Source organism: Heptranchias perlo, chromosome 18, assembly GCF_035084215.1.
Source record: "Heptranchias perlo isolate sHepPer1 chromosome 18, sHepPer1.hap1, whole genome shotgun sequence".
Taxonomy (NCBI): domain Eukaryota; kingdom Metazoa; phylum Chordata; class Chondrichthyes; order Hexanchiformes; family Hexanchidae; genus Heptranchias; species Heptranchias perlo.
Genome location: NC_090342.1, coordinates 8,542,631 through 8,830,988, shown reverse-complemented (window position 1 = coordinate 8,830,988; position 288,358 = coordinate 8,542,631). Strand labels below are relative to the sequence as shown.

The 288,358-nt window shown below is 42.2% G+C and overlaps 3 protein-coding genes across 8 annotated transcripts; all 3 read right to left on the bottom strand.

Moving 5' to 3' along the window:
• Positions 1 to 25,257: 25,257 nt before the first annotated feature.
• Positions 25,258 to 30,441, bottom strand: LOC137334563 (dual specificity protein phosphatase 6-like). Its single transcript, XM_067999330.1, has 3 exons — positions 29,621 to 30,441; positions 28,372 to 28,812; positions 25,258 to 26,770 (listed from the first exon to the last, which is right to left on the bottom strand). Exons 1-3 carry the CDS (start codon positions 30,018 to 30,020, stop codon positions 26,463 to 26,465), a joined length of 1,149 nt encoding a protein of 382 aa, XP_067855431.1. The 5' UTR covers positions 30,021 to 30,441; the 3' UTR covers positions 25,258 to 26,462.
• A 27,757-nt stretch (positions 30,442 to 58,198) lies between these two features.
• Positions 58,199 to 140,210, bottom strand: LOC137334562 (POC1 centriolar protein homolog A-like). 2 transcript variants are annotated; one of them, XM_067999327.1, is made up of 12 exons: positions 139,966 to 140,210; positions 128,567 to 128,651; positions 119,704 to 119,875; positions 117,343 to 117,522; positions 115,973 to 116,080; positions 115,299 to 115,414; positions 111,871 to 112,004; positions 111,424 to 111,492; positions 100,308 to 100,460; positions 83,672 to 83,758; positions 70,410 to 70,619; positions 58,199 to 58,897 (listed from the first exon to the last, which is right to left on the bottom strand). In XM_067999327.1, exons 1-12 carry the CDS (start codon positions 139,978 to 139,980, stop codon positions 58,796 to 58,798), a joined length of 1,431 nt encoding a protein of 476 aa, XP_067855428.1. In that variant the 5' UTR covers positions 139,981 to 140,210; the 3' UTR covers positions 58,199 to 58,795. The 2 variants fall into 2 exon arrangements, with proteins under 2 accessions (XP_067855428.1, XP_067855430.1); XM_067999329.1 differs by having other exon boundaries at positions 58,200 to 58,897; positions 140,051 to 140,210.
• Positions 140,211 to 150,462: 10,252 nt separating this feature from the next.
• atp2b1a (ATPase plasma membrane Ca2+ transporting 1a) lies at positions 150,463 to 249,964 on the bottom strand. Of its 5 annotated transcripts, none has more exons than XM_067999326.1 (22): positions 249,728 to 249,960; positions 220,139 to 220,552; positions 208,751 to 208,948; positions 206,259 to 206,516; positions 201,127 to 201,252; positions 191,744 to 191,860; positions 190,359 to 190,397; positions 185,086 to 185,244; positions 183,686 to 183,900; positions 182,694 to 182,936; positions 181,974 to 182,215; positions 180,940 to 181,174; positions 165,759 to 165,938; positions 165,583 to 165,670; positions 163,912 to 164,018; positions 163,468 to 163,659; positions 157,170 to 157,383; positions 156,046 to 156,257; positions 155,838 to 155,945; positions 154,553 to 154,735; positions 154,209 to 154,322; positions 150,463 to 151,623 (listed from the first exon to the last, which is right to left on the bottom strand). In XM_067999326.1, exons 2-22 carry the CDS (start codon positions 220,335 to 220,337, stop codon positions 151,312 to 151,314), a joined length of 3,741 nt encoding a protein of 1,246 aa, XP_067855427.1. In that variant the 5' UTR covers positions 220,338 to 220,552; positions 249,728 to 249,960; the 3' UTR covers positions 150,463 to 151,311. The 5 variants fall into 5 exon arrangements, with proteins under 5 accessions (XP_067855427.1, XP_067855423.1, XP_067855424.1 ...); XM_067999325.1 differs by having other exon boundaries at positions 151,512 to 151,623; positions 154,166 to 154,322; positions 249,728 to 249,964; XM_067999322.1 differs by lacking the exon at positions 154,209 to 154,322 and having other exon boundaries at positions 249,728 to 249,958.
• Positions 249,965 to 288,358: the final 38,394 nt, after the last annotated feature.

Genomic DNA, 288,358 nt, shown 5'->3' with positions numbered 1-288,358 from the left:
AGGCCCAGGCACAGGTCTAGGCCCAGGCCCAAGGCACAGGCCCTTGGCCCAGGTCCAGGCCCAAGGCATAGGGACAGACTGAAGGCCCAGGTCCAGGCCCAAGGCCCGGGCCCAGGCTCAGGCATAGGCACAGGCCCTAGGCCCAGGTCCAGGCCCAAGGCATAGTGACAGGCTGAAGGCCCAGGTCCAGGCCCAAGGCCCGGGCCCAGGTACAGACTAAGGCCCAAACTCAAGGCCCAGGCCAATGTCCAAGGCCCAGGCCCAAACCCAAGATCCAGGCCCAGGCCCAGGCACAGACCCAAGGCCCAGGCCCATGTACAAAGTCCAAGCACAGGCCAAGCTATCGGTGACATCCCACAAAATGCAATGGAGACAGAGACACGGTGTAATGGATCTCCATCACTTTAGCTGTATCAACTTTTCCTCACACTTGTAAAGCTGAGTGAGGAATATTGATCAGGACAGCGGGGAGAGTTCCCTGCTCTTCTTCAAATAGTGCCCTGGGATCTTTGGCATCCATCTGAATGGGCAGATGGAGCGTCAGCTCAACGATGCACTATTCCCTCAGTACTGGTACTTGAAGTGAAAGTGGCTCACATCTATGACAGCATAATATTCTCACGATAAGTGGGTCCGATGAGTTTGTTAGTAAATACACAGATTTTCTTTTTTGGTTCGAAGTGTCACTGCTTTGTCTGACCTGAACTAATCTGGGCCAATTTGGTGAGCAAAAAATCCCCGACCTCTAAGGAATTATATCAGGTGATAAAATGTCGTATGTCGATGTTTGACCTACGTTGGCTCCTGGTCCAGCAATGACTCAAATTTAAAATTCTCATCCCTGAGTTCAAATCCCTACATGGCCTCTCGCCCCTCCCTATCTCTATAATCTCCTCCAGTCCATGACCCTCCGAGACCTCTGCGCTCCTCCAACTCTGGCCTCTTGTGCATCCCCGAATTCCTTCTCCCCTCCGTTGGCGACCGTGACTTCAGCTGTCTAAGCCCTAAGCTCTGGAATTCCTTCCCTAAACTTCTCAGCCTCTCCCCCTCTCTCCTCCTCCTCCTTTAAGACGTTCCTACCTCTTTGACCAAGCTTTTGGGAACCTGTCCTATTGTCTCCTTCTTTGGCTTGGTGTCAATTTTTTTTTTTGTCTGATTGCGCTCCTGCGAAGATCCTTGGGATGTTTTACTGCATTAAAGGCGCTGTAAAAATGCAAATTGTTGCTGTTGATAGAAACACACAATTTTGGTTGAAAGTCACACCAAAAAACTCAAACTGTACTCTTTAAGGAATGAAAAAACATCGATTTGTGAGCACAGCCCATCACTTGATAAAGTAACTTTTACATTTCAGAAGCACTTTGGTGCTTGGACAGCCCTTTCATCTGAAAACCCAAACAAATTCTTTGTGCAGCTGTTGTGACTTCCCCCGCCCCCTACTCCCCGTTTTCAGACCATATATTACAGAGTAAAATCCCTCACAGGCATGTTCAGTATTCCCAGGATCCAGCAGCTCAGGAAGTTATTTACACCCATTCAGCCAGGAATTAATTAGCTGCAGGGGACAACAGTCCTCCTCCTCTGCTTCAATGATCTGCCTTGTCCCTGAAGTATCGTAACTTATGCCTTTTACATAATGACAAACTGTGATGTGATTCCATCAGGGGCCTTTTGGAACGTAACAACATAAATTCATTCCTCTTTTCCCCCTGCCGCCCTTACATAACCAGATAGGCTTCCAGAAGTCCTTTGGTTAACAAAAGATCTGTGTGTAGGAACATAGGAACGTAGGAACATAGGAACAGGAGTAGGCCATTCAGCCCCTCGAGCCTGTTCCGCCATTCGATTAGATCACGGCTAATCTGTATCTTAACTCCATCCACTCGCCTTGGTTCCATATCCCTTAATGTCACACACTACAGCCGTTGAGCTCAACTTTCTAGCTCTCTCCCTCCATGATTCATCTCCCAACTCCACGAGACAATCCCGCCCTTTTTACACCTTTCTAAATATATTACTCTCTTGCACCCAGCTCGTACCTGTCTTTGCCTAGAGGTCCCAGCACCTAGCGAGAGCAACCGGTGTTTGATCAAGCAAAGCCTAGAATGCGACCTATTAGGACTATACTACAGATAAGTTGGTCTCTAAGCATGCGTGAAATGTGAGCAAGTTCGGAATTAAACGTAATCAATGTGTTGATTAACCTTGAAATCAGGCTGGCTGTGGCCTTTGTGGAGATTTCCACTGTCAGCAAAGTTCTGCAAGGGCTTTTATCCTTAGGGCTTAAGACAAAATGGATTCCTTGCTTAAAAAATGGAGTCCTCACTTGCTCTTGATCCCTTAACAGCCGATTATTGCTTGTTGCGCAGTAGCTGGTCATATGCAGGACATTAGCCTCCGAGGGGTTGGCGAGTGGTACTTCTTGCCTCAGACACAGTTTGGCCCCCTAAATTGGACCTTTTTACACCCGTTATTTGATACAAAGACAAAAGAAATTGTATATAGACAGCCAGTGTCCCACAATCCAAACAAAACGACCACCTGCATCACTTCTGGGCCATCAGAGAGCCTCTATTTGTGTACAGTTACAGCCAAAGTGTCTGACCAACCTCTGCCAAGAACACGTCACAAAGAAAGTACATTTTTCAGTAGCTCATTTCACTATTACCTGGCAGCTTAAAGACCGACTAGTCTGTATTTCTATATTTGCAGAGGAATAGAAAATTATTAAACGTGTTATTTTTCTGAAACAGTAAAACAAAAACAGTTAGAATGTTTGAAAATCTGACTCAATACGTACAAAGTTGCATTTATATAGCGCCTCCTTTGGATGTCCCAAAGTACTTTACAACATTTGAAAGTGCAGTCACTGTTATTATACAGCAAAAGAAGCAGCCAATCTGCGCACATCAAGACACCATAAACAGCAAATGGATGAATTCCCAGATAACCTGTGATTTTGGTGAAGTTGTGATGTGGAGATGCCGGTGATGGACTGGGGTGGACAAATGTAAAGAATCTTACAACACCAGGTTATAGTCCAACAATTTTATTTGAGAATCACAAGCTTTCGGAGGCTTTCTCCCTGCTCTTCTTTGAAATAGTGCCATGGGATCTTTTAAGTCCACCCGAGAGGGCTGACGGGGCCTCGGTTTAACATCTCGGTTGAAAGACGGCACCTCTGACAGTGCAGCACTCCACTGCAGTGGCAGTGCCTTATAGACAGCAGTGTCCTGCAATTCAAAGTGAACAAGCAACGGTGTAAAAACACCTTTACTGGGCCATTAGGGGAGTCTCTGTTTGTGTATAATTACTACATATCCTACATTACAACTGTAATGAAATACTTCATTGGCTGTAAAGCACTTTGGGACGTCCTGAGGTTGTGAAAGGCGCTATATAAATGCAAGTTATTTCCTACTTTACCAAAATGTCTGACTGTCCCCCCGCAGGAATGCGGCAAGAATGTTTTACCGAGATTGGCTCAATTTTTCAGTGTGAAGCACCATTGGTATCTAAATCGAATCGCTCGCAAGTTAAACTGAGGATGGAGCAAAACAAAACCAGAAACCTACATGGCAGATAACCTCGTGACCCCCAACGTGACACCACACATTTAGGTGAGGAGGTAAATGACTTAATTTACACCTCCCCTCGGAACTGCTGACCTTCCTTTACTTAATGGGCAGGTTAATCTCCTCCCTGCCCAGAAGAAAAGGTTGATTACACCATTGTTATTGCAATCCTTTCAGATTTGTACTTTGAAGAGAGTGGAACATATCCAGCTGATCCCTTTACAGATTCCTACACCAGGAATATGAAGTGTTAACATGCATATTTTTTTTTCCGATTGCTCGGGACCTTGCGTTCATATTCCAAATTGGTTTTAAAGCGTTATCCATTAAATGACCTGTCAGTGATCGTTAGTGCACTTCTGTTTATCATGACTGATGCCCTCATATAACCTCTATAGTCTTGGCAGCTCAGAGTGGAGACTGTTTGCATTCAACCGCCACTTAAAAAGTTATGGGTTAGATGGAGCCAGGATCTTGTAGACTGTTGACCCCAGGCCAAAGTGAGTCTGGCTACACCCTTGGTGTCTGGAGCCAGAACTCTTGAAACAACTGGACAACAAATGGCAATTAAGGATAGGGTTCACTAACCCTTTCCTTTGGGCTATGAAGTAATTAAACAGCTTGGAGCAATCGGGCATTGGGCTGTAATGCTTTCAAGGGCGATAACTAGAGAATTAGGGCAGATAGGGGTGGGGGTGAGGGCACCAGTGGGTCAAAGCAGATTGAATAGCAGAGGTTAAAGGCACTCCACGGCCAGTTAGTTCGAAGAGAAATTGTTCACAATAATCACTCAAGGTTGTCAGTTTGAAGTATTTGGTGTAATTTGTCACTTTACAATGATTAAAGTCTGCCTCCACCCCTAAAAGCCTGCTTTAAGTGAGCCTGCCCTCCACTTAGCACATGGAATAACCGTTGAATGGGAAAGAAATATGCTAAAGAACCTTCTGAAGTAAGTAAAAGCAAAACGAGTTATGAAATGTGGGGGTAGATTTTCGTCTTTCCTGCCTGGGCCATTAAGCATCGACTGGGCGGAGGCTGGGGTTGCTAACTCTCCAGGATTGCCCTAGAGTCTCCAGGGACTAAAGATTAATCAGGAGTAAAATCTGAGGGGCGTTAAAAAAAATTGTGTGACCTTTTTTTTTCATTTTCTTTGAAAGCTTTTGTTTATTAGTAATAAAAATATTGGAGATGGTGGGGGATGGGGAAATAAGGCTGTTCGACAAATGGGGATGGTTGGAGGCGGGAGATCATGTGATTGAACCTCCAGGAATCCGTCCAACCAGAGTTGGCGACCCTAGGCAGAGAGCGAAATGTCGGACAGTGGGCATCGCACGCCCCTCACAGAACCCGCCAGATTGTCCTTCCTTTCGTTCCCATGGGCGCAACATCTGGTGGGTCCCGTTGCCGAGCTGATTTTCCTTCCTACGCTCCACTCAGCCCTGGTGGCACCAATCTAGCCCGTGCATTGTTCAGCGTTATGTAGCCGCAGCCCTCTGTTGTTTGGCTTCTGTTTCACACGGTGGAGAAAAACAAATTGGACTGAGGCATTCTGTGTTATCTTCTACAATCATGCAACTTTCACAACTTTATCTCAACTCACTCTGCTCACGACGTCACTCCATCATAAGATCACACAGGATATTTACAGAACCTATCGCGCACCAAGTCCCGTTCACCCATCACCCACTGTGCTCGCTGACCTACATTGGCTCCCGGTCCGGCAACGCCTCGATTTTAAAATTCTCATCCTCGTGTTCTAATCCCTCCATGGCCTCGCCCCCTCCCTAACTCTGTAACCTCCTCCAGTCCTACAACCCTCCGAGATCTCTGCGTTCCTCCAACTCTGGCCTCTTGCGCATCCCCCACTTCCTTCGCCCCATCATTGGCGGCCGTGCCATCAGCCATCTAGGCCCTAAGCTCTGGACTTCCATCCCCAAACTTCTTTCTCTACCTCTCTCTCCTCCTTTGAGACGCTCTTTAAAATCTACCTTTATGACCAAGCTTTTGGTCACCTGTTCTAATATCTCAATCTTTGGCTTGGTGTCAATTTGTGTCTGATAACGCTCCTGTGAAGCGCCTTGGTGTTATGTTAAGAGTGCTATATAAACGCTCGTTGTTGTTGTTGTTGTTGTTGTTGTTGTTGTTGTTGTTGTTGTTGTTGTTGGCCATTTGGGACATTTTAGTCCATCCATCCAGAAAGACCCTACAGTCCCCTCATTGCAGCATGTAATTATTTCTTAAATGATTCCATGCTTTACGCCCCCACTACGCCAACTGGGTGTCCATTCCAAGTCTTGATCATTCTCTGCATGAAGAAGAAAACCTCCTTCCATCACTCCTAAAGTTACGTTTTACCAGTTTGAACCTATGTCCCCCATGTCATACTTTCACAATTTAATTTGAGAAAGGTTTCCGAATTTACCTTTTCCATTCCCTTGACTCTCTTCTACCGCTCTATAAGATCACCCCTCCTTTCCGGGATGAAGTATCTCCACTCTTTCTTCATAACTCAAGCCTTGACACCAGGTCCTTGATTTTAACTCCAACCGAATGGTGGAAACCAGGTGGGGAGAGGGGTGGGGAGGGTGCAGGAGAGCGGGGACACAGTTATAATGAAGCAGGAGACTTACCCACTCCTTTCCCGCCCAGATCTGGCCGACTGCAATTTTAAATTGCAGGCGGCAGGGACGCACGCCCCCCCCAAGCCAGCTTTAAATATACAGGTCGGGATCCATGACATAATTGGGCCCCAATCTGCTATTTTAACCCAAGGTCTGAGCGGGAGTTGTTGTGCTGGCTTCCCCAACAGACCGAATCTGGCCACAGCTGCACCGAGAGCCAGGAGAGGCCCGGCAAGGTAAAAGAATAATAATGTAAGTGTCCTTGTGGGCCAGGAGGAGCAGAAACAGGTCCAGGTCTCTCCTTAAGGTATACAGAGAATCAGCGTTCACTGCATGGACACCTCAAAGCATGACAGAAATTAGTGACAGCCAACTGTTGACATCTTAACATTGGAAAACTCCATGGGAAATAGTTACCTATCTCTAAAATGGATCACATGACCACATACCATTCTTAATATTAGATAGATAGATAGATAGATAGATAGAGTTACATCGAGTTACATCAAAACTACAGCACAGAAACAGGCCATTCGGCCCAACTCGTCTATGCTGGCATTTATGCTCCACACGAGCCTCCTCCCTCTCTACTTCATCTAACCCTATCAGCATATCCTTCTATTCCTTTCTCCCTCATCTGCTTATCTAGCTTCACCTTAAATGCTTCTATGCTATTTGACACAACCAGTCCTTGTGGTAGCAAGTTCCACATTGTAACCACTCTCTGGGTAAAGAAGTTTCTCCTGAATTCCCTATTGGATTTATTAGTGACTATTTTATAATTGTGACCTCTAGTTTTGGACTCCCCAAGAAGTAGAAACATTTTTTCTATGTCTACCCTATCAAACCCTTTCATTATCTTAAAGACCTCTATCAGGTCACCCCTCAGCCTTCTCTTTTCAAGAGAAAAGAGTCCCAGCCTGTTCAACCTTTCCTGATAAGTAAATCCTCTCAGTTCTGGTATCATCCTTGTGAATCTTTTTTGCACCTTCTCCAATGCCTCGATATCCTCTCTATAATATGGAGACCAGAACTGTGCACAATACTCCAAGTGTGGTCTAACCAGGGTTCTATACAAGTTTAACATAACTTCTTTGCTTTTCAATTCTATCCCTCTAGAAATGAACCCCAGTGCTTGGTTTGCCTTTTTTATGGCCTTATTAGATAGATAGATACATAGATAGATAGATACATACATAGATGGATAGATACATAGATAGATGGATAGACAGATACATACATAGATAGATATGTTTACAAATGCTCTTCATGGAGAGGGGCAGCATGTGCATTGGTAGGTTTGGGTTAGGTGGTCTCCGCTACTGACATGAGAGGAAAGCCAGTGAACTAACATCAGGTTTGCTTCAATATCAACTACATTATTTACAAGGCTAGGAGAGTTGCAGCCTTTTAAAACAATCCAAGGACCTCCTGCTGAGTGAAGCCTTGGGAAATCATTCAGCAGGAGGTCCTTGGATTGTTTATCGGGGGAGAGACGAGACCAATATTTGTGCCAGTTGACAAGTCTGTTTGGGATTTTTTTCCTGTTAATCCCTGTGGGGCAGGCTGCTTCCTATTTCCATTTGTGAAGCGCCTTGGGGACATTTCTCACTTTATAAATGCAGATTGTTGTCGCTGTTGAGTGATTTCTAACACCAGTCCATTTTCAGCAACACAGCAGCATCAAGGGATTCTCAATGTTGGTGGATAGACAGCTGCACAACAACAACAACAACAACAACAACAACAACACCTTGCATCTATATAGCGCCTTTAACATAGTAAAACATCCCAAGGTGCTTCACAGAGGCAATTAGCAGACAAAATTTGACACCAAAGCCACATAAGGAGATATTTGGACAGGTGACCAAAAGCTTGGTCAAAGTAGTAGGTTTTAAGCAGGGTCTTAAAGGAGGGGAGCGAGGTTTAAGGAGGGATTGCCAGAGTTTAGGACCTAGAGAGCTGAAAGCATGGCTGCCAATGATGGGGCGAAGGAAATCAGGGATGCACGAGAGGCCAGAATTGGAGGAGCGCAGAGACCTTGGAGGGTTGTAGGGTTGCAGGAGGTTACAGAGATAGGGAGGGGGCGAGGCCATGGAGGGATTTGCAAACAAGGATGCGAATTTTAAAATCAAGGCGTTTCCGGACCGGGAGCCAATGTAGGTCAGCGAGCACAGGGGTGATGGGTGAACGGGACATGGTGCGAGTTAGGATGCGGGCAGCAGAGCTTTGGATGAGCTCGAGTTTACGGAAGGTGGAAGATGGGAGGCCAGCCAGGAGAGCATTGGAATAGTCATGTCTGGAGGTAACAAAAACATGGATGAGGGTTTCTGCAACAGATGAGCTGAGGCAACGGTGGAGGCGGGCGATATTACGGAGGTGGAAGTAGGCGGTCTTGGTGATGGAGTGGATATGTGGTCGTAAGCTCAGGTCAGGGTCAAACATGACGCCAATGTTGCGAACAGTCTGGTTCAGCTTCAAACAGTGGCCAGGGAGAGGGATGGAATCGATGGCTAGGGAACAGAGTTTGTGGCGGGGGCCGAAGACAATGGCTTCGATTTTCCCAATATTTAATTGAAGGAAATTTCTGCTCATCTAATACTGGATGTCGGACAAGCAGCTTTAGAAATCAAAGGCAGTGGAGGGGTCGAGGGAGGTGGTGGTGAGGTAGAGCTGGGTGTGGTCAGCGTACATGTGGAATCTGACGTCGTGTTTATGGATGATGTCACCAAGGGGCAGCAATAGGAGGGGGCACAGGATAAATCCTTGGGGGATTCCAAAGGTAACGGTGCGGGGGCTGGAAGAGAAGCCATTGCAGAAGTGTGTTGGGTGGTCCCATTGCTGGTTACATTACCAATGCATGGCATGTACATACACAGTTCATTGTCCCTTCAAACATACTTGATGATTTTATTTGTATTGTATGAGCTCCAATGGCAACACCTAAAACATATTTACAACTAAGTATTTCCTACTGCACCACCTCCAAGCTCCCTTTCCTCTCCAAAATCCTTGAACGTGTTGTCACCTCCCAAATCCGTTCCCATCTTTCCCGCAACACCATGCTTGAATCCCTCTAATCAGGTTTCCGCCCCTTCCATAGTACTGAAACGGCCTTTATCAAAGTCACAAATGACATCTTATGTGACTGTGACCATGGTAAACTATCCCTCCTCATCCTTCTTGACCTGTCTGCAGCTTTTGACATGGTTGACCACGCCTTTCCTCCGATGTCCAGCTAGGTGGGACTGCCCTCGCCTGGTTCCATTCCCATCACTCCAGTCATAGCCAGAGAATTTCCTGCAAAGGCATCTCTTCCCACCTCGATTTTAAAATTCTCATTCTTGTTTTCAAATCCCTCCATGGCCTCGCCCCTCCCTATCTCTGTAACTTCCTCAAGTCCTAAAACCCTCAAGATCTCTGTGCTCCTCCAATTCTGGTCTCTTGCATATCCCCGATTTTAATCACTCCACCATTGGTGGCCGTGCCTTCAGCTGCCTAGGCCCTAAGGTCTGGAATTCCCTCCCTAAACCTCTCCGCCTCTCTACCTCTCTCTCCTCCTTTAAGACGCTCCTTAAAACCTACCTCTTTGACTAAGCTTTTGGTCACCTGTCCTAATATCTCCTTATGTGGCTCGGTGTCAAATTTTGTTTGAAAACACTCCTGTGAAGCGCCTTGGGATGTTTTACTATGATAAAGGCACGATATAAATGCAAGTGTTGTTGTTGGTAATGGGTGATTTCTGAATGGAAGTGTACAGAAAGGGCCACCTAATTGCTAACAGCAGGTTTCGTCCTGCAAAGATGGGCCCCTGTAGGTTTAGGTGGGCTCCGCATTCAGTGGCCAAGAGAACTAGGTATATATTAAGCAGCTTTCTCAATTAAAAAAAATAAGAAGAGGATAAAACATAGCTTTATTTATCTCAATTCCCAAAGCTGCCCTTTTTAAGTAACGATATAATGAGACTCAAGGGGATATTATTTGGAGATGGAAATGCAGGTTCTAGAGCAGAATAGGTGTTTGTGGATGAGTGGCAAGCTGTGATTATTAATTAATTATATTCAGAGGTTGTATGTGCTCATGCAGTAATTATTCACACACATACATGAGGCTGGGAACATCACCATATGAATCAAGAGCAAAAGCTAGGCAGGTAATGAGTGCTATGTGGAAATAGTGAAACGATTCAGGCTAGTTAAACTGATGATGTGTACAATTTGCATATCCTAGGCTCCCTCACAGTTTTGAATAATAACAGCTACATTTCAGGCACGTGCAAGTCAAAACCAGAGAACCTTCCAAGTCCTAGAATACCAGCGGCAACTGAAAATATCACCCTTAACTCAATCAATCAGAATTGAAGTGTCCTCACTAATAGAGAGTCATAGAGTCATAGAGTCATACAGCACGGATAGAGGCCCTTCGGCCCATCGTGTCCGCGCCGGCCATCAGCCCTGTCTACTCTAATCCCATATTCCAGCATTTGGTCCGTAGCCTTGTATGCTATGGCATTTCAAGTGCTCATCCAAATGCTTCTTGAATGTTGTGAGGGTTCCTGCCTCCACAACCCTTTCAGGCAGTGAGTTCCAGACTCCAACCACCCTCTGGGTGAAAAAGTTCTTTCTCAAATCCCCTCTAAACCTCCCGCCTTTTACCTTGAATCTATGTCCCCTTGTTATAGAACCCTCAACGAAGGGAAAAAGCTCCTTAGTATCCATCCTATCTGTGCCCCTCATAATTTTGTACACCTCAATCATGTCCCCCCTCAGCCTCCTCTGCTCCAAGAAAAACAAACCCAATCTTCCCAGTCTCTCTTCATAGCTGAAGCGCTCCAGCCCTGGTAACATCCTGGTGAATCTCCTCTGCACCCTCTCCAAAGCGATCACATCCTTCCTGTAGTGTGGCGACCAGAACTGCACACAGTACTCCAGCTGTGGCCTAACCAGTGTTTTATACAGCTCCATCATAACCTCCTTGCTCTTATATTCTATGCCTCGGCTAATAAAGGCAAGTATCCCATATGCCTTCTTTACCACCTTATCTACCTGTTCCGCCGCCTTCAGGGATCTGTGAACTTGCACACCAAGATCCCTCTGACCCTCTGTCTTGCCTAGGGTCCTCCCATTCATTGTGTATTCCCTTGCCTTGTTAGTCCCTCCAAAGTGCATCACCTCGCACTTTTCCGGGTTAAATTCCATTTGCCACTGTTCCGCCCATCTGACCAACCCATCTATATCGTCCTGCAGACTGAGGCTATCCTCCTCGCTATTTACCACCCTACCAATCTTTGTATCATCAGCGAACTTACTGATCATACCTTTTACATTCATATCCAAGTCATTAATGTAGACCACAAACAGCAAGGGACCCAGCACCGATCCCTGTGGTACCCCACTGGCCACAGGCTTCCAGTCACAAAAACAACCTTCGACCATCACCCTCTGCCTTCTGCCACTAAGCCAGTTTTGTATCCAAAGTGCCAAGGCACCCTGGATTCCATGGGCTCGTACCTTCTTGACCAGTCTCCTGTGGGGGACTTTATCGAAGGCCTTACTGAAATCCATGTATACCACATCCACTGCGTTACCCTCATCCACACGCCTAGTCACCCCCTCAAAAAATTCAATCAAATTAGTCAGACATGATCTTCCCTTGACAAAGCCATGTTGACTATCCCTGATTAATCCTTGCTTCTCCAAGTGGAGACTAATTTTGTCCTTCAGAATTTTTTCCAATAATTTTCCTACCACTGATGTTAGGCTCACTGGCCTGTAGTTCCCCGGTTTTTCCCTACTCCCCTTCTTGAATAATGGTATTACATTAGCGGTTCTCCAGTCCTCTGGCACATCCCCTGTGGCCAGAGAGGTTCTGAATATATGTGTCAGAGCCCCCGCAATCTCCTCCTTTGCCTCACACAGTAGCCTGGGATACATTTCATCCGGGCCTGGGGATTTATCCATTTTTAGGCCTGCTAAAACCGCCAATACCTCCTCCCGCTCGATGTTAATATGTTCGAGTATATCACAGTCCCCCTGCCGTATTTCTATGTCTACATCGTCCTTCTCCATAGTGAAAACAGATGCAAAAAATTCATTTAGAACCCCTCCTACATCTGCCGGCTCCACACACAGATTGCCATTTTTGTCCCTAATGGGCCCTATTTTTTCCCTAGTCATCCTCTTACCCTTAATATACTTATAAAACATCTTAGGATTTTCCTTTATTTTGCTCGCCAGTGTTATTTCATGGCCCCTCCTTGATCTCCTAATTTCTTTTTTAAGTATCCCCCTGCACTTTTTGTACTCCTCTAGGGCTTCCTCCGTCTTTAGCCTTTTGTATCTGCCAAAAGCCCTCCTTTTTTTCCTAATCCATTCTCGTATATCCCCTGACATCCAAGGTTCCCTGGAGTTCTTGGAACCACCCTTGACCTTTACGGGAACATGTTGCCATTGTATGGTCTCAATCTCCCTTCTGAAAGACTCCCATTGCTCCAATGCGGATTTTCCTACAAGCAGCTGATCCCAGTCCATTTTGGCCAGATCCTGCCTTATCCTATTAAAATCGGCCTTCCCCCAATTTAGAACCTTTATTTCCGGCCCCTCCCTGTCCTTTTCCATGACCACCTTAAATCTCACCGAATTATGGTCACTGTCACCAAAGTGCTCACCTATTAGCACTTCTTCCACTTGGCCGGCCACATTCCCTAGAATTAGGTCCAGTGCCGCCCCCTCTCTTGTAGGACTTTCTACATGCTGGCTCAAAAAGCTCTCCTGGATGCACGTTAAGAATTTTGTACCCTCTAAGCCTTTTACACTCTGAGTATCCCAGTTAATATTGGGGAAGTTGAAATCCCCCACGATTATTACCCTATTATTTGCACAATTTTCTGAGATTTGCCTACATATCTGTTCCTCGATCTCCCCCTGACTGTTTGGGGGCCTATAGTACACTCCCGTCAAAGTGCTTGCCCCCTTTTTGTTTTTAAGCTCCACCCATATGGCCTCATTAGAGGAACCTGCTAATATATCATCCCTCCTTATGGCAGTAATTGATTCTTTAATTAATATTGCGACCCCCCCTCCTCTTATACCTCCCCCTCTGTCTCGCCTGAAGATTCTGTACCCCGGAATATTGAGCTGCCAGTCTTGCCCCTCCCTCAACCATGTCTCTGTGACAGCAACAATATCATACTCCCATGTGTTTTATCAACACCTTCAGTTCATCCACCTTATTCGCAAGACTCCTTGCATTAAAATAGATGCCATCCAGCCTTGCCCTTACATATTTGCCCTGTCTTCCAAGCTGACTTGTTTTTTTTCTCTATATTTGGCTGCACATCACCCCCTATTGTAGCTCCACTCTGTATCCCATCCCCCTGCCAAGTTAGTTTAATGACTCCCATTTTTATTTTTCCTTCCTAGTTTCTCCTCCTCGCTTAAAGCTGGGGTTCTATCTCATTGGGCAGCAATGGTCTTGCTGTTTTTTTTTGCCAAATCACTATTGTTCATCTGTGAGTTCGGACCATGAGTACTGGTGAGCTATTCAACCATAGAGGTCATCACAGTTAAGCCCAGCATTTAAATAGTGATATCACCAGTCACTTCAAGTGCAATGGATTATTTTGCTGTGCAGTAATTATTATACAGGCAAACACAACATTCAATTTGCACACAGCCTGGTCCCAAAACAACATTGAATTGAATGACCAAATAAAATCCATTTTTGTTCCTGTTGGATGAAGGAGAAATGGTGGCCAGGGTATTGGAAGAACTCCCTGATCGTCTTTAAATCTTTCACATCCATCTGAACCACCGGAACAGGCAGACCAAGGCAGAATTTTAACATGTCATCTGAAGGCTGGCACCACCAACAATGCTGCACTCCCTCAGTACTGCACTGGTGTATAAGCCTGGATTAATTGCATGATTCCTGCGATGGGGCTTGACGACATTACCTTTCAACTCAGAGACGAGGGTGATACTAACTGAGCCAAACAGTACAACTGTTCCGTGCTGTGGAGCACCTTGGGACATCTTGCTCCGTTAAAGGCACTATATAAATGCAAGTTGTTGTTGTTGTACCTGGCTATAAAGGAACTGGGACACGGTGTGGTTTAGCGGGTTGGACAAGCCTGGTGAGGATTTGGAAACAGGATTTAACTGAGGGTAGGCCAGAAGGGGTGGAACCTTTGGCTCAGGGACACCACATTGAAGGTAGGCTTCAGATCAAAGCGAGGTGGGTCAGCGTGACATTTTCGAGTAAACCCATTCAAAGATAAAGTACTTCATAGTAGCAGTGGCCTAATTGACCAGAGACGTATAGTGTGAGAGGCACTTAAGGCTGTTAATGGGAACCCTATATAGCAGTGGTAGAATAGAAGTGTGGAAGGCAGACCTCAACCAGCACAAAGGGGCCTAGATTTCCCACACTGCTACCACCCATATTTAGGCAGTAGTGGAGGGGGATGCATTCCACAGACATTTTCCTCCCCCCCAAGTGGGCTCTCCCCCCCTGCAGCCAGGAATACAATGAGGAGCCCATTGCAACTATGCAAATGGCATAGTAGATCTCCCAGGGTCACACTCCAGGAGACAAATGTCACTCCACCACCCATCTAGTGGGATTCCCTCCAAGTTGGAAAATCTAGGCAGGGATTACAAACATACGAAATTGATGGGCAGGAAAAGGCCAGCTGGTCCATCAAGCCTGCCCCACACACCATGGTGGCTCCGGGGCATCCTGGCTAAACACTCCCCCTCCCCCACCCCCACAGCCGTGTCATCCCCTGGGAGAGGCAAAAAAACAGGGAAAAACCCAGGGTCAATAAGGGAAAATTTCCCTCCGACCCCTTCAGGCAATCGAAACCAATCCAGGAGATAACCCTGAATCTGCATAATAAGCAATTGTAACTTAAAGGAAGTGTTGGATTGGACTCCTATCCTTATGGGATAATTGTAAACAATTTTACAACACCAAGTTATAGTCCAACAAATTTATTTTAAATTCCACAAGCTTTCGGAGGCTTCCTCCTTCCTCAGGTGAACTCTTCCACACTTCTGGTCAATTAGGTCAGCATGTGGAATTTAAAATAAATTTGTTGGACTATAACTTGGTGTTGTAAAATTGTTTACAATTGTCAACCCCAGTCCATCACCGGCATCTCCACCTTATGGGATAACAAATAGGTATTAAACTCACTGTATTGCAGGTTTCCTGTAAACCCTCAACCTCTGTTTTTCTCTCCATAATGTTAAAGCAAGTGCTCCCAGCATAGATTTGAATTGGCAACAGGGTTTAAAGGGGGTCAACCCAGAGATGAATAAATATCCATGTATTGAAAAAGCAAGCCATAAAAGCCAGGGACATTGGCAGCTGCGAGAACCTTTTGCCAGAAAGATGGCACCAACAGTGCAGCACTCCCTCAGCACTGCAGTGTCAGCTCTACGTTTTATACTCAAGTTTCTGTAGTGGGACCCACGAACCCACAGCCTTCTGTCATCAGAGGCAAGAGCACTACCAAGGCTGACACAGAGAAGGACAAGGGCAGCAATATCATGGGAACCTCCATCACCGCCAAGTCACTCACCGTCCCGACTTGGACAGATATCGCCGTTCCTTCATGGTCACTGGGTCAATATCCTGCAATTCCCTACCTAACACCATTGGGGAATTGCAGCAGTTCAAGGAGAAGGTTCTCAAATCAACGCCTTCTCAGGCATAGAATGGGCAGTAAATCCAGCCTTGACCACGTCTTGAGAGTGAGACAAAAAAAATCAGTGCTAAAACTATAATTGTTAGATTCAATTAATCTGCAATTTTGATCAGTTACTTTGTGCCCTGTTGCTGTACTAATATTGCTGCAATTATTCTGTCTGAATAGCAATAAATCCCCAAAGAGATTTAATCCATGTGAAAAAAAATCATCTTAGCTGCCAAGTGGATGAAACTCTAGATAACATTGTAAGAAACAAATACTGAAAACAAGGAAGTACTGTTATATTTGTTATCCCATAAGGATAGGAGTCCAATACAACACTTCCTTTAAGAGACGTTAAACCCCGTCTGCCCTCTCAGGTGGATGTAAAAGATCCCACAGCCACTATTTTGAAGAAGAGCAGGGGAGTTCTTCCCGGTGTCCTGGCCAATATTTATCCCTCAACCAACATCACTAAAACAGGCTATCTGGCCATAATCACATTGCTGCTTGTGGATCTTGCTGTGCGCAAATTGGCTACCGAGTTTCCTACATTAAAAGAGTGACTACACTTCAAACGTACTTAATTGGCTGTAAAGCACTTCGGGACGTCCTGAGGTCGTGAAAGGCGCTATATAAATGCAAATTCTTTCTTTCTTTTCTTTCTTTAGAAGTCCCAGGGCTGGAGGTGCTGTGGTAGTAAGCTTGATTTCAGCATTCATCCCTGGAAGTGAAAAGCTCAAAAATCCAGTTAAGTCTTTTGTACATTTCATATCCAACTTTCATATTTGATACAACCTGTGTTTAGAATATTGATGCCCGTGAAACAAATATTTTCAGGAGAAATGATGAAAAATAGGTTGGGATATGAGCTGCCGGAAGCTTTAACAAAACAAGACATTCTAGAGAAAGGTGTCCCCAAAAACTATTTACCCGTGCATTACACACAAGTAGACTTCCTGAGACAGCTGTGTGCAAATTGGCTGCCGCGTTTCCTACCTTACAACGGTGACCATACTTCAAAAGTACTTCACTGGCTGTAAAGCGTTTTGGGACTTCCAGTGGTCGTGAAAGGTGCTATATAAATGCAAGTCAGCTATAAGCTAGATAACACATGAGGGAGAAAGGAATAGAAGGATATGCTGATGGGGTTAGATGAAGAGGCTCGTGTGAGCATAAACACCGAATGGCCTGTTTCTGTGTGGTACATTCTATGTAAATCTATGTAAATGTAAGTCTTTCTTCTACTGCTCACGGTAAGTCAGAAACATAGAAACATAGAAAATAGGAGCAAGAGTAGGCCGTTCGGCCCTTCGGGCCTGCTCCGCCATTCAAAATGATCATGGCTGATCGTCTAACTCAGTACCCTGTTCCCCCTTTTTCCCCCATATCCCTTGATCCCTTTAGCATTAAGAAATATATCTATCTCCTTCTTGAATACATCTAATGACTTGGCCTCCACTGCCTTCTGTGGTAGAGAATTCCACAGGTTCACCACCCTCTGAGTGAAGAAATTTCTCCTCATCTCAGTTCTAAATGGCATACCCCGTATCCAGAGACTGTGACCCCTGGTTCTGGACTCCCCGTCCATCGGGAACATCCTCCCTGCATCTAGTCTGTCTAGTCCTGTTAGAATTTTATATGTTTCGATGAGACAACCTCTCATTCTTCTAAACTCTAGTGAATATAGGCCTAGTCGACCCAATCTCTCCTCATAGGTCAGTCCTGCCATCCCAGGAATCAGTCTGGTAAACCTTCGTTGCACTCCCTCCATGGCAAGGACATCCTTTCTCAGATAAGGAGACCAAAACTGCACACAATACTCCAGATGTAGGTAGTCTCACCAAGGCCCTATATAACTGCAGTAAGACATCCCTGCTCCTGTACTCAAATCCTCTTGCAATGAAGGCCAACATACCATTCGCCTTCCTAACTGCTTGCTGCACCTGAATGCTCACTTTCAGCGACTGGTGTACAAGGACACCCAGGTCACGTTGCACCTCCCCTTTTCCCAATCTATCACCATTCAGATAATAATCTGCCTTTCTGTTTTTACAACCAAAGTGGATAACCTCACATTTATCCACGTTATACTGCATCTGCCGTGTTCTTGCCCACTCACTCAACTTGTCTAAATCACATTGGAGCCTCTTTGCATCCTACTCACAGCTCACATTCCACCCCAGCTTTGTGTCGTCTGCAAACTTGGAAATGTTACATTTAGTTCCCTCATCCAAATCATTGATATATATTGTGAATAGCTGGGGCCCAAGCACTGATCCCTGCAGTACCCCACTAGTCACTGCCTGCCACCCGTAAAAAGACCCCTTTATTCCTACTCTCTGTTTCCTGTCTGTCAACCAATTCTCAATCCATGCCAGTATACTCCCCCCAATCCCATATGCTTTAATTTTGCACACTAACCTCTTGTGTGGGACCTTATCAAAAGCCTTCTGAAAATCCACTGGTTCTCCCCTATCTATTCTACAAGTTACATCCTCAATAAACTCCAGTAGATTTGTTAAGCATGATTTCCCTTTCATAAACCCATGCTGACTTTGTCCAATCCTGTTAATGCCTTCCAAGTGTCCTGTTATCACATCTTTTATAATAGACTCTAGCATTTTCCCCACTACTGATGTTAGGCTAACTGGTCTGTAATTCTATGTTTCTTCTCTCCCTCCTTTTTTAAATAGTGGGGTTCCATTTGCCACCCTCCAATCTGTAGGAACTGTTCCAGAGTCTATAGAATTTGGGAAGATGATCACCAAAGCATCCATTATGTCCAGGGCCACTTCCTTTAGTACTCTGGGAAAAGATGCACTGTTTTTTTTTAAGGTCAGGAGTATGTAAAGCACAATGTATTATTCTGCTGTGAAAGGAGAGCTATGTATAATCTGGCCTTTCCTGTTAAGGCCACTGCACTAAACTGGTGAAGGCAGTTAGGTGACTGTTGCCATTTACAAACTGCTGAGGTCAATCAGAGGGAAGTTGTAACCGCTTGTAAATTTGAACCTTTGGATCAATGAGTGGTTTTGATTTACATCCGTAACTAAGTGTTACACATGGTGCGTGATGTCTGGAATGTGATGATCACAAGCTAGACACCGCACTATATAATACAGATAGATGTTTTAAAAAAGGCATTGTTGTACGTTCTTGTCCTTTTTTTGTGTGTGTGTGTTTGCTTGGGGGACATTTCTTGTGCACTTAATAGGCATCGACATTTATCACAGATGTAGCCACAAACTTTGATCAAACTGTGGCTCAGCTTGCCATCCGTCCCGTAGCGACGTGTTACTGATGGGGCTTCTGCTGTGTGGTAATGGGCTGTGGCTCTGAGCCAGAAATGTTAGTTAGTTCGATAATGTTCAGAAACTGGGAACAACAAACAGAAAAAGCTGTAGTGAGACGATGGGAAGGCCATCTGTCAATTTCATAGCAAACACAGCACTATGTGTCTGTGGACCCAGGGAGGAAAAGCAAGATTAATAATCTATAGAGAGACAGCTTTTTTTTTGCTAAAATTATCTGCAACCTTAATTTAAAAAGCACTTGATCTGCAGCTGGCCAGGAAATTACTAGTGCCTCCACAAAATCTCCACCAATTGGCCCAGTGTGGGAAGGAGGCCAGGAACGGAAGCTGTTGGGAGTAAGATTAGTACATGTCGTGTTTAGCAACAACCTGCTCCTACTTTTTACTTCTCACTGCCTCACAGAAGCAATTCCCACGGCAGGGCTTATTCAACCAAACTTTTGGAAGAAACTAATTGTACTTTAAACCCGTGCCCTGGGACTGTTAAGTTTTTACGGTAGCTGCGTTCGCATAGGTAAAAACACAAAAGCACAGCAGGCCCATCAGCACCTGAAACAGAAAAGATGGGTCAATTTTTCAGGGGCAGGGTGCAAGGTTTAAACCCCAAAATTGTTAACCCTTCTTTACTCTTTTCAGCTGTGGATGGACCTGTTCTGTATTTCCCGCACTTTCTAACTCCGAAATACCCGGGGCTGGAGAGGGTGGAAAACCATTATTGCATCTCATTTACATAGAATTACATAGAATGTAAAGCACAGAAACAGGCCATTCAGCCCAACAGGTTTATACTCCACTCGAGCCTCCTCCCTTCCCTCTTCATCCAACCCTATCAGCATATCCTTCTATTCCTTTCTCCCTGATGTGTTTATCTAGCTTCCCCTTAAATGCATCTATGCTATTTGCCTCAACTACTCCTTGTGGTAACGAGTTCCACATTTCAACCACTCTCTGGCAAAGTTTTTCCTGAATTCCCTATTGGATTTATTGGTGACTATCTTATATTTATGGTCCCTGGTTTTGGACACCCCCGCAAGTGAAAACATGATATGGCCCTTTAAATTTTGGTGGCATTGAGTCCAGAGGGGGAGTGGTGGTCCTGGGCTGATCTTCTACCTGTCCCAAGGGGGCATTCCCATACTTCCCTGGGAAATTCTACCTAATACACCTCCTGATAGGCCCAACAGAATGACGCCTGCTGCAACTTATATGGGCCTTTTGAAGGACCCAGCCGCTTACTCAAGCAAACCCAGAGTCTTGAGCACAAAATCCAGGCTGACGCTCCAGTGCAGTACTGAGCGAGTGCTGCACTGTCGGAGGTACCTTCTTTCAGATGGTATGTTAAACCAAGGCCCTGTCTGCCTTCTCGGGTGGACGTAAAAGATCCCACAGCAATATTCGAACAAGAGCAGGAGGATTCAAGCCAATATCTATCCCTTAACCAACATCATTAAAAAGGTGATCTGGTCATTATCGCATTGCTGTTTGTGGGACCTTGCTGTGTGCAGATTGGCTGCTGCGTTTCCTACATTACAACAGTGACTACACTTCAAAAAGTACTTAATTTGCTGTAAAGTTGCTTTGGGCCGTCCTGGGGTCATGAAAGACTCTATGTAGATGCCAGTCCTGCAGGGAATCAATTAGCTTACCCTGAAGGCACAATGGCTACAAGAGGAGTGAAAACTTTATCTTCGGCTGTGAGCCGCTCTGACTCCTGGCAGGCGTATCGGAGCGGCCACCACTAACTCCCCCCCACCCCCCCCCACCCCTTGCAGGTACGATGTGTTTGCTCCGGTTATTCATCCTTGGAAGTTGGGACCGGGTCTCCAGCTTCGGACTAGAGCAGACGGGAGATCTGCTCTGCTCTATTTGGATCAGCAGAGCGGGCCTCGTGGGATTTCTAGGTCTTGTTTATTTGTGATTTCTAGCATTTTCTCTCTTTTTAATCTCTACATTAATCATTTTGGGCTCTTACATCACCCATTGAAATCAAAATCTGGCCTTTAAACCATCTGATTTGATGTTGTGTTTGTTGAGCAGCTATGCCTTATTGTGATGCATGCGCAACCACCAATGCAGTCTTACTGCGGGTAATGTCACTTGGACACCATTTCTAGAGGGAACAACCTGGAATATTTGTTTACGGCATCATGTTCCTGCCTGAAAGCTTTTGGCTGTGGCTCAGTTGGTAGCACTCTTGCCTGAGTCAGAAGGCCATGGGTTCAAGTCCCACTCTAGAGACTTAAGCACATAATCCAGGCTGACACTCCCAGTGCAGAACTAAGGGAGTGCTGCACTGCCGGAGGTGTCGTCTTTTGGATGAGATGTTAAACTGAGGCTCCGTCTGCCCCCTCAGGTGGAAGTAAAAGATACCAAGGCACTATTTTGAAGAAGAGCTGGGGAGTTCTGGCAAATATTTACCCCTCAACCAACATCGCTAAAACAGATTATCTGGTCATCCGGGACTTTGCTGTGTGCAAATTGGCTGCCGCGTTTCCTACATTACAACAGTGACTGCACTTCAAAAGTACTTCATTGGTTGTAAAGTTGCTTTGGGACTTCCTGAGGTCATGAAAGGCGCTACTTAAATGCAAGTCTTTCTCTCTAAAATCTTTATTTCTTTCAAAAGAAGTATCAGAATGAAACTACAGAGTAGCAGCAGGTTTGGGATGGGTTACTAAACTGTACTGCAGTTGAGAGATTTAGAAAATGTCATAAACCACAATTGCAAAGTCAAGGGAAATGACCCCTAAAATTGTTGTAAAGTGGAGTCCAAAGACTGTTATTAATTATAATATACAATTTGTTTTCTATGCAAAAATGTAAATTTTAAATCATTTACTCTGAGCCCCTTATCTTAGTGATAGTTATTGTTAGCCCCTCGATACGATGTAAACATCTCTCCATCTGATATAAACATGCACATTCATGTGTTAAGGACTGAAGATATTATTGCTTCCCATCTAATAAAGAGTCAGTCTAGCTAATTCATTAACATGACGCCAAGGCAAAGATAGATTATGATATTTCATAAATCAATGAAAACTGGTGATGTCACTTACTCATAAGAAAAATATGCAAGTGTTCTATCGAAAATTAAAGAAGGAAGGAACTCACATTTATATAACGCCTTTCACATCCCCAGGACGTCCCAATGAATTACTTTTTTGCTGTGTAATCACTGTTATTTTGTAGGTAAACGCGATAGCCAATTTACGCACAGCTAGGCCCCACAAACAGCAAATGAAATGTGAGCCGTTAATCCATTTTGGTGGGGTTGCGTGAGGGATAAATATTGGCCAGGACACCGGGGAGAACTCCCTGTTCTTCTTTGAAAAAGTGCTGTGGGATCTTTTACAGCCACCTGGACAGGGAGACAGGGTCGCGGTTTAACGCGTCATCCAAAAGGCAATGTAGCACTCCCTCAGTGCTGCACTGCAAGGGTCAGCCTAGATTTCTACACAAGTATTGTGGAGGGTTTTTTTTTCTGGAATCGCTGCTGATTGTAATATACTTTTAAATTCCCACGATTCATTCTTGTTGTAAATCCATTGAAAAAAAATGTATTTGCAACAATTTCTAATTTATCACCATCTTCAGGTGCAATCAATTCTCCCTGTGACATGATCGTAACTTTCAAATACCACCATTTGATTAAAAAGAATAAAATGTATCTACTGGTTGCAGATCTGTAAGAGTTAAGTACAGCCTGTATTACACTCCTGGTATGTGATGGGGCAGAGTGGAGCACGGCTGCCTGTTGTACTTGCTGTTTGCACCTGTGGGATAGAACTTGCCCGCGTGTAGCTCTGAACACTTATGTGTGAAACAAAACCTAACTTTACAACGTTGAATTCTCAACCAAAGCAGAGATCGTAGGAGCTAAGTTGTCATTGAGGCTCCTTGCAAGTGAGAAAATGTTAAGAAATCGTGTGGATACGCTGGCCTGTAGTTACGTCTTTTGGATGAGACGGTAAATCGAGGCCCCATCTCCCCTCTCAGGTTGGATGTAAAAGATCCCATGGCATTATTTCGAAGAGCAGGAGAGTTCTCCCCAGTGTCCGGGCCAATATTTATCCCTCAACCAACATCTAAAAAACGATCATCTGGTCATTATCACATTGCTGTTTGTGGGATCTTGCTGTGCGCAAATTGGGTGCTGCGTTTCCTACATTACAACAGTGACTACTCTTTTAAAAGTACTTCATTGGCTGTAAAGCGCTTTGGTATGTCCTGAGGTCATGAAAGCGCTATATAAATGCAAGTCTTTCTTTCTTCTTTTACAGTGCCTGGCGAATCCACACTGTTATAAGATTGCCTTCTGCAAATGGTCCCTTTTGCGAGTGAGCTCAACTTAAATGTTAGGAGTGTGTTATAGCTTTGGAAGTTGCAACAGTCGCAGTGTGAAACTCTGCCCTGAATTGTATAAAGTACCCTTTCGTTGCAGAATAAGCCAGGGACAATGGCTTTTCTCATGTGCCTGCTACACTACATGAGGAATGAGACCCACACAAGGCCGTAATCTTATGGTAGGTTTGCACTATGTTGATTCCAGTGTGACACCCAGAGCCAGCACAATACTCCAGAATCTACTGCATGTCATAATACACATTAACGCTGCCATTTAAATTTACCCACTGGCACGTGTCCTCAGAATTAATGAACAACGTGCCAGTACATAGCCAGGTTCTAGTGGCCGCAGGCATTGGTGCTCAGGGAGTTTTGCCACACGTGCATACACACGTCACAAAGTACAGCCGAAGGAAGCCATTCAGCCCATCTAACTCATCCTTCCATAAAACCTATTTTCCCTCCTTCCCCATCACAGCACCTAACTGCCTCAGGAATGATTCCAGAGTTACAGCCTCTATTCCAGGTTTTGTGCGTCCCAAAGTCCTTCACAGGTGCGTTATCAAACAAAGCAAACACTGAGGAGCTATTAGGACAGGTGACCAAAAACTTGGTCAATGAAGTAGGTTTTAAGGACTTTTTAAGCACTTAAAATAGTGCTAAGGCTTAACCTTTTCTGTTCCACTTAACATCTCATACACCTTTAAGATCCTACTAATTCGCCAAGGCTTGAAGAGTCAGCATTTTTTCTAATCCCTCCTCATAAATCAGCTTACACCAGGGACCAGCCTAGTGCCCTTCTCTACATTGTGCCTCCGTGACCAGAACTGAATGCAGTGCTCAAGATGTATCATGATCAGCACACTATACAGCTTCAGCAAGATGGCGTCAAGTTATAACTATATTGATTTGGCAATAAAGCTCAGCGTTCCGCTTGCTTTGTTGATTGCTGCTCTGCATGACTAGACATGTTAAATATTTGCATCCATTATCACTGCCAGATATCCTGCAGCCTCCCCCCTCCTCTGACAACACTCGAGTAAAATATATTTCCTACTTTTTTTTCTTCCAACGTCTAACATCGTGAACTTATTTGTATTGAGCTTCTGCCCACTTTGTCTAAGTCCATCTGCTGTTCCTTGGTCACTTCAGATTTAACTGTGCCGGCCCCGCCTAGTTTCGTAACATCAGCAAATCTGACCAACTTGAGTTGTGTTTCTGAACTTAGGTCGTTTACATAGATTGAAAACAGTAGGGGCCCCAGCACAAAACCACTAGATGTGAATGCTACACTCTCTCATGTCTTCCCAGCTTGACATCACTCCCCTAACCAGTGCCCACCGGTTCCTCTTTCGTTTCAATTCCTTATTTAAAAATAGGACCCACTTCTTTAAACTTGCCTGCAGTGAGCTTTATGCAGCTTTCTTTCTTTCTGGAAGCCGCATTTTAAAGAGATTTCCAATATGCACTTTAGGTTGTCACTTCCTCAAACCAGTCAAGGCGGTTAGTCAGGCAGGATGTCCCTTTTGAAACAGTGTTAGTCACCACTTACTAGGTCACCACTTACTAGTTTATTTTCATTCAAGTAATTCTCAAGTTTATTCCTAATGTTTGATTCTATTATTTTGTAACCACGGAACCCCCTTTAAGAGTTGAACAATTACATTAACATTGGAACAAGGATAATCAAATAAGGCCCAAGGCTTGTGTAAGGTTCTATATAGTCAAAATAGTTATTTATTAATAACTTAGTATTATACAATCAATCATTCTTAGAATAAATTCCCCATCCAACATTAAGCTGTCAGCAACAATGAAATGGGGGCTGCCTTCTCACTGGCCACTGAGTTACAGTAAGTGCAGTGTATACATACAGTATTGGCTTCCAGTTTTAAATACAGACTTATAGAAAAAAAAACTATTGCATTCATGATTAACTTCCCTGAAGAGTCTGCACAGAGGTAATGCACTGTATGACATGCTCATTGTCCAAAAAAAAAAATTAAATGCAAAGAAATAAGCCAGGGCCCCAGTGTCCAAAGAAGTCTACTGATCCATTAGCAAGAAAACACAAGCACTGTACACATTACCAAGGCTTTCAGTTTAGAATACGAGAGAGAAAAAAAAAAGAGCATAAATCATAAGGCAGCTTCAAACTGCACTCATACATAGATAAAGCAACATATCAAAGCAGGCCAAACAAAACACTTGAAACTTTTACTTCTTTTTGGCATATACTGTCCAAATAATCAGTCAAAACATAGTAATATTGATTTACATACTAATCGTACATTTCCAGTCCTTTAAATCTGCGAGTAAGCAGATGCACTGGATTTAACACCAAGTACCTCACAGGAAGCCACTTCCCTTACAACGCTCTTCCCAGTAATACATAATCTCAGTTTACGTACAATTGTGATACTGGATCTGTACGTAGACAATATATACAGAAATCATGCTGTATGGTACTCCTCAAGATCTAGAGTACGAAAAAAAACAAACAGTGGCCAATTCCAGAACACTCAAAACCATTTTTTTTTCCTGACCAGCTTGAATAGCCAAAGTCTTCATTGAAGACAAAAATTTTGCTACCAATAGAACTCAAAAAGAGGGGATTAATGAAGAGAGTGCGAGTGCTTCACCCAGTTACTCTCTTTGTCCCTCTTTGGCCTGTAAAGCTTTCAGCCACCGCACTTTTTCCAGCTAACTTTGTGAACCATCAACGGTCTCAAAGTCAAAAGGTCAGGGTCCCCCTCCACAACAGCTGCTTGAACATAAAGTCAAGTCACCGTCAGTGTGATCAGCTGTTCCTTTCCCAGACCCATTCTGACCCGTTTTTGTGCGTGTCAGTGATCCGACTTTTAAAAATTCTTCCCAAGCCTCTTCGGCTGGCGCTGGGGTTTGAGAGGTCAGGTGGAGTGGAGCGGGTCGAGCTGGAACATGTTGTGGTTGGTGGGAGTGGTGAAGTACAGTTGCTGTGGGGGCAGCCGGTTGTCGCAGGGGCTGCTGAGGCCCAGGGTCCGCTCAAAGTCCAGCAGCTGTCCCATGAAGTTGAAGTTGGGGGAGATGTTGGACTTTTTCATTTTCACGATGTCGTAGGCGTCGTTCATGGAGAGGTTCAGCTTCTGCATCAGATAGGCCACGGTCACGGTGACCGATCGACTGATCCCTGCTAAGCAGTGCACCAGCACCCCACAGCTCTTATTACGGGCTTCGTCTGAAAAACAATAAAATAAATAAATAGTCAACAAGAGCTGCAGCAATTACTCCGGACAGTCTTAAGTAGGTCGAGAAATCGTAACATTCATTTAATTACAGAAACGTTGGCAAAATCTAAACTTGTCAGCACCACATTCTGAAGCACTTTTTAAAATCACTGTAATGTTCAGCCAGATCACAAAAAAAACTTCGACCTTCTTTATTCGTTCAGTCTCAGCTACATGGACAAGTCAAAATAATTATAATTTGTTTTCACAATTACACACCATGTATGTGAAAAAAAAACTGAATTGCAGAGTTCTGTGCAGGTTGGACTTTGAATGCAGAGAGGCCTGTAAAGGTTACACTTCTTTTAAGTGTAACTGAGAATGCTGGTGTGGTTGTATGTGGGTCAGTGCTGATAGAAAAGCGCATTCATCTCTGGCGTATTGATGTCCGCATATGAATGTTTCAATAGAAATGTTGCAAGATGGTAGTGAATGTCTTCTATGTAAGAGACTTTCAGGCTGTAAAGTCTATTAAATTATTCTCCCAACTGTTGTGCGCTTCCCTCCACAATAGAAGCATTCAAGCGTATCAAAAGAAAGAGGAAAGTCACAGGGGACGAGGCCCATTAAGAGGAACAGGATGTCAACATTGCCTGAAAATGGTTTCCTTTGTAGGAGGAAATGCATTACAATGCCTTTAGATTAGTTTCTCTGTGGCTCCCAGCCGAAATTCCTTCCGCCCCGGCTCAAATTAGCCCCAGGCTACAGAACGCGTCTCAGGGATTGTAATTACATTAGTTCTGGTTAAACCCCAAGTATGTCGTCTGCACATAAACTGTTGAGATTCTTTTAAAACTTGTTTAATACCTCAGATTGGAATCCTTTCGATTCTTGAAAAGCTCAAGACCTAAAAATTTTTTAGTTGTGCATCACTTTATTTTTTAAAAAAAATTCTGCCCATTGAAATTAAACACAAGCTCAGGGAATGCAAAGCAGTAAATGGGACGATTGGCGAAAAAAAAAACACCACAAAGAAGGGTTTTAATATTTTAAAGTCTCACTCCCAACTTTGGAACGGGTAATGATGCACCCTTCACAGAATCCGGTTCAAGGTTTTTCTGGTTTCTTTAGAAGTATGACACGGGGCCTCAAAATGTAACTTAACGGTTGTTTTTTTTAAAAAAAGAACAGTTTTACGAGAGCTGGACAAAAACTGTGAAACAAAGGGACGGTGTTCCTTTTAATGGGCCTTGATTATAAACCATGTTTAACTCGCAATGTTGTTCCTCGGGAATATCGGATTTCCACAACAAATCTATCCATAATTCACTTAATAAGATGGGTGCCCCTCTGGGCGGAGAAGGCTGGTTTCCAAATGGTATTTAGACCAGAAACTCTGGTTTTCAAGTTTCTTTTATCTTTTAGTTGTTATGTCTCCACCGGTTGTTTTTGATTTTATTCTTCCCCACAATGTCTAGCTTTTCATTTTCAGCACAGACTCGTTCACTTGGTTATAGTTACACGAGACGCTTGCACTTTGACTAACTTTAAACCTGTGCAAAAAACTCGTTTTGGTGGGGTTTTTTTTTTTAAAAAAGAAGAGATTGCTTACCTATGAATGCTATAGCTTCGGGAAAAAACTGGGAAAGGTTTTGGCTCCAGTGATCGGAGATGGGAATTTGCTTGTACTTGAATTCTCCGGCGTTCTCAAACAGGTTGGGCAGGTTGGGGGTAACGTTCAGTATGTACTTGATGCCGTGTTCCTCCAAAACGTCCAGGTTGGTGGAGTCCTTGGCACAGCCCAGGTAAAGATGGGGCAAAATCTCGACGGGGAAGGAAGGCTGGTGGTTGTTGGACAGCGGGCTGCCTTCGCATTCGGTCGCGCTGTTGGGGAGGTCTCTGTCCGCGTCCGACTCGATGTCCGAGGAGTCGGAGCTGATGCGGAGCCCCCCCAGCCCCAGGACCGGCACGGTGGGAGAGGAGCTGCAGCAGGGACTGTCCAGGTTGGTCTCGCAGTGGGTCGGATACTCCGCCTGAAACTTGCTGAAGCCGCCTGGAAAAAGACAAACAAAGAGTGCAGCAAACGCCACATTAAAACCACTTCAAAGTAAATATGAGTGCAAGTCTTTCTTTACAAGAATGGGGTGTACATCATTGTTGTTCCATTTAAATAAAACATTTACCCTCAATTTCGTAGAATGTTCCACACAGCCATTCGGCCCAACATGCCTATGCTGGCTCTTTGAAAGAGCTCTCCAAAAAATAAAGATTTGCATTTATATAGCGCCTTTCACTACCTCAGAACGTCCCAAAGCGCTTTACAGCCAATGGAGTAGTTTTTTTTTTGCAGTGTAGTCACTGTTGTAATGTAGGAATCCAATTTCAACCCCCCTGCTTTCCCACAAGAAAAATAGTATTTGAGTGGACTGGAATAGGATTTATATTTACCAGCACAGACCAGTTGGGCCGAATGGCCTATTCCTGTGCTGTAAATTCTATGTAATTTGCCAGGTATGGTATTTGAATCGCATCTTCACAAATCACTGATACAACACAAAAGGCGGCCGTTCGGCCCGTCCTGCCTGTGTCGGCTCTTTGAAAGCTATCCAATTATTCCCACTCTCTTCCCCCCCCCCCCCCCCCGCCGCCAACCCCCGTATTTCCCCATAAGCCATGCAAAATTTTCCCCTTCACGTATTTATCCACTCTGCAGCTTCTATTTTATTTAACTGTTATCCCTTATTTTGATGTCAACAATTATATCATTCTCATTTCTGGATTTTTTTAAAATACAAAAACAAAAAGTCAGATTTTTAGCACTTCAGGTTGAATTGTTCTGGCAGATTCAAAAGCGCCTTTACCTTCCAAGCAAAACACTTTGCATTCTTCATCCTTTAACTTTCTCAGCAGCAAGCCCAACACAGAAGTGCCGTTGAGGTTCTCGTTCCACTCCGCGGTGCTCTCGTCGTACAGCAGGATGATGCCCGTCTTGCAGCGTCGGACGAACCTCTCCTTGTCCTCGTTGTTGGAGATGAGCGACTTGACCGGGAAGTTGCCCTTCCTCAGCCGCCTCAACATCAGCCCGGGGATGGCGACGTTGATGGCCGCCTCGATGTGCGACGACTCGTACATCTCATGGGCTCGGCAGTCCATCAGCAGTAGGCTGTCGTTGCCCCGCTCCAGCTGGTCGTGCAGCCAGCCCGTCGCCTTGCAGATCGCCATTTCCAAGTCAAACGGGGCGCATGGAAATTTCTCTAACATGGGGGCAAACCTTACTGACCGCGCATTAGGTTAAAAACGGCCACAAACCTATAGAAATATCTCAATAGCAACCCCCCCCCCTCCAAAATTGCAACAAAAAAAAAGGTTTTCTTATTGCAAATTCGTCTTAATCGCTGTTTTTAAAAAATGTATTCCCCCCTCCCCAACTTGCAAAAATGGTTTTCTTTGCAAATTGGTCTTAATCGCTGTGCAAAAAAAATATATATATATTCCCCAAGAAAAGAGAGGGCTGGAATGCGTCTCTCGGCGATTGGCCTCGGATTGCTGAATGATACTGTACGGCTCTATTTTTTTTTCTCAATGACCCTGGATGGCGCCGCGCGGGTTGCACCACAGCCGCCTGCGAGCGCTCAGTTTTCTTCAATAGAAACACACAACAAACACTCCCCGCCCTCCCTCTCATAGATGGATACATTCAGCACCGCCCTCCAATCGCCGCCCGCCCCTGCTCCTCGACGTCAGCGCGTTGCCTTGGCGACGACCCGGGCTAGCAGCAGGGTTGGTGTGTGTGTGTGTGTGTGTGTATGCAAATGAGCTTTGGAAATGCCATTCACAAAGGGAAGAGAGAGAGGGAGTTGTGTGTGTGTGTGTTGCCTTTTTTTTTGGGCTAGGAATTTCCGCTCTCTCTCTCTCTCTCTCTGGTCTCGAAGCTCAGCTCTACACGAGGGGAGGGGATGGGAGGAGAAGAGGCTTCCTTTGGTCTGCCTCCCGCCAAAGAAATGGACACACACACACAAACATACACCAAAAAAAAAGAGTCAAAATAAATCAACCCAGGACTGTAACAAATAAAACATAGCTTTAAGGGGACGAGTCTACCCGGGCAAAATTCCCCGGTGTAAATTACATAATTGCATGCTCGTTTTGATGATCAGCTCAGATTAATTAAGCGCGGTTAAAAGCATTACCCCATAGGCATTGCTTTTTACCTCACTGTCACTGTAGTTGTTTTGGCAGGAAAGACCGGTGTGGTATTTCTGCGGAATAGATGTTCATTTGGCGTCCTTTTTTTTTGTTGAATGGGGATGTTTGAAAATCCATTGAAGGACCAGTCTGCACCAGTTTTATATTTTACAGCCTTCCCCTCCTCACAAATAATCACCATTTCCAGTCAAACCTAAATGCAAGATTTTTTTTTCATAAAGATGATATACATCTGGAGCAGAGACATGGACTGTATTTTACATCGCTCTAGTGATGATGTTTATAAGACCCCGGTTTCATTGTTAATACTTTTGATTAAATACCGGAGCTGGGAGATGAACACACCAGGAGCAAGAATCATTGCTTAATTTTATGAATGTATCATGTATCAATGGTGCGTTGCAACATTGTTTTCATGCAGTTAACACTAAGTGTAAAAATATATTTGAAATATTCAGCAATTGTCATACATGTACAGTATTTCTGATTTGCAAATCAGTTTATTGCGGGGGTGTATGGCGAGGGATGGAGACTGCAGGAAAAAGCAAGGATTTATCGGTAGGTCGTCGGCAATAACGAAGCTTTTTTAAGGCAATTTTAAAATACCTCTAATTTTTAATTATAGCACTGTACGAAATTAATAAAGAATGGGACGGAGAATATCAAATATTCTGATTCTTACAGTAAAATCCAAAAGCACGAATAATAATCTTCAATGAAATGGTGTTTTACCTGAATCGCGGCTTGGTTTATTAGTGTGTGTATAAGGAATAATGAATCCGGCACCCCAGGAATGTGTATCATTTACACGAGAGTGTTAATTGCACACAATTAATGATCCTTTACACGTTACAGGACACTTAATTGTGATTTGTAAATATAATCCCCACAGATATTGAAATCTCCCATTGACAATGGTTTGATGTATTTTGTTTAAATGCTATACATTTATAAAACTGGTTGCATGGATCTGTTGCACAATGTGGAGGATACACATATGTGGGATGTGTTGGTATTTAATGCAGGAAACAGCCCCAGGAATTATCCCAACAAACTCAGGGAACGACATCCTTTTTTTTTCAACACAACAAATATTTCTGCTGAAAACAGGAAGGTCTGCTGGTTTTTTTTAAAAAAAAAGAGGCGCCGATGAATCCCCTGAAGTATGTAGGAAACAAACAACACGGGGCGTCTGAGAGTCCTTTAAAATGCAGCAATAAAACTGGCATCTCAAGACAAACAGGAAGAGAACACTCAGCATTGTCAATGGACTGGGATAAGCAGGAGCTACACATAGCTCTTGATCTCAGCGTTCAGATACCAGACCGCCGGTAGGGCAGGGACTTCTCACAAGGATGGAGTTACACAGTGTGGAGACCAGGCTGGTTTATGTGCGGACCATAGGTTTTTATTTTATGCTGTTGGTCTGCGCTATATTTTAGTTCCCAGCAATCTTAACTTTTCCTTTGGATCTCCCGACGGTCGCATGTAATGACACTTGTTAACTCGCTGGATTAAAGAGTTTTCTATCCTGCGTGTTATTCCCGAAATAATCATTCCATGTTTAGATCTACAACGCTGCATTTATATTCGGGGATAAAAATGAAGTAAATGCTCATCCCTGCATTAAAATACCTCATCAGTTGAAACAGATCAAGTCTATAAGCAGCTCACATACCTAACACCCGCTGGAAACTGACTCTATATCCAATATATTCATACAAATAACAGCCGAAACATCTATAACCATTCAATTTTCTACAAATGAGACACTGTATCATTCTGTAATATCCAGTTCTATGAAACTCGTTTACAATATTAACTTTTGATATCCACCCGTTTATCCCTGTTTTATTTTGTTGTTGAGTTATCCAAATCATAACCATAGCTCCTGATAATAGTTAGTTTTATGAAGCGGCTGGATATTCTGTTAAAAGGGTCGCCATCACATTATGTTCTCACCAAAGTCCATTAAAGAACTGAATAAACACAGTATGTTTACAGAGGGAATACGTGACAGAAAGCTGAGATTTTGTTTTCAGGGCGGAGTGGGGTTTTTTTGGAGAGAGGGCGGGAACTTTAATAAACACACGAACTGAAGCAGTTTCTCCGGAGACAGGGTTCGATCCGAGCTGTTCAGTTACAGCCCAGGCAGCGCGGTGAAATGAGACAAGTTTTTGCACCTTAAAAGAATTAATCCTTTCGCCAGACACGTTTGTGTTAGAGTAGATGTGATCAGAGTTGTTCACAACAACCAAACGAAACTTTCCAGGAAACAATCTTTGTCGCGTGTTAAAATGCAGCAATTTAAATCTCTGGTCATGTTCCTGTTCGCCACGTTATTTACATTTAACAAAAACGGGGATTTCTCGTATTCAGTTTTTAAAAACCAATTTAGCCTAACATTACATAACTAACAAAACGGCAAGGGGTTGCAGATACCCGAACCGACTAACATGGCATGGCCCTGCTTATATAAATAACACAACCCAAAGAGGACAGTGATTCCCCCCAAAAAACCTGAAAGATAAAAATTGTAATTTTCCCATTAGATTCTTCTGATTTTCGTTGGGACCAGTTAGACCCGTATTCATAATGTTTTCTGCGTGTTTGCATCAGTAAAAAAATATATTTTAGGGCCTCTTTAAAAATTATTCTCTGCCAGTCTCCCTCTTTCCCTTTCATCCCTTTCCTTCCTTCTCTATCTCCTCTTCCCCCTCTCCTCCCTTCTCTTCTGCCTCCACAGACTTCTCTTCCTTCTACCTTCTCTTCCCTCTCTCCTCCCTTCTCTTCCCCTCCCCTACCTTCCCTTCACCCCCCTCCCTTCTCTTCCCCCTCCCCTACCTCCCTTCTCCTTCTCTCCCTTCCCCCTCCCCTCCCTTCTCTTCCCCCTCTCCTAACCCCCTTCTCCTTCTCTCCCTTCTCTTCCCCCTCCCCTACCTCCCTTCTCCTTCTCTCCCTTCCCTTCCCCCTCCCCTCCCTTCTCTTCCCCCTCTCCTAACCCCCTTCTCCTCCTCTCACTTCTCTTGCCCCTCCCCTACCTCCCTTCTCCTTCTCTCCCTTCCCCCTCCCCTCCCTTCTCTTCCCCCTCTCCTAACCCCCTTCTCCTTCTCTCCCTTCTCTTCCCCCTCCCCTACCTCCCTTCTCCTCCTCTCACTTCTCTTGCCCCTCCCCTACCTCCCTTCTCCTTCTCTCACTTCTCTTCCCCCTCCCCTCCCTTCTATTCCCCTCCCTTCCACGCCTCTGCTATCATTTTCCACCTCCCATCCCGTTTCCCTTCCCCTTTCCTCCATCCTTCCCCTCCTCTCTCACTTCCCACTCCTCCGCTTCCATGATCTTGCCTCCCCTTCCCTGCCACGATTTGGCAACAATTGCCCCCCCGCACCCCTGGGTTAGGGAGGGGAAAATCTGCCTGATCGCTGTCCAGTGACCCCCAGCTGGATTTATGACTAGGTGTAGATATAGGATAGGGGAAGCAGATCAGGCTTGGTTGTGATGCCTCCTCTGATTGAATAACCTACCAACACTCACTGTCGGGCCTCACACGTGAGTAATGTGGCCACTTGGATGACGTACCAGAGGGTGACTGGCTACTGAGGGGTCGTACCGTTAGGAAGGGTTAACACCCTTGGGGGAGAGTAGGGCGGGGAGACGAAAAATTGGTGAGAAAAGTGAAAAAGAGCAACTTAGATAAGGAATCAAAATGGAGCTAAACAGTGGACAAGGCTTCATTTAGGAAAATACCTGCTATCTTCTCAATGCTTCACAGGATTGCCCATGAGAATGAGCAGGCAAAGCTTTTGTTGGCGGCCGTGCCTTCAGCTGTCTAGGCCCTAAGCTCTGGAATTCCCTCCCTAAACCTCTCCCCCTCTCTACTTCTCTCTCCTCCTTTAAGACGCTCCTTAAAAACTACCTCTTTGACCAAGCTTTTGGTCACCTGTCCTAATATCTCCTTATGTGGCTCGGTGTCAAATTTTGTTCGATAATCGCTCCTGAGAAACTCCTTGGGATGTTTTACGACGTTGAAGCTGATATATAAATGCAAGTTGTTGTTGTTGTTGCAAAGTGCTCCAAACCAGTGGACACCTCGCTTCAGATAATTGCTCTCAACGTGCAGCTTTGTATGGTTATAGGCAGGATTCGGAGAGCAGTAGTAGACTAAGGCTGCAATTATATTGCCAGCTTTGATGCAAAGGGTTTTTGGGTGCACAGTAACCCAAAAGTGGTAGAATTATTCAGGAGGCTACCGAGGCTACTAAAGTCTTGGGGTTTAAGGCACACTTCAGAACGCCATCTCACACCTGTATGAGCTTCCAGAGCATGAGGTATAAATCTAGCCTAGGTTCTGAGATACACCAATGTCTTGCCGGCCTCTCAACAGATTGGTTTCCCAATCTAGAAGATGTGGGAGATAATTAGACATAACACCACAGTGTCTCACGTCGAACGACCAACGCCCAGCTGTTCATTTATTCAGTGGATGGTCTGTCTTTCACAGAGACGTGCTACCGACAACAACTTGCATTTATATAGCGCCTTTAATGTAGTAAAGCGTCCCAAGCCGCTTCACAGGAGCGTCATAAAACAAAATTTGACACCCAGCCACATAAGGAGATATTACGACAGGTGACCAAAAGCTTGGTCAAAGAGATAGGTTTTAAGGAGCCTCTTAAAGGAGGAGAGAAAGATAGAGAGGCGGAGAGGTTTAGGGAGGGAATTCCAGAGCTTAGGGTCTAGGCAACTGAAGATACGGCCGCCAATGGTGGAGTGATTAAAATTGGGGATGCGCAAGAGGCCAGAATTGGAGGAGTGCAGAGATCTCGGAGGGTTTTAGGGCTGGAGGAGGTTACAGAGATAGGGAGGGGCGAGGCCATGGAGGGATTTGAAAACAAGGATGAGGATTTTAAAATTGAGGCGTTGCTGGACCGGGAGCCAGTGTAGGTCAGCGAGCACAGGGGCCGCCTCACTGCCCTGACTGGGATGGACCTTTTATCACCTACCTGGACCACCACCAGCCGTTCCTACCCTGCCTGCTGCATGCAAATGGTGATGGGGAGGGGTGGGGGGTGGGACTTGGGTTTCTGATGGATTTTCCTACTGTCCTAATTGTTGCTGTTTAACAGGGGCTGCCATGGGGACAGTGGGGCAGTAGGCCCCGGGAAGTGGTGCTAGCAACCCTGAGGTTTCCCATGGAGGAAAAGCACCTTGTCGGGGCCTCCTCTCCCTCCAATCTTGCCCCCACTTACCTTCTTGTGTAGAAAGAAAGACTTGCACCTTTCACAAACTTAGGAAGTCCCAAAATGACTTTACAGCCAATGAAGTACTTTTGAAGTGTAGTCACTGTTGTAATGTAGGAAACGCGGCAGCCAACTTGTGCACAGTAAGCTCCCACAAACAGCAATGATATAAATGACCAGATAATCTGTTTTAGTGATGTTGGTTGGGGGATAAATATTGGCCAGGACACCAACTCTTCTTCAAATAGTGTCATGGGATATTTTACATCCACCTGAGAGGGCAGACGGGGTCTCAGTTTAACGTCTCATCCAAAAGACGGCACCTCTGACAGTGCAGCATTCCCCCAGTACTAATGTCAGCCTAGATTTTATGTAGAAGTCTCTGGAGTGGGACTTATGAACACACGACCATTCTAACTCAGAGGCGAGAATGCTACCCACTGAGCCACGGGTGTACCCTTGAGTTTTGGATCTTTGTGGATCTTGTACCCCTTTAACTTCCTGACTAATTCTTGCGGTGCAGCACTCCCACCGTAGCACCGTCGGGATTTAGCAGCCAGGCATTGGCGGGCTCCTTTTCCAGGAAACTGGTTCAGGCTTCATCCTGCTGGCTTCTGGCAGAATTCCCAGATCCGGTGGAACCCCCGCCGACCTGAACACCACCACCGGGAGGAAAATCCCGGTCAATGTGTCAAACTGAGGTACTCTGCCCACTCAAGTGTACATAAAAGATCTCATGGCGCTGTTTGAAGGTGAGCAGGGAGTTCCCCTGCTGTTTTGGCCAACCTTCCTCCCTCAACCATCGCACTGAAAACAGATTATCTGGTAATTCATTCGTTTACTTGTTTGTTGCTCGTGGGACCTTGCTGTTCACAAATCGGCTGCTGTGTTTGTGATTGCAGTTCATTAATATTCTATTGGCTGTAAAGAAAGGAAAACTTACATTTATATAGCGTCAATTAAGTACTTTTTGAAGCAAAGTCACTGTTGTAATGTAGGAAACGCAGCAGCCAATTTGCGCACAGCAAGATCCCACAAACAGCAATGTTTTAGCGTTGTTGGTTGAGGGATAACTATTTGCCAGGGCACCAGGGAGAACTCCCCTGCTCTTTTTTGGAATAGTGCCATGGGGTCTTTTACATTTGCCTGATGGGGCAGTCGGGGCCTTGGTTTAACATCCCATCTGAAAGACGGAACCTCATACAGTGCAGCACTCCCTAAGTACTGCACTGGGAGTGTCAGCCTGGATTTTGTGCTCAAGTTCTGGAGTAGGACTATGAACCCACAACCTTCAGAGGTGATAGTGCTATCACTGAGCCACGGCTGACACAGACTAAAGCACTTTGGGACGCCTTGATATGGCGCTATGTAAATACTAGTGGGAGTGAAATTGGTCCTGGATGGTAGTGCAAGACAGACGGCAGGGAATCGGCAGCCTGTTTTACACCCTGCCTCATTTTTGTTTCCCGTTGATTTCAGGCGGGGTGTGAATGGGATGCTAATTCGCTGTCGCCCGTTTTTGCTCAAGACCAATTTCACCCCCTAGTTCTTTCTTTCATTGCCTAGGCATGTGACAGGAGACCACCGACAATGCCAGCACAAGCATGATGGGCTGAATGGCCTCCTTCTGTGTGGTATCATTCTATGAATTATTTGGTGCAGAAGACTAAATACTGTAATGATTTTGGAAGAGGAATTCAAAATAAGTCCATTTTACCTTAAGGTCGAGTATCTAGAATTTAGTCAAACGGAGTAATGCCTGTGCTCGTTGTCATTCAGTGAATTATCTTTTTGGGATCTCACCCTTGCCATTGATTAGTTTATTTATTTTACCATAGATGTGTTTGTGTGTGCCGTCGACACACACTTCATTTTCTGAGAGAACTTGGTCAATCATTTCTGACCTTATTCTCACAATCTTTAATCCCATTCTTACTTTGATCCTTTTTAGAGAAGTTAATTAACATAGCATTAACAGATTTTGCAAAGTCTATTCTTTATTTTCAATACGCCACAGAGGCGGGTTGGTGGGGGGTGGAATCTAATTTCTGGTTTGACTTGAGGCTTGGTCATTTAGCAGTGTGTTCTCTAGTTCTATGCTCACTGCCTAAACTAACTACCTGCATAATCCACATTCTTCATGTCTTTCATTTGTCCTTTCGTTTTAATGAAGGTTGTACCTTTATGTGATTGTTCCCGATGAATCTACCCTGTTCCTGGATCACTCTATTGGTGTGTAGTGGGTGCAATCTGTAGAAAGATGTGAATTACCTCATTTTCTTTCCAACATTGTCCCCTTTTTTCTCTCTTGCTGTCTTGAAGTTGCGGTCTAAAATTAAGTCACTGTAAACCGGACCTCAACGGTATAGCTTTCTCTTGTTCAAGATGACCATTACTTGGCATGAATGTTACCGGCCACTGTCAGTCCACTCTGGATGTTATCCAAGTCCTGCTGCTTCATTACCGGAGGAGTTGTGAATGGAGATGAACACTGTGAAATCGTCAGTGAACAGCCTCACTCCTGACGTTTTGACAGAGGGAAAATTATTGATGAAGCAGCTGAAAATGGTTGGGTTGAGGAGTTTCCTTAAGGAACTCATGCAGCAATGTCCTGGGGCGAAGTTTGCTTTCCGATAACCCCAACTATCTTCCTTTGCATCGAGTAAGATTCCAGCCGCTGGAGGGTTTTCCCCTTGACTCCAATTGACCTCGGATTTGCTAGAGCTCCTTGGTGCCACACTCAGTATAATGCTGCCTCGATACTGAAGGCAGATGCTCTCACCTCTCCTCTGGTGCTCAGCTCGTTTCCTCTGTCGGGATCAAAGCTGTGATGAGGGTTGACAGAACCTGAACTGAGCATCGGGGAACTGATGTTGCTTGCTGGCACTGTTGATGACTCCTTCCATCATGTTGCTGATGATTGGGAAGAGTTTGACCGAGCAGTCATTGACTGGGTTAGATATATCCTGTTATTCGTTGATAGTACATAGCTTGGTAATCCTCCACATTATTGGGCAGGTGCCAGGGTCATAGCTGTACTGGATCAGTTTGGCTCAGCGAAAACAGCAGCCAGAGGCCCAAGGATGCTGTGTGCGGTACCTATAATGAAGAGGTACTTACCTTTTTTGACACTCCATCACCCTGTTGCCTGCCTCTCTCAGACCCCCTGACTGGGTAGAGGGCCTAATACTTCTGGACACCTCTTGAAATGGGTGTCCACTTGGGGTTTAGAGAGGAAAGTGAGGCAAGAGGGCCATTTTTGCCTCATCCAATCTCGTTAACATGGCAGTGACTTCTTGGACCATGACTGCTCTGTTTCCCCACCCCCGCCTTGGGGGATTCCCAGGAAATCCCAGGGCAATGTAATAGGGACATAGACCTGGCGTTATGGGTCGCCTGCCCTTTTCCTTCAGCTCTGTGCCTGGAAATGAAGCAGCCCCTGGACACGAAAGGGAGGAAAACTGGCCGTCCTGCTTTTTTTTTTGCTGGTGCCCTTCATGGCAAACTGAGCCCTCTATAGGCAGGATATTGCAAACCTCAGGTGGCAGGTCACAGTCTCCAGAAATTATGGGTTCTGGAAACATTATTGCACCATCCATTGATGAGAAAAACATATCATAGTAGGTACAGCATAGGAGGCGGCCATTCGGCCCATCGTGCCTGTGCCGGCTCTTTGAAAGAGCTATCCAATTAGTCCCATTCCCCTGCTCTTTCCCCATAACCCTACAAATTTTTTCCCTTCAAGTATTTATCCAATTCCCTTTTGAGAGTTACTATTGGATCAGCGAGTTGTTATGATCAGGCAGCGCATTCCAGATCATAACAACTCGCTGGGTAAAAAAATGTTTCCTCATGTCATCTCTGGTTCTTTTGCCAATCTGAATTTTCGCAGGGATCTCCTGCTGCAACTGTGGGAGTCCAAAACTAGGGGCTGTAAATATAAGATAGTCACTAATAAATCCAATAAGGAATTCAGGAGAAACTTCCTTACCCAGAGAGTGGTTAGAAAGTGGAACTCGCCACCACAAGGAGTAGTCAAGGCAAATAGCATAGATGCATTTAAGGGCAAGCTAGATAAACACATGAGGGAGAAAGGAATGGAAGGATATGCTGATCTGGCTAGATGAAGTAAGGTGGGAGGAGGCTCGTGTGGAGCATAAACCCCGGCGTAGACTTGTTGGGCTGAACGGCCTGTTTCTATGCTGTAAATTCTACGTAATTCTTTGTAACTCTCGCTAATACATATGTCCTTTATTTTTGACACTCACCAGTTATAATGTGAAATAATACCCACTTAGTTCATATAAGGAGAAACGGTGCTGGAGCTTTCATTAGATTCAAGTTTGTTTTAAAGGGACAAGCACCAATCACTCCCAGTTACTCTTCACCATTAAAAAAAATGCCAGCATGTTGCCCAGATTTTTTAAATTTCAAAATATACTTTATTTCATAGAATTTAAAGATACACACAATTCAATGTAAATGTCACAATTCCAAACCAGTACAATTCAAACCTATACATTACAGATCATACACAATGTGATCAAAATATTACAATTCAAACACAGTACATTTCTTATGATTCATGCTGTACAATACAAGGTGGGATGGCCTTACACGGTGGCCTTTCCCCATGCAGCCTTTGTGTAGGTCACACCTTGCTTCAGTGCGTCCCGCAGCACGTACTCCTGGACCTTGGAGTGTGCCAGTCGGCAACACTCGGTCGTGGACAGCTCCTTCAGCTGGAAGATCAACGGGTTTTGGGCGGACCAAAGGGCCTCCTTCACCGAGTTGATGGTCTTCCAGCCACAGGTGATATCTGTCTTGGTGTGCGTCCCGGGGAACAGCCTGTACAGCGCAGTGTCCTGTGTCACTGAACTGTTTGGGATGTACCGGGACAGATACCAACCCATCTCTCTCCACGTTGCCCTGTGAATAAACAGCATTGTGTGGTACAACAGTAAGTTACGGGAAGGTTCCAGGTTTAACTGCCTGTGCTGACATAGCCGACCTCAGTTGGGTCAACATTCAGCATCAAACTTGACCTCTTTGTCTCTTGGTTATGGAAGTAAATATTAACCATAGTTCCTAGTCTTGATTACCATTCCATGGCCCTCCCTGGAAATGTACGTGTTTGTACATTTCTCATCTTCATGCTGACCCTTGACGACATCAGACGAAAACACAGGTTCCATTCAGATTCCACATGTTCACTGACGACACCCAGCTCTACCTCACCACCAAATCCCTCGACCCCGCCACTGTCTCTGATTTGTCACACTGCTTGTCTGACGTCCAGTGCAAGATGAGCAAATATTTCCTCCAACTAAATATTGGAAAGATGGTAGCTGCCACAAACTCCGTTCCCTGGCCACCAATTCCATCCCTCTCCCTGGCCACTGTCTGAGGCTGAACCAGACTGTTTGCAACCTTGGCGTCCTATTTGACACTGAGATGAGCTTCCGACCACATATCTGCTCCATCATCAAGACCGCCTACTTCCACCTCCGTAACATCGCCTGTCTCCACCACTGCCTCAGCTCATCTGTTGCAGAAACCCTCATCCAAGCCTTTGTTACCTCTAGACTTGACTATTCCAATGCTCTCCTGGCTGGCCTCCCACCTTCCACCCTCCGTAAACTTGAGCTCATCCAAAACTCTGCTGCCTGTATCCTAACTCACACCAAGTCCCGTTCACCCATCACCCGTGCTCGCTGACCTACATTGGCTCCCGGTCCAGCAACGCCACAGTTTTAAAATTCTCATCCTTGTTTTCAAATCCGTCCGTGGCCTCGTCCCTCCCTATCTCTGTAACCTCCTCCAATCCATCAACCCAACAAGATTTCTGCGCTCCTCCAATTCTTGCCCCTTGCGCATCCCCGATTTTAATCACTCCACCATTGGCAGCCGTGCCTTCAGCTGCCTAGGCCTTAAGCTCTGGAATTCCCCCCTTAAACCTCTCTGCCTCTCTTTCCTCCTTTAAGACACTCCTTAAAACCTACCCCTTTGAGCAAGCTTTTGGTCACCTGTCCTAATATATCCTTTTGCGGCTTGGTGTCAAATTTTGTTTGATAATCACTTCTGTGAAACGCCTTGGGACGATTTACTACATTAAAGGCGCTATATAAAAGCAAGTAGTTGTTGTTGTTGAGGTTGTGTGAAGACGTAGTTATGTTTGGCTGTGAAGGCCTCATTGTTGAGTAGCCTAAGGAATATCACTCCAGCATGAGTTGGTACCTTCAGGAAAGGAAGTTCGCAGGTGATACAAAACTTGGCAACGTAGTAAATAATGAGCAGGAAAGTAGAAGACTTCAGGAGGACATAGACTGGTGAAATGGGCAGACACATGGCAGATGCAAGTTAATACGGATATGTGTGAAGTGAAGCACTTTGGGAGGAACAACATGGAGAGGCAGTATAATCTAAATGGTACTATTTTGAGGGGCGTGCAAGAGCAGGGGGTCCTGGGGGTGCATATTCACAAATGTTTGAAGGTGGCAGAGCAAGTTGATAAGGCGGTTAGGAAAGTGTATGGGATACTTGGCTTTGTAAATAGGGGTATTAAATACAAAACAAGGAAGTCATGCTAAACCTTTACAAATCACTGGTTAGGCCTGGAGTACTGTGTACAGTTCTGGGCACCACACTTTAGGAAGGATGTCAAAGCCTTGGAGAGAATACAGAGGAGGTTTACCAGGCTGATACCAGGGATAAGGGACTTCAGTTATGTGGAGAGATTGGAGAAGCTGGGATTGTTCTCCTTACAGCAGAGAAGGTTAAGGGGACAGCTAGAATCATGGAATCACAGAATCATAGAATGATACATCACTGAAGGAGACCATTCAGCCCATTGTACCTGTGTCCACTCTTTGAAAGAGCTATCCAATTAGTCCTACGCCCCTTCTCTTTCCCCATAGTACTGCAATTTCTTCCGCTTTAAGTATTTATCCAATTCCCTTTTGAAAATTACTATTGAATTTGCTTCTACCCTACTGCGTAAAAAAATGTTTCCTCATGTCATGACTGGTTCTTTTGCCAATTACCTTAAATCTGTGTGCTCCGGTTACCGACCCTTCTGCCACTGGAAACAGTTTCTCCTTATTTACTTTATCAAAACCCTTCATGATTTTAAACACCTCTATCAAATCTCCCCTTAACCTTCTCTGCTCTAAAGGAGAACAATCCCAGATTCTCTCCACGTAACTGAACTCTTTCATCTCTAGTATCATTCTAGTAAATCTCCTCTGCACCCTCTCTAAGGTCTTGACATCCTTCCTAATGTGTGGTGCCCAGAATTGGACACAATACTCCAGCTGGGGCCTAGCCAGTGTTTTATAAAGGTTTAGCATAACTTCCTTGCTTTTGTACTCTATGCCTCTATTTATAAAGCCAAGGGTCCCATATGCCTTTTTATAACAGTCTTCTCAACTTGTCCTGCCACCTTCAAAGATTTGTGTACATATATCCCCAGGTCTCTCTGTTCCTGCACCCCCTTTAAAATTGTACCATTTAGTTTATATTGCCTCTCCTCATTCTTCCTACCAAAACGAATCACTTCACACTTCTCTGCATTAAATTTCATCTGCCATGTGTCTGCCCACTTCACCAGTCTATGTCATCTTGAAGTGTGTTATTATCCTCCTCACTGTTCACCACATTTTTGAGTTTAGTGTCATCTACAAACTTTGAAATTATGCCCAAGTCCAGGTCATTAATATAAATCAAAAGGAGTGGTGGTCCCAACACCAACCCCTGGGGGACACCACTGCACACTTTCCTTCAGTCTGAAAAACAACTGTTCGCCATAACTCTCTACTTTCTGTCCCTTAACCAATTTTGTATCCATGCAGCAACTGCCCCTTTAATCAATTTTGCTAACAAGTCTAATAGAGGTATTGAAAATTATGAAGGTTTTTGATGGAGCAAGTGGGGAGAAACTGTTTCCTGTTTTGATTTAAAATAATTGGCAAAAGAACTAGAGGGGAAATGAGGAGAATTTTTTTTCACACAGAGGGATGTTACGATCTGGAATGCATTACCTGAAAAGGCAGCAGATTCAATAGGAACTTTCAAAAGGCAATTTAACATGTACTTGTGGAGGATTAATTTTCAGCGTTATGGGGAACAAGCTGGGGTGTGGGACTAAATTGGATAGCTCCTTCAAAGAGCCGGCACAGGCATGGTGGGCCGAATGGCCTCCTTCTGTGCTGTAAGATTCTATAATTCTAAGGTAAAGGGAGAAATTTAGAGTGAGGGGGTTGAGGGAGAAGGGCTCATTGTTGAAATAAGGTCTGTAAAATCTCTTAAGATGGAATTATCTAGTTGCTTAAAGAGGAGAACATTAAAGGGCATGAGGATCAAGCAGGAGAGTGGGTTTAGTTTAGGAGGCTTATGTGGAGAAGCACACCAGTACAGGCTCGATGGCCGAATGGCCTGTTTCTGTAATAGACTATAATTCTATGAAATGTCAAGGTGATTTTTAAGTATGAAAAACAAAATGGATTCATTGAGTGTATTGCAGACTACTGCTTCTAACTTGAATCATAATTCCTAACTACCTGTGTCTGTGTCCATCACCTCTTTGTCTTCATAAGATTTTGCTCATCCCAATTTACTTTCTGAAAGAGAGGACATCTCTTCTCGCCCTGTAGAAGTATATCACATTGATGCAGGCAGAGAGACACAGAGTTCTCAACAGTGACTCATTTTTAACAAGTGTTGCATTCATGTTGTACCTGTAGTTGTAAGTATGCTGTTAGAAAATGTCAGCACTTTATATTCATCAGCCATGAGTCATTTGGATTATTCAGACTTGCAGAGATTATGTAAGGTGAGCATATACATATATATCAACTCATCTGCTGCTGAAACCCTCATCCTTGCCTTTGTTACCTCTAGACTCGACTATTCCAATGCTCTCCTGGCTGGCTTCCCACCTTGCCCCTTCTGTAAACATGAGCTCATCCAAAACTCTGCTGCCCATATCCCACTTTGCACCAAGCCCTGTTCACCTGTCACCCCTGTGCTCGCTGACCTACATTGGCTCCCAGTCCAGCAACGCCTCGATTTTAAAGTTCTCATCCTTGTTTTCAAATCCCTTCATAGCCTTGCTCCTCCCTATCTCTGTAACCTGCTCCAGCCCTCTGAGATCTCTGCGCTCCTCCAATTCTGGCCTCTTTTGCATCCCCGATTTTAATTGCTCCACCATTGGCAGCCGTGCCTTCAGCTGCCTAGGCCTTAAATTGTGGAATACCCTCCCTAAACCTCTCCGCCTCTCTATCCTCCTGTAAGACACTCCTTAAAACCTACCTCTGTGACCAAGCTTTTGGTCATCTGTTCTAATATCTCCTTATGTGGCTTGGTGTCAAATTTCTGTCTGATTAGGCTCCTTGGGACGTTTTACTACATTAAATGTGCTATATAAATGCAAGTTGTTGTTGTTAAATGCCGTTTACCTCAGTAAATGGGGTTTCCACCAAAGTGATGCGGCAGAACAAGAGAAACCCTGAGGAAATTCACTCCCTAGTGTAGTCTTCAGGTGAAGTAGAATTAAAAGGCAGGGGATGAGGAAACTCAATCCCCATTTTAAAATCTGTTCTTATTTTTATATATTTCCATTGAAAGTTTTTATGTCCGCATCTATAATAGAAATTCGAATGAAAGCAAGACAAGTTTACAGAAGCAGTTTCCATTATGAATGTGGACATAGGAATTTATAATGGATAAGTTGAAAGTGTGCGCAGCCATTAAGATTTGTAATATATAAAAGGTTTGAATCCGTCACATTTTAAAGTGTTAAATGTATTTTTTTTAAAAAGCCAGTCATTTCATGCTGCATTCTTCTGACCTGGAGCTGGAAATTTAAATCACCCGCCAATCTGCAGAATTCACTGGCCAATGACAATTAATCTCTAATTGACCTCAAGATGTCCGATATAGACAACAGATAGACATGTTGCTTTAAAGGGACAAGCCACTTTAAACACAGCTCTAACTGAGCAACAGTTAATAAAATTCATAGAGGGCTTGACAGGGTCATGCTGAGAGGCTCTTTCCCCGGCTGGAGAGTCTAGAACCAGGGGACATAGTCTCAGGATGAGGGGTCGGACATTTAGGACTGAGAAGAGGAAAAGTTTCTTCACTCAGAGGGAGGTGAATCTTTGGAATTCTCTACCTCAGAAGGCCGTGGATGCTCAGTCATTGAATATATTCAACGCTGAGATTGATAGATTTTTGGATACTAAGGGAATCAAGGGATATGGAGATAGGGCAAGAAAGTGGAGTTGAGGTAGAAAATCAGCCATGATTTTATTGACTGGCGGAGCAGGCTCGAGGGGCCGTATGGCCTACTCCTGCTCCAATTTCTTATGTTCTTATGTAGAATAATACATTGTGCATTACACAGTGTAATGCTTCTGCCATTATAAAACTGTGCATCATTTGATTAACTTTGACATGTCATTAAACAATCCTGTAGACAGTTCACATCATAGACTGAGTGAAATTATTTAGAAAAATATACTGTTTCTTTTTGGGTTGGTTTATTACTTTTCCCAAAAACATAGTTCTTAGTTTTTGGATATCTAAATAAATGTCGTTTTTTACTTCTCTTGACATGACAGTCGATTCCCGGATAGTGGGGAAAAAGCAAAGAGGGTGCAGAAGAGATTTTACTAGAATGGTACCAGGGTTGAGGGACTTCAATTATGTGGCGAGACTGGAGAAGCTGGGGTTGTTCTCCTTAGAACAGAGAAGGTTAAGGGGACATTTGATAGATGTGTTCAAAATCATGAAGGATTTTGAGCAAGTAAATAAGGAGAAACCGTTTCCAGTGGCAGAAGGGTCGGTAACCAGAGGACACAGATTTAAGGTAATTGGCAAAAGAACCAGAAGCGACATGAGGAAATATTTTTTTGATGCAGCGCGTTGCTATGATCTGGAATGCACTGCCTGAAAGGGCGGTGGAAGCAGATTCAATAGTAACTTTCAAGTGGGAATTGGATATATACTTGAAGGGAAAACATTTACAGGGCTACGGGGAAAGAGCAGGGGAATGGGACTAATTTGATAGCTCTTTCAAAGAGCTGGTACTGGCATGATGGGCCGAATGGCCTACTTCTGTGCTCTACCATACTATGATACTATGATTGGCGTTGAATGACCTGCAGATCTTATGAGTTTTGGACAGGGTCATCTAATTTTCTTTGTGCACAGGGGAGCGCCCTGGCAGAGAACGAGGAGCGTAGCAGCTCTCAAAGGAGCTGTGCCAGATCTAGTCTGCAGGCAGGCTCCAGTAGATAGCGTAACATGGGTCATAGCTTCCCTCATGAAGCAGAGACGGACTCCTAAGGCATGGGCAAGTAGGTGCACCTGGCTCAGGAAACCTGGTTGCTGGGCACATTACGGGTGGGCACCAGACCCTCTTAGCTGCAAACGTACCTGCCTTTCTTCCATTCTCATGAACACTTCTTTCTCCTCCTAATAAGTGACGGCTATTTGAAGGCCCCAAATTGAATGCCTAGGCTAAGGTGTATTGCTGGAGACGAGGGGGCTAAATTTCCTCTTCAGTTACATTGGTAATCCCGCCTCCCGACATCACTTCCGAGATTTTCTGCCGCAAATGATGTTGGGCAAATTGTGTCTGGTCAAATATGGGAGGACGTATTATGTGTCTTGGTGTCAATTTTTGTCTGATAACGCTTGGGACGTTTTACTACGTTGTAGGCACTATATAAATGCAAGTTGCTGTTGTTAAAAACATGTAAATAATGGGATGACATTGGTGGATTTCCCTTCCTTTGCCAATGCTGGGCACAAGGAACTCTGGCATGGTCCTGGCATCTAACATTGTTATGGGCTGCAGGACAGGGTTTGAATTTTAAGGGGTGGGGGGGTTACATTTTACAAGGCTGCTTTGCCTAGTGCACTTGATCGCAGACAGATCAAATCCATTAATGAAAGAAACAAGTTCAAACTGCAACAGAAAAGAATAATTTTCAGATCTTTACAGCTACCAAACCACGCTGCAGGAAAGTCCTCCTCCCTCACACGGGTGAGCCGGCAATGGCATAAACAGCCTGCTGAAATCATGATAATGAACGTGACCTCTGGAAGTTGGCTGGGGTCAGGGCCCAGGCATAAGGTGGGTGGAAATCCCACCTCACCAAGCTTCTGCTACCATTGCGGCAAGGAGAAAAATCCACCCCCTAGTGTTGTCCCAGACTTCTCTTCTACAACAACTAAAAAAAGCACAGGACACTGAAAAAAAAGAAAACCCTGCATTTATATAGCACTTTTCACTACCTCAGGGATATCCCAAAGCGTTTTACAGCCAATGAAGTACTTTTGAAGTGTAGTCACTGTTGTAATGTAGGAAACATGGCAGCCAATTTGCGTACAGCAAGGTCCCACAAATAACCTGATAATCTGTTTTAGAGATGTTGGTTGAGGGATAAATATTGGGTCAAGAGGACAGGTAGAATGCCCCTGCTCTTCGAAATAGTGCCATGGGATTTTTTTTATGTCATCGTGAGGGGGCAGACGGGGCCTGGGATTAATGTCTCATTCTAAAGACACGAGTTCTCACCAGGGTCCTTTCCCCAACATAAACCGTTGTCCTGCCTGAAATAAAGGTTTTACAGACTGAGATTGCAAAGGTGCTGGAAACGACTTCAGTGAAGGCACATAAAAGTGAGAGAGAGGGTTGAATCAATGCGTTGGAGCTGCATTCAAGAGTCAGAGAACAGACTCTGTTGATCAAAGACCTGGATAACCATTGTTGGAGAAATAACCTTAGAATATTTGGAATGCCTGAAGAGATGGAGGAGATACAAAATGAATGTTCCTTTATTCACAACTAATGCTTCGCAGAACAGTTTTAGGTAAACTTTGATGGTGGGCGTCTTTTGTTTAAGCAAGTACAGAGATACACATTTCCTTTCTAAATGCAGGAGGGTGTTCACCAACTCCTTGCCCATTGTACTTGGGAATTTCTTGGTCACAGATGAGGTCCAAAAAGCAGAAAATCTGCTGGCACTCTGAACTCAATGATTTTATGGATACCTGCCAAGAAATTTTATGAGAATTTCTTGACCAGCAGGCATTTCCCAAAGGTTTATTCATTTGAATCCTCTCTTTCTTACATCATTTTGACATGAGATCTGTTTTGTGTAGTCTACAAGGCACGCACATGAATTTTAGCTGTACTTTGCTCTGCTACAGATGGAGTCTGGTTGAATCAAAGTGTACGTATCCTCCTCACACTCCGACTGACCCATCAACTGCCAGCTTGGCTCAAAGGTAGCATGCTTTCCTGTGAGGCAGAAGGTTGTGGGTCCAAGTCCTACTCCAGGACTTAAGCACGTAATTTGGGCTGATATTGAGGGAGTACTTTATTATTGGAGGTATTGTCTTTTGGATGAGGTGGTAAACCGAGACCCTGTCTGCCTACTCAGGTGGATATAAGAGATCCTGTGGCACTATTCAAAGAGTAGAAGAGTGCTCCTGGTTTCCTGGGCAACATTTATCCCTCAACTAACATCAGTGAAACAGGTTAGGTGGTCATTTATCTCAGTGCTGTTCATGAAACTCTGCTGTGTTTGTCTACGTCACAAACGTGACTATATTTCAAAAAGTAATTCATTGGCTACAAAGCACTTTGGGACGACCTAAGAATGTAAAAGGCGCTATATAAATGCAAGTTCTTTCTTTCGAACTACTGGTTTTACCTCAATGTCAAAATTGTCCTGGTGTCAATAAGTCCTTTAAAAATATTCGAGAAAATCCTTATTGGTAAATTCTTATTAGTAATGAGGTATCCGGCCTTGACCATTGTGTTAAGAGGATTTAATACAGAAATGTCTAATCCTGATGATGTCTAAAGTTGCCTGACATAATCTCTTCAGAAAGTTCCTGGAAGAACTTGGCCATGGTAACAATGAGTTGCCCCAGACCCCTAATACTTTTTAAAAAACTCATTCCCACAACAGAGACCAGAGGAAAATCCATTGATCTAGTTTTGTAGTAAACTTTTTGGTGTAAAGGACAGAAAATTATTTCATCAAAAATGGGAGAATGCTTATTTATCCCCAGAATTAATGTTCCACTAACAAAACTGTGGTAACATGTAGCTTTAAAACCTGCAATTTTGTTGGCATTAGAGAAATTCCCCTGTTTTTCATTTAAAAAAAAGGAATTCCAAAGCCCCTGGGCCTGTACAAAAAAAATCAATGGACCTCAATTTATTCTTTCAGAATACTCATATGATCAGGTTTTATTCTACCTTTAAGATCACAAACTTACAGCGAGCTAAGCTTTAGTGCTAATGAGGAACAATCAGTTTTATTCATGGCTCCCCAGCTAGTTTTGTGTCTGGTCTCTGGCTCAGATTGCCACATGATGTAATTGCTCTGGCAGACAGTACAGTTTAAGATGTAGTAGAAGTACATGTCTTAGCTGCAGACTTTGACCTGAAATAAATTTACCAAAAGTTCTATTAACATCAATGAAAATGTCAGAGGGGATCAAACTAGGGAGCCTTTGAAAGAAGCTGCTAATTCTGGGCGGAACACTAATTTTAATTTTATATATACATCAATGAAAAACACGGAGGTTAGTGTATATATTGTTGTGGGTGTTTCTGTATCCTTTGGTGATTTGCAATGCATTCTCCAGTTGATCTGATGACCTTTACTCTCTATATTGAAATTTCGTTGAGCTATGCATGTTACCATTTTGGTAAGCTACATCAGAAATGTAACAGGGCTAAAAGGGTTTAATTATGAGGACAGGGTGTACAGACTAGGCATGTATTCCCTTGAGTATAGAAAATTAAGGGATGATCTAATTGAGATGTTTAAAATGATTAAAAGATTTGATAGGGTAGATAGAGAGAAACTATTTCCTCTGGTAGGAGAGTCCAGAACCTTAAAATTAGAGCTAGGCCATTCAGGGGTGGTTGTCAGGAAGCTCTTCTTCACACAAAGGGTAGTGGAAATCTGGAACTTTTCCCCCCCAAAAGCTGTTGAGGCTGGAGGTCAATTGAAAATTTCAAAACGGAGATTGATAGATTTTTGTTTGGCAAGGGTATTAAGGGTTACAGAACCAAGGCGGGTAAATGGAGTTAAGATACAGATTAGCCATGATCTAATTGAATGGTGGAACAGGCTGTAGGGGCTGAATGGCCTATTCCTATATTCCTAAATAAAGCTTAAACCAGACGAACTGTTCTATTTTGATGCATTAAGCTGCATGACCTTATAATTAGTTACTTGGATATATAGTTCTGTCCAAGCTATGAATAACTTTGGAGAAGCTGTGAAGTTAGGGGCAGACTGCCAAAAAAAAGCTTTCCCCGATTGACAGTGCTAACTTTGGTGAATATCTGAAGTGTACGTGGAAAGAACAAAATAGAAAGGGACAACCCACCTGCTACCTGAGGTTTCAGAAGACCGGGATCACGGCTGGATTGTAGAAGGTGGTAAGCATAAAATAAAAAGCAGCGTTGTTCTGGCATAGGACTACTGAAGCACCAATACACTAAAAGTGCAGGTGGAATAAAGGCTTACTTCTAAATCCTTCAATCCTCACCGGCACAAGAAATCGTTATATCCCGACATGATTTATTTTGCACTTCTGTAATAGAGCACAAAAGGTAAACACTGGGGGGATGAAATTAGTCTTTGGCGATAGCGGAAAATGGGCAATGGCGAATCGGCAGCCCGATTTACAGCAGGATTTTCTTTTCTATTGGAATGTAAAACGGGATGCCGATTCGCTGTACCCGAAACCAATTTCACCGCCACTTTTTTAAACTATACTGCCAAATCGCAGCTCTCTTCCACAATTACCCTAATCTGATAGTTAAGTGTTAGACACTTAGGGGTTTACCTAATACCAAAAATCTGACAGAAGTGTGTGTTTTTCCATTATAGTTAGGTAGCAGGAAGATGTGTCCTGTACAAGGAGTCTGGAAGTTGCTGCTGACGTTCGCACAGATTTACATAGAAATGACACCTGCAGTCTGTGTTGATGTTTACGCTTCACACGAGCGGCAGCCCTTAATCCCATATGTCTGCCTTGTTCCAGTGTCCTATAATCTCCCTTTCTTTCAACCAGCTATCTAATCTAACACATGCATCGTCTTGTTTTGAGAATCCCATCTCACTGGTGGATTCCATGGTTGAGAGCTGTATCTCACTTTCTGGTAGAAATTTTTGACGTTTTTCTTGTTGAATATTATGGAGAGGTTTTTGTGATTTTCTGTAGATCTAATTGCTGGTCAGTAACATTTTTATTCTACAATGAATTAAAATAAGTCCTTGACTTCAAGATTGGCAAGTAAGAACACTGCATGTGCTACCTTCTGGTGTCAGCTTGGCTCAGTATGTAGCACTTATGCCTGAGTCAGAATGCTGTGGCTTCAAACCCCACTACAGACATAAACAGGTAATCTAGACTGATAGTGCAGTGCATTGTTTGAGGTGTTAGCTTTCAGATGAGATGTTAAACTGAAAGTTAAGGATTCAGTGGCAGTATTTGAAGATCAGGGAGGCCTGTCACCATTCACCCCTGAATTAAAAACAGATTAACTGGTCTTTTATCTAATGAAAGGTCTTCAACCTGAAACATTAACTCTGTTTCTTTCTCCACAGATGTTGCCTTACTTGCTGAGCTTTTCCAGCATTTTCTGTTTTTATTTCAGATTTCCAGCATCCGCACTATTTTGCTTTTGGTCTTTTATCTCATTTACTGTATGTGGGACCTTGCTGTGCGCACATTGACTGCTCCATTTGCCTACATAATAGTAATTACTTCAAAAGTAATTTGTTGGTTGTGAATCATAGAAAATTACGGCACAGAAGGAGGCCATTCGGCCCATCATATACACGCCGGCCGAAATCCCACTTTCCAGCACTTGGCCCGTAGCCCTGTTGGTTGCGGCAATTTTCAAATGAATTGAGGGTTTCTGCCTCTACCACCCTTTCAAGCAGTGAGTTCCAGACCCCCACCACCTCTGGGTGAAAAAAATTCTCCTCAGCTTTCCTCTAATTCATCTATCAATTACTTTAAATCTATGCCGCCTAGTCACTAACCCCTCTGCTAAGGGAAACAGAGCGGATTGGGAGGACCTATCTAGTCCAGCATTAATTTTATATACCTCAACTAAAACTCCCTTCAGCCTCCTTTGTTCCATAGAAAACAACCCCAGCCTATCCAATCTTTTCTCATAGCTAAAATTCTCCAGCCCTGGCAACATCCTTGTAAATCTGCTCTGTACCCTCTCTATCTTTCAATCACATCTTTCCTGTAAAGTGGTGACCAGAACTGTACGCAGTACTCAAGCTGTGGCCTAACCAATGTTTTATACAGTTCTAGCATAACCTCCCTGCTCTTATATTCTATGCCTTGGCTAATAAAGGAAAGCATCCCGTATGTCTTTTTAACCACCTTATCGACCTGTCCTGCTACCTTCAGGGATCTGTGGACATGCACTCCAAGGTCCCTTTGTTCCCAAAATGTTAACTCATCTGCTCTTTCCACAAATGTTGCTTGACCTGTTAATTGTTTTCAGCATTTTAGGAATTTTGTTTCAGATTTCCAGCATCTGCAATTTTTCTGCCTTTTGTTTATACCGTAACACATCATGTGTTAAGAATCGTTGCTTGTGTCAATTGGGGTAAAACGGATAGCTGTTCTTGCTAAAAATCTTACTCCTTAAATTAATTATGGCCTAAGTTCTGACATTCCAGGGTAAATATTAAGAGATTCATATTAAGAGGTCATTTTTAGATTTTAAGGGAATCAAGGGATTTGGGTGTCAGGTGGGGAAGTGGAGTTGAGGTCGAAGATCAGCCATGATCTTAGTGTATGGTGGAGTAGGCTCGAGGGGCTGTATAGCCGACTGCTGCTCCTATTTCTTATGTTCTTATTCAGGATTACTCCGAGGAGATAGATGTCCTCTGTGTGCTGATTGCACCAAAGCTGTAAATGTGATCATAAAGAACACACTTATGACTTCACTACAAATAGTGAACAAAGTAAACTTTCCTCAGAGGAGTGTCAGTTGTGGCTTAGTAGGTAGCACTCTCGCCTCTGAGTCAGAAGGTTGTGGGGTCAAGTCCCAACTCCAGCGACTTGAACACAAGATCTATGCTTCCACTGCAGTACTGAGGAAGGTGCCGTCTTTCAGATGAGATGTTAAACCGAGGCCCCGTCTGCCCTCTCAGGTAGACGTAAAAGATCCTATTTCGTTCCATGGCCCTATTTCGGAGAAGAGCAGGGGAGTTCACCCCAGTGTCCTGGACAATATTTATCCATCACAAAAAAAACGGCTGATGTGGTCATTTATTATCTTGATGTGCACAAATCACAGTGATTGCACCTCATTGGCTGTAAAGCATTTTGGATCATCGCAAGAGGTGCTGGATAAATGCAAGTCAGTCTTTTTTTTCTCCTTACAGTGATTCAGTCACAAGCATTAACATGAGCTGTATGTTGCGAACTCCACACCCTAGGCCAGAGCTGCCCGAGCTTTTTACCTTCATGGGCCTTATAGAGAAGGCTCGTCAGGTGAGGCACTGCTTCACCTAGAACATTTTGTGTGCACACGCATGGTGCATTAGGGCTCCGAGTGAATAATGTTGAGCGGGCTGGGGAGGCCGTGAGTTAAAGGCCGGCGCAGTGACGCTAGCTGTATGTTAAAATAGTAGCTGCTTCCTGTGCCGGCCAGCAGCTGCTGCAATGAAATCCCAAGCAATCAGAGGCAGAGCAGCGCATAGCTGGCTACTGACCACCTGCAACCAGAGATCCTGTCCCAACTATCAGCGGGCGGCTGCAGTAATCACAGAATCTGATGGCACAGAAGGAGGCCATTCGGTCCATCATGTCCATGCCGGTTCTTTGATAGAGCTATCCAATTAGTCCCACTCCCCTGCTCTTTCCCCATAGCCCTGCAAATGTTTCCTTTTCAAGTATTTATCCAATTCCCTTTTGCAAGTTACTACTGAATCTGCTTCCACCACCCTTTCAGGCGGTGCACTCCAGATCAACATAACTTGCTGAGTAAAAAAAAAATTCTTATCTCCCCCCTTGTTCTTTTGCCAATTATCTTAAATCTGTCCCCTCCAGTTACCGACCCTCCTGCCAGTGGAAACAGTTTATCCTTGTTTACTCTACCAAAACCCTTAATAATTTTCAATACCTCTATTAAATCTACCTATAGACTTCTCTGCTCCAAAGGAGAATAATCTCAGCGTCTCTAGACTCTCTGCATAACTGAAGTCCCTCATCCATAAATAAATTAGATCAGTCTGTCCACAGTCAAGGGTGTTAAGGAGTAAATCTGACTATTAAAAATCTGGGCAGCAGATTGATTTTACTTGGATATCCTGTGAATAATGAATGCAATCGTAATAATAATCACTTTCAGAAAAGTGCACGCACTCTACCATAATAATTTTTATATAGACACACACACACACACACACTTAAGGCCTTCCTGTTATGCGGCATTGGCACCTGTATAAATCACTGGTAAATCAGGAGACACAGCTTAAAAGGTTGGTGGTGGGAATCCACAGGAAGGGCCTGTTGCTATGCTAACACGCTAGCTTGGTTAGGCAGGTGTAGCTGTGCCTGGGTTGCCAACCCTCCAGGAGTGACCTGGAGCCTCCAGTAATTGAAGATTAATCTCCAGGACACAGTTGCAAGCAAACCCAGAGAGGAAAGTCATCGGGGCGTTAAAAAAGTGATTTTTTTTCATTTTCTTTGAACACTTTCACTTATTAGTTATAAAAATATTGGAGATGGGAAATAAAGGCTGTTTGACGGACAGTCAAGAATCATCCAATCCGATAACGAAGAGTCTATTTGTTTCCAAATTAGTGCACCATGAGAATGGATGTGTTGGACGACCGATGGCGGGGGCGGTTGGAGGCAGGTCATGTGATGAAACCTCCAGGAAAATGTCCAGAGTTGGCAACCCTAACTGACCTGTTAAAAAGGTCACTAGTTGACACTGGTCATATAGTTGCATACCATGGAGCCTCAGAAGCCACATAAATGGTTTAAATCATTAATTTGCACGTATCTGAAGTTGCTGATACTAATGAATTTTGGTGTTCTGATTTAGGGATTTATCCACTAATGAAGCAATAGAGCTTAAAAAAAAAGCAGCCCTTCCCAAACCTGCAGGTTGTGTAGGCAAAAACTCCCTGCTCTAGTTCAAATAGGGATATTTTATATCTACCTGATTAGAGGGGGCCTGGGTCATCCAGACGATGGCATTTTTGACAATACAACATTCCCTCCGTATTGCACTAAAGTGTCAACCTATGTGCTCAAGTCCAGAGTAGGGTTTAAAATCCATAACCTTCTGACTTAGAGGTCACCAACTGAGCAAAGCTGATTTACACTGAGATCTGGTTTTACAGTATCCTAGAACCAGACCTCACCTTTAGATATCACCTTCAAGAGAGCAAGGGGAATAAAAGGGTCAAAAATGAAAGGACAGGAAGAAAATATTCTAAATATTGCATCCTCTACACCATTAGGGTGATCCAGCAACAATACATTCAATGGGAACAATTACAATTTCCATTAAAACAAAAGAACAACCTGAGAGGCATAGAAAATGCAGATGTAGGCATTGATTCAGGCAGTGAGCACAGAACTAGAGGATACACATGCTCAATGACCAAGCCTCAAGTCAAACTAGAGATTACATTTTTTTCCCTGTGGAGTTGTGAATATAAAAAATAAACTCTCAGCAAAATTTGATACTGCTACGTTAATTAACTTCTCTCTTAAAAAAAATTGAGCTTGATAAGGATCATAGCAAGAATGGGATTAAAGATTGTAAGAATAAGGTTGGAAATATGTCAGCCTAGATTATGTGCTCAAATTAAGTGGGTTTGAACCTACAACCTTCCAATTTAGAGGTGGGAGTGCTACCAACTAAACCAAGATTAGCACCCTCACCAGAGTACCAGTTAAACCGTTGCAAGATGATTACACAGCTGCAAAATACATAGCAAGATACCGATAGTACAAATACTTTATTAGTATTATTTCAAGTTCTCTTTTGATTATTTTTAAAATGGTAAGATATTCAAAGTTTTTTTTAAACAAGTTCCTTTAAGTTCTTTAAACATTAAGTTCCTTTAAAATTGAAGTATTTGTAAACTGTACTTGTCGATTGCTCATGGCATTGTACATGGAGAGTGAAGGACAAAGCGTAGTCTTCAGATGAAGTGGGATTGGAGATCCGGTGATAATTGGACCAGGGAGTGCAAATATAATTCAGTCCCTATTTTAAATTCATATATTCAGCCCTTATTTTTAGATTTCCATTGTAAATTCCTCTGTCCACATTTATAATGGAAACTGCCTATGTAAACTTGTCACATTGTAATTACACCCTCTAAAGAAAGAACTTGCACTTTCACAACCTCAGGACATCCCAAAGCACTTTACAGCTAATGAAGTACTTTTGAAGTGTAGTTATTGTTGTAATATAGGAAACACAGCAGCCAATTTGCACACAGCAAGATTCCACAAACAGCAATGTGATAATGACCAGATAATATTTTTTAAGTCATGTTGGTAGATGGATAAATACTGGCCAGGCGACCTAGGAGAACTCCCCTGCTCTTCTTCGAATACCGCCACTTGAGAGGGCAGACAGGGCTTCAGTTTAAGTGTCTCATCCAAAATATGCTATCTCCGACAGTGCAGCACTCCCACAAGTACTGCAATGGAGCGTCAGCCTAGATTTTGTGCTCAAGTCTCTGGAGTGGGACTTGAATCTTCTGACTCAGAGGCGAGAGTGCTACCTCAGCTGACACAGGTGGTTAGCATGGACCAGTTAACAATATTAGAGACTCAGAATAATCCAAAGTAAAAAATGTTTTTCTTTAAAAATTCTGCTTCCACATTTTAGGCATAAATTTATTTCATGATAGAGAAAAATTTTATTATAAAAGTTGCATTAAAGTGTGGTGTTAAGGAAATACCACTACTTTATGGCAGTGAATACAAATCAATCAGAATTTTAAACTTTCGCATCAATACATACAATTTCAAAGTGACGGTTTTTCAAGTAGTTGTGTAGAATCACAAGAAAAATAATTTACATTCAGTCTTACTTTAGCTTTTACCTTGATTACATGCCTCAGAGTACACAGTCTTGTACACTGCATATGATGCAAAATAATCTTGTATGCTCCATATGAAGGAATTCATCTGCATTCTGGAAAAGAAAATGTCATGATGGAGAAGCAATCAGATGTTCAATTTAATCCACATATTCTGTGAAATAGCCAAATGTAAAGAAATATTATGTATAAAAGAAAATCCAATAGGATAGTCATATAGTAGACGAAGCTCTCAGGTGAGATTTGGTAGCAGCTGTTTAACAGTTTCAGAACCCAGTCACATCAGAGTGCAATCTGCATCCCACAAGACAGGAAAAGCTGACTGTTGGTCCTTTGCTTTTAACAGGATGCCATCTTTAGCATCCAATACTGTAGGACAACCATAGATTCAAAGTATAACTGAGGCGCATAATCCAAAAACCTCGGAATCTTTTCTTATTTACTTGGATGACGTTACTTGGACCACGGTGTTTTGATTATCTAGGCACTCCTGGAGTTTGTCTTCGGTCAGTGTTAAACGCTGTTCTAAGATTGACACTGTCTGGAAAAAAGAATGCAGTAATTAATTGCTTGCGCACACTACCGCAGATGAGGCAATACATTAGTACACATACAAGTAGTAATTTTACATATATATGTGGAGACAGGATAGAGCAGTGGTTAACAAAAGGACAATTTTCTAATGAGCGATCATTTGGTGTGGTTTTTAATCTTGTTAATAAATTCCTGCTAAGATTAGATGTTAAGAACCCCCTTGCACCAAGAGGGAAAACAAAATCACCCATTGGAATTTCCCCTACTGTATTTTCACCAGTGCCGATCAGAAGCCAGTGATGTCTGCAAATACCAGTCCCATTATTGGAGGACGCTGCCTGCAGGGACCAGAGTTTAAATCCAAACCAGATTGATGGAATGAAAGTTACTGGCTATAAGGAACTTACTAGATTATAGAAGCTTCTTGGAAGGAACAGAGGTACAAAAAAATATATTATGTTGAATGCTTTAATTAGGTTACAAACATTACAACTTGATGGCTAGGTTACAGGATAGCAGGACACTTCTAGGTTTCACTTTTACGATGTCCTCCTTGCTAGCTCCCATTCTATCTACCCCTTTAGAGACTCCAACTCAGCCTTGTCCTGCCCTAGCCACTTGTTTATCATCCTTGTTGATCTACACTGGTTTCCTGTATTAAGTTTAAAATCCTCATCATCATCTTCATAGCCTTACCCCACCCTACCTCTGCAACCTCCTCCACCATACAGCTCTTCTGCACTCTTCTGACTCTGGGCCTTTCTTGCATGCTCGTGCCCCCCAACTCTTCAACCCATCACTGGTGGCAGAGCCTTCAGTCCCCTTGGCCCTACTCTCTGGAAGTTCCTCCTTAAACCTGTCCACCTCTACTCCTCTCTTCACTTTTAATAGTCTTCTCAAAACCCATCTTTTCTACCAAAGTTTTGATCGCTATTTCTAATCTCACCACCACCCCCCACCCCATGGCTCAGTATCAGTTCCCTTTAGCTATTTTTTGTTTTCTCTTCCCCTGGGTAAAGTGCCTTGGAATATTTTCTATGTAAATACAAGTTGCTGTTATTGACATTCATTTTCTCCACAAAGGTTTCTCAATCACACCTATATGGTCTAATGAGGCATTTAATGAAAATCAGACATCTTATGAGGTAGGAAGGTAAAATTGGAGTCTGATAATCAACCCACACTGCTCATATCTCCTAACACATAGGTCGGCAGGGCTGTCAAATGCACGAGAAAATCTTGAGTTTGCTGAGGGAATGATGTACAATAAATTTGGACGTGGAGAAGGTAACGGTTTAAAAAGTGTTTTAAAAAATAACCTACATACAAATGGGGCCATGAGGAGAAAGAAAATACATTAACTGTATTATTGTAACATTATAAACTATACAAATTCCTCATCAAAAATAATGCCAAATTGTCCAATAATTTCACTGATATTATAAACAATCAATAAGTTCTCACCTGAGGTTTGGGTGCAGAGACGCAAATCATGGTTTTGCTGATTTCAGCAGACTATATGTGGATACAAGTACAAACCAGCATTTCCCTCAAGAAGCCATGTATACCATGCGATCCTTTCAGATACACAAGCAAATTGCGGCAAGTATTCCCGGGGAATATACTTAGGTGTGTTCTTAGGAAATGGTATTTCCCTCAGAAGATATTTATGCTTTGTTTATCCTTAAAGGATTATTGCTCAAAGGGTAAGCAAAGCTAACCAGCACTGGGATTGCTTCAGCAACATTTCCTGAGTGCACTGTGACCTCTGAGTTGAGGATTTCCTGCCTCAGAGGAGTTTCCTGTTACTAGACTGATAGTTATTTTCTTGGAGGAATCATGGGCAAATTTCCATTGATTTACATAGAATTCAGTGCCAGTGGTGCCTTGGTCTTAGTGAACTTTTGGTATTAAGAGATGTAAAAGGTTCTCTGTGCATCTGCCATCTCTGCATTGCTCAAAGTTGATAAGTTAACTGAAGTTGTGTCCAAGATACCATTCAGTGCTGAAATATGCAGCAATGCCTGACACTAGGCATGCTGAATTTCTTAGGCTCAATCTGATGGTTTATCTTGTACTGAATAATGTGGAAAACACAGTGCAGCTATTCCTTATGGGTGCGATTAATGAACTCAAAAGGAAAATTTGGCAAGCCACAGCATCGTGTTTGGATGACGAGCATTTTGAGCAGTGATTGTGAACATCAGCAATTGAGAATGGACCATTGCTTTGCACAGTATCTAAAATCTTTGACAGATGTTGGTGCAGACACGATGGTCCAACTACAGAGGCACTTAGTTTTCCTGTGAGGCAGGCAATGGCTTTAATGGGTCAGTGCCAAAGGATATTTCATATGATCACAGCTTAGCTGGGATAAAAATTCCGTAGCCCCTTGTATGCTAATGCTATTTTTTTTCCGCCTTGTTTTATTTGCACCCTATTTGATTGCTGTTGTTACCATATGACCTTTTATCTTTTTTGTATGCTCGACCAAGTGATATTTTTAGGAGGCTTGTCGCTCTGTGCCAACCAATGTCGACACCTTAGGCTCCTGAGAAACATGAGAGAAAGGAACACAAAAACACAGATTGGCATTTCAAAATATTTTGTATTCTAATACAACCAACTCTTGCAGAAAGGCTGAAGACTGTCCCATACTTTAGTGATGAGAAATCTAAAGGAAGGAGCAAAGAATCTCTCGTTGGAGAAAAAACAAACTAGCACAACAGTACAACACAAGAGTAGGAAACCACACGCTGCAACTTCATAATGACATTTTCAGATGTGTACGCTTAGTGGTTAGCTACACTCCCACAGTGGTTGGAGGTGTGTAATGAAGAATCTCTCTTCCAGCTGCAATCATTATTGTGTCATTATTGAACTTTAGACCTGTTGCCAATTTTCCACTGATCTTGAAACAGCCTCCAAGTCATCCAGACTGTCTTTCGTAATGAGTTTGAGTATATGTTGAAAAGATTACGTGACACAACTCATTGTTAGGCTTACTCTTCTTTTGCTCTTTGCCTATTTAATTAACTGAGTTAGCATTATAACTGAAGTAGCACTGTTGTAACTAATGCTTTGGTAATGGTCTTCTACATACAGTCAACAACAATCTATTTTAGTCCTGAAATTACTGCTTTTAACAACTCTCATTCTAGATCTAGACTAAGTGTTGCAATGCTGTTTTATAGATAGTTGCTGAACAAGAATTTCTTTTGGTAAACTATGAACATTTTGCAATTGAAAAATTAAGAATTGAGTTCAGGGTCCTTTATTGGCATCAGAAACTAAAGTACATCTGAAAATAATGTTTCTCTAGGTCAAAAAGTAGAGACGCTTTGAGGAAAAGCTGACTGTGATTATTTCTCATTCCTGGTCAGATCAATAAATTCATAGCCTGAGTTCATTTGTAAGAGTCAATTTGGTCATGGCGATATCTCAGCTTTTGGTTTAGGTCAGAAGTTAAACGGGACATGTGCCAGCTTTGGCTCAGTGATAGCACTCTTGCCTCTGAGTCAGAAGGCCATGGGTTCAAGCCCCACTCCAGCGACTTGAGCACATAATTTAAGCTGATGCTTCAACGCAGTACTGAGTGCATGCTGCACCGTCAGAGGAGATATTAAAATATAAGATCCCATGCCACTATTTGAAGAGGAGCAGGGGAGTTCACCCTGTGTCTTGACCAATATGTATCCCACAACCAACACCACCAAAACAGATTATTTGTTCAATTAGCTCATTGCTGTTTGTGGGGCCTTGATGTGCACAAATTGGCATGTTTCCCTATATTACAACACTTCAAAAGTACAAGAGAGAATCTGACCACCTCCCCATGACATTCAACGGCATTACCATCGCCAAATCCCCCACCATCAACATCTTGGGGGTTACCATTGAACAGAAACTTAACTGGACCAGCCACATAAATACTGTGGCTACAAGAGCAGGTCAGAGGCTGGATATTCTACGGCAAGTGACTCACCTCCTGACTCCCCAAAGCCTTTACACCATCTACAAGGCAAAAATCAGGGTTGTGATGGAATACTCTCCACTTGCCTGGTTTACTGCAGCTCCAACAACACTCAAGAAGCTTGACACCATCCAGGACAAAGCAGCCCGCTTGAATGGCACCAAATCCACCACCCTAAACATTCACTCCCTCCACCGCCGGCGCACAGTGGCTGCAGTGTGTACCATCCAAAGGATGCACTGCAGCAACTCGCCAAGGCTTCTTTGACAGCACCTCCCAAACCCACGACCTCTACTACCTAGGAGGACATGGGGACAACACCACCTGCATGTTCCCCTCCATGTCACACACCATATCGCTGTTCCTTCATCGTTGCTGGGTCAAAATCCTGGAACTCCCTACCTAACAGCACTGAGAGAGAATCTTCACCACACGGACTGCAGCGGTTCAAGAAGGCGGCTCACCACCACCTTCTCGAGGGCAATCAGGGATGGGCAATAAATGCTGGCCTTGTCAGCAACGCCCACATCCCATGAACGAATTTTTAAAAAATTGGATAGGAAGCGCTTTGGGAAGTTCTGAGGCTGTGAAAAGGTGCTATATAAATGCAAGTTCTTTTATGTTATTGCAGTCATAGAGTCATAGAGTTATACAGCACGGATAGAGGCCCTTCGGCCCATCGTGTCCGCGCCGGCCATCAAGCCCAGTCTAATCTAATCCCATATTCCAGCATTTGGTCCGTAGCCTTGTATGCTATGGCATTTCAAATGCTCATCCAAATGCTTCTTGAATGTTGTGAGAGTTCCTGCCTCCACAACCCTCTCAGGCAGTGAGTTCCAGACTCCAACCACCCTCTGGGTGAAAAAGTTATTTCTCAAATCCCCTCTAAACCTCCCGCCTTTTACCTTGAATCTATGCCCTCTTGTTATAGAACCCTCAACGAAGGGAAAAAGCTCCTTAGTATCCATCCTATCTGTGCCCCTCATAATTTTGTACACCTCAATCATGTCCCCCCTCAGCCTCCTCTGCTCCAAGGAAAACAAACCTAATCTTCCCAGTCTCTCTTCATAACTGAAGCGCTCCAGCCCTGGTAACATCCTGGTGAATCTCCTCTGCACCCTCTCCAAAGCGATCACATCCTTCCTGTAGTGTGGCGACCAGAACTGCACACAGTACTCCAGCTGTGGCCTAACCAGTGTTTTATACAGCTCCATCATAACCTCCTTGCTCTTATATTCTATGCCTCGGCTAATAAAGGCAAGTATCCCATATGCCTTCTTTACCACCTTATCTACCTGTTCCGCCGCCTTCAGGGATCTGTGAACTTGCACACCAAGATCCCTCTGACCCTCTGTCTTGCCTAGGGTCCTCCCATTCATTGTGTATTCCCTTGCCTTGTTAGTCCCTCCAAAGTGCATCACCTCGCACTTTTCCGGGTTAAATTCCATTTGCCACTGTTCCGCCCATCTGACCAACCCATCTATATCGTCCTGCAGACTGAGGCTATCCTCCTCGCTATTTACCACCCTACCAATCTTTGTATCATCAGCGAACTTACTGATCATACCTTTTACATTCATATCCAAGTCGTTAATGTAGACCACAAACAGCAAGGGCCCCAGCACCGATCCCTGTGGTACCCCACTGGCCACAGGCTTCCAGTCACAAAAACAACCTTCGACCATCACCCTCTGCCTTCTGCCACTAAGCCAGTTTTGTATCCAAAGTGCCAAGGCACCCTGGACTCCATGGGCTCGTACCTTCTTGACCAGTCTCCTGTGCGGGACTTTATCGAAGGCCTTACTGAAATCCATGTATACCACATCCACTGCGTTACCCTCATCCACACGCCTAGTCACCCCCTCAAAAAATTCAATCAAATTAGTCAGACATGATCTTCCCTTGACAAAGCCATGTTGACTATCCCTGATTAATCCTTGCTTCTCCAAGTGGAGACTAATTTTGTCCTTCAGAATTTTTTCCAATAATTTTCCTACCACTGATGTTAGGCTCACTGGCCTAACTTCTGAGGACTTAAGACAGAAATTCGTTCTTATTCATAACATGACAAAAGAAATCCAGATCAGCAATGGCATAGAGGGTTTACACAATGAATGGGAGGACCCTAGGCAAGACAGAGGGTCAGAGGGATCTTGGTGTGCAAGTTCACAGATCCCTGAAGGCGGCGGAACAGGTAGATAAGGTGGTAAAGAAGGCATATGGGATACTTGCCTTTATTAGCCGAGGCATAGAATATAAGAGCAAGGAGGTTATCATGGAGCTGTATAAAACACTGGTTAGGCCACAGCTGGAGTACTGTGTGCAGTTCTGGTCGCCACACTACAGGAAGGATGTGATCGCTTTGGAGAGGGTGCAGAGGAGATTCACCAGGATGTTACCAGGGCTGGAGCGCTTCAGCTATGAAGAGAGACTGGGAAGATTGGGTTTGTTTTCCTTGGAGCAGAGGAGGCTGAGGGGGGACATGATTGAGGTGTACAAAATTATGAGGGGCACAGATAGGATGGATACTAAGGAGCTTTTTCCCTTCGTTGAGGGTTCTATAACAAGGGGACATAGATTCAAGGTAAAAGGCGGGAGGTTTAGAGGGGATTTGAGAAAGAACTTTTTCACCCAGAGGGTGGTTGGCGTCTGGAACTCACTGCCTGAAAGGGTTGTGGAGGCAGGAACCCTCACAACATTCAAGAAGCATTTGGATGAGCACTTGAAATGCCATAGCATACAAGGCTACGGACCAAATGCTGGAATATGGGATTAGAGTAGACAGGGCTGATGGCCGGCGCGGACACGATGGGCCGAAGGGCCTCTATCCGTGCTGTATGACTCTATGACTCTAATGTGTCATGTGGGATGACTCACACAAGTCAATAATCACACGTTTGTGAAACAAATGGAAAACCCTAAACAATTGTTTTCATATGGTTTTAAAGTAAAGGGACACACTTGAGGTTTAAAGTGCAGTTTCTGCTTACTAGCCGACAGCCAGGAATATTTAAAAGAAATTTTTTTTTTTATTATTAGTTCATGGGACGTGGGCGTCGCTGGCGAGGTCAGCATTTATTGCCCATCCCTAATTGCCCTGGAGAAGGTGGTGGTGAGCTACCTTATCTTCAGTAAGCAGAGTATTTGCAGGTAAATAAATGGCTCCTCTACGTTTAGTTATAAAAGCATTTATTCAAAGCAAGTGGGAAGTATAATATCTTAGTATACACCCCATTTCATAAAAATCCTAACAAATATTTGAGTTTTATGATCTTTTTAACATTCACATTAAACTAAACTAAATGTTCCCTGTTTAGAATGTAAAAAAAATAAAATTACCGTGTAAGGTCAGCATAAAAGTATGCTATTTTTTGGTCTGTGAATAGTTGTCTGATTTATTTCCTTAACTGTCTTAAGTGGCTAGATTTCCTCCCGTTAGAAAATCTTGGGTGGATTCCAGTCTCATAAGAAAAGTCACAGATGAAAAAAGCATTTCGTCCATTAAAGCTCATCCCTCCAATGCCTAACTCTTCCATCACAACATTCAATGGTATAGTGAATATAATTTTACAGCACAAGTAGCCATTCAGCCCATCATGCCTGTGCTGGCTTTCAAAGAGCCACACATTTAATACAATTTCCATGCCCTTACCCCATATCCTTTTAAATTTCTCCTTTTCAAATTTTAAAACCAATTTGAATTCTGGTTCCACTGCTATTTCTGCTAGGGAATTCCTTCTCTCAATACCCTTTATATTAAAAAAAATTCTCCTAACCTCTCTCTATGTTCTTTTGGTGATATGCCTTCTAGTTACTAATTCACAATGTAATGAAAATAGTTTTTCCTATTTACCTCATTAAAACCTCTTATAATTTTGAATACAATGAGATTTTCTGCAGGATAAATATTGGCCAGGATGCCGGGGAGAACTCCCCTTCTTTTCTTCGAATAATGCCATGGGGATTTTTTACATCCACCTAAGAGGGCAGACAGGGTCTTGGTTTAACATCTCATCTGAAAGACGGTACCTCCAAAAGTGCAGCTCTCCCTCAGTACTGTACTAAAGTGTCAGCCTAGATTACGTGGTCAATTAAATTAAAAACTAAAACAGTGTACAAATTTCCTAGTCCTGTCTCTTTCCCCCCACTCTATAAAATAGAGGCAGCTGATGACTATATTACTACAAGATGGATAAGTTATGTACATTTATCCTTAATTCACTCTTCCAAAATAAATTCAATTAGCACTGGTAACATGCTAGACATTATTTTCCTGTACAGGATTGTAGCTACCATTGAAGTAGCAGCCTTATTAATTATCAGCTCTTTAGATGCAAAAAGAAATTCCCAGAGATAACTTCCTTACCAATTATCAACTCTTTAAAAGGGAATAGGAATCACCCAAATGTGTCTGCCTCATTCCCCAGCTAGTCCTCGGTGGTCCCTCTCCACTGTCAAGCTGTCACAAGTGCAGGATTCACTATAACACTCCTTTCTCTCTTGCATACTGGCAAAGTCATGAACAAATCTTGTGCATGCATACTTTCCCCAATTATTGATGAATCTGTTCTGTAGTATAAAGCTGCTTTTATTTTGAGCAGAGTAGACTGCTACTGCCCACCCTAACATGGGTCTTGCGGAACCAGTGACGAACTCAAAGTAAAGTTGGTGGATTCTCATTTTCTTCCCTCAAAGTCTTTCCAGTAGCTACCTTAACAAATCTGTCACGTTTACTCTGTGCACTGAAGGCTGTGCAAGACCTGTTGCCAGGACCCAGCAGCACTAATATTCCACCAAGTGCAATATAAAAGCAGCTAACATGGGGTAGATTTGGCAATAATGGAATTTGAACTTTCATTGGAAGTGGTTCATTAATAGAAAAGGGGCGGGGGGGGGGGGGGGGGGGGAGGAAAAGAGAAGATAGTTGAATTTAGCAGACTCAAGTGGTGGATGTAGAAAACTGACATTTAACTTAATTCGTCCAATATTGTAGCTTTCTGAGGTGTATGGCATACATCCTGCTGCACACAAATTGGCTGCCATACTTGCTACATAACGACAAATTGGTAGGGTAGCCTGGTGGTTATGGTACTGGACTAGCAACCTAGAGGTTGAGTTCAAATCCCACCATAGCAATTTGCAAAATTGAATTCAATAAATTCGTAAATTGTGGGCTGGCACCACATTGTTGTAAAAATCCATCTGGTTCATGTGACACTATTTGCTTGTCTCTTATTCTCTCAGGACAGGCATGATGACAGTGGTTTTGAAAGGGAGGGGAACCATTTACAATATCAGCTATCGTGGGGGCTAGCCTACTTCTTTTCCCCTGCTCCACCATTGAAGGATTAGCCTTCAACCACCTTGCCCACACCTTCTGAATTCCATTCCTCAGCATCTCCACTTTGCCACCTCCCTGCCAGTTAGCTTCAAAATCCTCCTTAAGATCCTATTCTTTAACTGTGCTTTTGCCCTTCATTTCTTCTTTCCTCTCCCACGACTCCATTTCCACTCAATATCCTCCGTACTGCAAAGTGCTTTGAGCTGTCTCTTTATATGTAGTAAATACAATAAAAATTTATGTTGTTGCTGCTTTGGGATGTCCGAGAGATGTGCTGAAGTGTTATATAAATGCAATTCAGTCAGTCTTCCTCTTCCGTCTCTGCCAAGCAACCTTCAAGTTTAATTTATTAACCTTTTGGGTTAGAAATCGCGCAGAGTGGCGTGGCAACGCTCACCACAGCTCCTGTGAATTAAATTAACGAAAATACTTACTGCGAGCTCTGTGGCATCGAAATGCTTGATTTTGAACTTTTAAAAAATTGTGCACAATCAACCCAGCCTCGGAGCAGCATGAGTTGACACGCATGGAACAGTCTGTGAGAATAGAAGACACGTCCACAAAATCTGTCAAATCTGTCATGTCCACAGATTCAGGCTGCATTGCTCAAACAGGCAAGCAGACTTCATTCATTTAAAATTAGTATTTTGGATGTCATTGTAAATAAAAATTTTACTTTTTAAAATAAAAAGCCAAAGAAATAATTGAATTAAATTGAAGAGACAGAAGGGAAAGATAAAAAAAAATTAATTACATTTTTTTTTAAATGGCCAAAAACTATTAAAATAAGGAGTAATGAGACTCCACATTTTTAAAATTTAATTTTTTAGTTGTTTGGCAGACATTAAGACTAAACGCGCTTTTAAAACTTAGTTTAGACCTGGTATTTTTAAGCGTACTTGTTTGGTGGCATAATTAGTTACTTTCCAGCTGGGCAGATGAGCAAGTTTGTGATTTTTCAATGATTCCTCTGATTGCAGCGTGCGATGGTCCTTTAATTCGAAGCTGTCAAATCGCCGGCAAACCAATAGGAGCAAGTTCACAATTTCCGTGTTTCACTGCGCATGTGCAAACGCGGAAACTTGCTCCTTTAATTTGCCATTAAAAACGGAGAGTGCTGTTGAGCTCCTCTGTTATTTCGGGAGCAATTTCTGGCCCTTTATATTTACCACTTTATATTGCACTAACTAGCTGTTTGGTAGTGGAGGCATTGGGTTAAAATGGATTGAATAGCATATATGGTATCATATGACCTGTCCGTATTGCAGAACTGCTTCAGGAAGCAACTCTGTAATATTGCCCAAGGCTCCCAGTACAATGGAAACCATCTTGCTTCTATTGTAGGCCAGATTCTAAAGCAACAGAACAGCAACTTCAAGTGTTTTAAAGCCATGATTTACAATACCATTTTGCATTGCCAAACCTTCCTCAATGAACAATGAGCAAAAAACTGGGGATGATCTAAGAAACCCACCACATTAGCTGATTTTCAAAGCCACAGGAGGTAGTACTTCTAAGGCCCAGCATGATCAAAGGCAGGTAGAGGGCGTTGACGTACAGATCAGCCATGACCTAATTGAATGGCAGGACAGGCTTGAGGGGCTGAATGGCCTACTCCTGTTCCTATGACTTGCGCATGTAACCTACCATCTGAAGCTGTGAAATAAGTGGGGCATTTGACCGATACCTTGGACTTTCACCATATTGCTGTAATAGGTCAAAGTGAAATTTCACTAAGCTTTATCTTGAAAAGTTTTCCTGCAGTTATTCATCTCTCTGAGGAGATTAAATCAGTTGACAGCACGTCGTGTGTGGAAGGAGCAGGCTCGATGAGCAAATAACCTTTTTCAGTTGTATTTTTTCTCATAATTTCATACATTTAGGTTGCATGGGGTTAACAGTGCAAGGGCAGGGTTTTCTGGGGTGTTGGACAAGTGGTCCAGAAATGGCCTTACTTCATTACAAGGTCATTTTTAACTGTTGTCTTGATTGGTTAAAGACTGCAAAGGTACAGAGTGGTGCAGCCAGTATGCAGTTCTTTTGAGTGTATCAAAATCAAATCATCATCTCCCCTGCCCCCCAAAAAAAATGAATCTCAAGAAAAAATGCTTTGAAAGGCTTCCAAAATAAAAACTGTATAAGGTAGACATTTCATAGAAAAATTAATAGTTGGAAGTTAGATCTTTCACCTGTACATACACTCACCTGGGTTAAAACATCCAGTTGCTCTACAATGTGCTCTAATGTGTTGGCAAGTTCTGGTGGGATACCTGTATGGTCCTCCAGAGGGCAAGTTACGGGTTCACCATTAGCTGGGTCCATTCCATGGGAGCTTACCGGGAATGAAGAAGGATCAAGGGAACTGCTCACCTGGTCTCTTAAAAGTGAGGCACAGTTTGATTCTGCTGCTCTTGACTGCAATCAATTGACAGAAGGGGGAAAAAAATACAAGAAAAATGTCATTCTTGCATTCCAATGTGATGTGCATAAAGACATTAGCTTCATTTGTCTTCCTGTATGATGTCCAACTTCAAACCACATCAAACAGTTCTCACTACTGAGTGAAGTCTGGCAAAGGAAGATTCTGAGCAACAAAGCTTACAGTGTACAGAGAATTTAGCAGCTCCTGACCAATTCCATTTACATCTGCAACACATCTGTTCCCGCGAACTGTATCACGTCCAGTGAACAGATTTAAAAACAGATCTGTTCATGATGTAAAAACTACCTGAAATATAATAAAAATATCACGTGCCAAGAATAGTCCTTATGCTATTCAGAAACAATTTTAATACTGATGCTCATAGTCAGCAAAATAAATCCTTTTACTCGTCCACCCTTTTTAAAGCATTGGATTAATACCAATTTCTTTCATACATTAATTCCTTATTTAAAAAGTGAAGACTTTATGCAGTGTATTGATCGTGACAGAAATAAGTACGCTGTTCAAATTTAGTTGAAGGAAGAACAGTCCCTGCAAGATTCTCCTGCATTATTCCCTCCTGTCCTTCGTAAAACAGTAAGGCATACGTGGGAAACTAGGCAGAGTAATGGATCAATCGACGTTCCACCAATCCCTGGTGCTGTGCACCGGGACACAAGCAGACCGGCCACAACTCGGGCCCCATATTGTTTTTTTTAGTTCAAAAAGCACAAGTGGAATAAATTCTATATTGCAGGGCATATGCAGTTTATTCCACATTCAAAACTGAAATTAGCAGAAATATTAATGTCAATCTTTAACCTCTAACATTAGGTATCAAAAAAATGCAAGATGTGAAGTAGTGTCTCACAGAAATGTCCTTGTAAGGGACGTTCCTAATCAGGTGAGGTTTAAAACGACCTTAAACAATAAGCATTAAATACCATCCCTGTGGTCTATAATTTCTATTATCCTATGCAGTCAATTAATACAATGCAGACATGTTCCTTCAACACTAAGAAAGCTAAGGCACATAAGCTAAGCTAAGCAGAGTCATAGCTGGTAGACTTTGTGGGATTACTTCGGAGTCAGATAAAAAAGAAAAACAAGACACAAAGCACGCTTGATGCATCAATGCAGGAAGCTATTACCACAGTATTACCAGCCGGATGTCATGCAGGAAATTAAACTGGTAGCTTCTGTAAATATGATATCACTGTGATCTGTCAGTAATTGATTAATTTTGTTTCCTGTCAGGCATAAATGATGATTCTCACTGTGTGGTAGTGACACAGTAGCTTGGGTTTCTGAAGCAATAATTAAGCACCATCCATTCTTCACAGTTCAGCACCCAGGCAATGAACTCAGATAGCACAGTGTCATGGACATTTTATTCAGGAAAATACTCTTGAGAGAGAAAAATTCACAATTTTCATATAAAAAAAACTTTCAGTTTTACTAGTTCTAAAGCAGCTGCATTTAAAAGTGATGCTAATTGATATATTGCCACTGCCAGACACTTGAAATCTTTAACATTTGAAGAAGGTACAAAATAACCAAATTAGGCCTGCAGGAAACTAAATGGCAGTTTCCAGGCTGAGAATATTGATTAAACTAAAACAAAGTGTCTCAGTTTTATATAATGTCACCAGATTCTTCATACCATTGGGTTTCCAATTCAGGGCAAAATTCCAAGAGGTCCCCCAGGGCATCAGATTTCTATATTCACTGACTTACCCGCGTGTTAATTCTGTTGCTGTATATCTTGCTCTTCTTCTCTTCCATGACATGAGGCAACCCATTTCTTCAACTTCTTTACATCCAGCAGGTCATGCTCTGCATCGTTTCTGTGACAAAGTCCCTTTTTATTTGGACAGGTTGTTAGCCTGACTCATAACTCCTTACCAGGAGAACTCATCAGATGCGATGGGTGGAGAGGGGAAGGTCTCCACTTCACTGCCATCAGACATGAGTATCCTGCTGGATGTCAACCCATTGTGCAGAGGCTGGAGCTCTGGTCTCCTGCTTGCCAGGGCTGCAAAGTTTGGACGCGGGGGGGGGGGGGGGGGGTGGGGGTGGCAGTCCAAGTGTTCAGAGACTGGGACACTCTTCTCTGCTTCCCAGGAGTGGGGGTCAACCCCATAAACGCCTGACTCAGAGGTGGGAATGCTACCATTGATATAGAATGCTGCATATACACATAGAACACATTTTGTGCAATAATAGCATTGTTTTTCTTTGGCTAGCTGGCAAGATCTTTGAGAGGTTTGGAGAAGGGTGCCTGGGGCGTATCAATAGTTAGAGGGTGTGGTGGGGAGAGAGGGTTCCTCTCACAAAAATAGAAAGGGTGGGGATGAAGAAATAGACAGAATCTTCCTCCCTCCACCTTGAAAGGAAATATAGAACTAAAATGTTAAAATCTTGCTTCATGATCATGTTTTAAAAGAACTATGCAAAAAATACAAAACATTGCCCCCAGAGAGGAGACACTGTTTGTAGTTTTTGTTTTAGTCTTTAAGTTCAATGTACTTATCCCCCTTAAAGAAAGCGACTAACTGAAAATATATGACAAAAAAGGCAAGATAAAGATACTGCTTTCAGTGAAAAATGAAGGACGTCAAAGGTGAGAAATACCCCAACAGGAAATACTCTTAACAGAAACTGGACACTAAAAATAACTGCAGAGGAAGGATAATGTGCTTGCATGTTCATAAATTGCAGAAATTCTTATCAAGCCAACAGGAGACAAAAATAACAAGGGGAAGTATACTTATGAGTGGAACATTTCAGAAATGCACGGAAATATTGCAACTGCCCCTAAAAACATTAGCAAGCAGCTTTTCTATAGTTAGCTGCATCAATGGATTATTTAATTTCTCTCAAAATAATGGGATTTTTAACATTTACTTTTCATTAGTTCATTATAATAATTCCTATATGGTTAGTAAATAGAGATTATGAATCCTCACTTTCTCCTTCTCTGAAAAAAAACACTAATTGATTTGATTTTCCTGTATACATATCACTAAATTTAATTAATTTGCTTCTGTGAAAAAAGACTAATACATACCTTTCACTGGACAAGCTATTACTGAAATTATATAGCTGCACTTCTATATATTATTAATAGTCTTCAAAGATGCTTTTGGATCCAACTGTCTGACTTTCATCAGTAAAGGATGGAAGTGGTAGCAACCTATAGTACATCTTAACCTTTTCTAAATAATATTTTTGGACTTAGTTTAACCTCTCCCTGCCCACTCTCAACCCAAATACAGTTAAATGTATTTCTGATAAACAAAAATCAACATTACCACAAGAATACAGAGTTCAATTTTTTAAACTATCACTGCCATAATGGATTTTTAAAGCTGGTATAAAACTATTCTCCTCTCAAAAAATAACTGTACTTAAAAGCAAGTGCTACTATACGTTGAGCTGTGACATTTTAGAAGTGGAGTAGCTGCACTTGAAAGATATTTTTCTAACTGTTGCAAAAGTGACCCAATTCTGATGCAGATCCAATGCTACATTAATAATTGCTTTTTGAAAACTGCACGTATTTTTACAGGAGTTTCATTATGCTATGTGCAGTCACTACTCCAAGCACTTCCAATAAAATGGTGGCTTCAACACCTGAGGAGAAGTTTAATTTAATTTACAGATTTATATTGGATTGTGAAATGTGACAAATTGTAACAGTAATTTTGTGTTGTAGTGCAGTGGTGAAATCATGAGCGGTTTTGTGTCAATGCATATATAACTTGAAAACTGAAAAAGCAACAACACACTAAATCCAGACTTTCTAACCAGGTATAATCTCACCCACTTGTTGGACAAATGCATCGGGACGCCCATTTTAAAATACATGCATATTGTCAACACAAGATACAAATAATTTTACCGTTCATACGACTGATAGTGTAGATGAGCTTCCGACCACATAACATCCACCTCTGTAGCGTTGCCCGTCTCCACCCTGCCTCAGCTCATCTGCTGCTGAAACCCTCATCCATGCCTTTGTTACCTCTAGACTTGACTATTCCAATGCTCTCCTTCTCATCCTTGCTTTCAGATCCCTCCATGGCTTCGCCCCCTCCCTATCTCTGTAACCTCCTCCAGCCCTACAACCTTGTGAGATCTTTGCGCTCCTCCAATTCTGGCCTATTGCGCATCCCCAATTTTAATCGCTTCACCAATGGCAGCCGTGTCTTCAGCTGACTAGGCCCCAAGCTCTGGAATTTCCTCCCTAAATCTCTCCGCCTCTCTCTCCTCCTCTCAGACGCTCCTTAATATCTACCTCTTTGACCAAGCTTTTGGTCACCTGTCCTAATATCTCCTTATGCGGCTCGGTGTCAAATTTTGTTTGATAACGCTCCTTGGGACTTTTAAAGACGCTATATAAATGCAAGTTGTTGTTGTTGTACACTGGACCTCAAACCTACAGTTCCAGGTCATGTAACACAGCAGCACAGTTTCGCTGAAAATAATACTGTTCACCAGGGTATTCATTATTCAGTGAATATTATATTTATTACCAGCAATATCAAGATTTGTCACACTAAGGAACACCCAGGAATATACCTTTATAAACCCAATGGCATTGAAAAAAATCTGTAGCAGGTTGTTAACTGATGTGCCGGACAACTGTTAGGTGCTAACTTTAGTAGCCTCTGCAAAACTCTTTAACACTTCTCTTCATGGAAATAGCATTTAGATTAGTAAATCATCTTTTATGTCAGCAGGAAGTTCATTACAGCCTGGCAGGCCAAGTGACAAAAACACTATTCTGTCAGCACCATACAGATATCATTTCCTGTGTGGAAATTCTGCAGCCACATATCTCGGGGTGCATTTCTCCCGAAAGGAAGTTACTTTTGAACAGGAAGAGAAGCAGGAACAGTTGCTACAGACTATGTAGCTGATGGCTTGTTAAGCATTCTTTGCATGCCTCCGTATCAACTACATGAAACAGCGACACTGACTGTGTATCTGTATATGGAACAAGTTGCTATTATAGAGACTAACTAGGGCTATTTGTGATTGCACAGAGGCGAGGTCAGGGGTGACCAGTAACACAGGAAGTGAAGGATCAGAAATAATTCCTGGAACTTGATCTGGTCTTTCCAACAGCAAAAAAACACCAAACTTCATAACTGGACCTATAGACATTTCAACTAGGTATTTTAAAAATGACTTACAGAGACCATTGCATAAAGATGCATAAAAAGCAAAAAAACTGCAAATGCTGGAAATCTGAAACAAAAACGGAAAATGCTAGAGACACTCAGCAGGTCAGTCAGCATCTGTTGAGAAAACAGGTACGTTAAGGTTTTAAGGTCTAGACCCTTTGTCAGAACCGGAAGAAATTATAGAGAAACGGTATTTAAAAAGGGACAAAACAAAGGGGAGAGAGAGGGAAAACACACACATACAAGAGGAAATGGAATGACTTGTAAAATGTTTAGAACAAGTGATGATTAAAAGGCTGAAGTAATATTAACATGATACAATAAGAGGCATAATGAGAAAAATTAAAGACATTTATGAGACAGAGAATATGTGAATAGCTGATGCGGTGTGGGGTCATGTAGTGAACATTCCCTTTGGGAAGCGGAAAGAGGGAGAAGATGAGTTTAGCGGTGAGATCATTTGGAGGTGGTGGAAATGGTGGAAGGTGATTTAATGATTGTGGAGGCATGTGCGTTGGAAGGTGAGGACCAGGGGAACCCTATCACTGTTTGGGGAGAGCACATGGGTGAGCGTAGAAGCACAGGAAATTAGGCATACCCGGCTGTGGATCCTGTCTATCATGATGGAGGGGAAACCTCAGCTGAGAAAAAAAGATGGATATTTTAAAAGCGTTGGTGCTGAAGATGGCATCATCAGAGTGATGCAATGGAGACAGAGAATCTGGAAGAAATGAAGTCTTTATAAGAAGCAGGGTAGGAGGAAGTATAATGCAGGAAATTGTAGTACTGTTGTTTTAAGAACAAAAGCTTATTATTAAATTAAACTAGAAGGTTGGCATAACTAGCAATCCTTCTCCAAGCAAACATTATTAATTGAGAATATACATATGGGCTAGAAGTTTGTAGAATCCAATATGGCTGCTCGCAGCATACTTAAGCACATTTTCTCATTTACACACAATGTCAAAAGAAGTTTCCGATGTTCCATATTTAAATGCACTAATCATTCCCCCTGTTGCAAATGTTAATTGTTCATCTGTCCCAGTAATATTAATATTGCAGCTAATGTTTTAAAAGAGTTTAAAATAATTTTATGAATATTAGAATTTTCTGAAATAAATTGCATTTTCTACTACAGTTTATGCATTGACTCTTATGAAGGAATACTCCAGGGAAGGGTCACAAAAGAAATTGGATTTGTGAGCAACTTAACTTGCAGTAAGATTTTATTTCAGCAATATGCTATGCTTCCATTGGGCTGTCCTTTTATATATTTCATTTCAAGATTCAACACCAGGCACTTCCATATTTTCATGCATCGTTTTGGGAGAGCATGATACCCAAGAAATGATTGGGGCCATCTGATATGTGGGGAAAATTGTTGGGGAATATTAAAATCTACAATAACAAACTGAAGGCACGTTACTATTGTACATCGTATAATCTATCATTTTGTAAGAGAAGGCTAACAAATCTAATTCCTGGATTATTCCTTAAGTGTTCACTCCTGATAAGTAAATTTAGTATGGTTAGAAAAGCGTACATTATTCACCCTCGGGGTACTAGTCATCATGGTGGATTGATGCCATGCAGTGGTCACCTAACCAAAGGTGGAGGGTTGGGGAAGGTAGGGAGATGAAAATCATAAGGATACTCAGGACGTTTTGGGCAGGGTAGTGATGTCTTTACTGAACTACATAAGGGCATCCATCTCACTATTAGGGCAACAGAACAAGGCTGGCAAGAGGAGAGAGGAAGGTTAAAACAGACATTTTTGGACTAAAGTTAAAATACAAAGAATTTTTTTGGTAATTACATTCATACTATAAATGAATACAAGTATATTTCTAAAACCAGTTAAAGCACATGGCTAAAATGAATACCATACCATTACCTCTTCTGGAATTTGGGGACACAGAAATACACCGGGAAATAATACAAATCACCACTTGAAAAGATGGTGGTAATCTATCCCTTTCCTTAATATGCTCCATGTAGCATGGTTAGTCAAGATGTTTTGAGAAGAGGCAGGCATGATTTGATATTAATGACTGAGGCAAGACTAGGTTTGCAGACAACCAGCTTTCTCCCCTTTGACTCCCAATTAATGTTCCTTTTCCTTGTCTCAACATTTGGTGGATTTCACCAAAGGAGGTAGAGTTTACCAATCTCCCTGGCTTAAATTAAACCATTCAAAGATTGTCACAGACGTTCTTCCGTCTTCCAAACCCAAGGTATATAAGACCACTGCCGACTCCACCACTGCGGATTTAAACTCTCAGTCACAAACTTGACGTCCACTTACAAGGCTGGACTAGGTTGCTGGTGAGCAGGTTCACCATTTAACTTTTCATTGAGGCCAGCTGCTGGACAGTCAGTGGGATTCTGCCTCTGTTGCAGGAATGCCATATTTATAGAACATTCTTTGACAGGGATCCAGACTGTACAGCTACTTTGTCAAGGTACCTGGCCACCACAGTATTTCATGTTTACTTTAAGAATGACAAATCTGAATATAGAAGAAATTTCAAAGGTAACCACGCTGTTCATTATTCCAACTTATTCATATGGCAGGCTGTCTTTTAATGTGGTCAAGTGGTTTGGGTTCACTTGCCACCCAATTGTGCAGCCCAATATAAAAGGAAGGCATCAGCCATGTGGGCCAGAAATAGGGCAGTTTATTGTAATAGCACACATACCATTATCGCTCCCTGGTGCTCTGCTATTGGACTACTCCTCATCAATTCTCCATCCTCTTTCCGCAGGGCAGCACGTTACAGAACTGGCATGTGAAAAGGTTCGCTGACAATGACAGAGATCCCCATGTCATGCTGATTCTATGCCGGGGGAGGATGGGGTGGGGGTTTGTTGCATTTATCTCAAATTACCTGGATCAATGCATCAAGCCCCTGAGCAAAGTTGGCTGGGACTGATAACTTTCAATGTTATCGATTTATGAGAATCAAGAAAGGAGCAGTTAAATAATGAACTTTTAGAATGGCAATTTTCAGACACACTGACGAGCAAAATGTTGGCAGGGTAAAAACATGATCAATATTAGAACTCTGCTAGTATAAACCCATTTTAAAAACTCTCAATTTCAATAGAGAACACCATAATCACACACAGAAAGTTCACTCCAAGATCTCTTGACTGAGTTGCAGCATCAGTGAGTAAAGGTCATTATGACCTGAAAAGCATTCTATGGTTTACAAGTGCAATATGTCATGCTGTATGCTGTGAAACTTACAATTTGAGACTTGGATGGCCCACATTTGAAAATCTGGTCACTTGAGTTTTAAGAGGATGAAAAGCCATTATTGCAGCTGCAAGGACTTCAAACTTATTTTTTGTGGGGGCCAGAAGAAGCAGGGATACTCCTCTGGCTCCACAAAAATACTGCGGCCCACTGCCGGCTCCTGCTCGCCCTTCTCCAGGATTGTCCTACCCACCCCCTCTCCCCTCTCCCTCTCCCCCTCCCCTCCCCTCTTCCTCCACCTCCCACCCGTTGGCCAACTCGGCATAAGAGCTTGCCAATTTCTCGCCCTCCCACAATCAATGAGCTGCAGTGGAGCGCCTGCTTCTCACCGGCTACATTCGAATGATGCCTGAACTTGAATATAGTTCGGGCCACCCGACACCGGATTTGGGCAGGGGGCACGGATGTCCCCTTCATGCCCAATTTGAGCAGAGGCTGGAGGCACCCCCCCCCCCCCACCATGTCACAATTGAGTGGGTCAAACACATATTCCGTAACAAGTGAAAAAATATTTTGTATTTGTAAGCAGCTGGGATGTTTTACTACGTTAAAGGCTCCCTGTAAATGCAAGTTGCTAATGTTGTAACAATGGGTACATAGTGGACAGTTTTCTAGAAATGAATATACCCACCACTCTTTCATCAAGAAAACAAAACACGATGCATCATTGCTCAAGAGCCAGACCATTGCATGGGCCTATTTCAGTACGGGGTAGAGAACCTGGCCATGGAACATGTCACAGTAGATGATATAGACCATCCTAGAGGAGGCTGGTTAGAAAAAGTAAACATAGGAACAAGAGTAGGCCATTCAGCCCCTCGTGCCTGCTCCGCCATTTGATAAGATCATGGCTGATCTGTGATCTAACTCCATATACCCGCCTTTGGCCCAAATCCCTTTATACCTTTGGTTGCCAAAAATCTATCTATCTCAGATTTAAATTTAGCAATTGAGCTAGTATCAATTGCCGTTTACGGAAGAGAGTTCCAAACTTCTACCACCCTTTGTGTGTAGAAATGTTTTCTAATCTCACTCCTGAAAGGTCTGGCTCTAATTTTTAGACTGTGCCCCATACTCCTAGAATCCCCAACCAGCGGAAATAGTTTCTCTCTATCCACCCTATCTGTTCCCCTTAATATCTCATAAACTTCAATCAGATCACCCCTTAACCTTCGAAACTCCAGAGAATACAACCCCAATTTGTGTAATCTCTCCTCGTAACTTAACCCTTGAAGTCTGGGTATCATTCTAGTAAACCTACGCTGCACTCCCTCCAAGGCCAATAAGTCCTGCCCAGAGCTGCCTGAAACGAGCCAGTACTAATGTTATCCTGTAATTGCACAGTTTTTGCATTGAAAAAGCATTCATGATTACTAACTGGTGTGCTCTCCTAGAACAGCATCGTTGAACATGAACTACTGGAAATAAAGCTTGCCGTAAACCACTGGTACTCTATATAGAACTCTTCACTTCCTTCCCCACCCCCCCCAACCACACTTCTGGGCTTTTGATACCCATTCTCTAACTTGCCTCCTCGTTAAATATTGATACATCTTGCTGTGTGCACTGTCCCAGCTAGTCAGAAATGCAGTTGAAGCTACCTAACGTCCTTGTGATAAAAGGCCAGTGTATTGGGAATTACCTGGTTTCATACTGCAAGTGAGGATATAGTAGCGTCTCTTGGAGGCAGAAGAGTATAGGAAGACGAGTGTCAAAAACATGTAATTGATAGGAAGGGATAGAACAATGAATTAATAGCACTATTTTTTTTTCAGTGAATGAAATTCCAGGGTTCAAACTATTTCTGGGTCATACATATCACCTACCCTGCAACGGAAGGCCATTTTTATACCATAAACTTTAATTTGAAAACAATGCTGATGCACATTACTGCTAAATCTCCCCCCATCTTGCTCATTAAAGTGAGGGATCTCCGTACTGAGAAATCGGACAGGTTTCTGCTTTTGAGAATCAGTTCCAGCAACAGGCACTCCCAAGGTCATGTATAACACATTCTAATTTCACAGCAAAGCTCCCTTTACTTTTCTCCAGCAATAAATCGTAAATAACTCGGGGAAAGCATTCCCAGCATTTTCTATTCCATGCACCAATAATCCTTATGCCACATTTGTGTAAGGTCACCAATTTTTTCGCACTTTTGCTGAATTACAGGCAGTTTTGTCCAAACAAATTTTTCCTGAGACTCACAGGCAAATATTTATTCCATCAGTTTGGATTAGAACTTAGTTCCCAGAAGTGAAACTACTAATGTGCCACAGTTCCTTTGTCCACTTTATTAAAGCTGTGAGTTAAGACAAATGTTTAGGTATTGCATAAATGCCAAAAAAATGTTGATTCATGATATATTAGAGATATTGATTGGGGGGTAGGTTCAACAGCACCTGTGATAGATGGTGCAGTGCATATTGGGAAAAGCCTACCTATTTATTTGCATTACTTTAAGAGCATTTTCCTTTGAATATACATTTTTTCTAATTTTCTCATTATGTACACAAAGTAAGGGCAGTAGCATTAAATATTTGATAGCAGAATATTTATGTTTTTTACTTTTCTAGCAATAAATGTCTTATCATATGCCTCAATTGTTTGGCTTTGCTTTTTCATTGCTCAATGGCATAAAGCTGTAAATAGGTTTGAAGAACATGTAGACAGGACATTAAGTTACAGCCCCTGCTGTTGTCGTTTATTGCAAACCTAATGAAACTGTATATTTGTGTAGCATTGTATGGAGCACAAAAAGGCAGCAGGGCATTAAGATATTACCAGAACTTTATAAAATTAAGTCAAGCAAGAAGCAACGGAAACTTCAAAAGTGTGACTGATGTAAGTTGTGTTAAGTGCTGTACTGGGAATGGTAACCCTGGTTACTTAATAGTTATGTTGAGTTTTTAGCCGACAGCACCGTCTACAGGATGAGAACAAAATTACAATATACACTCAGACGAACAGCAGTTTGGTGAGCCTTGTCCCATAGAAAGCATTAAATTTGCAATATCAAGACCCCACCTACCATTTAATTTATCAATTAAAGCCTGGAAAACATTTGATATGTGAAGACTATGATAATGATTGAGCATTCAATTTCTGAAGTAAAGTGTTTAATGCAAAAAAAATCCTCAAGTATAAAATAGTGCAACAAATGGAAAGAATTAGTTGGTGAGAAGACACTTTCTGCCTTCAAATAAAAGTCACCACTTTTGATCTTAAAATTGTGTTTGATACAGCTGCCAAAAAAGTTGTTAATTAGAAAATCTTGATCTTTGTGCCACAATCTTTCCTTGTGCCCAGTTTACGTCCTAAGCCCTGTATGACTGGATTCTGTTCAGGTCAAAACAACCCAATTGACTACAGTCCATCATGACTTATATAAAGAGCTGCTTCCAAGACAGATCTAGGGCCTGACATATCAATTTACCTCTCTGTTGCTTACACTGGCAATGGCCTTTGGTTAAATCAGGTTAAAGTTTTGCATTTGGCCATTTATGGAAGTTTTACTCAGATGTGCAGATAGCACCATTTATGTTTGTTGGTTTGGACGGCATTTGCTATAAATATACAAGTAGTCTGAATCTGCAGCTCTGTTATAAGCTGGCCAGTATGTTTCAATTATCTAGTGTTGCAAGTACTGTAAAAGCTAATGCATACATTGCCCCCTGTACACTTGGCAGTGTGAAACATGCAATGATGTGAGCAATCTTTTGACACTCAAGGCACAGTGTAAAAGATATAGATGTGACTTTCCCCCCCCCCCCCCGCTGGTACGATAAAAATATTTTAATGATAGTCATCAGATAAAGAAAGTAAGCCTCAATTTTAGTTACTTTCCAGACAAAGTTGAAATTTGTTTTTATGTAGCACAGCCACCTCAATAGCCTATTAAATGGGCAAATGCAATAACTATAATAATGGTTAAACTCAATTTTTTTCTGTTGTTTAAACCCTCATGTCATCACCTCTGCCCCACACTAATATTTGAAAGGAGTTCTGTTTTTTCTCAGTCGTGCTGTTGGAGTATAGTATTGAATAAGAATCACATGGATTCTCCAATGGCTTAAGTTTATCCACTGTGTAGCTGAGCACACAATGGGCACAATCACCTATCTGTGCCAAGTTAGCTGATCTCAGGTAAGGGTGCAGTAGGGTGTGCTATAATTGACCTCAGCAACCTTGGGCTAGAGGGACAAAAACAAGTCAGGGTTTTCTCTCTCCTGATCACTACCCAGTGATCCCTGCTAGAAATGCAACCGTGGACAGAATCTGGCTTGCTATGAGGTCCCCCACATGTTAATATCAGATTGACACCCAGGCTCACAAACAGTGCTGGAACTGGTACTGGGGGAAACCTTGTAACTGTGTTTCCATTCCAGAGGAAGGATTCAATGCTTTTAAAGGGAGAAGAGGGAGAAAACTGGCTGAAAAGAAAAAAAGGGAATCACATCATGGAATGTGTTTAGTAAAAATGTGAACATTTACCTGACAATGCCTAATTTTCACAGGAAGTAACAACAATTAAATCTGATTGTTTTTCAATATGATATTAAACCGTTGACACTCTGTGGAATCATAAGCTCACCTGGGGTTTAGAGAAAAGGGCTATTCCAATGTCCATCACTGGGGGATCGGTTGATTGCATGTTAGCTACATGTGTCCTGGGATTAATCTGTATAGTTAAAAGGGATAAAAATGTGCAAAATCAACCTAGTTATATAAGCTTCTCTATATACAATCAAAATCTTATGGGAACAGGTACAATGAATAAATAAAATTAGATTTGATAATATGCTTGCTTTTGAAGAGGTCAAAGAATTACGAAGAATGTACTGCATATAAACAGGCCATTCATAGAAACATAGAAAATAGGAGCAGTAGGAGGCCATTCGGCCCTTCGAGCCTGCGCTACCATTCATTATGATGTAAAGAATCTTACAACACCAGGTTACAGTCCAACAATTTTATTTGAAAATCACAAGCTTTCGGAGGCTTTCTCCTTCGTCAGGTGAATGACGAAGGAGAAAGCCTGTCAGGTTTCACCTGACGAAGGAGAAAGCCTCCGAAAGCTTGTGATTTTCAAATAAAATTGTTGGACTATAACCTGGTGTTGTAAGATTCTTTACATTTGTCAACCGCAGTCCATCACCGGCATCTCCACATCATTCATTATGATCATGGCTGATCCTCTATCTCAATACCATATGCCCGCTCTCTCCCCATACCCCTTAATGCCTTTTGTGTCTAGAAATCTATCTAGCTTCTTCTTAAATATATTCAGTGACTTGGCCTCCACAGCCTTCTGTGGTAGAGAACTCCATAGGTTCACCACCCTCCGAGTAAAGAAATTTCTCCTCATCTCAGTCCTAAATGTCCTACCCCGTATCCTGAGACTGCGACCCCTCGTTCTGGACCCCTCCTGCCAGGGGAAACATCCTCCCTGCATCCAGTCTGTCGAGCCCTGTCATAATTTTATGTTTCAATGAGATCCCCTCTCATTCTTCTAAACTCGAGTGAATACAGGCCGAGTCGACCCAATCTTTCCCCATTTTTAAAAAATTCGTTCATGGGATGAGAGCGTCACTGGCAAGGCCAGCATTTATTCCTCATCCCTAATTGCCCTCGAGAAGGTGGTGGTGAGCCGCTTCTTGAACCGCTGCAGTCCATGTGGTGAAGGTTCTCCCACAGTGCCGTTAGGAAGGGAGTTCCAGGATTTTGACCCAGCGACGATGAAGGAACGGCGATATATTTCCAAGTCAGGATGGTGTGAGACTTGGAGGGGAGCGTGCAGGTGGTGTTGTTCCCATGTGCCTGCTGCTCTTGTCCTTCTAGGTGGTAGGTCGCGGGTTTGGGAGGTGCTGTCGAAGAAGCCTTGGCGAGTTGCTGCAGTGCATCCTGTGGATGGTACATACTGCAGCCACTGTGCGCCGGTGGTGAAGGGAGTGAATATTTTGGGTGGTGGATGGGGTGCCAGTCAAGCGGGCTGCTTTGTCCTGGATGGTGTCGAGCTTCTTGAGTGTTGTTGGAGCTGCACTCATCCAGGCAAGTGGAGAGTATTCCATCACACCCCTAACTTGTGCCTTGTAGATGGTGGAAAGGTTTTGGGGAGTCAGGTGAATCACTTGCCGCAGAATACCCAGCCTCTGACCTGCTCTTGTAGCCACAGTATTTATGTGGCTGGTCCAGTTAAGTTTCTGGTCAATGGTGACCCCCAGGATGTTGATGGTGGGGGATTCGGCGATGGTAATGCCATTGAACGTCAGGGGGAGGTGGTTAGACTCTCTCTTGTTGGAGATGATCATGGCCTGGCACTTGTCTGGCGCGAATGTTACTTGCCACTTATCAGCCCAAGCCTGGATGTTGTCCAGGTCTTGCTGCATGCGGGCTCGGACTGCTTCATTATTTGAGGGGTTGTGAATGGAACTGAACACTGTGCAATCATCAGCAAACATCCCCATTTCTGACCTTACAATGGAGGGAAGGTCATTGATGAAGCAGCTGAAGATGGTTGGGCCTGCCTCAGGAGTTCCTCAGGACACTGCCCTGAGGAACTCCTGCAGCAATGTCCTGGGGCTGAGATGATTGGCCTCCAACAACCACTACCATCTTCCTTTGTGCTAGGTATGACTCCATCCACTGGAGAGTTATCCCCCTGATTCCCATTGACTTCAATTTTACTAGGGCTCCTTGGTGCCACACTCGGTTAAATGCTGCCTTGATGTCACTCTCACCTCACCTCTGGAATTCAGCTCTTTTCTCCACGTTTGAACCAAGGCTGTAATGAGGTCTGGAGCCGAGTGGTCCTGGTGGAACCCAAACTGAGCATCGGTGAGCAGGTTATTGCTGAGTAAGTGCCGCTTGATAGCACTGTCGATGACACCTTCCATCACTTTGCTGATGATTGAGAGTAGACTGATGAGGTGGTAATTGGCCGGATTGGATTTGTCCTGCTTTTTGTGGACAGGACATACCTGGGCAATTTTCCACATTGTCAGGTTTTTGCCAGTGTTGTAGTTGTACTGTAACAGCTTGGCTAGAGGCGCAGCTAGTTCTGGAGCACAAGTTTTCAGCACTACAGCCGGGATGTTGTCGGGGCCCATAGCCTTTGCTGTATCCAGTGCACTCAGCCATTTCTTGATATCACAGAGTGAATCGAATTGGCTGAAGACTGGCTTCTGTGATGGTGGGGATATCAGGAGGAGGCCAAGATGGATCATCCACACGGCACTTCTGGCTGAAGATGGTTGCAAACGCTTCAGCCTTGTCTTTTGCACTCACATGCTGAACTCCGCCATCATTGAGGATGGGGTTGTTTACAGAGCCTCCTCCTTCCGTTAGTTGTTTAATTGTCCACCACCATTCACGACTGGATGTGGCAGGACTGCAGAGCTTTGATCTGATCCGTTGGTTGTGGAATCGCTTAGCTCTGTCTACAGCATATTGCTTCCGCTGTTTAGCATGCATGAGGTCCTGAGTTGTAGCTTCACCAGGTTGGCACCTCATTTTTAGGTACGCCTGGTGCTGCTCCTGGCATGCTCTTCTACACTCCTCATTGAACCAGGGTTGATCCCCTGGCTTGTTGGTAATGGTAGAGTAAGGAATATGCCGGGCCACGAGGTTATAGATTGTGCTGGAATACAATTCTGCTGCTGCTGATGGCCCACAGCGCCCAGATGCCCAGTTTTGAGCTGCTAGATCTATTTAGCACGGTGGTAGTGCCACACATGTTGGATGGTGTCCTCAATGCGAAGACGGGACTTCATCACCACGAGGACTGTGCGGTGGTCACTCCTACCAATACTGTCATGGATAGATGTATTTGTGACAGGTAGATTGGTAAGGATGAGGTCAAGTAAGTTTTTCCCTCGTGCTGGTTCGCTCACCACCTGCCGCAGGCCCAGTCAATCAGCTACGTCCTTCAGGGCTCGGCCAGCTCGGTCAGTAGTGGTGCTACCGAGCCACTCTTGGTGATGGACATTGAAGTCCCCCACCCAGAGTACATTCTGTGCCTTTGCTACCCTCAGAGCTTCCTCCAAGTGGTGTTCAACATGGAGGAGGACTGATTCATCAGCTGAGGGAGGGCAGTAGGTGGTAATCAGCAGGAGGTTTCCTTGCCCATGTTTGACCTGATGCCATGAGATTTCATGGGGTCCAGAGTTAATGTTGAGGACTCCCAGGGCCACTTCCTCCTGACTGTATATCACTGTACCGCCACCTCTGGTGGGTCTGTCCTGCCGGTGGGACAGGACATACCCAGGGATGGTGATGGAAGAGTGAGGGACGTTAGCTGAAAGGTATGATTCTGTGAGTATGGCTATGTCAGGCTGTTGCTTGACTAGTCTGTGGGACAGCTCTCCCAATTTTGTCACAAGTCCCCAGATGTTAGTGAGGAGGACTTTGCAAGGTCGACTGGGCTTGGTTTGTCTTTGTCGTGTCTGGTGCCTAATGGTCCGATGCCGGGTGGTCTGTCCAGCTTTATTCTTAAATGATAGTCCTGCCATTCCAGGGATCAGTATGGTGATCGCTGCACTCCCTCTATGGCAAATATATCCTTTCTAAGGTAAGGAGACCAAAACTGCACACAATACTCCAGGTGTGGTCTCACCAATGCCCTGTATAACTGCAGTAAGACATCCTTGCTCCAATACTCAAATCCTCTTGCAATGGAGGCCAATATACCATTTGCCTTCCTAACTGCTTGCTGCACCTGCATGTTTGCTTTCAGTGACTGGTGTACAAGGACACCCAGGTCCCTTTGTACATCAACATTCCCCAATCTATCACTATTTAAATAATACTCTGCCTTTCTGTTTTTCCTTCCGGAGTGGATAACTTCACATTTATCCACATTATACTACATCAGTCATGTATTTGCTCACTCACTCAACTTGTCTAAATCGCCTTGAAGCCTCTTTACATCCTCCTTACAACTCATGATCCCACCTAGTTTTGTGTCGTCAGCAAACTTGGAAATATTACATTTGGTTCCCTCATCCAAATCATTGATTATATATTGTGAATAGCTGGGGCCCAAGCACTGATCCCTGCGGTACCCCACTAGTCACTGCCTGCCACCCTGAAAAAGACCCATTTATTCCTACACTCCGTTTCCTGTCTGTTAACCAATTTTCAATCCATGCCAGTATATTACCCCCAATCCCATGTGCTTTAATTTTGCACACTAACCTCTTATGTGGGACTTTATCAAAGGCCTTCTGAAAATCCAAATAAACCACATCCACTGGTTCTCCCTTATCTATTCTACCAGTTACATCCTCAAAAAACTCCAGTAGGTTTGTCAAATATGATTTCCCTTTCATAAATCAATGTTGACTTTGTCTAATCCAGTTGATATTTTCTAAGTGTCCTGTTATCACATCCTTTATAATACTCTAGCATTTTCCCTACTACTGATGTTAGGCTAACTGGTCTGCAGTTCCGTGTTTTCTCTCTCCCTCCTTTTTTAAATAGTGGGGTTACATTTGCCACCCTCCAATCTGCAGGAACTGTTCCATAATCAATAGAATTTTGGAAGTTGACAACTAATGCATCCACTATTTCTGTGGCTACCTCTTTTAGTACTCTGGGACGCAGATTATCAGGTCCTAGGGATTTATTGGCTTTCAGTCCCATTAATTTCTCCAGCACTATTTTTTTTTACTAATACTAATTTCCTTTAATTCCTCCTCCTCACTAGTCCCTTGGTTCCCTAGCATTTCTGGAAAGTTATTTGTGAAGACAGAACCAAAGCATTTGTTTAATTGCTCTGCCATTTCCCTGTTCCCCATTATAAATTCTCCTGTTTCTGACTGTAAGGGACCTACATTTGTCTTCTCTAATCTTTTTCTTTTTACATACTTGTAGAAGCTTTTACAGTCCACTTTTATGTTCCCTGCAAGTTTCCTCTCATACTCTATTTTTCCCCTCTTAATCAATCTCTTGGTCCTTTTTTGCTGAATTCTAAACTGCTCCCAATCCTCAGGCTTGTTACTTTTTCTGGCAACTTTATATGATTCCTCTTTGGATCTAATACTATCCTTAATTTCTTTTGTTAGCCATGGTTGGGCCGCATTTCCTTTTGTGTTTTTGTGCCAGAAAGGAATGTATAATTGTTGCAGTTCATGCATTCGTTCCTTAAATGTTAGCCATTGCCTATCCACCGTCATGCCTTTTAATGAAGCTTCCCAATCTATCATTGCCAACTCACTCCTCATACCTCCGAGGTTTCCTTTGTTTAGATTTAGGACCCTAGTTGAGGATTGGACTACTTCACTTTCCATCTTAATGAAGAATTCTATCATGTTATGGTCACTCTTCCCTAAAGGACCCCGCACAAGATGATTATTAATTAACCACTTCTCATTGCACAATACCTAATCTAGGATAGCCTGTTCCCTGGTTGGCTTCTCAATGTACTGGTCTAAAAAGCCATCTCGTACACACTTCAGGAGTTCATCCTCCACAGTATTATTGCTAATTTGGTTTGGCCAGTCTATATGTAGTTTAAAGTCACCCATGATTACTGTAGTACCCTTGTTACGTGCATCTCTAATTTCCTGTTTGATCCCATCCCCTACATTACCACTACTGTTTGGAGGCCTATAGACAACTCCCACCAGTGTTTTCTGCCCCTTGGTGCTTCTTAACTCCACCCAGACTGATTCTACATCTTGATTTTCAGAGCCAATATCCTTTTTCGTTATTGCTCGGATTCCATCCTTTACTAACGACGCCACCCCACCTCCTTTTCCTTTTTGCCTGTCCTTCCTAAATATGGAATACGCTTGGATATTCAGCTCCCAGCCTTGGTCACCCTACAGCTATGTCTCTGTAATTGCTATTATATCATATCCATTTACATTGGCCCACCAGGTCCATGCCGGTGTTTATGCTCCATGTGAGCCTCCTCCCACCGATCTTCATCTACCCCCATCAACATATCCTTCTATTCCCTTCTCCCCCATGTATTTATCTAATTTCCCCTTAAATGCTTCTATGCTAGTCGCCTCAACTACTCCTTGTGGTAGCGAGTTCCACATTCTTACCACTCTCTGGACGAAGAAATTTCTCCTGAATTCCCTATTGGATTTATTAGTGACCATCTTATATTTATGGCCCCTAGTTCTGGTCTCCCCCACAAGTGGAAACATCTTCTCTACGTCTACCCTTTCATAATCTTAAAGACCTCTATCAGGTGACCCCTCAGCCTTGTCTTTTCTGCAGAAAAGAGCCCCAGCCTATTCAATCTTTCCTGATAGGTATAACATCTCATTTCTGGTATCATCCTAGTAAATCTTTTTTCACCTTCTCCGGTGCCTCTATATCCTTTTTATAGTGTGGTGACCAGAACTGTTCGTAGTACTCCAAGTACGGTCTAAACAAGATTCTGTATAAGTTTAGTATAACTTCTCTGCTTTTCAATTCTATCCCTCTAGAAATGAACCCGTGTTTGGTTTGCTTTTTTAAACAAAAAAATGGTCTTATTAACCTGTGTCGCTACTTTTAGTGATTTGTGTATCTGTACCCCTAAATCCCTCTACCCCATACAGACTCTTATTGTCCAAGGAGTACGTGGCCTCCTTATTATCGCTACCAAAATGTACCATCTCACGCTTATCTATATAGAAATTCATTTGCCAATTGCACGCCCATTCTGCTATCTCTTCCCTAACTTCTTTTAGTATATGCGGATGCAATCCATCCAGATCTGGGGTTTTATACCCTCTTTGTATCTTAAAATGTTTTTACATCTTTTTTGATCTCTTCTTCTAATATCATGCCCACCATATTAGTCTCCCAGGTAAATACTCAAGCAAAGTAAAATTATTTAATTTTTCTGCCATTTCGCTGTCATTGCCTGTGAGTTTATCATGTGTATCCCTTAGTGGCCCTTTCCCTATCCCGATTTTTTTTTTTGTTATTTATGTCCGTAGAATATTTTACTATATTTTTTGATTTTCCTTGATAATTTAATTTTGTGGTTTTTTTTTGCCTTCCTAATTGTCTTTTTGACTTCTTTCCTAACTTTTTTGTATTCCCTTTTGTCATCCTGTCCTTTGTTGTCTTTGCACTTAGTGTATGCCTTTTTCTTTAGTTTCAATTTTGCTTTTATTTCTTTATTCATCTATGGTGTGTCATTACTGGCTAGTTTGTGCATCGACAGCTTAGATTTAATTACTTCATGCAGAAGCTAGTGAACATTTAGAACAAACTGTCCAGGGAGGCAGATATTGTGGAAAAATGTAAGAGAATTGGATAAACAATTGAGGAAGTAGGCGCATGAAGGGTATTTATCTTTGGAACTGACCAGATGGACCACAATTTTTTCAGGCCGTGTACTTTCCTATGAATGTAAACAGCTTCACTCCAAATTTAACTGATATGAACAAATATATGATTCAATATAAATTCAGTTTAAGAACCAATAATCTATGATATAATGTTAAGTAGACTGTGAAGCATCCAATTATGTCTCAAATTGTACAGATGTTCAACTTGTTCCATTTATGCATTTGCAGTCTGTTATTTGAAATTCAAGCAGTGATCCCAAAGTTGCAGCTTTAAAAAATCTTTGCATTTATGAGTCAGAATCAAAAGTTCTTATTAACTCAGTAACTCAAATTGCATTTTAGGCTTGAGACACTCCCTGGAGTTTCAAGAAAGCAGACAATCTCAGCAGAGAGACAAGAGCCAGTTCGTGTGATATAATGGGAATATTAGCCGTATCTGTTCAGAATAGAATAACTCTGTTTCTTTGGGTTGATAGACCGTGGAAACTGCTCATGTTTGAAGCCATATTATAGAAAGGCCTCTGTTGAGACCTTTGATTGGAACACCATGCAGGTAAGGTGGTCTGTATCCATGGGGGTCAACCTGTCATTTTCATCTACTAGGCTCCTGGCGCTTGCTCCACTTTGCTAGTTTTTCGTTCTTCCCTTTCTACCTGCCGACGCACCCCCCCCCCCCCCCCGCCCCACCCCAAACTCTTTAAGCTATTCACACATTCTGGCTGTCGTATGTGTCTTTTATTTCTATGATTTCTCTTATTATGTCTCCTATTGTCTCATGCTAATATCACTTCTGCCATTTAACCTTCTTTGTTTTCCCCTTGTTCAGCTCCTTTTTAAATGCTGTTCATCTGGAATATATCCCAGTTGTGATTAAGGTTCGACAGCTGAAACGTTAACTTCTCTGTTCTCTCCACAGTTACTGCCTAACTTGCTGAGCTTTTCCAACATTTTCTGTAACAGAAAGCCATTGTTCTGGAACACAATAGTCTGGATCAAAACATGGATAAATAATAGCTGGAAGCCTATTAAAGAGAGTGAATGCTGTCTCCTGTTTAATATTTCATATATTTTTAAAAAGTAGTTCCAAAGGTAGGTGTGGTAATGATTTTTGAAATGAGCCTGCGTCAGAATGTCTCTACCAAGTAATGGTTAGAGATTTGGACTGTTTGCCTGGTCTTCATTTACAGCAGAACAGGAGTAAAATACTAAATTTATACATGGGGCATATTATAAATTCAACAACTCTGTATTTTGTAAATGTGCCACAATGTAATCTTTTTGGAAAGTAGGATCATCAAACATGCAGGAGACTTGAAATGTCTAGATTCCTCCACATCTTTTTCAGTCACATATGCAAGGATGTTATATAATGCTGGCAGAAAGTTGGCCAATATCAAGCGTGCAGAACCTACTAATGAATGTTTAGCTCTTCATTATTACTTGGGGAACCTTTTATGGGAACTCTAGCTTTCAGTAGAATTAATAAAGCACAATGGTTATTTATGGAACTCTTTCAGGGACTATGGGACAGCCTCAGAATTTTTCAATGATCTCCAGCTATAACTAAATATTTTGGCAACGATCATTTAGACAGGTTCCTCCTTTGTGCCAACAGTAAGAGGCCTCTTTTCACAAGAGCATCTGTGTTATGCCTTTGTATTTTTCTATCTCTTACTTTTCATTCTATCCCTCATTACTTATCTATTGTTCTCCATCACAAGGGAAGGTATAACTCATTTTCCTAGAAGCTATAGAACATCACATGTTTACTTAACTTGAAATCACACTACTGTTACAACCTGTTCTACAACACTATTATTCATGGTATTGTGTCTATCTATCGCTGATGAGTAATTCACCTACACTTGGAACAAAAAGAAATAATTTGATGATACTGTGGACAGCACAGTATTGCAATTAGCTGAAGATTAATTTTAATAAAATAACTCAGGTTTCCATCAACTGACAGGCCTCTATAATAGTGTTAAGTGAACACAGTAGAACCAGTGGATTGGAGAGGCCTTTGAAGGCACTATAGAAAATTTCATACATTTCACTGGGCTGAGTACTATCCTTTGTAAAGTTCATGCCTTGTTCAGACACCAGCAGCTCAGTGCTGTGTGAAGTAAAACAGACCATGCCTCCCTTCCTACCTCCACTAAAGGCTAACACGAGTACCATCCCGACACCACTGGCGGATGGAGGCAAAGAAGAATCCAATGCCTGTAGATCTTTACAATGGGTACTCACTTGTCTGAATAATAAGAATGGACTTTGCCTGCATAGAACAATGGAGCTGATGACAGGTAGGCCAATTGATTAAATATGCTCACTCAGTACAGATGGCTATCCATTTCTGCACAATAACACAAACAGAACTAGAGGAACTACTATATTTCTGTCAGGTGATCCAATATGTCTCCATCATTTTTAAATAATATCTTAATTCATGACAAATTTATTTTCAAATGCCATGTAACAGTGTGACAGGAAGGGACAGAGAGTTTAATGGTAATAGTGCATCAGTGAATAAGGTCAAATCAGGGAACAATAGTAAAAAGTTAAAATTAAAGGCACTTTATCTGAATGCATGGAACATTCATAACAAGATAGATGAATTAATGGCACAAATAGAGATAAATCTAGTAACCATCACTGAGACGTAGTTGCAAGGTGACCAAGGTTGGGAACTAAATATTCCAGGGTACTTGACTTTTTAAAAAGACAGACAAAATGAAAAAGGAGGGGGGTAGCCCTGATAATAAAGGATGACATAAGGACAGTAGTGAGAAAGGATCTTGGCTTGGAAGATCAGGAAGTAGAATCAGTATGGGTGGAGATAAGAAATAACAAGAGGCAGAAAACACCGGTGGGAGAAGTTTATGAGCCCTGTAACTGTAGTTATACTGTTGACAGAGTATTAATGAAGAAATAAGAGGAGCTTGTAACAAAGGTAATGCAATAATCGTAGAGGACTTTAATCTTCGTATAGACTGGGCAAATCAAATTGACAAGTGTAGTTTGGAGGATGAATTCATGGAATTCATTCGAGACAGTTTCCTAGAACAATACGTCATGGAACCAACCAGGGAACGGGCTCATTAAGATCTTGTCTTGTGTAATGAGACACGGTTAATTTAAAAAAAAATTCGTTCATGGGATGTCGGTGTCACTGGCGAGGCCAGCATTTATTGCCCATCCCTAATTGCCCTTGAGAAGGTGATGGTGAGCCGCCTTCTTGAACCGCTGCAGTCCGTATGGTGACGGTTCTCCCACAGTGCTGTTAGGAAGGGAGTTCCAGGATTTTGACCCAACGACGATGAAGGAACGGCGATATATTTCCAAGTCGGGCTGATGGATGATTTGGAGGGGAACGTGCAGGTGGTGTTGTTCCCATGTGCCTGCTGCCCTTGTCCTTCTAGGTGGTAGAAGTTGTGGGTTTGGGAGGTGCTGTCGAAGAAGCATTGGCGAGCTGCTGCAGTGCATCCTGTGGATGGTATACATTGCAGTCACAGTGCGCCGGTGGTGAAGGGAGTGAATGTTTAGGGTGGTGGTTGGGGTGCCAATCAAGCGGGCTGCTTTGCCCTGGATGGTGTCGAGCTTTGAGTGTTGTTGGAGCTGCACTCATCCAGGCAAGTGGAGTGTATTCCATCACACTCCTGACTTGAGCCTTGTAGATGGTGTGAAGGCTTTGGGGAGTCAGGAGGTGAGTCACTCGCCACAGAATACCCAGCCTCTGACCTGCTCTTGTAGCCACAGTATTTATTTGGCTGGTCCAGTTAAGTTTCTGGTCAATGGTGACCCCCAGGATGTTGATGGTGCGGGATTCGGCGATGGTAATGCCGTTGAATGTCAAGGGAGGTGGTTAGACTCTCTCTTGTTGGAGATGGTCATTGCCTGGCAACTTGTCTGGCGCGAATGTTACTTGTCACTTATCAGCCCAAGCCTGGATGTTGTCCAGGTCTTGCTGCATGCGGGCTCGGACTGCTTCATTATTTAAGGGGTTGTGAATGGAACTGAACACTGTGCAATCATCAGCGAACATCCCCATTTCTGACCTTATGATGGAGGGAGGGTCATTGATGAAGCAGCTGAAATGGTTGGGCCTAGGACACTGCCCTGAGGAACTCCTGCAGCAATGTCCTGGGGCTGAGATGATTGGCCTCCAACAACCACTACCATCTTCCTTTGTGCTGGGTATGACTCTAGCCACTGGAGAGTTTTCCCCCTGATTCCCATTGACTTCAATTTTACTAGGGCTCCTTGGTGCCACACTTGGTCAAACGCTGCCTGGTTGTCAAGGGCAGTCACTCTCACCTCACCTCTGGAATTCAGCTCTTTTGTCCATGTTTGGACCAAGGCTGTAATGAGGTCTGGAGCCGAGTGGTCCTGGCGGAACCCAAACTGAGCATCGGTGAGCAGGTTATTGGTGAGTAAGTGCCGCTTGATAGCACTGTCGACGACACCTTCCATCACTTTGCTGATGATTGAGAGTAGACTGATGGGGCGGTAATTGACCGGATTGGATTTGTCCTGCTTTTTGTGGACAGGACATACCTGGGCAATTTTCCACATTGTTGGGTAGATGCCAGTGTTGTAGCTGTACTGGAACAGCTTGGCTCGAGGCGCAGCTAGTTCTGGAGCACAAGTCTTCAGCATTACAGCCGGGATGTTGTCGAGGCCCATAGATTTTGCTGTATCCAGTGCACTCAGCCATTTCTTGATATCGTGTGGAGTGAATCGAATTGGCTGAAGACTGGCTTCTGTGATGGTGGGGATATCGGGAGGAGGCCAAGATGGATTATCCACTCGGCACTTCTGGCTGAAGATGGCTGCAAACACTTCAGCCTTGTCTTTTGTACCCACGTGCTGGACTCCGCCATCATTGAGGATGGGGATGTTTACAGAGCCTGCTCCTCCCGTTGTTTAATCGTCCACCACCATTCACGACTGGATGTGGCAGGACTGCAGAGCTTTGATCTGATCCGTTGGTTGTTGAATCACTTAGCTCTGTCTATAGCATGTTGCTTCCGCTGTTTAGCATGCATGTAGTCCTGAGTTATAGCTTCACCAGGTTAGCAACTCATTTTTAGGTACGCCTGGTGCTGCTCCTGGCATGCTCTTCTACACTCCTCATTGAACCAGGGTTGGTCCCCTGGCTTGTTGGTAATGGTAGAATGAGGAATGTGCCAGGCCATGAGGTAAGTAGTAATCTCATAGTAAGGGATCCTCTGGGGAAGAGTGATCATAATATGATGAATTTCACATTGTGTTCGAGAGTCGAAGAACCATAGAAATTTACGGTACAGAAGGAGGCCATTTGCCCCTTCGTGTTTGTGCCGGCCGAAAAAGAGCTTTCCAACCTAATCCCACATTCTAGCTCTTGGTCCATAGGTAGGTTGCCACACTTCAAGTGCATATCCAAGTACTTTTGAAATGTGATGAGGGTTTCTGCCTCTACCACCCTTTCAGGCAGTGAGTAATGAATTAAAGTAATGAATATTAGTAATGAGAAAGTATTGCAGAAATTAATAGGACGAAAAGCAGACAAATCCCCTGGACCTCTTGGCCTACATCTTAGGATTCTAAAAGAGGTGGTTGCAGAGATAGTGGATGCATTGGTTGTGATCTTCCAAAATTCCATAGATTCTTGAACAATCCCAGTGGATTGGAAGGTAGCAAATGTAACAACGCTATCCAAGAAAGGAGGGAGAGAGAAAATTAGGAACTACAGGCCAGTTAGCTTGGCATCAGTCTTCAGGAAACTGCAGGAATACATTATTAATGGCGTGGGAACAGGGCACTTAGTAAATCATAATATGATTGGGCAGAGTCAACATGGTTTTATGAAAGGGAAATCGTGTTTGACAAATCTATTTGAGTTTTTTTTGAGGATGTAACTAGCAGGGTAGAAAAAGAAGAACCAGTGGATGCAGTACATTTGAATTTTCAAAAGGCATTCGATAAAGTGCCACATGAAAGGTTGTTACACAAGATAAGGACTCATGGGGTTGGGGGTAATATATTAGCATGGATAGAGGATTGGTTAACGGACAGAAAACAGAGAGTAGGAATAAACGGGTCACTTTCAGGTTGGAAGGCTGTTACTAGTGGGGTGCCGCAAGGATCAGAGCTTGGGCCTCAGCTATTTACAATCTATATTAATGACTTAGATGAAGGGACCGAGCATAATATATCCAAGTTTGCTGACAATACAAAGCTGGGTGGGAAAGTAAGCTGTGAGGAGGACACAAAGAGTCTGCAAAGGGATATCGACAGGTTAACTGAGTGGGCAAGAAGGTGGCAGATGAAGTATAAGGTGGGGAAATGTGAGGTTATTCACTTTGGTAGGAAGAATAGATAAACAGAATTTTTTTTAAATGGTGAGAAACTATTAAAAGTTGGTGTTCAGAGGGATTCGGGTATCCTTGTACACGAAACACAGAAAGTTAATGTGCAGATATAGCAAGCAATTAGGAAGGCAAATGGTATGTTGGCCTTTATTGCATGGGGGTTGGAGTACAAGAGCAAGGAAGTCTTGCTACAGTTGTACAGGGCTTTAATGAGACCACACCTGGAATACTATTTACAGTTTTGGTCTCCTTACCTAAGGAAGGACATACTTGCCTCAGAGGCGGTGCAACGAAGGTTCACTAGATTGATTCCTGGGATGAGAGTAGAATGGCCTATACTCTCTGGAGTTTAGAAAAATGAGAGGTAATCTCACTGAAACATATAACATTTTGAGAGGTCTTCACAGGGTAGATGCGGAAAGGCTGCTTCCCCTGGCTGGAGATTCTAGAACTAGAGGGCATAGTCTCAGGATAAGGGGTTGGACATTTAGGACTGAGATGAGGAGAAATGTCTTCACTCAGAGGGTTGTGAATCTTTGGAATTCACTACTCCAGAGGGCTGTGGATGCTCCGTCATTAAGTATATTCAAGGCTCAGATTTTTGAACTCTGAGGGAATCAATGGATATGGGGATCGGGCAGGAAAGAGGCATTGAGGTCGAAGATCAGCCATGATCTTATTGAGCAGGACTTCTTCACTGCACAAGACCTCCAACCAACACTATACACCAGATATATCGACGACATTTTCTTTCTATGGACCCACGGCAAGGAATCACTAAAGAGACTACACGATAACATCAACAAGTTCCATCCCACCATCAAGCTCACCATGGACTACTCCTCAGAATCAGTTTCTTTCTTGGACACACGAATCTCCATCAAAGACGGGCACCTCAGCACCTCACTCTACCGCAAGCCCACAGACAACCTCACGATGCTCCACTTTTCCAGCTTCCACCCTAACCACGTCAAAGAGGCCATCCCCTATGGACAGGCCCTGCGAATACACAGGGTCTGCTCAGACGAGGAGGAACGCGATGGACACCTACAGACGCTGAAAGACGCCCTAGTAAGAACGGGATATGATGCTCGACTCATCGATCGACAGTTCCGACGGGCCACAGCAAAAAATCGCATAGACCTCCTCAGGAGACTAACACGGGACGCAACCAACAGAGTACCCTTTGTCGTCCAGTACTTCCCCGGAGCAGAGAAACTACGCCATGTTCTCCGCAGCCTTCAACATGTCATCAATGACGACGAACACCTCGCTATGGCCATCCCCACACCTCCACTACTCGCCTTTAAACAGCCACCCAACCTCAAACAGACCATCGTTCGCAGCAAATTACCTAGCTTTCAAGAGAACAGCGTCCACGACACCACACAACCGTGCCACGGTAACCTCTGCAAGACATGCCAGATCATCGACACAGATACCACCATCACACGAGAGGACACCACCCACCAGGTGCATGGTTCGTACTCCTGTGACTCGGCCAACGTTGTCTACCTCATACGTTGCAGGAAAGGATGCCCCAGAGCATGGTACATTGGCGAGACCATGCAGACGCTGCGACAACGGATGTACGGACACCGCGCAACAATCACCAAACAGGAGGGTTCCCTCCCAGTCGGGGAACACTTCAGCAGTCATGGACATTCATCCACCGACCTTCGGGTAAGTGTACTCCAAGGCGGCCTTCGAGACACACGACAACGCAAAATCGTTGAGCAGAAACTGATAGCCAAGTTCCGCACCCATGAGGACGGCCTCAACCGGGATCTTGGGTTCATGTCACGCTACACGTTACCCCACCAGCGAACAAATGTTATCTGTTTTTAATATAACGGGTCAGTTGCTGTCTTTTCTATGTTTCTACCTCTCTATCTCTGTTTTTTTTTGTTTGTTGTTTTTTTTTGGTGATTTGTATATTCTGAGACCTTGCAGGTAACACCTGTCTGTATGCACACTGATTGCCTTGGCAACAGGCAGTTGAAAAAACTGTCTGTAATCACCAAGCATTGTTCTGTGAATTATAAATGCGATTTCATTTCGAGGATTTCATTTCGTTCACCTGAGGAAGGAGGAAGCCTCCGAAAGCTTGTGAATTTAAAATAAAATTGCTGGACTATAACTTGGTGTTGTAAGATTGTTTACAATGATCTTATTGAATGGCGGAGCAGGCTCGAGGTGCCATATGGCCTACTCCTGCTCCTGTTTCTTATGTAAAACAAACCAACCATGTGCGTGCGAGAGAGACAGAGAGAGAATTTAAGGCATTAATTCAACATAGGATTACAAATAACATTTGTAATCATCAGAGCCCCTTGACTAATTAGTGCCTTAAATTCCTTTAAAGTGTCAATTATCCTCTATTCATTTCACATATATGCAAAACAGAAACATATTACTATTGAGTAAACTGGGTGTTGTAATATGCAGAGTTACATAATTATGTAAGGTTTTATTATGCACTTAGTGCTTCAGTAGACTACATTCTACATTAATGAGCTTTATGAAGTTTCATTCTTTTGCATTAGCTTCTATGCAGATAGGCAGATAATACAATCACCTGTATCTCCTGAGGTCTGGAAGTATGCAGATGAGGAATTCTTGGGTGAATGTCAGTGATATGAGGAGCAGGGTCAGGATTTGTTCTTTCACTATGGCTTTTCAAAACTTCATTATAAGGAATACTGTCAAAATTTGTCTTCCATACCAATACCTGCAAAACAGCACAAAATGTTAATGCTAAAATATATTTTGTTGCAAACAACAATTTTTTTTAATCCAAAAAAAAAATCTAATTAGAACTTGAATAAGAAAAAGTCACGAGGGGACGTAACTGAATTCTATTCAATCATAGGATGGTAAATGGGTACAGATACAAGAAACTTTAACACATATTAATGCCAACACTTTTCCACATTAGCTGAGTTTTAACTGACTGCACAGCAGAACAAAAGCAAAGAAGAAACCAATAACTAAAATCTAAGTGCCCATGTAATTGAATAAGCAAAGCTGTAAATGGATTGTGTGTACAATTGTTAATTAAAAACTTGACCACATGAAGATAGGAATGAGAACAGCAATTCAACTAATCCATCTCATCCCATCAGTTAGGTCCACATATAGGACCCACTTAGATTACACTACTCTTGCTCTTGCCCTGGTGCAAAGCCTATATCCTTCTGTTGCAAAGCCTACATCCTTCTGTTGCTTGCTGAATCTATTTTCTTTTTGAATGCTTTGAACATACGAAAATGACGGACAGGTAAAACCCACTGGTCCATCTACCCCGTCCCATATAGTTGTGATGCCCTATGCACCACAATACGTAATTTCCTGCGACAGATGAAAAACCACATTAAAATTTCAGGCCAACTACGGAAAAAATTTTTGGAAAATTCCTCTCTGGCCCCTTTAGGCAATCAAAACTAGTCCAGATGATCACATTGACCCCGATTTATATTAGAGGGTACCTACTTCTTGTACGAGGTGATCTCCGCCCCAGTCAGGAACAGGTCTAGCACTCTCGAAGAAATACAGAAAAAAGAACCACCACTGAACATCCACCCTGGTTCTGCCCTTACATAACTTCTAAGTGTGACCTCTGGTCCTCTCTAACCTATCTAGTTGAAATAATTGGTCCGCATTAACACAATCTAGTCGCCCAAGTCTACACTTTTCTAAAGTATACAGACCTAGCTCTTTGAACCTATCTGGGTAATTATGGTGTTTTGAACTGGGAATTAATCTTGTGACCCTCCTCTGCACCTTTCTAAAGCCCCAATATTCCCCACCATATGAGACGACCAAAACTGGCACAGTATTCTAACTGAGGCCTGACCAAGGTCTTGAACAAGGACAAACTGGTATGCTTTATTTTGTAGTGAATACAACCTATAACCCAGTTTGCTTTAGCTATAGCCTCAAGGCATTGAGAGAGTGATGCACTATAATACCCAGATATCTATCTTTCACTACTGGCTTCAATTCTGTCCCCTGCAAGGTGTATGTATATTTAGCATTAGACCTGCCCACGTGCATAACACTACATTTTTCTATATTAAACATCATTTGCCAAACACGAGCCATTCCCCCAGCATCCTCTACAGATATCTTGGTATGGTCCACAAACTTGCAGATCATTCCCCAAACACCAACATCTAGGTCATTAATGAAAATAGCAAAGAGCAAAGGTCCTAACACTGATCCCTGCAGAGTATCACTGGTAATCAGTCTCCAAGCAGATCCACATCCATTGACAACAACTTTCTGTCTATGGGCAGACATTTTAAGACTTTTCCAATTTACTCGACAGCTTCTCTAGTAGCTTGGTAATCTCTATAGAGATAAGTGGTAATAAAGCTTCTTCACTGCCTGTATAAGAGAGAGCAGGATGGCTTCATCCAGTTTATTTATTTTTTGTTGCCTTGGCCTTTGTTTCTATTTGTAGTGGTGCCTATACTAAAGGTAGGGCTCTACTGTGTAGCTCCAATATCTAGAGACCAGTCCTACAGGTTGGGGCTTAAAACATCAAAAGGTAATAACATTGCAATATTCACGATTTAAACCTGTTTCAAGTTAAGTTGGCTGCAGGTTTGTACTGTAATGGAACTATTAAACTCTTTCCACTTCTTGTCTTGGCAGTATTTTGTTTGATCACTATAGTTATCAAGTGCAGTATCACTAATGCTTTAGAATGTCAGTATTAACTGTTTGCATTTGTTGGGCCAGAATTTACTTTAAGCTGGCAAACAAATGGCACTTGCTGTTTCTTAGACTTGCCCTTGCCCGTTTAATTTGCATGAGCTTTTGCATGGCAAATTGCTAAGTGGGCGATCAAAATGGCACGGCGCCCTCTACAGGGCATCTGGGGCCTGTGTGAACGGGGCAAGCAGCTCTGTATCTCCTTAACCAATCAGATTAAAGAATCGTTAATGAGCAATGCAGAGTCTGAACCAGGAAGTGTAAGTTAAGATAGTGAATTCAATGTCAAATCAGGTACAGAAAGCAAAATAAAGAGAGGGAAAGAAAGACTGGATTAAAAGAGAGACAAAGAAAATTTTTTTCAAAAATGTTTTTATTTAAAATCTCCAATTACAATTAAAAGCTGAAGGAATGAGACACCACACTTATAAAAGTTAATTTTCAGTGCCCGAGAGGTTGTTTGGCAGTAATTATAACTTATCACGCCATTAAAAAGGGTACTTAGACTGAAAGGGACAAGTCCTAACTTGCTGTGGCGAGTTTAGTTCGTATCTATCGCACAAATACAGGAACTTCACACTGTTCAATGTATTTGAATGTCAGCGAGATGCTGTTCTTGCGAAGCCAACGGTGAAACGGCGGATCTCGGACAGCAACTTCCGCGTTTAGCCTTGCATCTGCCCTCGCCTGAAGTTGTTGTCCAATTTGCACATAAATAACGGTTATTTTGACAGTAAATTCTGGCCCATCATTTCTGGATCTAAATAGATATGCCGTTCTACTTTCTTTAGCAAATGGTACAACATATTTTGAGTAATTTCAACATTTGTAGTAGAAAAGATCTGGGCATACTGTATGGACATTTTAATTAATGATATAATCTTCATTGTATAATCTTGTGTGCTTTATTTTTACAGTGATATCTAGTTCTCAATACTAAATCCCATTTATTTGTCCAATTACCAAGAGTCAGTGCATTCTTCGTATCATACTTTCCCACACAACTTTGTCATCTGCAGAACAGATATTCTTGCAATGCTGTAGCCCAAATCATTAAATATTACAAATAGCATGGATCTCAAGGTTGAACCCAGAGGGCTCCCCTGGTCACAGCTAGAGCTATTACCATTCAAACTAGCTTGTTTCCTACTGCCTAGCCAATTAATGATCCAATTTACAATTTTACCTCAGAATCCATGAGCTTTTAGTTTAGCCAGAAGTCTCCTGCTGGGCCTTCATCAAATGCTTTCTAAAAGGTCAAAATATGTAATATCCATCAACTCTATTAGATCAAAGAATGCCAATAAATTTGCTAGATTTGACCTGCCTTTCATAAACCCATGTTCCATTGGATTTATTGCCTTTATTCTCGCTAGATACTCTTGAATTGCTTCCTTTATAAAAGGCACCAATATTTTCCCACTACAGATGTTAAGCTAATAGGCCTATAGTTCCCAGGATCATGCTTCTCACCTGTATTAAAGATGGTTATCAGGTTAGCTGCCTGTTCACTTTATTAATGGATACTGTAACCTCCTTCATTGTTTAATATACAACACAAAAAATACCAAACAAATACATTGCAAAATATAACAGGAAGTTGAAAAATGTATTTAATTCTGTAAAGGAGTTTTCATGAGTATAGTGCCCTGTCTTAAGTTTGTTTTACACTGCAGTTCTTAGGTTTTCTTTCAAACACCATTTTGTTATCAAGGAGGCAGGAAGGGAACCTGTTCCCAGTTCTCTCCAATGCCCTATTGTAAACTGATGACAACAGATATCTCACCTCAATCTGCTGCCTACTAAAGGTATTGTACGACTCCGTACATTTGTCCACCCAAGTCCATCACCGGCATCTCCACATCATACCAAAGGTCCAGTTGAGATCAGATCACAAATGCAGTCTAATGAGAATTAACTGCATGGCAGCTTTATAGCAGGGCTTTATCTTGAAGATGGCACCTCTTTTGAGGAGAGTGACTGCGCAGCACCAAGATATACATACAAGAATTTACAGCACAGAAACAAGCCATTCAGCCCAACTGGCTCATGCCAGTGTTTATGCTCCACATGAGCTTCCTCCCACCTTACTTCATCTAACCTCATTAACATATCCTTTTATTCCCTTCTCCCTCATGTATGTATCTCGCTTCCCCTTAAATACACTTGTGTTATTCGCCTCAACCATTCCATGTGGTAGCGAGTCTACAACAGACCCTGACACGAGGAAAGGAAATGTCCTTTACGGAAGGAAATCTGCCGTCCTTACCCGGTCTGGCCTATATGTGACTCCAGACCCACAGAAATGTGGTTGATTCTTAATTGCCCTCTGAAATGGCCTAGCAAGCCACTCAGTTGTAAAATCTCGCTAAAAAAAGTCATAATAAGAGTAAAACCGGACGGACCACCCGGCATCGGACCATTAGGCACCGGACACGACAAAGGCAAACCAAGCCCAGTCGACCCTGCAAAGTCCTCCTCACTAACATCTGGGGACTTGTGCCAAAATTGAGAGAGCTGTCCCACAGACTAGTCAAGCAACAGCCTGACATAGCCATACTCACAGAATCATACCTTTCAACCAATGTCCCAGACTCTTCCATCACCATCCCTGGGTATGTCCTGTCCCACTGGCAGGACAGACCCACCAGAGGTGGCGGTACAGTGATATACAGTCAGGAGGGAGTGGCCCTGGGAGTCCTCAACATTGACTCCGGACCCCATGAAATCTCATGGCGTCAGGTCAAACATGGGCAAGGAAACCTCCTGCTGATTACCACCTACTGTCCTCCCTCAGCTGATGAATCAGTCCTCCTCCATGTTGAACACCACTTGGAGGAAGCACTGAGGGTAGCAAGGACACAGAATGTACTCTGGGTGGGGGACTTCAATGTCCATCACCAAGAATGGCTTGGTAGCACCACTACTGACCCAGCTGGCAGAGTCCTGAAGGACATAGCTGCCAGACTGGGCCTGTGGCAGGTGGTGAGCGAACCAACAGGAGGGAAAAAACTACTTGACCTCGTCCTCACCAATCTACCTGTCGCAGATGCATCTGTCCATGACGGTATTGGTAGGAGTGACGACCGCACAGTCCCCGTGGAGATGAAGTCCCGTCTTCGCACTGAGGACACCATCCAACGTGTTGTGTGGCACTATCACCATGCTAAATGGGTTAGATTCAGAACAGATCTAGCAGCTCAAAACTGGACATCCATGAGGCACTGTGGGCCATCAGCAGCAGCAGAATTGTATTCCAGCACAATCTGAAACCTCATGGCCCAGCATATTCCTCATTCTACCATTACCAACAAGCCAGGGGATCAACCCTGGTTCAATGAGGAATGTAGAAGAGCATGCCAGAAGCAGCACCAGGTGTACCCAAAAATGAGGTGCCAACCTGATGAAGCTACAACTCAGGACCACATGCATGCTAAACAACGGAAGCAACATGCTATAGACAGCGCTAAGAGATTCCACAATCAACGGATCAGATCAAAACTCTGCAGTCCTGCCACATCCAGTCTTGGACAATTAAACAACTAACAGGAGGAGGCTCTGTATACATCCCCATCCATAATGAAGGCAGAGTCCAGCACGTGAGTGCAAAAGACAAGGCTGAAGTGTTTGCAACCATCTTCAGCCAGTAGTGCCGAGTGGATGATCCATCTCAGCCTCCTCCCGATATCCCCATCATCACAGAAGCCAGTCTTCAGCCAATTCGATTCACTCCACGTGATATCAAGAAACGGCTGTGTGCACTGGATACAGCAAAAGCTATGGGCCCCGACAGCATCCCGGCTGTAGTGCTGAAGACTTGTGCTCCAGAACTAGCCGCGCCTCTAGCCAAACTGTTCCAGTACAGCTAAAACACTAGCATCTACCCGACAATGTGGAAAATTGCCCAGGTATGTCCTGTCCACAAAAAGCAGGACAAATCCAATCCGGCCAATTACCGCCCCATCAGCCTACTCTCAATCATCAGCAAAGTGATGGAAGGTGTCGTCGACAGTGCTAGCATGCGGCACTTACTCACCAATAACCTGCTCACCGATGCTCAGTTTGGGTTCCACCAGAACCACTCGGCTCCAGACCTCATTATAGCCTTGGTCCAAACATGGACAAAAGAGCTGAATTCCAGAGGTGAGGTGAGAGTGACTGCTCTTGACATCAAGGCAGCATTTGACCGAGTGTGGCACCAAGGAGCCCCAGTAAAATTGAAGTCAATGGGAATCAGGGGGAAAAACTCTCCAGTGGCTGGAGTCTTACCTAGCACAAAGGAAGATGGTAGTGGTTGTTGGAGGCCAATCATCTCAGCCCAGGACATTGCTGCAGGAGTTCCTCAGGGCAGTGTCCTAGGCCCAACCATCTTCAGCTGCTTCATCAATGACCTTCCCTCCATCAGAAGGTCAGAAATGGGGATGGTCGCTGATGATTGCACAGTGTTCACTTCCATTCGCAACCCCTCAGATAATGAAGCAGTCCACGCCTGCATGCAGCAAGACCTGGACAACATCTTTCGCCGTTCCTTCATTGTCGCTGGGTCAAAATCCTGGAACTCCCTTCCTAACAGCACTGTGGGAGAACCTTCATCACACGGACTGCAGCGGTTCAAGGCGGCGCCTCACCACTACCTTCTCAAGGGCAATTAGGGATGGGCAATAAATGCTGGCCTCGCCAGCGACGCCCACATCCCATGAACGAATAAAAAAAAAGGAAAACCCGCCAGTGGTGGAAAGCTTTGGGAACCATAGGTCACCTGTTCCTCCCAAGCATGCTACACTCACCATATGTCATGAGGCAAATTACTTGTATATTGTATCCCAAAATATTATTTTCTGAAAGAAATCTATCTAACTTGCATTTAAATAAATTTAAATTATAGGGGTAAATTTTCATCTTCGCCACCTGGGTGGCAATCTGGCAGAGTACATCATCCACCCATTATATAATCCACTGATTTTCATTTTACTGAAATCAACGGAATGAAAGTTGGGCAGATTCTGCAATAGGCGGCAATAAATTCTGCAAGATTACTGCCTAGATGGTGAAGATGAAAATTAATTCCACAGTGTTCTCACAACATGTGCGCGCTCAGGCAAAGCAGAGCTCTGTGCAAGTATACTTAAATGCACACATGGAACTATTTGCACTGATACGTGAAGTCAAAATTTTAACCTTCGCAATGAGTCGACCATTCAGTCAGCGTTTTGTTGAAATTAAAAATGTAAAGTAGTGCTGTCTCGCGATTAAAAAATTAATCAGTTAATCTTGGTTTTAATCGATACAATTATTGTATCTCATTCAAGTTTGTTTTACTACCGATGCTACTATTATCATCAAAAAAAACAACCCAGCATAAAATCCCTGTTTTCCTAATTCTAGATTCATATTTTTAGTCCTTCTTTAGTTTCGTATTTATTTATACGTAACTATATAGAAAAGCTCATAAACTGAGCTGTTTATTGCGAAGAGAACATCAAAAACTTTTGAGCCATCGTATCCAAAAATATCAAGGGATATGGTAAGGCAGGTAAATAGAGTTGAGGTACAGATAGGCCATGATCTAATTGAATGGCGAAACAGGCTCAAGGGGCTGAATGGCCTATTCCTATGATATATAGTTATAACGCTTTTATCAAAGAATTTCATTATATGGAGTCACGTCCCTTGATCTGAATAAGCTACTTGATGTGGTCCAGTGAACATCTGGAGTGAACAGAGCTGCGCAAGCTGTTCCCATAAAGTGATTCTGAGCGCAAGCGGGACATCACTAAATTGGAACATTCTAACATTTTTTAGCTGGAAAAACAGAGCAGTTTTCCAGTTGTATCAGTATGAGTTAAAGTTTATTCTCCGCGTAACCTATGCGATTAACACACGTTAAAAAAATTAATATCCAAAAGAATTAATGCGTTAATCACAGAAGTTAATTGCAATTAATTGACAGCCCTAATGTAAAGCTGAAATGGTGCTATCGCCTTGAAGTGATCTATTTCGACAAATCAATTTATGCTTCGATCAGTTGCCTAAAATTGCAGTTCTGTTACAGATTTTGCACTGGTGCAACGCGAGAAACCTAATTGGCCCATAACAGGCTATTAGTAGTAAAGTGAGTGCTTTACAACAGTGCATAAGGTAACAGGCATACTTGGGTTTAAAAATAATTCTTTTGCTCAAGGACACCTCCAGAAACAGACTTACACCTAATACCATGCCTTTGCTACCTCTAGACTCGACTATTCCAATGCTCTTCTGACTGGCCTCCCATCTTCCACCCTCCCTAAACTTGAGCTCATCCAAAACTCTGTTGCCTGTATCCTAACTCGCACCACGTCCTGTTCACCCATCACTCCTGTGCTCGTTAACCTACATTGGCTCCCGGTCTGGGAATGCCTCGATTTTAAAATTCTCATCCTTGTTTTCAAATCCCTCCATGGCCTTGCCCCTCCCGATCTCTGTAACCTCCTCCAGCCCTACAACCCTCCGAGATCTCTGTGCACTTCCAATTCTTGCCTCTTGCACATCCACGATTTTAATCGCTCCACCATTGGCGGCCGTGCCTTCAGCTGCCTAGGCCCTACGCTCTGGAATTCCTTCCCTAAGCCTCTCCGCCCCTCCTCCTTTAGGACGGTTCTTAAAACTTCTCTGACCAAGTTGTCCTAATATCTTGTTATGTGGTTCGGTGTTAAATTTTGTTTGAAAATGCACCTGTGAAGGGTCTTGGGACATTTTACTACATTCAAGATGCTATATAAATGCAAGTTGCTGTTGCTGTTTAACAAGTTCTTAAGATCCGACAACTCTTCCTTCATGCACAATTCTTCTTTCACAAGGAGACTGGCACGACAAAACACAATAGGCATCCTCTCAGCATACCTACATTGCTTGACTGGTCGATAGGTCTCCATTCACAGTGACAGGAGACTTTTACCCTGGAGGCCAAACACGATGGAGCCAAATAATCCACCAAAAAATTAGGAAACAACAGAAAGAGTTCAATAGAAGTCTCAATAGGTTAGGTTAACCTTCTCTTTTCCTGTCCCAAAAAAACTGATGTTACTCACAGTAACATGAAGGTTAAGTTTAAAAAAACCTAAAATCTTGTTTCAAAGCACTGAGCTGAGAAACAGGCTTTTTTGTTGGCTAAAGCACTTAAAAAGTTAATATATATTCCTATTGTATATAAGCAGTAAGCATTTGGAAAGACTTGGTGGTGTTTGTCAGCTCAATGCTGGGAATCCAGCATGAAGATAGGATGCATTAGGCGAGAGGTTTGATTGTCACGGGTGGCTAGTGAGAGTGCAGGGAGCTGCAAGGCTCACTGTGATAAGCTCAAAGCACAACTACTCCAAATAAGGACATGAAACGGGGGAGGGGGGAGAGGCCCAAAATCCTAAGTGGGTAGCTGGAAACAGTTCAGGTGAGTAACCCCGAGTTTTTTTTATTCATTCATGGGATGTGGGCGTCGCTGGCGAGGCCAGCATTTATTGCCCATCCCTAATTGCCCTTGAGAAGGTGGTGGTGAGCTGCCTTCTTGAACCGCTGCAGTCTGTGTGGTGAAGGTTCTCCCACAGTGCTGTTAGGTAGGGAATTCCAGGATTTTGACCCAGCAGCGATGAAGGAACTGCGATATATTTCCAAGTCGGGATGGTATGTGACTTGGAGGGGAATGTGCAAGCGGTGTTGTTCCCATGTGTCTGCTGCCCTTGTTCTTCTAGGTGATGGAGGTCACGGGTTTGGGAGGTGCTGTCGAAGAAGCCTAGTCTTATTATGACTTTTTTTAGCGAGATTGTACAACTGAGTGGCTTGCTTGGTCATTTCAGAGGGCAATTAAGAATCAACCCATTGCTGTGGGTTTGGACTCACTTATAGGCCAGACCGGGTAAGGACAGCAGGTTTCCTTCCCTAAAGGGCATCAGTGAACCAGATGGGTTTTTACAACAATCTGGTAGTTCCATGGCCACCGTTACTGATACTAGTTTTTTAATTCCAGATTTTATTTAATTAATTGAATTTAAATTCCCCAGCTGCCATGGCGGGATTGAACTCATGACTCCGGATTATTAGTCCAGGCCTCTGGATTACTAGTCCAGTAACATAACCACTATGCTACCGTACCTGGTGAGTACCAAGCCTGAGTGCTAAGCTTGAGGCCAGGAGGAAAGGAAAACGGGCAGGTGGGGGTGGGGGGGCCGGCAGATCCAAGGTCCAAATCAGAATTGGTCGGTTGCAAATGGGTTGGTCAGGCAGTGGAAGCCAGCTTCCAAATATTGGATGAAGGGAATCAGGTTAATTCCAGAAATCAGGTGGGGGAAAAGAGGGTGGGAAATCAGGATTAAAAAAAAAACGGAGGGCAACTGGAAGGTGTAACAATGTAATCTAGTGTCCCGAAGGCTGCAAAATTTTAAAGAATTGTGTCAACCAAATATATATACGATGTGGAGATGCCGGTGATGGACTGGGGTGGACAAATGTAAGGAGTCGTACAACACCAGGTTATAGTCCAACAGCTTTATTTGAAATCACAAGCTTTCGGAGCTTTGCTCCTTCGTCAGGTGAGGAGCAAAGCTCCGAAAGCTTGTGATTTCAAATAAAGCTGTTGGACTATAACCTGGTGTTGTACGACTCCTTACAAATATATATACTTACAACACTGACAGCATGATACAGATATACCTTATAAATGCTGACCTACAAGGGCTAATTCCCTGATCGGGCACTCCCGTTGAGAAGCGGCACTTGCAGGTAGCTTTGGTCAGGAACTTTCTGGCTCGCAGCCCTGGATTTTCCATCCACTGATTTAAACGAATGGAAAATCAGAGGCTCCAGACCTGTGACCTCCCGATCAGGGAATAAGCCCGATAAAACATTACTTCCTTTGTCACACTTTGAGTGTAGATAATATGTATTATAAATATGTTTCTACATTATTGTATTTCTGAAACATTATTTCAGGAAATAAAGAGTCAAACCTGTGAATCACTTCCACCAGAAGCAAAATATTCTCCATGCCTAGAATATGTTACAGCAATTACAGGACCCTACAAATAAACAAATTACTTTTTAGTATGTCGCATCAACAACAAATCCAGTCTGCCACTTCGTATATAATTTTTATTTTAAAACACACTTCTGAAATAATATTCTAAGAAGGAAATATAACTGAAACTGCTCTTTGTAGTCAGCTATCTTAAGAAAAATAGAATTTTTTTTACCCTATGTTTTAACGTTTTTTTATTACTGCACGACAGTATCTATCCCTTCAGATAACAGAAAGTTCATACAATTTGTGGCTGAGCTTACCTTATTGATTTAACAGTAAAAGTTTAATACTAATTTAAAAATAAATCAGACAAATTACACAGGAATTGGAGAACTGTAATAGACCATTTGAAAATGTTATGTGCTTCTATTTTCACCTGGTGTCCATGAAGAGTGTAAAATAATCTTCCTTCCAACAAATCCATTATCTTGAGAGTGCAGTCATTAGATGCAGTGATAAGGTAGTTACCAGAAGGATGGAAAGACAAGCAGTTCACTGCAGCACTGTGGACTGTTTAGAAGACAGGACGGTCAGTCTGATTTAGCAAGCTACACAAATCAATACATTGGTGAGCTTCCTGAATGACAGCCACCAAGAACAATTCTCTCTCATAACTTACTGTCCCCGATCTCTTAGTATAATGCTTGCTGCCTTCATTCTAGGCTGTGTTTCATTCTGCAACATTTTAAGCGCACTGGCATGACCAGATTCCTTACTGGATAAACAGTGATGCAATGACAACCCTCCCATACCATTTGTTGTAAATAGCAATTGTCGATTATGGCAATATGTTGAAAATTAAATGATCATAATATAAATTTACTCATGTATTCCCAGTATCTACAATTCCACACATCTGTAGTTATTCTGATCTTTAAACTCATGGTCAATGATTTATTAATTACTTTCACTTACAAGATCATCATAAAACAAAATAGAAGAGTACTCACTTATTTTTTGCTGAGGGGCATTACTTATGACTTATTTAATTACCTTTTTAAGCAGGTTTTTATTCCTTTGGAATCCAAATAAGACCATAAGAAACAGGAGCAGGAGTTGGCCATACGGCACCTCGTGGCGCTCTGCCATTCAATAAGATCATAGCTGATCATCTACCTCAACTCTACTTCCAGCCTTGTCCTCATATCCCTGATTCCCTTAGTGTGCAAAAATCTATCGCTTTCAGTCTTGAATATACTCAATACTGAGCATCCACAACCCTCGGGGGTAGAGAATTCCAAAGAGTCACAACCCTCTGAGTGAAGAAATTTTTCCTCATCTCGGTCCTAAATGGCCGACCCCTTATCTTGAGACTATGACCCCTAGTTCTAGGCTCTCCAGCCAGGAGAAACAGCCTCTCAGCATCTACCCTGTCAAGCCCTCTAAGAATTTTATACTTTTCAATCAGATCACCTCTCATTCTTCTAAACTCCAGAGAATATAGACCCATTCTACTCAATCTCTCCTCATATGACAACCCTCTCATCCCAGGGATCAATCTAGTGCACCTTCATTGTACCCCCTCTAAGGCAAGTATATCCTTCCTTAGGTAAAGAGACCAAAACTGTACACAATACTCCAGGTGCGGTCTCACCAGAGCCCTATATAATTGTAGCAAGACCTCCGTTAACCATTCCTCAATCCATGCTCACAAATTACCCCCAATCTTGTGTCACAACCTCTTTCATCTCATTTATTATTTCCTCAATGTAATAGAGCAAGTGTCAGCCATCTTTCAAGCTCAATAGCCAGAAAAAGAAATATATACGACACAGTGCTGCAAGTTTTTAATATAATGTACTAGTATGTTCACTGTGATTACAACTAGTAAAAGTATACCATTCAAAGAATTTTGAAACCTAGCCCAATATGACTTTTGAGACACAGCTTTTGAGTTGCAGCTATTTTCCTGAAAAATGGATTGTACTCTATCATGTTTCCCTCTCATTCTCCCGCTGTCTCATTCCTTCCAGCGGTCTTTCTCATTCCCTGCCTCACCATTCAGGCACACCTCCTTGTCTCTTTTCCCAATCACCTTTCCTTCACACTCTCTCACATTCCCTCCTTTGTGCGCACACCCACACACTAAGTAATTGGTCATGATGTGGAGATGCCGGTGATGGACTGGGGTTGACAATTGTAAACAATTTTACAACACCAAGTTATAGTCCAGCAATTTTATTTTAAATTCACAAGCTTTCGGAGATTTCCTCCTTCCTCAGGAAGGAGGAAATCTCCGAAAGCTTGTGAATTTGCCTGAGGAAGGAGGAAATCTCCGAAAGCTTGTGAATTTAAAATAAAATTGCTGGACTATAACTAAGTAATTGGTAGTGGTTCTTTGGCCCAGGAATAGCACCTCAATTCTGGATAACACTATCTTACTTTTTTTTCCCCCATTAAAAAGATTTGTTTCTGTGGCATGGACACCCACCTTTTGTTCCGGACTGGTTTAATGTTTGAGAGCCAACTGTGCATGGCAGGCTTCCCACTGGCTGTCATTGTGCATTCAGTTTGAAACTATTTAGTTTATACTGCAAGTAATTCAAATTAAAAAGATTAGCCAGGTCAGATTGGAGGAAAAGCTGCTCATTTTATTGGCTCTGATCGCATGTTTTGTTATTCTACATCGCACTTTGGAATTGATGCGTGGGCAAGTGTTAAACAAAGCATAAAAAGAGCCACATTTTAGCCAGAGAAGAATCTCGTGCGGTTTGGGAGACTTTGGTTCATTTTTGCCACTTTAAAGCTGCTTTCACTTTTTTTTTAAAAAAAGGAAATGATTTGACTATATTACCTCAACTTTTCTGATGAAGTTTTAAAACCTGCTGTAAAATCTTGTATAAATGTTGCAAGGTAGCAAATCACTGCTTAAACCATTAAAAACATGATGGTATGACTCATGCACCAGATTTTATAGTATTTTTTATTTAATTAACTTTTACAGGCCAACACCAGTGAACCCACACATCAGTTATTTCTGTTACAGTGATGAAGGGACAAAGTAAATGTAGTCTGAGTACAGGGCCGACTGACTAGAGCCTAGAAGAGTATATCTGGTAGCCAGAAAAGAGAATCAGATTGAGACAGAGTATTAGCAAATGAACAAGAGTCAACAAAACAAATAGAAAATATTTACAATAATCAAAGTGAAAGAAGTAGGAAGGGTAACCTGAAGAGAAAAGATTTTAGGTGGAAGAATATGAAAATAATCAACGATAAAGACCAAGGCAAAGAAAAGATCAGTAAAGGGGGGCAATGACAGGAAGATTATGAACAGACTAGAAAGAAATTAGAAACAGGGGCATAATGTAGATATTGGAAAGAAAAAAAGGACAGATTTTGATAAAGTCAAAGCATGTAGAGATAGTTAATCTCAGGTACAACCATTTTACTCAACACTTGCATGCTCTGCAACTGTACTTTACTGAAACCAACAGACCTATTCCTATCCCTTGAAAAAAGGTACCTCGAAAACTATTCAATACAAAAATCAATTCAGATTGCATCAGCAACAGCAGCATCTGAAGGCAATCCAACTATAAATATGAAAGGTATTGTGTTAAACACAGATTTATAAACACTTAACATTCATCATTTTGTTAATAAGCCCCCAAAAAGCTGAAGTAACTAAATCTTTAGTCCCTAGATATTTATTAATGAGTTCATTCAAGAATGCAAACTCATGACATTCAAGTTTTGTTGAATATGGTCATCCATATTCCCAAAAAAATTGGCTTCAATAAAGTTTACAAGTTGTTAAGTATAAAAATGCCACAGTTAATTTTGAGAGTTCTGATCAATTACCTTGGTAATGTTGTAGCATTCTGTTTGTACGAACATCCCAAAGCTTCACAGTATTATCAGTCCCTGCTGAAGCTATACAGGTACCACTGGGGTTAAAGTCCACAAAATTGGCAAACCTAGATTATAATAATCATCACAACTTTTGAGTATCAGTATCCAAGATCTGGTACTATGTGGCATACAATAAAAAGTAATGGAATCATTAAAACACATATTTGAGACAGACAGATAGATAGATAAAATCTTGTGTCCATAGTGTGCCTGTCATACTTCTGCTACAGATGCAAAACAATCTACAAAAAGAAAGACAGTAACTGACCTGGAGACTAAAATTTACAAGCATTTCTAACTACTGTCTGATTGACTGCAGCAGTTCATAAGTAGGTACAATTACCTGGATTTGCCTAGTAAGAGCAGTGGCATTGAAGGGCCAGGCCAGGTAAGCAGCTAAACATTAGAACCAGACTCCAGACCCAAGAATGCATGTGAGTAACGCCACAGGATATCCGTTGGTTGTCTCTAAAATAAGATTGTGGAACATATGGGCCACTACTAATGGAATACCAATATAAAATAATTTAGATTGTTTTATGAAGTAATTAATTTATTTACATCATAAAAGAACTTGGGATTGAAAGAGTAAAACATTTTGTAAAGGAGAAATGTTAATTTACCCTCTATGATCAGTGAAAGTACTGATACATTCTCTGCTCACTTTGTCCCAGATCTTAACAGTTCTGTCATCACTACAGGAAACTATAAGCCTTCCATCTGGAGAGAACCTAATCATCAAAGTAAAGCATTTGAAATAGAGTTAGGACATGTCTTTAAAAATTGTAAAATTACTTGTATATTTTAGCACCATTAAAAGCTGTACTCTTTGGATAAAATCATAAACTTGATAATAGATTTGCTTGCAAGAATGTTAAACCACCCCCCAAAATATTCACTTGCTCAACACTGAAGTACTGAAAAAAATTGCTATGTAAAGTTTAAATAGCACTAATAGCAATATTGGGACTAAGAACTGGCAAAGAGAAAGAAAACGAAATACATAAGCAATACAATTTTCTGCACAACAGATCAGTGTAGTTATATTACAATGTTGTGTGACTGCTATTCAGTAACTGAGATTCACACATCATTCTTAAAAAATATTTGACACAAATTATTGTTGGAAGTAGTAACAGTCAGTCCCCTGCAATAGTTCAGTGAGAATTCCTTCTGCTAGAAGTGCACAATTGGGGAGAACCTTCATCACACAGACTACAGCAGTTCAAGAAGGTGGCTCATCACTACCTTCTCGAGGGCAATTAGGGATGGGCAATAAAAACTGGCCTTGCCAGTGACGCCCACATCCCAAGAACGAATAATAAAAAAAAAATTAGGGACAGGAACCCTGATCAATTTTTTCCTCCTTAACCCAGCAATTGATACCAACTGTAGCACTCCCTACTGCAACCCCAGTTGAAATCACTGCAGACCAGGGATCAAACTGCATAGCTCCGCTACTCACTGCTTCAACCCCTGAGCTAGGGGACCCAATACTAAATTAACAACTGTTATACTGAGAAACTTATGACTCATAAAATCTTATTTTAGCATTAGATGTTGAAATATATTGAAGTGTTTCTTTGCACCAATGTTTAGTCCAACACACATACAACATAAAACTAATGCTGGTTGGTGCAAAATATAGCTCAACACACTGTAGCTGCATTAATATACAATTAATAATTAAGTATTATTAATTAAGTAATTAAATATTATAATTATAATGCCTCAATTGCATTCAAATTATAGCAAGTTGTGATTTAATTCAGCATAAAATCCTTTGTGGGTGCAATCCGTAGTATAATTTCCCATTTTAATGTGTATTAAAAAACAAGGTCATCACAGTTAATTTTAAAATATTTTCATTGTACAGTATGATCAGGTGTAACCAGCTAACTCCATTCCTTTGATTGAACTGCCAATTTTGTGTTCAAACTCTTAATATACATATAAAACTCTCACTATTCTCTATTCCTTAAAATAAACTCACTTGGCAGAACGAACCCAGTTATTGTGCTCTTTAAGGGAAAACAAAAACCGCTGTTGATGAGTGTTCCACACCTTTACCGATTTGTCATCAGCTGCTGTAACCAGATAATTCCCATCACTGGAGAAGTTCACACTGCGAACTGTGGCACTGTGTGCTGTGAATGCAGTTGATGCTCCCTTACTAAACATAAGATCGCAAAATCACTTCATTGTCTTCTAAAACACAAATACCAGAGAATGTGATTTCGATAAATGTTACTGTTATTTTTAATACCTAAAACAAGTGGTGAAAAATCAGTCTGCTATTTTACTGTTAAGAGGAAATCACGTCCTTCAATTCAATTTTCATTTTAGATCCAAATTTAAAACATTTGTTTCATGTGCAATGTTGATGAGTTACTTCTTCACGTGGTTATGAAAAATAAATTATGCACTTTTCTAAACTAAATGGTGTTCTAAGTTAACTAGAACACTAAATTGATATAATTTATCATTCTTTGAATTCTTACAGTATAATAAGCATTGTGTTGAATGGCCTGGATTTTGACTAAGAGATTGTATTGATGTGAAAATTTATTGAAAAGACAAGACTAGATATTAAGAGGGTAAGCCAGCACACCCATGTCATATGCAAAACTATATAAAAGAGGATCCATGAGTGATCTTACAATACTTAGATACCAAACTAATACTTTACAAAATGGTTGGACAGAACACTACTAACCTGTTTTGTCATTCATGTCCCTCAGGACATCCCAAATAGAATTCATTAAATCTTTCGGTTGCAATTATTTTGTGGATAAACACAGCAGCATTTTAAATCCCCTAAACAGCAATGAGAGCAATGACTAATTGGTCTATTTTGGGGATGGGTGGGGGAGGGGGTTAAATTTAGTTTTGGGCTGTGGGTAAGGCAATATTTATTACTCAGAGGCACATAGTGTGGTACTGGAGTCACATGTCGGTCAAGACTGGATAGCATTGGTAAGTACATGAGGGAGAAAGGAATAGAAGGATATGTTGATAGGGTGAGATGAAGTAAGGTGGCAGAAGGCTCGTGTGGAGCATAAACACCAGTATAGACCTGTTGGGCCTAATGGCCTGTTTCTGTGCTGTAAATTCTATGTAATTTTTCCACAAAACAGCAATATGTGCAGAGAAAAGCATTCATGAGTATTTAAAAAAAAAATCTGATCAAATTCCTTTAAAATATTTCATTTAAATTCTCTCTTTATATTAAGAGTTGAAAATCGCATATCTGCCAAGATGATTTCATTACGGAAAATCAGCTTGGCCGATATTTTGCCATTCCTTTACAGTTAGCTCTAGAAACTGTAAAACATCAGCCAAGGGTATTTTATATGATGAAATCATGTTGGCAGAGATTATGCAATTTCTAAAGCTGACTATAGAAGGGAGAACTAGAGAAGTGTATGACACCATATAAGATTTATAATCCAACTATAGAATTGTCTTATGTCTAGTGCAAATCTATTGTGTCATGTCTTCAATGGAGTCACATTTCAGGATGTCACATCTGTAGGGCAAAAATCAGTGACAGGCTTAAACAGAACACTTACATATTATGACTCAAATATTCAATTGACTAAACTTGAACAAATCAAGCTGGTAATTAACAATAAGGAATCAGTAAGTAGCAGAATTCGGAACAATCAAATTCCTGACTCAACTGTTCGCTCACCTATCCTAAGCACTTCCTGGCCTGCCTGTTTATCCATTTGTGTGCCCTGCTCATCTCTCCCCACACTCTAGGTTCTTCCCTGCCCACCTGTTCGCTCGCCCACCCAACGCAAAGTGTGTCACGAATTAACTACATATGCGTCTGCCCCAAATCTTTCTAATCCCGTCTGCCTGCCTGTCCTTCCTGCTCCATCAAGACAAGAAAAAGAGTTAAATAAAAGTAGAGGAGAATGAAAAGTGAGAATTAAAGGAAAGCCACAGTGAGAAGTGAAGTAGGAGGGAGAAAAGGAGAGACAGAGTGAAATGAAGAAGAGAGAAAGAAAAATGGTATGAGAGAGATCCATAACTTTCCATTCACAGGTGAGGGAAGAGAGTGAGAGGGGGAGTACGAGCCAGCAAGAGCATGCAACAGAGCGAGCACTGTGAGCAATGCCATGGGAGGTCCACTTGCTTCACCGTTTCTGAGCAGAACTCTTACAAATTTCTTTAAATCCTTTCAGTGCATCCCCTTGACAACAGTGTAATCTATAACTTGCTGTGAGCAATGCCATGGGAGATCTGCTATTTTCATTATAATCTTGCAACAAAAGAAAACTAGATCTGTAATCTATAAAACTTTCGTATCACATTATCAAATTAAAGATTCACTAGCATTACTCACACATTTGGAGTCCAGAGTCTAATGGTCTTATCTCGGGAAGCAGATGCCACCAGCTGACCTGATGGGGAGAACTGGACACACATCACAGCATCCTTGTGTCCTGCAAATCGGTAGGCTCTGGTTTGTGGCTTCAAGTTCCATATCATAAGGCACTTATCAATTGAGGTAGTTGCTTCAGAAATAACAAAACATCAATATTAGAAGTTTAAGCATTTTCTGCTCAGGTTCCTTATGATCATCTCAGTCAAGCAGTTTGAGCACTTTATTTTTGTGGGAGCTGACTCACATTACCTTATATCTGCATGTACGAAAGCATGACTCAGAGTGTAACAACAGTATCTCTACTTTAACCTCTCCAAAGATGGACTGAGCAAACACTTGACTAGACCAGGACAGATTCAAATTGTTATGCTACTTTGCTTCACAGTAAGGTGAACATATAAAACAGCCATTGCCCAGAACACACTAAAGTCAATCAATATAACCTCTCTTTGTGTAATATACTAAAGGACACGCCACGCGAGCCCACATCAATGGGTCATTTTACCCAACAAACAAGATGGCTTCGAACTATCCTCCAGCATTTCTAACCTCTGCCTCAGCGAAAGCACAGTGTTCTCGTTTACCAATCTGACTGCCCTGGTAGCCTTCCTGTTTCAAATAGTTTCTCTCTTCCTGTGTGTCAGTGTCTTTTTTTTAAGTCCTTATTCAAAGGCAGGGATCCAAAGACTTTCCAACACAATGGGTGTGAGATGTTTTTTCAAATTGCTTTTTGTTTAGTCTATGGGGGAAACATTTCCCATCCACCATGTTAACCACTTTTCATCTAGGTGCCTTTTCGAAGAAAAAAACTTGCATGAATACATTTTGCTTAAAAAAAACGCCAAAAGTAACTTCTATTTAAATTCCTCCTGTAGAAAAAATAGTCAAAATATCCTGGAACATGAAATACTCTTTAGTGAGAGAGATTGGGGGAACATACACTGGTGTATTAATGCTAATAGTTCTGCTGCAAAAGTTATCTTTGCTTTTTTATTCTATTCCCCTTTATTTATAGTTATTTACATTTTTCAGGCCCATTGTATCCTCTTTTCTTTCTTTAGGAGAGATACAGAATAAAAATGATTAAGATACACTAGAAAGACCCAACAGAGGCACCAAGATAAAGAGGAGACACTAGGAAAGGGCAAAAAATAGGCAACTCCTGGAATCAGGAAAAGACAGCATCAGTTTTTCATACATCATCCCTTATGTACAGTGCAGTGGAGCAAAGAAATATAAGTTTAGCTAGGTCACATGAAATCCCCACGTGATAGAAAATGACAGTGAAACAGAAAAGAAACAATGAACACAGAAAGAGCAAAGGAAATGGTACAAAGGCAATATTCTGGCACCCCTTATGTGGATATTTTAAGAATGAATCACTTATGAAGTGCTTCATTTATTAGATTAAAAATATTTTACAAGGCTCACTCCTCCTGCTAATTCTTAAAAGAGCTAGTTCTAGCATTTATTATACTAATTGTAGGGGGTTTGTTGATTCTCAGCAAGACGTGCTACCCAGTTGATAAATACTGCATTATCTTCCTTGTCATTATTCTGTAGCACAGCCAGAGGCCTGGCTAATCACTTGCTAATACTGTACTTTGCCCTTCCAAATGATGCATCAGATACACTTGATTAACTTGTGCCCACTGTCTGGTAATAAAGTCATACATTTCATTGCAGGTCGCTGTGCTTTGTCTGCCATTTATATATATATTTTTTAAACCACTGATATTTTAGACCTAAAGATTTACAAATTTCATTCATTTTAAAGTAAGAATAATGGATACTAAAGAGCGCTTACAAGGATGATTACCTTACTGACACGCTCAGGGGACATTATAAATAATTAGAATGAAGCTTAAGTGGTTTATAACCATTGACTGTACCCTGGGATGAGATTACAGCCACAACCTTTTGCCTTTGTGTCCGAAGCTTGTGGGTTCAGGCCTCACATTGGGACTTCAGCAAATAATCAGGGCTGACACATCAATGGGGTATTGAGCGAGGTGCCTTTCTTCAGATGAGAACTTTAATCAAGGCCTCCTTTGCCTGTTTAGTCTAAGTGGAAATTAAAGATCCCACTGTACTATTCAAAAAAGTTCAGGGAGTTCTCTGTGCCCTGGCCAACATTTCTCACTCAAGCAACAGAGTCAAAAACAAAACAGTCATTCATCTCATTACTGTTTGTGGAGAACAAAAATGGTTATCATATTTACCTCCATAAGTACCAGCCTTGGTTCAGAGGTAGAACTTCCACCTCTGAGTCAGAGGGTCGTGGGCTCAAGCCCTACTCCAGAGACTTGAGCACATAATTTAGGCTGACACTCCAGTGCAGTGTTGTCGGAGGTGCCATCTTTTGATTAAACATTAAATCAAGGCCCCATCTTCCCTTTCAGGTGGATATAAAAGATCCCAGGGCACTATTTGAAGACGACCAGCGAGTTCTCCCAGTGTCCTGGTCAACATTTATCCCTCAACCAACACCACCAAAAACAGACTAACTGATCATTTATCTCATTTATGATAGTGGGACTCTGCTTTACGCAAATTAGTTGTCATGTTTTCCTACATTACAGCAGTGACTACAATTCAAAAGTGCTTCATTGGCTGTAAAGTGCTTTGAAATGCCCCATGGTCATGAAAGGTGCTATAGAAATGCAAGTTCTGTCTATCTTTCTTCTTCTATAACAGTAACTGTAAAGAGCAATTCAGTCTATGTGAAGTGTTTTGGGATATTTCTGAGAGATGTGTAAGGTGCTATATAAATGCAAGTCTTTCTTTCTTCTTTACTGTTCTGTTGGGGTGGCTGGCTGCTTTGGCTGAAGTCAATTTTTAAAAAAAAGCCAGCAATTTATCTGTAGCCACTTTCTAATGTCAATCAATTGCTTCTTGGTTGTTTGACCTGAAGCCATGAAATTTCATGGAGTCTAGAGTCATTAATAAGGAGGCCCAGGACCAAGCCTACACAACTGTATACCACTTCCGGTGGTCTATTATGCCAGTGGAATAGGATATATCCAAGGATGGTGATAGGAATCTGAGACATTGGCTGATTGATAGAACTCTGTGACTACAACCATGTCAGGCTGTAGTTTGACTAATGTGCGGGGCAGCTCTCCCAACTTGTACACCAGTCCTCAGATGTTAGCAAAGAGGACTTTTCAGGGTTGACTGGGTTGGGATTGCACGAGCCATGTCCTGATACATGCTTGGGTTGACACTGATAAGTCTGTCCAATATTTCTCTTATTATATTATGTAGCGATTGTTTACAACTGAGTGGCTTGCCAGGCCTCTTCAGAAGGTATTATGGGAGTCAACCACATATTGTGGATTTGGAGTCACATGTCAGCCAGACTAGGTAGGGGTGGCAAGTTTACTTCCATGAAGGCCTTGCAACTACAGTCACATCTTTCAACCTATTCAAAGCCCTCTAAATCAGGCTTCCACCACTCATAACGTTGGTCAAAGTCACTGACAACATCTTATGCAACTGTAGTTTACGGAGTCCTTCCTTTGACACAGCCAGTCACTCCATCCTCCTTCAATGTCTCTTTTCCACAGTCCATCTGAAACTCTCCAGACTCCAATCCAACTGGCTACACCATAGACATCACATCGCTTCTAATGCTTTTCCCCCAATAATGCTTGCATGGTCACCTTTGGACCCCACTGTTCCATTCTTTTCATCATTTACCCTTGGTGATGTTATACAGAAGCATGGGGCAGCTTTCACATCTATGCTGATAATACCCAGCTCTAATCTTGTCACCTCCTCCCATCAACCTCACAGCTATTGCCTCTATTTTCAACTCCCTATCCAAAATCAAGACTTCCTCCAGCTAAATGTTGGAATAACTAAAACCAGTGTCTTTGGCTCCCACAACCTTGGCTGTGTGTCCTTTAAAGGTGATCACCCTAGAGGTACAGAAGCTTGGTATTTTGTTTGCCCCCCAAACTCAATTTGCTTCCCCAAATACCCACCTCTGCAACATTCCCACCTCTGCCATCTAACCCATGCTCGTATCACGTCATAGCTGGAGTTCTCCAATGCTCTCCTTGTTGGTATCCCTGCTTCTACCATTTTTAAACTGCAAGCCATTCAGAATGCTCCATATCACCACCATCTCCATCCTCATCAAGCTCCACTGTGTTCCAGAGAATTAACTGAAGATCCTCGTGCTTAACTTCAAATCATTCCACAGCCTTACCCAACCCTACTTCCATGACTGTTTCCTATACGCGCCTTTCGGTCATCCAACTTCTCAGCCTCCACTCCCTCCTCTCCACCATCAGGTAGTTGATTCTTTAGCCACCTTACTTTTGTCCTCTTGAACTCCCCCTCAGCATCTTTGCTTTGCCTCCCTACCAAAAACATCCTTAAGATCCTCCTTTTTGACCATGTTTTCAACTCGCCCTGACCCTTCTTCACTCTGCTCAGCAACCACTTACTATTCGCCACTCTGTAAAGCTTTTTTTGTACGTAATAAGTGTTATAGAAATATAAGTTGTTGCACCTGGTCAAAAATTTTGTTTAAAGTATGTCCAGTAAATATAAAAGGAAATAACAGGAATGAATCAGAAAGTTTTAATGTTAATAAACAAGCTTTTTTCTTCTGGTTGACATCATCAACTTCTCAATTAAATTACAGCCTTGTAATTCACTCTGTTATCCATTACTCTGCAAAGAAACATGCTAACATCGCATTATTGCTAAAGAATTTAATTATAATCTAAAGTAATATATGAACCATCTATTTATTCCTCCATGGCACCAACTAGAATTGGGATAAAATTAGACTTTAAAAATATGTAATACGTTTGAATTTATAATAACCACCAATGTGATCTCATCGGATTTTGAAAATATTTGTTTTGCTGATAAAAATACCATTCAATGCTGCCTACTCTAAGTATAGTCTACAGTGCACATAAACCGTGGTTATGTCTGTACTATGTACAGTTTTGGGCACCCAACTGTAGAAAGGATATTGGAGCCATGGAAAAGGTCCAACAACAACTTGCTTATATATAGCACTTTTAATGTAAAAAAAAACACCCCAAGTACTTCACAATGGAAACAGACATGGAAATGGAGGCCAAGTCATGGAGGGAGAGATTAGGAGGGAGTGACCAAAAGTCTGGTTGAAGAGATGGGGGCAAACAAGAAGGAGTTGCAGAGACTGGGGCTCAGTTACAGGACTGAATGGTGGTAGGGGGAAAGTGGGGGGGGGGGATAAAGGAAAGAAAGACGACTTGCATTTATAGAGCATCTTTCACGACCTCAGGATGTCCCAAAGCAATTTTACAGCCAATTAAATACTTTTGTAATCACTGTTGTAATGTAGGAAACGTGGCAACCAATTTGCACACAGCAAGGTCCCACAATAGCTATATGAGAATGAATCTGTTTTGGTGATGTTGGTTGAGGGATAATTATTGGCCAGGACACTGGGGAGAACTCCCCTGCAGGCATGTAAGGTTGTAGAAGGTTGCAGAGATACGGTGGGGAAAAGATGTGGAGGAATTTGAAGATGAGATCTTTAAATTTAATACACCGGATGACAAGGAGCCAGTGTAGATCAGCAAGCATGTGAATGGTGGGTGATGGGTGAGCAGTAATGCGAAATAGGATACTGTGACTGTGTTTTGCACAAGTTAAAGTTATGGATAATAGAGGTGCAAAAGCATGGATAAGCATTCTAGCGAATGGGGAGGCTGATGTAGGGGCAGCCTACAGCCTTGATGAAGGATCAGATGTGGGATTCTAAGTTCAGCTCACCAAAATTTTGCTACCTGTTACATTGAGTTACAACGAAATTACAGCACAGAAACAGGCCATTCAGCACAACTGGTCTATGCTGGCATTTATGCTCCACATGAGCCTCCTCCTAACCTACTTCATCTAATCCTATCAGTATATCCTTCTATTCCTTTCTCCCTCATGTGCTTATTTAGCTTCCCCTTAAATGCATCTGTGTTATTTGCCTCAACCACTCCTTGTGGTAGCGCGTTCCACATTCTTACCACTCTTTGGGTAAAGACGTTACTTCTGAATTCCCTATTGGTTTTATTAGTGACTATTTTATATTTATGACCTCTAGTTTCCCAACATGTGGAACCATTTTCTCCACATCTATCCTATCAAACCCTATCATTATCTTTAAGACCTCTGGTTCAGTTTCAGCTAGTAGGTGGGGAGATGGAATTAGTGTCAAAGGGACAGAACTTATGGCAGGGGTTGAAAACAATAGCTTTGGTTTCCTGTTGTTAAGTTGGATGAAGTTATGGCTCATCTATGACTTGATGTTGGACAGGAAGTCTGACAGCACACAGGTCGTTGTGGGGTCGAGAGATGGTGGAGAGGTAGAACTGGGTGTTATCAGCTTATATATGGAAGGTGCATCGTGTTTCTGAGGGGCAGCATGCAAATGAAGAAGAGCAGGCCAAGGAGAGAATCTTGGGGACTCCAAAAGTAACAATGCAAGGGTGGGAAGAGAAGCTATTGCAGGAAATGCGCTGGCTACATTCAGATAAACAGGGGTGCAACCACGAGGGTCCCATACAGCCGGAAAATGGAAGAGACGCCATGGAGAAGGATGGCACGGTTCACTGTATCAAATGCTGCAGCAAGATCGAGGAGAACAAGAAACAGTCACAAAGGATGTTGTTTGTAACTTTGACTACAATTGTTTCAATGCTGTGAGCAGAACAGAAGTCAGTCTGGAGGGATTCAAACAGCAAGTGTTGAGAGAGATGGATATGGATATGGGAGGTGATCATGCTTTTGAGAACCTTAAGGAAGGAAAGGTGGAAAGGAAAGCAACGTAGATTTACTAGGATGATTACATAGAATGTACAGCACAGAAACAGGCCATTTGGCCCAACAGATCCATGCCGGTGTTTATGCTCTACACGAACCTCCTCCCTCCCTACTTCATCTCACCCAATCAGCATATCCTTCTATTCCTTTCTCCCTCATGTGTTTATCTAGCTTCCCCTTAAATGCATCTATGCTAATCGCCTCAACTACTCCTTGTGGTAGCGAGTTCCACATTCTAACCATTCTCTGGGTAAAGAAGTTTGTCCTTAATTACCTATTGGATTTATTAGTGACTACCTTGTATTTATGGCCCGCAAGTGGAAACGTCTTTTCTACGTTTACCCTTTTATAATCTTAAAGACCTCTATCAGGTCACCTCTCAGTCTTCTCTTTTCTAGAGAAAAGAGCCCCAGCCTGCTCAATCTTTCCTGAAAGGTGTAACCGCTCAGTTCTGGTATCATCAATGACAAAAGGATATAATTATAATTATGGCGAGAGCCTGGAAAAACTAGGGCTGTATAAAGAAAAAGTTCTAGTTCTCTTAGGCTGTCCTGGTAACTGAGGGTACTTAAACTAGGTATCAATCTAGTGGCCCTGCTCTGAATCTTTACCATGTTGGAGAACAGAAATTGAACATAGTATTCTAGAAGTGGCCTGACCAAGGCTTTATACAGAGAAAGGATAGTATTTATTGTTTTATATTTAATTGTCTCACCAATATATCCTAGCACCCAATTGCTTTTGCAATAGCTTGATTTGACTGGTTATGGACCTCCAATGACTCCAGCATTAATACCCCTAGGTCCTTCTCCCTGTCACTATCCTTGGGCATGCAACCCTGCATGGTGTATCATGCGACATTTATCCATATTAAAAGACAACTGCCAGATACAGGCCCATTCCCCCATTGCATTTAGATCTGCCTGCAATCTATTTTTTTTTCATTTTTATACCAGCACATATAAGAACGTAGAAATTGCTAGACGCAAAAAGACCAAGGTCCATCTTGTTCGCCTTCTACCATCCTAGTAGTCATATGATAAAACAATAATGGAGTTGTTGGCTAATCATAGCAATCAATCTCTATCATTCAGTCTACAACAGACCCAGACATGACGCGAGGAAAATCCTAGTGGTGGAAAGCTTTGGAAACCATAGGTCCAAAGTCATCCATTCCTCCCAAGCATGTTACACTTATCACATGTCATGTCTCAAATTACTTATATACCGTATCCCAAAATGTTATTTTCCGAAAGAACTCTATCTAATTTGCATTTGAATGAATCATTACTAACTGCTTCCACCGCCTCGGTAGGGAGTCTGTTCCATAGGTTCACCACTCCCTCACTGAAATATTGTTTCCATAGATTAGTTTTGAATTTATCCCCTTCAAGTACAGGCAGTGTTATCTGGTTCTACTGTTCTGTACAAGGCGAAATAGCCTGTTGTGGTCTACATTATCTAGTCCCTTTAGAATCCTAAAAACAGCAATCATATCACCTCTCATCATTCTCTTTTATAGTCTTTCTACTAATTGTGATTTTGATTTTGTGATACTGCATCTTTATTGCTTAACTCAATTCAATCAATAAGAATAATATTCAATGACCTCAACTACAATTCCATCAAAGCCTCCCAAAATTAAACAGTGAAAGATTATTTCGAATGATCATTGAATGATCACAAATTGGTAAGAAACGGGCATAGACTTAGGTTTAATACTAGATGCACAAAAGAAGTTGTTATAAGAATTTTTTAATGCAAAGTGCTTATAAAAATATGGAATATATTATCACAAGAAACTACTGAAGCCGAGTCACAACATTTACGAGGGCCTTACTATGATATACTTAAGGATAAAGGGAACGAGGAGGGAAATGGGACTAGTATAGTTAAACTGTTGAGTCACCAGTGGCACAGGCCTTGATGAACCAAAATGCCCTCCTTCCATGCTTAAATTTCCGAAGTACAGTGCAAAATGTCCAGTACTTACCTAGCTGCTTGTTGTTTGGGTTAAAATCAACACTGGTGACCACATCTTTATGACCTTTAAAGTTGTGCTCTAAGTTTGGATCCTCCTAGGATATTAAAAGCACAAATATCGCACCTTATTCCATTGCTGGTTATCAAATGTACTGTTAAAACTGAAGACTAAACATTTTGCCCCAAAAAAAACCTTTTATGGTCTTTCTGCCAGTTGTGATTTTATGATTCACATTTAAAATATTGTGCTACTGCATCTTTACTGCTTATCTCATTTAACCTGTCTCAATTCAATCAATAAGAATGATATTCAATTACTTAAGCTACAATTCCATCAAAGTCTCCCAAAAACCCATACAATTAAGGTGCTTGAACAAAACAATGTTTTGTTTGAAGAAATCTATTATCGCCAAATTAAAAACATTTGTATAATGCTCATATTTTTGTTTACACAATAAGTCAGAATATGTTGTGTTAAACAATATCAAAACTAACCGTAAGATAACATTTTGTCTCGCAATACAAATCAACCGTTTAGGTTTTCCAGCTTGATTTTTGAATTTATCAGCCAAGATATCAAACTGTATAGCATCTTAAAGCTAAATGATAGCTTGCATGTTTAGTAAAGAGAAAGCATAAATGAAGAAAACATTTATTGCTGATTACAGTTAATGTGCATATAAACTTTTAAAAACTTCTTGTATTCAGTTCGTACAAAATACAAACCTAACATTAAACTTTTCAAACTGTGATGTATGTGAAAATGCTCCAATTAAAGGCGAGGGATTTCCACATTTCAACTGTAACTTCAGTTATCAGTTCTATATGCTTATCAGCAAAATGTCACGAGTTTTTGATTACCTTCTAGAATTTACACAACCACCTCTTTCTCATGTTATAAAAGTGCTAGGATTATGTTATAGGAACAATACAGACCCAGCAACAAATTTGTACAATGTTGAAATAAACATGAATAGTGCTGTAGATGTTGGATGACATGTGCTTGCTCCAACTAGGATCAGCATTCTCCTCTAGATAATTTGTTAACCTCAAATAAAACCTAGATACAATTAGGTTTAGCTTGTGCACATCAATATTGTTCAGCAGATACTAAGGACCAACTAAAGAGCCTTAATCGCACGAGATAGTGGGGTAATTTTCAACTTACTGCTGAAACTTAAAACTGGCCCTGGACCATTATACAAACTGCACTATTTCCATTCCAACCCGCAAAGCCAGTTTTACACTCCAGTGGTAAGTTAGTAAATTACCTCTACTATGTTTTCAAATAGTAATGCTCAATGTCTCACAAATTCAAAATAGGGTATAAACTGCACAATGCCAGAAGTGTGCTGGAGCCTTTATTCTCATAGCCTGTAGATGGTGCTATAAGTTTTCATATAATATAGTATTTTTCGTGGAATTACAATCATGTTTTAACTGAAAAACCATAATTTTAACCTTTTTCATTTACTAGAAGTATCACAGTGTGATCATCATAGGTTGGAGAACTACTGGAACCAAGGACAATATTTTAAAGAAAAGACACAGCACAAAGCAAAACAGAACACTGAAAGATTACTGTCTCTCAAAGGTATACGGCTGTTTAATAGTCTCAACTAGTTATATTTTCCAACATTGAGGTGGATAAGTTTATCTCTGCAATGCTGTCTTCAAGGATTGCAGAGCAACCCATATTATAATGTCTTTCATTCTCAGAGGATACAAGGCTGTCACTTTTGAGATGGAAGGCTATTTTGGGATTAAAGGAGATTTGTTTAGCCTCTAACCCAGTATCAAAATGAAAAAATATAAAACGTATTTATTTCTCAAGTAATATTCTTTTGAAGAGCATCTTTCAATCTGGCTTAGAAAGGTGTTGTCATTTTAATCAGACAACAAGTACTAGTGTTGGAAGTATGTGTAGTGGTGATGTTTGTTCAGGTTATTTTGAGGGAAAGGATTTTAATTGGTCTTAATGGTCACAAACTCTCTGATAACCGACCTAGAAGATTGAGTTCTTTGATGAAGTAACAGAGGGGGTTGATGAGGGTAGTGCGGTTGATAATAGACTTGACATGATAGACTTGTTAACAAAATTAAAGCCCATGCGATTAAAGGGACAGTGGCAACGTGGATACAAAATTGGCTGGGGACAGAAAGCAGAGAGTAGTGATGAATGGTTGTTTTTCAGACTGGAGGGAAGTCTATAGTGGTGTTCCCCAGGGTCAGTATTAGGACCACTGCTCTTTTTGATATAATGTGGAGATGCCGGTGATGGACTGGGGTTGACAATTGTAAACAATTTTACAACACCAAGTTATAGTCCAACAAATTTATTTTAAATTCCACAAGCTTTCGGAGGCTTCCTCCTTCGTCAGGTGAACGGTGTGGAAATGAGATTTTCGAATCCTTCGCATTTTAAAATCACAGAACAATGCCTGGTGATTACTGCCCGTTGCCAAGGCAATCACGGTGAGCAGACAGAAAGGTGTCACCTAAAAAGGCCACCGAATATACAAACCCCCAAAGAAAGAGAGAGAGAGAGAGAGAGAGAGAGAGAGAGAAGGAAGACAGTCAATGACCCGTTATATTAAAAACAGATAACATTTGTTCGCTGGTGGGGTTACGTGTAGTGTGACATGAACCCAAGATCCCGGTTGAGGCCGTCCTCATGGGTGCGGAACTTGGCTATCAGTTTCTGCTCAACGATTTTGCGTTGTCGTGTGTCTCGAAGGCCGCCTTGGAGTATGCTTACCCGAAGGTCGGTGGCTGAATGTCCATGACTGCTGAAGTGTTCCCCGACAGGGAGAGAACCCTCCTATTTGGCGATTGTTGCGCGGTGTCCGTTCATCCGTTGTCGCAGCGTCTGCATGGTCTCGCCAATGTACCATGCTCTGGGGCATCCTTTCCTGCAACGTATGAGGTAGACAACGTTGGCCGAGTCACAGGAGTATGAACCGTGCACCTGGTGGGTGGTGTCCTCTCGTGTGATGGTGGTATCTGTGTCGATGATCTGGCATGTCTTGCAGAGGTTACCGTGGCAGGGTTGTGTGGTGTCGTGGACGCTGTTCTCCTGAAGGCTGGGTAATTTGCTGCGAACGATGGTTTGTTTGAGGTTGGTTGGCTGTTTAAAGGCGAGTAGTGGAGGTGTGGGGATGGCCATAGCGAGGTGTTCGTCATCATTGATGACATGTTGAAGGCTGCGGAGAACATGGCGTAGTTTCTCCGCTCCGGGGAAGTACTGGACGACGAAGGGTACTCTGTTGGTTGCGTCCCGTGTTAGTCTCCTGAGGAGGTCTACGCGATTTTTCGCTGTGGCCCGTCGGAACTGTCGATCGATGAGTCGAGCATCATATCCCGTTCTTACTAGGGCGTCTTTCAGCGTCTGTAGGTGTCCATCGCGTTCCTCCTCGTCTGAGCAGACCCTGTGTATTCGCAGGGCCTGTCCATAGGGGATGGCCTCTTTGACGTGGTTAGGGTGGAAGCTGGAAAAGTGGAGCATCGTGAGGTTGTCCGTGGGCTTGCGGTAGAGTGAGGTGCTGAGGTGCCCGTCTTTGATGGAGATTCGTGTGTCCAAGAAAGAAACTGATTCTGAGGAGTAGTCCATGGTGAGCTTGATGGTGGGATGGAACTTGTTGATGTTATCGTGTAGTCTCTTTAGTGATTCCTCACCGTGGGTCCATAGAAAGAAAATGTCGTCGATGTATCTGGTGTATAGTGTTGGTTGGAGGTCCTGTGCAGTGAAGAAGTCCTGCTCGAACTTGTGCATGAAAATGTTGGCGTATTGGGGTGCGAATTTGGTCCCCATGGCTGTTCCGTGTGTTTGGGTAAAGAACTGGTTATTGAAGGTGAAGACATTGTGATCCAGGATGAAGCGGATGAGTTGTAGGATGGCGTCTGGAGATTGGCTGTTGTTGGTGTTGAGTATTGATGCTGTTGCAGCGATGCAGTCATCATGGGGGATACTGGTGTAGAGTGCCGAGACGTCCATCGTGGTGAGAAGTGTTCCTGGTTCAACAGGTCCGTGGGTACTGAGTTTTTGTAGAAAGTCTGTAGTGTCGCGACAGAAGCTGGGGGTTCCCTGCATGATGGGTTTCAGGATGCCCTCGATGTATCCAGAGAGGTTCTCACACAGGGTTCCGTTGCCTGATACGATAGGACGTCCGGGTGTGTTGGCTTTGTGTATCTTTGGGAGGCAGTAGAAGTCTCCCACGCGGGGAGTACGTGGGATGAGAGTGCGTAGGATGTTTTGAAGGTCTGGATCGAAGGTCTTGATCAGTTTGTTGAGCTGATGGGTGTGTTCTTTGGTTGGGTCTGTGGGTAACCATCTGTAGTGTTCCTGGTTGTCCAGTTGTCGGTATGCTTCTTTGCAATAGTCCGTTCTGTTCTGTATGACGATGGCTCCTCCTTTGTCCGCTGGTTTGATGACGATGTTGCGGTTGGTCTTGAGAGCTTTGATGGCGTTGCGTTGTGCTCGGGTGACATTCTGGACTGTCTTCCGAGTGCGGCTGATGAATCTGGCATAGACGTATTTCCTGACAGCTTGAGCATACATGTCAAGCTGAGGGCAGCGACCCTCTGGAGGAGTCCAGTGAGACTCTTTCCTCTTCGGTTGCTGTATCGCGGATCCCTCTGTCTGCTGTTCCGGATCGTTGATTGTCTCATTGGGTTCGCTGCTGAAATCTTGGGGTTTGTGGTAGAATTCCCGGAGCCTCATTCTCCTGATGAATTCCTCTGTGTCCGCCGCGAGATTAGTGGGGTCCATTTTGGTAGTGGGGCAGAAATTGAGCCCTCGGCTGAGAACTTCGATTTCGTCTGGTTGAAGGGTGTGGTCGGACAGATTGACGATAGACTTCCTGTGGTTGCAACCGTGGTACCAGGGGAAGCTTGGTCGATGCTGGTGGTGATGCCGAGTTTCTCAAGCTTCCTGCTCTTGGTTTTCATGTAGGCAGCGTAGTTCCGTTGCCTCGTATGTTTGGCGGTATATCGTAGCTGGTCTGCTGTGTCCGGAGTACAGGTTGAGAGTATGGACTCTATCTTAGTTTGATATATATTAAGGACCTGGACTTGGGCAAAATTTCAAAGTTTGCAGATGACACGAAATTTGGAAATGTAGTAAACAATGTGGAGGATAGTAACAGACTTCAGGAGGACATAGACATATTGGTGAAATGGGCAGACACATGGCAGATTAAATTTAATGCAAGGAAGTGTGAAGTGATGCCTCTCCTCATTCTTCCTACCAAAATGCAATATAAACTGAATGGTACAATGGTACAGGAACAGACAGACCTGGGGATGCACATACACAAATCTTTGAAGGTGGCAGGACAAGTTGAGAAGGCTGTTAAAAAAGCATATGGGATCCTGGGCTTTATTGATAGAGGCATAGAGTACAAAAGCAAGGAAGTTATGCTAACCCTTTATAAAATACTGGTTAGGCCTCAGCTGGAGTAGCGTTTTCAGTTCTGGGCACCACACTTTAGCAAGGATGTCAAGGCCATGGAGAGGTTGCAGAAGAGATTTACTAGAATGGTACAAAGGATGAGGGACTTCAGACATGTGGAGAGACTGGGGAAGCTGGGGTTGTTCTCCTTAGAACAGAGAAGGTTAAGGGGAGATTTGGTAGAGGTGTTCAAAATCATGAATGGTTTTGACAGAGTAAATAAGGAGAAACCGTTTCCAGTGGCAAAAGGGTCGGTAACCAGAGAACGCAGATTTAAGGTGATTGGCAAAAGAACCAGAGGCAGTATGAGGAAACATTTTTTTTATGCAGCAAGTTCTAATAATCTGGAATGCACTGCCTGATAGGATTACATCAAGTTACATTGAAACTACAGCACAGAAACAGGCCATTCAGCCCAACTGGTCTATCCAGAACAGTGCACAATACTTCAAGTGTGATCTAGTCAGGGTTCTATACGAGTTTAACATAACTTCTTTGCCTTTCAATTCTATTTCTCTAGAAATGAACCCTAGTGCTTGATTTGCTTTTTTTTTTAAATGGCCTTTTAACCTGCGATGCTACTTTAGTGATTTGTGTATCTGTACCCCTAGATCTCTTTACTCCTCTATCCCATTTAGACTCTTAATATCCAAGCAGTATGTGGACTCCTTATTCTTCCTACCAAAATGCATCACCTCACACTTACCTATATTGAAATTCATTTGCCAATTACACAGCCATTCTGCAAGTTTAATGTCCTCTTGCATTTTGATGCATTCTTCCTCTGTATTAACTACACCCCCCAATTTGGTGTCATCTGCAAATTTTGAAATTGTAATTCAGATTCCCGAATCCAAATCGTTAATGTAAATTGTGAACATCAATGGTTGCTGCACCAATCCCTTTGGAACACCACTTCCCATCTTTTGCCAGTCTGAGTAGCTACCCTTAACCCCATCTCTCTGTTTTCTGTTTTGTAGCCAACTTGCTATCCATTCTGCTACCTGTCCCCTGACTCCACATGCTCTGACCTCAGCCATGAGTCTACAATGCGGTACCTTATCAAAGGCCTTTTGAAAATCCAAATACATTACATATTTGGATGGTGGAAGCAGATTCAATAGTAACTTTCAAAAGGGAATTGGTTATATACTTGAATGGGAGAAAAGGCCACAGGTAGAGTACTGCATACAGTTCTGGTCACCACATTACAGGAAAGATGTGATTGCACTAGAGAGGGTGCAGAGGAGATTTACGAGGATGTTGCCAGGACTGGAAAATTTTAGCTATGAGGAAAGATTGGATAGGCTGGGGTTTGTTTTCTTTGGAACAGAGGAGGCTGAGGGGAGATTTAATTGAGGTGTATAAAATTATGAGGGGCCTAGATTGAGTGGATAGGAAGGACCTATTTCCATTAGCAATGAAGTCAACAACCAGGGGGCATAGATTTAAAGTATATGGTAGAAGGATTAGAGGGGAACGGAGGAGAAATTTTTTCAACCAGAGGGTGCTGGGGGTCTGGAATTCACTGCCTAAAAGAGGAAGAGGCAGAAACCCTCATCGCATTTAAAAAGTACTTGTAGGTTATGGCACTTCAAGTGCATATCCAAGGCTACAGACCAAGAGCTGGAAAGTGGGATTACGCTGAATTTTTCAGCCGGCACAGACACGATGGGCCGAATGGTCTCCTTCCCTCCGTAAACCTCTCTGATTCTATGAAATGACCTTTAGAGGAGAAGGGTTTGAGTTATTGCCTTTTTGAGGCCTGCTCAGCGTTGAACTTGCTGCCTTTGGAAATATCAGCCACTTTGCCTGGATAATGTCACTAAACTTGACTGTTTATATTTGTTTTTTTCTGCCAGGCAAGACGGAATTTACAGGCTACAATATTGTGTTTAGCAGCAGACACCAGAAGTACTATAAAAGGAAAAGGTTTACTGTAAATTAAGTAGAGTTCAAAAGGCAGGAACAGCATAAAACACAGCTTTTTTAAAAAAACTCTGTGGATGAATTATTGTGCTAATGTTAGTGATGGAGACATCCACTTTGACAATTAACTTTTCCACTTTAGCCATCAAGCAATTCTTGGTCCAACAAGCACAGCCAGCTACAAAGTTCTCATTGTGCTGCCCCAAACAACATGCCTTGATCTCAGTCTATGAAGAGCACTAATTCCCTGCACCAGCATGCGTTCTGCCATTTCCCACACCAGCTCTCTTACTATTCTGTATGCCCAAGGCTTTTAGGGACTTGATTCATATTGCCCAAGCTTATTTCACATTGGATCCCTACTGCAACAGAAAGACAACTTTTATCCCATCATTCTGAGCAGGATCTGAGCACATATTTATTTTTATAAATCACATGATGATGCAGATTTTTTTGGTCCATTTATTTCCCACACGTGGACAACATGGGGGGAATTTTAACCCCCCAGGACGGGCGGGGGAGGGGTTAAATTTTTTTTTAAATCGGAAACTCGACCCCAACTTCCAGTTTTAATGGAAGCAGATATGGGAGGCAGACGATTAACCTGCTCTCCAGAGGCGGGTCAGTTTTTTATATATTTTAATGAGACTGTGCGCCTCAAATTTTAGCAGGCTTTTTAGATTAACACCTGCGGGCCAGGTTTCCCAAGGTATGGAAACCCAGCAGCCAGAGGGAGGCAAGAACGACCGGATCCAGCAGATAAGTGCTTTTCCAGCACTGGATGTGGGCCAGGAGGAGCAGGAGTGCTCCCCCCCAGGCCACCAGGCAAACCTGCTCCCCACCCCGCAATCAGCCACCACCCACCCCCAAACCACGATCGCTCCCCAGGGCCTTTCCGAACTCCCTTCTCCCCAAGGCTTTTCTGACCTCTCTACCAACCTCCGATCTCCGCCTGACCTCTCCATGGCCTTTCCGATCTCTCCCTCCCTCACTCCTCTCTGCTCCGCTCCCTGGCTGTGGCCTTGTGCCGCAGGCCTTCCTGCACAGCCTCTCGATCTGGCTGGCTGCTGGGTGGGAAATGGAGACACAAAATTTAAATGAGGTCCTGCCATTAAATTTGGCAGGACCTCCACTTTACCCGCATTTCCGGGTTTCTTGGCCGCTACAACCGCAAATATCAGGGCCCATGAGTTTGCAATTGATGCTGACCATAAGAGAAAAATAAACTGATGAAGAAAAGCAGAATTGGTTGGCCAAATGGATACAGTAGATAATCAAATGGGCATCAAGTGAAACAATTCTAAAAAAATATAGGCTTGTTTTCCATATTAAACATCTTAAGTATGGTTTTATTCAGTTACCTACCACATACCAAATACTTGTATTTATATATCACCTGATCACGTCTCTCAGTCGCTTCACATACAATTAATTTGAAGTAACTGTTCATGATTAGTGAAATAATGTGGTCCAAACATAGCAAAATGTCCCAAGGCGCTTCACAGGAGTGTTACCAAACAAAATTTGACACTGAGCCACATGAGATATTAGGACAGATGACCAAAAGCTTGGTCAAAGAGGCAGTTTTAAAGAGCATTTTAAAAGGAGGCGAGGGTAGAGGGGTTTAGGGAGGGAACTCCAGAGCTTAGGGCCTAGGCAGCTGAAGACACGGCCGCCAACGGTGGAATGATAAAAATTAGGGCTGTGCAAGAGACCAAAATTGGAGGAGCGCAGAGATCTAAAAGGGTCTCCCCAATGTGCTGACTAGCACCATTAATGGTAGCGGTATGCAATACTTGCTAATCCACCTCATTCCTCCTTTGAAGCTGGGTCTGCATGTGCTACAGAAACACACTGAGACTGTCCAGAAAGTAAATGAAACATTTTCAACTTATCACAACATTACCATAACAAAATATTAAAAATATTCTTTTGTGATTTGGAACAATCAGATGTCTGATCCATCACAACAGTCTTTTTTATATGTCCCAAAATGATGATCATATGTGAGTCATACATTATCTGCCCTCTACAGAGATCAACTGTCAATTTAGACTCAACTGAAACTGAACTTGAGATATTAAAGGAAAGGGTTTGTATTTATATTGCACGTTTCACGACCTCAGGTTGTCCCAAAGCGCTTTTCAGCCATTTAAGTACTTTTTGAAGTGTAGTCACTGTTGCGATGTAGGAAACGCAGTATCTAATTTGCACACAGCAAACTCCCACAAACAGCAATGTGATAACGACCAGATATTCTGTTTTAGTGATGTCGTTTAGAAATCATAGAAAACTTACGGCACAAAAGGCCATTCGGCCCATCTTGTCCCCGCCGGCTGAGAAACGAGCCACCCAGCCTAATCCCACTTTCCCGCATTTGGTCCGTAGCTCTGCTGGTCATGGCTCTTCAGGTGCACATCCAGGTATTTTTTTAAAATGCGGTGAGGGTTTCTGCCTCTACCACCCTCTCAGGCAGGGAGTTCCAGATCTCCACCACCCTCTGGGTGAAAACATTTTTCCTCATTTCCGCTCTAATCCTTCTACCAATCACTTTAAATCTATGCCCCCTGGTTATTGACCCCTCCGCTAAGGGAAATAGGTCCTTCCTATCCACTCTATCTAGGCCCCTCATAATTTTAAATACCTCAATCAAATCACCCCTCAGCCTCCTCTGTTCCAAGGAAAACAACCCCAGCCTATCCAATCAGTCATCATAGCTAAAATCCTCCAGTCCTGGAAACATCCTCGTAAATCTCCTCTGCACCTTCTCAAATGCATTTACGTCCTTCCTGTAATGTGGTGACCAGAACTGTACTCAGTACTCAAGCTGTGGCCTAACTAGTGTTTTATACAGTTCCAGCATAACATCCCTGCTTTTATATTCTGTGCCTTGGCTAATAAAGGAAAGTAATCCATATGCCTTCTTAACCACCTTATCTACCGGTCCTGCTACCTTCAGGGGTCTGTGGACATGCACTCCAAGGTCCCTCACTTCCTCTACACCTCTCAGTATCCTCCCATTTATTGTGTTTTCCCATGCCTGGCTTGCTCTCCCCAAATGCATTACCTCACACTTCTCCGGATTGAACTCCATTTGCCAATTTTTTGCCCACCTGACATCTTCCTGCATTGACATCTTCCTGCAGTCTACAGCTTTCCTCCTCACGATCAACCACATGGCCTATCTTTGTGTCATCCGCAAATTTCTTAATCATGCCCCCTACGTTTAAGTCCAAATCGTTAATGTACACCACAAAAAGCAAAGGACCTAGTACCGCACCCTCCGGTTGAGGGATAAATATTGGCCAGGACATCAGGAGAACTCCCTGCTCTTGTTCAACTAGTATTAAGAGATCTTTGATGCCCACTTGAAAGGGTAGATGGGACTTCTATTTAACGTCTGATCCGAAAGACAGTGCAGCACTCCTTCAATACTGCCTGGAGTGTCAGCCTAGATTATACGCTCAAGTCTCTGGAGTGGGGCTTGAACCCACAACCTTCTGACTCGGAGGCGAGAGTGCTACCAACTGAACTATGGCTGACACTGTAAAATATCGCACGGCATTATTTCTAAGAAGAGCAGGGGAGGTCTCCCCTGGTGTCCTGGCCAATATTTATCCCTCAACTAAGAACACTAACACAGATTATCTGGTTAATACCACACTGCTGTTTTTGTGATCTTGCAATTCGGCTGCCGCATTTCCCTACATTACAACACTTCAAATAGTACCTCATTGGTTGTAAACCGCTTTTGGGAGTCCTGAAAGGCGCTATATAAACGCATTTTTTTTTACTGATCCTCCTGCCGGTGGAAACAGTTTCTCCTTATTCACTATTAACAAAACCACTCATAATTTTGAACAACTCTTATTAAAATCTCCTCTTAACCTAATTGGATTGCTCTGTCAAAAGAGCGGGGCACAGGCGCGATGGGCCGAAAGGCCTTCCTTCCGTGCCGTATGATTCGACCACCTTTCCCCACCCACCCACAAAATCATCTCCCCGGGACCGAATTAACCTCAGCTCCTTACCAGGGCGGAGGCCATGACGTTCAAGGCAGGGGGCCCGGCGTGGAGGAGAGAGAGGGGGGGGGGGGGGGGGAACGTTGAACCTCACTCGAAAACTTCACGTCCGCCTCCTCCCGAACCCGCGGCATCAGGCAACAACTGACGGCTCCTCTTCAGGCATCCATCATTCATTCATTCGTTCATTTAATGGAAAACCCTCCGTCTCAGCGCGCGGCCGCGAGCGCGAGCCCGCTGCCTCCCCACCCCCCCCGCCCCGCCCCGCGCGCCAGCGCGCGCCCTTTGTCGTCCGGTTTTAATTTTTTTTAAAAAAAAATATTTGTGCCGTTTGGCTCGAGCCCGCGCCTGCGCTCTGAGAAACCTCTCCGGCAGAAGCCCGTCACTCGGCGATCGATTGCTTTCGGGCTGCCTTTTTTTTTTGCGCGTATTCTCCACCGACGTCGGGACTATAAAACCGTTTAAAAACAGAATTAAACCGCCGCACGAATAATTTAAAATATATATAAAACAACCGTCGACGTTTTGAAGGGAGGAGGAGGAGGAGGAGGAGGAAGGGTGGATGGAAAAAAAAAAGTCAGGTGAGAGATTTGTAAGCAGCAGCTGCTCGCGCCAAAAGTGACAACACGAATGGGCTTGGAAAGGAACAGACTCCATTAAGGTATTTTTCTGTATTACTTTTTTTTTGTTGGCAGTTTGCTGTGAGTGTTCTGCGGCTCTGGAGCTTGGCTTATTTGTAGTATCTCTAGCGAGCGTCCTCTGTTCAAACTAGAGGCCAATAGTTTTAATAGGGCGCCTTCACCGTCGCAAAGGATGCTGGGATTGGACACCGTCCATAGATTGTCTCTGCCTGGAGAGACACACACCATAGAAAATAAGGGGTTAGTTGATACAGTCCACCACGCACACACCCCACTGAGGTGGGAGGATTGGGGATTGCATTATTGCGTGAGTCTGCATTGGCTCCTGATTCACCAACACCTAGATTTTAAAATTCTCATCTTGTGCAAATCCCGCCTTCGCCTCGCCCCCTCCTTATCTCTGTAACCTCCTCCAGACCTACAACCCTACGTTCCTCTAACTCTGGCCTCTTGTGCACTTCATTGGTCCAGAATTTGGTGGAGCGGGGGAATCTTGCGGTGGGTACTGAGAATCCCCCCCTCCTCCTCATGCTTTGGCTCCAATTAATTTTACACTGCAAATCGCTGGAAGTGCAAGCTGATAACAGCATGGCGAGGTCAACACCTATCTTAGTGAATGACAGAACTAATAGTCTAGCTCCTTAACCAATGAAATTTAAGGATTTGAATGGTTGGCAAAGCTCTGAAGTGGCTGCTTGGATATCTGATTATTTAAATGAAGTTTATTAAATTATCACCAAATTACATGCCTATGACACGACTACGTAAATAAGACAGCTTCCTGATTTTTAATTCAGGAACAAAAGGTAGCTGCTGCCTTCATGCAAAAGCTATATATCAATTCATAACAATTACATATGATCTTCCGCTCTATAGAACCATTTCTTCATTTACCAGCCTATTACTAGCCTGCGTATTCTCACTCAGCGACAGTCATGTCCCGTAAAACAACTTCCAATCTGTGCTCCTTTTATTTCCTTTCAGTTCTATCATTCAGCTGTATTCCCTAATGCATTTATTTTATGTGAAGGGTTTACTTCCTTTTATAATTTTCCCAGTTTAACTTGCATCCTGGTTGTATGCTTTATATGGCAGGTGCAGATCGATTCTCAATTGATAACTATAAGTAGGTGGTCAGTGGAAACATAAATTACCCATTTACAGGGCCCTTACCCAATGAAATAGCAGCCGTAACTTTCTGCAGCAAGTTTAACTTGTTTTTCCAGCGCAAATGCTCGACATTTGGGGGGGGGGGGGCGCAAAGGATAGATTCTAAGGTAATGATTCTAAGGTAGGATGAGAAGCCATTTCTGGGAATGCTCTGCCTATGCTTGCATAGGCAGGAGTGGAACCACGAAACGGCAGTCTGGACAATGGAGGATAGTGTGGTTAATGTCATAGGCTGCAGAGAGGATGAGGAGGGATAGTGCACCACAGTTATAGAGGATGTCAAGGGCAGAAACGATTGGAGAGATTCAAATATAGAGTTGCGGAAGGACGTGCACAGATTTAGGAGGCTTCAACACGTTCAAGGACTTGAGATGGGATGGTTTGCAAGGACGAAAGTCAGATTTTTGAGGGGACAGGGTGATAATTTTGAAAGGGAGGGCAACATTAGTTGAGAAGGAACCACTCATAACAGCAGTATAGGCAGCAGTTTAGTGGGAGTAAGAGGTGGCTCTCATGGATAAGATAAGCTCAAAGATGGTGTAAGGAGCAATCAAATAAACTAGAGAAAGACACTAGTTTGGGGCTAGGGTAAGGAAGAGCTGGGGAGGGGGGTAGAAATAGAGGGAAGCAGCAGTGGCAACTGAACAGAAGGTCTCAATTTTAGTGACAAAAACAAAGTGACAAGTACCCATTGTTCTTCAAAGGACCCATAACTTGATTAAAAAGGCACTATTATAAATGCAGTGTTGTAATGAAAAATTAAACTCCCAAGGCATTTCACAGTGGCATATAGTAAACAATGTTGACTCCGGTTTCCTCCCCCCGAAGAAATAGGTTTTGAGATGGTCCAAGAAGAATTGGGAGGTGTAAAAATGAGGAAATTCCATAGGGTAGAATCCTGGCTGTTGAAGACACTGCCACTAACAATGGGGCAAGAGGCAGCTGGATTCACAAAATGCCAGTCAGAAGAGTGCTGGGGGGGGTTGAATATAGCAAGAGACCATGAAGAGATAAGATGAGGATAGGGAGATAGTACAGCTCAGGGAAGACTGGTCTTATTGACAAGTAGGATTTAAATGTAGGACAGGATATGTGTGGGAGTGTTTTAGACAAGTTATTAAGTTTAGAGAGGGAAGGATAGAAACCAGCAAAGAGCATGTTGGAAGGAAGTCATCTTTGTGATTGAAAGATAAGCATCTGAAGTTCAGTTCAGTCAAATAGGATTTCCCAGTGCTGTAAATGGTCTAGTTTGTCCTTTGATAGTAGCCAGAGAGGGGTTGAAATTATTAAAAAAGGGAGTGTTAATTTCTGGAAGGAAACAATTTAAACTGTTGAATCTCATTCCCACATGTAGTAAATTGCTGAGATTTTTAAAATGTTACGTTTTTTTTCTCCAATCTTTCTTTCCCTCTATTTCTCTGATTTTGACTCCAATACACCTTCATTCTCAATTGTTCCTGTGTCTCTCAATCCTTAAATCTCATTGGTTAAGAAGATAGACTGTTAGTGAACGATGGGACCAAGGTTCCAGATGCCCCGTTACTCTCACCCCACCGTTATCAGCGGTCACTTCCAGGGCAAAAATTGAGTTGAAGGCTGCAGGGAAAATTCTAACAGCATGAGATACCCCACTCCAGCAAAATTTGGGCCATTAGTTCAGACTCATTACTTGTGTTCTTCCCTGCTGGCTCTGTCCTTGCTCAGTCTTCCTGCAGTATATTCCCAGCATTTCTTAGGCACACAGCAGCTGGCTTTACGGAGTCTTCACATTTATGTTGAGGGGAAAGTGTACACTAGCCACTGACCATTAGGAAGCAGAATGGGAGGGGGGACAGAGGTCTGGGAATTGATCACTTTAACTTCTCTCTCCCCTTCCCCCTCCCATCACAACCCGACAATGTGGAAAATTGCCCAGGTATGTCCTGTCCACAAAAAGCACGACAAGTTCAATCCGGCCAATTACCACCCCATCAGTCTACTCTCAATCAGCAGCAAAGTGATGGAAGGTGTCGTCGACAGTGCTATCAAGCAGCACTTACTTACCAATAACCTGCTCGCCGATGCTCAGTTTGGGTTCCGCCAAGACCACTCTGCTCCAGACTTCATTACAGCCTTGGTCCAAACACGGACAAAAAAGAGCTGAATTCCAGAGGCGAGTGTGACGGCCCTTGACATCAAGGCAGCATTTGACAGTGTGGCACCAAGGAGCCCTAGTAAAATTGAAGTCAATAGGAATCAGGGGGAAAAACTCTCCAGTGGCTGGAGTCATACCCAGCACAAAGGAAGATGGTAGTGGTTATTGGAGGCCAATCATCTCAGCCCCAGTACATTGCTGCAGGAGTTCCTCAGGGCAGTGTCCTAGGCCCAACCATCTTCAGCTGCTTCAATGACCTTCCCTCCATCATAAGGTCAGAAATGGGGATGTTCGCTGATGATTGCACTGTGTTCAGTTCCATTCGCAACCCCTCAGATAATGAAGCAGTCTGTGTCCGCGTGCAGCAAGACCTGGACAACATCCAGGCTTGGGCTGATAAGTGGCAAGCCAGACAAGTGTCAGGCAATGACCACCTCCACATGACATTCAACGGCATTACCATCGCCAAATTCCCCACCATCAACATCCTGGGGGTTACCATTGACCAGAAACTTAACTGGACGAGCCATATAAATACTGTGGCTACAAGAGCAGATCAGAGGCTGGGTATTCTACAGCAAGTGACTCACCTCCTGACTCCCCAAAGCCTTTCCACCCTCTAGAAGGCACAAGTCAGGAGTGTGATTGAATACTCTCCACTTGCCTGGACGAGTGCAGTTCCAACACTACAAGAAGCTCGACACCATCCAGGACAAAGCAGCCCGCTTGATTGGCACCCCATCCACCTCCTTAAACATTCACTCCCTTCACCATTGGCACACTGTGGCTGCAGTGTGTTCCATCCACAGGATGCACTGCAGCAACTCGCCAAGGCTTCTTCGACAGCACCTCCCAAACCCATGACCTCTACCACGTAGAAGGACAAGAGCAGCAGCACTTGGGAACACCACCACCTGCACGTTCCCCTCCAAGTCACATACCATCCCAACTTGGAAATATCTCGCCGTTCCTTAGTCGTTGCTGGGTCAAAATCCTGGAACTCCCTTCCTAATAGCACTATGGGAGACCTTCACCACACGGACTGCAGCGTTTCAAGGCGGCGGCTCACCACCACCTTCTCAAGAGCAATTTGGGATGGGCAATAAATGCTGGCCTTGCCAGCGACACCCACTTCCCATGAACGAATAAAAAAAAGGGGTTCACTTTGTGGGTGCAGGGCAACTGGAGGGAAATTTACCAATATTTAGTTTTGACCTGTTTACCATGGTTGAATGGCTCAGGAAATTTCTCACTTCATACACGATTTTTTAATGTATATTTCTTACTATAGGGTCACTTGCAAGTTTACTGGTGTTTAAAATGTGGGATCATTTCTACTTCCCCAATTCCAGTGAAATAGCTTTACTGCCCTTGCATGAAGATCAAAACCCACAGTATGCAACCAGGTGTGCCTAAAGAACAGGATGCCAAAACAGAATACACTTCCAAGAAATAATTACTACACTTTTTGTAGCAGTTTCAGTATGCATATTCTTCATCAGTGAAACTGCATCACACCTCAAGAGCTAGGGTCAGGTAATTGCATCTTAGCTACTTGATGTTGAATCAGTTTTATACAGGGCACCAGCCATGCATCAATCCTCATTTACCATATGCTCTCCTCCTCCCAAGATCAAGTTTTGTATTCTTTCAGGAAGTACAGGACAATTCTTATAACTTGAAATAACTGCAGAAGCTTTAGGAGACACAAGCACAACCTTCAGTGATTCACCATAGGTCTGAATTTGAAGATTTTGAAAAAGCCCATGGAAGTAATAAATCTAAATTGTCCACTAAACCATGACCTGAAACTTCAGGGATGCATCCACGGGGAAATCCAGATCATATATTATTGGGTCACTGAACTGGTCAAAAGATTTGCCGGGGCGGGGATGGTAAATAAATGCCAGAAAGTATATTATTCCAATTTAGAGCCAGAATATCTGAGAATGAAGTAAAATCTATAACAAAAATCAGCTGAAGCAGACATTAGAATAGGCCCTGTGAATGGCACTAATCATCCCAAGATCACACTCCTCAAAGTCTTTCTTCAACCTTTTCCCCAATAGGACCTAGCCACATGGTTCGTATGGTAAGGAACAATGACCTATGGTTTCTCCCCAACCCATCACAGGATCTTATCCATCCACTCAATCAAGCCCTGAAACCTGGGAAGCAAAATACCATTTGGGACTGATTCTGCTTACATGAGATTCTATCAACTCCTCTTACTAGAGTCTCTACAACTAGTGTTGCCTTAATTCATATCTGTTAATTGTTTCACTTGAGCAACCATTTGATGCCCTGTGCCACTGGATCATTGTGGTTACCACCCCTTGCAGTTCCATCATTGTCCATGTCTATTGCTGAAAATCTGAACCATTTTAGTTTCATAAGTTTCTACTTACTCCCCATATGTTACTGTTTGCTGCATTGTTCCTCTCTATCTTGGTCGTGACCTCATGGAAAGTATATCCTAGATAATTTTCCTCTGCATATGTGCAGTGTAGCTGGTTAGTCTGAGCCTGCAGTTAGTTTCTCAATAACTCAATTAGCACTTCATGCAAGTATACACCTTGAATACACTGCACATTCAAGATGGCCCGCATACTGCACACCACACAGTAAGCTTAGCATCAACACCCCATGTCAATTCCAGTGTGTGGTTTAAAATGTTTTGGAATGCACCTTCAGAGACCAACTGCTTCCTCACCCTAATCTGTTTCATTCCCTTAAAGAAAACGGCCTCTTAATGCTGTAAATTTAATAAAAAGTTAATTTATAGTACCGCTAACTTTTTAAACAATGTTGAGGGTCTGTCAAGGGTGAAGCAGAACTCTGCAGGAACCAACAGATAGAATTGTGCTGTCCAATCAACTCAGGTGTTTTGCAAAACCACTGAAAGAAGCCTAGAGAAAATCCTTATAGGTCTATCTTTAACATTTTGTACTGGAGTAGCTTCTCCAGACTTCATCTCCTGACAATAATTACATGAACAGCGGTTTCCTGTTGCTCTTGAAGTCGTCTTCTGATCTTACAAGTAGAGATATATATTCCGATATAAACTATTGTTACTGTTAATAAATTTGCAGCTTTTGAGATGTAAAATTAAAGATGCTAGATTGGATAATGAAATGTTCTCATTTCCATCTGGTCAATTTATAGCCAGATGGATCAATTTCATGGTACAATTGATCATGCAGACCCATTTTAAATTGATGTGTTCCTGGTTTATGAAGTGGGCCAACATTCCCTTCTCCACCAACAAGTTACCTGAATTCATTAATTTGCTGTTTGTGGGATTTTGCTGTATGTAAGTTGGTAACTATTTTTGCCTACATAATGACTTCAAAAATAGTTATAAAGCACTCAAACATCCCAAAGATTGATAACATGCTAAATAAATGCAAGTATATAAAGTAGATAACCAACAGATAATCTGTCAATTAACAGTCTTCAATCCTCACTGATTGTTAAAGACTATCATGCACATTTATCATTTTGCAAAGCAGAGGTCAATGTTACATAAGCTCTCAAGAGGGTGAATTATGCAAGATGTGAAATGAATGGGGATTAAGGAGAGGCATATCAACAGGGGTCAGAAGCTTGGCATCACCTATCATTGGGAATCTTAGCAACAGGTATTGGTGCCAATACAGTTATAATGATGAAACCTGGGAAGGGGAAAAACAAGTTTCTGTGGCAGCAAAATTGTAGAGCACTGGTTTTTGCCCCATTTGAACTTTCAGGATCCAGTGTTGGTCATAAAAATTAGTAATTCAAGCTATAAACTTTGACATGCTATCTGTTTTGATAATAAAAGGTAGATGAAGAACAGGGACAGATAATATATAGTAAATGTCACCTTTAAAACCAGTGTTAAACAGCATGTTATAACAGAAAAGCAAGCACAGTAGATTTACTAAAAAACCAGACACCAACTGCCATACTACCCCATCACTATTCTTAGTTGGGATCCTGAAGAGAAACAGGACTTCAAAAATACTGCAAGAAATATTGAGAAGTGTACTTATTCACACAGGCCGATACTTGCATTCTGTTGCAGTGCTCGTGCATTCGCTTGGTAACCATTCATTTTACAGTTTTTTCAAACTGAGCCTCACATCCAAAAACGCTTTCCTTCAAAAGTAGGAACCATTTATGCATTTGGATTGCATTATTGTTTTTGTATATTATAAATGAGAACAGATTCCCAGTTTCAAAGCAGCTGACAACTTGGTAATAGCTTAAAATCAAACTTTTACCCTGCATAGGCCAACATTACCAGTTAATGATCTCTAATTAGCACATGCAGAGGAATTACCACATACCCAAATAAAATGAGATGCCCAGGAAGGATGAGAAAAAGCCTATTCTGAGTGAGCTCCTGTGTCCATAGTATACAGTAAAATAATTAAATGGAACTTCATTTCCAAAGATGTCCAATTAATCCATGGGAAATCTTAAACCAATTTTAAATTAAGCTTTGTACAGTTTATGTGTCTGCATTGCACATTACCCTTATGTATTAATCCATTACATCTCATTCAAGGATACTAGTTACTGAAAATTTCAAACTAATCTCAAATTCCAGTTTTACTGAGTAAATCGATTACTGAAGTTGGGGTGTGTCTGTGCGGCTTTGAGAGTTAGTGAATAGGAGAGACAGTAGAATAGACAAACATTTTGGTAATGTGACAGATCAAGGAATACAGACTTAAAAATGGTTTTAACGCAAAGAGAAATGTGTTACTAACAGCAAACTGAAGACACCACCTGAGCAACCAAGGTGATAAATAACTTACATTTATATAGCACCTTTAACATAGTAAAAAAAGTCCCAAGGGGCTTCACAGGAGCATTATCAGACAAAATTTGACACCGAGCCACAGACAGATGTTAGTGCAGGTGACCAAAAGCTTGTTAAGAGGTAGGTTTTAAGGAGCAACTTAAATGGAGGAGCAGTAGAGAAATTTAGGGAGGGAACTCCAGAGCTTAGGGCCTAGGCAACTGAAGGCACAGACACCAATGGTGGAGGGATGTGCAAGAGACCAGAATTGGAGGAGTGCAGACATCTGAGGATTGTAGGGCTAGAGGAGGATAGAGATAGGGAGGGGTGAGGCCATGGAGGGATTTAAACACAAGGATGAGAATTTTAAAAAAGTGTAGCCAGACCGGGAGCCAATACAGGTCATTGAGCATGGGTGAATGGGACTTAGTGCAAGTTAGGAGTTAGTCAACTAAGACATTTATTGAACAGTTGCACAATACTCAATACCCAGTATCTCAGCACAAGGCAAGCAACTTAAGATATGACACATACAAATTTTGCAAGAGACTATTTAGTTTTGATTAGTGCTTACCTTGATTGAACTCTTAGATTTGAACATGTAAACCAAAACTATACACCACCACCATATAGGTCAAGAAATGTACCTCTAATACACAAGGATAATAATTTTCAATAAAACTGTCCATGGGCAATATGGGATTTCCATTCCAGAAACTGCTATTTATGAAAGCAAATTATTCCTGTGGTCATTTGCCCAAAGTTTGCCATTACAGTACAAAATACCACACACACTTTTGGTATAGTTAAATTAAAAAACACACCTGACAAGGAAAATTGGACATACATTTCATTACACTTGATCATGTATTTTGTTTTAAACATTTAATAATTTGGTTCCAAAATTGACTCATCTGGCATTAGTATAAAAATGGGACACCAAGCCAAAGTTCACTGGACTTTTTCCTAGATGTTCCATTGTTTTTCAAACTTACAAAAGTATTGGACAGATGGGAAATGTTAAATTTACAATTCAACCCCAGAATATCCAGCTGCGTATTTTGAGATACACAAATTTCACCCCCCCCCCCCCCCCCCACCACCAAATGTTAAGATAAAAATAACCCTTTTCTGTAACAGGGAGAAAGTGTATGACTTGAAAAATTGTACTAAATTTTAGCAGTATGTCTTCTGAAAGCTTAGTATTGAGTGGGTGGGGAGTTCAAAGAAAACAATGCCTCTATTTACTGTAATCTACAGGCAAGTGCAAAATAAATGATTGTACTGCAACAGTTTCCCTGCCTAAGGTATGCTGCAATAAATTACAAATCCTTGCCAATCATCCGACTTCATCCCAAATCATTCCAGAAAATTTGAATTTATCTTAAATGTACCATTGTACCAGAATACCATTGCACTCTAAACAATGATTCAGTAGCATACATCAAACGTGCATGCTACCCTAGCCTTTTCAGTTAAAACCATGATATCCAAAGGGCTGTTTCCACTTTGCAATTAAGTACATTACATGATGCAGTGTGGTGTGTTTTTCCCCAGACTTTTTCTAGTATACCCAAAGGGGAGGGCAGAAAAAAAACAATTGGCTAAATAGGAGATACTTATTTAAGCCATTACATATATAAAAAAAAACTACATACTAATAGATTTTCAAAATTGGTGAAAGAAAATAAATTCCCAAAAATGTTCTCCTAGAAAAACTTCTGGTCAGATGTGAGCAAGTTGATGTCTAACGACAAACAGATAGACTACGGTTATGATGCATTTGATTTAATCCATTTTATGTGAGTTGACAAATATTCTGAAGCATCTCATTATACATGGATGTATTTTTCCACTTACATTTCACCCGTACTTATCTGAGGAAAAAAAATCTTAATGCAGTTCATTTCCCAGAAACTGAGAAACTAGATTCTGAAACAATCATTGAAAAATCCGTGTAAATATTTTGGGGCTTCACTGGGAAAGGGGCCATAACTGTTACAATACCTCAGCGTTGTTTTAGTAGTGTTATCTATTTGGCTACAAGTATTAGCTTTTTATCTACAATATTTAACAAAGTAAATCACAGGCATATTTAGTACAGTTTCAATAGAAACACCCTTTTCCTGAAAATACAGTAGTATTTGAAGGATTAGTTTCTCTGCATCATTTGTCAGGAAGCTTTCTACCTACAAACAGAAAAGTATCTACAAACCTTGTAAACAGAACTGCATCATTTAGAACATAAATAATTCAAAATATTAACAGCCAAATAGCAGAAATTAAAGTATCAATGAGCCAGGGCCAAAAAACACCATCCAGAAATCAAGAAAAACTAAATGTTCAGCTAACACACTGCTCAGGACAATTCTTAAAGTTGATTTTTCATCCTCTGTAACAGAACGAATCCTCAAAGCAAGTCATTTTTACACCAGGTTTGTGCGTCACTTTGAGTTCCAAAAGCACCCGTAGTCTGGCAGAAAGCTTAAATTATCTACATTCTTGGTGTGTCTTCTGCTGAAGTCCAAGACAAGAATATGTCAATCACACAGTGTAAAAGGACCCAATTTTCTTTTCTTCTTATAGCTCACTAGACCTAGTGGGTTAACATTCTGCTTACACTAGAGAGACGTTTCCAGACTATGTAGTGGGCTCCCTGGGGTTGAAGAGGTAGCAGACTTGCTTGTGTCGGTTGCAAGATGGATCCCACTGTCAACAGCATTGTTGTTTTCATTGAGAGATAATCTAGGCGAGGAATCACCTTTTGTTGATGGTTCATCTTCAACATCACTGTCATCAATAAGAGGGATGTGAGTGTCTGAATCTTCGATTGTAAATTCTGGATGGGTCATAAAGTTGTGGATCGAGCTGCGAGATTCTGGTTTCTCTATTCCTTCATACAAGGAACTACGGAATGCATTCACCACTCTGAGCTGTAAGAAAAATATGCAAGGTGTCAGTTGTTCAACAAAGTAACGTGGATGGATCTGATAATGTTACGGTATGATCAAGCTGCATTGTGAGTTGAAATCCACAGTTACATAGCAACACACGTGAAATCTGTATCGTGCAGAATGCAGTGGAAGCTTGAAGAACTGGAAAAAACTTGTAAGACATTTTAGAACAGTAAATAAATCTAGAAACAAAGCATGTCACCTTGGTGTAAGCGTTTAAGCTGATGTACCATAAAATACAAACAAAGCAGCAGTTAATGTGTCAATACTTACCAATTCCAAAAGATTCATGTACCTCACTTTCTTGAAAATCAAAAATATTTTTAAAATGCAAAACAAGAGCTACAAAACAGGATCACCTCATGCGTGGGATTAGGATGCCACTGACTATGGATAAGCCAAGCCTAAGATAAACACAGCATTAAGAAAATGAGACATGCGAAATCCTAAGTAGCAACCTGTGTAAATGTTCAAGTATATGCCCAAAGCTATTGGCACAAATGTAAACCAGTTCAACACTGGTTAATTGTAAGGTGGTGGTTTGGGATTGGGGGGGGGGGGGGCGGTAGGGAAGAAGGAAGAGACCAATAGACACTCAACGACTTTATAGGAGACATTTCATGCACAATGATGCAGTATTCTGATTTTCACACCAGATTTGCTATTTGAATTCTTGATCTTGCACGTACTGCTGACGGAAGCATCAAGACCAGCAATTTGCATTTATATAGTACTTTTAATGTAGAAAAATATCCTAAGGTGTTTATGTTTTCCCAAGAGGGCCAAAAGATGGTCATCCTCTGCTATTCCTGTCCCCATCATAATGGGATGCCCACCTTCTGGGCCAGAAGAATGGAAAAAGTTTTCAAAATGGGGAATGTAGAAGAAATGATTGCATTAACCTGGAATTCAAGTACATTTATACAAGCATAATCAAACATGTGAAAACCCAGGATTATCCCATCAAGTATGGAACTTTAACAAAAAAGGTGAATTTCTGTGATGAGTAAAGGGAAGGATGTTGTCACTGATAAATTAACCACTTTCCCCATTTTGCATACAGAGTATCAGAATCAAATATACCCAGGCCAGGTACAGATAATGTTAACAGAGCAAAGCTCCTTCTATTCTTTGACACTGCATCTTAACCCTATCAAAAAAAGAATCTCCTACTGCACTAATGTGACATTCCTAGTTTACATTGTGGCCCCTCAAATTGCTAATTTACCAAACTAGGGGCAGTTTGCATTGTGCTCAGGTGCACTCAACTAGTTTGAAACTACACAAATTAGTTTCAGAAATCTTGCAGCCAGGGTGGTTTCTGGATTACATTACTGGGACCTGGGTTGGAAAAGAGCAGAACAAGCTACCATGTCAAATTACTATCAAATATTGGCTACATGAACACAAAGGGAATATTCAGTTTATCTTTCATTTTTAGATTAAATTGAAAAAGGAGTTGAATATTTCTGTCCACATGAGTTCTATAGAACGGCCTCAAACATGATCATTGCTTTCTAACATTAAGCACTGAAGAATTTACAAAATACAAGTGAAAGATTCATGACTTCTAGAACGTAGTCACAGTTCTTAAGGGATATACACAGGATGGTTATCAATTACAAAAATCAAGCACAATTCCACGGAACACCAACAGTTTGCGTCTCCCTGGAACACAATACTCAACTACCGATACACAATAATGGAATACTGCAATACAAACAAGCTAGGTAAGAAACAAGCAGCCAGACACTCTAAAGGTCAATGCAATCCAAAAATGTGGTTGATCTGATTTAGCTTTGAAGTTCTGAAGCACTATAGATCCAAAAATGTGTATAATGCATGGTGTGACCTTGTTGCCCCTTTGATCTATGGGTTTTTACTGGTTTGTGCAGTTTTATTCACTATAATGCTCATGTAATTTAATAACTCAGGCACACAAGGTTTAAGGAAAAAAACAGAAGACCCAAGTTTCACAACAGATGACACGTCAAATGCTATAAAAAGATGCTTAGGAAAAAGTTCAGTTTCACAGATAGCCCTCTTGCTGCTGTAACAGAAAAGTGTAGACCTAGAAAGAGAAAGCATGCAACATCCACAGTCCAGCTTTCTGAATCAGATGTTATTTAGCTCAAAAGATGAAAATCCAGAGTTAATGACAATATTATGGATCTGTCAAAAAAATGGTACTTTGTACATTGCAGAGATGGAAGGATCTCTATATGGGCTTATACTCAACATTTACACAGGCTCTTTTGAATCTTATCCTGCACTAAGAAACCTAACTATATAGAAATTTGGCAGGTACAGACTCTCAGCCTTCATGTTTGTTTTGCTGCAACAGTTTCACGAGTTCTCTAGCCCTCAAATTAAAACCTGAAGACTTGGTGACCACGTTTTAAGACAAGGTGCATGAACAGACTGAAACAATGAAGTTTGGAGGGTACTAAGGGAGAAAATGAGAAACGTTAGGCGTGTGGTTCAGGAAATGTTAATTTCATGCACTAAGAAACAAACTCACACCCCACAGTAGTAGAAGTAGTAGTGGCAGCGGTAAACACTACATGTGTAGGGGTAGAAACATTTGTTACATCATGGTGCTGGCTGGCGATGGAAGGTTGCCGCCTTAGAGCTCCCTGAAAGGAAGTTCCAGTCTGGAAAGCATTCACTACATCCATCTGCAAGGAACCAGAGATTGTGACAGCTTGTTCATTGAGAGCGAGAGATAGAGAGAGAAAAGAATGAGAGAAAACCATCCGATCTATAATACACAAGAGCAGAAATTATAAATAAAAGGCAGGAGTTTACAGGATAGCAGTAGAGTTACAGTTATTAAAAAGCAAAGTAGTCTGGGGCAGTCCTAGTACAGGCCTTCATGTTCAATATAAAAAAGGTACTGCATTTATACCTGTGTCTGTATTCTGTTCAGACCTCTGAACCATAAGATCTGACCATGACGCAATTCTCTCTCTGCATGGTCAATTTCTTCAATATCCTCTTCCAACTCTTCCTCTGGAATCTCTTCCTTTTGCGTGCCAAGACCAGCTTCTTTGAGGAACTTTAAGCGGCTTGTCGGAATTGAAGCAATTACCTATAACAGAAGCATTGGTTTCAAGTGGACTACTGAATTTCACCTAAACTTCAATACTTGTGCGTACCGTGTATGACTTCACTCAAACTTTATATGCTAGTGTAGAAATTCAGACAATAGCTTATTTAGAAAATCCCTACAAGTCTTAAAGGTTAATTTATTTCGAATGCAGTGTTGATTTTAATCATTTTAGTGCATCCACCAGCTGCAAATTTGAACATCCCATTCTAAAAATGTTTGAGTTTATCAGACACCTTTATTTTCTTTATTTCCTCCTCTCCCATTATCCTCTTCATTTTTTACTCAGTTTCATTATTCTATTTAGGATTTGGTTACCCAACCTAAGGGTCAGATTTTAAAACCTGGAGATTTGACATGTATTCTATTATAATTCATGCAGTTTTGTTCAACTAAAACTTCATAAAGTACTGAACACACACTAAATGACAATTCATAGAAACCACTTCAGTAAGATTGCATAGTGATTTCCAACTAAACATCTACTACAAACATGGCAAATTTTAATATTTAGCCATGGTCAATATGAAATTTAGCATAACTTACTGTTAGAAAATCCACTCAAGCAAATGGCTGTTAATTTGGTGGGCACAGTCTTTAATGGTTAAACCACCTAACCAATGCTAGTATTAAGTGTTGGATTGGTAACGATAACGTCAGTCTAACATTTGAAAGAATTGGCTAAAGAGCACTGAAGAGCAAGAAAAAATCCATAATGGATGTCCAGGCCTTGCAAAGTGGCCCAAGCTAAGCTTAGTGAAATTAAAAAGACTCAAAGTTCTGACAAAATGCACTAACTGCCCTAGCACAATCTAGCCCAGAGGGTATTCAGTACATATCAGGCCAACTAATGCCTCTTTTACTCCATTTTGCTTTGACAAAAGGCAGGATAAGGATAGGGAATGTTGTATGATGCCATGGTATCACAGATGCTATAAAAGTCATGCTATTTTTCCATTGGTAACTGGCTTATGCTAGTGGTATGTTGAAAACACAGTTTAAATTCTGTCGCAAAAGTACCTGTTCCTATATTAAATGCAATGATGAAATAAATAACGAACTTTTCCAAAACCAAGATGCCTACCTGGCCCCAGAGTAGAGTTCCCATTCCTAGAAAAATGCACCATAACCAATGATCAATTGTTAGCTTAGTACAGCTGAATGGCTTCCCACCAAATTGAATAATAATAATCTGGAAAAATAATGGATTTTAAAATGTAGAGATTGGAGAAAAAACATTTAAAGGCAAATGCTATTTAAAAAGGACTAGCTTGTCAAAACTGATTGCTTACCTGTATCAAAAATGTTCCCAGTACAATGCTACAAAATATTAGATTGTTGAAAATTCCATCAAAAACATTCCTTTCACCATGAATTTTGCGAGCATTCACTTCATTAAACAACTGCATCATGACAAATGTATTAAATACAATTGTGTAGTGTTCTGAAGGAGGGGCATGAAGAGGAGCATCTCGTCCATTATCAATATCAAATATTTTTTCACCTGAAACAATTACAAAATTACATTTGAAATGTTTCTTTCAAGACCAGATTACTCCAGTATGAATATGAAATGGTTAGAAAACGTCTATTTGTAAAACTCGAGTGCACAAATCATTTAGCTTTGAGGAATTTCCCCCTCCCATAACCTAAATCAGCATTAAATCCTAATGAGATGCAGATTGGCCATAATGAGAATGAGGCATGCAGCTTTCCTTTCACTGACCCCACCAGATTATTGGTCACAGTGACTAATTTTACCCTGGATGCACCACTATATTGGGCAGTGAAGCCTGCTTTCAATCAAATGGAATGAAGAGAAAATAAGCAGCATCATTCATTGTAGGTGTGGTGTTTCCTTTTGCAGCCAGCACAAGCCAATTTCTGTTATCTACTTCTCTGCCCACAAACTCAGCAAGTCCAAATCCTCCTGAATTTGTGCACATTGCAAAATAGGAATAGTTATCTGCAAATTTAGACACCTTTCAGCCAATTCCCATTCCACTCACCATTGTTTACTATTCTACATACAGTTTTAAACCAATATTTCTGTTCTATGTTTAATCAAATATTTTGTACATGCACATTTAGGTACTTTCACATTAAGTTTAAAAACTCCCCAAACTAGTGTAAATGGGGTAGTCCCTAAATCTATGGATTAGAGGTGCGCTGAAATTATGGCACTGGATCTCAGCATCAACCAGGCATTCTCTCAGCAGAAGTAATTAAGGTACTGATTTTTAAAATCTTAGATGAACTATAAACTAAGCTTAAATGAAAGCAGATTGTTATTTGCAATCCCAAGTATTTTTCCAACCAAAACCCTGTCAGTCTAATTTAGTGTAAACCTGTTAACATTGGAAATTTAACAGTCTATTAAAAGCCAAGTTAATATGGTTTCAATCACTCTGCTTACCAGCAAACAAGAGGGTAAAAACAACAATAAGTTGGTAGACGGCATGACCCAAGATATTCTTCATCATGGTACGCGAAATGAGCGGTTTATTCCTGCCATAAGGTCTCCGTAGCAGCAGTGCTTCTGTGGGTGGTTCAGTGGCCAAAGCAAGGGATGCAAATGTATCCATGATCAGGTTTACCCAAAGCATCTGCACAGCCTTCAGAGGAGAATCCTAAAAGAACATTTTAAAAACACTTTAACCAGTTTAATTCACACTAACTGACTGAAAACTAGACCACTGACGAGCAATTATTGTTTACATACATCATTTCTCTGAATATTTCACTGTTCTGCATTAGAACGGAGAAAAACAATGAAAAATTTAGCTCCTATAGATACGAATAACCTGTCAGCAAACTCTCAGGACCAGCTGATCTTGTTTTTATTTTTCAAATGGGAAGTACAATATACCACAAGGATATGTTCAGCAACAGGGAAGTGACTTAGGAGTTTCCTTTAAAATGTTAAGTTAAATGTGATGCAAAATGAGATTCCTCACTTGGAATACATTCATTCCCCACCCAGAGATCCATTTGCGCACACACACATACCCCTCATCTTAACGGGGGCCAGAGGGGCAGGTTGGTTGATCAGAAAGTATGTAAATGTAAGGAATCTTACAACACCAGGTTATAGTCCAACAAATTTATTTTAAAATCACAAGCTTTCGGAGATTATCCCCTTCGTCAGGTGAATGAGTGAAAAGGTTCTCAAATCGCATATCTTATACTAGGCTGGGACAGCATCACACCAATCAAAAGGTGTCGTTGTTATTCAAACAGGCCAGTCACGGAGAACAGCACGTCCCAGTACACTGGATATGCATTGTCAGTTACACAGACAGAAAGAAACCCAAATGGCAGAGAGAGAGAGAGAGAGAGAGAGAGAATATTAAAAACATAACTTTTTTTTCCCCCTTTTTGCTGGTGGGGTTACATGTAGCGTGACATGAACCCAAGATCTCGGTTGAGGCCGTCCTCATGGGTGCGGAACTTGGCTATCAACTTCTGCTCGACGATTTTGCGTTGTCGTGTGTCTCGAAGGCCGCCTTGGAGAACGCTTACCCTAAGATCGGTGGCTGAATGTCCTTGACTGCTAAAGTGTTCCCCGACTGGGAGGGAACCCTCCTGTCTGGCGATTGTTGCGCGGTGTCCGTTCATCCGTTGTCGCAGTCTCTGCATGGTCTCGCCAATGTACCATGCTCCGGGGCATCCTTTCCTGCAACGTATGAGGTAGACAACGTTGGCCGAGTCACAGGAGTATGAACCATGTACCTGGTGGGTGGTGTCCTCTCGTGTGATGGTGGTATCCATGTCGATGATCTGGCATGTCTTGCAGAGGTTGCCGTGGCAGGGTTGTGTGGTGTCGTGGACGCTGTTCTCCTGAAAACTGGGTAACTTGCTGCGAACGATGGTCTACACGATAACATCAACAAGTTCCATCCCACCATCAAGCTCACCACGGACTACTCCTCAGAATCTGTTTCTTTCTTGGACACACAAATCTCCATCAAAGACGGGCACCTCAGCACCTCACTCTACCGCAAGCCCACGGACAACCTCACGATGCTCCACTTTTCCAGCTTCCACCCCAACCACGTCAAAGAGGCCATCCCCTATGGACAGGCCCTACGAATACACAGGATCTGCTCAGACGAGGAGGAACGCGATTGACACCTACAGACGCTGAAAGACGCCCTCGTAAGAACGGGGCAGGACGCTCGACTTGTCGATCGACAGTTCCGACGGGCCACAGCGAAGAATCGCATAGACCTCCGAAGACAAACACGGGACGCAACCAGAGTACCCTTCGTCGTCCAGTACTTCCCCGGAGCGGAGAAACTACACCATGTTTTCCGCAGCCTTCAACATGTCATCGATGACGACGAACACCTCGCTAAGGCCATCCCCACGCCTCCACTACTCGCCTTCAAACAGCCACCCAACCTCAAACAGACCATCGTTTGCAGCAAGTTACCCAGATTTCAGGAGAACAGCGTCCACGACACCACACAACCCTGCCACGGCAACCTCTGCAAGACATGCCAGATCATCGACACGGATACCACCATCACACGAGAGGACACCACCCACCAGGTACATGGTTCATACTCCTGTGACTCGGCCAACGTTGTCTACCTCATACGTTGCAGGAAAGGATGCCCCGGAGCATGGTACATTGGCGAGACCATGCAGACACTGCGACAACGGATGAACGGACACCGCGCAACAATCGCCAGACAGGAGGGTTCCCTCCCAGTCGGGGAACACTTCAGCAGTCAAGGACATTCATCCACCGATCTTCGGGTAAGCGTTCTCCAAGGCGGCCTTCGAGACACACGACAACGCAAAATTGTCGAGAAGTTGATAGCCAAGTTCCGCACCCATGAGGACAGCCTCAACCGGGATCTTGGGTTCATGTCACGCTACACGTAACCCCACCAGCAAAAAGGGGGAAAAAAAAGTTATGTTTTTAATATTCTCTCTCTGCCATTTGGGTTTCTTTCTGTCTGTCTGTGTAATTGACACAATGTATATCCAGTGTACTGGGACGTGCTGTTCTCCGTGACTGGCCTGTTTGAACAACGACACCTTTTGATTGGTGTGATGCTGTCCCAGCCTAGTATAAGATATGCGATTTGAGAACCCTTTCACTCATTCACCTGACGAAGGAGATAATCTCCGAAAGCTTGTGATTTTAAAATAAATTTGTTGGACTATAACCTGTTGTTGTAAGATTCCTTACATTTGTCCACCCCAGTCCATCACCGGCATCTCCACAGAAAGTATGTAGCGAGTGCTTCAACTATGTATATCCTTCATGTATCAGGTGGACACTTTTCTAATTGGAAATGGTAAAGGGGACATCTTCACACTGCAAAATGGTGTTTTTGGAAACATTAAGTTTGGTGAAAGACTGTACATTGATTGCTCCATGTGGCATCCTTGTAAATTCTCTCAAAAGCATTATGAAGACTGGCAAAGACGTGACTGTTGAGCAAACTGGATAATTGACCTAATCAGGTCTCTTGCTATATGGTAATGCAAGATACAATTAACCATGCAAAAATGCTTCAGATGGGCTTTTCTAGTGTTGTTGGGCATTGAGTTCCTTCACTCCATTTGCAGATCCCAAGGCAGTGAATGAGTTAGCAGTGCACTAAAGTGATGGGCCAAATAGTGGATGCACTGGCTAAACAAGCAAATCTATGACCCCTCTACATTGACATCATTGTTGAATGGAGGTAGTTGTGGATTTTTTAGTCCAGTGGTATTGAGGTTCCAACATGCCACTGATGGTGCCCAGTTTGGTTTGCTTTGCCATTCCCCAATGAAACAAAAAAGGGGCATAACAAAATCTGCATGAGGGGGATGATGAAAGAATGCTATGCCTACCAAATGGAACTGGATTGAATGTATATCAGTCTTGGAATACATTCTGTAGTCTTAGCATCTTCAAACGTGTTAAGCTTTTCCATCACTTTTCTTACTGTCATAGGTTACTCATTAATGTGGCAGATCCTAACTCAAGGACCTGGATTGTCAGTAGCCAAGTCATCAAGAGGCAGCTTTCTTTCCACAAGGTGCCAGATTTGTCCAGTGGAGACTCAAGAACCAGCTGAGTACACATCAAGGTCAGCTTGACAAGAGAGCATGGTGTCCAAGAAGAAAAACTTCCACAGCCAGTACAAGACTAGAATAGCCATCATGTACAGCTTTCCCTAGGATACCAAGGATGAATGGGAATGGAAGTAAAAGATGTAGAAATTTGTTCCATGAAATGGACATATTCGGGATTATAGTCTTCATGCTCTCGACTTTGAATCAAAACAACTTGTGCCCTATGTGTGTTCTTTGTTGGGGTCCAGAGAATGCTAGTTAATCTATAAATTATATGACATTGTGTGGGGAAAGTCAGAGTTAGCATGTTCAAAAGGATTATGAAATCTGAGGGAAACTACTGCAGTGGTTGGGGCCATCAAGTGCAAATTCAAATTTGTTACCTTATTATTTCTGCTCATGCAACCTGTATACTGGACTTGACATTTTTGTTGATGTTGAGCCTGGGAGATTAACCCCAGTACTAATTTTGAGAACCCCAGATATTAAATTCTGCTGATTCACAAAAAGCTGGATGAGCCCTCCATGTTAACATTACCGTTGGAGGTAATAACAGATTTTTAGCCCTATAACAGTCACTCCCACCTTAGGTGACTTTAGCAAATGCAAAAGGGCCCATTTCCATCATGGGAGCAGGTCTTGTGGTTTTTGAGGGAGACAGGGGAGAGAAAGAAGAGTTGAGTGAGAAGTTAAGTTTTCCTCTGAACAGGTCAGGGTGGCTGATCTACTCCAGTGACAATTTCTGGTTTGCTGGTGCTTTCTATAAAATTTGAGAAGTACTGTGTGGTCACTGACAGACAGGACTGTCAATAGGCAATCTTAATTTTGCCTAATTGTTCGAGGCTAGAAATACATAATCAAGTGTAGAACACCCGCAACTACAGTTCACACTCAAGTCAATGAACAAGTTCAGACAAATGGGCTGAAAAGTCTATGCATTTGCAGGGCACTAAAATGTTTACACGCCAAACATTAAGGATAATTTCCAAAATTAGCACAGTACCAATGGAATTGATATTCCATCAAAAACTTCATGCTTTTCCAAAAGCCATTATAGAATTGGCCATATCCACAAAGCATACAAATAGTCACTAGTACTATATAGTCTGGTACAGTATGATACTAAGTATTAGGGTGTATCCTCAAACTATAGTTTCTAAGACACAAACTATTTCCACTGCAGAGGTTTAAAGAGTTTTAAAACTGATAGGCAGAAGAAAACATTATTTCCTCTAGTTGGGTAGTCAGTGAAAAGGGGACATTAATTCAAAATGGTCAGAGGGGTTACGACATTTTTAATGGAGAATTGTTGGGAGACTTTGCCACAGCGAGTGGTTGAGAGAGACCACTGGGTATTTTAAAAGGTAAGAGTAACTAAACATTTAAATCAGATGATACAGGGCTGGAGAGCAGGCCAGTGGGATGAGTTTTGGATTGCTCCAGCAAAGAACTGGCTCAGACACAATGGGCTGAATAGCCCACTACTGTGCTGTGAATTTGTACGGTTCTGTTTTGTTCAATATAGATCTATAAACTCTTCCAAAAGATATCTGATGTCATCCAAAATGAGAAATATATTTACAAAGGACAATGAAAGGAGACATTAACTTTGAATATGGCTTTGTAGATTAAACTTTAATGTGTCGTTGAGAGTTTACTAGTCTGGGTAGACTACTGCTCTGCAGACAATTAGTACAGTAGTTTGAGCGCGTAACTTCCCAGTTTAAGCTGCTAAAAAGGGAGATCAAACTGGTTACAACATTTGTTTGTGACTTTTAAAGAACTGGCAAATAGAGCAAGCTTTTAGGCACTATAAAGCCCAGGATGATTTAAGTATAATGCTTTAAAGTTAGAAAAAGGGTTTAAAAATAGAAAATGGGTGAGACTGGGGAAAGGACCAAGAGGGCAAGGAGAATTCATGCCAAATTTATTTTGAATTGAAAGTTTCCAGCTATTATGGAAATTAAGTTACCCTGTAATGAGTAGCTTCATTAATCTAACATTGTTTTAGCATCTGACAGAGGGAGGCAAACATTTAACTAGACGTGCTGGTAGTCCAAGGGTTACACATTAAATGTCAAATCTAAAATACATTTACCTCTATATTGCAAATCTGAAATACTGCAAAATGTAATTTTTGAATACAAACTTTTGTTTTCAAAATGGGAGCATTCATATTTATGAAGAGATGAACCTAGAGCTGTGGTTATAATTCCATTTTCAAGTTTCCATTTCAACCAAGTAGCATAGCATTTCCTTGCAGAGAAAAGTTAGCCCAGGCCACTCAAGCACATGTAAGCATCTGGCTCAAGCCATTTAAACATTAGCAGAGACCAAGGAGTAGACTCACTGCCTGTCTGAACAGTATGTGGCACATGATCACTTTGTAATAGCTCCTGTACCCTCTAGTTACTGCTTAGTAGTGGAATTTACTAGTCTACCCAGTACTTAAATGTGCTGCTGTAATTCCTGGATTACTCACTTGTACAGGTTTCAAAATATATAGTTTTACTGTGAACTTATGCCAGAGACCAGTGTAAATTGATATTTAGCAGTAGGCATTTATACCCACTGACTTGAAAAGTGTGCAATATATTTACACCAAAAGCTATGTTCAGCAACAAAATTCCATATACCTGTGTAATACAAGCACCAGTGAATGCCACAATCACTGCCACAATGTTGACTGTAAGCTGGAACTGGAGAAACTTTGAGATACTGTCATACACATTTCTGCCCCACATAACTGCTTTAACAATGCTCGTGAAGTTATCATCAGTTAGGATAATATCGGAGGCTTCTTTGGCCACATCTGTTCCAGCAATACCCTAGGAGGGAAGGCAAAACAAATAAAGTAACTGTTTGCATATTGAGATTACTAGCACTCAACTGCATATAGAATTCCATGGAATTTTAACCGGGGCCAGTTATAGACGTTCAAGATTTTTAAGAGCATTTAAACCAGTATTTTAATGCAGCTAACAGATCTAAAAAGGTAAGACATAAAATCAGCAGAAACAAAACCACAATTCAACACAAACTATTTAGAAATTCAACACAGAATTAAATTCAGAACATACCATGGCAAATCCAACATCAGCTTTCTTCAGTGCTGGGCCATCATTAGTGCCATCACCAGTTACTGCTACCACCTGTCTTCGTTCTAACACCGTGCTATCAATAATGCCTTGAAGTGAAAATATGAGTGAAATATTTTAGGCATGAAACAGCTAATTATGTAACTACATGAAAATGTTTGAAAATCAATCTATTCATTGATCTTCAGCACTAGAGGATGGATTAAAAACTTCAGATGAATATTCTAGTGAAATATGAAATGTGTGATAATTCCTGTACACAATTCCCCAGCCCCCACCCCACTCTACAATGAGTTTTGCAACACCAGATTGGTTGTAATCAGCAATGAACTCATAGGAATTAGACAATTATAATTAAAAGAAAGCACTGAGCAAACAGGGAAAGATGGATGGGCTCAGGTTTAGTGACAATATGCCCTCATTTGGGCACCACAAAGTGCAGCTGATTAAGGTCTGGCTGATGTTGGATGGGTGTGTTAAAGTTTCAAAAATATGAGTTGCAGTTTAAAAAAAGCCAAGAAAACCATCCTTATTACTGTAACTATTTACAAGCCAACAAAGCTGCTGTTCTAGGTCAAGTCTGTCTGGGGTGGAGTGGAAAGAACGTCAGGAATAATGTACAAAGGGGTAGCCATTCAGCGCGTCCAGCCTGTGCCAGGATCTTCTGTTTGTACTGCCAGTCTGGCTACTAATAATCCCTGGCATTTCTTATTTTATCCTGCTAAATAGGAGAGAAAGGAAGTTGTAATTAAGGAGGTGGGGCTTTCCTACAATTCAGAGTTCAAAATTATAGAACATCCAAAGACTCTAAAGAGAACAAAAATGTGTATTGGGGGGGGGGGGGGGCGGGGAGAAGGAAAAAGTGCCACAAATGGAAAAGTAATGCTCATTTAATAAAGCAAATAAGGGATATGACAATATACAAATGACATGACCATTCCCTGCAATCAAAGTGACAGAAGCAACTGTCTATTGGACAAATCAGCCATAAAGCATATGACTGAAAATTTCAAAATTATGCTTACGTTGACAGCTTTACATTTGACCTTTTGGTCATGTTATTACTCTTAACCTATGCATCTTTATGCCCTTTAAAGCATTCTACATTCTCCCAAATCACTATTCTCTTGAATTTTCTACTCTATATTTTGCACTAGGTGGCAGTCTTGTCCATAAATTCAGATAATTTGGCTTGAGAGCTTGAGAATATCCCTCTAGCTCTGTACAGTTTACTTGTGTAGAAGCTCTCAAAATGGAGTACTTACAACAATCTGAAAATAATGCCCATCCCCACAAACTAGGTAGGGGAAAACTCAAAATTCTGCTCCTTTAAGAGTTCTTAAAACCCACCTCTTTGACCAAGCTTTTAATCACCCCTAATATCTCCTTTGGCTTGGCATTGATTTTTGTCTGATTACACTTCAGTGAAGTGCCTTGGAACATTTTTCAATATTAGAGGCCCCATATAAATGCAAGTTGCCATTGTAGGGGAAATCTCATGGCAATAGAGTACAATTTACAGAGCAGGTAGTAGAAATGCCAACTGCACAGGCTATCCCAGAAGGTGGCGAGAATCTGAAATTTCTTAAGTACCTGCCAATTCAGAACCAGAGAATTTGACCCAAAGGATGATTAAAACTGCCATTATTTTACCTTTGACTAAAGTGTGTTTATCAGTGGGTGAAGATCTTGCAAGGACACGGAGCCTGGGCCAGATCTTGTCTATACGTTCTTGCTCAATCTGAAACGATTAAATATTAGCTGTTTCACAATATTCAATACAAAGTGAAAAATCCACACTGATGCTTTCAATCGAAATGTTAGTGTACCTCTCCTTTTGCATTACGAATGCGTTTGTTGAATTGTTTACCCTCCAAACACAGAAAGTCGTCACCAGCCTGTAAAATGCCACATTTTGTAGCAATGGCACGAGCTGTGTTAATGTTGTCACCAGTGACCATACGCACGGTGATACCAGCACGCTGGCATTTTCTAATGGCATCTGGAACCTGCAGATAGAAGGAGCAAACAATTTCACCGTGTTAGATCTTCACACAGTTTCAGCTTGGAGCATAACTGCCACATTGTTCACCCTTTATTCAAAAAAAATGTGTTTCCTTGAATATGAACTTCCATCAATTTCAGTAGTGTCGGTTTAGCTTAGTGGCGGTGCACGAGTCAGGTGGTTAAGGACTCAAATCCCATTCCAGGGACACCACGCATAATTTAGGCTGACACTTCAGTGCAGTATTGGTCAGAGGTGCTGTTTTTCAGATTAGATTTTAAACAGAGGCTCCGCCTGTCTGTGATATGGACAAAAGAAAGAAACTGGCACTATTCAAAGAGTAGGGAAGTTCTCCTGGCCAATGTTTATCCCTCATACACCATCAAAACAAATCTTGAAACTTGGAGGTTGAGTGCAAGCTCCTGTTTTTGCAAGGCCAACGGCAGAGCAGCACAAATCGACCAGTGTGGCGATTCGCAACTCATGGGGTATCACTTCCTTACCAAAAATTTCTGGGTTATTTACACTCTAGTAATGGCGTGCACATTAAACTTGCCGTTATTTTCCCAGCAAATTCTGGACCAGTGTTTTTGTTGCTATTGTTTCACAAGATTCAATACCAACTCATTGCTGTTTGTGATCTTGCTGTGTGTGAATAATTCAAAATAATTGGCTATGAAGCACTGACGTTCAGAGGAATGTGGAAGGCACTATATAAATGCAAGCTCTTTCCCAGTCTTCTATTAACATGCATCTTCACAGAGCAACACAGATATAGGGAGAAAGAGTTTAAAAATCCACATCCAGATGCAATTAGATGCCTGTGTACTTTTCTCCTCAATTATTGCACCATTGCCAGCAGTTTTGAAGTTACACAAGTTTGTGTTTCCACTGCAGAAATGGTTTGACTACTGCCCCACAGTACATCGGGGGAAAAGTAATCATAGGAATATTTACTAGACCATTTCAATGACATTTGCTGTGTGCTTGTGTCAGGTTTGCTTCACCCCACATCCAAATTCAAGTGCAATCATATGCATTTTCCCCCTCAGAGCTGCATTGACTATTGACTGAAAAGATCTAAACAAACACTGGTCCAGAATTTGCATAATTCCTCAACTTCTCCCAAACAGAAAGGGAACAATTGAAACAGTGGAGTCTCATTCCTGCAGGTGGTAAATTGTTCCTAGGGGTTTTGAAAATAACTTCCTTCATCTCTTTCTCTCTCAATCCAATCTTTCTCTCCATTTCCCTTTCTGTATCTAATTTGACTAATACACCCGATTCCCTTCTCCACCATTCACTGTTTCCTTCTCTATCCTCAAATCTCATTGGTTGAGATAGACTGTTGGTCCTGTCGTTCACCAAGGCCCATTGACCTCACTGCACCATCAGCTCGCACTTCCAGTGCAAAAAATTTGAGCTGAAGGTTATGAGAAAAATCTAAAAGCGGGGCACGCTGCAAGATGCCTCACTCCAGCAAATTCTGGGCCATATCGCTTCTTTGAGGACAGAGTAGATAAGATCATAAAAATTGCAGCAAATTCTATGTTACAGCCAACAAATCTGCACCAGTGACATGAGCCACCTAGTTGAATCTCACTTTTGCTCATAACAGTTTAATTTTTCTTTCAAGTGGCTATTTAATTATTAAAAGTATTTATGGGCTCGTGAAGGTTTGAGACAGGATTCTGCATTTCAACCATCCTGTATTAAGTTTTTTTTCCCCTAACCTTCCCTTTAAGTATCTTAAATTTGTATCCTCTCATCACCATCTCCCTGACCAGTTTATGATTGCACAGCATTCAGTTCCATTTGCAATTACTCAGATAATGAAGCAGTCCATACCAGCATGCAAGACTTGGACAACCAGGCTTGGACTGATAAGTGGCAAGAAACATTCATGCCACAGGAGGCAGGCAATGACCATCTCCCCTAGACATTAAATGCAAAACCATTGCCCAATACCCCAACATCCTGGGGTCATCACTGACCAGATACTCAACTGGATCAGCCATATAAGTTCAGTGGCTACTAGAGCAGATCAGAGGCTGGGTATTCTGTGGTGAGTGGCTCACCTCCTGACTTCACCTACAAGGCACAAATCAGGAGTGTGATGGAATACTTTCCACTTGCCTGGATGGGTGAAGCTGCAACACAAAGCTCAATACCATCGAGGACAAAGCAGTCTGCTTGATCGGCACCCCATCCACCATCTTACAAATAGTGATGGGTTTCTTCCACTGTTTATAACACTTCATAATCTTGGAAGTGTGTCAGTTTGCCCTTTAACCCTTTCAACTTAGTGAAAAAAATTCCCAACTTCACATCTCTCCATAATTAAGCCCTCAACCCTGGTAACATCCCAGTAAATCTATGCTGTATCTTCATTGCTTTTATATCATTCCTGTAACGGGGCACCCAAAACTGTACACTGTCAGCTGTGGATCAGTTGGTAGCACTTTCGCTTCAGAAGGTTGTGGGTTCAAGACCATTCTAGAGACTTGAGCACATAATCCAGGCTGACACTTCAGTGCAGTAGTGAGGGAGTGCTGCACTGTCCAGGGTGCCATCTTTCAGATGGGACGTTTAACTGAGACACCAACTGCCCTCAGGTGGACGTAAAAGAGCCCATGGCACTATTTCAAAGAGTTCTCCCTGGTGTCCTGGCCAACATCTATCCCTCAACCAAAATCAAATTATCTTGTCATTACCATATTGATGTTTGTGGGACCTTACTGTGCACAAATTGGCTGCTGCATTTCCTACATTGCAACAGTGAATGCACTTCATTGGCTGTAAAGCGCTTTGGGACGTCCTGTTACGAAAGGCTCTATTCTCGAGGGCAATTAGGGATGGGCAATAAATGCTGGCCTCGCCAGCGACGCCCACATCACATGAACGAATAATAAAAAAATAAATGCAAGTTCTTTCACATCACTAACTGCAGTCTTGTACAAATTCAACACTTTTGTATCCTGTGTCTCCAGGTGCAAAAAGAATTTAGTTTGCCCTTTTATAACCCTCTGTTCCTTTTAAAATGCATTTCCTTTCCCTATTTCTAAAATGTACTACTTCACATGTTTTCATATTGAACTATATGTCCATTCTGCTAGCCATCCATATCCCTCTTCTCCTGTATGAAGATAGAAGTCTTTCACAATGCTAATCACAATATGGAGTATTCAGCAAATTGCAATATTGTTCCTTCTGTTCCTAAACCCTGACAATTTATGCATTAAGAGCAGCCCCAACTCACTCCTGTGGAATGCCACTCACCTTTCCAGCCTGAGAAACCTTTTAGCCCTATCCTTTGCATTTGTCCTCCAAACCATCTATTCTCATGACCACATTCTCCCAGGTACCACTATTTTTACTATATCAGTATTCCCCATGATGACAGCAGCTTAGTGGTTGTTACTGGTCTAATAATTCAGAGGCTGGACATGGCAGCGTGAGAACTTGGTCACTTTTTTAAAAAGCTGATCAGTTAAAAGGTGACCACGAAACTGTCAGAATGTCAACAAAACCCAAATGCCAAATTAATGTTCTTTAAGGAAGGAAGTAGCCCGTGATTCCAGTCTCACACCAACATGATTGACCCTTGAGGCACTCTGTTGTATCACTGCTTCAGTTCAAGGTGGCAGCCCCCATCAAGAATGAAGAGTTATTTGGGGTTTCAGAAAGCTTAAGAAGTTTCCAGTTGAAAAATCTAATCAAAGTAAAAACCACATGAATCCTGGATAGAAGACAATACTGACAGACTAATCAAGAAGCTAGTTTAAAGAGAGTTTGTGCAAGAGGTGTAATACGATATTTGTAGGGTTAAGAAGGAGCTGAATGGAGTCCCACAGGAGTCAGTGGTAGGACTGCTGTTTTTAAATCTACATAAATTGCCAAAATTGTATGCTTATCAAATTTGCCGATACAAATAGGAATGACATGGATACAGCTGGACCTTTAAAAAGGATTTAGCTACACAGTCACACTAGTTGAAATTTAACCGATCAATGGGAAATAATGTACCAGAGTCAAATATGTGGCTCAAATATACAAATGAAAGTAACAGAATTAGCACAGGGAGACTTAGGTAGGGAGTAACAGTAGGCACATCACTGTCAATGTCCAATGTGGGGAAGCAATTCATCCAATATAATTCTAGAATAGCAGCCAGAATAGCAGAAAACAGGTCCACAGAAGTTATATTCAGACTTTACAATGCACTGGACAGACTGCTAAGCTTTGTTTCCAGCTTTGGTTATATCTTAAAATATATACATGCAGTGAGATAGGTACAGAGAAAGGTTGATCCCAAGCGTAAAGGAGATGAGCTATGCAAGTGATTTAACATGCTGAAAATTGCAGGACAGTTGTAGGGGGAATTAGTTCATGTGACAGGTGCAGGGAATTTCCCAGCCACAAAAAATGAGCACAACAGGAATTTTTAGCTGTAGACTGACCCCTGGTTCAGCAGCTGTCACCAAGAGCTTCAGTGGTCTGCTGATGAAATTGTTGGGAAGTGGTTCTGTTTTGTTTTAGGATACAGTGTTACTGTAGTAATTTAGTAAAATTTAGATGTCTTTTGACTTTAGTAATCCATGGCACTTCAAGGACTGAATTTTTAAAATGGAAAACTCATTTTAAATAGTCAATATAATTTTGTACATTTAATATTTAAGCACTGTGCATGAAAATAGTTTCAATATAGGTTTAGTACTGCTTCCTCCACTCCCTTGTGACTAAAACCTGTCAAAACATTTTTCCTGCCTCAAATTTTTCATGTGTACTTTTGTTTAAAAAAAGCTAAGAAAATATGAATTAGAACAGCTCTATTAAAATGATTGTTCCAATTAATTCATTTCTACTTAATCTTTGATCTTCAGCATACAGATCCTTCTGTTCTGCCCAATAGGAAACAAAACGTGCTTATCTTCCAACTTTTTAAAAAAAAGTTATTTCAGCTACAAGACTCAGTTAAGAAAAAAATTACTTGTCAGATATTTACAGTTCCAATGTTCAAAAGCAGTTGTAGGTGGGAATGTTCAAACCCTGCATTCTAAAATGTAATGGACAGTACAGGGCCAGCTGGTGGGGAAATAGAGTACACCTCTTCATTGGGAGAGATCACGATTTCCAGATTAAACTAGGTGGTTAATGTTGAGAAAAACACTGCTGCAGGCATCATGGGCATAACTGTCAGGGAGGTGCTCAGCAGCACAGGCAGAAACAGCTTTTTATGCAAAACTAGATGGGAAAGTAAGCTGTGAGGAGGACAGACTGCAAAGGGATATAAACAGGTTAAGTGAGTGGGCAAGAAGGTGTCAGATGTTGTATAATGTGGGGAAATGTGAGGTTATTCACTTTGGAAGGATTAGAAAAACAGAATATTTTTTAAAATGGTGAGAAACTTAAATTTTGGTATTGAGAGATTTGGGTGTCCTTATATAAAACAAAAAAGTTAACATGCAAGTACAGCAAGCAATTAGGAAGGCAAATGGCATGTTGGCCTTTATTGCAAGGGGGTTGGAGTACAAGAGTAAGGAAGTCTTGCTGCAATTGTACAGGGCTTTGGTGAGACCTTACCTGGAGTACTGTATAGAATTTGGGTCTCATTTAAGGATATACTTGCCTTAGAGGCAGTGCAATGAAGTTTCACTAGATTGATTCCTGCAATGAGGGCTGTCCTGTGAGGAGATGAGTAAAATGGGCCAGACTCTCGAGTTTAAAAGAATGAGAGGTGATCTCATTGAAACATGCAAAATTAAGAGGGGGCTTGACAGGGTAGATGCTGAGTCTAGAACTAGGGGGCACAGTCTCAGGATAAGGGGTCAGCCATTTAAGACTGGGAGGAGGAATTTCTTCACGCAGAGCGTTGTGAATCTTTGGAATTCTTTACGCTAGAGGGCTGTGAATGCTGAGTCATTGAGTACGTTCAAGGCTGAGATAGATTTTTGGATTCTAGGGGAATCAAGGGATATGGGATCAGACTGCAAAGTGGAGTTGAGGTCAAAGATCAGCCATGATCTTATTGAATGGCAGAGTAGGCTTGAGGGGCCGTATGACCTACTCCTGCTCCTATTTCTTATGTTATTTTTAAATCAGGTGGCAAATTGTGCTCTTGGGCAGGAAAATCAGTCACAAGCAAGTCTTGAACAATGTGCCACTAGGTGTCACCCCATGACAAATCCCCTGCCCTAGCTACGAAGAAAATTGAAGTTTAAACTTTAGTCTAGAAATAAGGCCTTTAAAGGGATAACAAAGTATTCAATATTAAATGCTATAGATGAGTTAATCATAGATTATTACCTCAGGAAGGCAGCAAAGTAGCATCAAAATTCACAAAAAGTAAACAAAGAACTAAAATCAGGAAGAATTTCTTTGGCTGTTAAGTCTGCAGGAATCCTGACCCAATTTTCCCCTTCCCTTCCAAAGGGAAACTGCGGTCAAGTTGCTCCCCTAATGCTGCTCTGACTGTCAGCTGACTCAGCACACAGTAGACATCAAACATGGGCTCTATATGGCTTAGAGATGAAGATTTTACCTCAGCCATTAGAAGGGCCATCATCCGCTACACCTTGTTGTCCAGCAGCTCAATTTGTACACTGTCCTAAGAAACCAGTGTCAAGTTTTCAGATTACGCTCATGTAAAGTACATTTTACAACATTAAATGCACTATATAAATGCAAGTTGTTGTATAGCTTAAGCACTACATCCTGAAATTTATACTCAACTGATCTGGCGATATAGATCAGCATGCTATTTACTTTAATTGCTGCTCTAGTGACTGGACATGAGACTCTGTACCTAACCCCTAGATCTCCTAACTTTATTTGCTATTCAAAACCAGAGTGTGTCATTTGTTTCCTTCCAATACGCAACACTTTAGTCTGTACAGAATGTCATCCGACAATTGCACCCACTTACAGAACTTATCTAATGCGTGTTGGCTGCCTCAGATTGAGCTCAACTCCTTTACCCCTACCCCACACATCCAGTTTAATATTATTTTCAAATTTGATCAATTTGCATAGTTTCTGAATCCATTTTGCCAAATGCACAACTGACCTGACTTTGCACCTGATAGATTGGGCAGGCATTATTCCCAGAATTTCTCAAGTGCTGTTGATGTTTCTTGAAGCTTTGTGGTGTAACTTGTTTGTCAAAGAACAACTTCATAATAAAAAGCCAATTCTAAGTGATGTTTGCTAGAAATTCTGAATTAGTCAGCCATAAACACTATAAACAGCAATGCCTTGTTGCAATGTCCTACCCCCTATTGGAAGAGCATCTACAGCAACAGTAGCATGGCCGTCTCATGTTTGTCTGCATTTTACCCGGCTGCAGTACAAATCAGACTGATGTGTGCCAGATAGGAAATGGTTTGCATCTGAACAACATCCTATGCACATTTCTTCCTAGGCAAGTTGTCTGCAGATTGACTAGTTATAAAGCACAACTGAAGTAACACCATGTTGAATAAAGCAAGAACGTTTCCAAGTTTTAATTTGTGGGTATCCTACAAAGCCTCGCGGACACTGCAACTGCGTAATTAATTCTCCCAAACAATTCTAGTGGCTATGCATATCAGATGAAAAAGTCTGAGAATGCCTGGTCTACAAATTTCAGGTCTAGAACTAAATCTTTACTCGTCCCAGAATGCTACGGAACCTGACTTTCTAGATAAGATGTAAGCACTGCACCCAAGAAACAGGAGCGGAATCACATCAGATTGCTGGACCTCAAGCTTTTTTTGTCTGTTAATGCAGTATTCAGTTACGGATGTTCCATTTGTAATTCAGAAACAAGTTTACTTTAGGCAAGCCAGTCAGCACTGGCTATGTCACATTCTGGGTGATGCTAAAACAGGTGTCTTCTGCTGGTACTGTATTGGGACTGGTGTCAGAACTAGAAGACATGATTGTCATTTTACCAAAGCCAGCCACATGCCGTGAGAGCACAACTTAAGGAGACAGCGTCAAGTGGACAATACTACTCTGCCTCCAACCAAGGTCCCCAACCATAATAAGTACTAATGGCCAGGCAATTCGGTTCACTCCATGTGATATTAAACAGTGGCTGAGTACACTGGACAGAGGCCTTTGCTACATCCCAGCTGTAGTGAAGACCTGTGCACCAGAACCCCTAGTCAAGCTATTCCACTGACATCTATCAAACTGGAAAATTGCCTAGATTGAACCAATGAGGAAGAAAATTGATCAACAGCACCAAAAAACAATGTTGGTGTGTAAACTTGCTGCCATATTTAACTACATAAGTGGCTATACTTCCAAAAGTAATTAATTGGTTGTGAAGTGCTTTATGACATCCTAAGGACATGAAAAGTACTATATAAATGCAAGTTCCTTTACACTCAGTTACAGAATAAAGAGAACAAAAAGTAATGTTCATGTTTCACTTCTCAAGAAGCTTCTTACAAATATTTAGCAATTGCACTCAATGCAAATGCACCCAATGTGTGTCAATGTTTCATGTGATGCACACAGTATCTACAGCACTACACTTGGTGCACCATGTCTGATTCTCTTGTTGGCTTCAAGTTGAATATAAGCAGGACAACCACAACGTTGTTGATTGCTCTGAGCTGACTTAAATCAAGTCATATTCCAATGAAGTATTTTTAAATCTTAAAGTCAGATGAGTTGGCAAAATATAGTATAAAATTTGAGAAAGCTGGTCTTTTAGCTTTCATTTCAGCCACACAAGTAAAATCAAATTAAACAAAAAGATCCAAACACAAACAGTAGGAGGTGCAAAAAATCATCCAACTTGTGAGTAGTATTAAAGGGATGGTGGTAACTTGGGTATGTAATTGGTTAGGGGATAGGAGGCAGAGAGTAGTGGTGAACAGATGTTTTGCAGACTGGAGAGAAGTATGCAGTGGGGTCTCCCAGGAGTCGGTATTAGGACCATTGAATTTATGGTTATAAATAAGTGACCTAGATTTGGGTATAGGGAGTACAATTCCGAAGTTTACTGACTATACAAAACTTGGCAATGTAGTAAATGTGACCAGGGTAGCAGACTTCAGGAGGGCATGGACTGGTGAAATGGGCAGATACATGGCAGATGCAATTTAATACAGATAAGTGTGAAGTGATGTGGGAAGAACCTGGAGAGGCAGTATAATCTAAAATGGTACTATTTTGAGGGGCATGCAAGAGCAAGGGGTCCTGTGAGTGCATATTCACAAATCTTTGAAGATGGCAGGATAAGATAAGGCTGTTAAGAAAGCATATGGGATACTTGTTTTTGTATTCAATGTCCCTATTTACAAAGCTAAGTCAATCATACTAAATCTGTATAAATCACTGGTTAGGCTTTAGCTGGAGTATGGTGTATAATTCTCTGCACTGCACTTTAGGAAGGATGTCAAGGGTGTGGAGAGGGTACAGAGGAGATTTACCAGGATGATACCAGGGATGAGGAACTTCAGTTACGTGGAGATTGCAGAAGCTGGGATTGGCAAAGCGATACATTTCAGTAGTAAGAACGAGGAAAGGCAATATAAACTAAAGGGCACAACTCAAAAAAAGGGTACAGGAACAGAGAGATCTGGGGTATACGTGCACAGATCGTTGAAGGTGGCAGGGCAGGTTGAGAAAGTGGTTAAAAAACACAGGATCCTGGGCTTTATAAATAGAGGCAGAGAGTACAAGTATGGAAGTCATGATGAACCTTTATAAAACACGGGTTCAGCCACAACTGGAGTATTGTGTCCAGTTCTGGGCACCGCACTTTAGGAAAGATTGTGAAGGCCTGAGAGAGAGTGTGCAGAAGAGATTTACTACAGTGATTCCAGGGATGAGGGGCTTTAGTTACGTGGATAGACTGGAGCAGCTGGGGTTGTTCTCCTTACAGCAGAGACGAGATTTGATAGGCAATAAAAATCATGAAGGGGGGGTCTCGACAGTACAGAGAAACTGTTCCCCATTGGCGGAAGGGTCAAGAACCAGAGGACATAGATTTAAGGTGATTGGCAAAAGGACCAAAGGGGACATGAGGAAAAACTTTTTAAAAAAAAAACAGCGAGTGGTTAGGATCTGGAATGCACTGCCCAAGGTGGTGGCGGAGGCAGATTCAATCATGGCCTTCAAAAGGGAACTGGATAAGTACTTGAAAGGAAAAAATTTGCAGGGCTACGGGGTAAGGGCGGGGGGGGGAATGGGACGAGCTGAATTGCTCTTGCATAGAGCTGGCGTGGACTCGATGGGCCGAATGGCCTCTTTCCATGCTGTAACCTATGATTCTATGTTCTCCTTAAAGACGATAAGATTAAGGAGAGACCCAATAGAGATTCAAAATTCTATGGGGTTTTGATAGAGCAAGTAGGGAGAGACTACTTAGAAAAATGATTAGGCAGAGTCAACATGGTTTAATGAAAGGGATACCATGTTTGACAAACCTTAGAGTTTGAGGATATAACTAGCAGGGTAGATATGGGTGAAACCAGATGTAATACATTTGGATTTTCAAAAGACATTTGATAAGGTGTCACACAAGATTAGGGCTCATGGGATTGGGGGGTAATATATTAGCATGAATTAAGGATTGGTTAATGGACAACAGTAGGAATAAATAGGTCATTTTCAGGTTGGCAGGTTGTAACTAGTGGGGTGCTGCAGGGATCAGCACTGGGGCACCAGCTATTTACAATGTATATTAATGACTTAGATGAAGGGACAGGTTGTAATGTATCTAAGTTTACTGACGATACAAAGCTAGGTGGGAAATTAAGCCATGAGGAGGATGCAGAGTCTGCAGAGGGATACAGACAAGTGAGTGGGAAAGAAGGTGGCAGATACAGTATAATGTGGGGAAATGTGAGGTTATTTACTTTGGTAGGAAGAATAGAAAATCAGAATATTTTTTAAAGGGTGAGAAACTATTAAATGTTGTTGAGGGATTTGGGTGTCCTCATCCACAAAACAAAGTTAACATGCAGGTACAGCAAGCAATTAGGAAGGCCAACATGCAAAGGGGTTGGAGTACAAGATAAAGAAGTCTTGCTGCAATTGTACAGGGCTTTAGTAAGACCAGACCTGAAGTACAGTGTACAATTTTGGTCTCCTTATCTAAAGGAAGGATATACTTGCCTTAGAGAGAGTGCAATAAAGGGTCATTCGATTGATTCATGGGATGAGAGGGTTGTCCTGAGAGATTTAGTAAAATGGGCCTATACTCTGGAGTTTAGAAGAATGAGAGGTGATCTCATTGAAACATACGAGATTGAAGGCTCGACAGGGTAGATGCCGAGAGGATGTTTCCCCCTGGTTGGAGTGTCGAGAACTAGGGGGCATAGTCGCAGGTTAGAGGGCCGGACATTTAAGATTGAGATGAGGCGGAATTTCTTCAAAGGGTTGAGAATATTTGGAATTCTCTACCTCAGTGCTCTGTTCAAGGCGGCAGCTCACCACCACCTTCAAGGGCGGTTAGGGATGGGCAATAAATACTGGCCTTGCCAACACCTACATCCCATGAATGAATTCAAGACTGAGATCGATAGATTTTTGGACTTTAAGGGAATCAAGGGATATGGGGATCAGGCAGGAAAGGGGAATTGAGGTCGAAGATTGTCATCTTATTCAATGACAGCAGGCTCGAGGGGCCGTATGGCTGACTCCTGCTCCCATTTCTTATGTTGTTAACAGTTTCCTCAGACAAGTGGGTCGGTAACCAGTAGTCTCAGATTTAAAATAATTGGGAAAACTAGAGGGGAATGAGGAGATTTCTTCCTCCTCTTCTCCCTTCCTCCTCCTCTCCTCCTCCCCCCCCCAAGAGGGTTAGAATCATAGAAGTTACAACATGGAAACAGGCCCTTCGGCCCAACATGTCCATGTCACCCAGTTTATACCACGAAGCTAGTCCCAATTGCCTGCACTTGGCCCATATCCCTCTATAACCATCTTACCCATGTAACTGTCCAAATGCTTTTTAAAAGACAAAATTGTACCCGCCTCTACTACTGCCTCTGGCAGCTCGTTCCAGACACTCACCACCCTTTGAGTGAAAAAATTGCCCCTCTGGACCCTTTTGTATCTCTCCCCTCACCTTAAATCTATGCCCCCTCGTTATAGACTCCCCTACCTTTGGGAAAAGATTTTGACTATCGACCTTATCTATGCCCCTCATTATTTTATAGACTTCTATAAGATCACCCCTTAACCTCCTACTCTCCAGGGAAAAAAGTCCCAGTCTGTCTAACCTCTCCCTGTAAGTCAAACCATCAAGTCCCGGTAGCATCCTAGTAAATCTTTTCTGCACTCTTTCTAGTTTTATAATATCCTTTCTATAATAGGGTGACCAGAACTGTACACAGTACTCCAAGTGTGGCCTCACCAATGCCCTGTACAACTTCAACAAGACATCCCAACTCCTGCATTCAATGTTCTGACCAATGAAACCAAGCATGCTGAATGCCTCCTTCACCACCCTATCCACCTGTGACTCCACTTTCAAGGAGCTATGAATCTGTACTCCCAGATCTCTTTGTTCTATAACTCTCCCCAACGCCCTACCATTAACGGAGTAGGTCCTGGCCCAATTCGATCTACCAAAATGCATCACCTCACATTTATCTAAATTAAACTCCATCTGCCATTCATCGGCCCACTGGCCCAATTTATCAAGATCCCGTTGCAATCCTAGATAACCTTCTTCACTGTCCACAATGCCACCAATCTTGGTGTCATCTGCAAACTTACTAACCATGCCTCCTAAATTCTCATCCAAATCATTAATATAAATAACAAATAACAGCGGACCCAGCACCGATCCCTGAGGCACACCGCTGGACACAGGCATCCAGTTTGAAAAACAACCCTCCACAACCACCCTCTGTCTTCTGTCGTCAAGCCAATTTTGTATCCAATTGGCTACCTCACCTTGGATCCCATGAGATTTAACCTTATGTAACAACCTACCATGCGGTACCTTGTCAAATGCTTTGCTGAAGTCCATGTGGACCACGTCTACTGCACAGCCCTCATCTATCTTCTTGGTTACCCCTTCAAAAAACTCAATCAAATTCGAGAGACATGATTTTCCTCTCACAAAACCATGCTGACTGTTCCTAATTAGTCCCTGCCTCTCCAAATGCCTGTAGATCCTGTCCCTCAGAATACCCTCTAACAACTTACCCACTACAGATGTCAGGCTCACCGGTCTGTAGTTCCCAGGCTTTTCCCTGCCGCCCTTCTTAAACAAAGGCACAACATTTGCTACCCTCCAATCTTCAGGCACCTCACCTGTAGCGGTGGATGATTCAAATATCTCTGCTAGGGGACCCGCAATTTCCTCCCTAACCTCCCATAACGTCCTGGGATACATTTCATCAGGTCCCGGAGATTTATCTACCTTGATGCGCGTTAAGACTTCCAGCACCTCCCTCTCTGTAATATGTACACTCCTCAAGACATCACTATTTATTTCCCCAAGTTCCCTAACATCCATGCCTTTCTCAACCGTAAATACCGATGTGAAATATTCATTCAGGATCTCACCCATCTCTTGTGGTTCCGCACATAGATGACCTTGTTGATCCTTAAGAGGCCCTACTCTCTCCCTAGTTACCCTTTATGTATTTGTAGAAGCTCTTTGGATTCACCTTTGCCTGATCTGCCAAAGCAATCTCATATCCCCTTTTTGCCCTCCTGATTTCTCTCAACTTTACTCCGGCAATCTCTATACTCTTCAAGGGATCCACTTGATCCCAGCTGCCTATGCATGTCATATGCCTCCTTCTTATTTTTGACTAGTGCCTCAATCTCCCGAGTCATCCAAGGTTCCCTACTTCTACCAGCCTTGCCCTTCACTTTATAAGGAATGTGCTTACCCTGAACCCTGGTTAACACACTTTTGAAAGCCTCCCACTTACCAGACGTCCCTTTGCCTGCCAACAGACTCTCCCAATCAACTTCTGAAAGTTCCTGTCTAATACCATCAAAATTGGCCTTTCCCCAATTTAGAATTTTAACTTTTGGGCCAGACCTATCCTTCTCCATAGCTATCTTAAAACTAATGGAATTATGATCACTGGTCCCAAAGTGATCCCTCACTAACACTTCTGTCACCTGCCCTTCCTTATTTCCCAAGAGGAGGTCAAGTTTTGCCCCCTCTCTAGTCGGGCCATCCACATACTGAATGAGAAATTCCTCCTGAATACACTCAACAAATTTCTCTCCATCCAAGCCCCTAATGCTATGGCTGTCCCAGTCAATGTTGGGAAAGTTAAAGTCCCCTACTATTACCACCCTATTTTTCTTGCAGCTGTCTGTAATCTCCTTACATATTTGCTCCTCAATTTCCCGTTGACTATTTGGGGGTCTGTAGTACAATCCTATCAAAGTGATCTCTCCCTTATTTTTCAGTTCTACCCATATAGACTCAGTGGGGGAACCCTCGGATATATCCCCTCTCACTACTGCCATGATGTTCTCCCTAATCAAGAACGCAACTCCCCCTCCTCTCTTACCTCCTGCTCTATCAGAGTGCATTCCATATCTCTAAGATCTGGAATGCACTCTGAAAGGGTGGTAGAATCAGATTCCAAAGGAACTTTCAAATAGCAATTGGACATGTACTTGGAGGACTAATTTGCAGGAATATGGGAAGAAAGCTGGGGTGTGTGTCTAAATTGGACTTCTTTCAAAGAGCCGACACAGGCATGAGGGGCCAAATGGCCGCCTTCTGTAAGATTTTATTATTCCCTCTTCATTCACAAAGTTCAACTTTAGTCCAATTAGATAGAAAAATGCACAATAGAAAATTTGGGGGACATCCAAATAAATTGACATTAATTTTGCCTCCAAGCTCAGTCAGGTTTTAAAATCATAGGACACTATGTAAATAGAAGCATCTTTCCATAGTGCATGTATAGATAAATCACCAATTTAGGATAGGGAAAGGTTGCAAAACAGTCACTTAGCAGGACCCCAATGCCACCTTAAGCAATATTATTAAATGCACATGGTTAGTGTTTACTTACCTCTAGTCTCACGGGATCTTCAATACCGACTACAGCAATACAGGTAAGGTCAGTAAGTACATCATTTTCATTATCCCACTCCACATCAGAATTAACTTCAAATTCTCTAAATGCTAAGCAGATGGTACGCAGTCCCTCAGAAGCCATTGGTTCCACTACTTTCTTTAATAGATCGTCACGGTCTCTCAGCTTGAAATCTTTTATTTCGCCCTTTGCATTTAGAATTTTAGAACACCTGGTGAAAGAGTTTATATCTTATGATAATTTTGTTTAAAAAAACTTAAGCAGAACCAACTGGGAGATGCACATTTGCTAATACTTAAGACAGAATCAGTTTATATTTCACCACAAAAACATTTTCAGTGCAGAAATGTAGGACAGCTGCCCAAGGGATACAGAAAATACATTGCATCTTTATAATTCACAGGCAAAGTTTCAAGTGATTAGATCACAAGTATTGGTGATCCATATCCCATGGACTAGCGCTTGATATTGTGTTATAACTGGCAGCAAATATTGGAACGTGAGACTTATTTTTGAATTTTACATTGGATTTACACAGGAACTGAGGCAGAGTAACACTTAGCAATGAAAGGTAATACTACTTATCACAACTCATTGTGCTGAACATAATTCCATATTCAATGCATGTTGTACTGAAAAAGTCAAGTAACCGTGTTCTACTAAAAATCTTACACAACAGTCTGACTAAGATAAAGCTGAACTATGGAGGGAAACATTTTGATCTTGTATAGGTTTCAGAAGCTATTTCTCCAAGTTAGCTGCCCACAGCCTTGTTTCTCACAGCCAAGTCAGAAAGGTTCAATAATGGACACAATCTCCCTCTCCAAGTCAACTCTAGTGGAAGTCCTGGTGCAAGGTTCAGTCATTATGTAAGGCCAACAGTTTAATGTTTCTTCTGGACCACTGATTCATTAGTGTCCTACTCAACACCGCGCCCCCCACCCCACCCCAATCCCACTCCAAAAAGCCACCATCACATTACCACTGTTAGAATACCACATTATACTTACTTTTTAAGCAAAATCTCAGAAGCACCCTTGCTGAACATTTGGAAACTACCATCAGGGTTCTTCAGAACCGTGCTCATAGATTTTCGTAGAGAGTTGAAGGTGTAGACTTTGAACAGTTTCTCTTCTGGAATTTCATGTCGAATTGCCTGGTAGTCTCTCTTCAATTCCAATACAAATCCCAACAAGGAACATTCCGTCTTATTGCCAACATGACGTGGCAAGCCACCTTCTTTCTCGGGAGGCTATGACATTAGATCAATAATACATTTGATGCACTCAATCTTACAGGATTTGATCCAAAAATCAAGTTAAAATAAAAAGATGCATTTTTATCTATTTAAGTAGATAGCTGTTACATGTTGCAACAGAAACAGTTTTAAAACAGGCTATGCATTTAAGCCAGTCAATGCAGTTTAAATTTCTAACAAGCCATTTCATGGTTTGGTCTGGGTTTAGGGCATTTGAACCACTCAACTGGATTACTGCCTTGTAATTTACTCAATATTCTGTCTAGTTCCAGTTGTCCAAAGTAATGCAGAACAATTTAAAATCCAAATATAAAAAACCTCAGAATATAGCACAATGCAACAATACATTGCCTGGCCCTTGTGCAAGAGCCTTTATGACTCAATTACTGCTGAATAATTGATATTTTACACTTCAAGGGGGGGGGGGGGGGGGGGAAGAGAAAGAGAAGGGAGTACAAGAATCCCAACATACCAGTATCTTGGTAGTGTAAGCAGAGTTTACAGCTATTCCTGCAATAAGTTTGTCCAAAATATTCTCAGGAAGAGTCTCTGAATCTGGAATCTTCTTGTAGTACTGGTCACCAATATACGCTTGAACCACAGTCATTCTGTTCATTGTGAGGGTACCAGTTTTGTCCGAACATATAGCTGTTGCATTACCCATTGTTTCACAGGCATCGAGATGCCTGACCAAGTTATTATCTTTCATCATTTTCTGTATGGGAGAGATTTATTGTCATTAGTAAATGTGTGCGCCATTTGATAGATAAACTCGTGCTATATTTTGACAGAACAATTTTCCAAGGGAGTAATTTACACCGCTCATAACTAAGCTGGCATTCTAATCTGTTCACCCCCACCAATTTACTGGTGCTGATGCATCAATGGGAAACAAACGACAGTTCCCAGGATATCAAAATGCAGGTGATTCTAAGCCTGCCCAAACTATGTTCCAACACAAGATGCAATTAGATTTGACTGGCAGGAAAAAAAGGTTTCACAAATTCCAGAATGACTTATCTAAGTGTTGCTCATATGGTTTGTGTAACCACATAAGTAGCTGCTGGAGCTCATGGGTGAATTACATTGCACAGAAGTGGAAGCTTAGATTTTAAAAAGCAGGCTATGCCTGGAAGGAGGGGAAATATTGATCAGATCTGATCACAATGCAATTACCTTACTAGAAGCAAGAGCACAATGATGTTAGGTGAGAACAGAAATTGGGCTTGGCTGCTATATCCTTGTCAGTCAAGTAGCCAGTTATTCCTGGTGTAGAATCACATGGGGGCTTACTGGAAACTACTGGAAAGCAGCTTCGACATATGGATCATACAAGTCACCATATTAAGGACAGGGAGAGTATGAAGAGGAACAGTGGTTCGCCACACATGAAAGTTTAAATTCAGCAAGGTAAATGGTATACAAGTGCTACGGTTTCAGTTATTTGTTTCTATTATAGCTTACCTTTACAGAATAAGCCAAAGAGATTGTAACTGCAAGTGGAAGACCCTCTGGTACCGCCACAACAAGGACTGTAACACCAATGATGAAGAATTTAACTAAATACTGAATGTAAATTGGTGTACACTCATTCAACCAAGGGCGGTGCTGGATCCAAAATGTATCAATCACAAAGTACAGAACAAGTATGATAACTGTAAAAGCAGACATCACCAAGCCTGTGGAAGAAAAATAGAACAGCATTACAATATAGAAATTAGAGGCAACACTTGGAATACAAAACACTGCTGTGTCCATACATTACTTAGCACCCTTTCTAACCTCGATGTATAAATATGGCAACTGAGATACTGGTCAGATAATAGCTCATACCTGGTGAGTCAGAAACAAACCAATAGATGAGTATGATTTACCTACAATTAGAAACATCACAGCAATACTTTTACCAGAATATTTAACAGTTTTATAAAAAAGGACACATGAAACTATTTTCCAGAACTGTGACTCACGACTAGATGTAAAATCAACACTAAGCAGGAATGTTTCAAATGCTGAAGAGGATCATGCTGAATAGGTCCTCAGGGAGTGGGAGCAGTGTGCTTGAAAATTTGCCAGTTCTAGCATATCATCCATTGAGATTTGCACACAGCTCAGACAGCTGAACTATCCATGTTTATTACAGGAGTTTGGAATAGTACAGGGCTGTACACTAACAGTGAGCTGCTCTATTCTGCACACATTTGGGGGGGGTGCGGGTGCGGGGGATGAGGAGGAGAAAGAGGGGGTTTCAGGTCAAGTCTCGTGCTGTAACTAGTGAATTATAAAGATAGTCACAGTCTTTGCAGCCTTTCAAATTGTTGTATACTGGTGAGTGCTTGTGCAGGTTGAATAGTTCATCCCCAGGTCCACACAATTGCCATGGTAAGGAAACAAACTTCAGAAGTGGAAAACAGGCCATTAAACAAAGAAATTGTGCTAAGCAATACAAAACTAATAGGTTGATTCAGGCGTTATGATTAGGACAGAATGAAGAGTCACTATTAGTCACAACCAATAATTTTATCTATATTGATCGTTCGTAGTTGAACTCCCAATTCCACTTGTTAAAAACCAAACATGTTCAGCCTAAACAGCTAATTTCAAACTGATTTTTTGAAATTAAAACTATATCCTTCAATAGGCTCAGACATATTCATACCTTGCAGGACTAAAAAAAAATCAAATTGTTTCCAAAATGTTTGTGTAGGGACACCAACTTTGACTCTTTAAATCAATAGCATGCAACAGGCAAAAGCCACAAGTACTGAAACATCGCATCCATGTAATTCTGTACAAAAATCCAATCATAAATCAGGATTATGGAACAATTTTAGTCTTCAATGGAAAATGATTAATTTCCATACCTGCTTTACCAATCTGAACTGCTAGTTTGGTGAGCTTTCCTTGGAGAACAGACTTTTCTTTTTTGGGAAAGGTTGCTTTCTTTTTCTCACTTTCATCATCAGCTGCTTCATCACTTTTCAATGGCTGCATTTCCATTGCTGCCCCATCTTGAGCTTTAGCTGAAAAATGCATGCAAAATGGTCATAATAATTTGACTGCACAATCTTTGATCCGAGACTAAGAAGGTCTAGAAGTCTAGTTGATGGCGGCTTCCATGGAAAGTTATTTTACTGATTGCCTAAGATAGCAACTTTTTTTTTTTGGGGGGGGGGGGGGGGGGAAGGGGGAACACAACATTAAACTTACAGCAGCAACAAAAAAAACTGATCCCCAACCAGAACTTTTCAAATTAGTGCGCCATGCTATATACTCATTAGGTTATGTGGTCCTTACTAAGCATTCCTTCACTTAAGGAATTAAACAATCTAATCACCCAGATAGTGATATTGGAACAATTATTTGATCACTGCAGCTACTTTAAACTGGTGGGAAAAGTAGTTTTAAAAAAAGTTGATGCTAGAGAGATTGAGGGGCTCGCAAACATGATACGAAACCCAAATTCTGGTAGTTCCTGCGGATACAAGACTGCCAAACAATCCCGACCAGTGTGATTACAAATGCAAGCAAGTGATAACTCAGTGCTGGTGCTGCACAAATTACCCCAATCACTGGGATTACACAATTCGAACTCTCTCTGATCACAGAACCATGCAGCACAGGTGGCCATTCAGTCCATTGGATACCTTTCAAAAAGCAGGCACAATTAGTCCCACTTCCCTCTTTCCCCATAGCCCTACAATTTTCTCCTCTTCAAGTATTTACCCAATTCCCTTTTGAAAGTTATTGCTGAATTTGCTTCTACCACCCTTTCAAGCAGTGCATTCCAGATAACAAAAATTCTCACCTCTGGCTCTTTTTCCAGTTACCTCAAATCTGTGTCCTCTGGTTAGCAACCCTTCTGCCAGTGGAAACAGTGCTCCCAATCTACTCCATCAAAACCATTCATGATTTTCTGGATGAAAGTTTGAGAGGTTTTTTTGTACTCATCAAGATAAAGAATGTTGGTGCTGGGAAAGGGAACCCTTTCCATTTCAGGCACCTGTCAGCATCAAGCACTCCCAGACTAGGCCAGCCACAACACAGGTTGGTGGAAAAGTAAAGCCCCCAGTAGTGTCCCTCAGCTTCAACCTTGAGAATGTACTCCCTTTTCCACCAGCATGATATTTTTCCATTTCCTACACAAGCCAGCCTTGGGTTTGGGATGCACATTGACCCTAATTTGGCACTAATAAGCAGTAATATGTTTTAGACTAAGGCCCACTGGGACCTAGGCAAAACAACCAAGGGTGGGCTGGGGGGGGGCGGAGAAAAACAAGGAGAAAATAAATATTTTTACATAGGGAGTTATGATCTGGAAGACACTACCTGAAAGGGTGGTGGAAGCAGATTCAATAGTAACTTTCAAAAGGGAAATACTTGAAATGGAAACATTTCCAGAGCTATGGGGAAAGAGTTAGGAGGAGTGGGACTAATCGGATAGCTCTTTCAAAGAGCCGGCATGGGCACGATGGGCCGAATGGGATAGATTCAGAATAGATCTAGTAGCTCAAAATTGGGCATCCATGAGGTGCTGTGGGCCATCAGCAGCAGAATTGTATTCCAGCACAATCTAACTTCATGGCCTGGCATATTCCTCACTACCATTACCAACAAGCCAGGGGATCAACCCTGGTTCAATGAGGAGTGTAGAAGAGCATGCAAGGAGCAGCACCAGGCGTACCTAAAAATGAGGTGCCAACCTGGTGAAGCTACAACTCAGGACTACATGCATGCTAAACAGCGGAAGCAACATGCTATAGACAGAGCTAAGTGATTCCACAACCAACGGACCAGATCAAAGCTCTGCAGTCCTGCAACATCCAGTCGTGAATGGTGGTGGACAATTAAACAACTAACGGGAGGAGGCTCTGCAAACATCCCCATCCTCAATGATGGAGTCCAGCACGTGAGTGCAAACGCTTCAGCCTTGTCTTTTGCAACCATCTTCAGCCAGAAGTGCCGAGTAGATGATTCATCTTGGCCTCCTCCCGATATCCCCACCATCACAGAAGCCAGTCTTCAGCCAATCCAATCCAGGTGATATCAACGGCTCAGTGCACTGCATACAGCAAAGGCTATGGACCCCAACAACATCCCGGCCGTAGTGCTGAAGACTTGTGCTCCAGAACTAGCCGCGCCTCTAGCCAAACTATTCCAGTACAGCTACAACACTGGCATCTACCCGACAATGTGGAAAATTGACCAAGGTATGTCCTGTCCACAAAAAGCAGGACAAATTCAATCCGGCCAATTACCACCCTATCAGTCTACTCTCAATCAGCAGTGAAGAAGGTGTCGTCGACAGTGCTATCAAGCGGCATTTACTCACCAATAACCTGCTCACCGATGCTCAGTCTGGGTTCCGCCAGGACCACTCTGCTCCAGACCTCATTACAGCCTTGGTCCAAACATGGACAAAAGGGCTGAATTCCAGAGGTGAGGAGAGAGTGACTGCCCTTGACATCAAGGCAGCATTTGACCGAGTGTGGCACCAAGGAGCCCTAGTAAAATTGAAGTCAATGGGAATCAAGGGGAAAACTCTCCAGTGGCCGGAGTCATACCTAGCAGAAAGGAAGATGGTAGTGGTTGTTGGAGGCCAATCATCTCAGCCCAGGACATTGCTGCAGGAGTTCCTCTGTCCTAGGCCCAACCATCTTCAGCTGCTTCATCAATGACCTTCCCTCCATCATAAGGTCAGAAATGGGGATGTTCGCTGATTATTGCGATGTTCAGTTCCATTTGCAGCCCCTCAGATAATGAAGCAGTCCGTGCCTGCATGCAGCAAGACTTGGACAACATCCAGGATTGGGCTGATAAGTGGCAAGTAACATTCGCGCCACACAAGTTGGAGATGGTCATTGCCCGGCACAAGAGTGTCTAACCACCTACCCTTGACATTCAACGACATTACCATCACCGAATCCCCCACCATCAACATCCTGGAGGTCACCATTGACCAGAAATTTAACTGGAGCAGCCATATAAATACTGTGGCTGCAAGAGCATGTCAGAGGCTGGGTATTCTGCAGCAAGTGACTCACCTGACTCCCCAAAGCCTTTCCACAATCTACAAGGGCGCAAGTCAGGAGTGTGATGGAATACTCTCCACTTGCCTGGATGAATGCAGCTCCAACACTCAAGAAGCTCGACACCATCCAGGACAAAGCAGCCCACTTGATTGGCACCCCATGCACCACCCTAAAAATTCACTCCCTTCACCACCAGCGCACTGTGCATCATCCACAGGATGCACTGCAGCAACTCGCCAAGGCTTCGACAGCACCTCCCAAACCCACGACCACTACCACCTAGAAGGACAAGGGCAGCAGGCACACGGGACCTGCACATTCCTCTCCAAGTCACACACCATCCCAACTTGGAAATATATTGCCGTTCCTTCATGGTCGCTGGGTCAGAATCCTGAAACTCCCTACCCAGCAGGACTGTGGAAGAACCTTCACCACACAGACTGCAGCAGTTCAAGGCGGCGGCTCACCACCACCTTCTCAAGGGCAATTAGGGATGGGAAATAAATACTGGCCTTGCCAGCGACGTCCACATCCCATGAACGAATAATAAAAAAAAGATTTAAAATGGCCTCCTCCTGTGCTGTAAGATTGAGACCAAATTCACAAAATCCTTGCAGCAAGTAGACATTCACCTCATCAGTCTGGGCTGGATTTGAACTCTATCATAGAGGAGGTTTCAGTTTTTAAACCTACTGCACTAAGCAGTCCCCAAGAGATTTTCCAGGATTAGTGAGAAATGCTCACTGCATGAAAATGCTTTCACAGGATCTCCCTTGGATTAGGCATAGTTAGACTTCCTGACCAATTTAAAACTATAAATACAGATAGGCCAGACTCTACTTTATTAACTACCTTACTGTGAAAATATTGCTGTGAAAGAAAATGTAGGTGGACATTTTGAATCTTTACCTTTATGATTAAATTTAAGTTATTGCTTAAAAAAGGTAGTAAAAATTTAGAAAAGCAACTAAGAACAATAGTTTATCCTCCTGCCAGGTAAGATCTGCCAAAAATATTGTTCTGTGCATTTACCAAATTTCAACACTAAATGTGTAATAAGTGTGTGTACTCCACGTATCTGATTTACAAACATCCCAACTGTGAACTGATGAGGGGATGCAGATAGGGTTGGATGAAATAGGGTGGGAGGAGGCTCATGTGATGCATAAACACTGGCATAGGCCAGTTGAGCTGAATGGCCTGTTTGTGCTGTAAATTTTATGTAATTGACTGTGGAACCATTGAAACTTCCTGTAACTGAACCCTTGGGGTTCTTTCCAGCTAAATGTTAGGAATTTATTTCAGTAACTGCTTTGCTATCTGCTGCTTACAGATTTGCCAAGAATCTCTCCAATAAAACACAGCTGTAGAGTATCCCTATACTCCCGAGCAGTGAACATAAATAGAGCTCTGCTTGTATCTATACATTGGAATCTACCGTTGACCTCTGCTCTAAATGACTGGTAAATTAAGGTAAAAATAATTTAATTTAAATGAAACACGAAAATAACTAGGCACAAGCATGTTCCAAGGAGAGCTTTAACTTAACATCTGATCAAATAGGGTAGATCTACAACCAAAGCTTGCAAATCACTAACTACAAACAAACTAACCCAACTAAGTTTTCCCAAGTGACAAGAGCAAGTTTCCTTTTGTTCAATTAGGCTTCAGTGGTGCAGTCATTAAGTTCTAAGGAACTATGTCAAGGTTACAATTTGGAACTAAGGGAGGCCTATCTGGGAATATTCTGGGCACACTTGTCTTGTGGGAGTGTCAAAGTTAAAAGTACTGGAGGCAGGGGGTTGCCACAGCAAAATTCTTATTTGACAGATGAAATTTTCCAACTATATTTCAATTTCTCAAATTAACCATAACATTTGGACTACAGAGGACTGCATTTTTCTTAAATACCAAGGTACATTTTTTTGTCCCCTTCCACCAGATGGACAGTTTACTCAAACCACCTTTATAAATAGAACATTCCTTATTCGTTTATAAACAAATCATAGCTCTGCTATTGTTTGCAGGTGCATTTTAAAGTTTTGACAGCTAAATAAACAGTACTGCAGATTATGCTAAGGCTGCTTATAGTGTTTAATGCTTACCTTTGTTTCGATTTTCTACAGCTCCATCTTGCTTTTTATCTAAAAAAATAGCAGTAATTATATAAACTCAATTTACATGTTTACAATATCCATGAGTAATTTAATGGTGCAAATGGGAATTGACACTTGCCTATACTGAGCATTTACCATTAATCCTCCACGTTACCAGAGGTTTAAGTGGAATTGTGCCCTCATCTCAAAAGGATATGTTCAATTTGAGATTGATTGTCTATCCTTTATGAAGGTATTTAATTTTTAAAAAAAACATTTGCTAGGTCCAGTGAGGAACAATCAAGATTGAGATAAGGAGGCTGAATGATTAACAGTGGTTTAGTCTAAAAGCTGGACGTTTAAACCAAATCAAACTACACAGCTTGATAAGTTTTGAGTTGCTAGCCACTGCTTGTCCAACCAGTACTGCCCTACCCATTAGGGCACTTGCTGGCAGGGTTATCTGGTTCCAATCTATTTTGGCTCCAATCAAACTTTCCAGATTATTATTCACAATCACTTTCAAGGACCCCATTAAAACTAAGCACAGTTTTAGTCAGTGAATTAGCCCACTTAGATAAGGAATGGTCAATTTTCTAAGTCTGAAACGAAGAGAAAGGGTGAAGACTCTTGGTAAAAATGCCTTGATGTCTCAAATCAGAATCAGGCTCTCCAAGATTGTTCAGTTTATCCCATGATTGACATGATATTTCTTCCTTCAAGACAAACTATTTGTGGATTTCTTTGTAGCTTGGTTTAAAACCTCAACTGCATCACCATGCTCAGTGAGTCACTCAGCTGACCAAAAAAGCTTCTATTGCAATTACTTGACCATACTTTAATATGTGGAGGACAGCCAAAATACAGATAAGTATTTGGAGTTCCAAGATAAAAAGCTGAACTCCTTAGCACTTATAGTCAGTAACTGTCATCAAGGAAAGGAAAATTGTATTTAGAAAGCACCTTTCACCACCTCAGGACATCCCAATGTGCTTTACAGCCAATAAAGTATTTTGAAGTGTAGTCACTGTTGTAATGTAGGAATATGGCAGCCATTTTGCAGGGTCCCACAATCAGCAAGATAGATAATGACCAGATAAGCTGTTTTAATGATACTGGTTGAGGGATAAATATTGGCCAGGACACCAGGAAGAACTCCCCAGCTGCTCTTTAATTAGTGCCAATGGATCTTATGTCCACCTGAGGGGGGAGATGGGACTCTGTTTAACATCTCATCCAAAAGATATGTACTGTACAGAAGGACAAAACTGGATTATTACTCAAGTCATAGGTTATTAACAAGTAACTTAAAATTTAAAATACTGCAGCCAATTTAAGATACTGTCTCAAACTGCTCCCCAGAGGTTCGGAGATCCTTTCAGTCGTATACTTACTTTTCTTCGTTTCATCCTCTCCTCCAGTCCCCAGCAAGGTGAAGATGATTCCAGTTTGAGAGTTTACACCAACAGCCGTGATTATCATTCTTCCAGAACCTTCCATTACATGGGTACCTAAAAGTAGACCCCAGTTAGAGCTGGCCATTGCTGCTAACAAAAAAAAAAGCTTCACGTGCCCACTATCTCACTACTGGATACTAAACATAGCTGTTAAGCATGAACTTAGGGGTCCATGCTTGTATACATAAGTGACCTGGATGGAGAAACCAGCTGTTTCATACACTAAATTAGGGAGTGCAGGAGGAATACAGGATGCAGTTTGTTTGGTAGAATAATTCAGACCAGTTATGCAAATGAGCAGGCAAAAACAAAACTATGCTGATAAATGCAAAGTATTACATATTGCAATAAAAAATGAACGGAATAGAATTCACAGTAAACTTTGAAAGGGAGTTCGTAACGACGAGACATGAAGTGTGGAGATGCATTTTAAGGAGCAACTGTAACGTGGGGATACTTCAGTATAGATGATGATTTGCTCTGCCGTGGAGTAGAAGTCTGCAAGTGATGTGGAGGCATCAGAATGCACTGATCAGGCCACACTTATGGTCAGAACTTTACTCAGTACTCACTTCAAAGAGAACGTGCACAAAAGCAATACATTTATATAAATGAAAAGTAAATTTAAAATGCCCATCAAAAGGGCGATAGATTATTCCAAATGTTAATACTCTAGTAGGGGTAGTTCAAAATGTAACTGGATGCTAGACTGGGTGAGATGGAGCACCAAATGGATGGCTATTAACAGGTTAAAAGGCCTTCTTTCATCTTTGATTTTCTCATGTCCTTATACTAAGGATGGGTTCAGTTCTGAAGTGTGAAAACGGTAGCCCTTTCTGCACACTCAACTTGTGTCGGAAGCACCTCGAAACCCACACAAGTTTACAGAACAGATGACGACTACTTGACCAATCGCATCTGTGCTGGCTCTTAGCTAGAGCAATCCAAAACTAATCTCACTGCCGTATTAGCCCCATCCCCTGCTTCCAATATTGATCCATTTTCCTCTTCAAAATGCAATCATCTCTACTTTAACCACTCTGGTAAAGCATTCCATGCTCCAGCAACCCTCTGCATAAAGACATTTCTTCAGTATCTCCACTCTGCATCCTTCATCACCACCCCACAAAGAAATTGTCTTTCCCTATTCACCATCAAAACTGTACAATTTTTAAAACCAATATCCTCAGCCTCCTATGCTCCAGTGGAAATAGTCCTAGTATCAAGTCTCTCCTCAACTACAGTATCCAAACACTGGCAAATCTACACTTGATGCCTTGGCTTTAATACCCTTTCTATAATGGGGCATCCAATACTGCTCTGTGGCTTAAACATTTTTCTTTTACTATTTTACTCTGATTCTATGCTCCTATTTATAAAACTCAATGCTGGTGGCCTTTTCAATGGCTTTATCAATCTGCACACTCACTTTCATGTTTTCTTTAAATTAACACTGGTAGTAATTGCAACTTAATGTCCAAAATAGGAATACTTTGCCTAGAAGATGCAACAGAAATATGTAAGTTTATATGGACTGAATGGATTTTTATTTCCTTGGAAGTGTGCAGACCTATATACACACACCGGTAAGTCTATCATACTAGACCTTAAACTCTGTGAAATTACTGCCTACTTAAATTTAGGGCTCAGATATTCATCATCAGTTTAAATTCATCCAACCAAGAGTCATGAAATGCAATATCAAGAGAAATCAACATCTGCGATGTAACCACTTTAATCTTTATACACAGTTATTTCACAATTCATCCAAGAACAGCAGTGGCATTTATATAGCATCTTTAATGTAAAAAGCACCCAATGCACTTCACAATGGAAGCTGACACTAAGCCATGGAGGGAGAGATTAGGAGGGGCAGTTGTCCATATTAAATACTCTAGCAAAGAGATTAGGACTAGGGCTGACGCAGCATGGTCACAGTTACAAAGGATGCCATTCAAAATTTTAAAATCAGCCATCTCGGTGCTGCGAGAAGGATGGAAGTTGGACTGGAAGGATTTGAAAATGAGGGTTGACAGATGGGCATGAAATTTGGAGGTAGCAACAGTCGAGGACTTGACAGGAAAGGCAGGTTAGAGGCGTGGAGGAAGTTGGGAGAGCTCAGATGGATCGAAGGTGTTTTTTAAATTTTATTTAAAAGGTTAATGACTGGTAGTGAAAGAAAGAGCAGCAGGGCACCCCGCAGAGCTCCCCCGAAGGGCGCCAGAAAAGGGAAGTTGAGTGTTGGAAGTAAAGTAGGTGGTGGGTCCTGTGGATGCGGTGAGCATGGAGGGCATTGGGGGAGAAACTGCATAATGATGGGGATCAAGGCTGGAGTAGGTTGGAAAGCAGAGAACGGAAAGCAAAGAGGAGGAAGGTAGCAATTGGTAGAGGCAGCTGTGGTAATCTTAAAGAATTCCAGGAGTTTTTTTTTGCACTTAGTATTTGGGGTGCAGTTTGAGGAAGCAGTTAATCAAGGTCATCCTTGCCCTCCAGACGGTGGCTTTGATTGTAAACACCGAGGCTTAACATGGTCAAGCCAAATCTGGTCATGAACGACACGAGTAGATAGGTGCCAATGTAGCTTCCAGTTTGCTGCCCTCAATTGAGCACAAAATTGGGGACTGCACTGGGGAAATGGCAGGGTTGAAGAGTGAGTGATTTGGTGGGAACAAGGTCAAAGAGATGCGTAGGTGAACAGATTAGGTGGCAGAAATATCACGGCAGGTAGGAGAGGGAGTTAGAAACAGAAAGTGAGGAGCTGGGCAAGTGTTTTTACCATTTGTGGATGAAGGTTGTGGGAGGTAAGAGGATGTAGGTAGAAAACGAATTTTTTTTTTTTTTAAATTCGTTCGTGGGATGTGGGCGTCGCTGGTGAGGCCAGCATTTATTGCCCATCCCTAATTGCCCTCGAGAAGGTGGTGGTGAGCCGCCTTCTTGAACCGCTGCAGTCCGTGTGGTGACGGTTCTCCCACAGTGCTGTTAGGAAGGGAGTTCCAGGATTTTGACCCAGCGACGATGAAGGAACGGCGATATATTTCCAAGTCGGGATGGTGTGTGACTTGGAGGGGAACGTGCAGGTGGTGTTGTTCCCATGCGCCTGCTGCTCTTGTCCTTCTAGGTGGTAGAGGTCGCGGGTTTGGGAGGTGCTGTCGAAGAAGCCTTGGCGAGTTGCTGCAGTGCATCCTGTGGATGGTACACACTGCAGCTACAGTGCGCCGGTGGTGAAGGGAGTGAATGTTTAGGGTGGTGGATGGGGTGCCAATCAAGCGGGCTGCTTTATCTTGGATGGTGTCGAGCTTCTTGAGTGTTGTTGGAGCTGCACTCATCCAGGCAAGTGGAGAGTATTCCATCACACTCCTGACTTGTGCCTTGTAGATGGTGGAAAGGCTTTGGGGAGTCAGGTGGTGAGTCACTCGCCGCAGAACACCCAACCTCTGACCTGCTCTCGTAGCCGCAGTATTTATATGGCTGGTCCAGTTCAGTTTCTGGTCAATGGTGACCCCCAGGATGTTGATGGTGGGGGATTCGGCGATGGTAATGCCGTTGAATGTCAAGGGGAGGTGGTTAGACTTTCTCTTGTTGGAGATGGTCATTGCCTGGCACTTATCTGGCGCGAATGTTACTTGCCACTTATGAGCCCAAGCCTGGATGTTGTCCAGGTCTTGCTGCATGTGGGCTCGGACTGCTTCATTATCTGAGGGGTTGCGAATGGAACTGAACACTGTGCAGTCATCAGCGAACATCCCCATTTCTGACCTTATGATAGAGGGAAGGTCATTGATGAAGCAGCTGAAGATGGTTGGGCCTAGGACACTGCCCTGAGGAACTCCTGCAGCAATGCCCTGGGGCTGAGATGATTGGCCTCCAACAACCACTACCATCTTCCTTTGTGCTAGGTATGACTCCAGCCACTGGAGAGTTTTCCCCCCCCCGATTCCCATGGACTTCAATTTTACTAGGGCTCCTTGGTGCCACACTCGGTCAAATGCTGCCTTGATGTCAAGGGCAGTCACTCTCACCTCACCTCTGGAATTCAGCTCTTTTGTCCATGTTTGGACCAAGGCTGTAATGAGGTCTGGAGCCGAGTGGTCCTGGTGGAACCCAAACTGAGCATCGGTGAGCAGGTTATTGGTGAGTAAGTGCCGCTTGATAGCACTGTCGACGACACCTTCCATCACTTTGCTGATGGAGAGTAGACTGATGGGGCGGTAATTGGCCGGATTGGATTTGTCCGGCTTTTTGTGGACAGGACATACCTGGGCAATTTTCCACATTGTCGGGTAGATGCCAGTGTTGTAGCTGTACTGGAACAGCTTGGCTAGAGGCGCAGCTAGTTCTGGAGCACAAGTCTTCAGCACTACAGCTGGGATGTTGTCGGGGCCCATAGCCTTTGCTGTATCCAGTGCACTCAGCCGTTTCTTGATATCACGTGGAGTGAATCGAATTGGCCGAAGACTGGCTTCCGTGATGGTGGGGATATCGGGAGGAGGCTGAGATGGATCATCCACTCGGCACTTCTGGCTGAAGATGGTTGCAAACGCAAAGCAGATGAAAGTGGTTAGAGATAACCTGGTCCATTAGCTCTCACCTACATCGCTGTTGGGGGACCAGATACTTCTAGACATCTGCAGAAAATCTGCAGGCGTTAGATCACTTTTCCAAACCTTCTCACAGCTAGATCAAAGTAGCCTTGGCTGATCAACTAGAGGTAGGCCACCTGACTGCTCCACCACAGTTGTTTGCCTGTGACAAGAGTTCATGTGAAGTTGACAAAATCTAGTCAGTCTAACCACAAGTCCTTTTCCTAAGAGGATGAGCAGAATTCTTTTGCACAAGATTTAGCCTTTGATGCCCTCAAATTTCTCTTCCAATTGGGTAAAATGGCTGTGTCCTCCAACAATTGTCCTTAATGTGCCAGGTCTCCTTTATGGTGTTGACAGCAAATTGATTAGTCCTTCTGTACTCATATACATACATTTATTTGGACAAAAAGGAACTCAAGATCCCAGCACAGATCCCTGGGCAGCCTACTAGCTGTATCTAGGGACAATACTAGCTATATCTAGTCAACCTGAGAAACATTCATTTGCTCCTATTGCTTTCTATCCAACAGCCAACCTTCAAATAAAAAGGGTAATCAAAAGAAAGTGTGGGGCCAATTAGGGACCAAAAAGTTCATCTTGGAAGCAGAGGGCATGGCTGAGGTACTAAATGAGTACTTTCCATCTGTCTTCACTAAAGAGGATGCTGCCAATGTCAGTGAAGGAGGAAGTAGTAGAGAAATTGGATAGGTTAAAAATAGGAGGTAATTAACTGGTTGGCAGCACTCAAAGTAGAAAAGTCACCCGATCCAGATGGGATGCTTCCTACGTTGCTGAGGGGAAGTACGGGTGGAAATTGCAGAAGCTCTGGCTACAGTCTTCCAATCCTCATATGGGAGCGATGCTAGAGTGCAAAGGTTACACCCCCGTTCACAAAAGGGGAGAAGGATAAACCCGGCAATTACAAGCCAGTCAGCCTAACGTCGGTGGTGGGGAAATGGAGACAATAATCCGGGACAAAATTGACACTTGGAAAAATATGGGTTAATAAATGAAAGCCAGCACGGATGTTAAAGACAAATAGTGTTTGACTAACTTGATTGAGTTCTTTGATGAAGTAACAGAAGGTTGATGAGGATAGTTTGATGCAGTGTATATGGACTTTCAAAAGGCATTTGATAAACCACATAATAGACTTGTTAGCAAAATTTGAAGTCCATGAGGTTAATGGGGCAGTGGCTGCATGGATATGAAATTGGCTAGGGGACCAAGCATAGTGAACAGTTGTTTTTCACACTGGAGGGAATTATAATTGTGTTCCCCAGGGGTCAGTGTTAGGACCACTGCTCTTTGACATTAATGACCTGGACTTGGGTATACAGGGCATAATTTTAAAGTTTGCAGATAACACAAAACTCAAAAATGTCAAACAGTGAGGAAGACAGTAAACTTCAGGAGGACAGACTGGTGAAATGGGCAGACACATGGCAGATGAAATTTAACACAAGTGTGAAGTGTTACATTTTGGTAGGAAGAAAGGAGGCAATATAAACTAAACTGTACAATTTTGAAGGGGGTACAGGAACAGAGACCTGGGGGTGTGTACACAAATCTTTGAAGGTGGAAGGACACATTGAGAAGGCTGTTAAGGCATACAGGTTCCTTGGCTTTATAAATGGAGGCAGTGTAGAAAAGCAAAGTTATGCTAAACCTTTATAAGACACTGGTTAGGCCCCAGCTGGAGTAGTTTGTCTAATTCCAGCACACTTTAGGAAAGATGTCACGGTCTGAGAGGAGATTTACTAGAATGGGACCAGGGATGAAAGACATCAGTTATGTGGAGAGACTAGAGAAACTGGAGTTTTTCTCAGAGCAGAGAAGGTTAAGGGGAGATTTGACAGTGCTCAAAATCATGAGGGGTTTTGATATAGTAAATAAGGAGAAACAGTTTCCAGTGGCAGAAGGGTCAGTAACCAGAGGACAAAGATTTAAGGTGATTGGCAAAAGAACCAGAGGCAACATGAGGAAACATTTTTTACACAGTTATGATCTGGAATGCACTGCCTGAAAGGGTGGTGGAAGCACATTCAAAAGTAACTTTCAAAAGGGAATTGGATAAATACTTGAAGGGAAAAAATTTGCAGGGCTATGGGGAAAGAATGAAGGAGTGAGCCTAATTGGATAGCTTTTTCAAAGAGCTAACAGGTACAATGGGCCATATGGCCACCATCTGTGCCGTATCATTCTATGATTCTACCATAGGCCTTAATCTTCATGTGGCACCATAAACATTTTTTTGAAAGTCCAAATACAATTTTCTTGTGGAATTTGATTATATTTGTAAGCATGACTGTCCTTTACAAATCTGTATTGGCTGCCTCTGATTAGCCCATACCTTTGTAAGTGTTCAATAATGTTATCCCTTATTACGTTTTCTTACTATTGATGAGGCTAACTGGTCTATAATTACCTGGCTTATCCCTTTCTCCTTTTTTTGAACAGGGGTGGAATGTTCGTCACCTTCCAGTCCTTTGGAAAAATTCCTGTTTAAGGAATTTTGGAAAATTAGTATCTCTGCTATTTCATCACTAAACTGCCTCTGTATCGTGTAGATCATTGGATCCTGGGGTGACCACAATAAGTCCCATTTACCCTCACGAGGTTCCTTTTAATGCAAAAAGTATTCCTCCCTTCTTCTGGTACTTCAGCAGTCCTACCTTCACCCTGCTCTTTATAGTGAAGTACCTCTGCCTTCCCTTTATTCTCTAAAGGAAGATTGCCTTCATCCCTTAAGTGACTCCACAAGTTTTGACTGTGCTTCCTTTTGATGGTAGCTCTGATAAAGTCTTCGCTGTTACCAAGACCACTGCAACATTGGAGCTCTTGCTTTTGCTACCTGTCTCCCAAAAACAGTCTTCGTCCTCTCCCCGATTCACCCCTTGCTTCAGTAATTCACACCTTTCTTCAGCTGTGGCTGGGGATCCAACTCTGCTGCAAGCTGCTGGCAGGAATTCTTGCAGCAGTATTACAAGATTGAGAATTTCTGCCCACAACCTGCAGCAGAGTTGGGAACTCGTGGAAAAGAAGCAGCAGGGGGGCAGGAACAGCAAATCAAAAGTAACCCTCCGTGAACTGGTGCAACAAGGGGTGTTTCTGTTAACAGGCGAGAGGGGATGCAGAGGGAGAGGGGAAGAAAAGTACCTCTGAACTGGGAGCATGTGTTGAGAAAAGTGCCTCTGTGAAAGGGAATAGCCATTTAACCAATATTGAGATGGGCAATGCACTTAAAAGCAGGAAGTTTGACAAAATTGTACCCATCTATGGGCACTGTCATAACTAGAGGCAGTGGAAAATTATAGTTTTGAAACAAGTGATCACATTTAGCAAACAAATACCAATACATATACACCTTAAAAGCCCAGAATATGTCTGAAGAAATGAACATCCTTACAATGTCACAATATTCTGCAATCTTCCAATAGCGCCCCCATTAGCTTTTATGTTGGCGGTCAGTTGTTTTTAATACTCTTAGCCCTTCTAATCTTTTTTGCATCTTTTCTGCACTTTGTATTTCTCCAGATATTCTTTACTAGCTTTAATTTCACAATGCTCCTTCTTGCACTTCAATTTTGACCTAAACTCAGTCATGCATGGAACTCTGGCCTCAAGGCTCCTGGTTGGAGTGGTTTTAGATTATACTCATTTTAATACATTTCCACATCACTGGTCTTCTGATTTATCTGCCAACATTTCCATCCAACAGATCCTGACTAGTTCCACTTTCATACCTCTAAAATTTGCCCTTTTCCAATCCAACACTATCTTCACTTCCCACCTCCCCCCCACACCCTTAATCTATCCTGACCATGAAACTCATTACATTACAAATCACTAATCATCACCAGTCCAAGCCCATTACCCAGGTTCAGTGCTGCATCTTTCCTTGTTAGAACTGTAAAGTACTGAAAGCAGTCATGAATGCATTTTAGCCATTATTACAACCCTGTTACTTCTGCAAGCTTCTCATTCTCTATTCCTTACTATTTGGCAGTCTATAAAATACACAATAATGTCTGAGCACTTATTTCTCAACCAAATCCAGAGACTCAGTCTGACTACCTTCAATAATCTTATCTATTTGATGCTGTAACTGTTTCTTTAACCATGCCAGCTTTTTGCTTTCTCTATCATAAAAATTTTAGAGCCAGCACTAATTCCCAACCTTACCTGGGTGGAGCAAAGTTTGTCAAAGCTATGACACCATACTCTGATTATTAGTGCCCATCACTCCCTAGGTACACTGCTTTCCCCCCCCCAACCACCAAGGCAGTACTTTGCTCCACAGTCACAATCTCTACTAGCCTTCTCCTTTCCTTCAGAAAGAAGTTCTGTTGACTGATAGTGAGAATGGATCTCAGCCACATCCAGCCCGATAAGCTACAGTCGCACTCCAATAAGGAATTCAGCAGAAACTTTATCCGGAGAGTGGTTAGAATGTGGAACCTGCAACCACATGGGAGTGGTTGAGGCGAATAGCACAGATGCACTTTGTGGGGGGAAAAAAAGATGGATGGAAGGCTATGCTGATAGGGTTAGATGAATACGGTGGGAAGAGTCTCGTGTGGCATATAAACACTGGCATAGACCTGTTGGGCCGAATGGCCTGTTTGTGCTGTGTATACTATAATTAATTCCACATTACAGACTGGACAATGAATTTATGGCCTACCATACTAGAGTTGATTTCCCCCCCCACCCCTAATCAGTGCTATATCTTACCTGACAACAGCAGTGGGTCTCTGTCTAGGCCCTTCTTCACATGGTCAGACTCCCCAGTCATTGAGCTTTCATCAACCTTTAGATCATTTCCATGAATAAGCACACCATCAGCAGGTAGGAGATCACCTAAAAACCAGAAAGCCACAAACTTCTATATCACTTGGCCATCTGCCATGAAGCAAAGTTAAAATAGTTCCATTATTTATTGTATCGTCCTCATTCTTTGAAAGATAACCTCAACAAATAAGATTTGCTGTCACCCCACGGAGGAAAATCACTTCCAACAGCATTGTTTTAAAAAAAATATTGGCGTAGTCAAATGATCCCTCCCCCGCAATGTGTAGTTAAGGCCCCATTCAGAACCAGTTTTTGCTATAGTCAACAGTCCCCAGAACACAAAAACCAAATAAAACTGTAAACTAGCTGCAAGTCTGAAGGGTGGGTCAGGGAGGAGCTTTTGTAAGCAAACGTTGAACTTTTTTCAAAGAACGATGACTACACCCAAGGTAGATGATCCAAGATGTTCATTTATCCAATCTCCACATACACATTAGGTTTAAACCTAATGTGCAACAGTAGCAATGGGGTTTGAAGGATCTACACTGTTGGTGCCACAGTGCTTACCATCTGCAGCTATCCAAGGTGCATCCTGTGAGCACCTGATCCAGACATGAAAATATATAACCTTCAGATGAACTGTGGCTAACAGATGTCCACACTGTTCTGAAGAATGACCATCATGAACATTCTTCCAGAATGAAGGTGTTGAGTTGGCAGTCGACAATCATATCGCCCATGCTTTTGGGAGATTGTAAAGTGGCCAGACCAAAAAAAACTCAGCTTTTCTAGGCTTTTGGAATTTTTATAGTAGCTCCAATGAGGCAGGGACAGCCAGGTGACTAGAAATCCTTCTGAAACCTGAACAGTGCCGCCTGTTCACACTGGACACTCCTGGCTCCCTGGAATAATGAATTCTCCAGTTTTGTTGCAGTGCACAAGGGTGGCAATAATTGCATGGCCACAATGTCGTCTGTACGACGGAAGTGTCCTAATTCACCCCCAGGATGTTCAGACCCCACTATCTTGGCAATCTGGCATTGTATGCAAACATGTGCCACACACAATCCTCCTGTGCCATGGGCCACAAGTAGGTGGTATTTAACAGCAGACACACTTGGATCCACCCCAACTCTAGAGCAGAGACAACTGCTTGAGACTGTACCAAAGGCTATGCTGATGGGGAGGAAATGAAGTTACACAAGCACCAATCTGGATGCTCTGGTATCACTAGTGCTAAACTAGAAGCCAAACGCCAAGTACAAGCCCATGTGACTGACGCTGGAGATTATGTGAAGCCCAGAGGTGTGTCATCCTGTCTGGCCATACAAGACAGAACGTGACTTGACCACTGATGCATATTTATACCAGTCTTTATCAGCAATTACTCCTGTATCTGACCTCCGATCTACAGCTGCACCATTGATTTGCTGCTCACAGCACTTTGTTTATACTGCCTGCTAATCTAACTCCTATTCTCTTTCCTCAACCCCTTCCCATACGATGGCAGCAATAGTCCTATTTGTAAGTGGAGGGTGAATGAAGAACCTTAAAATACAATCAAAACTCCAGAATGAAACATTATAAAAAGGAGAAACAAGGTGCAGAGGACTGGGAGAGATAAATAGCACTACAGTAAAGAACAGTGCAAAAATAGGAGAAAAATGCAAGGCAGTCTAAGATGAGTTGGAGTGCATGTGTGTAGATGCACAGTGTGGTAAATAAAGGTCGGTGAGCTGCAGCCACAAGTCACCACATGGGACTATGATATAGTAGTGGCAATAACAGAGACCTGGCTCAAAGGGGGGGGGGGTGGGATTGGGTACTTAATATTCCTGGCTACAAGGTATTCAGGAAAGGTAGGGAAGGAAAGAATTGAGGGGGGGGGCAGGGAAGAGAAGGTGGCAGTAGGGGTCAGAATTAAGGAAGAGGAGCTATTACACTACTGGATGATATTATAGGTCACCAAATACTGGGAATGAGGTAGAGGAGAACATTTGCAGACAAATTACAGAACGATGCAAGAACTATAGTGTAGTGATAACAGGGGGACTTCAATCATGCTAATATAGACTGGGATAGTAACAGTGTAATGGGCAAAGAGGGAGAGGAATTCCTGAAATGTATATGAGAACTCTTTTGATCAGTGTCTTTCTAGCCCAATGAGGAAAGAAACAGTGCTGGATCTAGTTCTGCAGAATGAAGTGGGACAAATGGAGCATGTTTCAGTGGGGGAGCATTTGGGGGAACAGTGATCATAATATTAGGTTTAGAATAGTTATGGAAAAGGAACAATCAAGCATAAAAATACTTAACTGGGAGGGCTAATTTGAGTTTAAAAAGGATCTTGGCCTAGTGGATTGTAATCAAAAATTGGTAGGCAACACAGTAATTGAACAATGGGAGGTCTTAAAAGGAGATGGTTCGGGTACAGTGTAGGCACATTCCCACAAGGGGGAAAGGAAGGACATCGAAAGCTAGAGCTCCCTGGATGACAAGATAGAGATTAAAATTAAACAGAAAAATGACAAAGTAAGGTTCATAGAGAGCCAAGCTAAATACAGAAAGTACAGAGGAAATCTAAAAGTGAGACTAGACTAGCAGTTAACATAAAAGGGAACCAAAAGTCTTATAAACCTAAATAGTAAAAGGGTAGTCAAAGGGTGGGGCCAATAAGGGGCAAAAACAGATCTTTGAGGCAGAGAAACTAAATGAATACTTTGCATCGGTCTTCAGTAAAGCGGTTGCTGCCAATGTATCAGTAAAGGAGGTAGTAGCAATATTGGGTAGGATTAAAAGAGATAAAGGGGAGCTACTTAAAAAGGTTGGCAGTACTTAAAGTAGAAAAGACACCCAAGTCCAGATGGGTTAGAGGGAAGTAAGGGTGGAAATTTCAGAAGCTCTGGCCACAATCTTCATATGGGGGCAGTGCCAGAGGACTGGAGGATTGCAAATGTTACACCCCCTTTTGAAGGGGGGGGGTGGTGGGGAAGTGATAAGCCTGGCAATTACAGGCCAGACAGCTCAATGTCACTGATGGGAAAACAGAATAATCAGTGAAAAAATTAACTGGCACTTGGAAAAGTATAGGCTAATAAATGAAAGTCAGCATTGAAGCATTAAAAGTGTTTGACTAACTTGATTGAGTTCTTTAATGAGGGCAGTGCAGTTGATGTGTATATGGACTTTCAAAAGGCATTTGATAAAGTACCACATAATAGACTTGTAAGCAAAGTTAAAACCCATGGGATTAAAGAGACAGTGGCAGCATGGATACAAAATTGGTTAAGACAGAAAGCAGAGAATAGTGAAGTTGTTTTTCAGACTGAAGGGAAGTATACAGTGGTGTTCCCCAGAGGTTGATATTAGGACCATTGCTTTTTTGATATATATTAATGACCTAACTTGGGTATACAGGGTATAATTTCAAAGTTTGCAGATGACATGAAACTCAAATGTAGTAAACAACATGGAGGATAGTAAACTTCAAGATTATTAAGGAAATGGCAACAGGACACTTAGAACATCATAATATGATGAGGCAGAGTCAACACGGTTTTATGAAAGGGAAATAGTGTTTGACAAATCTATAGGGTTTTTTGAGGATGTAACTAGCAGGGTAGATAAAGGAGAACCAGTGGATGTAGTATATTTGGATTTTCAAAAGGCATTGGATAAGGTGCTACATAAATGGTTGTTACACAAGGTAAGGGCTCATGGGGTTGGGGGTAATATTAACATGGAGAAGATTGGTTAAAGGACAAAACAGTAGGGATAAATGGGTCACAGGGTGGCAGGCTGTAACTAGTGGGGTGCTGCAGGGATCAGTGCTTTGGCCTCAGCTATTTACAATCTATATTAATGACTTAGGTGAAGGAAGCGTGTAATGTATCCAAGTTTGCTGACGATACAAAGCTAGGTGGGAAAGTAAGCTGTGAGGAGAACAGTCTGCAAAGGGATATAAGACAGGTTAAGTGATTGGGCAAGAAGGTGGCAGATGGAGTATGAGTGGGGAAAATGTGAAGTGATTCACTTTGGTAGGGAGAATAAAAACTGAATATTTTTAAAATGGTGAGAAACTATTAAATGTTGGTGTTCAAAGAGACTTGGGTGTCCTCGTACAAGAAACAAAGTTGGAATGCAGGTACAGCAAGCAAGTAGGAAGGCAAATGGCATGTTGGCCTTTATTGCAAGGGGGTTGGAGTACAAGAGTAAGGAAGTCTTACTACATTTGTACAGGGCATTAGTGAGGCCTCACCTGGAGTGCTGCGTACAGTTTTGGTCTCCTTATCTAAGGAAGGATATACTTGCCGTAGAGTTAGTGCAACAAAGGTTCACTAGATTAATTCCTGGGATGAGGGTTGTCCAATGAGCGGTTGAGTAGAATGGACCTATACTTTAGTTAAGAATGAGAGGTGATCTCATCGAAACATTGAGAGGGATTGACAGGGTAGATGCTGAGAGATTGTTCCCCCGGCTAGAGAGTCCAGAACTAGGGGGCATAAATCGCAGGATGCAGGGTCAGCCATTAAGACTGAGATGAGGAGGAATTTCTTCACGCAGAGGGTTGTGAATCTTTGGAATTCTCTACCCCAGAGGGCTATGGATACGGAGTCATTGAATATATTCAAAGCCGAGATGGACAGATTTTTGGACTCTAGGGGAATCAAGGGATATGGGGATCGGGTAGGAAAGTGGAGTTGAGGTCGAAGCTCAGCCTCGATTCGATTGAATGGAGCAGGCTGAAGGGGCTGTATGGCCTACACCTGCTCCTATTTCTTACGTTGTGTTCTTAGAGTGGTGGAAGCAGATTCAATAGTAACTTTCAAAAAGGGAATTAGTTACATACTTGTCTGGAAGAAATTTACAGGGCTATGGGCAAAGAGCAGGGGAATGGGACTAATTGGATAGCTCTTTCAAAAAGAGTCGCCACGGGCATGATCGGCCAAATGGCAGCCTCTGCTGTAACATACTATAAAATAATTCAAGTAAACACGTCATGAAACCTTTTTCAATTTAAATTCAAGCGTATGTAACAGTTTACAGAAAAGTTATAAAAATACAAATCTTAATACCATATTTAACTTGTGCAATGTCACCAACCACCAATTCCGCCACAGGAATCTGGATAACCTGGCCACCTCTAATCACGGTGAACTTCTGCTCTTGTTCAATTCGGTTTTGTAGACCTCTAAATTGTTTTTCTTTACTCCAGTCATTGAAAGCTGTGACTAGTACCACACAGATAACTGAAACAAGGATAGCTACTCCTTCGATCCAACCAGCTTGTGAGTCGTCATCATCTTCAAAGCCGACTACAACTGCACCACACGCTGCGCAAAGAACAAATTAGAGGGCATAAGGAACAGCACAGACTCACATGCATATGTATATCAGCTCACAGAGCATGTTAATATGACACTTTCAAAAATATGAAAAAAATCCAACTAGTCTGTCTGCATTTGCACCACAAACTTGAGACTGGTACTTCGAATACAGAGAAAGCAACACTGATGGTATGTGTAACTCTGGTAGGTGACCTACACTAATCAATAATGTAGGCAAGGTCAATGCTGCATGCAAGTGGCTCAATGAGGAACCACATGAATCTTCCAAACTTTTTCTAGAGAGATTTGGGTCACAGACAGCCTAGCTCTAGGATAAGTGTTTGACACACTTGATAGCATCACATAATTCAAACTGTATATCAGTTTTATGTCCAAATGGCTCATTCATAAAAAAATTGCAAGAAATTATTTTTAACTAAACATGTCTCTAATTACAAAGTAGGAAAAATACCAAGCTGGTAGGAAAATCAGTAAAGAATCAGCGGACAGCAATAAACGAACAAAGAGAAACCAATGAAATAGATCAAACTGAGATTTCAGTCACCATGCCAAGGATATAGTACTGAAACTATGGTTTCCAACATAACTTCAATTCACAAAAGCAAAATGTAAAACTACCCATAAAATTGGGCTCCCATTGAGCCACCCTCAGGGGCTTGAGTTGTGATCCTTTCATGTTTGCTGGGTTGAACTTGGCCTGATATTTCTCAGGCCTCAGTGTGTGCTACTTCAGATCTACACATGACCTCAGTAACTAATGTGCTAACCTTACAGCAAGATGTGCAAGCCCATGTTAATAAAAGTTAATTTGTTTTCTAGAAGCCCTCTCTGCTCCCTGTGCACCCCAATTATGCAACTTCTTGCCCAGGAACCTACCTCAAGACTTCATTCCATTGCTGGTCCAGGCAAGCATGCTTCCAGTATTCTGGTTCCAATCTTGGCTAGCACTAATGAGCAACACCATGGGAGATCCCATAGCAACTTTTGCACCCATTTATTTTAAACAATGAGTGAGTTGGAAAAGATGCTCCAGCTGTTAAAATGATATTAATGGCTCCTTACTATCCATCCCCCCACTACCTTAAAGCCAATCCCAACTCCATTACACCCTCATTTCTTGGCTTTAAATTACCTTAAATTATACCCTCAATACAGAACTTTCAGGATCTTATAAATGACCCTCCCTCCTTGGAATCCAAACTACAAGCGATCAAAGTTTTATCCAACCAGCATAAACTGAAATGTCAAGTTATGGTATCCGAATTGCTGATCATATGCATCAAACCAAAAATAAGTACACCATGAAACAGAACATACAAGGATTTTTAAGAACCAGTTATAACAACCCAATAATCTGGCCACAAATCCACCAGTGCAAAAACTCAGTCAATTAACTTGCTTTACCTTTCACTTCATTATGTAGCTCAAAAAGATGCACAACACTGCTGAGCCCAATGCCAGACAACAAGACAAACTTAAAAACACTCTTGCAAGCCACAACAAAATCTCAGCACTTAAACTCCATGACTCATTGAACACTGCGGTTGGAGGCCATAGCACTGATATTGGGCCATGTTAGGGAATACATGTATTGGTAGCAAGTGCACGCAGCCTCAACAGGAGGAAATCTTGCAACAACCGAAACTTTTACTTGCCCCCTTGGACTCAACGCATCAAGACTCCAGTGTATCAACATATTTGCCACTACAGATATTCAGCATGATTTGCTTATTACAAGATAAAAATTCCCTTTTAGATAATGGATGGCTTTCAGTCAGTGTTACATAACTAAACTATGTGCAACAGAACCAGTTTGCAATTTAGAAACTTTGTTAGTGATGGAACTCACTGCAAAAGTGCTGATAGTAATTGGGATAGTTTCTCAAATCCAGTTCTGTACAAGCAGTTATAAAACACAATATTGGAACTGAAAATATCACCTATATGGGTACTCAAAGATGTTGGGAGGGGTTTACTGATAACTGTCAATTACTTAAGATCTGCATTTTTCAAACTCAAGTTTTAGCACATGGAACACAAAGTATAATACATAGAGGTGAACTGGAACAGTTCAGCTTATCCAGAAACTGTGTCTGAACATATCCTTCTGGAACCTGCAGAATTTAGGGAAGGGATCAGTGGGCATTTCACCTCTGGAGCAGCTACAATGACCTTAGTATTAACATTTCAGTTACTAACATGGAAGTAGAAATATGTACCTTTATTTTCTCCTCCTGGAGGTTGATAGAAAGAAAGGCCTAGTGATATTATGGCTGCAATTTCTAAAATAATTAAGGTGACATCTTGTAGTGCTTCCCATACTAACTGAAGAAAAGTTTTTGCTTTTTTGGGAGGTATAAAATTTCCTCCATAAACTTGGTGCCTTGTGTCAAGATCTGCAGGATTTCCAGATAACCCTGTGGGGAGAGAAAGAGTTTAATTTTGGTGGTTTCATACAACCTATTGCAGCAAGCATACTAAATTCAAAGCTACATTCCTCATTTGTCACCAAAATAATCAACTTTATAAAAATTCAAAAGCTGTTTTTCCTGACACTCTGCATAGTCAAATTCTGATCTTGCAGTGCAACTCATACATTTAAAAACGTTATGCTACATGGCAGCACAAGGTTCTATATGGGGTTACTTCATGATTTGGAATAGGTTTTCAGAATTTACTTACTGTTCTACACAAGAATGTTTAAAGTAGCAAACAGTCAAAGGGAAAGATATGAACTGAAGGGAAACAGTTAATGGATTTTATCTCCCTTAAAAGTGACCACTAAAATTTGGCATAAAAGATATATCTGTATAAGTGTGTGCATTGAGAAACCATGCTTGGAGCAGAATCTGCAACTGCACAGCAAGAGACAAACCTCTGATTCAAGCACACCTTAATGACAATCAGATAAGGCACTAAATCCTGTAAAACAAGCATTATAAATAAGCATCTGTATTTAAACATGTATAAACCCAAAACAGTAACCTATCTTAATTTTTCAGATCTGAGACTGGTTTCCCCCTTTTATCTGCACAGTAGACTCAGTTACCTAGCCCTCAGGAGATTCTAGACAACTTTCTCTGGCATCAGGCCACCCACATTATATAACAGCAGTATTACTTTTGTGAAGGCAACTAAAACCACAAACCCTGTTGCTGACATCAGCACCTGCATTATTGTGCAGTCTGGGCTTGGGATTTGACCCATTTTCCATACAATAGGGCAGAAATGGTAGTTATGATTGTGACAACATCCACAGAAAGGACAGAGAATAGGATGGCCAATAGGTAACTAGAAACAGCACTAAACCAAACCAGCTAAGGAATAACTTGCTAACATGGATATTGAGGATCAGTAGCAGAGATCAAAGGGCCTTTATCCTTGCCAAAGATGAGTTCCAAAGTACTGATTTTCTTTGAGTGTAGCATATTCTACTCTAATGTGAAAATTGAACAGAATGGGGAATGGCTATGTAATACTTGGGAATTAGTACCTGAAAATAGACATTTTTTAAACATGCATTTCTAGTATTTAAAACTTTTTATATAAAGCAATCTTAGTATAGCCAAATCATTAAATTTAATGGTACTGCTGTACTTAAAAAAATAAATCTTTTAATGCTAAATTAAGTAAAAATGAGGGGGTACACAGTCTGAGTCACTGCAAAGTGGATGAGTTTATTTGTTCCCCAATGTAAATAATTTACACTCCAGCTTCATGTTCTATCGAGCTACAAAGTCTACAGCACAGAAACAGGCCATTCGGCCCAACTGGTCTATGCTGGGCTTATGCTCCACACAAGCCTCCTTCCTTCATCTAACCCTATCAGTATATCCTCCTATTCCATTCCCCCTCATGAGCTTATCTAGTTTCTGTTTAAATGCATCTATGCTATTTGCCATAACTACTCCTGGTGGTAACATTCTTCCCACTCTTTGGGTAGAAATGTTTCTCCTGAATTCCCTGTTGGATTTATTAGTTTCTATCTTGTATTTATGTGGTTGCAGAAAGGACTGGTGGAACATAACTGGCAGGAACTACAGTATTTCAATGAAAAAAATCTGGCATAGGCACATTCATACCACATTTTAGATTAAACTTAATAATTGGTTTAATTTAGGTTTCATATTTAAATGGTGAATGCAAGTTTAAGACCTTAAGTTTCTACTCATTAGTGTATATAAATAAGTCAGCGCTGCTCCTTCGCTGAACCAGGAAGTATACAAGTAATTTCAGCTCAGCTATTTCCCTCCTTCGGGCAACCTTTAAGGGAAGCCTTGCTTCCCTGTATAAGACTGGGCCAGAGCATCATCTGATTGAGTCGGAGAGAAATTAACTACTGTAGTTTTTGAACCAACTCAGATTTAAGCTTTTTAAAAGGATCAGTGTTGCCATGACAACAGATACTGCATGCTTGTATATAAGCAAGATAGCTGCTTCTGTGTTGCAATGCACTAACAGTGGCACTAAAGCTTCAAAACTAATAAAATTCATGTCTGCAAGATTGCCTTAACAATTAGATATTTAATGAATATGCTTTATGTTTTATATGATTATGTAATTTTAATATAACTTGATATTGATAATGCTCATCTATTCTGAGTTATAGAACCTGCACCAGATGAGATAGATTTATTTGTGCAACTATGATGTGTAATCAGACATGTATATAACTGCAGCATATTGTGCAAATATATTTTTGTAACTGCATACAGGGCACATATTTCTTTATGTACTGGCAGTAGGTGAGGGTCACTGTACTCAATTTTTCCATAAATCCATGAGGAATATCATGAGATCTACACTAGTATTTGAAGCATTTATGCTGCAGGTGCAGCAGTTAATGCAGCATGCAACAGGGCAGCACTGCAAGTGGTTTTCAAAGCAGACTGGTACCTGCCTAAAAACTCCATTACTACGTTGCATCTAATTGCCCATTCTGAAAAACATCCTGACAGGTAAGGCCCAAATGATTTAAGGGAAGTGCATTTAAATTCTTATAGCAATCCACATGCTTGACAAGATCTAAATGTTTTCTAAGCAGACTCAAGTTTTCCAGAACTTGTATAAACAAGCAGCTCATTAACATGAGATATTGATACTTAATGACATTCAGGATAAAACATACTAAAACTTATTGGTTTCAAAAATATGACAGGTTGTGTACAGAAATTTCAGCAAGAACCTGGGATCACATACAACTTACAAACTGTTCTAAAAAAAATGTTGAAAGTACTGCCTGCTTACAAACCGTTCGTGAAATTAAAGGTAAGGATATATACCAGTCAATTTTATTTTGCTGGGGGAAGAGTTGAGACAAGATCAATGTCCTAAGGTATAAGCTTTATTCAACTGTGCCAATGGATAAACTTGCTCAGCAATTTGTAGTAATGAGTAACAGCTATATAAACAGAAAAGTACTGTCGACTTAGCTGATCGCAACCAGGGTCGCTGCTCCCGAGGGGAAATAAATCGGCTCGAATTCCAGCTTAGTCACTACCCAGCAAGAATGAATGCATGAGAGTGTGTGTGTTGGGCAATCTTAGAATCTAGGTCAGCTGTGATGTGTCCCCACATGAGAACAGTCTGTCAACACTGAGGTTAGCAATAATAATGACCATTTGGGCAAAGTGCCAGATGTCCCCAGCATTCATAAAGCCATAGCCTCGCCAAAACGTTAACACCTTCAGGCAGAGGGGCGTGGAAGAAAAAAATGCCGTTTTACAGCCTGTATATAAATGTTTAATGTATTTAGCATAGCATTAATAATGGCACAGCAACATTTAAGTGATTAAACCAGCAATTAAGTAAACAATGGGTGCACAGCTGTGATTTCCAGTTCACTATACCAAATGAAACAAGTATCTTACCAAATTTACAGATAATCTGGTGCACTGTTCGGGGGAGAAAGTCACCAAAACAGGGGTAAGGAAGGTACTTCCACTAAACTACTCTGATTTAAAAACTGTGTCCCTTGAGGTATTCCCATTTGAACAAAACTAGCTTCTGCTGATGTGATGGGTCAGTCTGACCAGCTGTCATTAAGGTGAGCAGAGGCAGGCATCCTTTGCACTCCTAAATGACAATCCAGTCATTTGAATGCAACTCAAGTTCATCACTGGCTCAGACTTGTGATTAATCTCAAATGGTAGAGTTTCCAAGCCCAATGAGCAACAAGGAACAAGGAGCTATCAACACATGCTCAGCTTAGTGACAACTGACTGGGAATAGAAACAGGCATGCTACTTGCCATTTTTTTTTTGGCGGGCAGGGGGGGCAGGCAGCCTGCTGACATTCACAGTCCAGAATCACAAGGAATGATGCACTGGAACCATACCCTAGAAAAAAAAGTCAGCGCTTGCAGGAGAGAATGGGAAGAAAGATGAACACATTATAAAAGGTGGTTTAAAAAAAAAGTACCAATCTTCCTGATCCACAGGAATACTTTAACAGGGATGAGGTTTTAAAAGCCAACTTGAGGATATGAGGCAAGGTGCTGCAGCTATTTCAAAATTATATGGGCAAGTACCATTACAGATAGGCACAAGAGTTTTTCCATAAGACTTGAAAATTTTTGAAGTTCAGTGTAACAATAGAAGAATTTAGTATAATACATAAATACAAGACCAAATGCATAATGTTCCTAGTGCTGGAAACAATGGGTGTTTTGCACTGCTTGGAATATAAATACAGCCAGAATTGTCAAAGATACCCCTCACTTATTCAGACTGCCCCCATGGCCCAATGTGGAAGTCAGCATTCACGGTCAAGGCTTACATGAGGGGGCAAACATCATTTAGTACCTGAATGCACAGGGATCTCCACCAGGACTGACATTCCAGTATCAAAAAATAAAAGTACAGAACCCAAAGGCTCCTGGCACCTGGCAGAAAATGCAAAACCAAGATACTTCTGCTTTGGTGCATTCTTTGAAGTTTTTTCCCCAACTATGGCTGGGACAATGCTCCAACTTCCAAAAGCCAGCGTTAGCTACTCAGAGCAAAAAACATGATTTAGTGTACAGTAACAAAGAATATTTAGTAATTCAACAAGGACAGAAAAAATTTGAACTGTGATGGCCTCAGAGCCCTGGAATCTCCACATGGACCCCCACAATTTTAGAGATCCCAGTTTGTAAACCCATGCTTTTAGAGTGGTCCTAATTCATGCTCAGTTCTCTGTCTGGCCTGGACCTATTCCAACAAACTAGAATCCATGGTCTTTGTGCTAAATTTCATGGAAAATTGAAAACTAAGGATCTGTATTTCTTTCCACTGAATTTAGCATTATCAGACCCTATGGTGAGCTTGACACAAAGCTGGCCAGTTCTATAAAACAGAAGTCACCAGTGCAAACACCTCACAGCTATTGATTACTAGACAAGAAACATGACCATGCATACATCTTAAATCTGGAACAAGTCAGAAGTGACCAATGCAGAATTGCATTCCAGGACCAGAATCCAATTTTGTAATGTGAAAAAAGTGCTAACTTTTTAAACATATAAAATAAAAAGCCCAGCCAGTCTTTTGTAAAGCTTTTCTTTCTAAAACTTTTTCACCACTCCAAACCTGAAGGAGGGGTACAGTTCACACCCTGCAGTTCCCCAAGTGGCCATTTATAGTGAATCTTGGCAGTCTTTTTGACCAGAGTGAGGTCTTGCAGCAAAGCCTAATCCTGCACTCACTATATCCATGGCAAGCAAGGGTTGCTGGATAGCCATCAAGGGAACCCTGGCCTAGGAGTGTTGAGGGCAATTGTAGCAAACTCAGCCACCTCAACCAAGATCAACTAACAAACCAGGGACCAAAACTGTTAAGTAGCTGAACTTGTATGATTCAGCTACTTACCAATTAAACCTATGAAATCAGCCACTGATCACTGAAAATGGAGATCACAAAATTAAATGGATAATTAAGCACAGCAATTATGATTTTTTTTCCCCTGCTACAACAGTAACTCATGGCAATGCATACACCTGGAGGACAGTAAACTATTCTTGTACGGCATCAAACTATCCAGTAGGCTTTTCTCATATTGATAGCCTATTCAATTTTATGTTGGTTCAGTGACAAACAGCAGGGCCTAGAAAGTTTACTGGTCCAGCATGTACATAACCAATTGAGGAAGGATTTCCACTCTGGTTGCCCAAAGGAGGACAAACTAACAGACCTGGAAAAACTTCAACTAAAAAAGGTAATACAAGAACTCTATGGGAAAATACCAGTTATGGTACTTCGAAGTAATGAGAGTGACTGACATTGTTAGACTATTAGTAGTACAAGTGATTTGCTGGGGCATGACAGCCTGAAAATTTCTACACTTACTGGACATTACACAATTTACTATTCAAGTACTGCAATTTAGAGGTCAGAAGGCACGAAAGATGCCAGTTTCTGAGCGATAAGAAATCACCGACACAAATCAGCAGAGGAATATCCCTCAGATAAAAGGTCAATGCTGCCATCGATACAAATTTCTGTTTAACTGTTGGCTTATCCTGAGTCACCCAGGATTTTTAATTATCTCCCTGGATTTGCTTTAATCCATACTCAGTCATGCCAAATATAACCATTTAGTGCCAGACCATTGGTGACTCCACAGCAGCATTGGATGCTTTACATACATAGTAATTAAGTACTGCAACACACATCATAGTAAGTGATCCTATGAAAGGTTTAAACCTGAGTTAGTCCAGTAACAAGGAGATCCTGAATTTGATCAGTCAATTCTCTGGCTTAGTCTTATGCTGGAAAGCAAGTCTTCCCAATCTCAGCTAGCTTAACCTCCTTTGAACAACTAGAGTTGAAATTCTTAAATGTACCTGCTGGAGCAGAACATGCTGAGCAAAGGGGCAACACAGATACTCCAATGCATTGCAGTTTAACACTCTGGTTGAAACACTGCATTAGTCTTAGTTTGGATTTAAATAAACATTCAAGGCTTGTACAGGGCTTTGGTGAGACCAGACCTAGAGTACTGTGTACAGATTTGGTCTCATTACTTAAGGAAGGCTATACTTTCCTTAGAGGCAGTACAACAAAAGGTTCACTAGATTGATTCTTGGGATGAGAGTGTCATCCTATGAGGAGAGATTGAGTAGAATGGGCCTATACTCGAATTTAGAATACGGTGATCTCATTGAAACAAGATTGAGGGCTTGACAGGGTAGATACTGAGAGGTTGTTTCCCCTGGCTGGAGAGTCTAGAACTAAGAGGCATTGTTACAGGATAAGGAGTGGGCCATTTAGGACTGAGATGGAGAAATTTCTTCACTCAGGGCTGTGAATCTTTGACATTCTCTACTCGAGGGCTGTGGATGCTCAGTCGTTGAATATATTCAAGGCTGAGATATAGATTTTTAGACTCTAGGGGAAATCAAGGGATCCGGTGGGAAAGTGGAGTTGAGGTCGAAGATCAGCCATGATCTTACTGAATGGCAAAGCAGGCTTGAGGGGCTGTATGGCCTGCTCCTATTTATGTTCTTCTATAATTCCTGCCAGATATATAAACAATTACTGTGGATTAGTTTGTGGAAGTGTGGAGAGAAAACCAAAAATGAAGCAGACCGATTATTTGAAGTCTCATGCCCAAAGAAAAGCCAATTAAAAAAAAAAATCATTCATGGGATGTGGGAGTCATTGGCGAGACCGGCATTTATTGCCCATTCCTAATTGCCAGAGAAGATGGTGAGCCGCCTTCTTGAACCGCTGTAGTGTGTGGAGTAGGTTCTCCCACAGTGCTGTTAGGGAGTTCCAGGATTTTGACCCAGTGACGATGAAGGAACGGCGATATATTTCCAAGTTGGGATGGTGAGAGACTTGGAGGGGGAACATGCAGGTGGTGTTGTTCCCATGTACCTGCTGCCCTTGTCCTTCTAGGTGGTAGAGGTCGCAGGTTTGGGAGGCGCTGTCTAAGAAGCCTTGGCAAGTTGCTGCTGTGCATCCTGTGGATGGTACACACTGCAGCACTGGTGGTGAAGGGAGTGAATGTTTAGGGTGGTGGATGGGGTGCCAATCAAGCAGGCTGCTTTGTCCTAGATAGTGTCAAGCTTCTTGAGTGTTCTTGGAGCTGCACTCATCCAGGCAAGTGGAGAGTATTCCATCACACTCCTGACTTGTGCCTTGTAGATGGTGGAAAGGCTTTGGGGAGTCAGGGGGTGAGTCACTCGCTGCAGAATACCCAGCCTCTGACCTGCTCTTGTGGCCACAGTATTTATATGGCTGGTCCAGTTAAGTTTCTGGTCAATGGTGACCCCCGGGATGTTGGAGGATTTGGCGATGATAATGCCGTTGAATGTCAAGGGGAGGTGGTTAGACTCTCTTGTTGGAGATGGTCATTGCCTGGCATGAATATTAATTGCCACTTATCAGCCCTAACCTGGATGTTGTCCAGGTCTTACTGCATGCGGACACTGACTGCTTCATTATGAGGGGTTGCGAATGCAACTGAACACTCTGCAATCATCAGCGAACATCCCCATTTGACTTTATGATGGAGGGAAGGTCATTGATGAAGCAGCTGAAGATGGTTGGGCCTAGGACACTGCCCTGAGGAACTCCTGCAGCAACACCCTGGGGCTGAGATGATTGGCCTCCAACAACCACTACCATCTTCCTTTGTGCTAGGTATGACTCCAGCCACTGGAGAGTTTTCCCCGATTCCCATTGACTTCAATTTTACAAGGGCTCCTTGGTGCCACACTCTATCAAATGCTGCATTGATGTCAAGGGCAGTCACTCTCACCTCACCTCTGGAATTCAGCTCTTTTGTCCATGTTTGGATCAAGGCTGTAATGAGGTCTGGAGCAGAGTGGTCCTGGCAGAACCCAAACTAAGCATCGGTGAGCAGGTTATTGGTGAGTAAGTGCCGCTTGATAGCGCTGTCGACGACACCTTCCATCACTTTGCTGATGATTGAGAGTAGACTGATGGGGCGGTAATTGGCCGGATTGGATTTGTCCTGCTTTTTGTGGCAGGACATACATGGGCAATTTTCCACATTGTTGGGCAGATGCCAGTGTTGTAGCTGTGCTGGAACAGTTTGGCTAGGGGCACGGCTACTGTTTTGAACAAAGGATGATGCAATGGCCGCATTAATATTGAATACGGGTCCATGGCAGCAATAGGCCTGATTTGCTACGCTACTCAGTTTCTGATCTTAAGCCAAATCAAGCAGAGGCCAGGTGCCTCAAAGGAAGCCAGAAGCAGAGCACAAAATTAGAGAGATGTTTAAGGAGTTTCAACCACCAGCTGAGGAGCCAAACTAAAATGGTGATTTGGGAGCAGGTCACTTGCCACGTATTGGTTAGTGTGGGCCTCAGACCCATTGATACGAAAAGGGTGGAAAGGGAAGTAAAGGGATTTCATTCTCAAAAACACAAAACAGATAGTTAGATAGAACTGCATTCAACTTCAATCTTTTTCCTGGCCAGTGAGTATTTGCTTAAATGGCTAGTGGTGACAAGTAAAACTGACAGTAGCTGTTGAGAAATTATCTACTGAAAACTCAGTGATCTCATCTTATGAATTCAACTCCCACACAAGTATGCAACTGTTTATTTTTAAACGATGCCAAGTACTGGCTTAAACAATTACCTTCCCTTCGTACATTATGGTAGTGAAAACACCATAACAGTAAAGCTTTTAAATCATTTCCCTTCGCTTTCAGTCTGGAGTTATATGATTGCCCATTTTGAAACTCACTTTTTCATCGTCACTTTGCAGAATTAATTTTTCCGCTCAAGCGCAGTTCCATCATCTATTGTCTTCCTCCTTTTAATGTCAAGTGTTATTCCTTCTAAGCCACCTCTCCCTTTTGCTTCATCACTAGGAGTACTGTACCATTTTAGTTCCTAAAATTTTGATTTCAACACATTCAAATTCAATTGTTCAATGACTATTCTTGGACTTTGGAATCCTCCAACTAGAGAATTGCTACATTATGACCTCTTACACTATTCTCCCAATACAACTTTGCTCTCACATACTATACTGTTGATTTTTAATCTTTCCTTTTTCGATTGGCCAATCCTACCCAACTGCTTTAACAGATGCCAATGGTTACAGGTGTATTTTGGAAATAGGAAACTCAATTAATATGCAGCCCCACACCAAGATTGAGAAATGTAAGCTCTAGTGCAACAGCAAGGAAGTGCTGCAGTAGCAGAGGTGCCATCCTTTGGATGAGACACTAAACAGAGGTCCCGTTTCCCTATTCAGATGGATGTGGATGTTGAAGATCCTCATTATATGATGACCAGACCACCACACCACCAAACAGATTAACTGGTCATTCATCCCACTGCTCATTGCAGTTGTCACTACTGCAGAATGGTTGCCTTTGAGCCTGCATAATGCTTATTTAAAATGTTTTGCCACTATATAAATTATTGGCATTACAAAATTTTGCATTAGGTACCCATTTTCAGAGAGCAGTACTCAATTTTAATTGGGTGATGGTCATACATGCAGTGGATCACTAAGCAATTTCAGTTAAAATGTTTAAGTGGCTTTACTTCAGTAACAAATTCCTCACCCATTCCTCTTGCTGCCTCCTTTCCCTGCACCCCCCGCCCCCTCCACTTTTCTGGTCTCACCAAGGTAACCAGACTTCATCCAGCTCAAATGAGCCAGGCAGAAGGAGATGCACAAAGATGGTGTGGCAACTACATTTGTGCCAGATTCTTCCTCCCTCCTGGGAAGTACCCAACCTCTACTCACGTGCATCACCACAGTGACAATTGAGATAAGCAACTCAGCAGATTGCACATTTTACTAATTTAACAGGTTGTATTAAAGAAAGAACTTGCACTTACAATTCACAATGTAAGGATTTCCCAAAGCAGTTTACAGCCATTGAAGCACTTAACCACCAGAGAAAGTTAAAACACACAACACATCACCAAGCTATCAATGCAGCTATGATGGCCAAGATTTTTTTCATGTGAACTTTGTTCCTTTAAAATTTATAATTTGATTCCTGAAAACAACTAATGGTTTACATTTTATTAACGTCTCCATGGATGAAAGACAAGCAGTTTATATTTCAAAAACAATTTCTACTGACCAGTAGGTCCCAGTAATGATGTACAGAAATGCTGAGTTGGGCAAATGAAACATGGCCAATTGAAAATACATCCCACATTAGGAGATGCAGTTCTTTTCACTAGTGACACCCTTTTAAATCATAAAAGGGGTAATTGTACTTCCACCAGGGAACCTCACTCACCAAAGCACACATTGGAAATTTGGGCATGTCCTGCACATGACTTGTTGACTATTTAAATTAATGATTGAAAAATCATACACACACCCAAAACTCAATAGGTACTTCTGCCGAAGAGGATCCCACCCAAGAATGTAGTGTTAGGAAATTATCCCGATAGAATCTTCACAGCAAAAAGCATGTAACCTGCAGTGTAGCCAAAGCCACCAAACTATAGTGGAAAAGCTTGTGTAAATGAGAAACTACAACAGTAATTAATACCAACTACATTGTTATTAAAACACTCAATCTACATTAATATTTGAATTGTTCAGACCCATGGATCTTGGGGAAACTTACTTTGAAACAAAAATGAAACGGTATTGAGTGCAAGAGTTTACCTTCTACAGATGAAGTTTTCAACCTTGTACAAAGTCCTTCGACGTCCCCATAACACTCTTCTATTTTGTGTACAGCATCTATAGATCGCAGTTCCATAAGATCACGTAGCTCTTTAAGCGTGCAGCCAAAATGCCCTTCATGGTGAGCATCTGATGCTTTCCCTGGAAGGTACTTCACTGTATTATTCATGTCACCCATGTTTGAAAATCCTTAATGTAAAATCTTGGTGGCAAAAGAAACTCTGCAGTAATCCAGCCAAATTTTGGACTCCAGGAAGTGTAATTCCTTCAGAAACAGCTGATCAGTAAAGGAAATGCATATCATCCAACATGATTACTTCAAAATCCCAGTACTTGACCAATAACTGGTTTCCATGTTCGTTTCTTCTTATGCAATCCTTTGGTTCAAGAACTCTACAAAAGAAAGTTTTAAATTTAGTTAACATTTGTACACAGCTTGATTTTTACCTATACATTCGCAATAGATTTCACCATTTGACTCTTACGCACAAATCAATGACACCACTGGCATTATAATGGGACTACAATCATTAATGATCCAGTCAAGGCCAAACATTACTACAGAATGAACTGGAATTTCCTGATTTTTTAAAAAACTATTCCCACAATGAGTCAAGCATGGGAATCCAGGATTGTCTGATTATGGGACATAAGTGATTATAAATGGAAGCCTATATTCAGGTTCAACATTAATCCACACAAACCTGAAAATTCAGGCTGCTTGTGGGATGAAGATATCCTCATACAAATCCAACTCCTCACTGAGCTTTAAAAGTACTGACCTCTGCCAAATGGAGTCAGTGAATCAATTCTCCTGCATCCCCTCCATGGAAGAGCAGTACATGTAGGAAAGAAATGCCCATTATATATTAAGTTTTAGTATTAAATTTACACGATAAGGAAATATTTCATTTCCTCATGTTCCCATTAACAAAATTTGACACCGAGCCACAAGTTTTTAGGACAGGTGACCAAAAGCTTGGTCAGAGGTAGGTTTTAAGGAAGAGGAGAGGCAGAGGGGTTTACAGAGGGAATTCTACAGCTTAGGGCCTAGGCAGCTGAAGGCATGGCCGCCAATGGTGGAGCGATTAAAATCGGGGATGCGCGAGAGGCCAGGATTGGAGCACAGATCTGAGGAGGTTAGAAGTAGGGAGGGGCGAAGGCATGGAGGGATTTGAAAACAAGAGTTTTAAAATTGTGGCGTTGCCTGACCGGGAACTAGGTCAGCAAGCACAGGGGTGATGGGACTTGGAGAGAGTAAGGATATGGACAGAGTTTTGGATGAGCTCAAGTTTATGGAGGGTGGAAGATGAGGGGCTGGCCAGGAGAGCATTGGAATAGTCAAGTTAGTGAAACAGGTAGTAGCATCAAACTTCTATCTGTACAAACACCAGCCTCAGCAGGAATTTGAGATCTGGCTTGATTATTAAAGATCAGTTTAAGTGTGCAGTTACTTAGCACCTTTGGAGAGGCTGGGAAATGAACTAGTTTAGATCCTTTCACCAGGCCATCAGTTGAAAGTTTGGAAAAGATGTTGTGCCTCAAATCAGATGACCCAAGGAAATACTGTTGGTCATCTAGACACTCAGATTTTTCTTATGGGGAGGCTAAGAGGAGGGTGGTGAGCAGCAAAACAATGACAGACTTGTCAAGTGAACACTTTGGTCCTTCTCCAAGCACATTTCAATACTCATTGGGTGCCATACACTCAAAACCCTTTATGCATCTCAACCTGTGGAGATGCCTGTCCATGGAGAGCCCTTATATCAGGATCAGTAAACTATAAATGTTTTGTACTACACCACACAGTTCCAACCACATGTTCACAAGTACCCCAAGGTATGCATTCATCCAAAGGAGGGCATTTAATGAGACACCAAGGGGATGCCTCAATTTCCAGAGGTCTACCAAATCACATTTAACTGAATCAGCTTAGATATAGGACATTTGAACGGCCACTTTTTAAAAAAGGTCTTTTTAAAAAAACTACCACAAATCCAGGGAATTTGAACAGGTTTAGCCTAGATGCAGTAGCTTCTGCAGGTCCCTCTGGCACAGAAAGTATACAAGTCTAATATAGAATTCTTAAAAGATTTAGCTGCAGGGAACACTGTTCAAATCGGGCATCAAAACACATTATACAACCCCTTCAAACAGTTAGAATTCTGTAACCAGTGTAGAACATGTTTGATGTTGGTCTCTAACATATGAAATGGTTATCCACAGAAATTCATCAATCTTTTTCCAGGTTAATATACATCAGCTTTGCTTAAGGTTAGAGATTTCCTAGCTACACTAAAGGCAGATGCAGTCTCAGTTTTGCAACTATCAGCATTTTCTAAATACCTTGAGCGAAGACTAAACCAGAGGGAGGTAATGAAAACGTGCGCTTGCTTTTTTTTTTGGTGCTCTCCTGGTTGATAGTTTCTAGTTCTTTAATTTCCAGCCAGCCGCCCAGAAATATTGAACAAAAGGCAGTGTGCTAGATTTTAAAGCCCTGCTTTTTGAACATACATGGCTCTTAACCCTTCTGTCCTCCAACCCCACCAATTCATTGATGAGAAACATAAAATAGGAGCAAGAGTAGGCCATTTGGTCCTGCTCCGCCTTTCAAAATATCATGGCTGATTTTCTAACTCAGTACCCTGTTCCTGCTTTTTCCCCTTATCCTTTAGCATTAATATATCTATCTCCTTCTTTAATATATTTAATGACTTGGCCTCCACTGCCTTCTGTGGTAGAGAATTCCACAGGTTCACCACCCTCTTAGTGAAGAAATCTCATCTCTGTTCTAAATGGCATATCTTGAGACTGTGACCCCCTGGTTCTGGACTCCCCAGCCATTAGGAACATCCCCCTGCATCTAGTCTGTCCAGTCCTGTTAGAATTTTATGTTTCAATGAGATCATCTCTCATTCTTCTAAATTCTAGCGAATATAGGCCTAGTCGATCCAATCTCTCCTCATGTCAGTCCTGCCATCCAAGGAATTAGTCTGGTAAACCTTCGTTGCACTCCCTCCATGGCAAGGACATCCTTCCTCAGATAAGGAGACCAAAACTGCACACAATACTCCAGACGTGGTCTCACCAAGGCCCTGTATAACTGCAGTAAGACATCCCTGCTCCTGTACTCCAATCCTCTTGCAATGAAGGCCAACATACCATTTGCCTTCCTAACTGCTTGCTGCACCTGAATGCTCGCTTTCAGCGACTGGTGTACAAGGACACCCAGGTCACGTTGCACCTCCCCTTTTCCCTATCACCAAATAATAATTTGCCTTTCTGTTTTTACAACCAGTGGATAACCTCACATTTATCCATGTTATACTGCATCTGCCTTGTTCTTGCCCACTCACCCAATTTGTCTAAATCACATTGAAGCCTCTCTGCATCCTCCTCACAGCTCACATTCCACCCCAGCTGTGTCATTTGCAAACTTGGAAATGTTACATTTAGTTCTCATCCAAATCATTGATATAGTGAATAACTGGGGCCCAAGCACTGATCCCTGCGGTATCCCACAAGTCACTGCCTGCCATCTGGAAAAAGACCCATTTATTCCTACTGTTTCCTGTCTGTCAACCAATTCTCAATCTATGCCAGTATATTCCCCCCCAATCCCATGTGCTTTAATTTTGCACACAACCTCTTGTGTGGGACCTTATCAAAAGCCTTCTGAAAATCCAAGAACACCACACCCACTGGTTCTCCCCTACCCATTCTACTAGTTACACAGTCAAAAAACTCCAGTGGATTTGTTAAACATGATTTCCCTTTCATAAACCCATGCTGACTTTGTCCAATCCCATTAATGCCCTCCAAGTGTTCTGTTATCACATCTTTTATAATAAACTCTAACATTTTCCCCACTTCTGATGTTAGGCTAACTGGTCTGTAATTCCCTGTTTTTTCTCTCCTTTTTAAAAATTAGTGGGGTTACATTTGCTACCCTCCAATCTGTAGGAACTGTTCAAGTCTGTAGAATTTGGGATGATGATCGATGCATCCACTATTTCCAGGGCCACTTCCTTTAGTACTCTGGGATGCAGATCAGGCCCTGGGGATTTGTAAGCCTTTAGCCCCATTAATTTCCCTAGCACTATTTTTTGTTTTACTAATACTGGTTTCCTTCAGTTCCTCCCTCTCACTAGACCCTTGGTTCCCTAACATTTCTGGGAGGTTATTGGTGTCCTCCTTTGAGAAGACAGAACAATTAAACACATACTTTGGTTCTATCATTTCTTTGTTCCCATTATAATTTCCCCCATTTCTGACTAAGGGACCTACATTTGTCTTCACTAATCTTTTTCTCTTCACATATTCATAGAAGCTTTTACATTCAGTTTTTATGTTCCCTGCTAGTTTACTCATACTCTATTTTTCCCCTCTTAATCAATCTTTGTCCTCCTATGCTGAATTCTGAACTGTTCCCACTCTTCAAGCTTGCCGCTTTTTCTGGCAATTTTATATGTCTATTTGGATCTAATACTATCCCTCATTTCTTTTGTAAGCCACGGTTGAGCCACCTTGTTTTATTTTTGCACCAGACAGGAATGAATAATTGTTGTAATTCCCACATACATTCTTTAAATGTCTATCCACAGTCATCCCTTTTAGTAAAGTTCCCCAATCATAGCCAACTCACACCTTATACTTTTGTAATTTCCTTTATTTAGATTCAGGACCCTAGTTTCAGATTCAACTACTTCACTCTCCATCTTAATGAGGATTTCTATCATGTTATGGACGCTCTTCCCTAAGGGACCCCGCACAATAAGATTGTTAATTAATCCTCTCTGCACAATACCTAGTCTAGGGTCGCCTGTTCTCTAGTTGGTTCCTGAACGTATTGGTCTAGAAAACAATCACGTACACACTCCAGGAATTCCTCCCCCACAGTATTATTGCTAATTTGGTTTGACCAATCTATATGTAGATTAGTCACCCATGATTATAGTTGTACCCTTCTTGCATGCATCTAATTTCCTGTTTAACACCCTCCCCTATATCTCCACTACTGTTTGGGGGCCTATAGACAACCCCCAACGTTTTCTGCTCCTTGGTGTTTTAGCTCCACCGATACAGATTTCACAGTGATTTTCCGAGCCGATATCCTTACTCACTATTGCATTGATTTCCTCCTTTACTAAAAACGCTACCCCACCTCCTTTCCCTGTCCTTCCTAAATACTGAATACCCCTGGATGTTCAGTTCTCATCCTTGGTCACCCTGCAGCCATGTCTCTGTAATTGCAACTATCATAACCATTAATATCTATCTGCGCTGTTAATTCATCTACCTTATTGCGCATTAAGAGACAATGCCTTTAGACTTGTCTTTAAGATGGCTAGTCATCTTAGTTTTATTTTGCACTATGGCCCTATTTGTTTTTTGCCCTCGTTTTCTCTGCCTTCCACTATTGCTTCTTCCCTTTGACTTTTGTTTCTATCCTTGTTTCCCCCTCCTGTCTCCCTGCTCAGGTTCCCATCCCCCTGCCATTCTAGTTTAAACCTTCCCCAACAGCACTAGCAAACACCCCGCAAGGACATTGGTCCTGGTCCTGCTCACACAGGTCCCACTTTCCCCAGAACCGGTCCCAGGAATCTAAATCCCTTGCTCCTACACCATCCCTGCAGCCACGCATTCATCTGGTCTATTCTCCTGTTCCTATACTTACTAGCACGCTGAGAGGAGCGGAACAGAGCAGAGGGAGCGTCCCATAAAAAGGCGGGATTTCGGAGCGCCGAAAATAGCTGAGGAGTGGAACAGAGCAGAGGCAGCTGCGACGGAGGTCGAAGGGACATCAGGAATCAGAAAGGGACATGACACAGGGGAGGCACCTGATTGGTAAGTAGGTTCAGGTTAGTATTTCTACTGTTCTGCAGTAACTAAAGTAAAAAGGCAAGGTCTGCAGCTCTTAAAGCAAGTAGTGTTTTTTAGTGAATCAAGGTCCCTGGTGTTTTTAAATTACTCAATTTAGAGAATGTTAACAAGGAGTAAACTCCTTAAAGGGAGTAACTAACAAGCTCAATCTAAGGCAAGTCATAGCAGCAGAGCTCACATCCGTGATATGCTCCTCCTGCACTATATGGGAAGTCATGGACACTACCGGTGTGTCCCTGGCAGCTATGTGTACAGGAAGTGTCTACCTGCAGCTGCTTACTAACCGTATTTCAGAGCTGGAGCTGCGGGTGGATTCACTGTGTAGCATCCGCTATGCTGAGATTATCGTGGATAGCACGTTCAGTGAGGTGGTCACACCGTAGGTAAAGATTATGCAGGAAGAAAAAAAAATAGGTGACCGCCAGGAAGAGCAGAAGGACTAAGCAGGTAGAGCAGGAGTCCCCTGGGCTATCTCCCTCAAACAGATATACCGCTTTGGATACTGTTGGGGGAGTGAGTGACTGATCAGGGGAAAGCAGCAAGAGCCAAGTTCGTGGCACCATGGGTGGCTCTGCTGCACAGGAGGGGAGGAATAGAAATATTTCTAACATGAAGCCCTTAGATGTCCAAGACACTGAAGATTTGACAACTATACTTAAGAAATCACATCAGGTATGCTACTGCCTTGATACACTTCCAGAAACCTACATTCTTATTCACCATGAATAAACAGCAAATAGCCACTTGATAAACTTGGTCATGATTCTTAAAGCAGTTAGTCCTATGTCGAGTTGTCCCCCAGCAGAAGATTCCCCTCCAACTCTACAGTACAAAACTACTTCCTTGCAGCAACTAATGCTTTCTGATCTCAGACTTCAGCAAGTTAAAATAACAAAGCTTAGCCAGTTCATGAACATATTTAAATTGTGATAAAGTTACTGCTGTATCGTTTTTAGGTGCCAACTGCATATCTTGTATAAAAAGTACATAGAAAATAACTAAAGTCACTGGAGAAATATACCATACTATGTGTTGAAAAAAATTTCTATGTGGTGCACTGGAGCTGTACTTCCATCAGATCTTATTTTGAAACTATCGGAATTGATGGGACCAAAAGAAAACTACGTATAATAAAGTGGGCAGTCTCAATCTTAGCTAAGTTGGATCAACAGCATAAAACTATCCACAAATTGTCTTAGAGCTGGTGTCAAAAATAGAAAATTGACACTGGTGCAAGTGGCGATCATTGCACAAGGTAGCTTTAAATTTACCTCTGGGATGTTATACTTGTCCCAAGACTGCCTGATGCTGGTACTGAGTGCCAGAAATAGAAAACTTCTCAAGCATTGACAAACCTCAACTGACAAGGCTATGGTTCCTCCAAGAAAAGATTTTTGTCAGAGAATGTCACAAATTCACTTTGCTCAATTTATTAACCCTTGAGATTCTCATTTGAGTGCAGATATAAAAAGGCCCACTTTCCAGTTCACAATACTGAAGAGAAGTGAGATGAAAGCCCCATACCAGGATCAGTTGGTAGCTGCAGAGTCAAGTTGAAGGGGTTTTAGTTTCTGTTCAGACTATACAAAAAAGGAACAAAATGCTATCTGGTCGGCTACAGCAAACATGTCAAAACTACGGCTTTGTACAAATCATAAGTGGTAGCTGCTACAAGCAGAAATAAGTTAGCAGTTATAGACGTTCGAATGCTGTAGTTCACAAAGCATACAGTCTACTTGAGTGAAAAATGTTAGTTTTGAGAACTTACGCCATTTTCCTTTCTTTATTTAAACCTGATGGGACAGACACACATGGTGACATCACATTTATGACGTGACTAATGTTTTGCAGCTGAGCATGTCATTAAACTAAACTCAGTAGTTGCTTGTGAAAGGTGACAAGCACTATTTTGGACTCCACAGCTGTTATACAAAGTACGTTCTCATTACTGGTTTGAAAATGTTCAGGATGATACTAATTATGTCCATAGGAAACTAGTACACCACCCTTTAGAAAAGGTCAAAGGTGAATGCTCAATCTGAAAGCTTAACTGCACTAACATGTTCAAGTCAAATAGATGCAAAGATTATTTTGGTGTGGAGGGGAAGGAAAGGCTAGTGCCACTTTGCTAAATAAATGTAACCCTATTGTTCTGAAGTAACACTGTCTGAATGGAAAGTGCTAGAGTATTAACAATAATGGAAACATACAATTCTATATAATTTACTAGCATTGGTTTGATTACATGGCTGGAATGTTATTTATATTTATCCTTCACTAATAAGGTTCAAGTACAAACAGGATATCTCAATGCAAGGTAACACATGTTACACTTTGTTGGTACTATGTATCAGCACAGTGATCCAGCAAGAATTCCAAGTATGTTGCAATTAGAAGCCAGGCATTCTCATGCATGTTGAGAAAAATTGAAAGCAAGGTCGATTCACACAATCTAGATTCTTAGAATAAGGCAATGAAAAATTAAGTACCGACAAAGCAGTGCAATTCTATAATAAACAATCCTAATAACAAATTTGATTACTGAAAGAATATTTGTATTCCTCCTCTGCAAAGGATTTGACCTTCACCTGCATATTCTCACCACTGTTTTATTATAGGAAAAGGCTCACTAAATGATTATCTCAGGAAAGCCTCTTGCTTAATCTAATTAGTCAGTCCAAGGCCTGAAAAAACTATCGTCCATTAAATTATATAAACAAGCACAGTTCAATATTCAATTAGAATACCTACCCCATTCGGTCCTAAATGGAAAAAACGCAAAGCTACAGCGTAAAGCCTGATCAGTTGTTATCCTGTCTAAGATAGATTTGATGAATCACTTGGAATTATCAAACGTACCATATCAAAGGGCTGAATGATGCATTTTTAGCACCCTAACCTGAAATAAACGAGTGAACAGCTATCCTTATAGATTAGCAAATAGGTGTTGCCTTTTTATTTAAAAAGGTTAAACTGGAAGGGCAACCAATTAGATGCAAAGTGCATCATTGACAGGTCAGGATCAAACCAATTAAAAAATAGGATGTTTTCTTGCATTGGCGGAAAGGTTAAGCCAACTTAAACATTTCTGATCATGTCAAAACAAGTTACAAAATTAAATATTTCCACATTGTCTTGGTACAGTGGAAAATACAGATTTGCACCAACAATCCTAGAATTATGTACACAAGCTTGTCAGTGAAAGGATGCAAAACTTATTTGTAACCTAAGATCACTGCATGAAAGATTTTAAAACAAACTGAGTTTCAGTCAATGCATTAAAATCCAGACTGATATTCAGATGGAATTACAAGTCTTAAATAATTGAGATACTCAAATTGTTCAAGCTTTGCTGCTGCAGTTTGACTAAGTCATCTGAACCCAGATATTAGATTACAGCTAAGTTTCATTTACATACATACTGTCTGAAGTATGAAAACATGAAGAACACAAATGGCTTGGTGGCACAAAGGCCACAAGATGGTGTTAACTTCCTTATGACATGTTACTGAGAAACTGGTCTAGAGTTCTGCATTTAGTTTGCAAACCTCAAGTGTCATACAGCCATAGCATGACAAGTGATCAGTACTATAGCAGATCAATAGTTATTTGAGCCATGAAATGGTTATTGAAGAAATGCACAATGCAGCAAAAAATTACCAGGAACAAACCAGCAGAGGAAAAAAATCCTTCATTCCTCCTTCTCCCCCAACCCCAAACGCTGTTTTACAAACCAGACTGACCACTAAATCAAAATTTCTATTATATTCAGCTACCCTGTTCACTGCTACAGCAAACAAACACTTACCCAGGAGGTTGGTTAGTTAATTTTAGAAAAGCCTCAGAAGTTTCCCCCACATATGTCTGCTCTCAATCTGAAACCTCTGAAATTTCAACTGGGCCTTACCAACCGCTGTGAAGAGTGTTTTTCCACACATTGTGCGTTTTTACTTGGAGCTGGTGTACTTTGTCACCACCTTTGTCCCTTCTGACTCTACGTGTTTGGCCAGCCTTGATCTCCCAGGAGCTGATGGTCGAGCACTCGCTGTAATGGGCCAAATGGGAAGCCTCGGACACTATGCATTTGAAAATATCATTCACAAAGGATTCTCATGGCCTTGGACGAGCTGCCGGTGTCAGGTAAATCTGCTTCATCACTTTGTAGATGTAAAGAGTAACACTCCTTCCTTTACCTTCTGCTTTTTGCCACACTTTATTCAAGGCTTTTTTGGCACCCTTGGGTATTGGTTTCTTCAGGCATTTTCAAACTCAATTTCAGGCAAATTGTGCATCGTAGGAGCTGCAGTTTTCATCCTGCCCCTGTGGAACTACAACACCCAAAATGCACAGCACTCAAATGACAACCAGGCTGGAAGTTTTCAAAAGAATCAAGACATGAGCAGATAAAATCAAGTTATTTCATTCTCTTGCCCATATCTAATAAAGTTGAAACTAATAAATAAAAATTGAGCCAATTGTTTTGGACAGTTGTTGAGTCACTGAAGTGGCCCGATATTTTACAGCAGGGCCCGAAAGGCATGTATGAGGTGCTTTAATGATCTCAGAAATTGCAGGCAGATTCACCCAGCCAGGCCTGGGCCATGGCCAGTGACCACCCGTGAATGGGTTCATCATTGAAGACTGAAGGTGGTTAAGTGGAGGGGGAAATAAAATCCTCCTGGGCAATGCCACACCTAAAGCTTTAGCAAGAATGATAAAATTGTGGAAATGTAAACAGGAAGGAGACTGTTTTAATGCAAGAGTACTTGCATCTTCAGTAAATACTGCAAAACAGAGGTAGAGCAGAAAAATATTTTATAATGTAAAATAATCTCAAGCACAAATTTACTTGCATCTTAAGTTCACACAAACAGTAAGGTGTATTATCTTGATTCAAGTAATAGTGCTTCAGTAAATTAAAAGCTATGAGCAAACCAACATGCTATGTTTGCAGCAGGACCACAAAACATTGTGCAGGAGATCTGCTAGCACATAAAATTGTTGGAAAACTAAATTTTCCCCATTGCTGACGGCAACAACCCATGCTGAGCTATGGCTCCAGCAGACCTGCGTACCTTGCTCAAGTTGTTCACATAAGCTGGGACCATGTGGCTATTTGATTGTGGGCAGTATCAACCATTTCCTCAATAGCCAAAACAAGAGTCATTATATAGCAATCCCTGGCTAATGTCTACTATCTCTACCCACACCTTTTACCTCCCTCCCAAAAACTAGGGGACATCAAGGACAACTGCAGCACCAGCACCCTGCTAAGATTTACCAGCACTGCAGAGGCCTCAAATCTGGTCTATTGGACAGTATTGCACCAGGTGATAATGAAAGTCAAGAGCAATCCCAAACCAAATGATGCAAATAAACTCAAACTTAATTCATTAAAAGGGTTACCTTTCATTTACACAGACTTAACTAATCAAAAAGGTATAGTTTCCTGTTGCATGAAAATTAGCAAACTTCCCATGGCAACCATAAATCACAACTGCCTTTATTCCATCAGAAGATAGTCACCAAAAAGCCGATGTGGAATTTTAAAAGGAATCACCATTCCACAGGAAAAGTAGCTTACTTCTTCTGTTTCAGGACATTATGGCACAAGTGACTTAAAGCATGAATAGACCCTCACTCTTCTGACCAGCTTCTCTGTACACCATATCTGACCAACATGTAGTATAGTGGTTATGGTCATAGACTAGCAACCAAGGTCAAGTTGAAATTCAAATTCAACCATGCCAAGCAGCAAAACTGAATTCAACAAATCTAAATTTGTGGTCTAACACCAGAAACAATGACCATAAAAGTTGCTGGATTGTAAAACCCAACTGGTTCAATAATGCCCAACCCAGTCTGCCTACATGCAGCTAGTCTAACTGGTTGATTTGTAAGTTGTCAGGTGATCTAGATAGGCAATAAATGCCACTTTGCTAGGGAATCAAGTTAAAAACAAAAATCAAATGAACGTGCTGCCAGCACCATGAAGGGTGCTATCAACTTTTTAGGCACATCTAGACTTAAAATTGTTGCTATTGGTAATCTTGAAATAGACAGTAGGCTGCAATCACATACAACTCAATGGCAACCAATCTGAAAATTAACCCCCTTCTCAATGAACGGAGCACATTCCCTTCATAAGGGTTGCTGCTGATGCTTGATGCAGGAACCTTGTACACAATGCAAAAGAATTTTTTTTACAAAATAAATTCAATAGAACACAAATGTCTACCTTCAATTACCTTCCTATGTTTTTACAGTCCTGATATTTCACACCAATGAGCACAAATTTCTAGATATGGAAAATGCCATTTGCTGTTCTGGGGTAGGCTCAGTACTGCAATCCTTAATCCATATCAGTTACATTTTCCATAGCAAACCTGTGAAAGGAACACAGACTACTTATGTAACCGAATACAGTTAAGCACAAATGTAAGCGAGATAAATCGCAATATTAAAAGTCCAGCCCAGATGGCAACCTTTGATATTCCAGTTCCAATAGAAGAAAGTAGACAACTCACTCAATTTTAAAGTATCCCATATACATCACAAGAACTAAATACAAACTGAAGGTTCATTGCTGATACGAACTGTCTATGCAAATGGGAAAAGGGAACAGTTTTCAAACCCAATTCCAGGGACCTGAACTGTCAAATGAGAAGCTGCATTCCAGGCACTGATGGAACAACTGCTCATCGGACTGGCCTAAGCAGATTACAATTTGCACCACATGGATGTAAGCAGGCAGAGATAAAAAGCAAAATGGACAAAAAAAAGGGCTACTGCTTACGCTAGCCACAGGCTGAAACCTACAGAGGAATGATACTCCTTCAAGTTTGAACTCCTGGCACTGGAATGGTTTACCCCCAAGAAGCTTTATTAGAAGCCATACACTAGAAAGTCATTTGGCTCGTCTGTGCCAGCTCTTAGCTAGAGCAATCCAAAACTCACTGCCCTGCTCATTCCATTGTTGTGCATCTTCCTCCACTTTAATTATTTATCCAATTTTCCCTTAAAAGATTCAATAATCTCTCAACCACTCCCTATGGCAAAGCATTCCATGCTCCAGCAACCTGTGTAAAAACATTTCTCCTAGCTGTTCTTAGTGTTGATTTTAAATTAATGACATCCTGACTCCCAACCAGAGAGAATGTACTTTCTCTATCGAAACCTCATGTTTAAAAAACTTTATTAAATCTCCTTTCACACTTCTCTGCTCCAGTGGAAAGTCCCTGCATCTCAAGTCGCTCTTCACAATTGTGGTTTCCCATCCCTGGCATCATTCCAGTGAACCTACACAGTACAATCTTTGTTATTTGTGTCCTTTCTACAGTGGGGTGCCAAAAACAGCACATGGTATGCTGGCCTAATCAATGTTTTGTTCTGATTTATCTTTACTCTTAAATGCTTATGTCCCATTTCTAAAACCTAAAATGTTGGCCTTTATAGCTATATTTACCTGCACTTACAGAATTATGTATTAAACTCCCAGGTATCTGTCATTCCACATCCTTCTATGAGTATATAGAACTGTTCTTGTTTTTTTGCCTCCCAAAATGTATTCACATTTCTAACCACATTATAAGTTGTTACCAGTCATCTGCCACCTGTCTACCCTTTCTGCTAACCTAAGTATCCCTGAAGTCTTACAGTTCTCCCACTATTTGGCAAACCTCCTACTTTTATCTCCAGCAAATTGTGACAGCATTCCCTGCATCCAAGTCCAAATCTACATGGAGCAAAAATGGAACCAGTTGACCCCTGGAGTACACACTTCCAAGCCTTCTCTAATCTGTGCACCCACTTGTCCTAATGTCCTCTGAAGAGTTCTCTAGCTAGGCATTATCCAAGAAATGAGTGGTGCCATGTTGCAAAGAGAGCAACATACATGTGAGGGGAATCCAAATGTTACATCTGTGGACATGGGCATCTTTGGACTGTTTAGTGGGCATAAGCATGTCCTCGTCACAGATCATTTCACAAACTATGCCACTCTGCCCAAGTATCTGACTATTACCAAAGGGAGGGTCTAATGATTAATTATATGCTGCACTTTGGGCACCCAGCAAGATCTCACTCTGGCTAGGTTACTAACTTTGAATCAGAGAGCATTAGGGATGTTGTAGGGGATGACCAAATGTCACAACACCCAGCTGGAAATGGCCAGTATGAATGTTTCAACTGGGTGTTGAACATACTTGGGACACGGGGGGGAAAGCACTGGCTCAAGTACTAGCTACAGTTGGTGAGCTATTTTGTGAATCTGCCCACTGATTTAGTAATGACATTATACACCCATCCATTCATGGATTGATAAAGACGATACCTTTGGCATTCCTACAAAACGGAAGCAGGCAGCACAAGCAATGAGTTAGAAGCTACAATTTGACAGGAAGGCCACATCTAGTTCTGAATAAAAGATGAGTAAATTGACAATTGGCAGCTGGCTAGGCCCCATGTTCTGGAATTCCCTCCCTAAACCAACTCTGCCTTTCCACATTCCTCATCGCCCCTCCTTAAAACTCACATCCTCCTCTGGCTCAGCAACCTCATTTTGATTATGCCTCTGAAGTGCGATGGCATATTTTTCTACATTTACAGATGGTATATAAATGGAAGATGTAGAGAGAGCCAGTACTGTCTATTGGTTCAACAACCCAACCCTGATTCTCCTGTATTTGTAGTCAAGCCTGGACAAGGTGAAGTACAATTTCGTACAGAAGATGGAGGGAAATAGCATCACAAATAGAAACAAACAAATTAACTTTGCATTTATCTAAAGTACCTTTCACAGCTTCAGGACATTCCAAAAGCCTGCACAGCCAATTAAGTACTTTTGAAGTGTAGTCACCGTTGAAATGTAGGGCAACATGGCAGACAATTTGCCCAGAAGGTCCAACTAACAGCAGGACTAATTTGTTTATGATGTTCGTTGAGATATAAACGTTGACCAGGACACGAAGAAGTCCTTTGCTCTTCTCCGAAAAGTGCCATGGGGATCTTTTGCATCCACCTAAGAGGGCAGTCGGGGCCTTGATTTAACCTCTCATCTGAAATACGCCATCTCCAACAATGCAGTACTTCCTTTGTACTGCATTTAAGTGTAAACCTAGATTATGGGTTCAAGTCTCGAATTCATACTCAGACTGAATGCTGCCACTGAGGCAAGGCTGACACCCTATAGACTCCCAAGTGTTACAATTTCCCCCAAAAAGTTTTTGTCCAGTACGAGTGACTTGATTTGGCAAGGCTGACTTTTTGGGGGGGGCGGTGTATATATGTGTGGGACATAAACATCCATAGCTATTTCATGAATCTTTCTCCTTCCTACAAAAAGTTCTGTGGACCACCCCGCCCCCAATATGCAAACTGTACCTGTAGGTCAGAAGCTCATTCACTATAGTTCATTACGATGGGTGTGCACATCTTCCCTTGTAGCTTTAACACAAAGATGACAATTCAGTGCAATACAGCATCCAATATTGGCAGAAGAGCTCTGAGATGAGATTTAATGGAGGCCTCACCTGCCTGTTCATGTGGACATTGAAAAATCCCATGGCACTATTCGAAAAGTATAAGGCTGCCTTGTGGCAAATATTGATTTCATTTTAACTACCTCTACGACACAAAGCTGAGGTGGAATGTGAGCTGTGAGGAGGATGCAAAGAGGCTCCAATGTGATTTAGACAAATTGGGCGAGTGGGCAAGAACATGGCAGATGCAGTATAACATGGATAAATGTGAGGTTATCCACTTTGGTTGTAAAAACAAAGGCAGATTATCAGAATGGTGATGATTGGGAAAAGGGGAGGTGCAACGAGACCTGGGTGTCCTTGTACACTTGCTCGCTTTCAGTGACTTTCAGGTGCAGCAAGCAGTTAGGAAGGCGAATGGTTTGTTGGCGTTCATTGCAAGAGGATTTGAGTACAGGAACAGGGATGTCTTACTGTTGTACAGGGCCTTGAGGCCACATCTGGAGTATTGTGTGCAGTTTTGGTCTCATCAGAGGAAGGATGTCCTTGCCATGGAGGGAGCGCAACGAAGGTTTACCAGACTGATTTCTGGGATGGCAGGACTGACCTATGAGGAGAGATGGGTCGACTAGAGCTATATTCACTAGAGTTTAGAAGAATGAGAGGTGATCTCATCAAAACATAAAATTCTAACAGGACTAGACAGACTAGATGCAAGAAGGATGTTCCCAATGGATGGGGAGTCCAGAACCAGGGGTCACAGTCTCCGGATACGAGGTATGCCATTTAGAACCAGGAGGAGAAATTTCTTCGCTCGGAGGGCGGTGAACCTGTGGAATTCTCTACCACAGAAGGCAGAGTCATTAAATATATTGAAGGAGATAGATATGTTTCTTAATGCTAAAGGGATCAAGGGATATGGGGAAAAAGAACAGGGTACCGAGTTAGACGATCAGCCATAATCATTTTGAATGGCGGAGCAGGCCCGAAATGGTCTACTCTTGCTCCTATTTTCTATGATTCCCTAGCTAACATAAAGGAGGCAGCACCATCACTTTCAGTTCAACAAAGCTGCAACCTTAATTTCTCCTCTACAAATTTTTGACTTGACTGCTTAGAGGTTGATAGGATACAAAGGACTTCGGTTACCTATGAAGGAGGGCAACGGCTGCAATGAGAATGACTGGCTTAAGTTTGAATTCTAGTTGGTTTCTTCTTCTAAACACATACTACCCCAGCTAGTCAGATCATCCTGACTACCTGGTTTCATGTCCTGTCCCATTCCTTAAGCATTGAAGGGGTAGATCAGTTTATTTATTTTTTGGTACTGACTTAATACCAGCCTAAGACAGAGGCTCTGACTGGGGTGAATGCTTTCTTGGCTAAAAGCCCAATGATCTGCTAGCTCCACCAGAAGCCCGTTGCAACTCTGAAGGCAAGAAGAAAGGCTCCCTTTATTCAGTCCTGCCTGAATCAAACGGCCATAACATTGGGATAATTCAGTTCAACGGTAGACAAAACAGCAGCAATCCCCTCAAATCTACCAGCCCCAGCAGGAATAGTCATTACTTTCAATCCCACTGATTTCTACACCATTTTACTGTGGTCTTATATTCTACCACCTTACACCTTTAACTACAGGAGGTGCTACTTTCTACAGGTAATGCAAGAGTTCAACTTTACTCAATATCTAGTTTATGGCTAAACTCAGGACAAATCCAATCCCGCCAATTACCACCCCCTCAGTCTACTCTCAATCAGCAAAGTGATGGAAGGTGTCGTCGACAGTGCTATCAAGCAACACTTACTCACCATTGCTCAGTTTGGGTTCTGCCAGGACCACTCAGCTGATTACAACCTTGGTCCAAACATAGACAAGAGCTGAATTCCAGGTGAGGTTGAGTGACTGCCCTTGACAGAGTGTGACATCAAGGAGCCCTAGTAAAACTGAAATAAATGGGAATCAGGGGGCAAACTCCATTGGCTGAAGTCATACCTAGCACCAAGGAAGATGGTAGTTGTTGGCAGCCAATCATCTCAGCCCCAGGACACTGCTGCAGGAGCTCCTCAGGTCAGTGTCCTAGGCCCAACCATCTTCAGCTGCTTCAAAGACCTTCCCATCACAAGGTCAGAAGTGGGAATGTTCGCTGACTATTGTAGTGTTCAGTTCTATTTGCAACCCCTCAGATAATGAAGCACTCTGCCCGCATGCAGCAAGACCTGGACAACATCCAGGCTTGGGCTGATGTGTGGTGCAAATTACTTGCCGCTTAAGTGCCAGGCAACGACCACCTCCACTGAAGAAGCTCGACACCATCCAGGACAAAGCAGCCTGCTTGACTGGCACCCCATCCACCACCCTAAACATTCACTCCCTTCACCACTGGCACACTGTGGCTGCAGTGTGTACCATACAGAGGATGCACTGCAGCAACTAGGCAAGGCTTCTTTGACAGCACCTCCCAAACCCATGACCTCTACCACCTAGAAGGACAAGGGCAGCAGGCACACAGGACCACCACCTGGACGTTCCCCTCCAAGTTGTACACCATCCGGACTTGGAAATATATTGCTGTTCCATCATAGTCGCTGGGTCAAAATCCTGGAACTCCCTAACAGCACCATGGAAGGACCTTCAGCACACTGACTGCAGCGGTACACCATCAAGGGCAATAAATGCTGGCCTTGCCAGTGACTCCCACATCCTATGAATGAATAAAAAATGCTATAGTTCTGACTTAGACACAAATTACAATCTACTTGCCCTAACTAGCCAATTGTTGGATAGGGGATCTGGATAACCTGAGGTTCTTGGAAAGTATTTATGCAATTGAAACCTCAGTTACTGTTTGTTGAACCACCTTCTCAATGTTCAATAATGAACCCCACCTGGTTACTCTGATCGAGTAGGCCTTTTCACAACAAAGGAATAAAAATAGAACTAAAAAAGGTTCAGTCTTTATGGTTTCTTGAAGGATCACCAACTTCAATTTTGTTTTAATATTTCCTGAAAAGTTCTACAAACTCAATAGTTTAATTGACAATCCACTCAAGATTTGGACATCATAAATCTTCAATGCAGTGAAATGGAATTAAGTTACCCTGGCAGCAAAACCACATACATTGGACCTTTTCTCCAGGATTCATACAAAACAAGATTTCCTGCCACCTCCATTCCTGTTGGAGGGCAACATGAGCAACACGCAGGTGACAGACAGACATTAGTGCACAGCAAAACAAAAAAAAAGTAACTGATGTTTGACAGCTGGCTTTCCATCCATCATTAAGAAGTGTTAAACCTAAACCATCACTTCAGTACATTTTATCCAAAGGTTAAGTTCGAAGCAGAATGGGAAAATCAACTTCATATGTTGGTACAATTCAAAAAAACTGAAGTGTGTTAATTGCTATAAAATGGAACCTGAAACAGCTTTCCCTATTTGAAAGTCAAAACCCAAAACATTACCATTAAATTCTGAACATGCAGTCTCCAAGTTATGTTGCTAGCTTTCTGCAGAAAATAACTTGCAAAATCTCATTTTTAGATCAGCAATTGACTTGTAAATAATTTATCTTTCACTCACCCACCAAATGTGGGGAGCAGCACGAAACATTAACACTTAAAATGTCCACTGCAACATTCATCACGAGTTTCCTAAAGTGCTGCAGGTGCCAACTTAAAGAGCCTGTGACGACCATATATTTTTCCTAGAAATTCAGTTTTATAAAAGTAAATCAGATTTTGGGGGGGGGGGGGGGGGGCGGGAGCGCAGAAAAAGGAGTGACCAATTTCAGATGTAAGTTGGTGGGGGGGGGGGGGGGGGGAATAAATGCCATAAAGGTTTGTATATTTGCTTAGTCTGGCTCACTGATTTTATATTGCAAGTTTTTTTCACATTTTGATCCGGTCTTGTCTTCAGTAGATTATCTTGACATACCAGAAGAGTGCCAAAGATATGTAAATCACACAATTTCAGCAAATTTCATAGGTTGACAAGTTGGGTTAAAAATATCAAACCACATTAGGAACAATGTTATAATTCAGTTTTAAAAACCTGGAAAAGAATCAAACATTCAATTATTTCACAACACATGGCAGTGGGCCGACAAATTACATAACTCCATCAGGAAAACATTTCAGTACTAAGCAATAAAACTTTACATATGTTGTGCTCAAGGTGAAATGTGTCAGTACAAGGAAATGAAACATTTACTTTGGTCAGCCAGAGTCAGCATTGAGCACTACAGTGTCATTTATAATATCAGTTAGACTTCTACTCTTTCGTAACTTTGACCAACCTGGGAGCATTCCCCATTGCACTCATGATTTTCTTTCTACTTCCCCTCTGTAAAATGGTTAAGAATCCAGTGTCAATCTATACTAAATCATAAAACTAAAAGTATCAGTGGTTAGGATTCTAATGTGTTTAGCTTGGGTAAAAGCAGGCCATGAATAGAATGCTTTCATATAATAAACATGAATGGAAAAAGCAGGAAACTCTACACACATCTCAAGCTCTCAACTATAAGGACACATATTTAGTACAACAATTCTTTACAGAAATATGCTACATGTTTATCATTGTAATTACAGTTTAACTTCCAAGTTGAAAGACTCACGTTTTATACCAGGAAAGCAACTTGACTGACTATTGGGTCTGTGCCATAGTATTTACAAACTAATCAAAATTATTTTTGTTTACATCAGGTTTTTTGTGTAATAATTTTCCATCTGTTGTCAAGTCCATTAACAGCAGTGGATGGATCATATAATATGATATGGACTGATCCACTTCAATTATTAATGAACAGAGGATGAAAAACATGCCAGTAGCAGATTCAGGTTTATGACTCATCTATAGACACCAGTGGCTGCTGAGCAGCAAGTCATTTCATCCCCCTAGAATTTATTTTTTGTGCAAGTATTAAAAATAATCCTGTTGACTAAAAAAGTAAGTTAGCTACCAAGTGCCAAACCCAACACACTTCATGCACTGATCTGCAAACTGTTTTTGATGGCCATTTTTAAAATCCAAAACAAATTCACGTTAGGATTCCAAGATAGAAACTTTATGGCAATGAATATGATCTGCATCAGGTCTGCACTCGGTAAATTCAAAACCTTCACACAAGTCAACGTTACAAATGTTAGCTTTAGGGAACTGAGCACGGGACAGAGGAGAAGTCCTTTATAGATCAGCCAAAAAAAAAAATTAAGCCCATGGAGACTGCTGTAATACCCCTGAATCAAAAACAATCAAGTTTACAATTCAACGTTCTGAATTCTTAAAATTCATTGATTATTCTGGTGGAATTTGTCATTTTTTCCATGCTTTGACAAAGCCAACAAAAAGTTGCAAATAGATTGAGATTCTTAAACAGGATACTTCTAGCAACTAACAGACCCACTAAGCCAACACTACAGCTATTTTTGCCAATATTAAAATCAAAAATGTTCAAATCCTAAATGAGTTCAGCATTCAACTTGACAAATTGTGTTTTAGTTTCCCTCCGCCGCTAATGTTCCCTTTATGTGATGCTGCAGTCTTTCAGTCATATCTTCCTTCAGCACAGATGATCCAACAATTACAGCCGAGCCATCAGAAGTCACCTAAAACAGGTCGCTGAAGAGAAGACCAACTGGGACCCCAGTCAGTGATCATCTGTTTGGGAAAACACTACAAAAGATACAAAACTCAAAACATTTGGGGGGTATGGGGAGAAAGGGAGATTAAAAAGATTTTGAAAGTGTCTTACCTTCATTACAAAAGCAACAAAAGTCTGGATGAAAAGCAAGACCCAAATTCATATTATGGCTGAGTGTTTAAACTGCATCACATGTGGCACAAAGCACACCAGAAAGTCTCCAGGTACGACACTCATCTGTGCTGTGGAGCATCAATAGAAGCATTCTGCCATACCTGGGCTTTAGTGGAGGGTTGAAGAATATACTAAGCAGAGCTCCTGCTCATTACTACCCAGTGACTCCTCCCACCAAAGTAGAGCACATGGTTGTGCACTTCAGACAACAGTAACATGTGTCTTGACTGATCTTTCTATGGTCACCACCCACAAACACAAAAAGTGACTCATTGCAGCCTGGGCAAGGTAGAGCTGCAGTCATTGCATTCAGGAAAGGAAGGAAATGTAAAAACCTTGAGTATTTCTCAAAAAAAAATGCACTCCAGCTTTACTAAATAGCTTCAATTTGCATGAAAGTACAAATACAAAATATGCAGCATGTGAAATATATAGAACATGTTTCTTCTAATTTGACACCTTTCACACCAACTCCATTGACTGAACAGCATCAGCATGTTAATACAACTTATTTTAAACTAAAATGTAATCCTGCACCCATCTTAAACAGTAATGAGACCGGTTTTCCTTCAAACAATTTCCATTGTTTTCAGTGAGGGAAGGGTCAAACAACGGCAACCAAAGCACCCAACTAAATAGGCACCACACAGTTTGAAGGCAGAAAGAGCTCAAACCAGCCAGTCCAAATTAATTCACTTGAGGCCGGAAACCCACGAGTCACAGTTATAAAGGTAATAAGAATCCAGCTCCGCACTTTTAACTATAAATTGAAAGTGGACGGCAGCTTTAAAGGCCTATATAAAAAAGTCTTAGGTTGTTGGGCCTTCAGGTTTCCACACTTCATTAGAGTGTGTCACTTACGGCAGGAGTATCAAACTCCTGATGTCAACATGCATTCCTTCAATTAAAAATGCCTTCCCAATTATGCAACATTCCTGTATAATGTCAAAACAGCACAAACCACAGCTAGGTTTTATCTCAATCACTTCACATTAGTACAATCTTTCACTCGTCATCAGAATTTGCTGCCTCACTCAACTGATTCATTTCAACTGACAACTTGCATTTACGTTGCACCTTTAATACCAAGAAACATCCGTACATATTTCACAAGTAGATGGAAGGAAATGTCAGGAAAAGAGGCAGAAGGGTTATTGAAAGCTTGGTTAAAGATCAGGTTTTAAAATGGGGCAAGAAGGAGGAGAGAGAGGCAGAGAGATTTCAGGAAGGAGTTCCAGAAATTAGGACAAACATAGCCCAACACTACAACCAGTGGCTGGCTAAAGGGAGAGACATTGCTCCACAGCATTCTATCCATTGTGCTCTGAAATTTTATGCCCCATTTATATTTCAGAGCTACTAAACAAAGGGAATCCACTCAGTTTTGGCTCGGAATTAAATTTATATTTCATGCCAGAATTCATTGCACCAGACGTAACACGGGGGCTGGGGAAGATCACATGGTTAAGTCACACGACAAATTTTCTGCTCAAAGGTGGCCCATTCAAGCACACAATGGAAAACCCACCCACCATCTGAAAGTCAGCCTGCAACATCCAGTACTGTTGACAGCATCTACTTGTCACAGCAGCACAAGGAAAAAACAGCTCCGAGGTCTGCATCACTATGTGTACTACAGTGCTACTGCCGAGAGTTGGCCTGTCTTTGGCAGCAGCACTGCGATTTAACATTGAAAGTTCCTGCTTAATATTCTGCCACCATAAAGTACCTAGTATAATTGGAGAAACGTGACTATAATTTATCTTTCACCAATATGCTGGCTTAAGCATAATTGACAAACTGAGTACAAAAGGAGTGCATGTAAAACCTAAATGTGATCACTGCTTGCAAATCTTCAAACAGCTGAATGCATCAAGCAGCTTTATCCACGTGACTCATTCGGTCAAAAAACAAAGATGTTTAAATTTCACAGATCACTTTTGCTCCATCCTAGCTGTGCATTCGTGCCAGTCTACAAGGTCACGTTTACTGAGCAGGTTATTCAATTGCATCACTGAGCCAGACTCAGATGATGGAGCCAGGAATGGCTGGTTGAATTGGACTAGCCTTTCCCAACTTTCAATGAAGCTTTAATATTTAAATAAGTGCAAGGAATGAGTGGATACTGAAGTATGCAGTTCATCTAACAGACAAAGTTTCACATTCATCTACAGCCCTCTGCTCTGGTTGAACGTAACATTTTAACATACTTCCTTTCCATACTCACTCAGATTCCAATGTGTTTATTTAGTAAATCAAATATAGGTTGCAATCCACTTTTAAACAGGGAAGAATGTAGAACAAACGACATGCAGGAATTAACTGCAAGTTCTAAAAGGTAACTGCATTGGTTGTGATCTTCCAAAATTCCCTAGATTCTAAAACAGTCCTAGTGGATTGGAAGGTAGCAAATGTAACACCGCTATTCAAGAAAGGAGGGAGAGAAAAGAAAAGAAACAGAACTACAGGCCAGTTAGCCTGACATCAGTCTTTAGGAAAATGCTGGAATCCATTAAGGAAGTGGTATCAGGGCACTTAAAATCATAATATGATTAGGCAGAGTCCATGTGGTTTTATGAAAGGGAAATCATATTTGACAAATTTAGAGTTTTGAGGATGTAACTTGCACAGTAGATAAAGGGGAAACCAGTGGATGTAGTATATTAGGACTTTCAAAAGGCATTTGATAAGGTGCCACACAAGAGGTTGTTACACAAGATAAGGGCTCATGGGGTTGCGGTAATATATCATGGATAGAGAATTGGTTAACAGAAAACAGTAGGAATAAACGGGGCATTTTCAGGTTGGCAGACACTAACTAGTGGGGTGTCACAAAGATCAGTGCTGGAGCCTCAGCTCTTTACAATCTATATTAATGACTTAGATGAAGGGACTGGTGTAATGTATCCAAGTTTGCTGACGATACAAAAAGGTAGGTGGAAATGTAAGCTGGGAGGACACAGGCTGCAAAGGAATATAGACAGGTTAAGTGAGCACGAGGTGGCAGATGGAGTATAATGTGGGGAAATGTGAGGTTATTCACTTTAGTAGGAATAGAAAAACAGAATTTTTTTTAAATGGTGAGAAACTAGTAAACATTGGTGTTGATTTGGGTGTCCTTATCCACAAAACAGAGTTACCATGCAGGTACAGCAAGCAATTAGGAAGGCAAATGGTACAATGGCTTTTATTGAAAGGAGGCTGGAGTACAAAAGTAAGCAAGTCTTGCCACAATTGCACAGAGCTTTGATGAGATCATACCTGCAGTACTGTGTAATTTTGGTCTTACCCAAGGAAGGAGATATGCTTGCCTTAGAGGCGGTGCAATGAAGGTTCACCAGATTGATTCCTGGGACGAGAGGGTTGTCCTATGAGGACAGATTAAGGATGGGCCTATATTCTCTGGAGTATAGAAGAGGTGATCTCATCGAAACGTATAAAATTCTTAGAGGGCTTGACAGGGTCGATGCGGAGAGGCTGTTTCCCCTGGCTGAGTCTAGAACTAGGGGACAGAGTCTCAGGATAAGGAGAGGGTGATTTAGGACTGAGATGGGGAGGAATTTCTTCACTTAGGAGGGTGGTGAACCTTTGGAATTCCCTACCCCAGACGGCTGTGAATGCTCAGTCGTCAGGTATATTCAAAACTGAGAGAGAGATAAGATTTTTGGACACTAAGGGAATCAAGGAATATGGGGGATCGGGTGGGAAAGTGGAGTTGAGGTCGAAGATCAGCTATGATCTTATTGAATTGTGGAGCAGGCTCGAGGGGCCGTATGGCCAACTCCTGCTCACATTTCTTATGTGAGACCAGTGCTGCCATTAGAACCGTGGTTAAAGTGAATTTTACATAGCACAACCACTTAAACAGTGAAAACTATGCAGCATTATACATTTTCTCCTTCAAAACACAAATTACATCATGAGTATTTTGAGCACACAGTAGCAGGTGAACAACTGGTGGTTACAGTCCACAGGTGTTGGTATCAATATGCTAAATAAGCCTAACACTGCACTAGCCCAAAGTTACTGAACCACCAAAAATCATAAGTAAACTAGTTAGCTGCAGGAGTTTCAAGCAAAGCTGAACTTATCCAGCTCCCAGTAAAGCTACTGCACAAAACTTCACTTATACCAGCCAACCTTGTGGATTAAGTCATAAAAGGAATCACATTTTCATCTCAACTCCAACTTCATGAGCATCATTTCTTGCTGGGATGGAATAATCTGACCCATTCTGTACCTGGGAGTGCTTGATGTTGCTGCTGTGTGTAAAGTAAGGATTGTATCCTATTTCCCCACTTTGAGGATGCGAAAAGCTGCTTCCTCCCCTCTCCAGAAATGAACCCCTATCCTACAGTAGAGGAAAACTACTAGTACATTGCTTTTGCCAGTTCATTTTCCTGCAACTCTGGATTTAACCGCCAGTTTCAAATTTTAAAATTGCAATCTTAGACAAACACCGAGTAAATGTTCTTGTTCAAAAGCAAATACTGCGGATGCTAGAATATTAATTGATCCAAACACGATTAGAATTTGATTTTAAAAAAAATATTTACATTTACACCCATTCAAGTAGCAGTTTCTGCCAGAGTCTAGAACCAGGGCTGGAGCAAAGTCAAGTGACAGTTCACATTTCACACTTCAAAAGTTCTCAGTTTCTACTCAAAAAGTATTGTACATAAACAGATCAAGTTTGGAGCACTGCTCATATGCAAGCATTCAGTTGTATTATGAACTTATTTGGATATACTGCAGCTTTATTAACACTAACATTCTAAAAGTCAACAGTCTGTCATATTACTTTGAACTGAGTTAACAAATGCTCCTGCCACACAAGATAAGCCTACAAAAGAATGCTCCATGTAACAATGGTACTGCTTCCACCGATGTGTGTTCATTGATCAACTATGTTGTCACTGCAGTTCTTCAAAAAGACCCATAACACATTTCCCACAACTGGATTTCCTTTCTCTACGCTTGGGATCCTCTTGAACCTGCACACCATGACATTTAACAACTTATAAACAGTTAGATAATCCTTTAAGACTTGAAACTACATTTATTAATTATCCAGAACTGAATATTAAATACTACAGTTGAGATCTTAAAGCATGTACTGGTGTGGACATCTCTTCAGTAACCATGTACCATTCACATTTGTGGGAGTCAAGATACAGCTCTACATGTTCATCTATAAAAACAATTTCTGTACAAGGATTGAGGGCAGAAAAAATCCAGACAATTTTACACTGATTTTGCCAGTGATAAATACACACTTTGCTAGCTTAAATACTAATTTATCAAGCAATCAAAACAAATTTGACTAAAATACACAATTTAGTGCAAATACAGGATACTTAGCAGGTCATATGTTCTGCAAACACCCTTTCATTTTCAACACACATCTGGAGACAGCAGCATGCTTTACAACTTTAGTTGCATACTGGTTTAGATTGAACTACTAATTGACCTAAGATTTCTAAATAATCAGTCATGGAAATCTTGATCCAAGCATATTTTAGACCAGCTTTCGGAATCTATCTATCTATATGCAGGGAGTGTCTGAACTTTTTTTTTTAAACCGAAGTTTTTAAACCTTAATGGTTTAGTTTTCTTAACACGTGGGCACAAATGATAACTGCAGCCACTTTCAGTACAAGTTCTATTTGCCTTAAAACTTACTAAAACTATTGATAACAAAATGTAGGCTTATAACACCAATCATAAAATGAGAACCTGCAGAACACAGGATGAAGTAACAGGCCATGCATGAAGTATAGGTTTTTAAAAAGCCTGTAAGTACAAGTTTAAAAAAAGATAGTCTAAAACTTTAGCACATTTGCCTTTCCACAAATTATAGTTGAACACATTACTTGTGAAAACAGGAAGTTTTAATACCACATTTTTAGCTGATCTGAAAAATTAAGGTCACAACTAACATTTTGGAAACCAAAAAAAGCCTATGAACTATTTACAGCTATCAGTTTAGCCTGTACCTTTAGACTTTATTCTAATACTTGCGTCAGGCCAGTAAAATTAGTTTAACCTAAAAAGTGCTGAGATATTGTTCATTCCCACATATCTCCACCAATATCTCCCCAAAAATGCAATAGAGAATGCTAACTTAGACATATCTTAGCATAAAAGGTCACATCAAAATTTGCTCATTTTATTGATGGATAGTTAATCCTAAAAAGTCGAGCACAATCAGCGACAGGCCAGTCAATTTATTACAATTAAGTTTACCCCACCAATGGAAAAGTGGGACATCAAGCTAGGTATTATATATGCAGCATGGCCATTCTTCTGGATACGACTTACTTCATTCTACATAAAAACTCACCGTTATTTTGTTATTGCAATGTATGAATTCACAAGTGGATTTCATTGGGAGCCAGATGGTCCTAGTGTGCGATCAGTGAGTGGTGGCGCAACACTCATTCCGGCAGTGTATTGACGGCGACGTCATTATTTAGAGGTGTGGAAGAGTGACAGATATGGAAAATAAGTTAAACTAACAAAACACGACTGAACCTCAAAAGTTGCTGCCTTGGGAGATCAACTTGTTCTATGCTTTGGACTCACCGATTTGATTAAATACCAGAAACAGACGTCTCTAGTTGGTGAAAATCAAGTTTCTCGACATTTTATAGCACACGTCTGACGTGTCTGCATTTAACTCTTTTCAAGTTATAAGTTTTTAAAATTAACTCACCCTCTGTAGTATAGCCACTAGCGGAAACATATCCGTACACTTTTAAACTTAATAAATTGGAACTGCAAATGCTAAAGGTGAAACATTTGCACCTAGTCGGTGCTACTTAGGCAGAAGCTGTTGAACGCTTGAGTCATCACCAAATTCAATTCCCCCACCCTTAAGGCTCCCCACACCAGCCATCTCGTGATAAATCAGAGGCTGATCTGCCAATTAACAGTATCACCTCCTCAGAAAGCTACAATTTGTTACAAGTTATTCGGAAATGACAAATGCTAGCACCACTCTCTAGATGGCACATCTTCCTCAGCAAGCGAGGCTACCATTATAATTTATCTGGAAATGCCGATAAGCTCAGCAACTCATTTTCTGTACCATAAAGCAGCGCTACATAAAACCGTACTTAAACTATATACCCGAACCTCTAAAGTATTAAAGTCTTGTTTAAGCCCTTGTGTAGTTCAATACCATGTTGAACCCGGGGGGGGGGGGGGGGGGAGGAGGAGATTGTACTTTCCGAATGCGATGGGTCGTTATATAATCACTTTACCACAAAAAAAACTAATGGACCTTAAGATACTGTACTCAGTGCCGTCGTGGCTAATCAGGTACACGTCAAAACAACTGGGTAACAATACTGAAATTTATATCGGCATATTACTTACCGCACGACGAGATCGATTACTGATCAATGGAACTCAATACGTGTATACCACCGCTACAACACAACGTAACATTTATACTGAACTAGCATCAGGCCATCAGCCTTGCTCTGGGATGATTCATGAAGGAACTTACGTCTTATAAATACGGATATAATTACAGACGCTGGGACAAGATGGATGATTAGGAGGATGTGAAACCAGCGCAGGTATCATATGGGTGTTGTCATTTGTTGGGGGTTTTTAAGCCAGCCCCATAGGGGCAACCCCTATCGCATTCACAGTAACAGACACCAAACTGTTTCAAATAAGATATATATATAGAAAAAAATTTAAGTCCACAACTGCTTAACTGTGCCCAAGCGCACGCTGAGCCCATCCTAAAATACACCTCAGTTACATAATTCGACTGATTTTGCAATACATTCACAGACTGCTTGCACTAGAATACAAGTCTTGAAAGCTCATGATAAATGCTATATTTTCGCCCAAGTTGCTGCCACAAGTGATCCACCAGATGGAAGTCAAAACTTGGTTTATTAAAAGACCTGCGAGCCGGGGAACCCCGTTCATTCTTTCGCTGTTGCTCCGCTTCCAACAACACACAGCGGCCGAACATGAAACTATATCCCACACGAGACGGGGACAGAGAGACAGACAGAGTGGGTGAAGCTGAACCAATTTCATTCAAGGTCAATGAGCTCTTTTGCTTTAACTGGCAATGCACCTGAAAACAACAACGTGTATTGCACCTGAAATTAATCGGAATATATAAAATGCACACAAAGCCGAGAGTGGAAGCCTGCAATCATTAACTCAAACGATTTACACTGATCTGCTAAGCTCAGGCTGCATTTATATACTGGGTCTATGCAAAGTTGATGGGTGCATGCACAGCAAGAGCTCAAGAGGCTACCCAAAGTCCCGAGTGGCCCCCATTCCACAAGGCTCTCAACGCGTGCAGTAAAAAAAAAATCAAGGATAAATTAAATTTAAAAAGGTGGCTTACCTGCTGAAGAAAATCCTCGGGTAAACAAAGCAGCTGACTAGAAAGGTGGAAAAGGATGAGGGGCGAATGAGAAATCCTATTGACAGAACTTTTACTTTCTTCCACCAACCACCCTCCCTCCTCCTCCTCCTCCTCCTCTTCCTCTTAAGGCTGCCGGCCAAAGTCAGCGCGGCCCAGCAGTGCCACCGTCGCCCAGGCAGACCAGCAGCCGTGGGTTCTGCTGCTTTGCCCCTTCCCTTGAAAAAACAACACCCCCCCCCCCCCCCGCAAAAAAAAAAGGCAAAGAGCGGAGCCCGCGGCCGTTTAGCGCCACATTCCAGCCGAGCGCGAGCCGCCGCTTCAAAATACTTCCCGCCCCCCGCTCGGCTAAAAGGGAGGGAGGAAAAAAAAAAGGAGTCCCTCCCGGGTTCCGAGCGAGCCCGCCCACCCACCAACCCCACACACACACACAGGGGCTTCGGAGCCACCCGGTAACAGAGCCAAGCCGCACCACAAACCCAACAAGGGGGGGGGGAAAAAAAAGGGTTGGGAGCTATATATATATATACATAGAATGAAAAATAAATGAGGCACTGGGTCGTGATAAAGGTGGTGGAGAGGGAGAGAGAGAGGAAGGGGGGGGGGCAAGGCCTATTGAGACAGGTGGACGAGGGAAGCCTGGGGGACCTAGAGCGCCAACTACTCGCGCTCCCTCACACTCCTTGCTGCTTCGCTTCGGCTCGGGCTCGCTCCCTTCCACCTCTCCTAGCCCGCGTCACGTGACCGGCAGGGCCGCCATGCCATTGGAAGGATAGCAAAGTCCCGCCCTTCTCTCCTCCTCCTCCTCCTCCTCAACATCAAACCCGGATGGAAAAGGAAAAGAGATTGGAGGGAGGGGGGGAGGGGATTGAGGAGGAGGAGGAGGAGGGGGGGGGAGAGGGACTGGCTCCCGGCGGCGGGGACTGTCTGACGTAATTGTTTCCATGACGTGAGCGGCGGCGGGGACTGCTGGCCCCGCCCTTCTTCGCACCTATCCCTGGATTTTTCACGCGCGCGCCCTGCGGAGTGATTGACAGCCCGCGAGCGAGCAGCCCCCCCCCTCCCTCCCTCCCTCCCGGGCTTGGGTGTTTGCAGCACTCAATGTCTGCTCTCTCTCTCTCTCTCTGTGATTATTAAACCCCCTGCATTGACGATATCGAATTAAAACTTGATTAAAATACAGTGTCATTAAATTACTCAAGATTGACCGGCCGCAATCTCCGCTGGTCCGAAATTATCAATGATGGTTTTAAAAAAAACTGTATCATTTTGATATTGCAGGGAGCTGTTTTCTCCATTCACATCTTACTCTCACAGATAGCTGATTTGGAACATCCCAATTTTCTGTCCATATCCCTGTTAATGGCTGGATATGTTGGGAGTGCAATACCTCGAGTGTCGTACTGACAGGTTGTAAAGAATTAAAATTAGCTCAATTTTCGTTTCCAATTAAAAGCAGAAAGAGTTATTGTTATTCTTTGTGTTTAATTCTTCTCACAATGCACAACAAATATATAATTTACAATGGTTTCTTTTTTTATTTTACAATGTATATTTTCAGTGAATTGTGTCATTTGGTCTTGCTTAAATATAAATTCGAACTATTCATATGTGGTAATACATGTTATAATGAAAGTTAATACCGCATCACAGTTTTTCAAGTTTTTTTAAACACACACAAAACTAAACGTTTCCTGTCATTCAATGTTATGTTAATCATAAGTGATATAGTTTCCATGAACTAAAAATCCATATTTCTGTTCGGCAGTCCAGTGGCGTAATGAAGTCAAGTTGTACTTTATTATCTGCACAGTAAGTTGTCAATCCCGGGCAAACCATTAAGGGTTTGTATTAAGTGAAAGAAAAATGCTTGCCTACAGAGAAACAGGAGCAACACAAGACTGACATACCACTTTCATGGTACCTTGGGATTTGAGGACCATATTGCGTTACAACTTTCTTGGCCAGGGGAATGGAATATTGTGGTGCTGAGACAATCACTATCGACAATACTATGGTGAATTATTCTCTGTTTTACACGAGATTTTGTTATTTAATATTAAAATACTCTTTCTTCAAAAGATCTTACCTAGGACATTAAGAAATACAGTAGTTACAACTGAAATGCCAAAAAGCATACACAAACCAATCAGGTTTAAGGAATCATTTTTGTATTGCATAGCTTTTCCACTGTAATGAATCCACCTGACAGCAGTGATATTTTGGGGAAAAAAAGGACAAAATGAAAAATGAATCCAAGAACATTGTTGTAATTATGCAAGTACAATGGAGGGTCCTCTTACCTTACACTACACAGGCGTGATGCCGGAGGATTGAGGACTGCTAACATTGTACCGTTGTTTAAAAAGGGAGAAAGAGGTAGACCGAGTAATTATAGGCCAGTCAGTCTAACCTCAGTGGTGGGCAAATTATTAGAACCAATTCTGAGGTACAGCATAAATCGTCATTTAGAAAGGCAAGGGTTAATCAAGGACAGTCAGCATGGATTTGTTAAGGGAAGGTCGTGCCTCACTAACTTGATTGAATTTTTTGAGGAGGCAACAAGGAGGGTCAATGAGGGTAGCGCATTTGATGTCGTGTTCATGGATTTCAGCAAGGCTTTTGACAAGGTCCCACATGGCAGACTGGTCAAAAAAGTAAAAGCCCATGGGATCCAAGGGAAAGTGGCTAGTTGGATCCAAAATTGTCTCAGTGGCAGGAAGCAAAGGGTAATGGTTGACGGGTGTTTTTGCAACTGGAAGACTGTTTCCAGTGGGGTCCCGCAAGGCTCAGTACTAAGTCCCTTGCTTTTGTGGTATATATTAATGATTTGGACTTGAATGTGGGGAGTTTGATCAAGAAGTTTGCAGATGATACAAAAATTGGCCGTGTGGTTGATAGCGAGGAAGAAAGCTGTAGACTGCAGAAAGATATCAATGGACTGGTCAGGTAGGCAGAAAAGTGGCAAATGGAATTCAATCCAGAGAAGTGTGAGGTAATGCATTTGGGGAGGGTAAACAAGGCAAGGGAATACACAATAAATGGGAGGATACTGAGAGGTATAGAGGAACAAAGGGACCTTGGAGTGCATGTCCACAGATCCCTGAAGGTAGCAGGACAGGTAGATATGGTGGTTAAAAAGGCACACGGGATACTTTCCTTTATTAGCTGAGGCATAAAATTTAAGAGCAGGGAGGTTATGCTAGAACTGTATAAAACATTGGTTAGGCCACAGCTTGAGTACTGTGTACAGATCTGGTTACCTCATTACAGCAAAGATGTGATTGTACTAGAAAGAGTACAGAGGAGATTTTCGAGGATGTTGCCAGGGCTGGAGAATTTTAGCTATGAGAAAAGATTGGATAGGCTGGCATTCTTTTCTTTGAAACAAAGGAGCCTGAGGGGAGATTTAATTGAGGTATATAAAATTATGAGGGGCCTAGATAGAGTGGATAGGGAGGACCTATTTCCACTAGCAAAGGGGCCAGTGACCAGGGGGCATAGATTTAAAGTAATTGGTAGAAGGATTAGTTGGGAGCTGCGGAGAAATCTTTTCACCCAGAGGGTGGTGGGGGTCTGGAACTCACTGCCTGAAAGGGTGGTGGAGGCAGAAACCCTCAACTCATTTAAAAAGTACTTGGATAAGGATTTGAAGTGCCGTAACCTACAGGGCTATGGACCAAGTGCTGGATAGTGGGATTAAGCTGGATAGCTCTTTTTCGGCCGGCATGGACATGATGGGCCAAATGGCCTCCTTCTGTGCCGTAACTTTCTATGATTCTACGAATGTAATATGCCCTGATCTACACTGCAAATAAGGTTTCTTTTTATAATTCAATGCTTTTTTTGTGATTGTCAATGTGAAGTAGAGATCAGAGCCCGAATGCAACTTCCTATACTCACCAACCATCATAAGCCTCCTCAAAGTTTATCTCTTTGATTGGGCAATGGAAGTCCTGTTTCTTTTGCTTCTTCAAAGACACAGATTCTTTGTACTTTAACCACCTTACCTAACAACCACTTACCTTTAAGTAGCACCTTTAACGTAGTAAAACGCCCAAAGACGCTCCAGAGCAGCATATTCAGTCAAAAATTGGCACCGAGCCAAAGAAGGAGATTTTGGGACAGGTGACCAAAAACTTGGTTAAAGAGGTAGGATTTAAAAAGCATCTTAAAGCAGGAGAGAGAAGTGGAGAGACAGAGAGGTTTAGGAAGGGAATTTCAGAACTTGGGGCCTAGACGGCTGAAGGCATGGCCGCCAATAGTGGGATAAAGGAAATGCAGCAACCAAATTGCACTTGACGAGATCCCACAAACAGCAATGAAATGTATGACCAGATAATCTGTTTTAGTGATGTTAGGTGAGGGATAATTATTGGCCAGGACACCTCCTCTGCTCCTTTTCAAATAGCAGTACATCTATCTGAGAGAGTTGACAGGCCTTCAGTTTAACATATCGTCTGAAAGATGGCATCAGCCTACAAGATTATGCTTAAGTGTCTTGAACCCATGACTTTCTGCCTCAGAGGCAAGAGTGCCACCGCTGAGCCAACATTGGAAATCTGAAATGAAAACAGAAAATTTGGGAATACAGAGCAGGGCCATAAACCTCTATAAAGAGAAGAGCGGATTAGGAACTTTCGGATGTGGAACCTTCATCAGAGCTTAAAACTTGTTGAATTGGCACAAAATGGATCTTCTACGGTACTGCCTTTAGAGAATCCAGCAAGTTTACTTTGGGGGGGTGCTGCCAGCTTTGCAAGACCTGAGCATCATGAGCTGGTAGCACCAGTACTGCACTTAGCCCAATAAAGAAGCAGCTATAAAGGACCTCTCCCTGGAGCCCTGTTAATGTGGTTACTTTTTCAAATCATGTGTCTCGTTTTAAAATGAAGTTCACTTAGTGAATTAACGGGTAAGTATTTCATATTAATAGCACTTATCTATTTCCAATCTTTGAGCTCCAGACCTCTAGACAGGTTTACATATGCAGACAACCAAAAATTCCTAACTTTTTTGCTTAGTTATGCCATCAGTCCTCGGGCCACACACATGGTTCTAAGCATTCCAGTTCTTCAATGGCATATTACTTCATCTTGGAGAATAAACAGATCTGTGATCTGTTTCCTCCTCCCCATTCCATTCTGTCTGCATTTCAGAACAAATCTGCAGAAAATAATTGTGAATACATTGCGGTGTCTTGACATTCCTCCTTTGCTTCCTTTCAGTGCTCGCTTCTAAGCTGCACGTGCATCAGTCCTTCACTAGTCTGTAATAGTGTCCAATAATTTAACTGATAACTAACCAGTGACAACTAACCGTGTTCATTTCAACTCCTCACTCACTGTGTCCAAACAATATGAAGCATCAATAAACAAAACAAATAGCATGCTGCCTTATATTGCCAAACCGGAGAGATATAGACACTGCAGGCATATTCTAAAAGTAAACTTTGAATTCTATGTATTGGTAGGAAAGACAGAAAGAAAGAAAGAACTTGCATTTATATAGCGCCTTTCACGATCTCAGGACGTCCCAAAGCGCTTTACAGCCAATGAAGTACTTCTGAAATGTTGTCACTGTTGTAATGTAGGAAACATGGCAGCCAATTTGTGCACAGCAAGGTCCCACAAACAGTAGTGAGATAATGACTAGACAATCTGTTTTTTTTTAGTGATGCTGGAACACTAGCAGCTATTGATATGACATAAACAATGAGTTAATTCAGCACCGGATGCTAACCAAAGCTAGGACCTTCTGGTCTGAATGGTTCAGCACCACACCACCCAATTCTTTTACTCACCAAGCCACCAGCCGAACGGATGGCAAATGTTCTATTTATAACATAAGTTGGAGGCAATCCTAGAAACTGGGAGTGTTTTATGACCCTGTAAAATTCTCTTTTCCTGTTGCATAGCCCTGTTGACAAGAATCTTTTCATCATAAAGCTGCAGTTTTCAGCAAAATCCAATGATATTTTATTTGGTTGGCAATGTTACTTTTTACCATAGCACAAAGGGAGGCCATTCAGCCCAGTGCACATGAGCCGGCTCTTCAACTGGTACTATCAACTCAAATCTCATTCCCCTGCTTTTTCCTCATTCTTATATAGATAGAAATAGATTTTTTTAAAAAAAACCTTATTGAACACAAACTAATACTCACCTCAATTACACCAGCCTCAGTGAGAAATGCAAGGTCATGGCAAAATCCGCTATCAAGAATAAATCTCGACTGTCCATGTTTTACCCCTACCTTTTAAATGACACAAAAATCATCATTTAGCAACTTTGCCATAAAGCAATTTTTCTGTTTGAGTAATTAGTGTGGTATTACATGGAGACGATGCTTCACATAGAAACAACTTTAATTGATTCCAGTGTCTAATTAAATTGTCTGTGCAAGTGAACTCATTCTGGAAAAAAAATCAAGTATAGATACAATTTGTGGACAAATAATAGTGGAATAGTTGTTATTGAATATCAACTGATGTATGTTTCCACTCGTGAAAGTGTTTTGTTGTCTTAAAACTTGCTTCACTAATTTCAGCTCTGCATGCCTCTTTCCATTTATCAAACTTTTCCAGTCTGACAGAGCCTATTTTTTGCCTGCTTTCAATGTTTATAATTTAATTGCTATCTGTTGGCAGCAGTGATCTTATCTGCAAGCATGATATCCCAAGGTTGCTAAAATCCAAGAGAATAGTAATTGGAAAGTAAATTATTTCTGTACAGTGAGTCACTAATTTGTTAAAAAATAAATGGGATATCAACTGATATGCAATGTAATATAGCATAAGTGATTGCTTTTCAAATTGCCTGAGCGGTTTGTTTAATTTTAAGAAGCAGCAAAAATATTTTTGAGAGTATAATAAGGAGGAAGAAAGGACTTGCATTTTTAATTTAAGATAAAATCATTCTGGGGATATAGACATCACTAGCAAGGCCTACATTTATTGCCCATCCCTAGTTGCCCTTGAGAAAGTGGTGGTGAGCTGCCTTCTTGAACCGCTGCAGTCCGTGTGGGGAAGGTGCTCCCATGGTGTTGTCAGGTAGGGAGTTCCAGGATTTTGAACCAGCGACCATGAAGGAATGGCAAAAAATATCCTAATGGGGACGATTGGTGACTTGGAGGGGAACTTGGAGGTCATGGTGTTCCCACACACTTGCTGCCCTTGTCCTTCTCGGTGGTGGAGGTCACGGGTTTGGGAGGTGCTGTCGAAATAATGCTTTCATATAATACTTATCATGCCCATAGGTTATCCTAAAGGACTTCAGAAACCATGACTCACTTTTGGAGTGTAGTCACTGTTGTCTTGTAGAAAAAGACAGCAGTCAATTTGCACAAAGCAAAACCCCACAAACAGGTGAGAAAGATGACCAGTTCTTTTATTTTTGTGGTATTGGTTTAAGGAGAAATGTTGGGTGGGACACCAAGAGAATTCTCTGCTTTTCAAATAGATCTTTTATGTCGGTAACCAGAAGACACTGATTTAAGGTAACTGGCAAAAGAACCGGAGTGGAGATGTGGAGGAATTTTTTACGCAGCGAGTTGTTATGATCTGGAATGCATTGCCTGAAACAGTGGTGGAAGCAGATCCAATAGTAACATTCAAAAGGGAATTTGATAAATACTTGAAGGGGAAAAATTGCAGGGCTATGGGGAAAGAGCAGGGGTGTGGGACTAATTGGATAGCTCTTTCAAAGAGCCAGCACAGGCACAATGGGCCAAATGGCCTCCTTCTGTGCTGTATGATTCTATGATTCTATAATTCTATGTCTACCTGAACAGGCAGATTTTGTTTAAAACCTCAGAGGACAGCACCTCTGACAGTGCAGCACTTCCTCAGTAATGCACTGAAGTATCAACCTAGATTATGTGCTCAAATACTAGAGTGGAGCATGAAACTACAATCATGATTAGGCAATGAGTGCGACCAACTGAGCCATACTGACATTCAAGTTTTGTACTTTTCATGATTGTTCTCATTCTCATAATGTTACAAGATTTCGGTACTGAATATCATCCAAATTGAAATGTGAAACAAAGTGGGAAAATGGAAGAAGCAGAACAAATAGATTTGTAGAAGTGATATGATTATAAAGAAAGTGCACATTGAGCAAAAAGTTCATAATACTAAAATAGGTACAAAATGTAAATGTTTTGTTCAGGGAGAACAAATCCCTCTTTGCAACCGTCAATTTTTTCCATCACACAATGACTCTTAATGGTCCATTACTTGGCAAGTTATTCATGCACTAAATTCCCATATCACTTGAAAAGGAATGTTATTTTCCACTGTGTCAGGCATTGTTCCTATATGTACATTGTATCATGTTACAACAGAAATCACTAAGATTTAGAATACCTGGTGTGATGGAATTGTTTAAAACAGAACATTAAGGTAACTGAAGAGTTTTGCGTCCCTAACCTGGAAGATAATTGAAGTTGAAGTTAGCCATGTCTCAGTGGTAGCATTCTTGTCTCTAAGTCAGAGAGTTGTGGGTTCAAGTCTCATTCCAGAGAGGCTGACACTCCAGCGCAGTACTGAGGGAGTGCTGCACTGCTGGAGGTACCATCTTTTGGATGAGACATTAAACCGAGGCCACGCCTGCCTTCTCAGGCGAACGTAAAAGACCCCATGGCACTATTCAAAGAAGAGCAAGGGAGTTCTCCCTGGTGTCCTGGCCAATATTTATCCCTCAATCAACATCCCTAAAACAGATTATCTGGTCATTATCTCATTGCTGTTTGTGGGACCATGCTGTGCACAAATTGGCTGCTGCATTTCCTACATTACAACAGTGATTGTACTTCAAAAAGTACTTAATTGGCTGTAAGGTGCTTTGAGACGTCCTGAGGTCATGAAAGGCGCTATATAAATGCAAGTCTTTCTTTTTTCTTTCTTCGATACCCTGAGTTTGAAATGGAACTTTGACTGGCCCACAATGAGAATGCTATTTCTTTAAACCTGCATTTTAGCCCTTCTACGAGGCTTAGGTTACATGCTTAAGAAAGTTTCCTAATGCTCTTCGTGCTTAAAATATCCTAAATTAAAATGGTAACCCAAAGTTTCCAGCTTGTGCTGAAAACTCCCAAGTAGACAAAACCCCAGTGATGTCGCATTTGTGGTTAAGGCTCTGGAACATTTTTTTCCAGTCAGCTGGTAAACATAATCCATGTGGCTGACCTCAACATGATGTGATGCACAGTCAACGTCCATGGCCTTATGAAACAATTAACTATACGTTTACTATTCAGGTTTTGGTCCTGCTTCAATTTTTAATTAATGACTTGGCTATCCAGTATTCATTTAATCAGTTCAATCCTGATCGTTCTGAGGCCTTCTAATTTAATTTACGCATTTGCTCCTCTGTGGGATACCAGTTGGTTTAAAAGTCCTCTCTGAACTCTCGCTATTAGCATTGCTGGTAGATCAGTACATGAGGTACATTTAACTGAGTATCAGTTGGTCTGTTGCATCATTATGGGCCTTGTTTTCCTCCGATAATTTTAGTCAAAACATAGACAAAAGGAAAAAAGGGTATAACATTGGTGGAAAGTGCCAATGGACTATTGTGCGTGTTTAGCGCTACTTGAAGACTGCTCCTTTCCAACAATGGGTATACAAAAATTATCAAAAAGTGAGAGGAAAAGCAACTTTTTACACGTTAGGGCCGTGGGAAAAGCTTTTCACAAAAAACTCCTGCAAAATCTTGCAGGAAGGAAGAACATTTGAAAAGGGAATGCTTAACTCCAACGCAAACCTGAAGTTGGTGATCTTAACGAGGAATTAGATTTCAGCGTATCACCACATGAAATGGTAAAAATTTTCAGGGCTATGGGGGAAGAGCAGGACAGTGGGACTAATTAGATAGCCCTTTCAAAGACCCAGCACATGCACGATGGGCCCAATTGCCTCCCTCTGTGCTGTATGATTTTATGATTCTAAGTATGACAGAAGTGAATAGTACAGTGAGAGGGTAAGGTGGGAGTACAACAGGTATAGGAGGTGCAGGACTCACACCAGTGGGATACCCATGTAATAATGACTGTGCTTCAAAAAAGTAATTCAATTTCTTCTTTACTTTAACGGAGACATGATGGCGTAGCAGTACATGAGTAGGCTCAGGTTCAGCTTGGAAGTTGTGACTGAGGTATACTGTCTGATCAAAGAAGATTCAGGAGGCACAGCTCACCATCTGTATTCCACTAACAGTGGTAATGAAGATCACCGTTACTTTCCACTGGGTGACTAGGCATTCTTCTGCTGCACCTTGTTCACTGGGCTCAACTTGCTTATGCAATTCTGTGCTTTGTGAAGGCAGCATATGGACCATTATGAATACATGAACATGTATTTGTTTCATATTGGAAGGTGTGGCATATACTAAGATTGCAGGTGGTAAAAGAAATTACAAAAAAGATTTATTAACAATTTCTCCAAAATGTAACCCAAATTGTAGGTAGTTTGTTAAATTCAAATATTGCTTAAAATGCTAAAACAGTCCTTAATTGCATCATAGTGGAGAATAGTGATTCCCTATATAGGGGTTAACTTTCCGATCAGTGCTGTTCCCGTATAAACACTCAACGCACTGTATTAAATCCCTCTATGCTTTTTAATGCAGTAGTTAACACGTTTATTTCAAATGGATTAATGCCTCTATGAAAGAGCACACAGTAGGACCTGGTACAAGTGAGTTAAGTGTTTGTAGGGGAACAATGCTGGTTGGAAAGTATACCCCATAATCCTATAAATCACAGCAGTTTCACATGTATCAGAGCGTAAATGGAAGATTTGTGGTTAAACATTTTCCTAAAAGCATGGGAGATATTAAAATCTGTTTTAAATATGCACTGCAGTGCAAAAAACAATTGTAGCATGATTTAGTTTAGTGGGATCTGTGTCATTCCAGTGCAGCTGTGTCTGACTCAATCCTGATGTGGAGATGCCGGTGATGGACTGGGGTTGACAATTGTAAACAATTTTACAACACCAAGTTATAGTCCAGCAATTTTATTTTAAATTCACAAGCTTTCGGAGGCTTCCTCCTTCGTCAGGTGAACGATGTGAAAATTTTCACATCGTTCACCTGACGAAGGAGGAAGCCTCCGAAAGCTTGTGAATTTAAAATAAAATTGCTGGACTATAACTTGGTGTTGTAAAATTGTTTACAAATGACTCAATCCTGAAAGTGCAACTTGCAGTAATTGTACAAATGTGGGTTTACCACCAACATTACAGGGGCAATTTTCCGAGTTTGTACTCCTGGTGGGAAATCACACTTGCCGGGAGGACATATCAGAAATTCAGGCATGTTTTTTGCACATTTTTCCGATCATTTAAGTTAGATTCCCACTGGGAGCATCAGGTGGGAAATTCACCTTTACAAATGGGAACTGAGCAGTAAAATGGACAGACTAACTCTGACCAAAGATTTCAAAGATCTACATTTATTGACATATTTATATCAATAGATTTTTCAATTGATAAGGTCGTGCTTTGCATCTCAATCATGCTCCTTGTTTTACTTGTTTATCGCAGGACTGTCCAAGTTTTTTTTGTCCTTGAGTCCCATATGGGGACTGCGCCAGTCAGAAAATATACCCCTAATAGCTTTAGTCTTTTTTATTTAAACTGCTTTTCAAAGCAGAAACAGGTTGCATAAAATTTGCTTGTGTTCCCTTGAGTTTAAGAAGTCAAGGTGTTTCAAATCATAAAGGTATCCACAGGGTACTTACAGAGAAGCTATTTCCACTGGTGGGGGAATCCAGAACAAGAGGGAATAATCTTAAAATTAGAGATAGGCCATTTAGAAGTGAAATCAGGAAGCATTTTTTCACACAAAGGGTAGTGGAAATCTGGAACTCTCTCCCCCAAAAGGCTGTGGATGCTGGGGGTCAATTGAAATATTCAAGACTGAGATCGATAGATTTTTGTTAGGTAAGGGTATCAAGGGATATGAAACAAAGGTGGTTAAATGGTATTGAGTTACAGATCAGCCATGATCTAATTGAGAGGCGGAACAGGCTCGAGGGGATGAAGGGCCTACTCCTGTTCCTATGATTGGTTTCTCCGATTTGAATAGCCATGATGTGGAGATGCCGGTGATGGACTGGGGTTGACAAATGTAAACAATCTTACAACACCAAGTTATAGTCCAACAATTTTATTTGAAAATCACAAGCTTTCGGAGGCTTCCTCCTTCGTCAGGTGAATGTCAGGAAATCCTTGAACGTTTCGCATTTATATTCAGAGAACAATACCTGGTGATTACAGATAATCTTTCCAACTGCCCGTTGTCAAGGCAATCAAGGTGTTCAGACAGAGAGGTGTTACCTACAGGACCACCGAATATACAAACGGCCAGAACACAAAACAAAGAGAGAGAGGGAGAAACATCCGAAAGGAAGAGAAAGACAGAAAATGACCCGTTGAATTAAAAACAGATAACTTTATTCGCTGGTGGGGTTACGTGTAGCGTGACATGAACGGCGAAGAATCACTAAAGAGACTACACGATAACATCAATAAGTTCCATCCCACCATCAAGCTCACCATGGACTACTCCTCAGAATCGGTTTCTTTCTTGGACACACAAATCTCCATCAAAAACGGGCACCTCAGCACCTCACTCTACCGCAAGCCCACGGACAACCTCACGATGCTCCACTTTTCCAGCTTCCACCCTAACCACGTCAAAGAGGCTATCCCCTATGGACAGGCCCTGCGAATACACAGGATCTGCTCAGACGAGGAGGAACACGATGGACACCTACAGACGCTGAAAGACGCCCTCGTAAGAACGGGATATGACGCTCGACTCGTCGATCGACAGTTCCGACGGCCACAGCGAAAAATCGCATAGACCTCCTCAGAAGACTAACACGGGACGCAACCAACAGTACCCTTCGTCGTCCAGTACTTCCCCGGAGCAGAGAAACTACACCATGTTCTCCGCAGCCTTCAACATGTCATCGATGACGACGAACACCTCGCTATGGCCATCCCCACACCTCCACTACTCGCCTTTAAACAGCCACCCAACCTCAAACAGACCATCGTTCGCAGCAAATTACCCAGCTTTCAGGAGAACAGCTTCCACGACACCACACAACCCTGCCACGGCAACCTCTGCAAGACATGCCAGATCATCGACACAGATACCACCATCACACGAGAGGACACCACCCACCAGGTACATGGTTCATACTCCTGTGACTCGGCCAACATTGTCTACCTCATACGTTGCAGGAAAGGATGCCCCGGAGCATGGTACATTGGCGAGACCATGCAGACACTGCGACAACGGATGAACGGACACCGCGCAACAATCGCCAGACAGGAGGGTTCCCTCCCAGTCGGGGAACACTTCAGCAGTCAAGGACATTCAGCCACCGATCTTCGGGTAAGCGTACTCCAAGGCGGCCTTCGAGACACCCGACAACGCAAAATCGTCGAGCAGAAATTGATAGCCAAGTTCCGCACTCTTGATGAGGACGGCCTCAACCGGGATCTTGGGTTCATGTCACGCTACACGTAACCCCACCAGCGAATAAAAGTTATCTGTTTTTAATTCAACGGGTCATTTTCTGTCTTTCTCTTCCTTTCGGATGTTTCTCCCTCTCTCTGTTTTGTGTTCTGGCCGTTTGTATATTCGGTGGTCCTGTAGGTAACACCTCTCTGTCTGAACACCTTGATTGCCTTGACAACGGGCAGTTGGAAAGATTATCTGTAATCACCAGGTATTGTTCTCTGAATATAAATGCGAAACGTTCAAGGATTTCCTGACATTCACCTGACGAAGGAGGAAGCCTCCGAAAGCTTGTGATTTTCAAATAAAATTGTTTGATTTGAATAGAACTGTGGATTATTTGAATGTGTTATTTTCACACAAGGTTCCAAGAAAGGTTGAATTAGATTATTTGGCAAAATTAAACACCTGCTGGGTGGCATTATTTAAAACAGCAACATTACCCTGACTGCAGTGGAGTAATTCATATAAATTAGAAACAGGTAAGACAAGAAGATATGAAAAGTTAGATAATGTCCTATATATATAACTGAAATAAAATACAGATGAGCAGCATTTAAAAAGGAACAGGGGAAGGAGGAGAAACACACACGCACACACATATATATATATATAAAAAAACATTTCTATAATATGTTTTTATTCCTTCCCCGTATTGTAAGCTGTAATTGAGACAATAGCTAAGCCCCATCCCGCTGCAAATGATAAAAATTGAGGTATTATATAATTGATTCTTATATAGCTTTAATTATATTCAGGGAAATGTGAATTATGTTGAACTAATTAGGGTTAAAATGGAAACTGTCTTTCCTCATGAGACCACCAGCTGAGAATGAGGTCAGACTGCATGCAAGAAAGCAGATCAAATTGTTTATTCTGGTAATTATTTATATAGAGAAATAACTCATTCATACAGCATTTTGTCACATCCTCAGGACATCCCAAAGCACATCACGCCCAATGGATTACTTTTGACGGGCAGTCACTATTATATAGACAATTGAGGCAGCCAGTTTGCAAACAGCAAGGTCCCACAAATAACAAACGAGTGACCAGATAATTTGTTTTTGTTGATGTTATCAGTTGAGGGAGGAATGTTAGATGGAAAAACAATTGGCCAGGTCATTGGAAGAATTCCCTGCTTTTTATTAAATAGCACCATGGGATCTTTTACATCCACCTGAGTAAACAGATAGGGCAAGAGCTTCTGGAAAAGCTGCACCTCTAACAATGTAGCACTCACTCAGCACTACACTGAAGTGTCATTCTAAATTATGTGCTCAAGTCTGTATTGAGAACTGAACCTACAACCTTCTGACTCATGAGATAAGAGTCCTAGCAAGTGAGGCAAACTAACACATATAAATGGCAGATGCTACATTGTCTCCAGTGTTTAACAGTTCCTAAGAATGCTATAGACCTGCATGAGCTGTGAAATATTGGGTCTCTCATGGTGCAATATTCAAGATGCTCCAATGTCTCTTTGAAACTGGCTTGATTGATAGCTCTGTACTTATAGAGTCATAGAGTCATAGAGTTATACAGCATGGATAGAGGCCCTTCGGCCCATCGTGTCCGCGCCGGCCATCAAGCCCTGTCTACTCTAATCCCATATTCCAGCATTTGGTCCGTAGCCTTGTATGCTATGGCATTTCAAGTGCTCATCCAAATGCTTCTTGAATGTTGTGAGGGTTCCTGCCTCCACAACCCTTTCAGGCAGTGAGTTCCAGACTCCAACCACCCTCTGGGTGAAAAAGTTCTTTCTCAAATCCCCTCTAAACCTCCCGCCTTTTACCTTGAATCTATGCCCCCTTGTTATAGAACCCTCAATGAAGGGAAAAAGCTCCTTAGTATCCATCCTATCTGTGCCCCTCATAATTTTGTACACCTCAATCATGTCCCCCCTCAGCCTCCTCTGCTCCAAGGAAAACAAACCCAATCTTCCCAGTCTCTCTTCATAGCTGAAGCGCTCCAGCCCTGGTAACATCCTGGTGAATCTCCTCTGCACCCTCTCCAAAGCGATCACATCCTTCCTGTAGTGTGGCGACCAGAACTGCACACAGTACTCCAGCTGTGGCCTAACCAGTGTTTTATACAGCTCCATGATAACCTCCTTGCTCTTATATTCTATGCCTCGGCTAATAAAGGCAAGTATCCCATATGCCTTCTTTACCACCTTATCTACCTGTTCCGCCGCCTTCAGGGATCTGTGAACTTGCACACCAAGATCCCTCTGACCCTCTTTCTTGCCTAGGGTCCTCCCATTCATTGTGTATTCCCTTGCCTTGTTAGTCCCTCCAAAGTGCATCACCTCGCACTTTTCCGGGTTAAATTCCATTTGCCACTGTTCCGCCCATCTGACCAACCCATCTATATCGTCCTGCAGACTGAGGCTATCCTCCTCGCTATTTACCACCCTACCAATTTTTGTATCATCAGCGAACTTACTGATCATACCTTTTACATTCATATCCAAGTCATTAATGTAGACCACAAACAGCAAGGGACCCAGCACCGATCCCTGTGGTACCCCACTGGCCACAGGCTTCCAGTCACAAAAACAACCTTCGACCATCACCCTCTGCCTTCTGCCACTAAGCCAGTTTTGTATCCAAAGTGCCAAGGCACCCTGGATTCCATGGGCTCGTACCTTCTTGACCAGTCTCCTGTGGGGGACTTTATCGAAGGCCTTACTGAAATCCATGTATACCACATCCACTGCGTTACCCTCATCCACACGCCTAGTCACCCCCTCAAAAAATTCAATCAAATTAGTCAGACATGATCTTCCCTTGACAAAGCCATGTTGACTATCCCTGATTAATCCTTGCTTCTCCAAGTGGAGACTAATTTTGTCCTTCAGAATTTTTTCCAATAATTTTCCTACCACTGATGTTAGGCTCACTGGCCTGTAGTTCCCCAATTTTTCCCTACTCCCCTTCTTGAATAATGGTATTACATTAGCGGTTCTCCAGTCCTCTGGCACATCACCTGTGCCCAGAGAGGTCCTGAATATATGTGTCAGAGCCCCCGCAATCTCCTCCTTTGCCTCACACAGTAGCCTGGGATACATTTCATCCGGGCCTGGGGATTTATCCATTTTTAGGCCTGCTAAAACCGCCAATACCTCCTCCCGCTCGATGTTAATATGTTCGATTATATCACAGTCCCCCTGCCGTATTTCTATGTCTACATCGTCCTTCTCCATAGTGAAAACAGATGCAAAAAATTCATTTAGAACCCCTCCTACATCTGCCGGCTCCACACACAGATTGCCATTTTTGTCCCTAATGGGCCCTGTTTTTTCCCTAGTCATCCTCTTACCCTTAATATACTTATAAAACATCTTAGGATTTTCCTTTATTTTGCTCGCCAGTGTTATTTCATGGCCCCTCCTTGATCTCCTAATTTCTTTTTTAAGTATCCCCCTGCACTTTTTGTACTCCTCTAGGGCTTCCTCCGTCTTTAGCCTTTTGTATCTGCCAAAAGCCCTCCTTTTTTTCCTAATCCATTCTCGTATATCCCCTGACATCCAAGGTTCCCTGGAGTTCTTGGAACCACCCTTGACCTTTACGGGAACATGTTGCCATTGTATGGTCTCAATCTCCCTTCTGAAAGACTCCCATTGCTCCGATGCGGATTTTCCTACAAGCAGCTGATCCCAGTCCATTTTGGCCAGATCCTGCCTTATCCTATTAAAATCGGCCTTCCCCCAATTTAGAACCTTTATTTCCGGCCCCTCCCTGTCCTTTTCCATGACCACCTTAAATCTCACCGAATTATGGTCACTGTCACCAAAGTGCTCACCTACTAGCACTTCTTCCACTTGGCCGGCCACATTCCCTAGAATTAGGTCCAGTACCGCCCCCTCTCTTGTAGGACTTTCTACATGCTGGCTCAAAAAGCTCTCCTGGATGCACGTTAAGAATTTTGTACCCTCTAAGCCTTTTACACTCTGAGTATCCCAGTTAATATTGGGGAAGTTGAAATCCCCCACTATTATTACCCTATTATTTGCACAATTTTCTGAGATTTGCCTACATATCTGTTCCTCGATCTCCCCCTGACTGTTTGGGGGCCTATAGTACACTCCCATCAAAGTGCTTGCCCCCTTTTTGTTTTTAAGCTCCACCCATATGGCCTCATTAGAGGAACCTGCTAATATATCATCCCTCCTATATAGCATCTTTCATAACCTCAGGAGGTCCCAAAGTGCTTTATAGCCAAAGAAGTATCTTTTGAAGTGTAGTCAGTTTTGTAAAGTCAGAAACAGGGTTAGGAGGAGAAACACACACACATACATATATATATATATATACATAAAAACATTTCTATAATATGTTTTTATTCCCTCCCCGTATTGTAAGCTAAAATTGAGACAATTTGCACACAGCAAGATCCCACAAACAGCAATGTGATAATGACCAGATAGTCTGCTTTGGTGATGTTGGTTAAGAGATAAATATTGGCCAGGACACTGGGGAGAACCCCCCCTGCTCTTCTTGGAAATCGTGCCATGGGATCTTTTATGTCCTCTTGATATGGCAGACAGGGCCTCAGTTTAACATCTCATCTGAAAGACGGCACTTCTTACAGTGCAGCACTCCCTCAGTGTAGTGTCAGCCTAGATTTTGTGCTCAAGTTTCTGGAGTGGGGCTTGAACCCATGACCTTCTGACTCAGAGGTGAGAGTGCTGCCACTGTTCTGTGAGAACAGGAATGAGTGGGAGTATCAGCAGCAATGGTGGTAAAAGTAGTAATGGTCTTGTAGAGGACAGGAGAGGAGTTTGAAACTGGCCAAGGGCGGATGAGGGAAAGGTAGGATTTGAGTTATGTAGTAAAGGCATGGCTGAAGATAGAGGGTTATAGGAGGAAGGGAATTTCAGATAAAATTGTGGCTCAGGGAACGAACAGAGAACCCTCTTCAGTTTATTTCATCTTCTAATTTTATTGCATGAACGTCATCTTCAGAAGGTGTAAAATAGCAGAGCTCTAGACTTTGACTTAAAACAATCTCGGGAACATAGCGACCAAGGGTAGAACCAAAGTGAATTAGCAGCCAGAGATTCCCTAACACCCTTCTCATCGCTCTGAGATTTTGCCATCCGCTCAGTGTTTCTATAAACCCACCACCTTCTGCACTTCCAATTTCCCCCTCCCTATTTATGTGTCTCCAAAATCCTGCCAACACTCTCCCTATCTGAGATTCCCCTTTGACTTAGGCTTTAATGGTCAAACAAATGTATTAAACAGTAAAAGAAAAAGCAGATAGTAACAGTAACACAACATATATTATTACAATAGTAAAGCTTAGCTAGCTCCTGAAGTAATAGAAAATAATATAAATTGCAGTGCTGAGCTACCATGTAAGCAACATTCTTATAATGGCGGCAGTAACTATGACTCTCTGAGGCCTTAGTAGGTGGTCTCGGAGTTTTGCCCTCTGGTTGCTGTAGCTGTGACAGTCTTGTAAGTTCTCGGTCACAGCGAGCCGTGCCTCCACGTGGTCCCACTGGAAACAAGATAACATCGTTGGCTGAATGGGCTGCTCAAAGAACATGCGTGAAGGGTGATCTGCGTAGATCCGCGGAGGTAAGCGATTTCTCTCTTGACCTGTTCAGGCAAGAGCCCAGGCAGATGCCTGGTGTGGAACCAAAAGTTGGGGGTAACGACTTGCCCTCAAATTTAAATTTGCCAATAAATTTAAAACAGAAATAGACAGTTTCCTAGAAGTAAAGGGAATTAGGGGTTACGGGGAGCGGGCAGGAAATTGGACATGAATTTAAATTTGAGGTTAGGATCAGATCAGCCATGATCTTATTGAATGGCGGAGCAGGCTCGAGGGGCCGATTGGCCTACTCCTGCTCCTATTTCTTATGTTCTTATGTTCTTATTAACCGGAGTTTGTTTTAGTAAGTTGGGTTACAGTAGGATGGTAGCTGTAGTCGTGCAGCTCTGCTGTTAATTTGCAACCAAACTAGCATTCATTTGGTGAAGTCTTCATCTTACTGTAACTGTGATCATCTTGTGTGTTCTTGGTCACAGTGAGTCGTGTTCCTGCCAGCCTCCATACGATACGTGGCCGTTTCGACTGCTCAAAGAATGCACAAAGGGTGTTCTGACGGAGATCACACTCCCTCAGGAGGGGAACCTTCTAAAACAAAAATATGTGAGTTCGTTCACAGCTGGTTGGGATTGGCACCGGGCAACAAACCTCCCCGCCGTTTGGTGGAGCTAACCAAGGCGTAAAATACAAAATCTGCACCGCTAGACTGACTCCTGCAGTTCTAGCATCATGTATCTCCATCAAGTTGATCTAGATGGAGGATGGCAACAAGTCAAGATCTACAAGTGCCCAGCTGTAAACCAAATCGTGGAAGACTGGACTGGAACAGACTGTCGGTCAATTCCGAAGACTAGGGACCGCGAAAGTAGTTCTCAGCCGGCGATGTCGAAGCGAGCTCCACAGAACCTCAAGGAAGGGGTTCTGAGAGGAGAGCCGATACACCAATCAATCCCCAGTTCAGCGGGTATGGAAACCAGAATTGAAGTAACCTCGCGGGGGGTCCCCGAAACAAGAGCCGCTGGTACGGACATTGAAATGACATAGTTGATGGGTCAACTAAAGAGCCGCTAATCGGACTCCCTGTAAATACGTTACATGTTAATTCCGTTGTTATGTTATGTTACGTTGTCTGATGTGTGATAGTTAGTAATAAAGCGCAACCATCAGATGATGATCATGGGTAATCAGCAAGCAAGGCCGCTAACCAAACGATAGCTCAGTCGCGCCTCTCTGTTATGGTGGATTCCATGCCAAGTGAACCAGGCAGAAACATCTGTTTTCCCAATCACAGATCAACCCCTCCTCCCTACCTTAAGTACCTGCGATTCACTAACTTGGCTGTGGTGAAGCTGGATATTGCAACATGGACGAGCCATGTAAAAACTCGAAACACGCACTCATTCAATGGGAAGCTGTCCCACGAGTGTATCAAAAAAGTAGCTCCTTTCTTTTTCTCACCATCTACTGAAGCTATCTGGCCTGACTATCTCTCTTCAAAGACTTTAAACAGACTCTCTGATTTGATCAAGGCAGATTCAAGCAGTGACTACTATATTACTTGAACTTTACGTGGAGTGCAATATTTAATACATTTTGGCCGGTTTAGAGCAGTTAAGCTGGCACTTGCTGTTGTGTATCGTAAATTTGTGTGTGAGAATGAGAGGGGGAGAGAGACTGAGGACAGCGAGCAGGGACTCGCAAGTGAGCTGAGTGGATGGAGGACTATTATGGCGTTTTGTAGATAGACAGCTATTTTCCATGGAAAATTACAAAATAGGACTAGTTCAAAAAATAGTGACAGATAGAAATTTAGGCTCCGGCTATTTGTCCTTACAGTGGATCTTGCCAAAACAGCATTGCTGTTAGTACATTTTTCTTTTGTGGGCAAGTCTGAAATATCAGCTGCTTCTAATAGCTTTTTTACTACTTGTGCCGATGACCGTTGCTAAGACTCACTGTTTCGAAAACTTCATTTGAGACCTCTTAAACTCAAAATTAAGAACCAATTTGCTAAGTAAGGTTAAAGCTCCTTCAACTCTGCCCTAACAATGTTTCTCAGCACCAACCTCCGAAGAGCAGCTCGTGCTGCACCAATATAGCATTCTTTCCCATTTCTCAACCTGTGGCCTTTCTGAGTGAAAGTTCGTGTTAAATTAAGAATTGTTTTGTTCTGTAGGCCCCAGCCCAAAATAAAAAGAAAGAACTTGCATTTATATGGTGCTTTTCACAACCTCAGGATGTCCCAAAACGCGTTACAGCCAATGAAGTACTTTTGAAGTGTAGTCACTGTTGTAATGTGGGAAGCGCGGCAGCCAATTTGCACACAGCAAGATCCCACAAACAGCAATGTGATAATGACCAGATAATCTGTTTTTTTCAGTGATGTTGGTTGAGGGATAAATATTGGCCAGGACACCGTGGAGAACTCCCCTGCTCTTCTTCGAAATAGTGCCATGGGATCTTTTACGTCCACCTGAGAGGGCAGATGGGGCTTCGGTTTAACGTCTCATCTGAAAGGCGGCCCCACCGACAGTGCAGCACTCCCTCAGTACTTCACTGGAGCCCAATTAAACACACTTCTGATCTAAACGCAAAACGTTAGTGTACCGGGAAACCGTGGGGGTTGCTTTTGATTTCTGGGCAGCCGACCGGCAGAACGCATCCGCTGGTGGTCCACCCGTACCGGCGGTAAAGAGGCAGCCATGATTTGTAGGCCACCAGGCCTCACTTGAATTTGACAGGCGAGCTACGGTCGCTAGACAGGTGTCCCGAGGCAGCTCGGCTTCAGTAATGTGGGCTGGCTGGGTTGCCAGCAGAGGCCTGCGGGTCGGTCCTGGGGAGGGGTGGGAAGACGACGCCAAGGCAGCAGCGGCCCGCTTTATTTTTTGTGGAGTCTGGAGGAGATCTCCTCGCTCCTGCTCCATCCGGGCTCCACAAAAAAAAAATCAATTTGTAAAATGTTTCTTTCTGTTTCCTGTCTGGAACGCCATTACGCACTGCGTCACTAAGACTCTGATTTGCGTAGGAAAGTGTCCTAGCCCTTGGTTTCAGGCAGGCGCTTCAACCACCCAGCGGATGACACCTTTGAAAGTCGTAGTGTGCTGATTATCAGGGTTACCGGGGTTAACCATTTTTAGGCCCTTACCTCCCTGTCAATGTCGATTTTCCCCGGTGAAAATCGGCCCCCCTGTATGTGCACTCATTGTGTAACATTCCAAGACCCAACATTTCAGTACAAAGATCCCAGCTGAACCACACTCATTCCTAGTTATTAATGTTTAACAAGCTCAATCCAGTGCCAAATTTCACCTCTTGACCACAAAACCTTCTGGAGCCTCCTTGTTCATGTTTGTGCAAAAACATACCATTTTGTGAAGTGCTTTTTTTGTTGTTTTTGCTTCCATTGATAGTTATAAGGGTCAAGGTACAAAATGTGAAAATTTATAGTTTTTGCCTGGAGTTTATGCAAGAGGATGATTCTTGAGGAAAATTTCTGAAGGAAATTAGTTATAGATTCATCAAGGTTATTAATCTAATAAAAGATAATTAATCTATCCTGAAATACACGTAAACATGTGGAAGAACCGGAATGTATTATGAAGTGCGTCATTTTAATTTGGCATCAGAGGGCATACATTGTGCACAAGCACACAGTCACATCCATTCACTCCAATCTCCAGCCATTGTCGCAGCCTCTTGTCACCAGTGTATTGACGTGCAAGTTGTGACAACTGAGGCAAATGTGGAGAAGAGAAAGGCACAAGCTGACCTAATAAATGAAGGCAGCTGCTGACAAAATGTTCTCCGGGAAGAACAGCACGTCACGGACTAGAGCCAAGCAGAAAATAAAAGCAATACTTGCAATAATATTTTCTACTGTTCTTTCTCCCAGCCTCATTTTTTAAAAAAAGCAACTGAAGTAACAGCCATTGTTCTGTGGGATGGGATATATATTTGATTTTGTTCTTAGATCGTTTTAATAATTTAACCAAAATTAATATAACTGGGAAAAGGTATTTTGAACGCAGGAGACCTTCCTAAAAGCCTCAGTGTGCTATTACGGCAAAGTAAACGTGCTCCCAGCAACCACAAGATTGGAAATTGCGAGACATCTGTCCTGGTTACACTTGCCTCCGGCTGCACTCTGTTGTTATGCCAACTGATCTACAAAAGAAAATATACATAGCCATATGCACAAAGCAACAATTCCTGACTCCGAAACTGAAAAGTACCTTCAGAATTGGCTATTTTATTTATTTTTTGTTAAATCGACAAGAGTTTCTTCGGTTAACTCCGCAGAGTGGTGGACTTATGGCAGTGACTCACACATGTGTAATCGAATCTATTTCCTGATATATCCGGCAAGACCTGCAACAGGCTGGGGCACTTTTCTCTCGAAAAGAGAAGAGTGAGAGGTGCCCTGATAGAAGTCTTTAAAATTATGAAGGGGTTCGATAGGGTGGATGTAGAGAAGATGTTTCCTCTTGTTGGGGAGTCCAAAATTAGTGGCCATAAAATATAAGATAGTCACTAATAAATCCAGAAACTTCTTTACTCAGAGAGTGGTGAGAACGTGGAACTCGCTATCCACAAGGAGAAGTTGAGGCGAATAGGATAGATGCATTTAAGGAGAAACTAGATAAGTACATGCGGGAGAAAGGAATAGAAGGATGTGTTGATAGGGTGAGATGAAGTAAGGTGGGAGGAGGCTCAAGTGGAGCATAAACAATGGCATAGACCAGCAGGGCCGTGTTTCTGCCGTGTAAATTCTATGTATCTATGTAATACCCTTGATCATCTGTACCAACTTCCAAATTCTGGGCTTCAAAAGTTCGCGATGGGGGGAACGTCTCAACATAAGTGCCCTCGCTGGCCCTGGGGAATTCTGCCTCTGACTCTGGTAGACTTTCCAGGGTCAGGGGGAGGTTCCCTACTTTACCGAGCAGTGGTGGGCACCCCCAACACCAGGGGCGCATCTATGGTGCCCATGAAGTCCAGTCCAGGCCTGCCCATGGTTCTGGGGGGGGTTTGGGTGGAAACTCAAAGTTGCCCCTGCCCCCAAATGGCCCACTTTCTAAAGGGGGCTGCTTTAAAGTAATTTTTAAAAAAATGTTTCTTTAGGTGTCCAGGCCACAGTCCCACTTCTGCCCTTTGGCTTGTAGATCTAACCAGGCATGTCCAATGGCTGACTGTGCGTCGGGTCCAGCTGAGGGCCTAGGACACAGGAATGCCTGACGTAAGGAGTCCCTGTGCTCGTTCCCCCCCCCGCCCCCTTCCACCCCTTATGCTGATGGCCATGTTTTGGGGTGGACAGAAGCGCTACCTGCCCCCCCCCCCCTTCCCCTCTGGAGAGGCCACCCGTGAGAAGCTCAACGAAAGGGAAGGACCCAGCATGTCTAGGCCCCCGTCTAATTGTCAGCATTTTCAGCAGACTCCCACCGAAGTTACAGCGGGAGTACACCAGAAGGCACTGGATTTTTGTGGCCCTGATGATGTAGGAAAACCTCCTGACTGCACCACTCCATTGCCCTGTCTGGAGGAGTCCAATCTGGTTGACTTGCCTGCAATATTGGCAGTCCGAAGCTGGGGTTGGGGGACTCGATCCTGCTTGTAGTGGAATACACATGAACGTTCCTTTGACCTCAGTTGTGTTGTCAGGAAGAGGCAGTAAAAACTCCCTCACAGAGAGGAAGGAAAATTGAGAAATAAGTCGCCACAACTTGCTGTCACGTGCCTCTAGCCAACTGGTTAGAGCAGCCCAGGAACAGTCTATCCAAGCACCCTATCAGCAGAGAGTGGTACTTGATGTTCAGTGGCCTCAAGAGGAGAGGTGAAATTTAATTAAACATGGTCAAAAAGTTTTTAAAACACCATGGGCCTGAATTCTACCGTGCAATACCAGTATACAAACGGAGTCACCTGAAATTGATGTCTCTGCTATTTTAGAGCAGGTGTTAACTCATTTATCTTAAACAGGCTAGCACCTCCACTAAAAGAGTGGAGAGAAAGAGTTCAGCTGAAGTCATTAAACAGCACAGTGTCCCACGGCATAATTTCAGGACCAAAAATATTTAAATATGGACCATATAATACTGAGAGTGTATATTTGTTTTTTGGAGCCCTCAAGAGCCTAACATGGTTCTAACACGACAATATTTAAAAGAAAAACAACTCCAGCTACATTTGACATAGTGGCTTTATACCTAGAAAGCACAGTTACTAACAAAGATATGTGCATTGATGTAATATTTTACTGTGTAGGTTGTGTTGGATTCCCAATAGGCATGTTAACAGGCCAAGAAGCCACTCATAACTCTACACTGGAAGCTAATGATGCTTCGGCAAAATAGCTCTTTAGAATTTAGTGTTTATGTTGAAAACTTTCCCTTGTGCGCAATTTGTAATGAAACTGTAAAGCCGTCTATGAAGAACCAGTTTATAAACTCCTTAACTCATAGTATGCAGAGATAATCTTCCCCTGTTGTAACAATAGCGAGTTGGTACTAAGATTGGGACCTGTCTGACATGCTGAGTCCCATAAAAATTAATGGAGATGCGTGCAGACCAGCTCTGTCACGTGCCTCACTAGAAGAGCTTAGAATATGAATGGATAACCAAAATGGCAGATCTTCAGAGAGGAAATAGCTAATTGAATTGAAGGTATCACTACAATGTTAAAACTGGGCTGTAAACACAGAGTCAGATTGTACTTAGATATTGGAAAGTGGGACCCCCAGATGTTGAGGGCTTCAAACTCCAAGCACAGAACCCTGACCGCAGTGTCAGCAGTTCGGGTTCCAAACTCTTCTTGTCCATTATGGGCTGCCTTGTAATGTTACAGTGTTGCAGGCCTTGAGGGCTGGCTTCAGGAACGAGAAGTGAGAACTGGATTGGAAGAACCAGGGAAATTCGTCTCTCCAAGCCCACCGTGAACTCATGAGTCATTCGTTCTCGGTTTGAGGTTTGCAGTACAAACCCCCCCTTTATCTCCAGAGGCTCATAGGCTTGCAACAGCCATCTTCCTCCCTCCAGTGACTGAGGAGTCTGGAAGAAGGGGGCATACACATGAGATTGAACGTGAAAGATTTAGGACAGAAAGCAGGAGAAACTTTTATACGGAGGGCTGTGAGGCTGGGGAATGCTCTACCAGAGTTAATGACTGAAGCAAAGACCATGTCAAAATTTAAGAACAGGTTAGATAGAGGGTTGAAGGAATGCAGAATAAAAGGATATGAGAACAGGGCAGGCCCATGGGATTAGAACTGAACTGCACCTCAACTCCATTTTCCCGCCTTTGCTCCATATCCCTTGATACCTTCACCTAACAAAAATCTAACGATCTGAGTCTTGAAAGGTCCAATTGTCCCCCAGCATCCACAGCCTCTTGGTGGAAAGAGTTCCAAATTACTACTGCCCTTTGTGTGAAAAAGTGCATCCTGATTTCGCTCCTGATCAGATCACCCCTCAAGAAGGCAAGAAGCACCTGTAAAACTGAACCCAAATGAATAACCATCCTTTAACGCGAGGGAGGAGTAGATTAAATTTGGTAAGGAAACAATATAATGCAGTGTTATTATTGAGTATCACTTTGAGATTTGATATTAACCATTTTGCAAAACACTGCAGGTGCATTGTAAAGTTAGGAAATCTCACATAAAATACTTTTAATAACTGTAATCACTCGGGCATTTTTTCCTCAAAAAATGTATCTTTCTAACAGTCTTTGCAGGAGTAAATGAAACTTTTTCTTTCTGATGTTTGGGAACATCAGAACATTTTTAACTTAGCACGTTTTAACACTGTGATGTGTGTTTTTGTGGAACAAAACACAATGAAGCTCTGTTTGAAGAATAGTCTTCTCAAAAACAGAATGTCCTAACAGAGCTTCATTGTTGCTTTAGATGTTTGCTCTCCTCTCTCAAAAAAAATGCTTTCCTGTCCAAAATTTTGATGATTATAAAATTATCCTGGAAATACTTCTAAAACTTTATGGTGTTCTATTCCTATCTCCATCCCGTGTTCCCATCTCGCAAAGCTCTGCCCTGTGAGTGGAGTCACCCTCTCTTTACTGTATAAAATGCTCCTGTTTGCTCAGTGAGAACAGTTGAACTAATTAGACAAGAATAGAGTGTTCACAGTACAGAATCCCCTACTACCAGGCTCCCACACCACTTTTCATTAGGGAGATTTTGTTGTTTCCTGTTTATAACAGCAGCATTAACAATATCAACGTATACAACGTCTTTAAGATGGCAAAACGTCCTGAAGTTTTTCAAAATTGGGGGGGCGGTGGGTGGTGGGGGGGTGCTCAGATCCAAGCAAGAGTAGGAGAGAGATTATAAAGGAAGTGGCTGAAGAAGTTGTTTTTGGGAGGGTAGAAAGAGATTTCGCAAGGTGGAGTTCCGAGTGTGTGGTTAAGATGCCTAACAGCTCTATTCGGAACATGGAAAGTATGAAGCAGGAAAAGGATGTCGAACCCATTAGGTTCACTGCTTCCAACAGACCGTGTACAAATTGCACTGCTGTCAACTCCCCTTGAATTATCTTATTAATTGTTTAGGGTTTGAAAATTGCTCCTGTTAACTAGCCAGGGCTAAGTTAGTTTCCAGCGTCTCGCCCTCTGTCTCTGAAGTTTGTATCTAGTTTCTTTCTCCAAAGGTCCTTTGCAAATGAATGTAGCTTTACCCTACCCAGGCAGGTTTTACTTGCTTTCAGTATTCATCTCCTTTAGTTAATACTCAAGCAATATTGTTTCAGAAGTAGTATGTTTATATGGGTGTGTCTTGTTTAAAAAGCAATGACTTCCTAATTTATGAGTTCCCTAATTTTGTCTGTTTAAACAGTTGACTGAATTAGTCTAGTCAAATGCCAACTCCACTTCCTTTACATTTATCCCCATTGCCCAGGACAATTAGTGGGTCAGCAGGAACCAAATTATTTGGAAGTGGACACTTTCAGTGTTCAGCTGGGGCATGTCAGAATAGAAACATAGGAACAGGAGTAAGCCATTTAGCCCCTCGAGCCTGTTCCGCCATTCAATCAAATCATGGCTGATCTGTATCTTAACTCCATTTACCCGCCTTGGTTCCATGTCCCTTAATACCCTTTGCCTAACAAAAATCTATCAATCTCAGTTATGACATTTTCAACTGACCTCCAGCCTCAACAACTTTTTAAGGGAGAGAGCTCCAAATTTCCACTACCCTTTGTGTGACGGATTGCTTCCCCTGAACGGCCTGGCTCTAATTTTAAGGTTATGCCCCCTTGTTCTGGACTCCCCCACCAGAGGAAATAGTTTCTATCTACCCTATCAAATTCTTTAATCATCTTAAACACCTCAATTAGATCACCCCTTAATCTTCTATACTCAAGGGAATACAAGTCTAGTCTATGCAACCTGTCCTCATAATTTAACCCTTTTAGCCCCAATATCATTCTGGTGAATAGGAGGTAGCAGGTCAGCTATTGATTTCAATGAAAAGGAGAATCAGGTGGATGTATAACGGGCAGCCGGACTGCTTTTGGCTAGTTTTCCACCCCCTGCCGATGGTTAAAATGAGACTTGTGGATGCTGATTGACCTGCTGTGTATTTCCAGCATTTTCTGTATTTACCTGTAGCGGAACTCCCATGATACTGTTCATGGGCTGCCTGGGGTCATGAACATTGCTGTGATTTTTAGCCGCTAATCTGGCTTGCTCCTTTAAGGCCGAGTGCTTCCTTTGGAATTGATACCTGTAAATTGGTCAGGTCAATTATCTGACAGTATATTGCCTGTAAATTTCAGGCTCCAAATTAATGACTGGCTTTCTTTTTTTTTAAAAGATTGTTTTCGCATCTGTGCAATGTCAGGAGTGTGACCACCTGGAGTGTGAGGTTTGAAGTGTGACAGGCATGTGCTAGACTTCAGATTTTTATATGAAAAGCAGATCTCCCGTGGCATTGCTCACAGTGAGTCAGACCGTGTGCTATAGTGTGATGTCTGAAGTGTGACATCTCAAGTGTGATGGTAAAAGTGTGATGGCTAAAGCGTGACAGGAAGTAAGTGTAACATTTACCAGAAGTATGTGCTAAAGGCAAGACTGTATTTTAGATAAATAGACTGTACAGTGAAACTCTTTTGCTATTATGCAGACTGATATCATAAATTACTTTCAAATGTAACATATGAACAGATAGAACCTGTTAATAATGTCATGAATAATCAGCTGTGATTAGACCTGGCTAACAGGATTACTCTTCAGGACCCAAAAACCTGGGCGCCATCCACCTTGGAATAAGCGCCGATGACCTCTGGCGCTGATCCTGCCAAAGTTCGTGGGGTCAGAAAGAGGTCAGCCTACTAGCACTCACGTCACTAGCGACTTTTCTCTGGTGCCCCTCCTTTCTGTCCTGGATGGAAATTATGACGTTGGAAGATTGGTCTAGAATGGAGCCACGGATTTTCAGTTCCTCACTCTCTTAACATCTGTTGCATTAAAATTCCTACAAACCTTTTAAATCTCCTTCCAGCCTCGCATCTCATTTTCTTTCAATTCCTTTATAGTTCTGATCTAAATCTTTTTATTTATATCAATCCCATCCCTTCTCATAAATCTGACTGATAAACTGTCTACAGTAATAAAAATATCCCTCTATGTTCTATATATTTTCAATGGGGGAGGAAACATTACCAGAGCAATTACTTCTATCCCTAATAAACAAAGTGGATGGCTTGACTGTAGACGGCTTATTGAAATGAATGATGTTATTATGATGTTTCTAACATACTATGTGTACCTAATTAATGAGTATTAACGAGTCCCAGGGCATGAATCTTATTATCAGTGATCTCCAGCTTACATTCAACAGCAGAACCTCGAATGAGACTGTTGGCGATATCAATGGATGAGCGTATAACATGTCGGTGTGGCATTTCTCTATCTGCGCTTTTAGTGGAGACGTCGACACACGTGAGCATACAAGTTAGTGAGAAAGCGTGGGAAAAGGAGCTGGCAACATCAACGGGTTGGGAAGCTTGGAGGTAAGCATGCTATACCAGTGGAAACGCAGGACTACATAGGAACATAGGAACAGGAGTAGGCCATTCAGCCCCTCGTGACTAAAATGAACACAATGGGCGTAATTTTAACTTTTGGCAATAGTGTGAAAAGGGCGACATTTGATCGGCCGCTAGTCATACACCTCTCCTGATTTTCATTTCCATTGACTTCAGTGGAAAGGGAAATGCGGAGAGGTGTGTAATGGGCGGCCAACCCAATATCGTATGTTGTACACTGTTGCCAAAAATTAAAATAACCCCCAATCAATGGTAAAAAAAAGAACAGCAAACTAGATAAAAGCAGATCTGCCTGATGACACCGTATACTGGTATTATTGTATGATCTAAATTGTCCAGTTTTGCAGGCGTTAGGGAAAGAAACTTGTTAAGTTACAATTGTATTTGATTTGTCTTTAGTGCTCTTGAGTACATGAACGGAAGCAGCTGGTTTTGGGATAGGTTCAAACATCCAAATTAGCCATCCTGTTGAATAAATCCCCTTGCGTCCCCCGTCCTGATGGTGTCAGTTTGAGGGGTCCAAAATGTAGGCAAACAAGTATTATTGAGAAAGTTAAAAACGAGCAGCCATCATTCTGGCCTTCAGATACCGATTGACTGGTCACATCTCTAAAAGGAGGTCACCAATCTCACTCCTCACTGGAGTACCCGGGATCAGACTACACACCACTAACTCAAGATAGCTATCTCCCCGTTAAGGTGTGTTTACACTACAACTGTATCATCAGTGCGAAACTGGACAAGTTTAAGAGTTTAAAACAAAGATAACCTCTGCCAAGTTTTCAGAGTGAGGACGTGAATATAGAATTAACAAGCTCCAAGCCAAATCAGAGATTAGGATATTTTCCTCACATTGTAGCAGACCTGTGGAGTAAATCCCCAGTTAAAGCAATTCATGCTGTGCTGAATGAGACCTTTAAAGTAGGAGATCAATGAATAGTTTGCTAGAAATTGGACTCAGGTTTAAGTAGGATTGCCAACTGTGGTTGGACGTATTCCTGGAGATATCACATGGCCTACAACCTCCAAAGCGGCCCTCCCTCCCCCAGTCAAACAGCCTTTTATCCGAGCTCTAATATCTTTATAACTAATAAACAAAAATGTTCAAAGAAAGTAAAAAAGCACACAATTTTTTTTAATGCCCCTATGATTTTTTTCGCAGCAGTGTCCAGGAGATTAATCTAGAAATCCTGGAAATTCCAGGACAATCCTGGAGGGCTGGCAACCCTAGGTTTCTGTTACAGAGGGAGATGGTCCATTGCTGTGCTCAACATAATGGTTCCGCAACTGCTGAGACCATGAAACCCAACAAAGACAGCTGGTCAGAGTTGAATAGCAGAGGGTGTAACATTACTGGGTACACTTTGGGAAACACTTCACTGCCAACAAGCCCGTAAACAGTAAGTACACGTTGTAATATCATGGGCACGCAGACTGTGATATTCCACCCATTGATTTTCCGATATGTGCTGGCTGCGTGCAAAGCCTCACCAGTGTCACTGGGCCTGGCATAATTTACCCTCACATAAAAGTTTTACCTGTAATTGTGCAGAACCTTCCCTCAGGAGAAGAAATGGAAAAAAAAGTACTTATAGTTGTTTAACACCTTATCATGTCTCAGAAATATCCCAAGGCACTTCATATACAATGAAATACTTTTCTTCATATACAGTGAATTAGTTTTAAAATCCAGTCACTATTATGTAACCAAGTGTGACAGTTATTTTGTGCACAGCGAGATCCCACAAACTGTAATGAGATGAAAGACAAGTTGCTCTGTTTTTGGTGGTGTTGGTTGAGGGAAGATTCTTAGTGAGGACACCTCACGGTTCTTTTTCAAATACCATCAGTGTCCAGCTGAACAGGCAAACAGGAACTCAGTTTAACTGAGGTCAGCAGCTCCGACAATGCAGCATTCCCTTATTAATTCACTGTCAGCCGTGGCTGTCGTAGCACTCTCACCTCTGAGTCAAGAAAGTTGTGGGTTCAAATCCCACTCCACGGACTTCAGCACAAAATCCAGTCTGACACACCAGTGCAGTACTGAGGGAGAGCTGCACTGTCAAAGGTGCTGTCTTTCGGGTGAGACGTTAAACCCTTTCAGGTGGACATAAAAGATCTCATAGCACTGTTTCAAAGAGCAGGGGAGTTTTCCCTGGTGTCCTGGCCAATATTTATCCCTCAACCAACACCTAAGAACAGATTATCTGGTCATTATCACCTTGTTGTATGCAAATTGGTTTCCTACATTATAACATTGACTGCACTTCAAAAGTACTTCATTAGCTGCAGTAAAGCACTTTGGGACATCCTGAGGTTATGAAAGGCACTATATAAATGCAAGTCTTTCTTTTCTCTTTGCAGGGGACTCGATTGTAAGGGGAATAGGCAGGCGTTTCTGCGGACGCAACCGAGACTCCGGGATGGTATGTTGCCTCCCTGGTGCAAGGGTCAGGGATGTCTCGGAGCGGCTGCAGGACATTCTGGAGGGGGAGGGTGAACAGCCAGTTGTCGTGGTGCATATAAGTACCAACGATATAGATAAAAAATGGGATGAGGTCCTACAAGCTGAATTTAGGGAGTTAGGAGTTAAACTAAAAAGTAGGACCTCAAAGGTAGTAATCTCAGGATTGCTACCAATGCCACGGGCTAGTCAGAGTAGGAATGACAGGATAGCTAGGATGAATACGTGGCTTGAGAGATGGTGCAAGAGGGAGGGATTCAAATTCCTGGGCCATTGGAACCGGTTCTGGGGGAGGTGGGACCAGTACAAATTGGACGGTCTGCATCTGGGCAGGACTGGAACCAATGTCCTAGGGAGAGTGCTTGCTAGTGCTGTTGGGGAGGGTTTAAACTAATGTGGCAGGGGGATGGGAACCGATGCAGGAAGTCAGTGGGAAGTAAAGTGGTGACAGAAACAAAAGGCAGTAAGGGAGAGTGTACAAAACATGACCGGACAGATGGTCTGAGAAAGCAGGGCAAAGACCAAGGGAAGTCTAGATTAAACTGCATTTATTTCAATGCAAGAAGTCTGATGGGCAAGGTAGATGAACTCAGGGCATGGATGGGTACATGGGACTGGGATGTTATAGCTATTACTGAAACATGGCTAAGGGAAGGGCAGGACTGGCAGCTCAATGTTCCAGGGTACAGATGCTATAGGAAAGATAGAGCAGGAGGTAAGAGAGGAGGGGGAGTTGCGTTCTTGATTAGGGAGAACATCACGGCAGTAGTGAGAGAGGATATATCCGAGGGTTCGCCTACTGAGTCTATATGGGTAGAACTGAAAAATAAGAAGGGAGAGATCACTTTGATAGGATTGTACTACAGACCACCAAATAGTCAACGGGAAATTGAGGAGCAAATATGTAAGGAGATTACAGACAGCTGCAAGAAAAATAGGGTGGTAATAGTGGGGGACTTTAACTTTCACAACATTGACTGGGACAGCCATAGCATTAGGGGCTTGGATGGAGAGAAATTTGTCGAGTGTATTCAGGAGGAATTTTTCATTCAGTATGTGGATGGCCCGACTAGAGAGGGGGCAAAACTTGACCTCCTCTTGGGAAATAAGGAAAGGCAGGTGACAAAAGTGTTAGTGAGGGATCAATTTGGGACCAGTGATCATAATTCCATTAGTTTTAAGATAGCTATGGAGAAGGATAGGTCTGGCCCAAAAGTTAAAATTCTAAATTGGGGAAAGGCCAATTTTGATGGTATTAGACAGGAACTTTCAGAAGTTGATTGGGAGAGTCTGTTGGCAGGCAAAGGGACGTCTGGTAAATAGGAGGCTTTCAAAAGTGTGTTAACCAGGGTTCAGGGTAAGCACATTCCTTATAAAGTGAAGGGCAAGGCTGGTAGAAGTAGGGAACCTTGGATGATTCGGGAGATTGAGGTCCTTGTCAAAAAGAAGAAGGAGGCATATGACATGCATAGACAGCTGGGATCAAGTGGATCCCTTGAAGAGTATAGAGATTGCCGGAGTAGAGTTAAGAGAGAAATCAGGAGGGCAAAAAGGGGACATGAGATTCCTTTGGCAGGTAAGGCAAAGGAGGATCCAAAGAGCTTCTACAAATACATAAAGGGCAAAAGAGTAACTAGGGAGAGAGTAGGGCCTCTTAAGGATCAACAAGGTCATCTATGTGCGGAACCACAAGAGATGGGTGAGATCCTGAATGAATATTTCACATCGGTATTTACGGTTGAGAAAGGCATGGATGTTAGGGAACTTGGGGAAATAAATAGTGATGTCTTGAGGAGTGTACATATTACAGAGAGGGAGGTGCTGGAAGTCTTAACGCGCATCAAGGTAGATAAATCTCCGGGACCTGATGAAATATATCCCAGGACGTTATGGGAGTTAGGGAGGAAATTGCGGGTCCCCTAGCAGAGAGATTTGAATCATCGACAGCTGCAGCTGAAGATTGGAGGGTAGCAAATGTTGTGCCTTTGTTTAAGAAGGGCGGCAGGGAAAAGCCTGGGAACTACAGACCGGTGAGCCTGACATCTGTAGTGGGTAAGTTGTTAGAGGGTATTCTGAGAGACAGGATCTACAGGCATTTGGAGAGGCAGGGACTGATTAGGAACAGTCAGCATGGTTTTGTGAGAGGAAAATCATGTCTCACGAATTTGATTGAGTTTTTTGAAGGGGTAACCAAGAAGATAGATGAGGGCTGTGCAGTAGACGTGGTCCACATGGACTTTAGCAAAGCCTTTGACAAGGTACCGCATGGTAGGTTGTTACATAAGGTCAAATCTCACGGGATCCAAGGTGAGGTAGCCAATTGGATACAAAATTGGCTTGACGACAGAAGACAGAGGGTGGTTGTAGAGGGTTGTTTTTCAGACTGGAGGCCTGTGACTAGCAGTGTGCCTCAGGGATCGGTGCTGGGTCCGCTGTTATTTGTTATTTATATTAATGATTTGGATGAGAATTTAGGAGGAATGGTTAGTAAGTTTGCAGATGACACCAAGATTGGTGGCATTGTGGACAGTGAAGAAGGTTATCTAGGATTGCAACGGGATCTTGATAAATTGGGCCAGTGGGCCGATGAATGGCAGATGGAGTTTAATTTAGATAAATGTGAGGTGATGCATTTTGGTAGATCGAATCGGACCAGGACCTACTCCGTTAATGGTAGGGCATTGGGGAGAGTTATAGAACAAAGAGATCTAGGAGTACAGGTTCATAGCTCCTTGAAAGTGGAGTCACAGGTGGATAGGGTGGTGAAGAAGGCATTCGGCATGCTTGGTTTCATTGGTCAGAACATTGAATGCAGGAGTTGGGATGTCTTGTTGAAGTTGTAACAAGACATTAGTTAGGCCACACTTGGAATACTGTGTACAGTTCTGGTCACCCTACTATAGAAAGGATATTATTAAACTAGAAAGAGTGCAGAAAAGATTTACTAGGATGCTACCGGGACTTGATGGTTTGACTTATAGGGAGAGGTTAGCTGGACTGGGACTTTTTTCCCTGGAGAGTAGGAGGTTTCGGGGTGATCTTATAGAAGTCTATAAAATAATGAGGGGCATAGATAAGGTAGATAGTCAAAATCTTTTCCCAAAGGTAGGGGAGTCTATAACGAGGGGACATAGATTTAAGGTGAGAGGGGAGAGATACAAAATGGTCCAAAGGGGCAATTTTTTCACTCAAAGGGTGGTGAGTATCTGGAACGAGCTGCCAGAGGCAGTAGTAGAGGCGGGTACAATTTTGTCTTTTAAAAAGCATTTGGACAGTTACATGGGTATAGAGGGATATGGGCCAAGTGCAGGCAATTGGGACTAGCTTAGTGGTATAAACTGGGCGACACGGACATGTTGGGCCGAAGGGCCTGTTTCCATGTTGTAAACTTCTATGATTCAGTATCAGTTGAGATTATGTGCTAGAGTCAGGTTTGAACTCATAACCGCCCATGATTCATAGGTCAGTGTACTACCAGCTGAGCCATGCAGACACAATCGATGAATTGATTAGAGTCTGCGATAGCTAAGATTGCGTATGGCCTGTGGAAGCAACAGGTGTTATTGGCCAAATGGCCTTTTCTCATTCTATGCCTTCTTATGTGATAGAGAAACGTAACACATCACCTTGCAGCTTTTCATTGTCGGGAGACTAGCACCACTTTGGATGATATCACTGTCGCCCTCCTGTAGCTCTGCTGTATAACCTTCCACACAATTGAGGCCCATAAAATAACAAATATCTGTTTTGTTTATGAGCCAAAGTTCTGTGGAAAAATTTATGTCACAAGTGCAGATTGGAAAGCAGCCCACAATTAAGACTAAAGTTTAGTTTGTCAGACGCAGTTTACTTTGAGTCACTATTGTTTGTTTGGTACATTTTAAACTGTCCCTTATTAATGACTCTTGCACTCAAAACAAAAGAAATAGATGTAAAAGTAACAGCTGAGAACAAACGTTCTACAATTTGTGGCTCGTATGATTGTATATGTTGCTGTAAACCTTAAGGCTTGTGTTGAAAAATGCAGACAAATACAAAGTGAAAATACAAAAAAAAAGTGGTCACAACTGACTTCTGTCTGTGGTCAAATTTGGGATTGTGTCAACATGTTCGCCTTCATAAGTCTGAATTATTCAAATATTATTTAGGTCAGTTCACTGTGCGCCTTTTGTCACTGCTTCAGTCAGTTTCCCATTAGCAACTCGCAGGAGTTGGAAAGAGAGAGTTACACTGAAGGTAAACGTACTTTACCATCATAAATTAACCTTTTGGCAAACAGGCGAAAGGCAAACAAAATGTAAGGTGGAAGCAAAATACTGCGGATGCTGGAAATCTGAAATGGAAACAGAAAATGCCGGAATCACTCAGCAGGTCAGGCAGCATCTTGGAGAGAGTACGTTTCAAGTCGATGACCTTTCATCAGAACTGTAAAAACTTAGAGATTTAACAGTTTTTAAGCAAGTGCAGAGCCAGGGCGATAAGGGAGGAGGGGAGGGGGGGAAGAACAAAGGGAGAGGGCCTGTGATAGGGTGGGGGACAGGAGGGACAGCATAAATCGTCATTTAGAGAGGCACGGCTTAATCCAGGACAGTCAGCATGGATTTGTTAAGGGAAGGTCGTGTCTGACTAACTTGATTGAATTTTTTGAGCACATAACAAGGAGGGTCGATAAGGGTAACGCATTTGATGTAGTGTACATGGATTTTAGCAAGGCTTTTGACAAGGTCCCACATGGCAGACTGGTCAAAAAAGTAAAAACCCATGGGATCCAAGGGAAAAGTGACTAGTTGGATCCAAAATTGTCTCAGTGGCAGGAAGCAAAGAGTAATGGTTGACGGGTGTTTTTGCAACTGGAAGACTGTTTCCAGTGGGGTCCCGCAAGGCTCAGTACTAGGTCCCTTGCTTTTTGTGGTATATATTAATGATTTGGACTTGAATGTGGGGGGCTTGATCAAGAAGTTTGCAGATGATACAAAAATTGGCCATGTGGTTGATAGTGAGGAGGAAAGCTGTAGACTGCAGGAAGATATCAATGACTGGTCAGGTCGGCAGAAAAGTGGCAAATGGAATTCAATCCAGAGAAGTGTGAGGTAATGCATTTGGGGAGGGCAAACAAGACAAGGGAGAACACAATAAATGGGAGGATATTGAGAGGTGTAGAGGAACAAAGGGACCTTGGAGTGCATGTCCACAGATCCCTGAAGGTAGCAGGACAGGTAGATAAGGTGGTTAAAAAGGCAAATGGGATACTTTCCTTTATTAGCTGAGGCACAGAGTATAAGAGCAAGGAGGTTGTGCTAGAACTGTATAAAACATTGGTTGGACCACAGCTTGAGTACTGCATACAGTTCTGGTCACCACTTTACAGGAAAGATGTGATTGCACTAGATAGGGTACAGAGGAGATTTACGAGGATGTTGCCAGGACTGGAGAATTTTAGCTATGAGAAAAGATTAGATAGGCTGGGGTTGTTTTCTTTGGAACAAAAGAGACTGAGGGGAGTTTTAATTGAGTTATATAAAATTATGATGGAACTAGATAGAGTGGATAGGGAGGACCTATTTAACTTAGCAGAGGGGTCAGTGACCGGGGGCACAGATTTAAACTAATTGGTAGAAGGATTAGAGAGGAGCTGAGGAGAAATGTTTTCACCCAGAGGGTGGTGGGGGTCTGGAACTCACTGCCTAAAAGGGTGGTAGAGGCAGAAACCCTCAACTCATCAAAAAAGTCCTTGGATATGCACTTGAAGTGCCGTAACCTACAGGGCTACGGACCAAGTGCTGGAAAGTGGGATTAAGTTGGATAGCTCTTTATCGGCTGGCATGGACACAATAGGCCGAATGGCCTTCTTCTGTGCCGTAACTTTCAATGATTCCATGATCCTATGAGGAGGGATTAAATGACAAAAGGGATAATGGTGCAAGGCAAAAGTGGGTGGTAATGGGACAAGTAAAGAAACAAAAGATGGGTCCAGAGGAGGTGTAAATG

Excerpts from the sequence above, each read along its gene's own strand:
- LOC137334563 (XM_067999330.1), bottom strand. The coding sequence starts at position 30,020 with ATGTTAGAGAAATTTCCATGCGCCCCGTTTGACTTGGAAATGGCGATC. Across the intron at positions 28,813-29,620 it reads CAAAGTGTTTTGCTTGGAAG|GCGGCTTCAGCAAGTTTCAG; the intron begins GTAAAGGCGCTT and ends GTCTTTTTCCAG. Across the intron at positions 26,771-28,371 it reads CGAAGCTATAGCATTCATAG|ACGAAGCCCGTAATAAGAGC; the intron begins GTAAGCAATCTC and ends ATTGTTTTTCAG.
- LOC137334562 (XM_067999327.1), bottom strand. Across the intron at positions 112,005-115,298 it reads AATGCTACAACATTACCAAG|TCCACAGTGCTGCAGTGAAC; the intron begins GTAATTGATCAG and ends TCTTCTAAACAG. Across the intron at positions 111,493-111,870 it reads ACACTCTTCATGGACACCAG|GGTCCTGTAATTGCTGTAAC; the intron begins GTGAAAATAGAA and ends GTTTATTTGTAG.
- atp2b1a (XM_067999326.1), bottom strand. The coding sequence starts at position 220,337 with ATGGGTGACATGAATAATACAGTGAAGTACCTTCCAGGGAAAGCATCA. Across the intron at positions 165,939-180,939 it reads AAGATCCCGTGAGACTAGAG|GTTCCAGATGCCATTAGAAA; the intron begins GTAAGTAAACAC and ends TTCTATCTGCAG. Across the intron at positions 165,671-165,758 it reads TTCGTAATGCAAAAGGAGAG|ATTGAGCAAGAACGTATAGA; the intron begins GTACACTAACAT and ends TAATCGTTTCAG.